Raw genomic sequence first — 220646 nt, forward strand, 5'->3', positions numbered from 1 at the left:
TTTACAATAGCCAGAAGCTGGAAAGAACCCAGATGTCCCTCAATGGAGGAATGGATACAGAAAATGTGGTATATTTACACAATGGAATACTACTCAGCAATTAAAAACAATGAATTCATGAAATTTGTAGGCAAATGGTTGGAACTGGAAAATATCATCCTAAGTGAGGTAACCCAATCACAGAAGAATACACATGGAATGCAATCACTGATAAGTGGATATTAACTAGCCCAGAAGCTGTGAATACCCAAGACATAAGTAGCATATCAAATGACTCCCATGAAGAAGTAAAGAGAGGAAAGACCTAATCAAGCATTGTAGGGGAGTACCAGGACAGAGAAAAAGGAGTGAGATGATTCGAGAATGGGTGGAGAGAAGACTTATGGGACATATGGGGATGGCGGAACCGGGAAAGGGGAAAGCATTTGGAATGTAAACAAAGAATTTAGAAAATAATAATAAGGAAAACCAGAGAGCAGCGGCAGCGGCAGCGGCAGCAGCAGCAGCAGCAGCAGCAGCAGCGGCTGGTCCAGAGGAAGGGCCATCAGCAGTAGAACCAAGCGGACAGGGTCCAGGCAGACACTGCGCCCACGACCACTGGCCATCGCTGGCCAGCCAGGCTGCGAGCAGCGAAGGATTTACGGTGCCTTTCACCACACAGAAGCCACACCAGAACTCTGCCTCCTGCCAGTCAGATACGAGGCCTCCATATTGGTTCTCAGTCGCCAGAGAAATCAGACTGAGGTACGCAAATATAACCCGAGACCAACATCGCGGGGGTCTAAGCCCAACGGGCGTTGGCCTGCACCCAGGCCCTGGACTGATGGGGGGGGGCCCACTGGGGTGCAAACTCGGCCACAAAACCAAACCGGCTAACAGGCATAGCCCGAGGCGGACATAGCAGGGGTCTCAGACGGTCAGGCCCTGGACTGCCCCCAGGCCCTGGGCTACTCGGTGGGCCACCTGTGTGCCAACCCGGCCAGGAGGTTGTTTATCCAGGCCGGTTTGTGCACCACCACCATTTTGCCTACGGGAAGCCAGAGAGACCTAGCAGGCAAAACCAAACCAGCTAACAGGCATAGCCCGAGGCGGACATAGCAGGGGTCTCAGATGGTCAGGCCCTGGACTGCCCCCAGGCCCTGACCCGGCCAGGAGGTTGTTAGCCCAGCAGACTCTCCCAGCACTCTCAGGGAGTGCACACACGCCACCATCCTAGCCACCTGACAGACCCAATTAACACTCACAGCTGAGGGGAACTTTGCTCCGACATTGCCCTGCCAGACTTTTGCCTAGACTCAGGGCCTGAGCAGCTAGGCTAGCCTTGTGTGCACCAACCCGGTTGGGAGTTCTGCTGCCCAGCAGAGAGATCAGCACGCAGAAAAGGTCCCTACAGCATACAGCCTCAGCACTCCCTGAAGGAGCAAACAGGCACCTTCTGGCTCACAGACACAATCTGGGGCAAAGAACACTAGGGCTGCAAGGGCACCCAAGAGGAGGAAAGCACATTAGCAATCTGCAACAGGGGAAACCCTGCCCTCCAGTGGTGCAGAAATAGCCCTAGAGCCTCTCAGGAGGCTGAAACACCAGCCAGAGACAAGACCAATTAGCTCCAGAGAACAAGATGGCAAAGGGCAAACGCAGGAACGCTACTAACAGAAATCTAGGCAATATGGCAGCATCTGAACCAAACTCTCCAACATCAGCAAGTCCTGGTTATGCCAACACACCAGAGAAACAAGATTTGGATTTAAAATCACTGTTCATGATGCTGCTAGAAGAACACAAAAAGGACATGAATGAATCTCTTAAAGAAATGCAGAGGAACATGAATAAGCTAGAAACCCGTATAATGGAAACACAAAAAACACTTAAAGAAATGCAGGAGAATAAGGCCCAAGAGATAGAAGCCAATAAAGAAGAAAGGCAAAAAAAACTTAAAGAAATGCAGGAGAACTTGAGTCAACAGGCAGAAGTCATGAAAGAGGAAACACAAAAATCTCTTAAAGAATTACAGGAAAACACAGACAAAAAAATGATGAAACTGAGCGAAACCATCCTGGACCTAAAAACAGAAGTAGAAACAACTAAGAAGATAACCACTCAAATATAAAAAGAACATCACAAAGGGAGACAACTTTGGAGATAGAAAACCTTGAGAAGAAATCAGGGGCCATAGATGCAAATATAAACAACAGAATACAAGAGATGGAAGAAAGAATCTTAGATGCCGAAGATACCATAGAAACCGCTGACTCAACTGTCAAAGAAAATACAAAATGCAAAAAGCTTGTATCCCAGAACATCCAGGAAATCCAGGATACAATGAGAAGACCAAACCTAAGGATTATAGGTATAGATGAGAGTGAAGATTTACAACAGAAAGGGCCAGCAAATATCTTCAACAAAATTATGGAAGAAAACTTTCCTAACTTAAAGAGAGAGATGCCTATGAATATACAAGAAGCCTACAGAACTCCAAACAGACTGGACCTGAGCAGAAATAACTCCCGTCACATAATAATCAAAACCCCAAATGCACTAAACAAAGAAAGAATATTAAAGGCAGTAAGAGAGAAAGGCCAAGTAACATATAAAGGAAGACCTATCAGAATCACACCAGACTTCTCACCAGAGACCATGAAAGCTAGAAGATCCTGGGCAGATCTCATGCAGACTCTAAGAGAACACAAATGTCAGCCAAGACTTCTATACCCAGCAAAACTCTCATTCACCATAGATGGAGAAACCAAGATATTCCATGACAAAACCAAATTTACACAATAGCTTTCCACAAACCCAGCTCTACAAAGAATAATAGGAGGAAAACTCCAATACAAGGAGGGAAACTACACCCTGGAAAAAACAAGATAGTTACCTTCCTTCATCAAACCCAAAAGAAGATAACCACTCAAATATAAAAAGAACATCAAAAATGACAGGAAGTAATAATCACTATTCCCTAATATCTCTTAACATCAATGGTCTCAATTCCCCAATAAAAAGACATAGACTAACAGACTGGATAAGGAAACAGGACCCTACAATTTGCTGTATACAGGAGACACACCTCAGTGTCAAAGATAAAAGCTACCTTAGAGTAAAAGGCTGGAAGACAATCTTACAAGCCAATGGTCACAGGAAACAAGCAGGAGTAGCCATTCTAATATCAGATAAAATTGACTTTCAACCTAAAGTCATCAAAAGAGAAACAGAAGGACACTTCTTGCTGGTCAAAGGAAAAATCCACCAAGAAGAACTTTCAATTCTGAACATCTATGCGCCAAATGCAAAGGCACCCTCATTTGTAAAAGAAACTTTACTAAAGCTCAAAGCACACACTGCACCTAACACAATAATTGTGGGGGACTTCAACACTCCACTTTCCTCAATGGACCGATCGGGAAAACAGAAACTAAACAGAGACACAGTAAAACTAATTGAAGCTTTGGACCAATTGGATTTGACTGATATTTATAGAACATTTCACCCTAAAGCAAAAGAATATACCTTTTTCTCAGCACCTCATGGTACCTTCTCCAAAATTGACCATATAATTGGGCACAAGGCAGACCTCAACAAATATAAGATGATCGAACTAATCCCATGCCTCCTATCAGATCACTATGGTGTAAGAGTGATTTTCAATAGCAACAAAAACAACAGTAAGCCCACATACACATGGAGGCTGAATAATACTCTACTCAATGACACCTTGACCAAAGAAGAAATAAAGAAAGAAATCAGAGACTTTTTAGAATTTAATGAAAATCAAGGCACAACATACCCAAATCTTTAGGACACAATGAAAGCAGTGCTAAGAGGTAAACTCATAGCCCTGAGTGCCTCCAAAAAGAAAATGGAGAGAGCATACACTAGTAGCTTAATGACACACCTGAAAGTCCTGGAATAAAAAGAAGCTATTTCGCCCAGGAGAAGTAGAAGGCAGGAAATCATCAAACTCAGGGCTGAAATCAATCAATTGGAAACAAAGCGAACCGTACAAAGAATTAACGAATCCAGGAGCTGGTTCTTTGAGAAAATCAACAAGATAGATAAACCCTTAGCCAGACTGACCAAAGGGCACAGAGAAAGTATCCAAATTAACAAACTTAGAAATGAAAAGGGAGATATAACAACGGAAACGAGGAAATCCAAAAAAATCAACAGATCCTACTACAAGAGCCTGTACTCAACACAACTGGAGAATCTGGAGGAAATGGACAATTTCCTTGACAGATACCAAATACCAAAATTAAATCAGGACCAAATAGATCATCTAAACAGTCCCATAATGCCTAAAGAAATAGAAGGAGTCATAGAAAGTCTTCCAACCAAAAAAAGCACAGGACAAGATGGTTTCAATGCAGAATTCTATCAGACCTTCAAAAAAGAGTTAACACCAATACTCTTCAAACTATTCCACAAAATAGAAACAGAAGGAACACTACCCAATTCCTTCTACGAAGCCACAATTATGCTGATACCAAAGCCACAAAAAGATCCAACAAAGAAAGAGAACTTCAGACCAATTTCCCTTATGAACATCGATGCAAAAATACTCAATAAAATTCTTGCCAACTGAATCCAAGAACACATCAAAACGATCATCCACCCTGATCAAGTAGGCTTTATCCCGGGAAAGCAGGGTTGGTTCAATATACGGAAATCCATCAATACAATCCACTACATAAACAAACTCAAAGAACAAAACCACATGGTCATTTCATTGGATGCTGAAAAAGCATTTGACAAAATTCAGCATCCTTTCATGCTTAAAGTCTTGGAAAGAAAGGGAATTCAAGGCCCATACCTAAACATAGTAAAAGCAATATACAGCAAATATACCGCCGGTTGGTAGCCAGCATCAAACTAAATGGAGAGAAACATGAAGCAATCCCACTGAAATCAGGGACTAGACAAGGCTGCCCCCTCTCTCCTTATCTTTTCAATATTGTACTTGAGGTACTAGCTCGGGCAGTTTGACAACATAAGGAGGTCAAAGGGATACAAATTGGAAAGGAAGAAGTCAAACTATCATTATTTGCAGACGGCATGATCGTCTACCTAAGTGACCCAAAGAACTCCACTAGAGAGCTCCTACAGCTGATAAACAACTTCAGCAAAGTGGCAGGTTATAAAATCAACTCAAGCAAATCAGTGGCCTTCCTATACTCAAAGGATAAGCAGGCTGAGAAAGAAATTAGGGAAATGACCCCCTTCACAATAGCCACAAACAGTATAAAGTATCTTGGGGTGACTCTTACCAAACATGTGAAAGATCTTTACGACAAGAACTACAAGACTCTGAAGAAGGAAATGGAAGAAGACCTCAAAAAATGGGAAAACCTCCCATGCTCATGGATCACCAGAATCAATATAGTTAAAATGGCCATTTTGCCAAAAGCAATATACAGATTCAATGCAATACCCATCAAAATCCCAACTCAATTCTTCACAGAGTTAGAAAAAGCAATTAACAAAATCATCTGGAATAACAAAAACCCAGGATAGCTAAAACTATTCTCAGCAACAAAAGAAATTCTGGGGGAATCAGTATCCCTGACCTCAAGCAATACTACAGAGCAATAATGTTAAAAACTGCATGGTATTGGTACAGTGACAGGCAGGCAGATCAATGGAACAGGATTGAAGATCCAGAAATGAACCCACACACCTATGGCCACTTGATCCTCGACAAAGGGGCTGAAAACATCCAATGGAAAAAAGATAGCCTTTTCAACAAATGGTGCTGGTTCAACTGGAGGTCAGCATGCAGAAGAATGCGAATTGATCCATCTTTATCGCCTTGTACTAAGCTCAAATCCAAATGGATCAAGGACCTCCACATAAAGCCAGACACTCTGAAGCTAATAGAAAAGAAACTGGGGAAGACCCTTGAGGACATTGGTACAGGGAGAAAATTTCTGAACAGAACACCAATAGCATATGCTCTAAGATCAAGAATTGACAAATGGGACCTCATAAAATTACAAAGTTTCTGTAAGGCAAAGGACACCATCAAAAGGACAAATCGGCAACCAACAAATTGGGAAAAGATCTTCACCAATCCTACATCAGATAGAGGGCTAATATCCAATATATATAAAGAACTTAAGAAGTTAGACTGCAGAAAACCAAACAACCCTATTAAAAAATGGGGTACAGAGTTAAACAGGGAATTCTCACCTGAAGATCTTTGGATGGCAGAGAAGCATCTTAAAAAAATGCTCAACTTCATTAGTCATTAGGGAAATGCAAATCAAAACAACCCTGAGATTTCACCTTACACCAGTCAGAATGGCTAAGATTAAAAATTCAGGAGACAGCAGGTGTTGGAGAGGATGTGGAGAAAGAGGAACACTCCTCCACTGCTGGTGGGGTTGCAAATTGGTACAACCACTCTGGAAATCAGTCTGGCGGTTCCTCCGAAAACTGGGCACCTCACTTCCAGAAGATCCTGCTATACCACTCCTGGGCATATACCCAGAGGATTCCCCACCATGTAATAAGGATACATGCTCTACTATGTTCATAGCAGCCCTATTTATAATTGCCAGATGCTGGAAAGAACCCAGGTATCCCTCAACAGAAGAGTGGATGCAAAAAATGTGGTATATCTACACAATGGAGTACTACTCAGCCATTAGAAACAATGAATTCATGAAATTCTTAGGCAAATGGATGGAGCTAGAAAACATCATATTAAGTGAGGTAACCCAGACTCAAAAGGTGACTCATGGTATGCACTCACTAATAAGTGGATATTAACCTAGAAAACTGGAATACCCCAAACATAATCCATACATCAAATGAGGTACAAGAAGAAAGGAGGAGTGGCCCCTTGTTCTAGAAAGACTCAGTGAAGAAGTATAGGGCAAAACCAGAACGGGGAAGTGGGAAGGGGTGGGTGGGAATACAGGGAGAGAAAAGGGGGCTTATGGGACTTTCGGGGAGTGGGGGGCTAGAAAAGGGGAAATCATTTGAAATGTAAATAAAAAATATATCGAATAAAAAAAAAAAGAAAAAAAAATAATAATAAGACTTCCGGTGGCAGCGGTGGCAGCGGCGGCAGCAGTGCAGCAGTGGCTGGTCCAGCTGAAGGGCCATCAGCAGTGGAACCAAGGCGACACAGGGTCCAGTTAGGCCCTGTGCCCATGACCACTGACCTTCGCTGACCAGCCGGGCGGCAAGCAGCTGCAGTTGTGCGGCGCCTTTCCTGCACGGAAGCCACTTCAGAACTCGGCCTCCCACCAGTCAGGAGAGGTGCATCTATCTTGGTTTCGGACTCCAGGGATCAGACAGACTGAGGTACACAAACATAATCCGAAGCCAACACCGCGGTGGTCTGAGCCCAACAGGCGCTGGCCTGCACCCAGGCCCTGGGCTGGTCGGGGGGCCATCGGGGTGCCAACCCAGCCAGGAGGTTTTTTGCCTAGGCCTGCGCGCGCGCTGCCATTTTGCCTGCAGGACGACAGAGAGCTCTGGCGGGCAGACCTGTAACAGGCATAGCCTGAGGCTAACAAAGCGGGAGTCTAGGCCCCAAAAGGCACAGCACTGACCCCAAGAACTGGGCGGCTTGGTGGGCCATCTGTGAGTCAACCCGCCCAGGAGGTTGTTAGCACAGCAGACTCTCCCGGTGTTTTCAGGGAGCGTGGGCACGCACGCCCACCATCCTAGTCACCTGGCAGACCCAATTAACAGTCATAGCCCTAGGGGAACTTTGCTCAGACCTTGGCCTCCCAGGCTTTTGCCTGGACTCAGGGCCTGGGCGGCCAGGCTAACCTTGTGTGCGACAGCCGGTTGGCAGATCGGCTGCCCAGTGGAGTGAGCAGAACACAGGGGAGGTCACAGCAGCATACACCGTCGGCACTCCCTGGGGGTGCACACGGGCTCCATCTGGTCCACAGACACAATCTGGGGCAAGGCCTCAGGCGGAAGCCCTCAGCTCTACTCTCTCCGCTTCCGGATCCAGATCAGCCCAGGCAGCAGCACCACGTCTCCAAGTCCTGCAAGAGGCTAGCTGGGCTTCCGGGTGGCCAGCTGGGAGAAGTCAGTGTGCTCCAGTGAATCCAGCGGGCCCCAGCGGGAGCCTTCGGGTGCCTGCTTTGGGATCTGAACAGCCTGGGGAGCACCACCCTGTCTACAAGCAGTGCAGGAGGTAAGCTGTGCACCAGAGGCCAACTGGGAAGGGGCAGCTTGCACTGGTGAGTCCAGCACTGACAAGACAAACTAACACCAGTGAGAACTAGATGGCAAAAGGCAAACGCAGGAACGTCACTAACAGAAATCAAGGCAATATGACAACATCTGAAACCAATTCTCCTCTACCAACATGTCCTGGATACCCCATCACACCAGTAAAACAAGATTTGGATTTAAAATCACTGGTTATGATGCTGGTACAGGAACACATGAAGGACATACTTAAAGAAATTCAGGAGAAAATGGATCAAAAGTTAGAAGCCCTTGCAAGGGAAACACAAAAATCATTGAAAGAAATCCAGGAGAATACAAAAGCCAACAAGGAGGAAATGCAAAAAACACTTAAAGAAATACAGGAGAACTTTGGTCAACAGGCTGAGGTCATGAAAGAGGAAACACAAAAATCTCTTAAAGAAATACAGGAGAACTTTGGTCAACAGGCTGAGGTCATGAAAGAGGAAACACAAAAATCTCTTAAAGAATTACAGGAAAGCACAAAAAAGCAAGTGAAGGAGCTAAGCAAAACCATCCAGGATCTAAAATCAGAAGTAGAAACAACTAAGAAAACTCAAAGGGAGACAACTTTGGAGATAGAAAGCCTTGGGAAGAAATCAGGGGACAGAGATGCAAATATCAACAACAGAATACAAGAGATAGAAGAAAGAATCTCAGATGCTGAAGATTCCATAGAAACCATGGACTCAACAGTTAAAGAAAATGCAAAATGCAAAAAGCTTGTAACCCAAAATATACAGGAAATCCAGGACACAATGAGAAGACCAAACCTAAGGATTATAGGCATAGATGAGAGTGAAGATTTACAACTTAAAGGGCCAGCAAATATCTTCAATAAAATTATGGAAGAAAACTTCCCTAACCTAAACAGAGAGATGCCCATGAATATACAAGAAGCCTACAGAACTCCAAACAGACTGGACCAGAACAGAAATACTTCCCGTCACATAATAATCAAAACACCAAATGTTATAAACAAAGAAAGAATACTAAAGGCAGTAAGAGAAAAAGGCCAAGTAACATATAAAGGAAGACCTATCAGAATCACAGCAGACTTTTCACCTGAGACCATGAAGGCTAGAAGGTCCTGGGCAGATCTCATGCAGACTCTAAGAGAACACAAATGCCAACCAAAACTACTATATCCAGCAAAACTCTCAATCACCATAGATGGAGAAACTAAGATATTTCATGACAAAACCAAGTTTACCCAATATCTATCCACAAACCCACCGCTAAAAAGGATAATAGGAGGACAACACCAATACAAGGAGGGAAACTTCACCCTGGAAAAAGCAAGATAGTAACCTTTCATCAAACCCAAAAGAAGTTAAGCATTCAAATTTTAAAAATAACGTCAAAAATTATAGGAAGTAACAATCATTATTCCTTAATATCTCTTAACATCAATGGACTTAATGCCCCAATAAAAAGACACAGACTAACTGAATGGATACGTAAACAGGACCCTACATTTTGCTGCTTACAGGAAACACACCTCAGGGTCAAAGACAAACACTACCTTAGAGTAAAAGGCTGGAAGACAATTTTACAAGCAAATGGTCTCAGGAAACAAGCAGGAGTAGCCATTTTAATATCAGATAAAATTGACTTTCAACCCAAAGTCATCAAAAGAGACCCTGAGGGACACTTCTTGCTGGTCAAAGGAAAAATACAAAAAGAAGAACTGTCAATTCTGAACATCTATGCCCCAAATGCAAGGGCACCCTCTTTCGTAAAAGAAACTTTATTAAAACTAAAAGCACACATTGCACCTAACACAATAATTGTGGGTGACTTCAACACTGCACTTTCCTCAATGGACCGATCAGGAAAACAGAAACTAAACAGGGACACAATGAAACTAATTGAAGCTTTGGACCAATTAGATTTAACAGATATATATAGAACATTCTATCCTAAAACAAAAGAATATACCTTTTTCTCAGCACCTCATGGTACCTTCTCCAAAATCGACCATATAATTGGTCACAAGACAGACCTCAACAAATATAAGAAGATAGAACTAATCTCATGCCTCCTATCTGATCACTATGGAGTAAAAGTGGTCTTCAATAGCAACAGAAACAACAGAAAACCCACATACACGTGGAAACTGAACAATACTCTACTCAATGATACCTTGGTCAAGGAAGAAATAAAGAAAGAAATTAAAGACTTTTTAGAACACAATGAAAATGAAAACACAACGTACCCAAATCTATGGGACACAATGAAAGCAGTGTTAAGAGGAAAACGCATAGCCCTGAGTGCCTCCAAAAAGAAAATGGAGAGAGCATACATTACCAGCTTGGTGACACACCTGAAAGCCCTAGAACAAAAAGAAGCTATTTCGCCCAGGAGGAGTAGAAGGCAGGAAATCATCAAACTCAGGGCCGAAATCAATCAAGTAGAAACAAAGAGAACCATACAAAAAATCAACAAAACCAGGAGCTGGTTCTTTGAGAAAATCAACAAGATAGATAAACCCTTAGCCAGACTGACCAAAGGGCACAGAGAAAGTATCCAAATTAACAAACTTAGAAATGAAAAGGGAGATATAACAACGGAAACTGAGGAAATCCAAAAAATCATCAGATCCTACTACAAGAGCCTATACTCAACACAACTGGAGAATCTGGAGGAAATGGACAATTTCCTTGACAGATACCAAATACCAAAATTAAATCAGGACCAACTAGACCATCTAAACAGTCCCATAATGCCTAAAGAAATAGGAGTCATAGAAAGTCTTCCAACCAAAAAAAGCACAGGACCAGATGGCTTCAGTGCAGAATTCTACCAGACCTTCAAAGAAGAGTTAACACCAATACTCTTCAAACTATTCCACAAAATAGAAACAGAAGGAACACTACCCAATTCCTTCTACGAAGCCACAATTACGCTGATACCAAAGCCACAAAAAGATCCAACAAAGAAAGAGAACTTCAGACCAATTTCCCTTATGAACATCGATGCAAAAATACTCAATAAAATTCTTGCCAACCGAATCCAAGAACACATCAAAACGATCATCCACCATGATCAAGTAGGCTTTATCCCGGGAAAGCAGGGTTGGTTCAATATACGGAAATCCATCAATACAATCCACTACATAAACAAACTCAAAGAACAAAACCACATGGTCATTTCATTGGATGCTGAAAAAGCATTTGACAAAATTCAGCATCCTTTCATGCTTAAAGTCTTGGAAAGAAAGGGAATTCAAGGCCCATACCTAAACATAGTAAAAGCAATATACAGCAAATATACCGCCGGTTGGTAGCCAGCATCAAACTAAATGGAGAGAAACATGAAGCAATCCCACTGAAATCAGGGACTAGACAAGGCTGCCCCCTCTCTCCTTATCTTTTCAATATTGTACTTGAGGTACTAGCTCGGGCAATTTGACAACATAAGGAGGTCAAAGGGATACAAATTGGAAAGGAAGAAGTCAAACTATCATTATTTGCAGACGGCATGATCGTCTACCTAAGTGACCCAAAGAACTCCACTAGAGAGCTCCTACAGCTGATAAACAACTTCAGCAAAGTGGCAGGTTATAAAATCAACTCAAGCAAATCAGTGGCCTTCCTATACTCAAAGGATAAGCAGGCTGAGAAAGAAATTAGGGAAATGACCCCCTTCACAATAGCTACAAACAGTATAAAGTATCTTGGGGTGACTCTTACCAAACATGTGAAAGATCTGTATGACAAGAACTTCAAGACTCTGAAGAAGGAAATGGAAGAAGACCTCAAAAAATGGGAAAACCTCCCATGCTCATGGATCGGTAGAATCAATATAGTTAAAATGGCCATTTTGCCTAAAGCACTATACAGATTCAATGCAATACCCATCAAAATCCCAACTCAATTCTTCACAGAGTTAGAAAGAGCAATTATCAAATTCATCTGGAATAACAAAAAACCCAGGATAGCTAAAACTATTCTCAGCAACAAAAGAAAGTCTGGGGGAATCAGTATCCCTGACCTCAAGCAATACTACAGAGCAATAGTGTTAAAAACTGCATGTAATTGGTACAGTGACAGGCAGGAGGATCAATGGAACAGGATTGAAGATCCAGAAATGAACCCACACACCCATGGCCACTTGATCCTCGACAAAGAGGCTGAAAACATCCAATGGAAAAAAGATAGCCTTTTCAACAAATGGTGCTGGTTCAACTGGAGGTCAGCATGCAGAAGAATGCGAATTGATCCTTCCTTGTCTCCTTGTACTAAGCTCAACTCCAAATGGATCAAGGACCTCCACATAAAGCCAGACACTCTGAAGCTAATAGAAAAGAAACTGGGGAAGACCCTTGAGGACATCGGTACAGGGAGAAAGTTTCTGAACAGAACACCAATAGCGTATGCTCTAAGAGCAAGAATTGACAAATGGGACCTCATAAAATTACAAAATTTCTGTAAGGCAAAGGACACCATCAAGAGGACAAATCGGCAACCAACAAATTGGGAAAAGATCTTCACCAATCCTACATCAGATAGAGGGCTAATATCCAATATATATAAAGAACTCAAGAAGTTAGACTGCAGAAAACCAAACAACCCTATTAAAAAATGGGGTACAGAGTTAAACAAAGAATTCTCACCTGAAGAACTTCGGATGGCAGAGAAGCATCTTAAAAAATGCTCAACTTCATTAGTCATAAGGAAAATGCAAATCAAAACAACCCTAAGATTTCATCTTACACCAGTCAGAATGGCTAAGATTAAAAATTCAGGAGACAGCAGGTGTTGGAGAGGGTGTGGAGAAAGAGGAACACTCCTCCACTGCTGGTGGGGTTGCAAATTGGTACAACCACTCTGGAAAGCAGTCTGGCGGTTCCTCCGAAAATTGGGCACCTCACTTCCAGAAGATCCTGCTATACCACTCCTGGGCATATACCCAGAAGACTCCCCACCATGTAATAAGGATACATGTTCTACTATGTTCATAGCAGCCCTATTTATAATTGCCAGATGCTGGAAAGAACCCAGGTATCCCTCAACAGAAGAGTGGATGCAAAAAATGTGGTATATCTACACAATGGAGTACTATTCAGCCATTAGAAACAATGAATTCCTGAAATTCTTAGGCAAATGGATGGAGCTAGAGAATATCATACTAAGTGAGGTAACCCAGACTCAAAAGGTGAATCATGGTATGCACTCACTAATAAGTGGATATTAACCTAGAAAACTGGAATACCCAAAACATAATCCACACATCAAATGAGGTACAAGAAGAAAGGAGGAGTGGCCCCTGGTTCTGGAAAGACTCAGTGAAACAGTATTCGGCAAAACCAGAACGGGGAAGTGGAAAGGGGTGGGTGGGAGGACAGGGGAAGAGAAGGGGGCTTACGGGACTTTCGGGGAGCGGGGGGGGGGGGCTAGAAAAGGGAAATCATTTGAAATGTAAATAAATTATATCGAATAAAAAAACTGGAATAATAAAACTTCAGCAAATGAATGAAATCTAAAAAAAAAAGAAAATAATAATAAAAAACCATTACTAAATTAATTAAAAGGGTAATTATAAACATTTCTGATAAAATTGAAGATTTACATGAGAAATATTTCGTTAGTCTATGTCTTTTTATTGGGGAGTTGAGTCCATTGTTGTTAAGAGATATTAGGGAATAGTGATTGCTACTCCTATTATTTTTGATGTTATTTTTATGTTTGTGTGGGCATCTTCTTTTGGGTCTGTTGGAAGAAGATTACTTTCTTGCTTTTAATAGGGTGTAGTTTCCCTCCTTGTGTTGGCATTTTCCATCAATTATCCTTTGTAGGGCTGGATCTGTGGACAGATATCATGTAAATTTGGATTTATCATGGAATATCTTGGTTTCTCCATCTATGATGATTGAAAGTTTTGCTGGGTATAGTAGCCTGGGCTGGCATTTGTGTTCTCTTAAGGTCTGTATGAGGTCTGTCCAGGATCTTCTAGCTTTCATGGTCTCTGGTGAGAAGTCTAGTGTGATTCTGATAGGTCTGCCTTTATAAGTTACTTGCCCTTTTTCCCTTACTGCTTTTAATATTCTTTCTTTGTTTAGTGAATTTGGTGTTTTGATTATTATGTGCCAAGAGGACTTTATGTTCTGGTCCAGTCTGTTTGGAGTTCTGAAGGCTTCTTGTATGTTCATGGGCATTTCTTTCTCTAGGTTAGGGAAGTTTTCTTCTACAATTTTGTTGAAGATATTTACTGGGCCTTTAAGATGTAAATCCTCTCTCTTGTCTATACATATAATCCTTAGGTTTGGTCTTCTCATTGTGTCCTGGAATTCCTGGATGTTTTAGATTACCAGATTTATGTATTTTGCATTTTCTTTGACTGTTGAGTCAATGTTTTCTATGGTATCTTCAGCACCTGAGGTTCTTTCTTCTATCTCTTATATTCTGTTGTTGATGCTTGCCATCTATGACTCCTGACTTCTTTCTAAGGTTTTCTATCTACAGAGATGTCTCACTTTGTGGTTTCTTTATTGTTCCTACTTCTACTTTTAGATCCTGGATGGTTTTGTTCAGTTCCTTTACTTGATTGTTTGTGTTTTCCTGTAATTCTTCAAGGGATTTTTGTTTTTCTTCTTTAAGGGCTTCTACCTGTTGACCCATAATCTCCTGTATTTCTTTAAGGGATTTTTCTGTTTCCTCTATAAGGGCTTTCACTTGTTGATCGATGTTCTTGTGTATTTCTTTAAGGGAGTTATTTAAGTCTTTTTTGAAGCCCTCTATCAGCATCATGAGATATGTTTTAAATCCAGTTCTTGCTTTTCATGTGTGTTGGGTTATCCGGGACTTGCTGTATTGGGAGAACTGGGTTCTGATACTGCCATGTGGCCTTGGTTTCTGTTGGTAGGGTTCTTCTGCTTGCCTTTTGCCATCTGGTTATCTCTGGTGCTAGAGTTTGTTGTGTCTGGCTGGAGTTTGTTCCTTCTGTGGGCCTGTAAGTCTGTGTCCTTACTCCTCTGAGTTTAAAAGTGAAAGCGCTGCTGGGAGTTCTGTTTTTCCTGGAGGGCTGTGCTCAGAAGGCTGTGGAGTCTCTTGGCTCCCTGGTGCAAATGGTGGCTGGAAGACTTCCCTCCCAGCTGCTTCACAGACCCCTAGAGAGAAGGTGGAGATCTCACCTCTGAGCTCAGAACTGAAAGTGCTGCTGGGAGATCACTCTCTCCTGGTGAGCTATGAACAGAAGTCTATGGAGTCTCCCAGCTTCCCGGTGCAAATGTTAGTGGGAAGACTTCTATTCCAACCCTCAAATTCTTAACTTTCATTTCTTTACTGGCTCACCAGCATAGTTGGCTGAATCCTCAAGACTTAGACTCTGGCCTGTCTTTGCTCCTCTACACAGATTCTGGATCTCTTGGTATCTGAAAGTGTGAGTCAATTTTTTACTGCTGAGTTTGGAGAATTTAGAAGAAAACACAGTCTTTGTTCTGGTGAGTTTAAATTGAAGTTGAAAGTAGGAGGGGGTTTGAGAGGAACTGCTGGCTTCCTGCTGAGGATTGTGGGAATGAGGACCCAGAGAGAGGATGGCCTTGAGGAAGATAGCTTTTGTGGTCTGTCTGGAGAGTTGTTTTTTGTGGAGAGAGACTCCACAGTTGTTTTTTCAAACTCAGTCTTTTTGTTTCTAATATTTAACTATGAGTTGCAGCATGAATCTCCTGCTCCAACACAGACACTGTTCTCCCTCCAAAGTAGTACAGCCAGAGGGGTGTTTAAAAAGAAAGGTTTAGGATTTCTTAGAGGTAAATCTAAATAGTGGACTTACCAATGATTCTAAGGCAAATTCCCTGTGCTCTGACTCTGTGGTTGGAAGTCTTCATCTCTCTGCAGCCTCCTCTTAATGTATTTGTCCTATGAAACAGAATGAAGTCTGTAGGGAATTCCTAATGTCACTTAAAAGTCGTTACCTTTGCCTGTCCTTTCCCTTGGGCCATATGTGTAATACCTAAATCAAGATTAGCTCAGGCTAGTAATTATAGCTACAAAGAAAGATGAAACAGGAAGATTAAAATTCCAAGGACCTAATAAGACCAAGTCTAAAGAAAGACATTAGCCAGGGGTATAGCTTATTAGAGTGCAATTAGTGGGCTAGAGGAGCACTTGCAAGTTTATACCAGACCCTAATTCAATCCCAAGAAAAGGGACAGTGGATAGGGTGAAAGAAGTGGAGAAGAGAGAGAGAGAGAGAGAGAGAGAGAGAGAGAGAGAGAGAGAGAGAGAGAGAGAGAGAGAACACTGGAGGTGCACTCTCTAGAAGTGACAGCTTTTCTATTCCTATGTAGCCCAAGCTGACCTAATGGAATTGTTGTGTGTCAGTCTCCCCAGCTGCTGGAATTCTAGGTGAATATTACTGCCACAGGAGAAACAATATGGACTCCTACTTGAATTTAATGACATAAAAGGCTGAAAGATGTCTGCTGATAGAAAGATCTAGAGATCTTGAGAACCATAAAAGAAAAGAAAAAACTTGGAACAAGGAATCCAGGCTTCACCCAAACTAATATAGACACCAGAAGACACAGGTCAGGCCTTCCTGTATCCACGTTATCTTGAGGATTGTCAAGAGTCCATTCATCCTCTTTCCCTTTGTTTTGTCTTGCTTTCAATCAGTTGTGGACACCTGTATTCTGAACAGAGGAATTAACTGTCTTTACTATCATATGTTATGAGATATTAAAATGCAGAGTTTTTAAATGTGCCAATGTCTAGGGTATACATGTCAAATTGTTTCAGAGAATGCTACTTCATAAATGAAGCCTGAGACAATGTATTTGCCAGGCCTATTTGGAAAAGGAACATTTCTTCTATGACATCAGTATTTTGAAATTTCATAATTCTTAAAGAAACAATTTTAGTTGTTACCAAATTCACCTACACCAGACAAAGACCACAGACTAAAATTATAATGAAGTAAATTCACTAAATATTTTTAGTAGCTCAGTAGCTTGAAATCCAAATCAATGGCTTGTCATAGAGAAGAGGCTAGAGGAAGTGTATTTAAAGGTGGACATCACAATCAGCTCATTTGTGTGGGATGTTTAGCTGAGAAACTGTTTCATTTCCTGGCACTCAGCAGTAAATGGGTTCACAAAATCAGCATAACAGTTTTACATTTGGGGAGGAGAGTAAGGCATCAGAGTTGCAATGAACTTATCTATCAGGAATTTCAAACGGGTGCCTAGCACAAAAGGGAGCTTCCTTAGCCATTACATACTTCAATAACAACAGAAACAAGTACTGTCTGTAGATTCTTGTTTGATTTGAACAAACCTTGTTATTGTTTCTTAGGGTATTTTTTTTTAAAGATTAATATTGCTGGAATTAAGGAGCATTTGAGGGACTATGTAGAAGCATAGTGCAATGTAAACTTCCTAAAGTATATAGTGGTGATGCTAATGAGGTCTATTAATAATGGAAGAATCCCAACTAGCAATCTCTTGACACCAAACTAGGCTCCCAATAGTGGGACTGGATGGGACCAAATTGCATTCAGTTGAGTTATTGACTAACAGGATCCCATGAAGATCCTTAAACAACTAAGGCTGTTACTAAGACAACATGTTGCTCTATGTGAAATAATAGTGGTGTTTGTTGAAGATGACATTCTTTTTCCCCATTGAGTACTTTCAGTTTCTTTATCAAAAATCAAATGTTCATTCCTATGTAGGTTTATTTCTGGATCTTCTATTTGATTCTGTTAACATGTCTGTTTAAGTACCAATACCATGTGGTTTTTACCAGTATGACTCTGTAGTACAGCTTGAGGTCAATGATGGTGATACCTCCCGAAGTTCAGGATTGTTTTGGCTATCCTGAGTTTTTTGTTTTTCCATATGAAGTTGAGAATTGCTCTTGAAAGGTCTATAAAAATTGTGTTGGAATTTTGGTGGGGATTGATTTTATAAGATGGCCATTTTCACTGCTAACCCTGACTATCCATGAGCATGGCAGATCTTTCAATCTTCTGATATCATTTTCAGTTTCTTTCTTCGGGGACTTGATGCTCTTTCCATGCACATGTTTCACTGGCTTGGTTAGACTTACACCAAGATATTTTATATTGTCCATGGCTACTGAACAGGGTGTCATTTCCATTATTTCTTTCTCACAGGCGCAGCTTCTTTGACCCCCGTCAAGTGACGTTTCCACATGGACCCATCTTTGCTGAGCTCATTTTTCATGTGTAAAGAGAATCTTACTTGCATGCCTTTAATTTATTTTAGTTTTTTAATTTACATTTATTCCAAGTACTTGCCCTGCTGTGGTGAATAAAAGTGATGAAAATAAACATGCTTGTTTTATACATGATTGTAAAGACTTTCCATTGCCCTAAATTTGCTATGATATTAGCAGTGGACTTTTCATTTATGGCTTTGCAGTAAGGAAATTTACGTCTATTTATATACAGTTTTGGAAATCATACACACACACACACACACACACACACACACTTATATATATGTTCACCATAACTTGGCCAACGGGAGTTTCTTTTCTTCAGTGTGACTTGTCCATTGGTTTTTCATGCTAAACTAATGTTACATGGTGCCGGGAGAAAACTTGGTGTACTTTAAAAATAATTTTGATGTAGACTTGATTTCAGTCAGTATCATAGTGTCATGCATACCAGGAGTCACCCATTAATGTTTTTTGGCAAACTTCTGGACAAAGATAAAATCTTAACATTTACAGACATGGGCATGATTCTGTCCTGCATGTCTGTTCTGTGGAACAGCAGTCAGTTGTTTTCCATCCAGCTTCCACACCGAAGTGCACACCTCCAGCTCATGGAAGACTCAATGCACATGGACATGAGCCCTCTCCAGTCTCAGAAATAACTTTTCAGTTGTGAACTAAAGGCTGGCAAAGACTATCACTTTAAAGTAGATAATGTTGAAAATGAGGACCAGTTATCATTAAGAACAGTCAGTTTAGGAGCAGGGCAAAAGATGAATCACACATTGTAGAGGCAGAAGCAATGAACTATAAAGGCAGTCTAATTAAAGTAACACTGGCAACTTTGAAAATGTCTGTACAACCAACAGTTTCCCTTGGGAGCTTCGAAATTACACCACCTGTGGTCTAAAGGTTGAAGTGTGGTTCAGGGCCTGTGCACATTAGTGGACAGCACCTAGTAGCTGTAGAGGAAGATGCAGAGACTGAAGATGAAATGAGGAGGATGTAAAATACCAGGCATGTCTGGAAAGCGATCTACTCCCTGAGGTTCCACAAAAAAAAGTAAATCTTGATGAAGATGATGAGGATGATGAAGATAATGATGATGATGATTTTGATGAAGAAGAAACTGAATAAAAGGTTCCAGTGAAGAAATCTGTATGAGAGACCCCAGCCAAAAATTCGCAAAAATCAAACCAAAATGTAAAAGACTTAAAACCATCTATACCAAGATCAAAGAGTCAAGAGTCCTTCAAAAAACAGGGAAAAACTCCTAAAACACCAAAAGGACCTAGTTTTGTAGAAGACATTAGGCAAAAATGCAAGCAAGTATAGAAAAAGGTGGTTCCCTTCCCAAAGTGGAAGCCAAGTTTGTTATTTATGTGAAGAATTGTTTCCGGATGACTGACCGGGAGGCTATTCAAGATCTCTGGCACTGGAGGAAGTCTCTTTAAGAAAATGGTTTAAAACAGTTTGAAATATTCTGTCTTACTTCATTTCTGTAATAGTTGATATCTGGCTGTCCTTTTTATAATGCAAAGTGAGAACTTTCCCTATGGTGTTTGATAAGTGTTGTCCAGGTTCAAGTGCCAAGAAAGTGTTGTCTAAAATACCTGTTCAGCATTCAAGGATGGAACTCCACCCTTTATTTGATTTTAAGTATGTATGGAATGTTATGACAGGACACAGTAATAGTGGTGGTCAGATGTGGAAATGGTAGGAAGACAAAAATATACTTGTGAAATAAACTCAGCATTTTAATAAAGTAAAAAAAAAAAAACATTTACAGACACAAGATACCTCAGAGCCCCCAAGCAACTAGGGACATAATTCCACATACCCTTTATTCTGGCTGCCAGTTGTGTTCTAGTAGCCAGCTCTTTACTTTGGGGACCTCTATGGGTTACAGCAGGCAACACTGAAAGAAGACTCCATAGGATAATTTTCATACCTTTTCAGTGAATTGAAGACAAATGACCTTCTTCAGTGACCATCTCTATCCATCTAGTACAGAGATTAATGCAAACATAGGAGCAAACACATAAATAGTCTTTTATGAAAAGGCAATCAGAGGAATCATTGCACATGTTCATCAGGATGTGAGAGTGTTTACACTCAACATCAGCATCAGCTCTTCTGATAAGAAACTGACATTGAGAAAGCAAGTCTCCCTGACTAGTGCTGGCAATAGAAGAGTGGACAGAGGATTGAGAGGTTTGGTGCTTTTGACACTGGTACTTGGGAAAAACAGGGAGGATAAAAGGGAGATTACACAAGGTTGTTGTCAGGAAACTCTTGCTTCTCTTCAGTAAAAGGGGGAGAACATTCCTGTACATCAAATTTGTCATGTGGGATGACCTAAAGGCATAGCACCTGAAGAATGACAAAGTACTACTTGCTATGTCACCAAACCTCCTTCCATGTCTCTTCCTTTGTCCTTTTAACTTGTCATTGTGGTCCTTCTTTGACCTCTGCACAGGGTTCACTCTGATCCTCCACTTCTTACTTGGTTCTTTTCCTCATCTGTATCACACAGGCACCAGTGCAGAAGTGTGAGGAGTCAGGAGAGGTAGACACAGGATCACAGCAACTATGGCCTCATTAGTCCTGGAGATGATAAAGGAAGAGGTGACCTGTCCTATCTGTCTGGAGCTACTGAAGGAACCCGTGAGTGCTGACTGCAACCACAGCTTCTGTCGAGCCTGAATCACACTCAACTATGAGTCCAACAGAAACACAGAAGGGGAGGGTACCTGCCCAGTGTGCCGAGTTCCTTACACATTTGGGAATCTGAGGCCTAATCAACATGTGGCCAACATAGTAAAGAGGATCGAGGGGTTCAAGTCCATTCCAGAGGAGGAGCAGAAGGTGAATGTCTGTGAACAACATGGAGAGAAACTCCAGCTCTTCTGTAGGAACGATATGATGGCCATCTGCTGGCTTTGTGAGCGATCTCAAGAACACCATGGTCAGCAGACAGATCTCGTTGAAGAGGTGAAGCATGAGTACAAGGTAAGGAGCATAATGATACAGGAAACAAAACAAAATACAGTACCAGATGGGAAAGTCCCACGTTTTCTGACAGGGTACTTACCTGAGCATTATACACTTGTAACTTGATATGTCATTCTGTACTGTTCTACATTTTGACTCCTAAAAAAACATGATGATTTATTCCATGGAAGCAGAAGAGAATCTACCTCAACTACAATTACTAAGATACAAAAATAATATTTTGGAACTGTTTCTTTAAATTGAGTTGATGTCAAGGAAAGCCAAATCAGTAGAACATGTGCTGTCTTCTGTGTTTATATCCTTTCAATGTTAATGTCAGATTCATTCAAAGGACCTAACATGCCATCTAGTGACTTTCTACAGTGGGGTTAACAAGCACATGACACACAGCAGTGAAGAGAATGTGCATGTGGGAGCTGAAACATCAGGCAGGAGATGAGGCTTTCCGTAATAAAAAACAGCATCAAGTTCTGGGCATGAACTTTGCTTTCGATTGTTTATTTTTGAGACCAAATATAAACTCACAGAGACTGTGGCTGCATGCACAGGGTCTGAAAGGGGCTGCACCAGATGGAATTCTGGAACAGGAAGGAGAAGTGCACATATGACCCACCCCTAACCCCGAAGCAATCTGTAATTGATCGCTACTTGAACTGAAGAGTTACTTTTCTTCAATGGAGTCACAATGGGGAAAGAAACCATTCTGAAGGAAAGTCCCATGCCCAGCAATGGATGGACAGCCAGCACAAGTGTACCAAGCCCTTATTAGGAGGTTCTTTCTCTGATAATGTTGTCAGGACTTTTCTTTTCCTTTTACTGTTTAGAACCTCCTTGGATTTTTAACATGGCTTGAGTTTTTATGAGATTCCCATGTGTTCAAAACATATGCACTTCATCAATATGCACTTCTTGTGATTTCTTTTCTTTAGCTATTTTAATGGTTTTGTCATATTCCAGTGTGTTTGCTTATTTCTCTTCTTGTATTTTCTTTGATTCTGTTGTTATTATTTCCATGCCCCTTTGCTTTCTTTTTAAACTATTTATTGGATCTTTGTGAATTTTACATCATGTACTCCAACCCCACTCATCTCTGTCTCCATTCATACGTGCCCTTCAGTCTAGCAACCTCCCCACTAACAGTGAAAACCCCATTGTGAAAGGTGTACTGTGTCACCCTGGGCCCTACAGTGTACACTTTAGTCCACAATTCTTTGCTTCTAAATGTTCATTGCAGTGAGTCATAGATCTGGTCTGAGGCTTCTGCTACTTAATCACTACTAGAACCTCACTAGCACTCCTCTCAGATATCCTATTGTTACCCTGTGTCAAGGTGATCCTGTAGTATTGGATCTCTATGACTGGTCCCTTCTTCTGCTCTGGCAGTTCATTGATGGGGTAGATGCTGCAGTGGGGAATTCTAAGCCCTGGGTCTTGGCCTGAGCAGTATCTAAGCCACGGGCTCTCGCACACCTTTGAGGCCCACTCACCATGGATCCCAGGAACCAGAATCTGCTCTACCCTGCTGCCTGTATGAGGAATAGGGCCTGCTCTCCCATGTTTTTCAGCTGGTGAGGTAAAAGACATGACCAGTTCTCACGCTATCATGACCCTGGTGCCAGTTCTTCTGACTGTCAAAGATGGCAAAGGATAAGGGGAGAAGGGTGTCTCTCCCTTGTCTACATCACTGCCCAACAGTCAAGCAGGAGGGCTCTTCTGCATTCACACGCTTAGGGCCTGCTAACCAGCACCCCCTTCCCCCCATATCCATGGCCAGCTCCACTGTGCTGCTCAAGAAAGTTACAAGATCTACTCTCCCAAGTGCTCCAGAGAACAGGTTCCTCTGTTTTCTAACAGGAGACACAAGGGTGTGGATATGAAGGGAGGGGAGGTGGTGAGGAACCTGGAGGAGTAATGAGGGAAAAAACTAAATCAGAACGTATTGTGTGGGGCTAGAGAGATGACTGAGCACTTAAAAGCGCCAGGTGTTCTTCCAGAGCTCCTGAGTTCGATTCCTGCCACCACATGGTGTCTCACAGCCATCTATAATAGGATCTGATGCTTTCTTCTATTATGTAGGCATACATGCAAAGAGAGCACTCATATACTTAAATAAATAAAACTTTTTTTAAAACATGCCTTGAAATATGTATTGTATGAAAAGTCATTTTCAGTGAAAAAAAGAAAGATAACTACAAAAACTGCAGTTATAAATAAAAAACAAGGAAAAGAAAAAAGAATGTTCATGTGAGCAGTTGATGTACAGGTTTTAAACTCATAGCCCTGGCAGCTGATGCTCGTGGATCTCTGAGTTTCAGGAGTGTGCTTGTCTACACAGTAACTACAGGAAAGCCAGGGCTACACTACATGGTGGAGTTTGTTTTTTTAAAAAAAAGTGCAGATATCAAATATCACATAGTAGGGAATATTTAACGGAGTTCTAGGAGAAGAGGAGGAAAGTGGATGAAGCACATTGTGTGAGTGTTTAAGTTAAGGCACTGTGCTTAGGAGAATAAAGATTTCCTGGTGTCACACAGCAAGTAAGTGGGCAGGGTCATTAGTATGCCTACAGGTCTACAGTTAATAGTCTACATTCCCTCTTCCTGCTCAGAATTCTCTGGAGAGATCACAAATATCTATGCTTAGAATGATAGGGAGTCAGTGTGGGTCAGAAATCAAAGGTTTTAAAATATGAAAGTCAATTTTTTGCTTCTAGAAGTCATACCTTTAGACTGACACAGCCCCAAACTGTTCCCCCCAAAAGAAGAACGTTCCAAGCTCCAACTCTGAAAGGCAAGCATATCAAGGGGAGGACAACTAAATGCCGTGATTCTGTGTATGATTATGGGTGTGGCTTGACTGCATATAGAAGCAAGTAAGGTTTCTGAATATGGGTGGAGGGACAGAGAAGAGTAGATACTGTATCCCTATGATGTCATTGAATATGATGGGAATTCTTCATTCATCCCATCCTATATCAAGTTCCAAACCTTCTACTTATTTGGAAAAGAAATGGATTTAATGGTTTGATTCCTTTGCTTGTACTTACTGCTGTAAACTTTCATTATTTCAGGGCTTGTGGATGTCCAGCAATACTGGGGTAAGGAGAAAACACAACATCATGAGGCCCTCTCCTTTCAATGTCTTCCAGAGTATAATTCTCTGTTCGGTCTCATGTTTCATGTTGTTACTTCCAATATGCACAGTAATATGCCTTTCCTTAAGTTCAAACAAGGCTTCTCCACATTTCCTTTCTCTTTCTCCTTATGCTATTGTTGCTTAAGTTAAAAATAAGGTTGTACCTTGTATTTAATCTGACTCAGAACATATATGTCTCATTTTTCTGCAGTCCATGTGACTCTAGGTGAAAGCAACCAGGCAATCATTGCCATTAACAAAGAAAAAAGACAAATACAACATATAAGTTACTATAGGAGGAATCTTCATGTTTCTGAGACCTTCCATTTGGGTGTCCTTGGATATCCAGCTATTCAGTCAGGGAAACATTACTGGGAAGTAGAAGTGTCTACAAGTAATGCCTGGCTGCTCGGATTAAATGATGGAAGGTGTGCTCAACCCAGCTTCATCCAATGGGACCTCATCCAACGGGACCTCATCCAATGGGTACAATGGGCTTCAAAATGCAACATAATTCTAATGTTAAACAAAATGGAATGTACCAACCTAAATATGGCTACTGGATTATAGGGACGGAGAATAAGTCTGAATACAAGGCCTTTGATGAGTGTTCTGTCACCCACAATTCCAGTGTCATGGCACTCTCTCTGCCTGTTCCTCCCAGGCATGTCGGGGTTTTCCTGAACCAGGAAGCTTGCACTCTCTCATTTTATGATGTTTATAACTATGGAGCTCTCATCTATAGGTTTTTGACCCTGCCTTGCCTCATGCAGTCTATCCATATTTTAATCCTATGGAATGTTCAGAGCCACTGACAGTATGCAGACCACCCTCCTAAACCCTCACCTCTATCTGTGCAGTGCCTGCATGTCTAGTGTGCCTCATGTGCCAAAACTCCCCTGCATCATTCTAACTTTTTTTTGTCTTGGGCCCTTTTTTTAATAACCTTCATTTTGAACTACAAACTGGATCATTTCCTTGATTTACTTGCTTCTCTACTCACAGGATGATTACTGTCATTTGTCATTTGCCATATTCCCAAAGAAAATTGTTGCTCCCTCACAAAGGGAATTAGAGCCTCTGCCAATACCATATCTATAGGAACACAGTCAAAAGAATGACTCATGGAGAACATGGTTCTCTGCAAAAACAACATATGCTTTCAGTTTGTAAGACATGGTTATTCTTGTTGGATGTCAGAACACAGCTACAGAACCCATTCCTGTAAAAGGATATACTGGGTGCTGGCCTCCATGTACTCTGATTCTGAATATGGGCTTGTGCCTTGATTCCATGTTTTCCAAGATATAATCTATAGTATGGTTCCAGACAATTGTGCTTATATGATCTGTCCTGAGACAGTTGTAGGAAAGATTTGTTAAAATTTTGTTTGTTCTTACTGGTATGTATTTGCATGTTTTTCTGAACTCAAAAAACCTTCCTGCTTTCTTTTGAACATTCATGTTTAAAAGTACACTGAAACTGATATAAAGTTGTCTGCAGCGTTAGATTATAGTGCCCCCATTCTTTAAGGACTTCAAACCCCAGGACTAACAGACAGAACTATCTAGGTCCACAATGGTAGACACACCTTCCTTTTTGTAGATGCCAAAGACAGAAGTCAGGGCTTTGTGAGTGCTTATAAGTTGCTTTACTACCCAGTTACTTGCCTCACCTCTGTCAGGTATCCACAAACTTATTCTTTCTGTCACTGATAAAAGAGGAAAGAAAGTTCTTTCCCAGCTTGTATAACACTTTAGAAAATTTGTGTAGCAATCCTTTGCTAAGGAACGGCCTTAGCAGAAGGTCAGTATAACCACAATGCTTGAATTTCATCAAAGAGTTAAGAAGGAAACTTCTCAAATGATATCCACTAAGACCATGTGTTTAGAGTTTCCAGGTTCTGATCCTGCCTCTCCACATAGCAGTTCAACCCTGAATAACATCCTCTCAAGACTGTGTTTGCTTGGTTTTTTTCTTTTCTTTAATTTTTCTTTTTTTGTTTTTGGTAAAATAGTACATCGATATTGCAGGTCATTGTAGAAAAATGAATTTGAAATCTTTAGAGGCTCTGAGAGTAAAATCCCTTTCCTCTTAGAGTGATGAACTGAGTTCACTCACTCAGACTCTCTTAACTAAAGCAGGCAGCCCACTCCATCAGTTTATCCCCTCACTTCACAAATATGCTACAGAACACCTAGGGTGAAACAGGTACACAAATGAAAAGGGATTGTGTAATTTTATTAAGAAGAAGAAGTTCAATACTTATAATGTATCCACTGAACACTCAGTAGGTGGTGGTTGTGCTAATTACTGAGTAGATGTGCTGTACTGATGTTCTATGTGACACTGTGTGACTGGGGAAGCTAAGATATACCTCTTCTCTTGTTTTGCAAACTGCCATCAATACTACTCTAATATGTTGTAGATCTCTATGATTTTGTTGTTGTTGTTGTTGTTGTTTTCCCACTTATTTTTTGAGAGGATATTTGTTCGGCTATATTCATTATCAAGTAAGATCAATTCTATGATTTTCAATTTCACAGTGAATGATACTGACAAAGATACCCACAACCATACCTTCTGTTATGTTGTGAAATATAAACAATAGAATGTTTCTAGGAACTCATACTGCTTCTAGCATGTAACAGGCATCCACTATGGTCTCTATGTTTTCCTCCCTTTTGATGTGACCATAATAAAGTATCATTAGTATGACAAACATATGTTGCCATGATGGTTTTGATACAATCCCAGCACTCAGAAGACAAAGACAAGAAGATTTCTGTGCATCTGGAGTCAGGCTCAGTTACACAGGATGAATTCGCTTTGGTTTGGGTTGGGTTGCTTTGCTTTTATGTTGAGGTTTACAATACATAGCAATAGACCAAACTCAACACCCTTAAAGGAGAATGTGCAAGGCTGTAGATAATCAAGGAGGTTCAAGAGGCCAATGTTAAGAGTTACTGGGGAATCAGAGATAATTTAAAGATTCATATTGACATAAACAGACAGAAACACAAAGGATACATCATGGGTTGTGGTTCCCAGAGAAGTTGAAGCCCTAGTGCCACAGAAGACTAGAGGGATCTCTTCAGAGCAGGCAGGCAGGCAAGACTCTTTTTCTACCTTTTACCATGGGGTGAGTTCTCAGCAGGATCCTACAGCTCAGCAGCTCTCTGATGTCCAGGCAGGAGTCCTAGAAGTGATGTGACACAAGATATGCCAACCTCCTTTGGAAATTCGCTGAGGTTAGTACAGCTCCTGAAAAACAGCGGACTCAGTTCCCCTTAGAGCACCTTCTCTGTGAGAGGAGTAGAGGGAGCACTTACAGGGCAGAAAGTACAATCCAGATTCTAGCATCACACGCTGGCAGAGTATGCAGCAGACCATTCAAAACCTTCACATTGCTTCAGGCATCAAGGAAATGCAAACCAAAATGACCCTGAGATTCCACCTCACACCAGTCAGAATGGCTAAGATGGAAGATGCAGGTGACAGCAGATATTGAAGAGGATGTGGAGAAAAGGGAATACTCCACCATTGCTGGTGGGATTTCAAACTGGTACAACCACTTTGGAATTCAATCTAGCAGTTCCTCAGAAAACTGGAAATAGTTCCACCTGAAGACACAGCTATACCACTCCTCGACATAAACCTAAAAGATACTCCAACATATAACAAGGGTACATGCTCCACTATGTTCATAGCAGCCTTATTTCTAATAGCCAAAAGCTAGAAACAGCCCAGATGTCTCTCCACAGAAGAATGGATAGAGAAAATGTGGTACATTTACACAATGGAGAAGTACTCAGATATTAAAAACAATGACTTCATAAAATTCGAAGGCAAATGTATGGAACTAGAAACTACCATCCTGAGTGAGGTAACCCAGACACAAAGGAACACACATGATAACTCACTGATAAGTGCATATTACCCCAAAGGCTCAAAGTACCTGTAATATAACCCACAAACCATTACCAGTGTAAGAAGAGAGACCAAATTGTAGATGTTTCAGTCCTACATAGAAAGAGGAACAAAATAATCACAGGAAGTAGAGGGAAGAAGGAACCTGGGAGGGAGAAAGGAGAGGGAGGAAAAAGGGGGCAGAATCAGATATCAGAGGGGAAAGAAAGAGTGAGGGTCAGGAAATTGAATAGTAGTATGTAGCAGTGGGGGATGGAGCCCTAGAGGTAGCCACTAGAAAGTCCCAGATGGGAAGGAAGTGAAAGATTCCCAGGACCCCACAGGGATGACTTTAGTCTAAATACCCAACAAAGATACCATAAGAACTGTAGAAACCACCTTCAGTAGATAGACAAGGCTCTTAGTTAACGGATGGGACCACCCACCCATCTCAAAAATTGTTTAACCCAGAAATATTCCTGTACATAGGAAAGACAGGGACAAAAATGGAACAGAGCCTAAAGGAAAGGACATCCAGAGACCAACCCACATAGGGATCCATCCCATCTGCAGACGCCAAACCCCACACTATTGCTGATACCAACAAGCACTTGCAGACAGGAGTCTGGTATGGCTGCTCCCTGAGAGGTTCTACAAGCACCTGAGTAATACAGATACACATACTCCCAGCCAGCCATAGTACTGAGCCCAGGAAGAGCTAGGGGAAGGACTGAAGGAGCTGAAGGGAATTGCAGCCCCATAGGAAGAACAGTATCAACTAACTGGACCACCCCGAGCTCCCAGAAACTAAACCACCAACCAAAGATTATACATGGAGGCATAGATGGCTCCAGATACAAGGGCAGCAGAGAATGGGATTTTCTGACATCCATGGGAGGGGAGGCCCTTGATCCTGGGAGGCCTGATGCCCCGGTATAGAGGGATACTAGAGTGGTGAGGCAGGAGTGGATGAGTATGAGGAGTAGTACCCTTATAAAGGCAAAGGGGAGGGGGCCAGTGAGATAGTATGGAGGTTTGTGGAGAGGTAACCAAGAAGGGAGATATCACAACAAATGTAAATGAATAAAATGATTAATAAAAAAGAAAGAAAAGGATTAAATAACAGGTTTTTCTACTTACTATATTGTTTTCCACTGTTTGATTTCAATCATATTGAATCTGCTCCAGCTCCCATAGAAGGTTTCAAGAAGACTGACCAAAGCACAAAAGAACCAGGGCAAGAAGCACAAGCCACAAGGAGAGCTACTGCATGTTTGTATACAAAGTGCTGAAGCAGATGCAACTGGCTACTGGCATCTCATCCAAGGCCATGGGCACAGTTAACTCGTCTGTCAATGACATCTTTGAGCACATTGCAAACAAGGCTTCTCACCTGGTACATTACAGCAAGAGCTCTTTAATCACATCAACAGAGATCCAGATGGTGTTGTGCCTCCTACTATCCAGACAACTGGCTAAGCATACCAGCAAGGCTGTCACCAGCACAAAGTAGAAGGGCCCCTGGGTGAGGCACTCTCTGGCTCTTTTGATCTTTAAGGGCTGTTGCAGTCACCCTCTCAAATCAGGAGAGCTTTGTTTTACATTTTGTTTTTCATTAGTTTCTACTTCCTATTCCAAAGTTACTTTAAGGGTCTTGGAAAAGGTACACTTCAGAAGTTTTAAGCCTTTGTGGTTTTGAGTTCCCCTGTATGTATCTGGTTTGCAGTTAGCTACCCCCTACTTAGTTTCTTGGAGTTCTTTTTAGACTAGGATAATAGAGGTGGGTCTCTGGGCCACACTTCCTTGTGCGAGACTATTGTTTCCAGGAGCCTTTTATTTGTAGACCTAAAGAGAGATAGTTTCCTTAGCTTGGCGATTAGATGGCCCCAGAACACAGCTAAGTCTGGGTAGACGAATTCTGGGTACAGCCCATCTACAATTGAAACCCCTCTGTCCCTTTACTTGATGTGTCCTAGGCACCAGAGGTTGCGGGTACTTAGGGCGCTGTCCCTCTAACTTACTGATTTACAAACAAGAACATTCCACATTGCTATGGATTTGGTAGAAGTCTGTTGTGGTTCTTGATCAGGCTTTACAACCCATGCTGGTGGCCTGCTTCATTTGTTTTGTTCTGTTTTTTGTTTTTGTTTTTCCATTTAATACTTTGTGTTAACCACTGCAGTGCAGATAGGTTATGGAGTGGAATAGTGAAGTTAATAGAAGCTAAATGTGTTGGTCCACTGGCCAACCCCTGGCCCAACACCATCCACTTTTGTCTCCTACCTGAAAACAATGGTCTTGGTTTTCTTTTGTGGAGTGTAGCTCCACATTTTTCCCTTGACGTCTTGATTTTTTTGGTGAAGATACTTGATGGTCTGATCACTTTCTCCATTCTGTTTTATGGTAAGGGCTTCTGTAGCTTATTGCAGGAGCTTTGTGAATCGAAGAAAGGGGCTCTAGACATTGTCATAGATAGAATAAATCCTGTTACAGCATGTTCATTTCAAGTGTGTAGACACTATTATTATTATTAATAATGTTATCAATTAATTTCAAAAATGAATAAGATCTGTAGTATAAATTCAAAGATGTTTTTACTTTTATCAAAATATGAATCCATGTTTATATTTAATAAAAAATAAGCACTTAAGTTCATGTATCTCTTGAGTTCTCTGTATAATATTGCTTCCATAATCATGCACCATAGGAAATCCTTTCCTCTATTAGAAATAAATGTTGGTCTGGGGAGATGGCTCAGCAGGTAGAGCACTGGCTGCTCTTCTGAAGGTCTTGAGTTCGAATCCAAGCAACCACATTGTGACTCACAACCACCTAAGGGAGAGACAGGTGATGGTGACTACACAGATTTCTCCATTGTTCCCACACATAACCGACATTCTTTAATTAACTTATTTTCTTTCTTTTTCCCTTTCTGTCTCCCTTTCTTTTCTCTTTGGCAAGTTTCATGTATTTCCCATTCTGTCCTGATGTCAGTCACCATGGCTGAGTATGGCCTGTGAGCTCCTGATCCTCTTGCAGCCAGCTGCAAAGCAGGGGGATCCTGTGCTGGTTTGAATAAGAATGTCCCTAGGGCTAATAACATTGAATACTAGGTTCTTAGTTAGCAGGACTACTGGGGAAAGATTAGGAGTGTAGCATAATTGGAGAAGGTATGACACTGGCACATGCTTTCAGGATTCTGTAGATTCTGACACTACCACCATTCTCTTTCTGCCTCAGGCTTGTGTCTAGTTTGTGTGTCAAGTTGTGACTTCTCACTTCCTGCTCCAGCACATTGTGCCCCAGTCTGTCATCATGCAACCCACTGTGAACTCTTTTTCTTTCTTTTTTTATTTGATATATTCTTTTATTACATTTCAAATGATTTCCCCTTTCCTGGCTCCCCACTCCCCGAAAGTCCCATAAGCCCTCTTCCCTCCCCCTGTTCCCCCCATCTACCCACTGTTCTGGTATTCCCCTACACTGCTGCACTGAGCCTTTCTAGAACCAGGGGCCACTCCTTCCTTCTTCTTGGACATCATTTGATATGTGGATTATGTCTTGGGTATTCCAAGCTTCTAGGCTAATATCCGCTTATCAGTGAGTGCATACCATGAGTGTTCTTTTGAAACTGGGTTACCTCATTTAGGATGATGTTTTCCAGCTCCATCCATTTGTGTAAGAATTTCATAAGTTCATTGTTTCTAATAGCTGAATAGTACTCTATTGTTTATATATACCACATTTTTTGTATCCATTCCTCTGTTGAGGGACATCTGTGTTCTTTCCAGCTTCTGGCTATTATAAATAGGGCTGCTATGAACAAAGTGGAGCATGTATCCTTATTGCATGCTGGGGAATCCTCTGGGTATATGCCCCTGAGCAGTATAGCGGGGTCCTCTAGAATTATAACTTCTTGAGTTCTTTGTATATATTGGATATTAGCCCTCTGTCAGATGTAGGATTGGTGAAGATCTTTTCCCAATTAGTTGGTTGCCGATATATCCTTTTGACAGTATCCTTTGCCTTACAGAATCTTTGTAATTTTATGAGGTCACATTTGTCAATTCTTATTCTTAGAGCATAAGCTATTGGTGTTCTGTTCAGGAACTTTTCCCCTGTGCCCATGTCCTCAAGGGTCTTCCCTAGTTTCTTTTCTATTAGTTTCAGTGTGTCTGGTTTTATGTGGAGGTCCTTGATCCACTTGGAGTTGAGCTTATTACAAGGGGATAAGAATGGATCAATTCGCATTCTTCTGCATGCTGACCTCCAATTGAACCAGCACCATTTGCTAAAAAGGCTATCCTTTTTTCCACTGGATGTTTTCTGCTCCTTTGTTGAAGATCAAGTGACCATAGATATGCGGGTTCAGTTCTGGGTCTTCAATCCTATTCCATTGATCCATCTGCCTGTCACTGTGCCAATACCATGCAGTTTTTAACACTATTGCTCTGTAGCATTGCCTGAGGTCCAGGATACTGATTCCCCCAGAAGTTCTTTTACTGTTGAGAACTGCTTTAGCTATCCTGGTCGTGAACTCTAACACAGTGGGACTGTGAACCCCCCAAAAAAGACTTTCCTTACAACTAGTCACAGTCATGGTGTTTATCAGAGCAGTAGAAGAGTAACTAAGACAGACTACATGCTTTTGTCAGTCAGCACACATGCTTTTGTTCAGTGCTGAGGCCCATCATTGGGCTCCATAATGCTGGGCAAACACTACTCTCAGAGAAGTCCATTCACAGCCCTACAGATTTCTACCTTCTACTCAGGGACTGCTGCATCAGTACTACAGGTCTTTAATACAAATCCTAAATCAAATGGGACCTCGTGAGACATTCTGGTGAGGGACTCCTGGAAGGGGGAAATGAATGGATGGATCAGATCAGCACTGTGAAAGGACTAGGTCTGTTCAGTCACAGAACACATAATCTGGAGGAGACCATGGGGCAGCTAGAGCGCCCTCTGCAGCTCACCACTCTATCTGCTGTGAGTGTGCTGAGGGGTTTCTGCCTGGTTCCGCGCATGACTCCTCCCATCCTGTCCATGTTGGGTCTGAAATCTTGCTTGTGTGGCAGCTTCACTGAACTACAACCTCCTTCCTGTTCTCATCCTGTAAGAATAAAGCTCCAACCTCAAGGCAACACTGTAGCTTTCTGTCCCCAGCCTTGGTTTTCTTTCCCTTTGGGCCACACGTGTCACCAAGGCAACACCCAGCCAGGAGCTCAGGTGAGGAAGAAACCATGGGGAAGGCTTTCTTTCCAGCTTTGCAGAGGTTCGGGAACTTTGTGCGTGATTGTATCGTGATTCTGAACCAGTGACATAACAAGTTCCTGTAGCTCTGAAAAATGCCCCAAGCTCCTGGAAGGCAGAGCTGACCCCAGGCAGCTGAGTCCCTCTGGTGGTAAAACACCAGTTAATGATGTGGCAATACCCCATTGGTTGGTAGTTCTGTAGTTTCTTTTTCCCAGTTCCAACCTTTGAAGTCTTAACTTTCATTTCTCTCCTGCCTCACCACAGGACGAGCATAGTTGGCTGAATCCTCAGGTCTTAGACTCTGGCCTGTGTTTGCTCCTGTCCACAGATTCTGGGTCTCTGGCTGGGTATCTGAAGGTGTGAGTCAATTTTCGACTGCCAAGTTTGAAGGAATTTAGAAGAAAACACAGTCTTTGTTCTGGTGAGTTTCAGTTGAAGTTGAGAAGGGGGAGGGAGTAAGACGGAAACTGCTGGCTTCCTGCTGATTATTCTGGGGGCATGGCGGGGGGGGGGGGGGGGGTAAGGAGCCAGAGACAGGGCAGCCTTGAGGAAAACAGCTTTCATGGTCTGGAGAGGTCCAGTTATTTTTCCAAAAAAACTTTGGTCTTTTTTCTAATCTTGAATTATGAGTTGCAGCATGAATCTCCTGCACCAACACAGACACTGCTCTCCCTCCAAAGAAGGAGTACAGCCAGAGAGGTGTTGGAAAACAAAAGTTTAAGATTTCTCTGAGTAATGGTAGATTTGCCCATGATTCTAAGGGCTCATTCCCTTTGCTCTGTCTCTGTGATTGGAAGTCTTGATCTCTCTGCAGCCTCCTATTAATGTACTTGTACTATGAAATAGCGGGAAGTCTGTAAAGAATTTGTAATGTCCATTAAAAGTCATTACCATCACCTGTCCTTTCCCTTAGGCCATATGTGCTATACCTAAATCAAGATCAGCCCAGGCTAGTAATTTCAGCTATCAAGAAAGCTGAAACAGGAAGAGCCAAAGTCAAAGGACCTAATAACACCACGTCTAAAGAAGAAAAATTAGCCAGGAGCTGTAGCTTATTGTGGTATAATTAGTGGGCTGGAGGAGCACTTGCAAGTTTGTACCAAACCCTAAATGAATAACAAGGAAAGAGCCAGTAGATGAGGTAAAAGGAAGAGAGAGGAGGGGGAGAGAGAGAGAGAAAGGAGAACACTGGAAAAGCATTCTCTATAAGTGACAGATTTCCTATTCCTGTATAGGGCAAGCTGACCTGGAATTGTCCTAGGTCAGCCTCCCTAGCTGCTTGGATTCTAGGTAAATATTACTGTCCTAGGAGAAACAGCATGAGCTCCTAAATGAGTTTCATGACATAAAAGACTGAAAGATGTCTGTTGATAGAAAGATCTAGAGATCTTGAGAACCATAAAAGAAAAGAAAGGACTTGGAGGACAGAATTCAGGCTTCACCCAAGCTAATGTAGATACCAGAAGACACAGATCAAGTCTCCCTGTATCCAGGTTGGCATGAGGATTGTCAAGACTCCATTCATTCCCCATTCCCTTTGCGCTGTCTTGCTTTCAATCAGTTGTGGACACCACTTTTCTGAACAGAGGAATTAACTGTCTTTACTACCATGTGTTATGAGATATTAAAGTACACATTTTAAAGTTGTCCAGTTTTTGAATGTGCCAACATCTAAGGAGTACAAGTTAAATTGCTTCAGATAACTCTTCTTAGTAAATGAAACCTGGGACAATTTATTTGCCAGGCTTATTTGGAAAAGGACACTTTCTTCTATGACATCAGAACTTTGAATTCTCATTAATGTGCTTCTCAGCCTTATTCCTCAGGTGAAAATTCTTTGTTTAGCTCTGTACCCCATTTTTAATAAGGTTATTTGGCTCTCTGGAGTCTAACTTCTTGAGATTTTGTATATATTGGATATCAATGCTCTGTTGGATTAAGGGTTGATAAAGACCTTTTCCCAATTTGTCGGTTGCCATTTTGTCCTATTGACAGTGTCCTTTGCCTTACAGAAACTTTTGTAATTTTAAGATCAATTCTTGATCTTAGAGCATAAGCTATTGGTGTTCTGTTCAGGAAAATTCCCCCTGTGCCCATGTGCTCAAGGCTCTTTTCCAGTTTCTTTTCTATTAGTTTCAGTGTGTCTGGTTTTATGTGGAGGTCCTTGATCCACTTGGAGTTGAGCTTATTACAAGGGGATAAGAATGGATCAATTCGCATTCTTCTGCATGCTGACCTCCAATTGAACCAGCACCATTTGTTGAAAAGGCTATTTTTTCCCCACTGGATGGTTTTAGCTCTTTTGTCGAAGATCAAGTGACCATAGGTATGTGGGTTCATTTCTAGGTCTTCGATTCTATTCCATTGATCTACCTGCCTGTCACTGTACCAATACCATGCAGTTTGTAACACTATTGCTCTGTAGTACTGCTTGAGGCCCTAGATACTGATTCCCCCAGAAGTTCTTTTACTGGTGAGAATAGCTTTAGCTATCCTGGGTTTTTTGTTATTCCAGAGGAATTTGAAAATTGCTCTTTCTAACTCTATGAAGTATTGAGTTGGGAATTTGATGGGGATTTCATTGAATCTGTATATTGCTTTTGGCAAGATGGCCATTTTTACTATATTAATCCTGCCAATCCATGAACATGGGAGATCTTTCCATCTTCTGAGGTCTTCGATTTCTTTCTTCAGAGACTTGAAGTTCTTGTCATACAGATCTTTCACTTGTTTGGTTAGAGTCACACCAAGGTACTTTATATTGTTTGTGGCTATTGTGAAGGGTGTCATTTCCCTAATTTCTTTCTCAACCTACTTATCCTTTGAGTATAGGAAGGCTACTGATTTGCTTGAGTTAGTTTTATATGCAGCCACATTACTGAAGTTGTTTATCAGCTGTAGGAGTTCTCTGGTGGAGTTTTTTGGGTCGCTTAAGTATACTATCATATCATCTGCAAATAAAGATAGTTTCACTTCTTCCTTTCCAATTTGTATCCCTTTGACTTCATTTTGTTGTCTAATTGCTCTAGCTAGAATGTCAAGTACTATACTGAATAAATATGGAGAGAGGGGGAAGCCTTGTCTAGTCCCTGACTTTAGTGGGTTGCTTCAAGTTTCTCTCCATTTAGTTTGATATTGGCTACTGGTTTGCTGTATATTGCTTTTACTATGTTTAGTTATGGGCCTTGAATTTTGGTTCTAAACAAGACCTTTAACAACAAGACCTTTAACATCAAAGGATGCTGAATTTTGTCAAATGCTTTTTCAGTATCTAATGAAATGACCATGGTTTTTTTTCTTTGAGTTTGTTTATGTAGTGGATTACACTGATGGATTTCCAAATATTGAACCACCCCTGCATCCCTTGGATGAAGCCTACTTGATCACGGTGAATTATCATTTTGATGTGTTCTTGGACTCAGTTGGCAAGAATTTATTGAGTATTTTTGCATCAATATTCATAAGGGAAATTGGTCTGAAGTTCTCTTTCTTTGTTGGATTTTTGTGTGGTTTTGGGATCAGCGAAATTGTGGCTTCATTGAACGAGTTCACTAGTATTCCTGCTGTTTCTATTTTGTGGAATACTGTGAAGAGTATTGGTGTTAGGTCTTCTTTAAAGGTCTGATAAAATTCTGCACTAAAACCATCTCATACTGTGCTTTTTTTGGTTGGGAAACTGTCAATGACTACTTCTATTTCTTTAGGGGTTATGGGACCATTTAGATTGTCTATCTGATCCTGATTTAACTTTGGTAGTTGGTATCTGTCTAGGAAATTGTCCATTTCATCCAAATTTTTCAGTTGTGTTGAGTATAGGCTTTTGTAGTAGGATCTGATGGTTTTTGTTATTTTCCTCAGTTTCTGTTGTTATTTCTCCTTTTTCATTTCTGATTTTGTTAATTTGGATACTGTCTCTATGCCCTCTGGTTAGTCTGGCAAAAGATTTATCTATCTTGTTGATTTTCTCAACGAACCAGATACTGGTTTTGTTGATTCTTTGTATAGTTCTTTTTGTTTCTATTTGGTTGCTTTCAGCCCTGAGTTTGATGATTGGTGGTCAGTTCTGGAGAAGGTACCATGAGTTTGATTAAATCCATTTGGTCCAAAACTTCTGTTAGTCTCACTGTGTCTCTGTCTAGTTTGTGTTTCTCTTCTACTCCTCTTGGGTGTATTAGCTTCTTTCTAAAGCTGTTCTAAAGCTTTCAGGTGTGCTGTTAAGCTGCTAGTGTATGCTCTCTCCAGCTTCATTTTAGAGGCATTCAGAGCTATGAGTTTTCCTCTTAGCACTGCTTTCATTGTGTCCCAAAAATTTGGGTATGTTGGGCCTTCATTTTCATTAAATTCTAAAATGTCTTTGATTTCTTTCCTTATTTCTTCCTTGACCAGGTATCACTGCATAGAGCATTGTTCAGCTTCCATTTTTATGTCGGCTTTCTGTTGTTTTTGTTGCTATTGAAGACCACCCTTACTCCATAGTGATCTGATAAGAAGCATGGGATTAGTTCCATCTTCTTATATCTGTTGAGGTCTGTTTTGTGACCAATTATATGGTCAGTTTTGGAGAAGGTACCATGAGGTGCTGAGAAGAAGGTATATTCTTTTGATTTAGGATGAAATGTTCTATAGACACCTATTAAACCCATTTGGTCCAAAACTTCTGTTAGTTTCACTGTGTCTCTGTTTAGTTTGTGTTTCCCTGATCTGTCCATTGAGGAGAGTGGGGTGTAGAAGTCCCACAATTATTGTGTGAGGTGCAATGTGTGCTTTAAGCTTTAGTAAAGTTTCTTTTACAAATAAGGGTGCCCTTGTATTTGGAGCATAGATGTTTCGAATTGAGAGTTATTTGTGGTAGATTTTTCCTTTGATGAGTATAGTGTTCTGTGTCTTTTTTGATGACTTTTGGTTGAAGTTCTATTTTATTGGATGTTAGAATGGCAACTCCAGCTTGTTTCTTGGGACCATTTGCTTGGAAAACTGTTTTCTGGCCTTTTACTCTGAGGTAGTGTTTGTCTTTGACACTGAGATGTGTTTCCTGTTGGAAACACAAAAGTGCAGCAAAGTGTTAGGTCCTGTTTATGTATCCAGTCTGTTAGTCTATGTCTTTTTATTCAAGAATTGAGTCCATTGATGTTAAGAGATATTAAGGAATAGTGATTGTTGCTTCCTGCTATTTTTGATGTAATTTTATGTTTGTGTGGTTATCTTCTTTGGGGTTTCTTGAAAGAAGATTAATTTCTTGCTTTTTATAGTGTGTAGTTTCCCTCCTTTTGTTGGTATTTTCCATTCATTATTCTTTGAACTACTAGATTTATGGAAAGATACTGTATAAATTTGTTTTTTGTGATGGAATACCTTGGTTTCTCCATTTATGGTAATTGAGAGATTTGCTGGATATAGCAGTCTGAGTTGGCATTTGTGTTCCCTTAGGGTCTCTATGGCATCTGACCAGGTTCTTCTGACTTTAATAGTCTCTGGTGAGAAGTCTGGTGTAATTCTGATAGGCCTACCTTTATTTGTTACTTGACCTTTTCCCCTTACTGCTTTTAATATTCTTTCTTTGTTTAGTACATTTGGTCTAATTATTATGTGTTGGAGGAATTTCTTTTCAGGTTAAATCTATTTGGAGTTCTGTAGGCTTCTTGTATTTTCATGGCTATCTCTTTCTTTAGGTTAGGGAAGTTTTCTTCTATAATTTTGTTGAAGACATATACTGGCCCTTTAAGTTGGAAATCTTCACTCTCATCTATACCTATAATTCTTAGGTTTGGTCTTCTCATTTTGTCCTGAATTTCCTGGATATTTTGGATCAGGAGTTTTTGACATTTTTCATTTTCTTCTACTGTTGTATCAATGCTTTCTATAGTATCTTCTGCCTCTAAGATTTTCTCTTCTATCTCTTGTATTCTGTTGTTGATGCTTGGATCCATGACTCCTGATTTCTTTCCTAGGTTTTCTATGTCTTGAGTTGTTTTTCTTTGTGATTTCATTATTGTTTCTACCTCCTTCTTTAGAACCTGGATGGCTTTGTTTAATTCCTTCACCTGTTTTGTTGTGTTTTCCCTTAGCTCTTCAAGGGCTTCTCCCTGTTTATTTGTGTTCTCCTGTATTTTTTAAGGGAGTTATTTATGTCCTTCTTGAAGCCCTCCATGAAGCCCTCCATTAGCATCATGACCTATAATTTTAAATACAATTCTTGCTTTTCTGGTGTGTTGGGGTATTCAGGACTTGCTGTGGTGGGAGAACTGGGTTCTAATGTTGCCAAGTGGCCTTGGTTTCTGTTGGTAGGGTTCTTGTGCTTGCCTTTTTCCATCTGGTTATCTCTGGTGCTAGTTGGTCTTGTTGTCTCAGGCTGGGCCTGTGATCCTGTGTCCTTACTCCTAGGAGACTATCTCTCTTCTATCAGAGTCTGTGCACAGAAAGCTGTGGAGCTGCCTGTCTCCCTGGGGCAAATGGCAGCCTGAAGTCCTCTGTCCCAGCTGCTTCATTGATCATATGTCCTGTGCACTCCTAGTTGTTCCCCTACAGAGAGAAGGTGCAGCTCTCACCTCCTCACTCAGCAGTGAAAGCACTGCTGGAAGATCATTCTCTCCTGGCAGGCTGTGTACAGAGGCTGTGGAGTTGCCCGGCTCCCTGGCCCGAATGGTGGCAGGAAGACTTCCCAGCTGTTCTCCTGATCTTAGGCCCTGTGTGTTCCTAGTTGTTCCCCTCCAGAGAGAAGGTGGAGATCTCACCTCTGTACTCAGAAGTGAAAATGCTACTAGGAGATCACTCTCTCCTGACTGACCTTACACAGAAGGATCTGGAGCTGCCAGGCTCCCTGGTCCAAATAGTGGTGGGAAGCTTATTTTAGTTTTTCAATTTGCATTTATTCCAAGTACTTGACCTGCTGTGATGAATAGAGGTGGCAAAAATAAGTATGCTTGTTTTATACATGATTTTAAAGATTTTTTCCATTGCCCTAAATTTACTATGAGATTAGCAATGGGATTTTCATTTCTGACTTTACAGTAAGGAAATTTATGTATAGTTATAGACAGTTTTGGAAATTTTATTACTGAAAAGAATATTTTTTTCGAATATTTCTCAGGCAAAGACTGATAAGAGTTTCTTTGGGGTTTGGGTGTGTGGTCAGTAAGACAAAGTACCTATATAGTGGTAAATATCCTGAAACTCACTCTGTAGTCCAGGAGGCCTTGAACTCACAGATCAACCTGTCTTAAAGGTGTTCACCACAACCTGGCCAACAGGAGTATCTTTTCTTCAGTTTGTCAGTATAGTATGACTTGTCCATTGGTTTTTCATGCTGAACTAATTTTACATGTTATTGGGAGAAAACTCCGTGTACTTTTAAGAATAATTTTGATGTAGAATTGATTTCAGTAAGTATGATGGTGGCATACATACCTGGAGTCACCCATTAATGTTTTTTGGCAAACTTCTAGACAAAGATAAAATCTTAACATTTACAGATACAAGATTCCTCAGAGCCCCCAAGTAACTGGGGACATAATTCCGCATACGCTTTGTTCTGGCTGCCAGTTGTGTCTTAGTAGCCAGCACTTTTTTCTTTGGTGACCACTATGGGTTAAAGCAGACACCTGTGAAAGAAGACTCCATGGAATGATTTTCATGCTTTTTCAGGGTATTGAAGACAAATGGCAGTCTTAAGTGTCCATCTCTATATATGTAGCACAGAGATTAATGTAAACATATGAAAAAACACATGTGTGGTCATTTATTAGATGGCAATCAGAGGAATCATTACACATGTGCATCAGGACGTGGGAGTGTTTACACTTCAGCATCAGCTCTTTCTGGTAAGAAACTGACAAAAAGAGTGAGTCTCACTGAAAGTGCTGACAATAGAAGAGTGGACAGAGGATTGAGAGGTTTGGTGCTTTTGACACTGGTGATGGTACATGGGAAAGACAGGAAGGATAAAAGGGAGATTACACAAGGCTGTTGTCAGTAAACTCTTGCTTCTCTTCAGTAAAAGGGGGAAAACATTTCTGTACATCAAATTTGTCATGCGGGATGGCCTAAAGGAAGAGCACCTGAAGAATGACAAAGTACTACTTGCTATGTCACCAAACCTCCTTCCATGTCTCTTCCTTTGTTCTTTTAATTGGTAATTGTGGTCCTTCCTTGACCTCTGCACAGGGTTCACTCTGATCCTCCACTTCTTACTTGGTTCTTTTCCTCATCTGTATCATACAGGCACCAGTGCAGAAGTGTGAGGAGGAGGAGAGACAGACACAAGATCACAGCAACTATGGCCTCATCCGTCCTGGAGATGATAAAGGAAGAGGTGACCTGTCCTATCTGTCTGGAGCTACTGAAGGAACCCGTGAGTGCTGACTGCAACCACAGCTTCTGTCGAGCCTGCATCACACTCAACTATGAGTCCAACAGAAACACAGAAGGGGAGGGCAACTGCCCTGTGTGCCGAGTTCCTTACACGTTTGGGAATCTGAGGCCTAATCGACATGTGGCCAACATAGTAGAAAGGCTCGAGGGGTTCAAGTCCATTCCAGAGGAGAAGCAGAAGGTGAATGTCTGTGAACAACATGGAGAGAGACTCCAGCTCTTCTGTAGGAACGATATGATGGCCATCTGCTGGCTTTGTGAGCGATCTCAAGAGCACCGTGATCACCAGACAGCTCTCATTGAAGAGGTGAAGAATGAGTACAAGGTAAGGAGCAGGAGGATACAGGAAACAAAGCAGAATACAGTAACAGATGGGAAACTCCCACGTTTTCTGACAGGGTATTTACCTGAGCATTATAGACTTTGAACTTGATATATCATTCTGAACTCTTTTACATTTTGACTCCTAAAATGACATGGTGATTTATTCCCCTTCAGCCTAAGAGAATCTACCTCGACTACAATTGCTAAGATAAAAAAAAAAATATTTTGGAACTGCTTCTTTAAATTGAGTTGATGTCAAGGAAAGCCAAAACAACAGAAGAACTTGTGCTGTCTTCTGAGTTTATATCCTTTCAATGTTAATGTCAGATTCATTCACCGGACCTAACATGCCATCTAGTGACTCCCCACAGTGGGGTTAACAAGCACATTTCACACAGCAGTGAAGAGAATGTGCACGTGGGAGCTGAGACATCAGGCAGGAGACGAGGCTTTCCATAAGGAGGAACACAGCAGCAAGTTCTGGGCGTAACATTTGTTTTCTCTTGCTTATTTTTGAGACCAAAGATAAACTCACAGAGACTGTGGCTACATGCACAAGTCCTGAACGGGGTTGTACCAGATGGAATTCTGGAACAAGATGCAGAAGTGGACATATTACCCATCCCTAACCCTGAAGCAATCTGTAATTGATCGCTACTTGAACTGAAGAGTTACTTTTCTCTAAGGGAGTCACACTGGGGAAAGAAACCATTGTTAAGGAAAGTCCCATGCCCAGCAATGGATGCACAGCCAGCACAAGTGTACCAAGCCCTTATTAGGAGGTTCTTTCTCTGATTATGTTGTCAGGACTTTTCTTTCCCTTTTTGTGTTTAGAACCTCATAGGTCCTTGGTTTTACATCATGGCTTGAGTTTTATGGGATCCCCATGTGTTCAGAACATATCTTCTGCATCTATAGGCACTTCTTGTGATTTTTTTTATTTTGCTCTTTTTATGGTTTGTTTGCTTTAAATTTTGCTTATTGTATTTTCTTTGATTCCGTTGTTATTATTTACATGCCTCTTTGCTTTCTTTTTAAATTATTTATTGGTTCTTAGTGAATTTTACATCATGTACTCCAACCCCACTCATCTCTGACCCTTTATTACCTGCGCTTCACTCTTACAAGCTCCCCACTAACAGTGAAAAACTCATTGAGAAAGCTGTAGTATGTCACACTGTGTCCTACGGTATACGATTTAGTCCAAAATTCTTTGCTTGCAAATGATCATTGCAGTGAGTCATTGATCTGCTCTGGATCCTCTGGCTTCTAATATTTTATCACTACTAGAACCTCACTAGCACTCCTCTCAGATATCCTATTGTTACCCTGTGTCAAGGTGATCCTGTAGTATTGGATCTCTATGACTGGTCCCTTCTTCTGCTCTGGCAGTTCATTGATGGGGTAGATGCTGCAGTGGGGAATTCTAAGCCCTGGGTCTTGGCCTGAGCAGTATCTAAGCCACGGGCTCTCGCACACCTTTGAGGCCCACTCACCATGGATCCCAGGAACCAGAATCTGCTCTACCCTGCTGCCTGTATGAGGAATAGGGCCTGCTCTCCCATGTTTTTCAACTGCTGAGGTAAAAGACATGACCAGTTCTCACGCTATCATGACCCTGGTGCCAGTTCTTCTGACTGTCAAAGATGGCAAGGGATAAGGGGAGAAGGGTGTCTCTCCCTTGTCTACATCACTGCCCAACAGTCAAGCAGGAGGGCTCTTCTGCATTCACACGCTTAGGGCCTGCTAACCAGCACCCCCTTTCCCCCCATATCCATGGCCAGCTCCACTGTGCTGCTCAAGAAAGTTACAAGATCTACTCTCCCAAGTGCTCCAGAGAACAGGTTCCTCTGTTTTCTAACAGGAGACACAAGGGTGTGGATATGGATATGAAGGGAGGGGAGGTGGTGAGGAACCTGGAGAAGTAATGAGGGAAAAAAATTAATCAGAATGTATTGTGTGGAGCTAAAGAGAGAACTGAGCACTTAAGAGCACCAGGTGTTCTTCCAGAGCTCCTGAGTTCAATTCCTGCAAGCACATGGTGTCTCACAGCCATCTATAATAGGATCTGATGCTTTGTTCTGTTATGTAGGTATGCAAGCAAAGAGAGCACTCACATACTTGAATAAATAAAGCTTTTTTAAAAACATGCCTTGAAATACATGTTGTATGAAAAGTCATTTTCAGTGAAAGAAAGAAACATAACTACAAAAACTGTAGTTATAAATAAAAAACATGGAAAAGAAAAAAGAATGTTCTTATGACCAGTTGTGGTGCAGGTTTTAAACTCAGAGCCCTGGCAGCTGATACTTGTGAACCTCTGAGTTTCAGGAGTATGCTTGTCTACACAGTAACTACAGGAAAGCCAGGGCTACACAACATGGTCCAGTTTTTTTTTAAGTGCAGATATCAATTATCACGTGATTATATGATATATGTATATACTTATGGTCAGAAAACTAACAAAAGTGTCGTGGTTCTCTGATGCTAGAAAGAAAAGGTTTCTACTGAGTGGGATGACTGACTTTGAGAGATTTCTGTCTTTGTCTGTATTGGGGTGGTGTACAAAATACAAATACAAAAATTAATTGAACTGTAGTCTTTTACTTTATTCTGTAAATATTGACACATATTTTCAAAAGAGAACAGCCTTAGGCTTCCTGTCTTTCCAGAAGAGTTTCTTGGCCTTTTCTTAGGAACAGCAGTCCTACTAATCACACAAGTTGACTCTGCTCCAATTCCTTTCTCACAGGAGAAGCTACAAGCTGCTCTGCAGAAGCTGATGGAAAATGAGAAAAGATGTGGTGAATGGCAGGATGACCTCCAACAGCAGAGAGCTGACTGGAAGGCAAGTGGGAACCCTTCCTAAGGGCATCAGCCTGATGCCCAAGAGGGACCTGGGCAAGAAGCTCCAGGGGTCTTTACTTCCTTGGAGCTGATGAGGTCAGGAGGCCTTGATATTCCTCCCTTCTGATTTCCCTAGAGCTGGAGATACAGTGTCAGTGTATCAGAGCTGAGCTGGGCTCTGTGATGAGCTGGATCCAGGGAGGGCCTTAGTCAGAACGGCTGCTGGTGCTACTCCTGTGGTGCCTTCTGAAACTCCAGCTGTTGGAAATATACTTGGAAACAGGCCCCAATTCTATTCTCAGGGTTTAGCTTCTCTTATGCATGCAGAGGGGGAATTAGGACTGTAGCAGGCAGGAGCACGTATCTTAGACAACTGTTTAAAAACTGAGCCAAATCCAGTCTTCCCACTATGGCTCGTGTGGCCTTGGCCTGGGTGACCCAAGAACTTTGTTTTGGGATGTACTGAACAGAGATTAAAAGGAGACACATGATTCCCTCAGAATTTTCCTACACTCACTACAATCCTTTCCTACACTCAATTCCCTGTGAAAGCTTAGAACAGTATTTCTCTATCTCCTGGTCCTATTTAGTCAGATTAAATCCCTCTCTCTTTTCTTACCCATGAAGAACCAAATACAGAGTGATATGGAAAATGTTCAAATAGAGTTTAATGGACTAAGAGAACTCCTGGACTCCAAGGAGAATGAAGAGCTACAGGAGCTGAAGAAAGGGAACGAAGGTGTTATGAAAAAGCTGGAAGAGTGTGAAAATGAACTGGTGCGGCAAAGGGAGTTGGTGAGAGACCTCATCTCAGATGTGGAACATCAGTTGGAACTTTCAACGATGGAAATGCTTCAGGTAAGAATTCAGGAGAACCCAGTGTCTGAGAGTCAGCGGGCATGGAAGCCATTGCCCTCTCTCTTTGCTGCTGTGTTTTTTCTGGTGATGGCAGTGAGATCTTTCTTTAGTCTTTCCTGAATCAGGTTTAGAAGCTGCAAGAATCATTACATGCATGAATGTCCAGAGGAAATGGTATTTTATTATTTTATCAGGTACAGTACAAAAGCTGAACCTTGGACAGAAGAGCTGTTGGATCATAGGTAGATATTGTTGGGTACCAGCATACCACAACATGAACACAGATCTCAGATGGAGATAATTTATTGAACATTCTTCCAAGGACTAATCCATGACGGTCATAAACCAGACTCTGGAGCTGATGCAACCATGAGTCTGATTCCTACAAGACTTTTAACCTGAAATCCACAAATATCTGTGACAAGTTATTCCACCAATCAGGATTTAGGGTTAGGGGACAACCTTAGGAGCATGTCTTTGTTGTACACTTATTCTGCTCTCATTGTTTGGAGTATTCTATTGTGGAAGGGTACTTACCTTTTCTAACTTTTATGTCTTAACTTGCCAGCCAGTTACCCATGTGCTTCTCTCTCTCTCTGCCAAGTAGGATCTCAATTACCAGGAAGTTATTGGGAACCTAAAACTTTCTTGACCCCCATTTAAAGTGGAAGTCTTGTTCCAAATGATTTTTTATATTGATGCGGGTATGCCTCTTATGTTTTGGTACATCCCAGGAGCAACTCATAAACCAAACCATAAAACTTATACATACAGGTACATGAAGTTCTACAGGGCAGTTGATTCAGGTCCAAGCTTATTGTGGCTAACTACACAAAGCAGTTCTAACTGACCTATATTGTGATTGCTTCCCAAGAAAATTCCAAGAACAAAACAGAACATAATACACAATCAACTTAGAAATGAAATGTTTTCTTGTAATAGCACATGAGAAAGTTTCTTTGTAATCTTAGTAACAGTATAAAATGGCTAGCTAGACAGGCAGCAGTTAACTAGGCCTTAACAGTTAATAACCTTTTGTATTTCTAAGGATGTGTGAAGAACATTTTCAGCTATCAGGTTAGTCACTTCATCAGAGTTTGAAAGTAGCACTGGTTATTTCTTCCTCTGATGATTTGAAACATTTATTTCCACTGCCTCTGATTCTAGTGGGAGTGGGACTTGTGGTGGGGATATGATCCAGGAACTCAGAGAGGTTTCCATGCCTCTGTATTCCAGTGGCTGATGTGAAAGGTGGCTTCATTATCTATAAAGGCATAAATTTATAGTATATTTGATCTTCATCATATTTTTAAATAATTTATACCAAAGTCATATTCTGGTTGTGAATATCACTGTGGGAATTTGGTTTTTCCATTGAAATTGTCCTTGGATGTTCTAGAAATTTTTCATAACTCATTTGATTTCTTTGTTTCCATTGTGTTAATTTAATTACAACTGAAAATATTCATATTAAATAGAATTATGCATTTATGTCTAAACTGAGCTAGTTCATATAGATTGAAACTTCAACCAACACACTTCACAGTCTTGAAACTTTATCTCTTGACTAGTGAATCTGCCCATTTTTCTCTACCTCTAGTCCCTGAGGACCCCTATTCTGATCCTTACTGTTGTGAGATCAAATATGTATACATGAGACTTACTTGAATAATATCATTTAGTGTTTTTTTTGTCTTCCCAGCTGGTTTAGTGTAATATAAATTCTCTGGAGCTCAGATAAGTTATGACAAATGACAATACTTCTTGGTTTTAAACATCTAATATTTTAATATATGCTGATTATGTCATTTTTATCCATTCATCTGTAGATTAGTCCTCTGGATAACTCTCTACTTTATCTACTATAATAATGATTCAGGAGTCATGAGCATACAGAATTCTTCAAGAGGACAAATTTGAACATCAGAATTCATCTATAAGTAGAATAATTCATGTTCTCGCAGAATCCCTGTTACTATGGCATCTATTGATAGGTTATTTGTCTGCTGATGAAATGAGCCAATCCAAGACAGATTAGAATATATTAAAAGCAAGTCTATTGGAAAGTTGAGGTGCCGATTTAACATATCAGTATGGACCTGGCCAGTCAGGTCTGACTTCAATAAGCCCATACTAAAGAGCCAAAATAATATTAGGCATATATTAGGCACATAATAAATGTGGCTACTTTGGAAGAGGGACAAAGATTCACAAAATTGTGCTATCCTTATTCAGATTCCCTAAATGAGATCACAGTTTAAATAGAGAACCAAGAATTTGCACATATGAGTAGTCCAGGCCAAGGTGTGGTCCTGTCCATCATTCCCCCATCATGATCTGGGTCACAGTGTCACACTCTAAGGTGGTCAGACAATTCATTACAACAGTTTGAAATCTTTTAAGGAGACCAGGTCTTCCTCTGACTAAAGCTGTTTTTCTTCTCTCAATGTGAGATCTTAGAGAAATTTCTGTTTCTTTGGAATCATAGTTTCAACAGTTTGATAGTCAAATTGAGAGACATATATATCTCTTTACATCAGCTGCTTTCCTGCTAGGCCAATTGCAGAGAGAGGGGGAAAGCAGAAGGGGTGGGGAAAAAGAGGGTGGAGTTAGCAGAGATCTAGTTACTTGGTTTTAAGAATTAAACATTCTGAATAAACACAAAACCCAGGATAATGAAAACTGTTCTCAATGATAAAAGAACTTATGGTGGCATCACCATCCCTGACCTCAAGCTCTACTACAGAGCAATAGTAATAAAAACTGTATGGTATGGTACAGAGACAGGCAGGAAGATCAATGGAATACAACTGAAGACCCAGAAATGAACCCACACACCTATGGTCACTTTATCTTTGACAAAGGAGCTAAAAGCACCCAGTGGAAAAAAGACAAGATTTTCAACAAATGGTTCTGGGTCACCTGACAGTCAACATGCAGAAGGATGCAAACTGATCCATTCTTAGCTCCCTGTACAAAGCTCAAGTCCAAGTGGATAAAGGACCTACATATAAAACCAGGTACACCGAATCTAATAAAGGAGAAATTGGGGGAAGAACCTGGAGCACATGGGCACAGGGGAAAATTTCCTGAATAGAATGCCAATAGCTTATGTTTTAAGATGAAGAATTGACAAATGGGACCTCATAAAATTAAAAAGCTTCTATAAGGGAAAGGCCACTGTCAGTAGGAGAAAACGGCAACCAACAGATTAGGAAAAGATTTTTACCAATTCTATATCTGACAGAGGGTTAATATCCAATATATTCAAAGAACTCAAGAAGTTGGACTCCAGATAATCAAATAACCCTATTAAAAGATAGGGTACAGAGCTAGACAAAGAATTCTCAACTGAGGAATAATGGATGGCTGAGAAACACCTAAAGAAATGTTCAATATCCTTAATCATCAGGGAAATGCAAATCAAAACAACCCTGAGATTCCACCTCACACCAGTCAGAATGACTAAAATTAAAAACTCAGGGGACAGAGAATGCTAGCGAGGATGTGGAGAAAGAGGAACTATTCTGCACTGCTAGTGGCATTGCAAGCTGGTAAAACCACTCTAGAAATCAGTTTTGCGGTTCCTCAGAAAATTGGACATAGCACTACCTGAGGACCCAGCTATACCACTCCTGGGCATATACCCAGAAGATACTCCAACATGTAATAAGAACACATACTCCACTATGTTTATTTTTTAATAGTTTTATTTTCTATATTCGTTGTTTCATTCCAAATGATTTGGCCTTTACCAGATCCCCCTTCCCCATATGTCCCATAAACCTTCTCTCCACCCATTCTCCAATCACCTCCCTCCTTTTTCTCTGTCCTGATACTCCCCTTCAATGCTAGATCAATCCTTTCCAGGATCAGGACCCTCTCCATACTTCTTCATGGGAGTCATTTGTTATACTGTTTGCGTCTTGGGTATTCAGAGCTTCTGGGCTAATTAATATCCACTTATCAGAGATTGCATTCCATGTGTATTCTTTTGTGATTGGGCTACCTCACTTAGGATGATATTTTCCAGATCAAAGCATTTGCCTAAAAATTTTGTAAATTCATTGTTTCTAATTGCAGAGTAGTATTCCATTGGGTAAATATACCACTTTTTCTTTATCCATTCCTCCTTTGAGGGACATCTGGTTTCTTTCCAGCTTCTGGCTATTATAAATAAGGCTGCTATGAACATAATGGAGCATGTGTCTTTATTGCATGCCGGGGAATCCTTTGGGTATATGCCCAGGAGAGGTATAGCAGGGTCCTCCGGAAGTGTCATGTCCAGTTTTCTTAGGAACCGCCAGACTGGTTTCCAAAGTGGTTGAACCATCTTACAGCCACACCAGCACTCCACTGTGTTTATAACAGCCTTATTTATAATAGCCAGAAGCTGGACGAACCCAGATGTCCCTCAACAGAGGAATGGATACAGAAAATGTGGTGCATTTACACAATGGAGTACTATTCAGCTATTAAAAACAATGAATTCATGAAACTATTAAGCAAAAGGATGGAGCTAGAAACTGTCATCCTGAGAAGGTAACCAATCACAAAAGAACACACATAGCATGCACTCACTGAAAAGTGGATATTAGCCCAAAAGTTAGGAATACCCAAGATACAACTCTCAGACCACTTGAAGCTCAAGAATAGTATAGATACTTTGATTCTTATTGGAAAGTGGATCAAAATACCCACAGCTTACAGCCAACCAATAGAATGCACACAAGATAACCAATGGAGCAGCTAGAGAAATGATCCAAGGAGCTGAAGAGGTTAGCAGCCCTGCAGGAGGAACAGTATGTACCAACCAGTACCCGCAGAGCTCTAGGAACTAAACCACCAACTAAAGAGTAAACATGGTTGCAGCTACATATGTAGCAGAAGATGACCATTTCAGACATCAGTGAGAGGAGAGGCCATTGGTCTTGTGAAGGCTCAATTCCCCAGAATAGGGGAATGCAAGTCAGGAAATTAGAGGTGGGGGGAGATGAGCAGAGGGAGGGGGAATGGGTAACTCAGAAAGGGGATACCATTTGAAATGTAAATAAAATAAATACCTAATAAAAAAATTAAATATTCTGTCTCTGGTCTTTTTTGATTCCTCAATATTAATATACCAAATCATGTGTAAATGATTAAAGAATTTGGAATTCAGGTTCTCATACATATGAGTTTCCAGTAAGGTAATGGAACCCTCACATGTAGCATGAGAAAAATCATGTGCTTATTTGTTTCACAGTATGCACATAAAAACCTATGTAAGCTTTCAAACAACTGTTTCTTCATCTTTGGTCTCCAATGTCTGGTAGTAAAAGACAGAAAGCATCTATTAATTTACATATAAGTCAAATAAAGAGCCTTGCTCTATATTTAGATCATGTCTTGGGGAATTGTGGGTGACTGATTTGATTCTCTCTTGACTTTAGTCTCTTCAGCCAATAAGACTGTAACCAGGATTTGCAAGAATGAAGAAGATGTTATTAACTGTGTTTTCTCCTTTCTTCCTAGGGTGTAAATTATGTCCTGGCAAGGTATGTCTGGGATGATAAAGAAGGATAGCCCTATTGTGTGGTGAAAATTATTTAATTTTCAACTAAAGACCTCTGGGGGTTTCCTAAATTTACACTTAATGCTATTATGACACTCTAGTAAGAAGAAAGGGGGAGGAGAAAGGCAGGGTCTGGACATTTTGTAACTACTGAGAACATACTAGGTTCTCCTTTAGGGGACTGGGTTATGGAGATCTATTGAGCTAGGTCAGTAGTGAGATGAAGCAAATGGACCTACAGGTGCTTTTGGACTCCTCATGGATACATCATCTGTCCATGCTGTGTGCTTGTATCTAGCTCTGGATCTGCAGGTAACACGTGCAGATAGGTAGTGTATGTCCTCTGTGTCTGCAATGTTCACAAAGTTCTATAGTGGAAAAATTTCTGAGTATTTTGTGTATTTCTCCTGGGGATAGGGGAATTCCAGATCCAGATATCCTTTGTGTTCGCACTTAGACATTTAAGAAAAAGACTTGAATCTGTGGGCACAATATTTTGGCAGTGAAACAATAGCTGCAGTAGGAATACCTACTGGACAAGACTGTGGTAAGTCTCGCCCTTGTATGTAAAGTGTCACATCCCAGCTGTGAGCCATCAGGCTCCATCCTAACCTGTGGAACTTTTGTCACCCTAAGTGTAGTTTTCCTGTCTTCTTTTCCAAAGTTTGTCATCTTAACAAGAGAACTTGAAGAAGCAGATTTTGGCTGATAGTGTCCACATTGAAAAAAGTATTTGAAGTCTTGGCTTTCTTCAGATGGCTTTTAAAACTCTATTATACCAGATTCTTGAAATCCCCTCTTACTTCTATCCTTTCATCCTTTCATCCTTCCTTCCATTTCTTTCTTTTTTCCATGTTTTTATTGAATCATTTTTGTTTTGTTTTTTTCCTGGTTTTTTTTTTTTTCAGACAGGATTTATCTTTGTAGCTCTGGCTTTCCTGGAACTCAGTGTATAAAACTGGTTGCTTTTGAAATCAGAGATCCCTGTACATCTGACTTTGAAGTACACAGCCCACACATTATTTTTCTGCTACTTCAGTTTGATTTTTATTAATTCACTAATTTACATTTAAATGAGTTCTAGTAGAAGAGGAGGGAAAGTGGACGAAGCACGTTGTGTGAGTGTGAAATTAAGGCACTGTGCTTAGGAGAATAAGGCTTTCCTAGCATCACATAGCAAGTAAGTGGGTGGGATCATAAGTGTGCCCATATCTCTGCAGTTAATAGTCTACAGTCTTCCTTCTCAGAATTCTCAGGAGAGTTCAAGCACATTTATGGTTAGAATGACAGGGAGTTAGCATTGGTCAAAAGTCAAAGGTTTTAAAATATGGAAGTCAATATTTTATCTCTAGGAGTCAGAACCTTAGACTGACACAGCCCCAAACTGTCCCTCAAAACAGAAGAATGTTCCAAGCTCCAGACCTGAAAGGAATGCTGCAAGCATATCAAGGTGAGAGCAGCTAAATTCTGTGATTCTGTGTATGATTCTGGGTGTGGCTGGACTGCATATAGAAGCAAGTAAGGTTTCTGAGTATGGGTGGAGGGACAGAGAAGAGTAGATACTGTATCCCTATGATGTCATTGTACAGGATGGGAATTCATCATTCATCCCATCCTATATCAAGTTCCAAACCTTCCACTCATCTGGAAAAGAAATGGATTTTAATGATTTGATTCCTTTGATTGTACTTACTGCTGTAAACTTTCATTATTTCAGGGATCATGGATATCCAGCAATACTGGGGTAAGGAGAAACCACAACATCATGAGGCCCTCTCTTCTCAATGTCTTCCAGAGTCTATTTCTCTGTTAAGTCTCACGTTTCATGTTGTTACTCCCAATATGTGCAGTAATCTGCCTCACTTTGAGTTTAAACAAGGCTTTTCCACATTTCCTTTCTCTTTGTCCTTATGCTTCTGTTGCTTAAGTTAAAAATGAAGCTGTACCTTGTATTTCATCTGACTCAGAACATATATGTTTCATTTTTCTGCAGTCCATGTGACTCTAGGTGAAAGCAACCAGGAAGCCATTGTCATTAACAAAGAAAAAAGACAAATACAACTTATAAGTCACTATAGGAGGAATCTTCATGTTTCTGAGACCTTCTATTTGGGTGTCCTGGGATATCCAGCTATTGAGTCAGGGAAACATTACTGGGAAGTAGAGGTGTCTACAAGTAATGCCTGGCTCCTCGGATTAAATGATGGAAGGTGTGCTCAACCCCAGCTTCATCCAATGGGACCTCATCCAACGGGACCTCATCCAATGGGACCTTATCCAACAGGAATTCCATTGAGATCTCCTCCAGTGGGACCTTATCCAACAGGACTTCATCCATTGAAAATTTATCCAATGGATACAATGAGCTTCAAACTGCAACCTAGTTCTTATGTTAAACAAAATGGAATGTACCAACCTAAATGTGGCTACTGGGTTATAGGGACGGAAAATAGGTCTGAATACAAGGCCTTTGATGAGTGTTCTATCACCCACAATTCCAGTGTCATGGCCCTCTCTCTGCCTGGTCCTCCCAGGCGTGTCGGGGTTTTCCTGGACAGGGAAGCTTGCACTCTCTCATTTTATGATGTTTCTAACTATGGAGCTCTCATCTATAGGTTCTTTGACCCTGCCTTCCCTGTTAAAGTCTATCCATATTTTAATCCTTTGGAATGTTCAGGGCCACTGACAATATGTGGGCCACCATGTTAAACCCTCACCTCTATCTGTGCAGTGCCCCCGTGTCTGGTATGCCTCATGTGCCAGAACTCCCCTGCATCATTCTAATTTTTTTTTTGTCTTGGGTCCTTTTTTTTAATGACCTTCATTTCGAAATACAAACTGTATCATTTCCTTGATCCACTTGCTTCTTTACTCATAAGATAATTACTGTCATTTGTCATTTCCCATATTCCCAAAGAGAATTGTTGCTCCCTCACTAAGTGAATTAGAGCCTCTGCTAATACCATATCTTTAGAACCACAGTCAAAAGAGTGACTCATGGAGAACATGGTTCTCTGCAAAAACAACATATGCATTCAGTTTGTAAGACGTGGTTATTCTTGTTGGATGTCAGAACACAGCTACAGAACCCATTCCTGTGAAAGGATATACTGAGTGCTGGCCTCAGTATACTCTGATTCTGAATATGGGCTTGTGCCTTGATTTCATGTTTTCCAAGATATAATCTATAGTATAGTTCCAGATACTTGTGCTTATATGGTCTGTCCTGAGACTATTGTAGGAAAGGCTTGTTAATCTTTTGTATGGTCTTACTGGTATGTATTTGCATGTTTTTTCTGATTTGGTTTTCCTGAACTCAAACAACCTTCCTGCTTTCTTTTGTACATTCATGTTTAAAAGTAGTCTGCAACTGAACTAAAGTTCTTTGCAGCATAACGCTATAGTGCCCCCATTCTTTAAGGTCTTCAAACCCCAGGGCTTACCGACAGAACTACCTAGGTCCACAATGGTAGACTCACCTTCCTTTTTGTAGTGCCAAAGACAGAAGTCAGGGCTTCTTGTGTGTCTATGAGTTGCTCTACCACTGAGTTACTTGCCTCTACTCACTTTAGAAAATTTGTGTCGGAGTCCCTCGCTAAGGAACAGCCTTAGCAGAAGGTCAGTATAACCATAATGCTTGAGCTTCATCAAATAGTTAAGAAGGAAATTTCCCAAATGAGATCCACTAAGACCATGTGTTTAGAGTATCCAGATTCTAATCCTGCCTTTCCACATAGCAGTGCAACCCTGAATAACATCCTCTCAAGTCTATGTTTACTTGTTTTTTTTTTTCTTTTGTTTCATCTTTCTTTTTTGTTTTTCATTTTTGGTAAAATAGTACATTGATATTGCAGGTCATTGTAGGAAAATAAATCTGAAATCTTTAGAAGGCTCTGAGAGTAAAAGCCCTTTCCTCTTAGAGTGATGAACTGAGTTTGTTCACTCAGACCCTCTTGGCTGAAGCAGGCAGCCCACTCCAACAGATTATTCCCTCACACCACAAATATGCTACAGAACACTTAGGCTGAAATACATACACAAGTGAAAAGAGGTTGTGTAAATTTTAGTGAGAAGAAGTTCAATACTTATAATGCATTCACTGCACACTCAGTAGGTGGTAGTTGTGCTAATTACTGGATAGAAATGCAATACTGATGTTCTATGTGACACTGTGTGACCGGGGAAACTAAATATATCTCTCCTCTTGTCTTGCAAACTGCCATCAAGACTACTCTAATATGTTGTAGATCTCTATGATTTTGTTGTTGTTGTTTTCACACTTATTTTTTAAGAGGATACTTATTTGGCTATATTTATTATCAAATAAGCTAAAGTCTATGATTTTTCATTTTACATTAAATGATACTGACAAATGTATCCACAACTGTACCTTCTGTTATGTTGTGAAACATAAATAGAATGTTTCTAGGAACTCATACTGCTTCTAGCATGTAACAGGCATCCACTATGGTGTCTACTTTTTTTCTTCCTTTTAATGTGACTTTTAGGGTTCTGTCTAAGCTCCACCCCACAATTACCTGGCAACAGCCAGGTATGCCCCTCCCCACAGTTGCCTGGCAACTGCCAGGTAGGTCTGGTCTATAAAAGAGGGTGCAAGGCCCTTCCTATCTCTCTTATCTCTTATTCCTCTTGCCTCTCTGCACCTCTCCCCTCTCTGCCCTCTTGGGCTTTCCTCCCCTTCCCCCTCTCTCCATGTGGTCATGGCCGGCCTCTACTTCTCTACTGTCTCTGCCTTTCTCTGCCTCAACTACCCCAATTAACTCCCATCCTATGCCCTGAATAAACTCTATATCATGTCTGTGTGTGCCTGGTCCCTTGGGGGGGAAGGAAAGTCTGGGCATGGGCCCACCTAGGCACCCCTTACCCCACACTGCCATATACCACATTCTCTAAAACCTCTTTCTCTTTTTATGAACATAACAGTGACCATAACAATGTATCATTGGAATGACAAACAGATGTTGCCATGATGGTTTTGATACAATCCCAGCACTCAGAAGACAAAGACAAGAAGATTTCAGTGCATCTGAGGCCAGGCTCAGTTACACAGGATGACCTTGCTTTGGCTTGCTTTGCTTTTATGTTGAAGTTTACAATACATAGCAATAGACCAAACTCAGTACCTTTACAGGAGAATGTGCAAGGCTCTAGATAAGCGAGGTTCAAGAGGACAATGTGAAAAATTACTGATGAATCAGAGTTAATTTAAAAATTCATATTGACATAACAGAGAGAGACAGAAAGGACACAACATGGGTTGTTGTTGTTCCCAAAGAATTTGAAGCCCCAGCACAACCAAAGACTAAAGGAGGGATCTCTGCAGAGCATGTAGACAGGCAAAACTCTTCTTCTACCATTTAGCATGGGAATGAGTTCTCAGCAGGAGCCTGTAGCCAGGCTTTCTGATGTCCAGGCAGGAGTCCTAGCAGTCATTTGACACAGGATACAGCAACCTCCAATGGAAACTCACTTAGGCTAGTATGGCAAATGAAAGGCAGGGGACTCAAGTCCCCTTAGGGCAGCTGCCTTAGTGAGAGGAGTAGAAGGAACACTTACAGGGCAGAAAGTACAATCCAGATTCTAGCATCACATGCTGGCAGAGTATGCAGCAGACCATTCAAAACCTTCACATTGCTTCAGGCATCAGGGAAATGCAAATCAAAATCACCCTGAGATTCCACCTCACACCAGTCAGAAAGGCTAAGATCAAAGATGCATGCGACAGCAGATGTTGAAGAAGATGTGGAGAAAAGGGAATACTCCACTATTGGTAGTGAGATTTCAAGCTGGCACAACCACTTTGGAATTCAATCTAGCAGTTCCTCAGAGAACTGAAAATAGTTCTCCCTGAAGACCCAGCTATACCAGTCCTGGACATATATCTAAAAGATACTCCAACATATAACAAGGAGACATGCTCTACTATGTTCAAAGCAGCCTTATTTCTAATAGCCTTTGTTAGAAACAGCCCAGATGTCTCTCCACAGAAGAATGGACAAAGAAAATGTGGTACATTTACACAGTGGAGAAGTACTCAGGTACTAAAAACAATGACTTCATAAAAATCACAGGCATACATATGGAATTAGAAAATATCCTGAGTGGGGTAACTGAGACATAAAAGAACACATGATATATACTCACTGTGATGGTTTGTATATGATTGGTTCAGGGAGAAATCCTAGTAGGTGTGCCTTGTTGCAGTAGGTTTGTCACTGTGGATGTGGGCCTAAGACTCTTACCCTAGTTGCCTGGAAGTCAGTCTTCTACTAGCAGCCTTTAGATGAAGATGTAGAACTCTCAGCTCCTCCTGCACAAAATCTGCATGGATGCTGCCATGTTTCTGCATTGATGACAATGGACTGAACCTCTGAGCCTGTAAACCAACCCCAATTAAATGTTGTCTTTTATAATAATTGCATTGGTCATGGTGTCTGTTCACAGAAGTAAACCCTAACTAAGATACTCACTGATACAACCCACAAATCATGTCAAGAGTAAGAAGAAGGAAGACCAAATTGTAGATACTTCAATCCTACATAGAAGGAGGAACAAAATAATCACAGGAGGTAGAGGGAGGAAAAAGGGAGCAGGATCAGATATTGGAAGGGAAAGAAGTAGTGAGGGTGAGGAAATGAATAGTAGTATGTAGCAGTGGGAGATGGGGACCTGGAGGTAGCCACTAGAAAGTCCTAGATGCCAGGGAAGCAGAAGATTCCCAGGACCCAACAGGGATGACTTTAGTCTAAATACCCAACAAAGGGAAGATAAGAACTGTAGAAACCACCTTCAGTAGATAGACATGGCTCCTAGTTAAGGAATGGGACCACCTACCCATCTCAAAATTTTTTAACCCAGAAGTGTTCCTGTACATAGGAAAGACAGGGACAAAAATGGAACAGAGCCTAAAGGAAAGGACATCCAGAGACCAACCCACATAGGGATCCATCCCATCTGCATACGCCAAACCCCACATTATTGCTGATACCAACAAGCACTTGCAGACAGGAGCCTAGTATGGCTGCTCCCTGAGAGGTTCTACAAGCACCTGAGTAATACAAATACACATACTCACAGCCAACCATTGGACTGAGCACAGGGACCCCAATGGAAAAGCTAGGGGAAGGACCGAAGGAGCTGAAGGTAATTGCAGCCCCATAGGAAGAACAGTATCAACTAACTGGACCACCCCGAGCTCCCAGAAACTAAACCACCAACCAAAGAGTATACATGGAGTCATAGATGGCTCCAGATACAAGGGCAGCAGAGAATGGGAGGGGAGGCCCTTGATCCTGGGAGGCCTGATGCCCCGGAATAGAGGGATACTAGAGTGGTGATGCAGGAGTGGATGAGTATGAGGAGTAGTACCCTTATAAAGGCAAAGGGGAGGGGGCCAGTGAGATGGTATGGAGGTTTGTGGAGAGGTAACCAAGAAGGGAGATATCACAACAAATGTAAATGAATAAAATGATTAATAAAAAAGAAAGAAAAGGATTAAATAACAGGTTTTTCTACTTACTATATTGTTTTCCACTGTTTGATTTCAATCATACCTGAACTGGCCAAATCTGCTCCAACTCCCAAAAAAGGTTTCAAGAAGACTGGCCAAAGCACAAAAGAAACAGGGCAAGAAGCACAAGCCACAAGGAGAGCTACTCCATGTTTGTGCTGAAGCAGATGCAACTGGCCACTGGCATCTCATCCAAGGCCATGGGCACAGTTAACTTGTCTGTCAATGACATCTTCGAGCACATTGCAAACAAGGCTTCTCACCTGGTACATTACAGCAAGAGCTCTTTAATCACATCAACAGAGATCCAGATGGTGCTAGGCCTCCTACTGTCCAGACAACTGGCTAGGCATGCCAGCAAGGCTGTCACCAAGTATACCAGCACCCAGTAGAAGGGCCCCTGGGTGAGGCACTCTCTGGCTCTTTTGATCTTTAAGGGCTGTTGCAGTCACCCTCTCAAATTAGGAGAGCTTTGTTTTACATTTTGTTTTGCATTAGTTTCTTGTTCCTATTCCAAAGTTATTTTAAAGGTCTTGAAATAGGTACCCTCCAGAAGTTTTAAGCATTTGTGGTTTTGGGTTTCTCTGTATGTATCTGGTTTGCTGTTAGTGACACCCTACTTAGCTTCTTGAAGTTCTTTTTAGACTAGGATAATGGAGGTGGGTCTCTGGGCACTACCTCAATGGGCGAGACTGTTGTTTCCGGAGGCCTTTTATATGTAGACCTAAAGAGAGGTGGTTTCCTTACCTTGGAGATTAGACGACCCCAGAACACAGCTAAGTCTGGGTAGAGGAATGCTGGGTACAGCCTGTCTACAACTGAAACCACTCTGTCCCTTCACTTGATGTATCCTGGGAACCAGCGGTTCCCTCTAATTTACTGATTTACAAACATGAACATTCCTCTTTGCTGCAGATTTGGTAGAAGTCTGTTGTGGTTCTCTATGAGGTCTTACAATTCCTGCTGATGGCTTGCTTTGTTTGTTTGTGGGTTTTCCCCATTTAATGCTTTGTTTTAACCACTGCAGTGCAAATAAGCTATGGAGCAAAAAGTGAAGTTAATAGAAACTAAATGGATTGGTGCACTGGCCAACCCCTGGGCCAACACCACCCACTTTTGTCTCCTACCTAAAGACAATGGCCTTGATTTTCATTTGTGGAGTGTAGCATACTGAATTTTTCTTTGAAGTCTTGAATTTGTTGAAGATACTTGATGGCCTGATTCCTTCCTCAATTCTGCTGTATGATAAGGGCTCCTGAAGAGGATTTCAGGAGCTTTGTGAATCCGAGAAAGAAGTCCAGACATTGTCATAGATCAAATAAATCCTCTTTTCTGTATGTGAATTTTCAAATGTGTAGACACTGTTATTATCATTAATAAAGTTATCAATTAGTTTCAAAAATGAATGAGAATATCTGGAGTATAAATTCACAGATGTTTTTAGTTTTATGAAAATATGAATCTATGTTCATATTTAATAAAAATAAGCCCTTAAGTTCATCTCCAGAGTTTTTTGTATAATGTTACTTCGATAATCATGTTCCATGGGAAATCTTTTCTTCTATTAGAAATAAATGTTGGTCTGGCCAGATGGCTCAGTGGGTAAGAGCACTGGCTGCTCTTCTGAAGGTCCTGAATTCGAATCCCAGCAACCACATGGTGGCTCACAACCACCCATAATGAGATCTGACGCCCTCTTCTGGTGTGTCTGAAGACAGCTACAGTGTACTTACATATAATAATAAGAAATCTTTGGGCCAGAGTGAGCAGAGACTGAGTAAGCAGGGCTGACCTGAACAAGCAGAAGTTCTAAATTCAATTCTCAACAAACACATGGAGGCTCACAACAATCTGTGTGCACTACAGATTGTTGAACAGCTACAGTGTACTTACATACATAAAATAAATTAATAAATAAATCTTTTTTTAAAAAAAAAAGAAATAAATGCCAGTGTGTATTGCACACAGAATCACACACACTGTGGCACTGCTCACTGACCGTGTGGCCAGTGCTGTGCTCACCTGGTCTCCTTCATCCTCTCACTGAGGTCAGAGGGTGATGGCAGACCTGAAGGACACTGTCTGATCCTTGAGAGTGGAATTCCATCGCAGAGAATCTTCATGCAGAGCTAGATCATAGTCTGAGTGTTTTGTGGTTTTAATTCCCAAACAGGCCTTAGGAGAAAACAAGAGATGGCCTTGAGTAAAATGGATAAAAGGCAAAGACATGGTGACTCTTGGCTCTCATCCCATACTCAGGAGTTTGAGGAAGAAGTATTCCCTGGAGTTGGAGACCATCTTGAACACTTAGTGAGTTCCAGTCCAGGCTTGAATATAGAGTAAATCCCTGCCTCAAAAACAAATTGTAAAAGAGTTTTACATGAATATCAACACTTCAGAAGGATGGGAGCACCATAACATTGTCAGCAATTGTATCCACAGCAAGAACAATAATAGAGGCTCATGACCTCATCAAGATGTGTACTTCAGACTCGGAGTATAGGTAGGGATGCGGAACTAGCTCAGCATCCACAGGCCCAGGTTTCAATCCCTGAAAGTCAAAGGCCAAACTAAACAACAACAGTAAACACCATGATCCCAGCACTGGGGAGGATGAAGAGCTAGATCTCAGTTAGGGTCAGGCTGGGGTACTCTGTGAAAGTCTGTTTCAAAAGAAGAGGATAAGACAGTAAAGTATGTGAAATGAATTCAAACTACAGGGTCATATCTGCTGTCACTCATCTTGTCATATTCAGTAGATCTGAGAATGTAGGGGAATAATGAGAGAGGCAAACAGGAGAGGGGAAGAGACAGGTGATGGGGACTGCACAGACTTCTCCATTGCTCCCTCACACAACCAACTTTCTTTCTTTAACTTATTTTTTTTCTTTTTCCCTTTCTTTCTCCCTTTCTTTTCTTTTTGGCAAGTTCCATGTGATCCCCAAGCTCTCTTTTTTATTTTTTTTTTATTTATTGAAAAGGAAAATAAAGGGAAGTAGAAACACTTTATGATAAAATTAAAGATTTACATGGAAAATATTTCATATAAATACATTAAAATTGACAATTTTCATGGAAAATTAAAGGGTAAAGTGGTAGGCATGTAAAACATTGCTAAATTAATTGAAATATGGGATAGAAACATTTTATGATAGAATTGAAGATTTACATGGAAAATATTTCTGATAAAATTGTAGAAAAATGTAGAAAAACATGTTGGAATTGAAGATTATCATGGAGATTTTTTATATAGATATAATAATGGTAGTCATAAAAGTATTCCTAAGTTGATTGAAAGTGGAATTAAAAACATTTTCTGATAAGCTTGAAGGTTTACATGGAAAATATTTCTGGTAAAATTCAAGAAATAGATAGACAAACACATTAAAATTGACTATTTCATGGAAAATTTTACATCAAAAATGATAGATATAAAAACTTTCTAAATTAGTTGAAGGTGGAATTAGAAACATTTGTGATAAAATCAAAGATTTACATTGAAAACACTTCTGATAAAATAGAGGAAGTATCTAGAAAGACATATTAAAATTGAAGATTATCATGAAAAATAATGCAGATAAAATGGTAGACATAAAAAATTAATTAAAGGGGAATTACATACATTTTCTGATAAAATTAAAGATTTACATAAGAAATATTTCTTTAGTCTATGTCTTTTTATTGGGGAGTTGAGTCCATTGTTGTTAAGAGATATTAGGGAATAGTGATTGTTGCTTCCTGGTATTTTTGATGTTATTTTTATGTTTGTGTGGGTATCTTCTTTTGGGTTTGTTGGAAGATTACTTTCTTGCTTTTAATAGGGTGTAGTTTCCCTCCTTGTGTTGGCATTTTCCATCAATTATCCTTTGTAGGGCTGGATCTGTGGACAGATACCGTGTAAATTTGGATTTATCATGGAATATCTTGGTTTTTCCATTTATGATGATTAAGAGTTTTGCTGGGTATAGTAGCCTGGGCTGGCATTTGTGTTTTCTTAGGGTCTGCATGAGGTCTTCCCAGGATCTTCTAGCTTTCATGGTCTCTGGTAAGAAGTCTGGTGTGATTCTGATAGGTCTACCTTTATAAGTTACTTGCCCTTTTTCCCTTATTGCTTTTAATATTCTTTCTTTGTTTAGTGAATTTGGTGTTTTGATTATTATGTGCCAAGAGGACTTTCTGTTCTGGTCCAGTCTGTTTGGAGTTCTGAAGGCTTCTTGTATGTTCATGGGCATCTCTTTCTCTAGGTTAGGGAAGTTTTCTTCTGAAATTTTGTTGAAGATATAGATGTAAATCCTCGCTCTTGTCTATACCTATAATCCTTAGGTTTGGTCTTCTCATTGTGTCCTGGAGTTCCTGGATGTTTTGTGTTACCAGCTTTATGCATTTTGCATTTTCTTTGACTGTTGAGTCAATGTTTTCTATGGTTATCTTCAGCACCTGATGTTCTTTCTTCTATCTCTTGTATTCTGTTGTTGATGCTTGCATCTATGACTCCTGAATTCTTTCCAAGGTTTTCTATCTCTAGAAATGTCTCACTTTGTGATTTATTGTTTCTACTTCCACTTTAAGATCCTGGATGGTTTTGTTCAGTTCTTTCACTTGATTGTTTGTGTTTTCCTGTAATTATTTAAGGTGTTTTTATGTTTCTTCTTTAAGGGCTTTTACCTGTTGACCGATGTTCTCCTATATTTATTTATTTATTTATTTATTTATTTATTTATTTATTTACATCCCAAATGCTACATCCCATCCCAGTTCCTTCCTCACAGTGTCTCTTTTTTTCCTCTATATTTTTTGTTTACATTCTGAATGCGGGAGCTATTTAAGTCTTTCTTGAAGCCCTCTATCAGCATCATGAGATACGATTTTAAATCCAACTCTTGCTTTTCCGGTGTGTTGTGGCATCCGGGACTTGTTGTGGTGGGAGAACTGGCTTCTGATGTTGCCATGTGGCCTTGGTTTCTGTTGGTAGGGTTCTTGTGCTTGCCTTTCACCATCTGGTTATCTCTGGTTCTAGCTGGCATTGTTGTGTCTGGCTGGAGTTTGTTCCTCTTGTGGGCCTGTAAGCTTGTGTCCTTACTCCTCTGAGCTCAAAAGTGAAAGCACTGCTGGGAGATCACTCTCTCTCTCCTGACAGGACGCCTCTCCGGCCACCTCACAGGCTATGCACAGAAAGCTGTGGAGTTTCCAGACTCCCTGGTGCAAATGGCTGCAGGAAGACTTCTATCCCAGCTGCTCCACTGTTCACAGAAGGCTCACACTTGTAGAATACTGTCCCCACTCCCTTTAAAAAGAAATTTCTGTATTCAAAATTAATAAACCATACAGCTAAGGTGAGCTTTCCTCTCTTTGCATGGCTGTATCATCAATGGTTGGCTACTTGATGTTAGTGGTCAAGAAGCCAGACTTTTCCACAAAGGAATAGGACAAACGTTTCCCCGGGCCGGCATCACCATGCTGCCATTCGCTGTGCCCGCGCTGCCTGACAGGACGCCTCTCCGGCCACCTCACAGGCTGAGCACCCTCTGTAGCACCAGCGGCCAGGCTGCAGCAAGGCAGCAGCTACTGAGAGCCTCGCAGCCCTAGCCCATCCTGTCGTGCCGCCCAGCATGCCGAGTGCCCATCCCTTAGGCGCCGCCACCTCTGCTCCCCATGCTGTCTTGATGTCAGTCACCAATTGCTGAGGATGGCCTGTGAGCTCCTGATCCTCATGGAGCCACCTACAAAGCAGGGGAATCCTGTGCTGGTTTGAATAAGAAGGTCCCTAGGGTTAATATCTGAATACTAGGTTCTTAGTTAGCAGGACTATAGGGGAAAGATTAAGAGGTGGGGCATTATTGGAGAAGGTATGGTACTGGCACAAGCTTTTAGGATTCAATAGATTCTGACACCACCACTATTCTCTCTGCCTCATGTTTGTGTCTAGTTTGTGTTTCAAGTTGTGACTTCTCACTTCCTGCTCTAGTACAATGTGCCCCTGCCTGTTATCATGTGACACACTGTGGTGAGCATGAACTCTAACCCATTGGGACTGTGATCCCGAAATGAATCACTCTCCTTGTTGAAAGTTGTGGCAGTCATGGTGTTTATCAGAGCAGTAGAAGTGTAACTAAGACAAACTACATACATGTGTCAGCACACATGCTTTTGTACAGTGCTGAGGGTCCACTACAAGGCTCTATGATGCTAGGAGAACACTAGACCCAGAGAAGTCCATTCACAGCCCTACAGATTTCCACCTTCTACTCAGGGACTGCTGCATCAGTACTACAGGTCTTTAATACAAATCCTAAATCAAATGGGACCTCGTGAGATATTCTGGTGAGGGACTCCTGGAAGTGGGGAAATGAATGGATGGATCAGATCAGCACTGTGAAAGGACTAGGTCTGTTAAACCACAGAACACATAATCTGGAGGAGACCATGGGGCAGCTGGAGCACCCTCTGCAGCTCACCAATCTATCTGCTGTGAGTGTGCTGAGGGGTTTCTGTCTAGCTCGGCATGTGGCTCCTCCCATCCTGTCCCTGCTGGGTCTGAAATCTTGCTTGTGTGGCAGCTTCCCTGAACTGGAACTTCCTTCCTGTTCTCATCCTATAAGAGTCCTGCTCCAACCTCAGAGGAACACCACAGCTTTCTGTCCCCAACCTTGATTTTCTTTCTGTCTGGGCCACACCTCCCACCAAGGCCACACCCAGCCAGGAGCTCAGGTGAGGAAGAAACCATGGGGAAGGCTTTTTTTCCAGCTTTGCAGAGGCTCGGGAACTTTGAGCGTGATTGTATCTGAACAAGTGACATAAAAAGTTCCTGTAGCTCTGAAAAATGTCCCAAGCTCCTGGAAGGCAGAGCTGACCCCAGGCAGCTGAGTCCCTCTGGTGGTAGAACACGAGTTAATGATGTGGCAACATCCCATTGGTTGGTAGTTCTGTAGTTTCTTTTTCCCAGTTCCAACCTTCGAAGTCTTAACTTTCATTTTTCTCCTGCCTCACCACAGGACAAGCATAGTTGGCTGAATCCTCAGGTCTTAGACTCTGGCCTGTGTTTGCTCCACTCCACAGATTCTGGGTCTCTGGCTGGGTATCTGAAGGTGTGAGTCTATTTTCGACTGCCAAGTTTGAAGGAATTTAGAAGAAAACACAGTCTTTGTTCTGGTGAGTTTCAGTTGAAGTTGAGAAGGGGGAGGGAGTAAGACAGAAACTGCAGGCTTCCTGCTAATTGTTCTGGTGGAGGGAGGGGTAGCCAGAGGCAGGGCAGCCTTGAGGAAAACAGCTTTCATGGTCTGGAGAGGTCCAGTTATTTTTCCAAACAAGCTTCAGTCTTTTTCTAATCTTGAATTATGAGTTGCAACATGAATCCCCTGCTCCAACACAGACACTGCTCTCCCTCCAAAGAAGGAGTACAGCCAGAGGGGTGCTGGAAAACAAAAGTTTAAGATTTCTCTGAGTAATGGTAGATTTGCCCATGATTCTAAGGGCTCATTCCCTTTGCTCTGTCTCTGTGATTGGATGTCTTGATCTCTCTGCAGCCTCCTATTAATGTACTTGTACTATGAAATAGCGGGAAGTCTGTAAAGAATTCGAATTCATAATGTCACTTAAAAGTCATTACCATTGCCTGTCCTTTCTCTTGGACCATATGTGCTATTCCTAAATCAAGATCAACCCAGGCTAGTAATTTCAGCTATCAAGAAAGCTGAAACAGGAAGGTCCAAAGTCCAAGGACCTAATAAAACCAAGTCTAAAAAAGAAAAATTAGCCAGGAGGTATAGCTGATTGATATAATTAGTGGGCTGGAGGAACACCTGCAAGTTTGTACCAGACACTAATTCAGTCAAGTAAAGAGACAGTTTGATGGGGTGAAAGAAGGAGAGAGAGAGAGAGAGAGAGAGAGAGAGAGAGAGAGAGAGAGAGAGAGAGCGCACTGGAGATGCACTCTGTATAAGTGACAGATTTTCTATTCCTGTATAGCCCAGGCTGACTTCATGGAACTGTCCTGTGTCAGCCTCCCCAGCTGCTGGGATTACAGGTGAACATTACTGTCCTAGGAGAAACAACATGAGCTCCTAAATGAGGTTCATGACTCCAATAACAACAGAAACAAGTGTTGTCTGTAGATTCTTGTTTGATTTGAGCAAACCTAGTTCATGGCATAAAAGACTGAAAGATGTCTGCTGATAGAAAGATTTAGAGATTTTGAGAACCAGAAAAGAAAGGACTTGGAGCAGGGAATGCAGGCTTCACCCAAGCTAATGTAGACACCAGAAGACACAGGTTCGGCCTTCCCGTATCCAGGTTTGCTTGAGGATGTCAAGAATCCATTCATCCACTCTCCCTTTGCTCTGTCTTGCTTTCAATCAGTTATGAATTTAGGAGTTAATTTTCACCAGTTTTCTGAATTTAGGAGTTAACTTTCTTTGCCACCATATTATGAGATATTAAAATGCACATTCTAGGGTCGCCCAGTTTTTAAATGTGCTAACATCTAAGGAGCACACCTTAAATTGCTTCAGATAATACTTCTTAGTAAATGAAACCTGGGACAATTTATTTGCCACCCTATTTGGAAAAGGACCATTTCCTCTATGAAACCTTTAACTTTCATCATTCTTAAAGAAACAGTTTTAAATAAAAAATATATTGAATAAAAAATAAAGCAAAAAAAGAAAAAGAAACAGTTTTATTTGTTACAGACCACAGAGTAAAATTATAATGATGAAGTGAATTCATTAAATATTGCTGTAGCCCAGTAGCCTTAAAGCCAAATCAAAACCTTGTCACCAAAGAAGAGGCCAAAGGAAGTGTATTTAAAGGTGGACATCACAATCAGCTCATTTGTGGGGGATGTGTAGCCGAGAAACTGCATGTACTCCCCTTGGCTGTGAGGGAGCTGTTTCATTTCCTGGTACTCAGCAATAAATGTGCTCACAAAACCAGCATAACAGTTTTACATTTGTGGGGAAGAGCAAGAAGTCCGTTTTGAGGAACTTATCTTTCAGGAATTTCAAATGGGTGCCTAGCACAAAATGGAGCTTCCTTAACCATTACATACTCCAATAACAACAGAAACAAGTGCTGTCTGTAAATTATTGTTTGATTTGAACAAACCTAGTTATTGTTTCTTAGTGTCTCTTTTTTAAAAAGATTAATATTTCTGGAATTATGGGGCATTTGGGGGATTATATGGAAACACAGTGCAATGGAAGCTTCCTAAAGTATATGGGGGTGATGCTAATGAGGTCCATTAATAATGGAAGAATCCCAACTGGCAATCTCTAGTCACCAAACAAGGTTTCTAATAGTGGGACTGGATGGGACAGGATTGCACTCATTTGAATTATTGACGAACAGGGTCCCACGGAGATCATTAAACAACCCAAGATGTTGCTAACACAATGTGTCGCTCTATGAAAAATTATCATGGCACTTGTAGAGGAAGAACCCACATACTTCATTGAACATAGAAAGTCATACTGGTGACTACATGGACCCTTCACTTGTAAGTTCTAGTCTCTTTGGTACAGGAAGGGACTCTAAAGCTACCAAAAGAGAAACATAAACACCAAGTCACCCTCGAAACCTTTATTTCCAATCTGTTATGCCTACAAAATATCCAAGGGCCATAGAACTTGTGAGAGGAGCCAACCAATGTCTTATTTGACTAAAGGTTCAGATGCCAAGGGTGAACCCATACCTAGTTTTGTTTGGGTAATCAATAACCAAAGAATAATAGTGCAGATACCTACAGTGAAACCAACCATTACTAGTCTAAAACATACGCATACATACATTTATTTAGTTTGAGTTATTTATTTGTGTGTCTGCCTGTTTACATACACATTTGAAAAGAAGGGAAGACTGTCTGTGGTGGTCAGAGGTACTTGATTCTCTGAAACTGAAGTTGCAGACATCTAGGAGCTGTTTCATGTGGGAGCAAGGAACTAAACTTGTATCTTCTGCAAGAGCAAGTACTCTTGAGCCCTGAGCCCTCTCTCCAGATGCAGGTAGTCTGAGTATAAGCATTTAACTAATTCATTTATTCATTTATGTGTGTCAGTGTCTTACTGGATATGTGTCTGTTCGCTGCTTAACTGACTGAGCCCAAGAATGACGGAAGAGAGTGTCAGGTACCCTGGGATTGGAATTACAGACAGTTCTGAATATCTCTGCACCATATGCATGTCATGCTGCCAGAGGCCAGAAGAGGGTGTCAGATCCACAGAAACTAAAGTTAAAGAAGGGGCAGTGAATGCTATGAGAGGGCTGGGAATGCAGCCATGGCTCTCTGCAACAGTAGGCAGTGGTCTAGACCACTCAGATACTTCCATCCCATTCTCTATGTTTCAATCTACCATTATTATGTTACAGAGTCAATATAGCCTTGAACTGTCATGCTTTCTTCTGAGCCTCCCAAGAAACTGCATTTAGAGTTCTGTACTACCAAACCCAACTGCTGCTCCTGCTGCTGCTGCTAATTATTATTATTATCATTATTGTTGTTGTTGTTGTTAATTTTTACAGACTTTTTTATTGTGAATGGGCATCATGGGTTACACAGAGTTACATATACTATTTTTCTGACTTAATTTATTTTTACTTATTAACTTTTCATCTTGCTTATTGCCTTCCTCCTGGTCACCCCCTCCCACAATCCTTTCTCCATGCCTCCAACCCTTCTCTTCTGAGTATGTGGGGGCCCTCTGGCTATCCCCCAACCCTGGCATATCAAGTCTCTGTGGGGCTAAAAGCATACTCTCACACTGAGGCAAGACGAGGCGGCCCAGCTAGAAGAACATATCCCACAGACAGGCAACACCTTTTGGCATAGCCCCTGATCCAGTTGTTCAGTACCTACATTAAAGACCAAGCTACATATCGGCTACATATGTGCAGAGAGGCCTAGGTTCACCCCATGTACACTCTCTGGTTAGCTGCTCAGTCTCTGAGAGCCCCCAAGGATCCAGGTTAGTTGATTCTGTTGGTCATCCTATGGAGTTCTTATCCCCTTTGGAGCCCACAAACCTTCCTCCTATTCTTCCATAGAGTCCTCAAGCTCCATAAACTCTTTGACTGTGGGTGTCTGCCTCTGTCTGAGACAGCTGTGGGTGGATCCTCTCAGACGACAGCCACTCCTAGACCCCTGTCTGCAAGCATAACAGAGTATGATTAATATGTCAGGAATTGGTGCTTGCCTGTGGGATGGGTCTCAACTTGGGCCAGTTATTGGGTGGGCATTCTGTCAGTCTCCAGTTCCCCATATCTAAACTTGTAGTGGTAAGTTATTTAAACTGCTTTGGCTCCCTGCGGGTCTAGCAGATACTACACCCACCCCAATGCTCTCTGGATTCTCAAATAAAAGACACACACACACACACACACACACACACACACACACTTAATTTTCATATACCTTGATTAGCTCAAAGGCTAGGCAGTTCTAATCCTCCCCCCAGCTGTCACAAATTCCCTCCTGGCATTCTTGGCTCAACTTGTTAAATGAATATTTCATATCTTCTACCCCAGACCAAATTAGGGGATTAGTCCTTAGAATTCTTATGGGACTAGTTGGCTTTGTCTCCTGCAGCTCTTGTCTCCTCCCTCTCTCCCAGTTCCTAGCCTGCACAAATCTAAGGCCCGTTTGGTCTCCCTATGCACAATCATGGAATCTTTATTTACCAATCAAAACTAATTGGGTTCAGGGACCTGCAGCATCTTACAAACAAATGTGGAAATTTCCATGTTATTTGGGAATCCATTAAACCAAGTTCCCAACAAACGTTTCTTGTAGACCCAACACTTCGTGGGTCAGAAGTTTTGTGAGTGGGTTGGTGTTCCTATACCTCCACTGGGATTCCTCTCTGCATACAGGAAGTAGATTCTTCAGATCTCATATCACCAATACTGTGAGTCACAGCTAAAGGCACTCCCATTGGTTCTTGCGCACCTCCCTTCTCTCTGATCTGTGTATCATCTTGGAGATGCCCCTTACCTCCCCATCCCTGTAAGGTGCAGATTTCTATACATTTTTATGGCCATCTGCCCATCCATCCTCTCCCTCCCAACACCTTATGCTGAAACCTCACATTTCCCTCCCCATCTCTTCTCCTGCCCAGTTCCCTGCCTCCATCTACCTATTGTGACTATTTTATTCTCCAGTCTAAGTGAGAATCAAGCATCCTCCCTTGTGCCTTCCTTCTTGTTTAGCTTCTTTGGGTCTGTGGAATATGGCAGGGGTACCCTGTATTTTATGACTAATATCCATTGATAGTGAGTATATACCATGCATGTGCTTTGGGGACTGGGTTACCTCGCTCAGGATGATATTCTCAAATTCCATCTATTTGCCTACAAAATTCATGATGTCATTGTTTTTCATGGCTGAATAGCATCCCACTGTGTAGATGTATCACATATCTATCCATTCTTTAGTTGAGGTACATCTAGGTTGTTTACAGTTTCTGGCTATTACATATAAAGTTGCTATAAACATACTTAAGCAAGAGTCTCTGTGGGATGGTGGAGCAACTTTCGGATATATGCCCAGGAGCAGTATAGCTGGGTCTTCAGATAGAACCATTCCAAGTTTCATGAGAAACCACCAAATTGATTTCCAAAGTGGTTGTACAAGTTTGTATGCCCATCAGCAATGAAGGAGTGTTCACCTTCCTCCACAGTCTCACAAGTATAGCCTATCTCTTGAATATTTGATTTTAAACATTCTGATGGGTATGAGATGAAAACTCATAGTTTTTTGATTTGCATTTCCCTAATGACTGAGGACTTGTAACATTTCTTAAAGTACTCCTCTGACCATTCGAGATTCCTTTGTTGAGAATTCTCTGTTTAACTCTGTATCTCATATTTTAATTGATTTTTTTTTTGGTTTGTTAGTGTTTAACTTCTTGAGTACATTATAAATTTTGGATATGAGCCCTCTGTCAAATGTAGGGTTGATGAAGAACCATTATCAATTTGTAGGTTGTTGTTTTGTCCTATTAACAGTGTCCTTTATTTTACAGAAGCTTTGCTGTTTAATGAGGTTCCATTTATAAATTGTTTATCTTGGAGCCTGAGCCATTGGTGTTTTGTTCAGCAAACTGTTTTTTGTACTATTGTGTTCAAGGTTATTTCTCACTTTCTCGTCTATGAAATTTAGTTTAGTGGATGTGATGTTGACATCCTTGATCCACTTGGACTTGAATTTTGTGCAGAGTTATAAATATGGATCTATTTGCATTCTTCTATGTGCAGACATCACGTTAGGCCAGAACCATTTGTTGTAGATGGCTTCTTTTCTTCCCGTTGTGTAGTTTCAGCTTCTTTATCAAAAATCAAGTGTCCATAGGTATGTGGGTTTATTTCTGAGTTTTCTATTTGATTCCATTGATTAGCATGTCTGCTTCTGAACCAATACCAGACAGTTTTTACTATTACTGCTCTGTAGTCCAGCTTTAGGTCAGGATTGGTGTCATGATTTGAATATGCTTGGCCGAGAGAGGGGCACTTTTATGAGGCATAGGTGTGCCACTCTGGCCGTGAGCTTAAGACCCTCACCCTACTGCCTGGAAGTCATTCTTCACTAGCAGCCTTCAGATGAAGAGGTAGAACTCTCAGCTTCTCCTGCACCATGTGTGCTTGGATGCTGCCATGTCCCCACCTTGTTGCTGCTAGATTGAACCTCTGAACTTGTAAGCCAGTCCCAATTAAATGTTGTTTTTTATAAGATTTGCATTGGTCATGGTGTTTGTTCACAGCAGTAAAACCATGACTGAGACAGATGGTGATTCCTCCTGAAGTTCTTTTATTATTCAGGATTGTTTTGGCTATCCTGGGTTTTTGGGTTTTCCATATGAAGAGCACTTTACATAATAGTATTAGAATTTTGGTGCAGATTGTTTTTCAAAAGATGGCCATTTTCACTATATTAATCATGTCATGTGCATGGGAGATCTTTCCATCTTCTGATATCTTCTGCAATTTCTTACGTTGGGGCTTGATATTGTTTTCATACACATCTTTCACTGGCTTGGTTATACTTATACTGAGATATTTTATATTAATCATGGCTATTGAAAGGGTGTCATTTCCATAATTTCTTTCTCACAGGCTCGGCTTCTTAATTTCCCTATCATGTTGGCTCACTGTGACTTTTCTATATGGACTATTACATATCCATCTTTATTGAGATCATTTGCTTTTTTAATGTGTAAAAAGACTCTTACTTGCTTATCTTTTATTTTTTTATTTTAGTTTTTTCATTTGCATTTATTCCAAGTACTTGACCTGCTGTGATGAATAGAGGCAGAAAAAAATAAGTATGCTTGTTTTATGCATGATTTTAAAGATTGTCCATTGCCCTATATTTGGCATGAGATTAGCAATGGGATTTTCATGTCTGGCTTTAGAGTAAGGCAATATATGTATATTTATAGACAGTTTTAGACATTTTATTACTGAAAACATTTTTTTCAAATATTTTTCAGGCAAAGACTGATAAGAGTTTCTTTGGGTTTAGGGATGTGATCAGTGAGACAAAGTATACCTATATAGTGGTAGATATCCTGAAACTCACTCTGTAGACCAGGCAGGCCTTGGACTCACAGATTAGCCTGCCTTAAAGATGTTCACCACAACCTGGACAACAGGAGTTTCTTTTCTTCAGTTTGTCAGTATAGTGTGACTTGTCCATTGTTTTTCATGCTGAACTAAGATTTCATATTATTGGGAGAAAACTTAGTATACTTTTAAGAATAATTTTGATACAGTCAGTATCATGGTGGCATACATACATGGGATCACCCATTAATGTTTTTTGGCAAACTTCTAGACAAAGATAAAATCTTAACATTTACAGACACAAGATTCCTCAGAGTCCCCAAGTAACTGCAGACATAATTCCACATACCCTTTGTTCTGGCTGCCAGTTGTGTCTTAGTAGCCACCCCTTTTTTTCTTTGGTGACCTCTATGAGTTAAAGCAGGCACCTGTGAAAGAAGACTCATGCCTTTCAATGTATTGAAGACAACTGACCCTCTTCAGTGATCATCTCTATACATCTAGCACAAGGATTCATGCAAACATGTGAACAAACATATGTGTAGCCTTTTATTAGATGGCAACCAGAGGAATCATTGCATATATGCATCAGGAGTGTTTACACTCAATGTCAGCATCAGCTCTTTCTGGTAAGAAACTGACATAGAATAAGTCTCACTGACTAGTGTTGACAATAGAAGAGTAGACAGAAGTATGAGAGGTTTGATGCTTTTAACACTGAAGAGGGTGCCAGGGAAAGACAGAATAAAAGAGAGATTACACAAGGCTCTTGACAGTAAACTCTTTATACTCTTCAGTAAAAGGGGGATAACATTCCTGTACATGAAATTAGTCATTTAGAATGACCTAAAAGAAGAACATCTGAAGAATGACAAAGTACTACTTGCTATGTCACCAAACCTCCTCTCATATTTCTTCCTTTGTTCTTATAACTTGTCATTGTGGTCCTTCCTTGACCTCTGCACAGGATTCACTCTGATCTTCCATTTCTTATTTGGCCCTTTTCCCCAACCATATCACACAGGCATCCGTGCAGAAATGTGAAGAGTCAGGACAGACAGACACGGGATCACAGCAACTATGGCCTCATCAGTCCTGGAGATGATAAAGGAAGAGGTGACCTGTGCTATCTGTCTGGAGCTACTGAAGGAACCCGTGAGTGCGGACTGCAACCACAGCTTCTGTCGAGCCTGCATCACACTCAACTATGAGTCCAGCAGAAACACAGAAGGGGAGAGCAACTGCCCTGTGTGCCGAGTTCCTTACACATTTGGGAATCTGAGGCCTAATCGACATGTGGCCAACATAGTAGAAAGGCTCGAGGGGTTCAAGTCCATTCCAGAGGAGGAGCAGAAGGTAAATGTCTGTGAACAACATGGAGAGAAACTCCAGCTCTTCTGTAGGAAGGATATGATGGCCATCTGCTGGCTTTGTGAGCGATCTCAAGAGCACCGTGGTCACCAGACAGCTCTCATTGAAGAGGTGGAGCATGAGTACAAGGTAAGGAGCAGGAGGATACAGGAAACAAAGTAGAAAATAGTACCAGATGGGAAACACCCACTTTTTCTGACAGGGTACTTACCTGAGCATGATAGACTTGGAACTTGATATATCATTCTGTACTCTTACAATTTGACTCCTAAAAAGATATGGTGATTTATTCCGCTTAAGCATAAGAGAATCTGCCAGAATAACAATTACTAAGATACAAAAAATATTTTAGGACTGTTTTTTAATTGAATTGTTGTCCAAGAAAGCCAAATCAGCAGAAGAACATTTGCTGATTTATTCTTTGTTTATATCAATGTTAATGTCAGATTCATTCAAAGGACCTAACATGCCATCTAGTGACTTCCCACAGTGGGCTTAAGAAGCACATGACACACAGCAGTGAAGAGAATGTGCATGTGGGAGCTGAAACATCGGGGGGGAGGGGGCGGGAAGCTTTCCATAATGAGGAACAAGAAGCAAGTTCTGTGTGTGATCTTTGTTTTCTCTTTAGACTATTTATTGGTTCTATGTGAATTTTACATCATGTTCTCCAACCCCACTCATCTCTGTCTCCTTTCATACCGGCCCTTCAGTCTTGCAACCTCCCCACTAACAGTGGAAACCCCATTGTGAAAGGTGTAGTGTGTCACACCGGGTCTTACAGTATACCCTGTAGTCCACAATTCTTTGCTTGCAAATGTTCATTGCAGTGAGTCATTGATCTGCTCGGAGGCCTCTGACTCCTGCTACTTTATCACTACTAGAACATCACTAGCACTCCTCTCAAGATATCCTATTGCTGACTTGTGTCATTGTGATCCTGTATTATTGGATCTGTATGACTGGTCCCTTCTTGTGCTCTTGCAGTTCATTGATGGGGTAGATGTTGCAGTTGGGACAATTGTAAGCCCTGGGTCTTGGTCTGAGCAGTATCTGAGCACAGGCTCTCTTACACCTTTGAGGCCCACTCACCATGGATCCCAGTAGCCAGATTCAGCTCTGCCTATATGAGGTGTAAGGAAGCTCTCCCATGTTTTTCCGCTCCTGAGAGACATGGCCAGTTCTCACATTTTCATGACCCTGCTGCCAATTCTCCTGCCTGTCATAGATGGCAAGGGATCAGGGGAGGAGGGTGCCTCTCCCTTGTCTATAGCACTGCCAAGCAGTCAAGAGGGAGGGTTCTTCTGCATGCACACCCTTAGGGCCAATTACCCTGCAACCCCCACATCCAGGGCCAGCTCTATTGTGCTGCCCAGTTATAATGCAGGACTAGCTCTCCTGCTTGATGTAGGTGTTAAAGGTAGAGGGTTAGGAGGGTTGCCTATGCTGTCACACAGCAGAAAAGTTGCAGGGCAAGCATTCCCACACTCAGACCCTTAAGACTTGCTCGCTGGTGCCCCCATCATCAGGGTCAGGTCTCCTATGCTACCCAAGAGAGGTGCTCCCCAGATGAGGAGGAGCACCAGCTCTCCCCTTCTGAAGATCTCTGGACCAGCTCTTCTGTGTCCCAAGGGGTGTGCATGTGGAGGGGAGGGATATCTCCCCCTTGCCCATGTTACCTCACAAAAGACAAGTGGCAGAGCCAACTCTCTCAGCTTGGTTCAGCTCACCCAGTCCCCTGCCACCAGGATCAACTCTAAAGTGCTGCTCAGGAAAGGTTCAGGTATCTCTTTGTTTTCTAACAGGAGACACAAGGATGTGTATTTGGATGGGAGAGGAGGGGAGGTATTGAGCATTCTTCCAAGGACTAATTAATGAGAGGGAAAAACTTATTCAGAATGTATTGTATGGAGCTAGAGAGATGACTCAGCACTTACAAGCATGAGCTATTCTTGCAGAGATCCTGAGATCAATTCCCATCAACTACATGGTGTCTCACAGCCATCTATATAATAGGATCTGATGCTTTCTTCTGTTATGCAGGCATACATGCAAAGAGATTACTCATATACTTAAATAAATAAAACTTTTTAAAAACATGCCTTGAAATATATATTGTATGAAAAGTCATTTTCAGTGAAAAAAGAAGAAACATAACTACAAAAACCACAGTTATAAATAAAAAACAAGGAAAAGAAAAAAGAATGTTCATGTGACCAGTTGTTGTACAGGTTTTAAACTCGTAGCCCTGGCAGCTGATACTCGTGGATCTCTGAGTTTTAGGAGTGTGCTTGTCTACACAGTAACTACAGGCCAGCCAAGGATGCACAACATGATCTGATTTTTTTTTTTAAGTTCAGGTGTCAAATATGACATTGTAGGACATGTGATGTATGTGTATACTTATGTTCAGAAAACTAACAAAAGTATTCTGTTCTCTGATGCTAGAAACAATTTAAGAGGTTTCTAATGAGTAGGATAACAGACTTTAGAGAGATTTCTGTCTTTGTCTTTATGGGCGTGATGTGTATAAAATAAAAATCAATTGAGCTGTAGACTTTTAAGACTTATATACTTCATGTACATACATATTGACACAAGTTTTTCAAAAGACAACAGCCTTAGGCTTCTGTCTTTCCAGAAGAGTTTCTTTGCCTTTGCTTAGGAACAGCAGGCCTACTAATCACACAACTTGACTCTGCTCCAATTCCTTTCTCACAGGAGAAGCTGCAGGCAGCTCTGCAGAAGCTGATGGAAAATGAGAAAAGATGTGATGAATGGCAGGATGACCTCCAACAGCAGAGAGCTGACTGGGAGGCAAGTGGGGACCTTCCTAAGGGCATCAGCCTGATGCCCAAGAGGGACCTGGGCAAGAAGCTCCTGGGGTCTTTGCTTCCTGGGAGCTGATGAGGTCAGGAGGCCTTGATTACATTTCCCCTCTGGTTCCCCTGGAAGATGCAGAGTCAGTGTATCGAGCTGAGCTGGACTCTGTGAGGAGCTGGATCCATGGAGGGCCTTAGTCAGAACGGCTGCTGGTGCTACTCCTGTGGTGCCTTCTGAAACTCCAGCTGATGGAAATATGCTTGGGAACAGGCCCCAGTTGTATTCTCAGGGTTTAGCATCTTCTAAGGGTTCAGAGGGAGAGTGGGGACTGTAGCAGGCAGGAACAAGTACCTTAGAAAACTGTTTAAAAACCGAGGCACATCCAGTCATCCCACTTTGGCTCGCATGGCCTTGGTAAAGGTGACCTAAGAACTTTGTTTTGGAATGTACTGAACAGACATTAAGAGGAGACACAGGTTTCCCTAATAATCCCTTCCCTTTCCCAAACTCAATTCCCTGTGAAATGTTACAGCAGTATTTCTCTATCTCCTCGTCCCATTTGGACAGACTGAATTCCTCTCCCTTTTTTTTTTTTTTACTCCTAAAGAACCAACTACAAAGTGATATAGAAAATGTTCACATAAAGTTTAACAGACTAAGAAGTCTCCTGGACTCCAAGGAGAATGAGGAGCTACAGGAGCTGAAGAAAGAGAAAGAAGATGTTGTCAAAAGGCTGGAAGAGTCTGAAAATGAACTAGGGGAGCAGAGGGAGTTGGTGAGAGACCTCATCTCATATATGCAGCATCAGTTGGAACTCTCAATCGTGGACATGCAGCAGGTAAGACTTCAGGAGAACCCAGTGTCTGAGAGTCAGAGGACAGGAAGCCATTGCCCTCCTTCTCTGCAGCTGTGTTCTTCCTGGTGATGACAGTGAGATCTTTCTGTAGTCTTTCCTGAATCAGGTTCAGAAGCTGGTGGAATCATTACATGCATGAATGTCAAGAGGAAATGGTATTTTATTATTTTATCAGGTACAGTACCAAAGCTGAACCTTGGACAGAAAAGCTGTTGGATCATGGGTAGATATTGTTGGGGACCAACGGTCAAACTACAAATGTGAGCACAGATCTCAGATGGGGATAGTTTATTGAGTATTCTTCTAAGGACTAATTAATGAGACCATAAACCAGACTCTGGAGCTGATGCGACCATGAGTCTGAATCCTACAAGGCTTTTAACCTGAAATCCACAAATATCTGTGACAAGTTATTTCACCAATCAGGATTTGGGATTAGGGGACAGCCTTAGGAGCATGTCTTTGTTGTACACTTATTCTGCCCTCATTGGTTGTGGTATTCAATTGTGGCAGAGGACTTACCTTCCCTAACATTCATGTCTTAACTTACCAAGCAGGATACCAGTTACCTATGTGCTCCTCCCTCTCTCTCCTCTCCCTCCTCCTCTCCCTCTCCCTTCCTCTCTCTCTCTCTCTCTCTCTCTCTCTCTCTCTCTCTCTCTCTCTCTCTCTCTCTCTCTCTCTGCCAAGTAGGATATCAATTACCAGGAAGTTATTGGGAACCTAAAACTTTACTTGACTCCCCATTTAAAATGGAAGTCTTATTCCAAATGAGTTTTTATATTGGTGCATGTATTCCTCTTATGTTGGGGTCCATCCTAGGAACAGCTTAAAAAGGCAAACCATAAAACTCATACATGCACAGGTACAGGAAGTTATACAGGGCAGTTGATTCTGGTCCAAGCTTATTGTGGCTGATTACACAAAGGAGTTCTAACTGACCTATATTTTGGTTGTTTCCCAAGAAAAACCAAACACAGAGCATAACATAATATGCAATCAACTTGGAGATCAAAAGTTTCCTTGTAATTGCACATGAGAGAGTTTCCTTATAGTATTAGTAACAGAATAAATTGGCTGGCTAGACAGGCAGCAGTTACCTAGGCCTTAACAATTAACACCCTTTTGTATTTCTAAGCATGTGTGAAGCACATTTCAGACTGTCAAGTTAGTCACTTCATCAGAATTTGAAAGTAGCACTGTTTATTCCTTCTTCTGACTATTTGAAACATTTATTCCCACTGCCTCTGATTCCAGTGGGAGTGGTACTTGTGGCTAGGATATGAACCAGGAACTCAGAGAGGTTTCCATGCATCTGTCTGCTGGTGGGAAATGTGGCTTCACTAACAAAAAGGCATAAAATTGAAGTGTATTTGACTTCTATCACATTTTAAATAATTTATACCAAAATCCTATGCTGGTTGTGAGTATCACTGTGGATATTTGTCTTTTCATTGGAATTGTCAGTCTTGTAGACCTTGGAGATTCTAGAAATTTTTCATAACTGCTTTGATTTCTTTGTTTCCATGGTGTTAATTTAATTACAACTGAAAATGTTCATATGAGATAGAACTATGCATTTATGTCTAAACTGAGCTAGTTCGTATACATACTAACCTCAACAAACAGACTTTACAATCTTGAATTTTTTTCTCTTGATTAATGAATCTGCCTGAATAGTATCATTTAGTGTTTTTTTCTATTCCCAGCTGGTTTAGTATAATATAAATTCTCTGGAGTTCAGATAAGTTATGACAAATGACAATACTTGCTTTTCAACATCTAATATTTTAATATATGCTGATTATGTTGTTTTTATCCATTCATCTGTAGATTAGTCCTCTGGTTGACTCTACTTTATCTACTATAATAATGATTCAGGAGACATGAACATACAGAATTCTTCAAGAGGACAAATTTGAACATCAGAATTCATCTATAACTAAAATAATTCATGCTCTCACAGAATCCCTTTTACTATGGCATCTACTGATAGGTTATTTGTCTGCCAATGAAATGAGCCAATCCTAGCCAGATTAGAATAAATTAAAGGCAAGTTTATTGGAAAGTTGAGGTGTCTATTTGACATATCAGGGTGGACCTGGCTGGTCAGGTGTGGCATCAATAAGCCCATAATAAAGAGGCAAATAAATATTGGAAAAGATAAAAAGAAGATTTAAATGTGGCTACTTTGGAAGATAGACAAATCTTCACAAAATTATGCTGTCCTTATTCAGGTTCCTTAAGTGAGATCAAATTTTCAATAGAGGATATGCAGATAAATGGAGCCCAGGTCAAGGTGTGGCACTGTCCATCATTCTCCATTCATAATGTGGGTCAAAGTGTCACACTTTAAAATGGTCAGATAAGTCATTACAACTGTTTGGAATGTTTTAAGGAGACCAGGTCTTCCTCTGGCTAAAGTTGTTTTTCTTCTCTCAATGTGAGATCCTGGAGAAATTCCTGTTTCTTTGGAATCATAGTTTCAACAGTTTGATAATCAAATTGAGAGACATACATATCTCTTTAGATCATTTGCTTTTCTGCTAGGCCAGTTGCAGAAAGAGAAGAAAGGCAGAAGAGGGAGGAAGAGGAGGAAGGGAGGGGTTAGCAGAGATCAGGTTGATTGGTTTTAAGAATTAAACATTTGAAGTCTCAGGTCCTTTTGGATTCCTCAATGTTAATATATTGATTCATGTTTAAATGTTTTAAAGAATTTGGAATTCAGCTTCTCATACACATGAGTTTCCAGAAAGGTAATGGATACCAAGCACAGAGCATGAGAAAGGTCACTGTTTATTTGTATAACGATATGCACATAAAAACCTATGTAAGCTTTCAAACTACTGTTTTTTTTTTTTTCATCTTTGGTCTCCAATACCTGGTAGTAAAAGACAGAGTCTATTAATTTGCATATAAGTCAATGATATATATATATATATATTTATATCATTCTTGGGGAACTGTGGGCGACTGATTTGATTCTCTTTTGACTTTGTCTCTTCAGTCAGTAAGACTGTAACCAAGATTTGCAGGAACATGAAGAATATGTTATAAACTGTGTTTTCTCCTTTCTTCCTAGGGTGTAAATTATGTCCTGGCAAGGTATGTCTGGGATAAGGAAGGATAGCCCTATATTGTGGTAGGAATTATTTGATATTCAACTAGTATAAATACCTCTGTGGGTTTGCTAAATTTACATGTAATACTATTCAGAAGTTCTAGGAAGAGGAAAGAGGGGGAGGAGAAAGGTAGGTTGTGGACATTTTGTAACTATTGAGAACATATTAGGTTCTCTTTTAGAGGACTGGGTTATGGAGATCTATTGAGCTAGGTCAGTAGTGAGATCAAGCAAATGGACCTACAGGTGCTTTAGGACTCCTCATGGATAGATCATCTGTCCATGCTGTGTGCTTGTATCTAGCTCTGGATCTGCAGGTAACAAGTGTTGATAGGTAGTGTATGTCCTCTGTGTCTGCAATGTTCACAAAGCTCTATGGTGGGAAAAATTCCTGAAAAATGCTTTGTGTATTTCTCCTGGAGATAGAGGAGTTCCGGATAATCTTTGGGGCTGAACTTAGATTTTTAAAAAAGAGACGACTCTGTGGGCACAATATTTTGGCAGTGAAACAATGACTGAAGGTGGACTGCATATGTCACAAGACTGTGGGAAAGCCTTGCCCTTGTATGTAAAGGGCTATATCCCAGCTGTCAGCACCAGGCTCCATCCTAATATATGGAGCATATGTCAGCTTAAGTGCCTCCTTTTCAAAATTTTGTCATATTAACAAGAGAATTTGAAGAAGCAGATGTTGGCTGATATTGTCCACATTGACAAAGTGTTTGAAGTCTTGGCTTTCTTCAGATGGTTTTCCCACCCACACTCTATGACTACTATACCAAATACTTAAAAATCCACTTTCTCTTCCTTCCTTCTTTCCTTCCTTCCTTCCTTTTCTTTCTTTTTTCCATTTTTCTATTTACTTGTTTATGTTTTTTTTATTTACATTGCAAATGATTTCCCCTTTTCTGGGTCCCCACTCCCCGCAAGTCCCATAAGCCCTCTTCCGTCCCCCTATTCTTCCATCTACCCCTTCCCACTTCCCTGTTCTAGAATTCCCCTATACTCTTGCACTGAGTCTTTCCAGGACCAGGGCCCACTCCTCCATTCTTTTTGGACATCATTTAATTTGTGGATTATGTCCTGGGTATTCAAAGTTTCTAGGCTAATATCCACTTATCAGTGAGTGCATACCATGATTGATCTTTTGAGACTGGGTTACCTCACTTAGTATGATGTTCTCCAGCTCCATCCATTTGTCTAAGAATTTCATGAATTCATTGTTTCTAATGGCTGAATAGTACTCCACTGTATAAATATATCACATTTTTTGTATCCATTCCTCCGTTGAAGGACATCTAGGTTCTTTCCAGCTTCTGGCTACTACAAATAGGGCTGCTATGAACATAGTGGAACATGTGTCCTTATTGCATGCTGAAGAATCCTCTGGATATATGCCCAGTAGTGGTATAACAGGGTCCTCAGGAAGTGACATGCCCAGTTTTCTGAGGAACTGCCAGACTGATTTCCAAAGTGGTTGCACCATCTTGCAATCCCACCAGCAGTGGAGGAGTGTTCCTCTTTCTCCACATCCTCGCCAACACCTGCTGTCTCCTGAATTTTTGACCTTAGCCATTCTGACTGGTGTGAGGTGAAATCTCAGGGTTGTTTTGATTTGCATTTCCCTAATGATTAATGATGTTGAACATTTCTTAAGGTGTTTCTCAGCTCTCCGAAGTTCTTCATGTGAAAATTCTTTGTTTAGCTCCGTACCCCACTTTTTAATGGGGTTATTTGGATCTCTGGGTTCTACTTTCTTGAGTTCTTTGTATATATTAGATATTAGCCCTCTGTCGGATTTAGGGTTGGTGAAGATTCTTTCACAGTCTGTTGGTTGACGTTTTGTCCTTTTGACGGTGTCCTTTGCCTTACAGAAACTTTGTAGTTTTATGAGGTCCCATTTGTCAATTCTTGATCTTAGAGCATAAGCTATTGGTGTTCTATTCAGGAACTTTTCCCCTGTGCCCATGTCCTCCAGGGTCTTCCCCAGTTTTTTTTTTCAATTAGTTTCAGTGTGTCAGGTTTTATGTGGAGGTCCTTGATCCATTTGGAGTTGAGCTTGGTACAAGGAGATAAGAATGGATCGATGCGCATTCTTCTGCATGCTGACCTCCAATTGAACCAGCACCATTTGTTGAAAAGACTATCTTTTTTCTACTGGATGCTTTCAGCCCCTTTGTCAAAGACCAAGTGACCATAGGTGTGTTGGTTCATTTCTGGATCTTCAATCCTATTCCATTGATCCGCTTGCCTGATATTGTACCAATACCATACAGTTTTTATCACTATTGCTCTGTAGTAGAGTTTAAAGTCTGGGATATTGAATCCCCCTGAAGTTCTTTTACTGTTGAGAATAGTTTTAGCTATCCTGGGCTTTTTGTTATTCCAGATGAATTTGAGAATTGCTCTTTCTAGCTCTATGAAGAACTGGGTTGGGATTTTTATGGGAATAGCATTGAATCTGTAGATTGCCTTTGGCAAGATGGCCATTTTAACTATATTAATCCTGCCAATCCACGAGCATGGAAGGTTTTTCCATTTTCTGAGATCTTCTTCGATTTCCTTCTTCAGAGATCTGAAGTTCTTGTCATATAGGTCTTTCACTTGTTTGGTTAGAGTCACCCCAAGATACTTTATGTTGTTTGTAGCTATTGTGAAGGGGGTCCTTTCCCTAATTTCTTTCTCAGTCTGCTTATCCTTTGGATATATAAAGGCTACTGATTTGCTTGTGTTGATTTTGTAGCCAGCCACTTTGCTGAAGTTGTTTATCAGCTGTAGGAGTTCTCTAGTAGAGTTTTTAGGGACACTTAAGTATACGATCATATCATCTGCAAATAGTGATAATTTAACTTCTTCCTTTCCAATTTGTATCCCTTTGACTTCCTTCTGTTGTCTAATTGCTCTAGCTAGAACTTCAAGAACTATATTGAAAAGATATGGAGAGAGGGGGCAGCCTTGTCTAGTCCCTGATTTTAGTGGGATTGCTTCAAGTTTCTCTCCATTTAGTTTGATGTTGGCTACCGGTTTGCTGTATATTACTTTTACTATGTTTAGATATGGGCCTTGAATTCCTGTCCTTTCCAAGACTTTTAGCATGAAAGGATGCTGAATTTTGTCAAATGCTTTTTCAGCATCTAATGAAATGATCATGTGTTTTTTCTTTGAGTTTGTTTATGTAGTGGATAGCATTTATGGATTTCCGTATATTCAACCACCCTGCATCCCTGGGATGAAGCCTACTTGATCATGGTGGATGATCGTTTTGATGTGTTCTTGGATTCGGTGGGCAAGAATTTTATTTAGTATTTTTGCATCGATATTCATAAGGGAAATTGGCCTGAAATTCTCTTTCTTAGTTGGGTCTTTGTGTGGTTTTGGTATCAGCGTAATAGTGGCTTCGAAGAAGGAGTTGGGTAGTGTTCCTTCTGTTTCTATTTGGTGGAAGAGTTTGAAGAGTATTGGTGTTAAGTCTTCTTTGAAGGTCTGATAGAATTCTGCACTGAAACCATCTGGTCCTGTGCTTTTTTTGGTTGGAAGCCTATCTATGACCCCTTCTATTTCTTTAGGGGTTATGGGTCTGTTTAGATGGTCTATTTGATCCTGGTTTAATTTTGGTAATTGGTATCTGTCTAAGAAAATGTCCATTTCCTCCAGATTCTCCAGTTGTGTTGAGTACAGGTTTTTGTAGTAGGATCTGATGATTTTTTGAATTTCCTCGGTTTCTGTTGTGATATCTCCGTTTTCATTCCTAATTTTGTTAATTTGGATACTTTCTCTGTGCCCTTTGGTTAGTCTGGCTAAGGGTTTATCTATCTTATTGATTTTTTTAAAGAACCAGCTTTTGGTCTTGTTGATTCTTTGTATGGTTCTCTTGGTTTCTACTTGATTGATTTCAGCCCTGAGTTTGATGATTTCCTGTCTTCTCCTCCTCCTGGGTGAATTAGCTTCTTCTTGTTCCAGGGCTTTCAGTTGTTCCATTAATCTTCTAGTGTATGCTCTCTCGAATTTCTTTTTGGAGGCGCTCAAAGCTATGAGTTTTCCTCTTAGCACTACTTTCAATGTGTCCCATAGATTTGTGTATGTTGTGCCTTCATTTTCATTAAATTTTAAGAAATCTTTGATTTCTTTCTTTATTTCTTCCTTGACCAAGGTATCATTGAGTAGAGTATTATTCAGTTTCCATGTATATGTGGGCTTTCTGTTGTTTTTACTGTTACTAAAGACCACTTTTACTCCATAGTGATCTGATAGGAGGCATGGGATTATTTCAATCTTCTTATATTTGTTGAGGTCTGTCTTGTGACCAACTATATGGAGAAGGTACCATGAGGTGCTGAGAAAAAGGTATATTCTTTTGCTTTGGGATAAAAAGTTCTGTATATATCTGTTAACTCCAATTGGTTCAAAGCTTCAATTAGTTTCATTGTCTCCCTGTTTAGTTTCTGTTTTCCTGATTGGTCCATTGGTGAAAGTGGAGTGTTGAAGTCACCCACAATTATTGTGTTACGTGCAATGTGTACTTTGAGCTTTAGTAAAGTTTCTTTTATGAATGAGGGCGCCCTTGTATTTGGGGCATAGATGTTCAGGATTGAGAGTTCTTCTTGTTGGAATTTTCCTTTGACCAGCAAGTAGTGACCTTCCATGTCTCTTTTGATGACTTTAGGTTGAAAGTCAATTTTATCTGAAATTAGAATGGCAACTCTGGCTTGTTTCCTGGGACCATTTGCTTGTAGAATTGTCTTCCAGCCTTTTACTATAAGGTAGTTTTTGTCTTTGACATTGAGGTGTGTTTCCTGTAAGCAGCAAAATGTAGGGTCCTGTTTATGTAACCAGTCTGTTAGTCTATGTCTTTTTATTGGGGAATTGAGTCCATTGATGTTAAGAGATATCAACGAGTAGTGGTTATTGCTTCCTAACATTTTTTATTTTAATTTTATATGTGTGTGGTTATCCTCTTTGGGTTTGATGAAAGAAGCTTAATATCCTGCTCTTGCCAGGGTATAGTTTCCCTCATTGTACTGGTGTTTTCCCCCTATTAACCTTTGTAGGGCTGGGTTTGTAGAAAGATATTGTGAAAATTTGGTTTTGTCGTGGAATATCTTGGTTTCTCCATCTATAGTAATTGAGAGTTTCGCTGGGTATAGTAGTCTCGGCTGGCATTTGTGTTCTCTTAGAGTCTGCATAAGCTCCGCCCAGGATCTTCTAGCTTTCATGGTCTCTGGTGAGAAATCTGGTGTAATTCTGATAGGTCTTCCTTTATATGTTACTTGCCCTTTTTCTCTTACTGCCCTAAGTATTCTTTCTTTGTTTAGTACATTTGGGGTTTTGATTATTATGTGACGGGAGGTATTTCTGTTCTGGTCCAGTCTGTTTGGAGTTCTGTAGGCTTCTTGTATATTCATGGGTATCTCTCTCTTTAGGTTAGGGAAGTTTTCTTCCATAATTTTGCTGAAGATATTTGCTGGCCCTTTAAGTTGTAAATCTTCACTCTCATCAATACCTATGATCCTTAGATTTGGCTTTCTCATTGTGTCCTGGATTTCCTGGATATTTTGGGTTACAAGCTTTTTGCATTTTGCATTTTCTTTAACTGTTGAGTCCATGGTTTCTATGGTATCTTCGGCATCTGAGATTCTTTCTTCTATCTCTTGTATTCTGTTGTTGATATTTGCATCTATGGTCCCTGATTTCTTCCCAAGGTTTTCTATCTCCAAAGTTGTCTCCCTTTGTGCTTTCTTAGTTGTTTCTACTTCTGTTTTTAGATCCTGAAAATTTTTGCTCAGTTCTGTCATTTGCTTGTGTTTTCCTCTAATTCTTTAGCGATTTTTGTGTTTCCTCTTTCATGACTTCTGCCTGTTGATCAAGGTTCTCCTGTATTTCTTTAATTGATTTTTGCATTTCCTCCTTATTGGCTTTTGTATTCTCCTGAATTTCTTTCAATGATTTTTGTGTTTCCCTTGTAAGGGCTTCTACTTTTTGATCCATTTTCTCCTGAATTTCTTTAAGTATGTCCTTCATATGTTCCTGTACTAGCATCATGACCAGTGATTTTAAATCCAAATCTTGTTTTTCTGGTGTGTTGGGGTATCCAGGACTTGCTAATGTTGGAGAATTGGGTTCAGATGCTGCCATAAAGCCTTGGTTTCTGTTAGTAATATTACTACGTTTGCCTTTAGCCATCTGGTTCTCCCAGGAGTTAGATGGTCTTATTATCACTGTCTGGAGCTTCAACCTACTGTGGATCTCTAAGGTTATTTCTGCAACACTGGATGACTGGGTTTCTTCTGGCACAGATTATTGATATGCTGGCTTCCTCTTTTGTGCCTTTGGAGCCCTTCTCAATCTTGCCTCAAGCAATGCTATACTTAGGTTGTCAAGGTCAACCAGGTGTTCTCTGTCTGCTCTATTATGAAGGGAAGAAGTTGGGGTGGGGGTCAGTCCCTCTGTTGATTCTCACATAGGACACAGGTCCAAAGATGGACTGGCTTGCAGATGAACCGCATATGTGCTCAGTTCCTGAGTGCAGGCAGACCCCTGGTGGTTTGCACCACCAGAAATCTAAAGCTCAGGGTGTTACAGTACCTAGTGATCCTTTTGTGTCCCTGCAGACAGCAAATATGGCTGCAGGGCTTCTCTCCTTCCACAGCTTCCCAAGCCTGGTGGGCTGGCAGACAAAAGCAGCCTAGGTGCTCAGTTCCTGAGTGCAGGCAGACCCCTGGCGGTATGCACCACCAGAAATCTAAAGCTCAGGGTGTTACAGTACCTAGAGATCCTTTTGTGTCCCTGCAGACAGCGAGTTTTGCCACGGGGCTTCTCTCCTTCTACAGCTTCCTGGGCAGGACACAGGCCCCGAGCCAGGCGGGCTGGCAGGAAAAGTCGCCTAGGTGCTCAGTTCCTGAGTGCAGGCAGACCCCTGGCAGTTTGCACCACCAGAAATCTAAGGCTCAGGGTGTTACGGTACCTAGTGATCCTTTTGTGTCCCTGCAGACAGCAAATATGGCTGCAGGGCTTGTTTTTGTTTTTTAAGACAGGGTTCCTCTTTGTAGCTCTGACTTTCCTGGAACTCACTGTGTAGAGTGGATTGCTTTTGACATCAGACATCCTCTGCCTCTATCTAAGTACATGTGATACCATTCACAGCGAACACATTATTTTTCTGCTACTTCAGTTTGATTTTTTTTAATTCACTAATTCACATTGAAAGGAGTTCTGGGACAGGAGGAGGGAAAGTGGAAGAAACACGTTTGTAAATGGGAAGTTAAGGTGATATGCTTTGGAGAATGAGACTTTCCCAGCATCACACAACAAGTATGTAGGCAGGGTCATAATTATGCCCATATCTCTACAGTTAATAGTCTACTTTCCTTCTTCCTTCTCAGAATTCTCAGAAGATTCCAAAGACATCTATAATTAGAATGGCAGAGAGTCAGTGCTGGTCAAAAGGCAAAGGTTTGAGATATGAAGGTCAATTTTATCCTTCTTAATCCCTAGCGTTGAGACCATGAGAATGAAACAGCCCCAAATGCCCCCCCAAAAAAGAAGAAGAAGGTCCCAAGCTCCAGATTTGAAAGACATGCTAAAAGGATTTGAAGGTGAGGACAGCTAAATTCTGTAATTCTGTTTATGATTCTGGGTATGGCTGGACTGCATATAGAAGAGAGTAAGGATTATGAATATGGGTAGGGTACACAGAAGAGCAGATAGTATGTCCCTGTGATGTCATTGAATATGATGGGAATTCTTCATTTATCCTGTCCTATATCACAATTTCCAAACCTTCTCATTATCTGGAAAAGAAATGGACTTTAATGTCTTGATTCCTTTGCTTGTGCTTACTGCTGTAAACTTTTATCATTTCAGGGCTCATGGATGTCCAGTGATACTGGGGTAAGGAAAAACCACAACACCATAAGCCCCTCTCCTCTCAATTTCTTCCAGAGTTTATTTCTCTGTTAAATCTCATGTTTCATGTTGCTTCTCCCACTGTGCACAGCAATCTGCCTCTCCTTGATTTTAAACAAGGCTTCTCCATGTTTCCTTTCTATTTCTCCTTAGTCTTCTATTGTTTAAGTTACAAATAAGGCTGTATCTTGTATTTCATCTGACTCAAAACATATTTTCATTTTTCTGCAGTTCATATTACTCTACAAGCAGACAACCATGTAGTCATTGCCATTAACAAAGAAAAAAAGACAAATACGATGTAGAAGTTACAATAGGAGGAATCTTCGAGTTTCTAAGACCTATCATTTGGGTGACCTAGGATATCCATCTATTTCCATATGGAAGCACTACTGGGAAATAGACATCTCTAGAAGTGATGACTGGCTCCTTGTATTAAATGATAGAAAGTATACTCAACCTCAACTTCTTTCAATGGGACTTCATTCAATGGGTGAAATGGGCTTCATTATAAAACAACATTTGTCCTGACACACAGGACAGTCAACAAGGGTTCCCTGGACCACCTAGCAGAGAATCAGAGACAAGAGATGCAAGAGATGGACAGCAAGATAGGATTCTGATCAAGCTGTCAAATTTTATTTTCACACAGTGCAATATAAAGGAAAACAAGCAAGGTATAGAGAGGGGGTAAAAGGGGGCAAGACGTCTTTAGGGAACCGTCTCTCATGGGGTAAGCATTGTCTCTAGGGAACAGTTTCTCAGAATTGTCTCTTAGAATCTCCTGAGAAAGCTGGCTGCTACTACAGGAAGTTAGCTAAACTAAAATGATCAAGAGGAGGTGAAGTGGAAAGAGGTTGCTATGGTAACTAACTATGTTATGGTAACCTAACTGCAAACAAACTCTGTTTGTTCTAACCAACATGGGTGAGCTCTGTATGTACCCACCAACTTGCTATTTGGCAAACCTGAGAGCTAGTATTTTTCCTTCTAAAAGCAGGCTTGAGCATGTAAGATGGCTGAAAGGAGGAGGTTTTGAGATCTATGAAAGAATGACTCCTGGCAAGCATTCCGATGTTAAACAAAGTGTAATGTTTCAGCCTAAATGTGGCTACTGGGTTATAGGGATGGAGAATAGTTCTGTATACAGCGCCTTTGATGAGTGTTCTGTGATCCATAATTCAAGTGTCTTGGCCCTCTCTCTGCCTAGTCCTCCCAACTGTGTTTGAGTTTTCCTGGAAGTGGAAGCTAGCAGTCTCTCATTTTATGATGTTTCTAACTTTAGATCTCTCATCTATAGGTCCTATAACCCTTCCTTCCCTGTTAAAGTCAATCCGTATTTTAATCCTATGAATTGTTCACAGCATATGACAGTAAGCAGGCCATCCTCTTAAACCCTCACCTGTATCTGTGCATTGCCCACATGTCTAGCACATGTGTCTCATGTACCAGAGCTCGCCTGCATCATTCTAACTTTTTTTGTCTTGGACCCATTATGTTAATGACCTTCACTTCTAACTACAAACCAGTGTGGATTCATATTCTTGATCCTCTTGCTTGTCTGCTCACAAGATGATTACTGTTATTTTTAATTTCCCATATTCCTAATGAAAATGGCTGTCTCCTCACTAAGTGAAATAGAAAGAACCTCTGCTAACACCACCTCTGTAGGAACAGAGTCAAAAGAATGACTGATGGCGAACAATGTCTTAGGAACCTGTGAGAGAGCACCCACCCCCAAAAGAAGGCAGAGGGCCTTATATCTCAAGGGCATTTTGTTCCCTGCTTATGATGTGATTTGTGCCTTATGCATAAAGAACATATGCATTCAATGTGTAAGACATGTTTATTCTTGTTGGGTGTCAGAACATAGTTATAGAGCCCACTCCTATGAAAGGATATACTGAGTGCTGGCCTAAGTGTACACTGATTTTGAATATGGGCTTGTGCCTTGATGTCATGCCTTCCAAGATATAATCTATAGTATAGTGCCAGACAAATGTGTTTATATAGTCTGTCCTGAGTCAGTTGTAGGGAAGGTTTGCTCTGTGAATATTTAGTATGTTCTTACTGGTATTTATTTACAAGTTTTTTCTGATTTGGTTTTTCTTAACTCAAACTACCTTCTTGCTTGGTTTTGTATTTTTGTATATAAAAGGACAGTGATACTGAAGTAAAGTTGTCTACAGCATTAAGCTATAGTCCCCCCATTCTTTAAGGTCTTCAAACCCCAAGTCTTACAGACTGAATTACCTAGGCCCACAATGGTAGACACACCTTCCTTTTCCTGGTGCCTAAGATAGAAGCCATGGCTTCATGTGTGCTCATGAGTTGCTCTACCACTGAGTTACTTGCCTCAGCTCTGTCAGGTCTCCATAACCCCATTCTTCCTGTCACTGAAAAAAGATCAAAGAAAGTTCCTCTCCAGCTTCTCTAGCACTTTAGAAAATTATATGTAGGAGTCCCTTGATAAGGAATGGGCCTTAGCAGAAGGTGAATTTAACCACAATGTTTATGTTTCATCAAAGAGCTAAAAGGAAACTTCTCAAATGATACCCACTAAGACCATGTGTTTAGCGTATCCAGGATCTAATCTTTCCTCTCCACATAGCAGTGCAATCCTGAATAGCATCCTCTCAAACCTAAGTTTGCTGGGGGGTTTTGTTTGTTTGTTTGTTTCATATTTCTTTTTTGATTTTCAGTTTTGGTATAAATAGTACATGGATATTGCAGGTCACTGTAGGAAAATGAACTTGAAATCTTTAGACAGTTCTGAGAGTAAAAGCCCTTTCCTCTTAGAGTGATGAACTAAGTTTGTTCACTCAGACCCTCTTGGCTGAAGCAGGCAGCCCGCTCTGACAGATTATCCTCTCATTCCACAAATATGCTACAGAACACCTAGGCTGAAACAAGTACACAAATGAAAAGGGATTATGTATTTTTTAGTTTACAAAAGAACTTCAATACTTATAACTCATCCACTGCATACTTAATGGGTGGTGGTTGTACTAATTACTGGGTAGAAGTGCTGTACTGATGTTCTATGTGACACTGTGTGCCTGGGGAAAATAAGGTATAGCTCTTCTCATATCTGAATATTAGGTCCTATTAACTGCCACTAAGATTACTCTAATATGTTGGAGATATCTGTGAATATTTTTTGTTTTCACACTTATTTTTTTCAGAGGATATTTGGTTAGCTATCTTCATTATACTGTAAGTAAAATTCTATGATTTTCCATTTTACAATAAATGGTAATGGTGACAATGATAACAATAACCTTCCCTACTGTTGTGTTGTGAAGTGTAAACACTAGAATGTTTCTAGGAACTCCTATTTCTTCTAGCATGTAAGAGATATCCAATATGGTATCTGTTTTTCTCCTCTTTGATGTGACCATAATAAAATATTATTTGAATTATAAGCAGATGTTGTCACTATGGTTTTGATACAATCCCAGCATAAGGAGAGAGACAGGAAAATTTCAGTGCATCTAAGGCCAGGCTCAGTTACACAGGATGACCTTGCTTTGGTTTGGTTTGGCTTGCTTTGCTTTTATGTTGAGGTTTAAAATACATAGCAATAAAACAAACTCAACACCCTTAAAGGAGAATGTCCAAGGGTTTAGATAAGTGAGGAGGTTGAGAGGACACTGTGAAGGATTACTGGGGAATTGGAGTTAATTTAAAGATTCATATTGACATAAACAGACAGAGACACAGAGTACACATCATGGGTTGTGGTTCCCAGAGAAGTTGAGGTCCCAGCACCACAGAAAACTGAATGTAGGGATCTTTGCAAAGCATGCAGGCAAGCAAGACTCTTCTACCTTTTATCATGGGGATGAGTTCTCAGCAGGAGCCTGCAGCCTGGATATCTGTTGTCCAGGCAGGAGTTACAGAAGTCATGTGACACAGAACATGGCAACCTCCCATGGAAACTCACTTACATTAGTATGGCTCCTGAAATGCAAAGAAGTCAGTCCCCTTAGAGCAGCTTCTCTGTGAGAGGAGTAGAGGGAGCACTTACAGGGCAGAAAGTACAATCCAGATTCTAGCATCACATGCTGGCAGAGTATGCAGCAGACCATTCAAAACCTTCACAATGCTTCAGTCATCAGGGATATGCAAATCAAAATGACCCTGAGATTTCATCTCACATCAATCAGAATGTCTAAGATCAAAGGCACAGGTGACAGCAGATGTTGACAAGGATGTGGAGAAAGAGGAACACTCCTCCACTGCTGGTGGGATTGCACACTGTTAAAACCAGTTTGGAAATCAATCTAGTGGTTCCTCAGAAAACTGAAAATAGTTCTATCTCAAGACCCAGCTATACCACTCCTGGGCATATGCCTAAAAGATGTTCCAACATATAAGAAAGACACATGCTCCACTGCATTTATAGCACCTTTATTTATAACAGCCAGAAGCTAGAAACAACCCAGATGTCCCTCAACAGAGGAATAGGTAAGAAAATGGGGTACATTTACACAATTGAGTACTACTTAGTTATTAAAAACAATAACTTCATGAAACTCTCAGGCAAATGGATGATATTAGAAAGTATCATCCTGAGTGAGGTATCCCAGAACAAAAGAACACAGATGGTATGTACTCACTGATAAGTGGATATTAACCCAAAAGTTCAGAGTACCCATAATACAATTCACAGTCCATATGGAGATTAAGAAGAAGGAAGGCCAAAGTGTAGATCTTTCTATCCTATATAGAAGGGAGAACAAAATAATCACAGGAGGTAGAGGGATAAAGGGACCTGAGAGGAAGAAAGGAGACATAGGGAAAAACAAGGGCACATGATCAGGTATTGGAAGAAGTAGTGAGGGTAGGAAATTGAATAGAAGTATGTAGCAGTGGGGAATGGGGACCCAGAGATAGTCACTAGAAAGTATCAGATGTGAAAAGGCTCCCAGAACCCCACAGGTATGACTTTAGGGTAAATGCCCAACAAAGGGAAGATAGAATCTAAACAAAACACCTCCAGTGGATAGACATGGCTCCTAGTTGAAGAATGGGGCCACCCACTCATCTCAAAATTTTAAACCCAGAAATGTTCCTGTCCAAAGGAAAGACAGGGACAAAGAATGAAACAGAGCCTGAAGGAAAGGGCATCCACAGGTAGTGCCACGTAGAGATCCATCCCATCTGCAGATGCCAAACCCCACACTATTGCTGATACCAAGAAGCACTTGCTCACAAGGGCCTGGTATGGCTGTTCCCTGAGAGGTTCTACCAGCACCTGAGTAATGCAGATACAGATACTTACAGCCAACCATCTGACTAAACCCGGGGACCCAATGGAAGAACTAGGGGACAGACTGAAGGAGCAAAGGGGGATTGCAGCCTGATAGGAAGAACAATTTTCAAGTAACTGAACCACCCAGAGTTGTCAGGGACAAAACTCAAACCACCAACCAGAGAGGCACCCATGGCTCTAGATACATAGGAACAGAGGATGGTATTATCTGACATCCATGAGAGGAGAGGCCCTTGGTCCTGTGGAGGCTTGATGCCCCAGCATAGTGGGATGCTAGAGGTGAGTGAGTGGAGGAGCACACTCATAGATGCAAAGGGGAGAGAGATGGGGGATGGTGTGGAGATTTGTAGAGGGGTAACCAGGAAGGGAGATATCATTTGAAATGTAAATAAATAAAATGGTTAATTTAAAAAAAAAAAAGAATGGCTTTTTCTACTTAGTAGACTGTTTTCCACTGATTGATTTCAATCATGCCTGAAGTGGTCAAATCCCCTCCGGCTCCCAAGAAAGGTTCCAAGAAGGCTGTCACCAAGGAACAAAAGAAAGAAGCAAGGAAAGCAAGTGCAGCCACAAGGAGAGCTACTCCATCTATGTGGAGAAAGTGGTGACGCAAGTGCACCCGGCTACTGGCATCTCGTCCAAGGCCAAGGGCATCTTGAACTCATTTGTCAATGACATCTTCGAGCGCATTGCAAACAAAGCTTGTTGTCTGGCACATTACAACCAAAAGTCTACAATCACATCACAGTAGATCCAGAGGGTGGTGAGCCTCCTAATGCCCAGAGAAATGGCTGAGGTGTCGGAGGGCATCAAGGCTGTCACCAAGTACACCAGCGCCAAGTAGCAGCCCCCCTGGGTGAGGTGCTTCGTGGCCCTTTTGGTCTTTAAAGGCTGTTGTAGTCACCCACTCAGATCAGGAGAGAGCTTTATTTTACATTAGTTTCTAGTTTCTATGCCAGAGTTGCTTTTAGGGTCTTGGAAAAGGTACACTTCAGAAGTTTTACGCCTCTGTGGTTTTGAGATTCCCTGTGGGTATCTGGTTTGCAGTCAGCCACATCCTACTGAGTTCTGTGGAGTTCTTTTTAGATTAGGATAATGGAGGTGGGTCTCTGAGCCTGGCTTCCATGTTCTAAACTGTTGTGTCCTGGTGCGTTTCATTTGTTGACCTAAAATGAGGTGGTTTCCATACCTTGTCAATTAGATGACTCCAGGACATAACTAAGTCTGTGTCAATGAATGCTAGGGACCAGCCATCTACAACTGAAACTGCTCTGTCCCTTTACTTAATGTGTCCTGGACACCAGCGGTTGCAGGTACTTAGGGCTGTGTCCCTCTAACTGAATGTTCCGTGTTGCTGCGGCTTTGGTAGAAGTCTCTTGTGGTTCTCTCTCAGGCTCTAGAACCCTTTTTCATGGCTTGCTTTGTTTGTTTGTTTGTTTGTTTGTTTGTTTGTTTGTTTTGTTCTGTGTTTGTTTTTGTTTTTTTCCATTTAATACTTTGCGTTAACCACTACAATGCCAGGTTGTCACAAGGATGCTGTGCCTTTTCTCTGTGGCCCCATGAAGGGATCTTTCTTTTTTCTTTTTTCTTTTTCTTTTTTGTTTTTTCATATTGAATATCATTTTCATTTACATTTCAAAGGCTAAAACCTTTCCCAGTTTCCCTGCTCCCCTAAAATCTCCAACCCCTCCTCCTACCTCCTGCCTCCAAGTATATGCCCCTCCAGGCGACCCACTCCACATCCTCCCCTCACCCACCCCCCCACCCCCTCACCCCCGCCATTTTCCTTTGCTGGGACATCTATTGAGCCTTCTCCAGACCAAGGACCATTCCTTCCACTGATGCCCAACAAGGCATTCCTCTGCCACATTTTTGGATGGAACCATGTGTGCCCCTTGGTTGATGGTTTAGTCCCTGGGAGTCCTGGGGTGACTGGGTAGCCGACATCGTTGTTCTTCCCATGGGGCTGTAAACCCCTTCAGTGCCTCCAGACCACCCTCCAACTCCTCTATTAGGGACTCCACATACAGTCCAATGGTTGGCTGCTAGCATCTGCCTCTATATGCATAAGGCTCTGACAGGGACCCTCCAGAGACAACCATGCCATGCTCCTTCTTGTCGTCCATAATAGTGTTGGGGTTTGGTGACTGTTTATAGAATGAATCCCCAGACATAGCAGTCCCTGTGTGGCTTTTGAAGTGATCTTTCTAATCCTAACACTACCTCAGAGTAAAAGGCTGAAAAACAATTTTCCAAGAATGGTCAACACAACTAGAAAATCTTCATGAAATGGACAATTTTCTGGACAGATATCAAATACCAACATTAAATCAGGATCAGATAAACCATGGAAATGGTCCCATAACCCCTAAAGAAACAAAAGCACTCATTAAAAGTCTCCCAACCAAAAAAAGCACGGGACTAGATGGGTTTTTGCAGAATTCCATCAGACCCTCAAAGAAGACCTAATACCAATACTCTTCAAACTATTCCACAAAATAAATACAGAATGAACACTACGAATTTGTTCTATGAAGCCACAGTTACACTAATACCAAAACCATGCAAAGACCCAACAAAGAAAGAGAACTTCAGGCCAATTTCCAATATGAATATTAATACAAAAATACTCAATGAAATTCTTCCCAACCTAATCCTAGAACATATGCCTTAATGTTAATAGTCTTGGAAAGATCAGGAATTCAAGGTCTATACCTAAACATAGTAAAAGCAATATAAAACAAATCAGTAGCCAACATTAAACTAAATTGAGAGAAACTTGAAACAATCCCACTAAAATCAGGGACCAGATAAGGCTATCCACTCTCTCCATATCTACTCAATATAATACTTGAAGTTCTAACTAGAGAAATTAGACAGCAAAAGAAGGTCAAAGAGATATAAATTGGAAAGGAAAAGGTCAAGCTATCACTATTTGCAGATGATATGATAGTATACTTAAATGACCAGCCCAGACATCTCAGCCACTTAGAGTCAGAGGGCTGCTGAAACCTACTCAGCATGGGAGACAATGACGAGATCATGGCCCTTTGTGACACCATCACCAACCACCTGGTGCAGCCTGTGGACCGCCAAGATGCTATTCATGCAATATTAGTGTATAGCCAAAATGTAGAAGAACTTCTAAGGCACAAAAAAGTCCACCAAGAAGTCATATTTAAGTATTTGGCAGCACAAGGGGTCGTTGTACCTCCAACTACTGAAAAATACAGTCTTATTCAGTATGCAAAATGTTGCTAGGAAGAAAAGTCACCACAACTGAAGGAGACAGCAGAGCCAGTTACAAAGACAGAGGACATCCAGCTCTTTGAGCAGCAAGCAAAAGAAGATAAAGAAGCTGAAAAGGTTGATTTTCGTCACTTAGGAGAAGAATTGTGTCACTGGTTCTTTGAACTTCTTAATTCTCAGAATCCTTTTATGTGGGCCCTCAAGATGAATGGGGCCCACAGCACTTCTGGCATGATGTCAAGCTTAGGTTTTATTATAACACCTCAGAACAAAACAAGACAGACTACCACGGAGCAAAAATTTTGAGCCTTCGCTTACTGTCATTAGTGAAAGAGGAATTTCTTTTTCTCAGTCCCAACGTTGATTCTCAAGGACTAAAATGTGTGTCTTCTCCTCATGGATTAGTTATAGTTGGAGTTGCAGGGACTATCCACCTAGGAAATTCTTGTTCAGGCATATTTGAACAAATTTTTGGACTTATCCATAGCCCTTTTGTGGAAAACACTTGGAAAATCAAATTTATCAACCTGAGAATCGTTGGAGGAAGTTCCCTTGCTACTGGATCATCACTGAAACCATATGTAACATTTGAACAGAGTGACCTGGAGGCCTTTTATAACATAATCACTTTATGTAATAGCCCTGAAGTAAGACCTAACATAAGGCAGATATTGGATAGTGGGATAGGAGACCATGTTTTACATAGTGGAGATGAGGCATTGTTGAACAAAAGGGAAATTAATTTGCCTAACTCTATAAGGCATTGAGTGCTGTATGTCAGCCTGAAGAAGCTGCAGACACCCAACAAAGACCATCTCTAAGCCACTGTAGATGTGAGATTTGACATATTTTCATTGAAATACCTTTTGCAATACAGACTAATGTGAATATTTGCTTATTTCTACCTGAGTTACAGCAAATGTTCTGAGAACTTATTGCAGTCCACCAAATAAATCCCACTTTAGATGCTGTTGAAAAAAATCAAAAACTCAGGAGACAGCAGGTGGCATCTAAGATGTGGAGAAATAGGAACACTCTTTCATTGATAGTGGGATTGCAAAATGGTACAACCACTCTGGAAATCAGTCTGATGTTTCCTCAGAAAATTGAACATAGTACTACCTGAGGATACAGCTATTCTACTCCTGGGCATATACCCAAAAGATGCTCCAACATGTAATAAAAACACATGCACCACTATGTTCATAGCATCCACATTTATAATAGCCAGAAGCTGGAATCAACCCAGTTGTCCCTCAACAGAGGAATGAACACAAAAAATGTGGTATATTTACACAATGAAATGCTGCTCAGCTATTAAAAACAATGACTTTATGAAATAGGCAATTGGATGGAAATTGAGAATATCATTCTGAGTGAGGTGACTTAGTCACAAAGAAACAAACATAGTATACACTCACTGATAAGTGGATATTAGCCTGAAAGATCAGAATAACCAAGATTCAATTCACAGACTGTATAGAGCTTAAGAAGAAGGAAGACCAAAGTGTGGATGCTTCAGTGCTTCTTAGAAGGGGGACTAATATACCCACAGGAGGAAATATGGAGACAAAGCACGGAGCAGAGACTGATGGAAAGGCCATCCACAGACTTCCACACCCCAGAATCCATGCCATATAGTCACCAAACTCGGGCACTATTGAGTATGCAGGAAGTGCTTTCTGATAGGAGCCTAATATGGCTTTCTCCTGAGATGCTCTGCCAGAGCCTGACAAATACAGAGGTGGATGCTCACTTTGTACTGAAAGCAAAGTGTGCAGTTGAGGAGTTGGAGAAGGGACTGAAGGAGTTGAAGGAGTTTGCATCTTCATGGGAGGAACAACAGTGTCTACAGGTCAGACAGGGACTGAACCACCTACCAAAGAGTACATATGGAGGACCCATGACTCCGGCCACATATGTGGCAGAAGGTGGCCTGGTTGGACATCAGGGGGGGAACAGCCCTTAGGTGGGAGGGTGTTCAATGTCCCAGTGTAAGGGAATGCCAGGGCAGGAAGCTGGGGTGGGCACCCTCATAGAGGCAGGGGACAGGGGAATGGGTTAGAGGGCTTCCAAAAAGGAGACCTGGAAAGGGGAAAACATTTGAAATGTAAATAAAGAAAATGTCCAATAAAAAATTCCTTTGAAAAACAGGGGGGAAAAAAAGAATGGGAGTGTGGCATTATTGGAGAAGGTGTGGCATGGGAGCAAGCTCTCAGGACTCAATAGATTCTAACAACCACCACCATTCTCTCTCTGCCTCAGGTTTGTGTCTAGTGTGTGGCTCAAGGTGTGACTTCTCACTTTCTGCACCAGCATTATGTCTCCCTGCCTGCTGCCCTGTTCCCTACATCGTGGTCATGAACTCTAACCCATTGGAACTGTGATCCCAAGTGAAACACTCTCCTTATAACTTGTTGCAATCATGGTGTTTATCAGAGCAGTAGAAGAGCAGCTAAAACAGACTACATGCACATGTGTCAGTCAGCACACGTGATTTGTACAGTGCTGAGGGTCCATCATTGGGCTCCATAATGCTGGGCAAACACTACTCTGAGAGAAACCCATTCAATAGCCCTACAGATTTCCACCTTCTACTCAGGGACTGCTGCATCAGTACTACAGGTCTATAATACAAATCCTAAATCAAATGGGACCTCGTGAGACATTCTGGTGAGGGACTCCTGGAAGGGGGAAATGAATGGATGGATCAGATCAGCACTGTCAGAGGACTAGGTCTGTTCAGACACAGAACACATAATCTAGAGAGACCATGGGGCAGGTGGAGCGCCCTCTGCAGCTCTCCACTCTATTTGCTGTGAGTGTGCTGAGGGCTTTCTGCCTGGCTCTGCACAGACTCCTCCCATCCTGTCCCTGCTGGGTCTGAAATCTTGCTTGTGTGGCAGCTTCCCTGACCTGGAACTTACTTCCTGTTCTCATCCTGTAAGAGTCCAGCTCCAACCTCAGGGCAACACTGCAGCTTTCTGTCCCCAGCCTTGGTTTTCTTTCTTTTTGGGTAACACTGGCTACCAAGGCAAAACCCAGCCAGCAGCTTAAGTGCAGGAGAAGACCATGGGGAAGGCTTTCTTTCCAGCTTTCCAGAGACTCAGGAACTTTGAAGGTGATTGTATCATGAATCTGAACAAGTGACATAACAAGTACTTGCAGCTCTGAAAAATGTCCCAAGATCCAGGAAGGCAGAGCTGACCACAGGCAACTGAGTCCCTCTGGTGGTAAAACCCCAGGTAATGATGTGGAAACACCCCATTGGTTGGTAGTTTTGTAGTTTCTTTTTCCTAGTTTTTCAACTCACAAAGTCCTAACTTTCACTTCTCTACTGGCTCACCAGAGAACCCTCATATTTGGCTGAATCCTCAGTACTTACAATCTGGCCAGTGTTTGCTCCACTCCACAGATTCTGGATCTCTTGATTCGGGATCACTCTGAAGGTGTGAGTCAATTCTCGACTGCTGAGTTTGGAGGAATTTAGAAGAAAACACAGTCTTTGCTCTGGTGAGTTTAAGTTGAAGTTGAGAACTGGAAGGGGGTTGGAGGGGAACTGCTGCTTTCCTGCTGAGGAATCTGGGGATGAGGAGCCACAGAGCGTGGCCTTGAGGAAGACAACTTCCATGGTCAGTCCGGAGACATCCAGTTATTTTTCCAAATGAACATTAGTGTTTATTCTAATCTTGAATTATGAGTTGCAGCATGAATCTCCTATTCCAACACAGACACTGCTATCCCTCCAAAGCAATAGTACAGCCAGAGAGGTGTTTAAAAAGAAAGGTTTAAGATTTCTCGAGTAATAGTGGATTTATCCATGATTTTATGGGCTCATTCCCTGTGCTCTGACTCTGTGGTTAGAAGACTTCATCTCTCTGCAGCCTCCTCTTAATGTACTTGAACTATGAAACAGAATGAAGTCTGTAGGGAATTTCTAATGTCACTTAAGCCTGTCCTTTCCCTTGGGCTATATGTGCTATACGTAAATCAAGATTAGCTCAGGCTAGCAATTATGGCTTCAAAGAAAGATGAAACAGGAAGATCCAAAGTCCAAGGACCTAATGAGACGAAGTCGAAAGAAAGAAAATTAGCCAGGGGTATGCCTTTTAGGGGTGCAATTAGTGGGTTGAAGGAGCACTTACAAGTTTGTACCTGAGCCTAATTCAATCCCAAGGAAAGAGATAGTGGACAGTGGATGGGGTGAAAGAAGGAGGAGGGGCAGGGGAGAGAGAGAGAGAGAGAGAGAGAGAGAGAGAGAGAGAGAGAGAGAGAGAGAGAGAGAGAGAGAGAGAGAGAGAGAGAGAGAGAGAACACTGGAGGAGGAGCACTCACTAGAAGTGACAACTTTTCTCTTCCTGTGTAGCAGCCCAGGCTGACCTCATGGAATTGTCCCAAGTCAGAATCCCTGGCTGCTGGGATTCTAGGTGAACATTACTGCCCCATGAGAAACAGCATGAGCTCCTACTTGTGTTTAATGACATAAAAGACTGAAAAATATCTCGTAAGAGAAAGATCTAGGGATTTTGGGAACCACAAAAGAAAACAAAGGACTTGGAGCAGGCAATCCAGGCTTCACCCAAGCTAATGTAGACACCAGAAGACACATGTCAGGCCTTCCTGTGTCCACGTTAGCTTGAGGATTGTCAAGAGTCCATTCATTCCCTTTCCCTTTGCTCTACCTTGTTTTCAACCAGTTGTGGACACCAGTTTTCTGAACAGAGGAATTAACTGTCTTTGCCATCATATTTTATGAGATATTAAAATGCATATTTTCATGTTGTCTAGTTTTAAAATGTGCCAACATCTAGGGAGTACACAATAAGTTGCTTCAGATAACACTAATTAGTTAATGAAGCCTGGGACAGTATATTTGCTAGGCCTATTTGGAAAAGGACCATTTCTTCTATGACATCAGTACTTTGAACTTTCATCATTCTTTAAGGAACATTTTTACTTGTTACTGAGTTCAACTACACCAGGCAAAGACCACAGATTAAAAAATGAAGTGAATTCATTAAATATTGTTAGGAGCTCAGTAGCCTTAAAGCCAGATCAAAGGTTTGTCATATAGAAGAGGCTAGAGAACTGTATTAAAGGTGGATGTCACAATCTGCTCATTTGTATGGCATGTGTAGCTGAGAAACTATGGGGGAGCTGTTTCATTCCCTGGCACTCAGCAATCAATAGATTCACAAAACCAGCATAACGGTTTTACATTTGTGGAGGAGAGCAAGGAGTCAACGTTTTGAGGAACTTATCTTTCAGGTATTTCAAATGGGTGCCTAGCAAAATGGAGCTTCCTTAGCCATTACAAACTCCAATAACAACAGAAACAAGTGCTGTTTGTAAATTCTTGTTTGATTTGAACTAGTTATTGTTTCTTAGTATCTCTTTTTTAAGAGACTAATATTGCTGGAATTAAGGGGAATTTGATTGAATATATGGAAGCATAGTGCAATGGAAGCTTCCTAAAATATATGGGGGTGATGCTAATGAGGTCTATTAATAATGGGACAATCCCAACTGGCAATCTCTAGTCACCATACAAGGCTTCCAATAGTAGGACTGGATGGGACCAGATTACATTCAATTGAGTTACTGACCAACAGGGTGCCATGGAGATCCTTAAACAACTAAGGCTGTTACTAAGACAACATGTTGCTCTATGTAAAATGATAGTGGTGTTTGTACAAAATGACATCCTTTTCCCCATTGTCTTGTTTCAGCTTCTTTATCAAAAATCAAATGTTGATTGCTATTTGGGTTTATTTCTGGATCTTCTATTTGATGCTGTTGATTAACATGTCTCCTTCAGTACCTATACCATCCGGTTATCACCAGCACAGCTCTGTAGTACAGCTTGAGGTCAGGGATGGTGACACCTCCCAAAGTTCAGGATTGCTTTGGGGATTTCTGGGGGTTTTTTCCCAGTTGAGAATTGCTTTTGAAAGGTCTATAAAAATTGTGTTGGAATTTTGGTGGGCATTGTTTTATAAGATGGCCATTTTCACTGTTAACCCTGCCTATCCATGAGCATGGGAGATCTTTGCTTCTTCTGATATCATCTTCATTTTCTTTCATCAGGGACTTAGCATTCTCTCTATGCACATCTTTACTGGCTTGGTTAGACTTACACCAAGATATTTTATATTGTCCATGGCTATTGGACAGGGTGTTACTTCCATCATTTCTTTCTCACAGGCACAGCATCTTTTTTCCTCTGTCATGTACCTCACTTTCCACATGGCTCCAGCGTTGCTGAGTTCGTTTTTTTCATGTGTAAAGAGAATCTTACTTGCATGCCTTTGTTTTATTTTAGTTTTTTAATTTACATTTATTCCTAGTACTTGCACTGCTGTGATGAATAAAGGTGACAAGAATAAGCATGCTTGTTATATACATGATTTTAAAGACTTTCCATTGCCCTAAATTTGCCAATTTGTTAGTTGCAGTTTTGTCCTTTTGACAGTGTCCTTTGCCTTGAAACTTTGTAATTTCATGAGGTCACATTTGTCAATCCTTGATCATAGAGCATAAGCTATTGGTGTTCTTCTCAGGAAATTTTCCCCTGTACCCATGTGCTCAAGGCTCTTCCCCAGTTTCCTTTCTTTTAGTTTCAGTATGTCTGGTTTCATGTGGAGGTCCTTGATCCACTTGGAGCTGAATTTAGTACAAGGAGATAAGAATGGATCAATTTGCATTCTTCTGCATGCTGACCTCCAGTTGACCTAGCACCATTTGTTGAAAGGGCTATCTTTTTTCCACTGCATGGTTTTAGCTCCTTTGCCGAAGATCAAGTGACCATAGTTTTGTGGATTCATTTCTGGATCTTCAATCCTATTCCATTCATCTACCTGCCTGTCACTGCACCAGTACCATGCAGTTTTTAAGACTATTGCTCTGTAGTACTGATTGAGATCTGGGATACTGATTCCCCCAGAAGTTCTTTTATTGTTGAGAATAGTTTTAGCTATCCTGGGTTTCTTTTGTTATTACAGATAAATTTGAGAATTGCTCTTTCTAACTCTATAAAGAACTGAGTGGCAATTTTGATGGGATTGCATTGAATCTGTATATTGCTTTTGCCAAGATCTCCATTTTTACTATATTAATTCTACCAGTCGACGAGCATGGGAGATTTTTCCATTTTCTGAGGTATTCTTCAGTTTCCTTCTTCAGAGACCTGAAATTTTTGCCTTACAAATCTTTCATTTGTTTGGTTAGAATCACACCAAGATACTTTATATTGTTTGTGATGATTGTGAAAGGTGTCATTTCTCTAATTTCTTTCTCAGCCTGCTTATCCTTTGAGTATAGGAAGGCTACTGATTTGCTTGAGTTGATTTTATAACCATCCACTTTACTGAAGTTGTTTATCAGCTGTAGGAGTTCTCTGGTGGAGTTTTTTGGGTCACTTAAGTATATTATCATATCATCTGCAAATGGTGATAGTTTGACTTCTTCCTTTCCAGTTTGTATCCCTTTGACCTCCTTATGTTGTCTAATTGCTCTAGCTAGAACTTCAAGTGCTCTATTGAAAAGATATGAAGAGAGAGGACAGCCTTGTCTAGTCCCTGATTTTGGCGGAATTGCTTCAATTTTCTCTTCATTTAGTTTGATATTGGGTACTGGTTTGCTGTATATTGCTTTTACTATATTTAAGTATGGGCCTTGAATTTCTGGTCTTTTCAAGACTTTTACCATAAAACGATGCTGAATTTTGTCAAATGCTTTTTTAGCATCTAATGACATGACCATGTGGTTATTTTCTTTGAGTTTGTTCATGTAATGGATTGTATTCATAGATTTCTATATAATGAAACATCCCTGGGATGAAGCCTACTTGATCATGGTGAATGATCATTTTAATGTGTTCTTGGATTTGGTTGGCAAGAATTTTATTTAGTATTTTTGCATCGATATTCAAAAGGGAAATTGGCCTGAAGATCTCTTTCTTTGTTGGATCTTTGTGTGGTTTTTGGTATCAGCATAATTGTGGATTCATAAAACGAGTTGGGTAGTATTCCTTCTGTTTCTGTTTTGTGGAATACTTTGAAGAGTATTAATGTTAGGTCTTCTTTGAAGGTCTGATAGAATTCTGTACTAAAACCATCTGGTCCTGTGCTCTTTTTGATTGGAAGACTTTCTATGACCCCTTCTATTTCTTTAGTCTGGTGTAATTCTGATAGGTCTTCCTTTATATGTTACTTTTTCTCTTACTGCTTTTAATATTCTTTCTTTGTTTAGTACATTTGGGGTTTTGATTATTAAGTGATTGGAGGTATTTCTGTTCTGGTCCTGACTGGAGTTCAGTAGGCTTCTTGTTTATTCATGGGCATCTCTCTCTTTAGGTTAGGGAAGTTTTCTTCTATAATTTTGTTGAAGATATTTGCTGGCCCTTTAAGTTGTAAATCTTCACTCTCATTTATACCTATGATCCTTCGGTTTGGTCTTCTCATTGTGCCCTGGATTTCCTGGATGTTTTGGGTTACAAGCTTTTTGCACTTTGCATTTCCTTTGACTGTTGAGTCCATGTTTTCTATGACATCTGAGACACAAGATTCCTCTGACCCCCATGTACCTGGGGAGATAATTTTACATATGTTTTGTCCTGGCTGCCAGTTGTGTCCTAGTATCCAACTCTTTTTTTTTTTTTCTGACATCTATGTGTTAGAGCAGGCACCAATGAAAAAAGACTCCATAGAACATTTTTCATACCCTTTCAGTGTATGGAAGACAAATGACCCTCTTAAGTGACCATCTCCCTGAATCTAGCACAGGGATTAAGATAACCATGTGAACAGACATATATGTGGTCTTTTATTAGATGACAATCAGAGGAATCATTTCACATATGCATCAGGACGTGAGAGTGTTTACACTCCACGTCAGCATCAGCTCTTTCTGGTAAGAAACTGACATTGAGAGAGCAAATCTTATTGACTACTGCTGACAATAGAAGAGTGGACAGAGGTTTGAGAGTTTTGGTGCTTTTGACATTGAAGATGATTCCTGGGAAAGACACTGAAGGATAGAAGGGATGTTACACAAGGATATTAACAGTAAATTCTTTCTACTCTTCAGTAAAGGGGGAAAACATTCCTGAACAGGAAATTTGTCATTTGAGATGACCGAAAAGTACAGCACCTAAAGAATATAAAGGACTACTTGCTATGTCACCAAACCTCCTCCCATATTTCGTCCTTTGTTCTTTTAACTTGTCATTGTGGTCCTTCCTTGACATCTGCACAGGGTTCACTCTGATCCTCCACTTCTTACTTGGTTCTTTTCCTCATCTGTATCACACAGGCACCAGTGCAGAATTGTGAGGAGTCGGGACAGGTAGGCACAGGATCACAGCAACTATGGCCTCATCAGTCCTGGAGAGCATAAAGGAAGAGGTGACCTGTCCTATCTGTCTGGAGCTACTGAAGGAACCCATGAGTGCTGACTGCAACCACAGCTTCTGTCGAGATTGCATCACATTCAACTATGAGTCCAACAGAAACACAGAAGGGGAGGGCAACTGCCCTGTGTGCCGAGTTCCTTACACATTTGGGAATCTGAGGCCTAATCGACATGTGGCCAACATAGTAGAAAGGCTCGAAGGGTTCAAGTCCATTCCAGAGGAGGAGCAGAAGGTGAATGTCTGTGAACAACATGGAGAGAAACTCCAGCTCTTCTGTAGGAAGGATATGATGGCCATCTGCTGGCTTTGTGAGCGATCTCAAGAGCACCGTGGTCACCAGACAGCTCTCGTTGAAGAGGTGGAGCATGAGTACAAGGTAAGGAGCAGGAGGATACAGGAAACAAAGCAGGATACAGTAACAGATGGGAAACTCCCACTTTTTCTGAGAGGATACTTACCTGAGCATTATAGACTTCGAATTTGATATATCATTCTGTACTCTTTTATATTTTGACACCTAAAATGACATGGTGATTTATTCTACCTAAGCATAAGAGAATCTGCCTGGACTATGATTACAAAGAAGCAAATATGATATTGTGAAACTGCTTCTTTAAATTGAGTTGGTGTCCAAGAAAGCCAAATCAGCTGAAGAACATCTGCCAATTTATTCTATGTTTATATCCTGCCAATGTTAATGACAGATTCATTCAAAGGACCTAACATGCCATCTACTGACTCTCCACAGTGGGGTTAACAAGCGCATGACACACAGCAGTGAAGAGAATGTGCATGTGGGAGCTGAGACATCAGGAGGAGAGGAAGCTTTCCATAATGAGGAACACAGCAGCAAGTTCTGTGTGTGGTCTTTGTTTTTTTTTAAACTACCCCAACCCCAAAGCTATCAATCTGTAGTTGATAGCTACTTGAACTGAAAAATTTCTTTTCTCCAAAGGAGTCAGGGTGGGGATAGAAACCATTCTTAAGGAAAGTCCCACGCCAGCAATGGACGAACAGCCAGAGCTCGTGCACTGAGCTGTTCTTAGGAGGTTCTGTCTCTGATAACATTGTCATGGCTCTTTCCCTTTCTCTGTTTAGAACTTTATAGGTCCTTGGTTTTACATCATGGCTTGAGTATTTATGGCATTCCAATGTGATTAAAACATATGCTCTGCATTTATATGCACTTCTTGTGATTTTTTTGTTTAGCTCTTTTTATGGTTTTTTTGTTTTGTTTTTTCATATTCGACTGTGTTTGCCTTTTATTTCTCTTATTGTATTTTCTTTGGTTCTTTCATTATTATTTCCATGCCCCTTTGTTTTCTTTTTGAACTATTTATTGGTTCTTTGTGAATTTTACATCATTTACTCCAACCCCACTCATTTCTGTATCCTTTATTACCTGCCCTTCAGTCTTGCAACCTCCCCACGAACAGCAAACAGCTCATCTTTAAAGCTGTAGTGTGTCACGCTGGGTCCTACAGTATATACCATGTAGTCCACAATTCTTTACTTGCAGTTGTTCATTGCAATGAGTCACTGATCTTGTCTCAGGCCTCTGAGTTCTGCTACTTTATCACTACTAGAACCTCACTAGCACTCCTCTCAGATATCCTGTCACTGCCCTGTGTCATGGTGATCCTGTAGTATTAGATCTGTATGACTGGTCCCTTCTTCTGCTCTAGCAGTTTATTGATGGGGTAGATGCTGCAGTGGGGAAATTCTAGGACCTGGGTCTTGACCTGAGCAGTATCTGAGCCCCGGGCTCTCGCACACCTTTGAGGCCCACTCATCATGGATCCCAGGAACCAGAATCTGCTCTACCCTGCTGCCTATATGAGGTGTAGGGCCTGCTCACTCAAGTTTTTCAGCTCCTGAGAGACATGGCCTATTCTCACATTCTAATTACCCAGGTGCCAGTTCTCCTGACTGCCATACATGGCAAAGGATAAAGGGAGGAGGGTGTCTGTCCTGTTTTTGTACCACTGCCCAACAGACAAGAGGGAAGGCTCTCTTGTATTCACAGTCTTAAGGCCAGCTACCCTGCAACCCCCACATTTAGGATGAGCTTTACTGTGGTGCCCAGTCACAGTGGAGGACCAGCTCTCCTGAGTGCTGTAGCAGTGGAGGGACAGGACAAGCTCCCCTACTATAATGACCCAGGGCCCGCTTTCCTGCTTCACGTAACAAGGATCAAGGCTAAGGGTAGGCATCTCTCTCTTGTCCTTGCTGTTACAAAGCAGAAAAGTTGCAGGACCAGCTCTCCCTCACTCACACCCTTAAGGCTTGCTCACTGGCACACCATCATCAGGGTCAGGTCTACTACTCTACCAAACTGAGGGGCAGGGCCTGCTCTCCCAAGTACTGCAGCAGATGAGGAGCAGGCCAGCTCTCAAACTCAGAAGACCTCTGGGCCAGCTCTCCCACTCAGAAGAACTCTGGGCTGGCTCTCTTGCCTCCCATAGGTAGCAAGGGGTGTGTCTGTGGAGGGGAGGGGAATCTCTCCCTTGCCCATGTCACCTCACAGCAGACAAGTATCAGAGCCCACTCTCCCAGCTCACAGTCGTGGGTCAGCTCACCCTATCTTCTACCACCAGGATCAGCTCTGCTGTGCTACTCAGGTACAGGTTTTACTCTCTCTAGTGATGCAGAAAGCCAGTGTCTCTGTTTTCTCTCAGGAAACACAAGGCTGTGGATCTGGATAGGAAGGGAGAGCAGGAGGGGAGGAAATAGGTGTAGAAATGAGAAGGAAAAACTTAATCAGAATGTATTGTATGGGACTAGAAGGATGACTCGGCACTTAAGACCATGAACTGTTCTTGCAGAGATCCTGAGTTCAATTGACAGCAACCACATGCTCTCTCACAGCCATCCTTACTAGGATCTGATGCTTTCTTCTGTTATGAAGGCATACATGTAAAGAGAGCACTCATATAATTTTAAAAAGCTGTCTTGATAAATAAATAAAAGATTAAATAAAGATGCCTTGAAATATACACTGTATGAAAAGCGTATTTTCTACGAAAGAAATAAACTTAACACAAAAAATATAATTTGAAATTTAAAAAAGGAAAAGGAACATGAATGTTTACATGGCCACTGTTGTGGTGCAGGTTTTAATCAGAGAGCCCTGGCAGCAGTTGTTCAGGGAACTCTGAGTTTCAGGAGTGTGCTGTCTATACAGAAACTACAGGCCAGCCAAAGCTACACAACAGGGCCCAGTTTTTTTTAAAAAAAAATAGTGCAGAGGTTAAATACGACATTGTATATAGGGAATGTGACATGTGCATATACTTTTGATCAGAAAACTAACAAAAATGTCCTGTTTCTCTGATGCTGGAAGCTTCTATTGAATGGAATGACAAACATAGGAGAGATTTCTGTCTTTGTCTTTATGGGGGTGATATGTATATAATAAAAATCAATTGAGCTATAGACTTTTAAGATATATATACTTTATGTACATACATATTGACACACATTTTTCAAAAGACAACAGCCTTAGGCTTCCTGTCTTTCCAGAAGAATTTCTTGGCCTTTGCTTAGGAAAAGTAGTGCTACTAATCACACAACTTGACTCTGCTACAATTCCTTTCTCACAGGAGAAGCTGCAGGCAGCTCTGCAGAAGATGAGGAAAAAGGAAAAAATATGTGATGAATGGCAGGATGACCTCCAACAGGAGAGAACTGACTGGGAGGCAAGTGGGGACCCTTCCTAAGGGCATCACTCTGATGCCCAAGAGGGACTGGGCAAGAAGCTCCTGGGGACTTTGCTTCCTGGCAGTTGATTAGGTCAGGAGGCCTTGATACTCCTCACTCCTGGTTCCCCTGGATACCCTGGCAAAGTCAGTGTATCAGAGCTGAGCTGGGCTCTGTGATGAGCTGGATCCATGGAGGGCCTTAGTCAGAACGGCTGCTGGTACTACTCCAGCTGTTACAAATATGCTTGGGAACAGGCCCCAGTTGTATTCTCAGGGTTTAACATCTTCTAAGGGTTCAGAGGGAGAGTGGGGACTGTAGCAGGCAGGAACTAGTACCTTTGAAAACTGTTTAAAAGTGAGCTACATCCAGTCATCCCACTTTGGCTCGCATGGCCTTGGTGGCCTTGGTGACCTAAGATCTTTGTTTTGGAATGTACTGAACAGACATTAAAAGTAGACACATGCTTCCCTAAGAATCTCTTCCCTTTCCCAAACTTAACTCCTTGTGAAAGCTTAGAGCACTAGTTCTCTATCTCCTGGTTCCATTTGGAGCTAAATCTCTCTCTCTTTTCTTACCCATGAAGAACCAAATACAGAGCAATGAAGAAAATGTTCAGATAGAGTTTGATGGACTAAGAGACCTCCTGGACTCCAAGGAGGATGAGGAGCTGCTGAGGCTGAGGAAAGAGAAGGAAGATATTATGAAAATTCTGAAAGAGTCTGAAAGTGAGCTGGTGCAGCAGAGGGATTTGGTGAGAGACCTCATCACAGATATGGAACATCAGTTGGAACTTTCAACTATAGAAATGCTTCAGGTAAGACTTCAGGAGAACCCAGTGTCTGAGAGTCAGAGAACAGGAAGCCATTGCCCTCCCTCTTTGCTGCTGTGTTCTTCCTGGTGAAGACAGGGAGCAATTCCTGTAGTCTTTCCTGAGTCAGGTTCAGAAGCTGGGGGAATCATTGCATGCATGAATGTCAAGGGGGAATTGTATTTTATTGGTTTATCAATAACTTATCAGAAGTGAAGCTAAACATTGGAAAAGAGATCTCTTGTCTCAAGGGTATTACTACCCTACACTCTTGCTGAGTATAAGTGAAGCACATTTTCAACTACCAAGTTAGTCATTACACCAGAATTTGAAATGAGTAGAGTTCATTTCTCCCTCAGATGATTTGAGACTTTACCCTTACTGCCTCTGATTCTAGTGGAATGAGACGCTGTTGGTGTGGGTACCATCTAATAACTCAGATAACATTTCCTGACTCTGTCTCCGAGTCACTGATAGGAAAGGTATCTTCTTTAGGTATAAAGTTTGTAGTATTTGATCTCTATCACATTTTTAAATAAGTTATTTCAAAGAAATAGTCTGGTGATAAATATCACTGAAAGAATTTGTTTCTTTTCTCTGAATTATCATCTTGTAGAGCTTCCTGGATCTAGAACTGCTTCATAACCTTTAATTGCTTCTTTTCCATTGTGTTGCTTTAAGTATAATTGAAAACATTCATAATGATAGATTTATTCATCCATATCTAAAATGAGCAAGTTATCATAATAACTAAAGCCAGCACACTTCACAATTCTGAAATTTTATCTCTTAAATAATGAATCTGATCATTTTTCTGTTCCTCCAGCCCCTGATAACTCCATTGTAATATTTACTATTGTGAGATGAAAAGGTTTACATGTTTCTATATGACACATATTTCAATAATATCATTTAACGATTTTTTTCTATTTTGATCTGGGTGAGTATGACAAATTCTCTGAGTTCAGAAAAGTTGCCAAATGATAATACTTCTTACTTTCAAATATATAATATTTTAATATATGCTGACCTTATCATTGCTATCCATTCATCTGTTCACTAGTTCTTCAATTAACACACTATTATATCTATTATACTAATGAATCAGTGGGCATGGACATACTGAGTTCTTCATGAGGATACACTTGTGCATCAGAATTCATTTCTAACTAGAAAATTAGATTTCTCACAAAATTTCTTTTCTGTGAAATCTACTTTTCTTTATTTATGTTATATAAAATAAATCCATATGTGGTAGCCTGTGATTTCTGAACTTCAGAGATTCTAATATTTATATATGTATATATATATGAGAGGCCCACAATAATGAAAAGATAGGCATTCTATCCTAGCTGGAGGTCGACTGGCCCACCCCTGGTACTCCAGGAGCTAGGAAGCAAATGCAGATTTATCTTAGGTGGGTTCAAGGCCAGCCTGCTCTATGTAGTGAGTTGCAGGCCACCATAGTTACAGAGTGACACACATAACTCTAGAGGTCAAAATTGCAAGAGACTACAGAATGTCCATCCCTAAATAGAAAATATATACTGTACCACTAATTCAAATGCCCAGGGCTCATTGCAGAAGTAGAAAGAGTGTAAGCAGCAGATGTGATGGATGACTACAAGGGAAACACTGTCTTCTGGACACACCTTAGCAGCAGCACATATGAACTAAGATTGGTTTTGACACAAAACCAAGACCTGGGCAAACCTAAACCACATCAAATTCAAATACAGAAAGTAGACTTGTTTAGGAAACTCACTCGTCCTGAAGGAGCTACTGGTAATTCTTAACTGCAGGGAGTAAGAGGGTTCGAGTTCTTTAAGCATGTAACTTTACATATATGTACCAATATCCAGTGGAACCCAAACATCCCAGAACTCTCACATAGTGTTACCTTTCAAATCCAGGAAAAATGGAGAATTACAGCACCTATTTAACATATCACAGAGGACTTGGTCAGTCAGGTACTGATATCTGTCCTCAATAAGCCAATATAAAGGAGCCTAGTTGATAGTGGAAAGCAGAGAAAGGAGATTAATAAAGGGAGGGCACATTTTGAAAAGAAGGAAGAGATTTTTTCAAAACCCTTTGTGCATCTTCAGGTTCCCTAAGTGAGATCAAAGTTCAAATAGAGAGCCAAGAACATGCACATATGTGTTGTCCAAGTAAAGGTGTGGTCCTGTCCATCATTCTCCCATCATGATCTAGGTGACAGTGTCGCACATTTCGGTGATCAGACAAGTAATTACTTGTTTAAAATCTTTTGAGGAGGCCAGTTCCTACTCTACAAAGAGCTGTTTTTCTTTACTGAATATGAGATCCTGAAAAAGTGCCATTTCTTTGGAGTCTTTTTTTCACCGGTTTGATGGTAAAATTGAGAGACACACATATATCTTTAGATCAACTCCTTTCCGCCAGGACAATTCAGAAATAGAAGAAAAACAGAAGGGGGATGGTTAAATGAATGAAAGAATTTGAAATTCAGCTTCTTATACATATGTGGTTCCAGTAAGGTAATGGATGCCTAACATATAGCATGAAAAGATCACATGCTCATTTATTTAACAATATGCATATAAAAACCTATGTAAGCTTTCAGCCATTAGAAACAATGAATTCATGAAATTCTTAGGCAAATGTATGGATTTGTTGAACATCATACTAAGTGAGGTACCCAGTCTCAAAAGATGAATCATGGTATGCACTCGCTGATAAGTGGATATTACCTAGAAAACTGGAATACCCAACACATAATCCACACATCAAATGAGGTACAAGAAGAATGGAGGAGTGGCCCCTTGTTCTGGAAAGACTCAGTGTAGCAGTATAGGGTAAAACCAGAACAGGGAAGTGGGAAGGGGTGGGTGGGAGAACAGGGGAAGGGAAAGGGGCTTATGGGTCTTTCAGGGAGTGGGGGGCCAGAAAAGGAGAAATCATTTGAAATGTAAATAAAAAATATATCTAATTAAAAAATAAGATGATTTCTTCAAGGAAGCTTGGTCACAGGTACCTTTAGCAAAAACCTCTAAAAAAAATAAAAAAAAAAACTATGTAAGCTTTCAGACAACTGCTTCTTCATCGATAGTCTCCAATGTCTGGTAGTAAAAGACAGAAAGAGTCTATTAATTTATATATAAGTCAAATAAAGAGCCCTGCTCTGTATTTAGATCATGTCTTAGGGAACTGTGGGTGACTGATGTGATTCTCTTTTGACTTTAGTCTCTTCAGCCAATAAGACTGTAACCAGGATTTGCAAGAATGAAGAACATGTTATTAACTGTGTTTTCTCCCTTCTTCCTAGGGTGTAAATAATGTCCTGACAAGGTATGTCTGGGATGATAGGGAAGAACAGCCCTATTGTGGTGAGAATTATTTGATATTCAAGTAGAATAAATACATCTGGGGTTTTGCTAAAGTAAAGTATAATACTATTATGAAGTTCTTGGAAGAGGAAAGAGGGGGAGGAGAAAGGCAGGGTCTGGACATTTTGTAACTATTGAGCACATATTAGGTTCTCCTTTAGAGGACTGGGTTATGGAGATCTATTGAGCTAGGTCAGTAGTAAGATGACGCAAATGGACCTACAGGTGCTTTTGGACTCCTCATGGATACATCATCTGTCCATGCTGTGTGCTTGTATCTAGCTCTGGATCTGCAGGTAACACGTGCAGATAGGTAGTGTATGTCCTCTGTGTCAGCAGTGTCCTCAAAGTTCTATAGTGGACACCTTGCTGGGTACTATGTCTATTTCTCCTGGGGATAAAGGAGATCCAGATTCCCCTTGTGGTTGTATGTAGACTTTTTAATAAGAGACTTGTCTCTGTGAGCACAATAAGTTGGCAGTGAAGCCATGGCTGCAGGTGGACCACATACATCACAAGGCTGTGGAAAGTCTCACCCTTGTATGTAAAGCATAACATCCCAGCTGTCAGCATCAGGCTCCACCCTAACTTGTGGCTTATGTCAGCATAAATGTGGTTTCCTGTCTCCTTTTCCGTATTTTGATATCTTAACAATAGGAACTGAAGAAGTAGATTTTGACTGATAGTGTCCAGACTGACAAAAGTGTTTGAAGTCTTGGCTTTCTTCAGGCGACTTTCTCACACTCTATGACTATTATACCAGAATCTTGAAAACCAACCTTCTATCCATCTGTCCTTCCTTCCTTCCTTCCTTCCTTCCTTCCTTCCTTCCTTCCTTCCTTCCCTCCTTCCTTCCTTCCTTCCTTCCTTCCCTCCTTCCTTTCTTCCATCCACTTCTTTCTGGATTTTCTTTTTCTATGTTTCTATTTGCTCATTTATGTTTTTATTGGTTCACGCTGGGTTGCTCTTTGCAGCTCTAGCTGTCCTGGAACTCATTGTATAGAACAGGTTGTTTTTGAAATCAGAGATTAACTCTGCCTCTACCTGCTAAGTACATGTGACACTATTCCCTGCCCACACATTATTTTTCTGTTTCTTTCTTTTGATTTTTTTTAAAAGCCACCAATTCACATTTAAAGGAGTTCTAGGAGAGGAGGAAGGAAAGTGGAAGAAGCACTTTGTGTGACTGTGAAATTACGTCACTGTGCTTAGGAGAATAAGGCTTTCCCAGCTTCACCAGCAAGTAAATGAGCGGGGTCATAAGTATGCCCAAATCTCTACAGTTAATAGTTTACATTCGCTCTCCCTTCTCAGAATTCTCAGGATTGTTCACAGACATCTATGGTTAGAATGACAGGGAGTCAGTGCTGGTCAAAAGACAAAGGTTTGAGATGTGGAAGTCAATTTTTTTATCCCTAGGAGTCAGACTTTGAAACTGAAAAAGCCCCAAACTGTCCCCCAAGAAACAAGAAGAACGTTCCACGTTCCAGATCTGAAAGGCATGCTGCAAGCGTATCAAGGTGAGGGCAGTTAAATTCTGTGAATCCCTGGATGATTGCATGTGTGCTGGACTGCATGTAGAAGGGAGAAGGTTTCTCAATATAGGTGGAGGGACAGAGAAGAGCAGAGCGTGTGTCTCTGCAGTGTCATTGTATATGATGGGAAATCATCATTCATCCCATCCTGTATCACAGTTGTCAAACCTTCCATACATATGGAAAAAGAAATGGAATTCTGTGGTTTGATTCCTTTGCTTGCACTTACTGCTGTGAACTTTCATCCTTTCAGGGCTCATGGATGTCCAGCAATACTGGGGTAAGGAAAAACCACAGCACAACGAGGCTCTCTACTCTCAGTGTCTTCCAGAGCATGTTTCTCTGTTAAGTCTCATATTTCATGCTGCTGCTCTCACTGTGCACAAAACCTGCCTCTCCTTGACTTTAAAGAAGGCTTCTCCACATTTCCTTTCTCTTTCTCCTTCTGCTTCTTCTGTTGCTTAAGTTACTAATAAGGCTGTACCTTGTATTTCATCTTAGTCAAAACATATATGTCTCATTTTTCTGCAGTTAATGTGACTCTACCTGAAAACAACCAGGAAGGCATTTTAATTAATAGAAAAAAAGACAAATAGCACATATAATTTACTCTAAGAAGAATCTTCGACTTTTTGAGACCTATCATTTGGGTGTCCTCGGCTATCCAGCTATTCCTTCAGGCAAGCATTACTGGGAAGTGGATGTGTCTAAAAGCAATGCCTGGCTCCTTGGATTAAATGATGGAAAGTGTGCTCAACCTCAACCTCATTCAGTGGATGAAATGGTCTTCAAAACAAAACATCCCTCTAGTCTAATACATAATGCAATGTATCAGCCTAAATGTGGCTACTGGGTTATAGGGATGAAGAATATTTTTGTATACAATGCCTTTGATGAGTGTTCTATCACCCACAATTCCAGTGTCATGGCCCTATCTCTGCCTAGTCCTCCCAGTCGTGTCGGAGTTTTCCTGGACTGGGAAGCTTGCACTCTCTCATTTTATGATGTTTCTAACAGTGGAGCTCTCATCTATAGGTTCTTTGCCCCTGCCTTCCCTGTTAAAGTCTATCCATATTTTAATCCTTTGGAATGTTCAGAGCCAATGACTATATGCGGGCCACCCTCTTAAACCCTCACCTCTATCTGTGCAGTGCCCGCATGTCTGGGGTGTCTCATATGCCAGAGCTCCCCTGCACCATTCTAGCTTTTTTGTCTCTGGCCCTTTATTTTAATGACCTTCACTTCTGACTACAAACCAGTGTGGATTCATTTCCTTGATCCAGTGGCTTGTCTGCTCACAAGATGATTACTTTGTCGTTTCCCATATTCCCAAAGAAAATGGCTGTTCCCTCAATAAGTGAAATAGAGACTCTGCTAACACCACCTCTGTAGGAACACAGTTAAAAGAATGACTCATGGCAAACAATGTCTCAGGAACCTGTGAGAGAGGTGCCTGAAAAAAAGGTGGAGGGCCTTTTACATCAAGGCCATTTTGTTCCTTGGATTGCTTTGGATGTGATTTTTGTGCCCCTTGCAAAAACAAAATATGCATTCAATGTGTAAGACATGTTTATTCTTGTTGGATGTCAGAACATAGTTATAGAACCCACTCCTGTGAAAGGATATACCGAGTGCTGACCTCAATGTACTCTGATTCTGAATATTGACTTGTGCCTTGATTTCATGCCTTCCAAGATATAATCTATAGTATAGTGCCAGACAATTGTGTTTATATGGTCTGTCCTGAGACAGTTGTAGGAAGGGTTTGCACTATTAATATCTATTATGTTCTTACTGGTATTTATTTACATGTTTTTCTGCTTTGGTTTTTCTGAACTCAAACAACCTTCTTACTTGCTTTTGTATATTCATATGTAGAAGCACAGTGATCCTGAAGTAAAATTGTCTTCAGCTTTAGGTTATAGTCCCCCCATACTCTAAGGTCCTCAAGGTCCTTCATGTCTTATAGACAGAAATACCTAGGCCCACAATTGTAGACACACCTTCTTTTTCCTGGTACCTGAGACAAAAGCCAGGGCATCATGTGTGCTTACGAGTTGCTGTAGCACTCAGTTACTTGTCTCAGATCTCTCAGTTCTCCACAACCCCATTCTTCCTGTCACTGACAAAAGATGAAAGAAAGGCCTTCTCCAGCTTGTCTAGCATTTTAGAAAATTATGTGTAGGTGTCTCGCTAAGGAATGGTTCTTAGCAGAAGGTCAGTTTAACCACAATGCTCGTGTTTCATCAAAGAACTAAGAAGGAAACAGCTCAAAGGATATCCACAAAGACCATGAGTTTAGAGTATCCAGGATCTAATCCTGCCTCTCCACATAGCAATACAACCCTGAATGACATCCTCTCAAGCCTGTGTTTGCTTGGGTTTTTTTCTTTTCTTTCATTTTTCTTATCTGTTTTTCAGTTTTGGTAAAAATAGTACATCAATATTGCAGGACATTGTAGGAAAACAAACTTGAAATCTTTAGAAGGCTCTGAAAATAAAAGCCCTTCCCTCTATAAGTGATGAACTGAGTTCATTTACTCGGAGCCTCGTGGCTGAAGCAGGCAGCCGCTCTGACAGATTATCCTCTCATTCCACAAATATGCTACAGAACAGCTAGGCTGAAACAAGTACACAAATGAAGAGGGAGTGTGTAATTTTTGGTTTAAAAAAGAAGTTCAACACTTATAACACATCAACTGCATACTCAGTAGGTGGTGGTTGTGCTAATTTCTGGGTGGATGTGCTGTACTGATGTTCTATGTGACACTGTGTGCCTGGGGAAAATAAGATAGAGCTCTTCTCCTGTCTTGATGGTAAGTCCTGCAAACTTCCACCAAGACTACTCTAATATGTTGAAGATATCTATGATTTTTTTCCACACTTATTTTTTCAGAGGGTATTTGTTTAGCTATATTCATTATCAAGTAAGTTAAACTCTATGATTTCCCTTCTTACACTGAAAGATAATGTTGACAGTGATACCAATAAACTTCCCATCTCTTGTGTTGTGAAATGTAAGCAATAGAATGTTTCTAGGAACTCCTATTGCTTCCAGCATATAAGAGGTATCCAATATGGAATCTGTTAAGTTTATCTCCTGTTTGATGTGACCATAATAAAGTATCATTGGAATGGAAAACAAATGTTGCCATGATGGTTTTGATACAATCCCAGCATAAGGAGAGAGACCAGAAGATTTCAGTGCATCTGAGGCCAGGCTCAGTTACACAGGATGACCTTGCTTTGGTTGGGTTTCACTCTTTGCTTTTATGTTGAGGTTTACAATACATAGCAATAGAACAAACTCAACACCCTTAAAAGAGAATTGCAAGGTTTAGATAAGCTGGGAGGTTCAAGAGGACACTGTGAAGGATTGATTATTGGGGAATCAGAGTTTATTGAAAGATTCATATTGACATAAACTGACAGAGACACAGAGTACACATCATGGGTTGTAGTTCCCAGAGAAGTTGAGGCCCCAGCACCACAGAAAACTGAATGCATCTCTGCAGAGCATGCAGGCAGGCAAGACTCTTCTTGTACCTTTTAGCATGGAGGTGAGTTCTCACTAGGACCCTGCAGACTGGATATCTGTTGTCCAGGCAGGAGTTACAGCAGTCATGTGAAACAGGGCATGGCAGCCTCCCATGGAAACTCACTTACATTAGTACGGCTCCTGAAATGCAGAGAAGTCAGTCCTTTTAGAGCAGCATTCTCTGTGAGAGGAGTAGAAGGAGCACTTACAGGGCAGAATTTACAATCCAGATTCTAGCACCACATGCTGGCAGAGTATGCAGCAGACCATTCAAAACCTTCACAATGCTTCAGTCATCAGGAATATGCAAATTAAATAACCATGAGATTCCACCTCACTCCAATCAGAATGGCTAAGATCAAAGGCACAGGTGACAGCAGATGTTGACAAGGATATAGAGGAAGGGGAACACTCCTCTACTGCTGGTGAGACTGCAAGTTGGTAAAAGCACTTTGGAAATTAATCTGGTTATTCCTCAGGAAACAGAAAATAACCTGAAGACCCAGTTAAACCGCCCTGGGCATATACCTAAAAGATGCTCCAACATGTAAAAAGGAAACATGCTCCACTGTGTTCATAGCAGCCATATTATATAATAGCCAAAAGCTGGAAACAACCCAGATGGACCTCAACAGAGAATGGATACATTTACACAATTGAGTAGTACTGAACTATTAAAAACAATGACTTCGTGAAATTCACAGGCGAATGGAGGGAACTAGAAAATATGATCCTGAGTCAGTGGAGTAACCCAGAACAAACACACATGGTGTGTACTCACTGATAAGTGGATATTAGCCCAAAATCTCAGAGTACCCATATATAATCTACATACCATATGGAGCTTAAGAAGAAGGAAGACCAAAGTGTAGATGCTTCAATCCTATGTAGAAGGGAGAACAAAATAATCAAAGGAGATAGAGGGGAAAAGGGACCTGGGAGGGAGAAAGGAGAGGGAGTAAAAGATGGAGGGGGGGAGGCAGAATCAGGTATTGGAAGAGAAAGAAGTAGTGAGGGTCTGGACATTGAATAGAAGTATATAGCAGTGGGGGATGGGTATACAGGGTAGCCACTTGAAAGTCCCAGATGCCAGGTAAGCAAAAGGCTCCAAAAACCCAATGGGGATGACTTTAGCCTAAATACCCAACAAAGGGGAGAGAGAACCTATAGAGACCACCTTTAGTTAACAGACATGGCTCCTAGTTGAGGGATGGGACTACCTATCCATCACAAAATTTTTAACTGAGAAACATTCCTGTCCAAAGGAAAGGCAGGGACAGAAAATTGAACAGAGCCTGAAGAAAAGGGCATCCAGAGACCACCCCAGCTAGAGACCCATGCCATCTACAGACTTCAAACCCCTACACTATTGCTGATACAAAGAAGCACTTGCTGACAAGAACCTGGTATGGCAGTTCACTGAGAGGTTCTGCGGGCACCTGAGTAATGCAGATACAGATACTTATAGTGAACCGTTGGACTGAGCCCAAGGACCCCAGTGGAGAACTAGGGGAATGACTGAAGGAACTGAAGGTATTGCAGCCCTGCCCCCAGGAAGAATAATTTTCAACTAACTGGACCATACAGAGTTGCCAGGGACTAATACACCAACCAAAGAGGGCTCCAGGGATCCAGATACATAGGTAGCAGAGGATGGTATTATCTGACATCCATGGCACAGGAGGCCCTTTGTCCTGTGGAGGCTTGATACCCTAATTTAGGGGCATGCTAGAGTGGTGAGGCAGGAGTGGGTGAGTGGGTGGATCACCCTCATAGATGCAAAAAGGAGCGAGAGGGGGAATGGTTTGGAGATTTGTAAAGGGGTAACCAGGAAGGGAGATATCATTTGAAATGTAAATGAATAAAATGATTAATTTAAAAAAAAAAAAGAATAGGTTTTTCTACTTACTAGACTGTTTTCCACTGATTGATTTCAATCATTCCTCGACTGGTCAAATCCTCTCAGGCTCCCAAGAAGGCTGTCACCAAGGCACAAAAGAGAGAGGGCAAGAGACCACATGCATCTCATCCAAGGCCATGGACACAGTGAACTCCTTTGTCAATGACATCTTTGAGCACAGTGCAAATAAGGCTAACACACACACACACACACACACACACACACACACACACACACACACATATATATATATATATATATATATATATATATATATATTCTTTACTTACATTTCAAATGTTGTTCCCTTTCCAGGTTTCCCTTCCCTGAGAATCCCACAAGCCATCTCCCCTACCACAATCAACCCTGCCCTGCTTCCCTGTCCTGGTATTCCTCTACACTACAGCATCAAGGCAAATAAGGCTTCTTATCTGGTACTTAACAACCAGCGGTCTTCAATCACATCGCTGGAGATCCAAAGGGTGATGAGCCTCTTACATCCTGGAGAACAGGCTAAGCACTCCATGTTGGAGGGCAACAAGGTGGTCACAGAGTACACCAGTTCCAGTAGAAGCCACCATGGACGAGGCACTCTCTTGCTCTTTTGGTCTTTAAAGGCTGTTGCAGTCACCCACTCAAATGAGGAGAGAGCTTAGTTTTATATGTTCTTTTGCATTAGTTTCTAGTTCCTATTCCAAAGTTACTTTAAGGATCTTGGAAAAGGTAAACTTTTGAAGTTTTAAGCCTCTGTGGTTTTGAGTTTCCCTGTGGGTATCTGGTTTGCAGTTAGCCACACCCTACTGAGTTCCTTGGAGTTCTTTTTAGACTAGGATAATGGAGGAGGGTCTCTGAGCCTGGCTTCCGCATCCTACACTGTTGTGTCTGTGTGTCTTTTATTTGTTGACCTAAAATGAGGTGGCTTTCTTACCTTGGCTATTAGAGGACTCCAGGACACAACTAAGTTTGTGTCAATGAATGCTAGGTACCAACCATCTACAACTGAAACCACTCTGTCCCTTTATTTAATGTCTCCTGGGCACGAGAGGTTACAGGTACTTAGGGCAGTGTCCCTCTAACTTACTGATGTATAAAACATGAAAGTTCCATGTTGCTGCGGCTTTGGTAGAAATCTGTTCGAGTTCTCTATCAGGATTTAGAAGCCCTGTTCATGCTTGCTTTTGTTTGTTTGTTTTGTTCTGTGTTTGTTTTTGTTTTTTCCATTTAGTACTTTGTGTTAACCGCTGCAGTGCCAAGTTGTCACAAGGATAATTCGCCTTTTCTCTGTGAGCCCATAAAGTGATCTTTTTAAGTCACACACTCACGAATTAGCTTTTTCCTTTCTGTCCTGTCTCCACCTGAACTTATCTGAAGTTCCCTTTGCTTTCTTGTTTACTCTGTTGCTGGTCAAGCTGGCCAGGTTGGTTTTGCACCTCCACAGCCCACCTATATCTTACCCACAGCAGATGCTAATTTTTTAAATTACTTAATGAATTAATTTTATATCACTGCTTTTCTAAATTCCTTATTGAATCAATTTTATATCCATGCTTTTCTAAATTACTTATTGAATTAATTTTTATATCACTGCTTTGTTAAATGACTTATTGAATTAATTTTTATATCAAGGCTGGGGCAGCAGGGGCCTTGTCCATTTGATGTATGTGAAGACACTATAGAAAATTTGAGGATTATTTTGCTACATTTGTCTTTAATTATAGTTACTGTGGTGGCTGTTCATGGTTGTCAACCCAAGCATCTTGGTTTCTTAATTTCATAATTTGACATTAGAAGAGCCACTCTTAAGCTGGATCTTTGGAGGCAGGTAGATCCACCATTAATCTGGGCTACACCTTCTGGCAGCTTCTGGAAGAAAGAAGCTTGCTCTTTGCCTGCTTGCTGGAGATGGCGAGTCTATGCCTTAACTAGCATTAGAGCCTACTTATTCAGGACTCTGGCATACACTGAAGACCATCTGAGACGTCATGCCTTGTGGACTGAACAACTACTAGATTATAGGACCTTCCATTGGTAGACAGCCATTGCTTGACTAGCTGGACGCCAGCCTAGGGCTCTGCAAGATAGGCTATGGACCAAATAGTGAAGTTAATAGAAGCTTAATGGATTTCTCCACTGGCCAACCTGTGGCCCAACACCATCTGCTTTTGTCTCCTACCTGAAAACAATGGTCTTGGTTTTCTTTTGTGGAGTGTAGCTCCACATTTTTCCCTTGAAGTCTTGATTTTGTCAGTGAAGATACTTGATGGCCTGATCACTTTCTTAATTCTTCTGTATGGTAAGGTCTCCTGGAGCTGGTTGCATAAGCTTTGTGAATCCAAGAAAGAGGTCCAGACATGGTCGTAGATCAAATAAATCCTGATAGAGCAAGTGCATCTCAAGTGTGTAGACACTGTTGTTATCATTAATAAAGTTACCAATTACTTCCAAAAAAAGTAACGAGAATATCTGGAGTATAAATTCACACATGTTTTTACTTTCTCAAAATATAAATCTAGGTATATATTTAATAAAAAATAAGCACTTTAAAGTTCATAGGTCTCCATGGTTCTTTTGTTTAACATTACTTCCATAATCATGTTCCATGGGAATCCCTTTCCTCTGTTAGAAACAAAAGCTAATGTGTATTGCACACACACTGTGGCACTGCTCACTGACCGTGTGGCCAGTGCTGTGCTCACCTGGTCTCCTTCATCCTCTCACTGAGGTCAGAGGATAATGGCAGACCTGAAGGACACTGTCTGATCCTTGGGAGTGGAATTCTGTCTCAGAGAATCTTCATGCAGTGCTAGATCATAGTCTGAGTATTTTATGGTTTTAATTCCCAAACAGGCCTTCGGAAGAAACAGAGAAGACCTTGAGTAAAAGGTTAAAAAGACAAAGACATGGTGGCTCCCGCCTCTCATCCCATACTCAGGAGTTTGAGGAAGAAGTATTCCCGGGAGTTGGAGACCATCCTGAACATTTAGTGAGTTCCAGTCCAGGCTGGAATATAGAGTAAATTCCTGCCTCAAATAAAAATTGAAAAAGAGTTTTAAATAACTATTAACACTTCAAAAGGATGGGAACATGGTAAAATTGTTTGTAAGCAATTGTCTACACAGCAAGAACAGTAGGGGCTCATGACTTCATGCATAGTTTAGACTAGGGGTATAGGTACGGTCAGGCTGGGGTACATTTGGAAAACATGTCTCAAGGGAAGAAGAGAAGGAGGAAAGGACAACGAATATGTGAAATGAACTCAGTCTACAGGGTCATATCTGCTGTCATTCAACATGCCATACATAATTCAGTAGATCTGAGAATGTAGGGAAATAATGAGAGGCAAACAGGAGAGGGGAAGAGAGAGGTGATGGGGACTGCACAGACTTCTCCATTGATCCCTCACAAAACCAAATTTTTTTAATTATTAAATCTTTTTCTTTCTTTCTTTATCTCTTTCTTTCTTTCTCTTTCTTTCTTTCTTTTCTCTTTGGCAAGTTTCATGCATTTTCCAAGCTGTCCTGAAGTCAGTCACCACAGCTGAGGATGGCCATTGAGCTCCTGATTCTCTTGCTGCCAGCTGCAAAGCAGTGGTATTCTGTGCTGCTCTGCATAGGAATGCCCCAGAGACGAACATCTTTGAATACTTGGTTCCCAGTTAGCAGGGCTGTTCAGGAATGATTAGGAGTGTGGCATTATTGGAGAAGGTATAGCATGGGTACAAGTTGTCAGGACTCAATAGATTCTGACAACACCACCATTCTCACTCTGCCTCAGGTTTGTGTCTGGTTTGTGTCTCTTTGTGACTTCTCACTTCCTGCTCCAGCATCATGTCTCCCTGCCTGTTGCCATGCTCCCCACCATGGTAGACATGAACTCTAACCCACTGAGACTGTGACACCCAAATGAAACACTTTCCTTATAACTTGTTACAGCCATAGTGTTTATCAGAGCAGTGGAAGAGGAACTAAGACAAACTACATGCATGTGTCAGCACACATGTTTTGTACAGTGCTGAGGGTCCACTACAGGGTTCTATAATGCTAGGAGAACACAAGACCCAGAGAAGTCCATTCACAGACCTACAGATTTCCACCTTCTACTCAGGGACTGTTGCATCAGTACTATGGGTCTTTAATACAAATCCTAAATCAAATGGGACCTCATGAGACATTCTGGTGAGGGACTCCTGGAAGGGGGAAATGAATGGATGGATCAGATCAGCACTGTGAAAGGACTAGGTCTGTTCAGTCACAGAACACATAATCTGGAGGAGACCATGGGGCAGCTAGAGCGCTCTGCAGCTCACCACTCTATCTGCTGTGAGTGTGCTGAGGGGTTTCTGCCTGGCTCTGCACAGACTCCTCCCATCCTGTCCTTGCTGGGTCTGAAATCTTGCTTGTGTGGCAGATTCCGTGAACTGCAATTTCCTTCCTGTTCTCATCCTGTAAGAGTCCAGCTCCAACCTCAGGGCAACACTGCAGCTTTCTGTCCCCAGCCTTGGTTTTCCTTCCTTTTGGGTAACACTGGCCTCCAAAACAAAACCCAGCCAGCAACTCAAGTGCAGGAGAAGCCCATGGGGAAGGATTTCTTTCCAGCTTTCCAGAGACTCAGGAACTTTGAAGGTGATTGTATCATGAGTCTGAACAAGTGACATAACAAGTACTTGCAGCTCTGAAAAATGTCCCAAGATCCAGGAAGGCAGAGCTGACCACAGGCAACTGAGTCCCTCTGGTGGTAAAACCCTAGGTAATGATGTGGAAACACCCCATTGGTTGGTAGTTCTGTAGTTTCTTTTTCCCAATTTTTCAACCCACAAAGTCCTAACTTTCACTTCTCTACTGGCTCACCAGAGAACTAGCATATTTGGCTGAATCCTCAGAACTTACACTCTGGCCAGTGTTTGCTCCACTCCACAGATTCTGGAACTCTTGACTCTGGATCACTCTGAAGGTGTGAGTCAATTTTCGACTGCTGAGTTTGGAGGAATTTAGAAGAAAACACAGTCTTTGCTCTGGTGAGTTTAAGTTGAAGTTGAGAACTGGAAGGGGGTTGGAGGGGAACTGCTGTGTTCCTTCTGAGGATTCTGGGGATGAGGAGCCACAGAGCGTGGCCTTGAGGAAGACAACTTCCATGGTCAGTACAGAGAGATCCAGTTATTTTTCCAAATGGACATTAATCTTTATTCTAATCTTGAATTATGAGTTGCAGCATGAATCTCCTACTCCAACACAGACACTGCTCTCCCTCCAAACAAATAGTACAGCCAGAGAGGTGTTTAAAAAGAAATGTTTAAGATTTCTCCGAGTAATAGTGGATTTATCCATGATTTTATGGGCTCATTCCCTGTGCTCTGACTCTGTGGTTGGAATTCTTCATCTCTCTGCAGCCTCCTCTTAATGTACTTGTACTATGAAACAGAATGAAGTCTGTAGGGAATTCCTAATGTCACTTAAAAGTCATTACCATTGCCTGTCCTTTCCCTTGGGCTACATGTGCTATACCTAAATCAAGATTAGCTCAGGCTAGCAGTTATGGCTACAAAGACAGATGAAACAGAAAGATCCAAAGTCCAAGGACCTAATAAGACGAAGTCTAAAGAAAGAAAATTAGCCAGGGCTATGCCTTTTAGGGGTGCAATTAATGGGCTGAAGGAGCACTTGCAAGTTTGTACCTGAGCCTAATTCAATCCCAAGGAAAGATATAGTGGACAGTGGATGGGGTGAAAGCAGGAGGAGGGGAGAGAGAGAGAGAGAGAGAGAGAGAGAGAGAGAGAGAGAGAGAGAGAGAGAGAGAGAGAGAGAGAGAGAGAGAGAACACTGGAGGAGGAGGACTCACTAGAAGTGACAACTTTTCTATTCCTATGTAGCCCAGGCTGACCTCATGGAATTGTCCCAAGTCAGAATCCCTGGCTGCTGGGATTCTAGGTGAACATTACTGCCCCATGAGAAACAGCATGAGCTCCTACTTGTGTTTAATGACATAAAAGACTGAAAAATATCTCCTAAGAGAAAGATCTAGGGATTTTGGGAACCACAAAAGAAAAGAAAGAACTTGGAGCAGGGAATCCAGGCTTCACCCAAGCTAATGTAGACACCAGAAGACACAGGTCAGGCCTTCCTGTGTCCACGTTAGCTTGAAGATTGTCAAGAGTCCATTCATTCCCTTTCCCTTTGCTCTACCTTGTTTTCAACCAGTTGTGGACACCAGTTTTCTGAACAGAGGAATCAACTGTCTTTGCCACCATATTTTATGAGATATTAAAATGCATATTTTCGTGTTGTCTAGTTTTAAAATGTGCCAACATCTAGGGAGTACACAATAAATTGCTTTAGATAACACTAATTAGTTAATGAAGCCTGGGACAATATATTTGCCAGGCCTATTTGGAAAAGGACCATTTCATCTATGACATCAGTACTTTGAGCTTTCATCATTCTTTAAGGAACATTTTTACTTGTTACTGAGTTCAACTACACCAGGCAAAGACCACAGATTAAAAAATGAAGGGAATTCATTAAATATTGTTAATAGCGCAGTAGCCTTATAGCCAGATCAAAGGTTTGTCATATAGAAGAGGCTAGAGAACTGTATTAAAGGTGGATGTCACAATCTGCTCATTTGTATGGAATGTGTAGCTGAGAAACTATGGGGGAGCTGTTTCATTCCCCGGCACTCAGCAATCAATAGATTCACAAAACCAGCATAACGGTTTTACATTTGTGGAGGAGAGCAAGGAGTCAACGTTTTGAGGAACTTATCTTTCAGGTATTTCAAATGGGTGCCTAGCAAAAAATGGAGCTTCCTTAACCATTACATACTCCAATAACAACAGAAATAAGTGCTGTCTGTAAATTCTTGTTTGATTTGAACAAACCTAGTTACTGTTTCTTAGGGTCTCTTTTTTAAGAGATTAATATTGCTGGAATTAAGGGGAATTTGATGGAGTATATGAAAACATAGTGCAATGGAAGCTTCCTAAAATGTATGGGGGTGGTGCTAATGAGGTCTATAAATAATGGAAGAATCCCAACTGGCAATCTCTAGTCACCATACAAGGCTTCCTATAGTGGGACTGGGTGGGACGGGATTGCATTCATTTGAGTTATTGACCAACAGGGTGCCATGGAGATCCGTAAAAAACTAAGGCTGTTACTAAGACAACATGTTGCTCTATGTAAAATGATAGTGGTGTTTGTACAAAATGACATCCTTTTCCCCATTTTCTTGTTTCAGCTTCTTTACCAAAAATCAAATGTTGATTGCTATGTGGGTTTATTTCTGGATCTTCTATTTGATGCTGTTGATTAACATGTCTCCTTCAGTACCTATACCATCCGGTTTTCACCAGCACAGTTCTGTAGTACAGCTTGAGGTCAGGGATGGTGACACCTCCCAAAGTTCAGGATTGTTTGGGGGATATCTGGGTTTTTTCCCAGTTGAGAATTGCTTTTGAAAGGTCTATAAAAATTGTGTTGGAATTTTGGTGGGCATTGATTTATAAGATGACCATTTTCACGGTTAACCCTGCCTATCCATGAGCATGGGAGATCTTTGCTTCTTCTGATATCATCTTCATTTTCTTTCATCAGGGACTTAGCATTCTTTCTATGCACATCTTTCCTGGCTTGGTTAGACTTACACCAAGATATCTTATATTGTCCATGGCTATTGGACAGGGTGTTACTTCCATCATTTCTTTCTCGCAGGAGCAACTTCTTTATTCCTCTGTCATGTACCTCACTTTTCCACATGGCTCCTGCGTTGCTGAGTTCATTTTTTTTCATGTGTCAAGAGAATCTTACTTGCATGCCTTTTGTTTTATTTTAGTTTTTCAATTTACATTTATTCCTAGTACTTGCCCTGCTGTGATGAATAAAGGTGACAAGAATAAGCATGCTTGTTATATACATGATTTTAAAGACTTTCCATTGCCCTAAATTTGCTATGAGGTTAGCAGTGGACTTTTCATGTATGGCCTTGCAGTAGGGAATTTTATGTCCATTTAGACAGTCTTGGAAATGTTACTACTCAATATATATGTATATCTTTAAATACTTCTCACACAAAGAATAATTAGAGTTTATTTGGAGTTTGGTGGTAGTGTGTGTGGGACAAAGTATCTCTGTAGTGGTAGTTATCCTGGAACTCACTCTGTAGAACAGGCAGGCCTTGGACTCACAGATCCGGTTGCTCTGAAGGTGTTACCACCACTTTCTTTTATTTATTTATTTATTTATTTATTCATTTATTTATTTATTTATCTTCTATATTCTTTGTTTACATTGCAAATGCCTTCCCTTTCCCGGTTCCCCCTTGATATAAGTCCTATAAGCCCTCTTCCCTCTGCCCATTCCCCAATTACGCCCCTCCCATTTCTCTGTCCTGGTACCCACCTACAAGCCTTTCCAGGACCAGGGCCCTCTCCTTCCTACTTCTTGGGGATCATTTTGATATGTTAATTGTGTCTTGAGTATTCAGAGCTTCTTGGCTAATTAATATCCACTTATCAGTGACTGCATTCCATCTGTATTCTTTTGTGATTGGGTTACCTCACTTAGGATGATATTTTCCAGCTCCAACCATTTGCCTAAAAATTTCATGAACTCATTGCTTTTAATTGCTTAGTAGTATTCCATTGTGTAAATATACCACATTTTCTGTATCCATTCCTCCATTGAGGGATATCTGTTTCCTTTCCAGCTTCGGGCTATTATAAATAAGGCTGCTATGACCTTAAGGGAGCATGTGTCCTTATTGCACGCTGGGGAATCCTCTGGCAGTATGCCCAGGAGAGGTATAATAAGGTCCTCCAGAAGGGTCATGCCCAGTTTGCTAAGGAACTGCCAAACTGATTTCCAGAGTGGTTGTACCATCTAACAATCCCACCAGCAGTGGAGTGTTCCTTTTTCTCCACATCCTTGCCAACACCTGCTGTCTCTTAAGTTTTTAATCTTAGTCACTCTGAATGGTGTGAAGTTAAATCTCAGTGTTGTTTTTGATTTCCCTTTCCCTAATGACTAATGATGTTGAACATTTCTTAAGGTGCTTCTCAGCCATTCGAAATTCTTCAGGTGAAAATTCTTTGTTTAGCTGTGTACCCCATTTTGTAATAGGGTTATTTGGCTCTCTGGAGTCTACCTTCTTGAGTTCTTTGTATATATTGGATATTAGCTCTCTGTCAGATGTAGGGTTGGTGAAAATCTTTTGCCAATTTGTTAGTTGCAGTTTTGTCCTTTTGACAGTGTCCTTTGCCTTGAAACTTTGTAATTTCATGAGGTCACATTTGTCAATCCTTGATCATAGAGCATAAGCTATTGGTGTTCTGCTCAGGAAATTTTCCCCTGTACCCATGTGCTCAAGGCTCCTCCCCAGTTTCCTTTCTATTAGTTTCAGTTATGTCTGGTTTCATGTGGAGGTCCTTGATCCACTTGGAGCTGAATTTAGTACACCCAGATAAGAATGCATCAATTTGCATTCTTCTGCATGCTGACCTCCAGTTAAACCAGCACAATTTGTTGAAAGGGCTATCTTTTTCCCACTGCATGGTTTTAGCTCCTTTGCCAAAGATCAAGTGACCATAGTTTTGTGGATTCATTTCTGGATCTTCAATCCTATTCCATTGATCTACCTGCCTGTCACTGCACCAAAACCATGCAGTTTTTAAGACTATTGCTCTGTAGTACTGATTGAGGTCTGGGATACTGATTCCCCCAGAACTTCTTTTACTGTTGAGAATAGTTTTAGCTATCCTGGGTTTCTTTTGTTATTACAGATAAATTTGAGAATTGCTCTTTCTAACTCTATAAAGAATTGAGTGGCGATTTTGAAGGGATTGCATTGAACCTGTATATTGCTTTTGGCAAGATCTCCATTTTTACTATATTAATCCTACCAGTCCACGAGCATGGGAGATTTTTCCATTTTCTGAGATATTCTTCAGTTTCCTTCTTCAGAGACCTGAAATTCTTGTCATACAGATCTTTCACTTGTTTGGTTAGAATCACACCAAGATACTTTATATTGTTTGTGACGATTGTGAAAGGTGTCATTTCTCTAATTTCTTTCTCAGCCTGCTTATCCTTTGTGTATAGGAAGGCCACTGATTTGCTTGAGTTGAATTTATAACCATCCACTTTACTGAAGTTGTTTATCAGCTGTAGGAGTTCTCTGGTGGAGTTTTTTGGGTCACTTAAGTATATTATCGTATCATCTGCAAATAGTGATAGTTTGACTTCTTCCTTTCCAGTTTGTATCCCTTTGACCTCCTTATGTTGTCTAATTGCTCTAGCTAGAACTTCAAGTGCTCTATTGAAAAGATATGAAGAGAGAGGACAGCCTTGTCTAGTCCCTGATTTTGGTGGAATTGTTTCAATTTTCTCTCCATTTAGTTTGATATTGGGTACTGGTTTGCTGTATATAGCTTTTACTATATTTAGGTAGGAGCCTTGAATTCCTGCTCTTTTCAAGACTTTTACCATAAAACGATGCTGGATTTTGTCAAATGCTTTTTCAGCATCTAATGACATGACCATGTGGTTATTTTCTTTGAGTTTGTTCATGTAGTGGATTGTATTCATGAATTTCTATATAATGGAACATCCCTGGGATGAAGCCTACTTGATCATGGTGAATGATCATTTTAATGTATTCTTGGATTCGGTTGGCAAGAATTTTATTCAGTATTTTCCCCTCAATATTCATAAGGGAAATTGGCCTGAAGCTCTCTTTCTTTGTTGGATCTTTGTGTGGTTTTGGTATCAGCATAATTGTGGATTCATAAAACGAGTTGGGTAGAGTTCCTTCTGTTTCTGTTTTGTGGAATACTTTGAAGAGTATTAGTGTTAGGTCTTCTTTGAAGGTCTGATAGAATTCTGTACTAAAACCATCTAGTCCTGTGCTCTTTTTGATTGGAAGACTTTCTATGACCCCTTCTATTTCTTTAGTCTGGTGTAATTCTGATAGGTCTTCCTTTACATGTTACTTTTTCTCTTACTGCTTTTAATATTCTTTCTTTGTTTAGTGCATTTGGGGTTTTGATTATTAAGTGATTGGAGGTATTTCTGTTCTGGTCCTGACTGTTTGGAGTTGTGCATCTCTCTCTTTAGGTTAGGGAAGTTTTCTTCTATAATTTCGTTGAAGATATTTGCTGGCCTTTTAAGTTGTAAATCTTCACTCTCATTTATACTTATGATCCTTCACTTTGGTCTTCTCATTGTGCCCTGGATTTTCTGGATGTTTTGGGTTACAAGCTTTTTGCATTTTGCATTTTCTTTGACTGTTGACTCCATGTTTTCTATGGCATCTGAGACACAAGATTCCTCTGACCCTCATGTAACTGGGGACATAATTCCACATATGTTTTGTTCTGGATGCCAGTTGTGTCCTAGTATCCAACTCCTTTTTTTTTCTGACATTTGTGTGTTAGAGCAGGCACCAATGAAAAAAGACTACATAGAACATTTTTCATAATTTTTCACTGTATGGAAGACAAATGACCCTCTTAAGTGACCATCTCCCTGAATCTATCACAGGGATTAAGGTAACCATGTGAACAGACACATATGTTATCTTTTATTAGATGACAATCAGAGAAATCATTGCACACATGCATCAGGACCTGAGAGTGTTTACACTCCACGTCATCATGAGCTCTTCCTGGTAAGAAACTGACATCGAGAGAGCAAATCTCACTGACTACTGCTGACAATAGAAGAGTGGACAGAAGTTTGAGAGTTTTGGTGCTTTTGAAAGTGAAGATGGTGCCTGGGAAAGACACTGAAGGGTAGAAGGGTGGTTACACAAGGATATTAACAGTAAATTCTTTCTACTCTTCAGTAAAGGGGGGAAAACATTCCTGAACAGGAAATTTATCCTTTGAGATGACAGAAAAGTACAGCACCTAAAGAATATAAAGGACTACTTGCTATGTCACCAAACCTCCTCCCATATTTCTTCCTTTGTTCTTTTAACTTGTCATTGTGGTCCTTCCTTGACATCTGCACAAGGTTCACTCTGATCCTCCACATCTTACTTGGTTCTTCTCCTCATCTGTATCACACAGGCACCAGTGCAGAATTGTGAGGAGTCGGGACAGGTAGGCACAGGATCACAGCAACTATGGCCTCATCAGTCCTGGAGAGCATAAAGGAAGAGGTGACCTGTCCTATCTGTCTGGAGCTACTGAAGGAACCCGTGAGTGCTGACTGCAACCACAGCTTCTGTCGAGCCTGCATCACATTCAACTATGAGTCCAACAGAAACACAGAAGGGGAGGGCAACTGCCCTGTGTGCCGAGTTCCTTACACATTTGGGAATCTGAGGCCTAATCGACATGTGGCCAACATAGTAGAAAGGCTCAAGGGGTTCAAGTCCATTCCAGAGGAGGAGCAGAAGGTGAATGTCTGTGAACAACACGGAGAGAAACTCCAGCTCTTCTGTAGGAAGGATATGATGGCCATCTGCTGGCTTTGTGAGCGATCTCAAGAGCACCGTGGTCACCAGACAGCTCTCGTTGAAGAGGTGGAGAATGAGTACAAGGTAAGGAGTAGGAGGATGCAGGAAACAAAGTAGAATACAGTAACAGATGGGAAACTCCCACTTTTTCTGAGAGGATACTTACCTGAGCATTATAGACTTCGAACTTGATATATCATTCTGAACTCTTTTACATTTTGACTCCTAAAATGACATGGTGATTTATTCTACCTAAGCATAAGAGAATCTGTCTGGACTATGATTACAAAGAAGCAAATATGATATTGTGAAACTGCTTCTTTAAATTGAGTTGGTGTCCAAGAAAGCCAAATCAGCTGAAGAACATCTGCCAATTTATTCTTTGTTTATATCCTGCCAATGTTAATGACAGATTCATTCAAAGGACCTAACAAGCCCTCTAGTGACTTCCCACAGTGGGGTTAACAAGCACATGACACACAGCAGTGAAGAGAATGTGCATGTGGGAGCTGAGACTTCAGGAGGAGAGGAAGCTTTCCATAATGAGGAACACAGCAGCAAGTTCTGTGTGGTCTTTGTTTTTTTAAACTACCCCAACCGCAAAGCTATCAATCTGTAGTTGATAGCTACTTGAACTGAAAAATTTCTTTTCTCCAAAGGAGTCAGGGTGGGGATAGAAACCATTCTTAAGGAAAGTCCCACGCCAGCAATGGATGGACAGCCAGAGCTCGTGCACTGAGCTGTTCTTAGGAGGTTCTGTCTCTGATAACATTGTCATGGCTCTTTTTCCCTTTCTCTGTTTAGAACCTTATAGGTCCTTGGTTTTACATCATGGCTTGAGTATTTATGGCATTCCAATGTGACTAAAACATATGCTCTCCATTTATATGCACTTCTTGTGATTTTTTGTTTAGCTCTTTTTATGGTTTTGTTTTTCATATTCGACTGTGTTTGCCTTTTATTTCTCTTATTGTATTTTCTTTGGTTCTTTCATTATTATTTCCATGCCCCTTTGTTTTCTTTTTGAACTATTTATTGGCTCTTTGTGAATTTTACATCATTTACTCCAACCCCACTCATTTCTGTATCCTTTATTACCTGCCCTTCAGTCTTGCAACCTCCCCACTAATAGCAAAAAGCTCATCTTTAAAGCTGTAGTGTGTCACGCTGGGTCCTACAGTATATACCATGTAGTCCACAATTCTTTGCTTGCAGTTGTTCATTGCAATGAGTCACTGATCTTGTCTCAGGCCTCTGAGTTCTGCTACTTTATCACTACTAGAACCTCACTAGCACTCCTTTCAGATATCCTGTCACTGCCCTGTGTCATGGTGATCCTGTAGTATTAGATCTGTATGACTGGTCCCTTCTTCTGCTCTAGCAGTTTATTGATTGAATAGATGCTGCAGTGGGGAAATTCTAGGACCTGGGTCTTGACCTGAGCAGTATCTGAGCCACAGGCCCTCACACACCTTTGAGGCCAACTTATCATGGATCCCAGGAACCAGAATCAGCTCTACCCTGCTGCCTATATGAGGTTTAGGGCCTGCTCACTCAAGTTTTTCAGCTCCTGAAAGACATGGCCCATTCTCACACTCTAATTACCCAGGTGCCAGTTCTGACTGCCATACATGGCAAAGGATAAAGGGAGGAGGGTGTCTGTCCTGTTTTTGTACCACTGCCCAACAGACAAGAGGGAAGGCTCTCTTGTATTCACAATCTTAAGGCCAGCTACCCTGTAACTCCCACATTTAGGGCGAGCTCTACTGTGGTGCCCAGTCACAGTGCAGGACCAGCTCTCCTGAGTGCTGCAGCAATGGAGGGGCAGGACAAGCTCCCCTGCTATAATGACCTAGGGACCGCTCTCCTGCTTCATGTAACAAGGATCAAGGCTAAGGGTAGGCATCTCTCTCTTGTCCTTGCTGTTACACAGCAGAAAAGTTGCAGGACCAGCTCTCCCACACTCACACCCTTAAGGCCTGCTCACTGGCACCCCATCATCAGGGTCAGGTCTACTACTCAACCAAACTGAGGGGCAGGGCCTGCTCTCCCAAGTACTGCAGCAGATGAGGAGCAGGGCCAGCTCTCCCACTCAGAAGACCTCTGGGCTAGCTCTCTTGCCTCCCATAGGTAGCAAGGGGTGTGTCTGTGGAGGGGAGGGGAATCTCTCCCTTGCCCATGTCACCTCACAGCAGACAAGTATCAGAGCCCACTCTCCCAGCTCACAGTCGTGGGTCAGCTCACCCTATCTTCTACCACCAGGATCAGCTCTGCTGTGCTACTCAGGTACAGGTTTTACTCTCTCTAGTGATGCAGAAAGCCAGTGTCTCTGTTTTCTCTCAGGAGACACTAGGCTGTGGATCTGGATAGGAAGGGAGAGCAGGAGGGGAGGAAATAGGAGTAGAAATGAGAAGGAAAACCTTAATCAGGATGTATTGTATGGGACTAGAAGGATGACTCAGCACTTAAGACCATGAGCTGTTCTTGCAGAGATCCTGAGTTCAATTGACAGCAACCACATGCTCTCTCACAGCCATCCTTACTAGGATCTGATGCTTTCTTCTGTTATGAAGGCATACATGTAAAGAGAGCACTCATTTACTTGAATAAATAAAACTTTTTAAAAAGCTGTCTTGATAAATAAATAAAAGATTAAATAAAGATGCCTTGAAATATACACTGTATGAAAAGCCTATTTTCTATGAAAGAAAGAAACTTGACTACAAAAAATATAATTTGAAATTTAAAAAAGGGAAAGTAAAATGTATGTTTACATGGCCACTGTTGTGGTGCAGGTTTTAATCAGAGAGCCCTGGCAGCTGTTGTTCAGGGATCTCTGAGTTTCAGGAGTGTGCTGTCTATACAGAAACTACAGGCCAGCCAAAGCTACACAACAGGGCCCAGTTGTTTTAAATAAAAAATAGTGCAGGGGTTAAATATGACATTGTATATAGGGAATATGACATGTGCATATACTTTTGATCAGAAAACCATCAAAAATGTCTTGGTTCTCTGATGCTGGAAGCAAAATAAAAGGCTTCTATTGAATGGAATGACAAACATAGGAGAGATTTCTGTCTTTGTCTTTATGGGGGTGATATGTATATAATAAAAATCAATTGAGCTATAGACTTTTAAGATATATGTACTTTATGTACATACATATTGACACACATTTTTCAAAAGACAACAGCCTTAGGATTCCTGTCTTTCCAGAAGAATTTCTTGGCCTTTGCTTAGGAAAAGTAGTGCTACTAATCACACAACTTGACTCTGCTACAATTCCTTCCTCACAGGAGAAGCTGCAGGCAGCTCTGCAGAAGATGAGGAAAAAGGAAAAAATATGTGATGAATGGCAGGATGACCTCCAACAGGAGAGAACTGACTGGGAGGCAAGTGGGGACCCTTCCTAAGGGCATCACTCTGATGCCCAAGAGGGACTGGGCAAGAAGCTCCTGGGGACTTTGCTTTCTGGCAGTTGATTAGGTCAGGAGGCCTTGATACTCCTCACTCCTGGTTCCCCTGGATACCCTGGCAAAGTCAGTGTATCAGAGCTGAGCTGGGCTCTGTGATGAGCTGGATCCATGGAGGACCTTAGTCAGAACGGCTGCTGGTGCTACTCCTGTGGTGCCTTCTGAAACGCCAGCTGTTGCAAATATGCTTGGCAACAGGCCCCAGTTGTATTCTCAGGGTTTAGCATCTTCTAAGGGTTGAGAGGGAGAGTGGGGACTGTAGCAGGCAGGAACAAGTATCTTAGAAAACTGTTTAAAAAGTGAGCTACATCCAGTCATCCCACTTTGGCTCGCATGGCCTTGGTGGCCTTGGTGACCTAAGATCTTTGTTTTGGAATGTACTGAACAGACATTAAAAGTAGACACATGCTTCCCTAAGAATCTCTTCCCTTTCCCAAACTTAACTCCTTGTGAAAGCTTAGAGCACTATTTCTCTATCTCCTGGTTCCATTTGGAGCTAAATCTCTCTCTCTTTTCTTACCCATGAAGAACCAAATACAGAGCAATGAAGAAAATGTTCAGATAGAGTTTGATGGACTAAGAGACCTCCTGGACTCCAAGGAGGATGAGGAGCTGCTGAGGCTGAGGAAAGAGAAGGAAGATGTTATGAAAATTCTGAAAGAGTCTGAAAGTGAGCTGGTGCAGCAGAGGGATTTGGTGAGAGACCTCATCACAGATATGGAACATCAGTTGGAACTTTCAACTATAGAAATGCTTCAGGTAAGACTTCTGGAGAACCCAGTGTCTGAGAGTCAGAGAACAGGAAGCCATTGCCCTCCCTCTTTGCTGCTGTGTTCTTCCTGGTGAAGACAGGGAGCAATTCCTGTAGTCTTTCCTGAGTCAGGTTCAGAAGCTGGGGGAATCATTGCATGCATGAATGTCAAGGGGGAATTGTATTTTATTGGTTTATCAATAACTTATCAGAAGTGAAGCTAAACATTGGAAAAGAGATCTCTTGCCCCAAGGGTATTACTACCCTACACTCTTGCTGAGTATAAGTGAAGCACATTTTCAACTACCAAGTTAGTCATTACACCAGAATTTGAAATGAGTAGAGTTCATTTCTCCCTCAGATGAATTGAGACTTTACCCTTACTGCCTCTGATTCTAGTGGAATGACACCCCATTGGTGTGGGTACCATCTAATAACTCAGATAACATTTCCTGACTCTGTCTCCGAGTCACTGAAAGGAAAGGTATCTTCTTTAGGTATAAAGTTTGTAGTATTTGATCTCTATCACATTTTTAAATAAGTTATTTCAAAGAAATAGTCTGGTGATAAATATCACTGTAAGAATTTGTTTCTTTTCTCTGAATTATCATCTTGTAGAGCTTCCTGGATCTAGAACTGCTTCATAACCTTTAATTGCTTCTTTTCCATTGTGTTGCTTTAAGTATAATTGAAAACATTCATAATGATAGATTTATTCATCCATATCTAAAATGAGCAAGTTATCATAATAACTAAAGCCAGCACACTTCACAATTCTGAAATTTTATCTCTTAAATAATGAATTTGATCATTTTTCTGTTCCTCCAGCCCCTGATAACTCCATTGTAATATTTACTATTGTGAGATGAAAAGGTTTACATGTTTCTATATGACACATATTTCAATAATATCATTTAACGATTTTTTTCCATTTTGATCTGGGTGAGTATGACAAATTCTCTGAGTTCAGAAAAGTTGCCAAATGATAATACTTCTTACTTTCAAATATATAATATTTTAATATATGCTGACCTTATCATTGCTATCCATTCATCTGTTCACTAGTTCTTCAATTAACACACTATTATATCTATTATACTAATGAATCAGTGGGCATGGACATACTGAGTTCTCCATGAGGATACACTTGTGCATCAGAATTCATTTCTAACTAGAAAATTAGATTTCTCACAAAATTTCTTTTCTGTGAAATCTATTTTTCTTTATTTATGTTATATAAAATAAATCCATATGTGGTAGCCTGTGATTTCTGAACTTCAGAGATTCTAATATTTATATATGTATATATATATGAGAGGCCCACAATAATGAAAAGATAGGCATTCTATCCTAGCTGGAGGTCGACTGGCCCACCCCTGTTACTCCAGGAGCTAGGAAGCAAATGCAAATTTATCTTAGGTGGGTTCAAGGCCAGCCTGCTCTATGTAGTGAGTTGCAGGCCACCATAGTTACAGAGTGACACACATAACTCTAGAGGTAAAAATTGCAAGAGACTACAGAATGTCCATCCCTAAATAGAAAATATATACTGTACCACTAATTCAAATGCCCAGGGCTCATTGCAGAAGTAGAAAGAGTGTAAGCAGCAGATGTGATGGATGACTACAAGGGAAACACTCTCTTCTGGACACACCTTAGCAGCAGCACATATGAACTAAGATTGGTTTTGACACAAAACCAAGACCTGGGCAAACCTAAACCACATCAAATTCAAATACAGAAAGTAGACTTGTTTAGGAAACTCACTCGTCCTGAAGGAGCTACTGGTAATTCTTAACTGCAGGGAGTAAGAGAGGGTTCGAGTTCTTTAAGCATGTAACTTTACATATGTGTACCAATATCCAGTGGAACCCAAACATCCCAGAACTCTCACATAGTGTTACCTTTCAAATCCAGGAAAAATGGAGAATTACAGCACCTATTTAACATATCACAGAGGACCTGGTCAGTCAGGTACTGATATCTGTCCTCAATAAGCCAATATAAAGGAGCCTAGTTGATAGTGGAAAGCAGAGAAAGGAGATTAATAAAGGGAGGGCACATTTTGAAAAGAAGGAAGAGATTTTTTCAAAACCCTTTGTGCATCTTCAGGTTCCCTAAGTGAGATCAAAGTTCAAATAGAGAGCCAAGAACATGCACATATGTGTTGTCCAAGTAAAGGTGTGGTCCTGTCCATCATTCTCCCATCATGATCTAGGTGACAGTGTCGCACATTTCGGTGATCAGACAAGTAATTACTTGTTTAAAATCTTTTGAGGAGGCCAGTTCCTACTCTACAAAGAGCTGTTTTTCTTTACTGAATATGAGATCCTGAAAAAGTGCCATTTCTTTGGAGTCTTTGTTTCACCGGTTTGATGGTAAAATTGAGAGACACACATATATCTTTAGATCAACTCCTTTCCTGCCAGGACAATTCAGAAATAGAAGAAAAACAGAAGGGGGATGGTTAAATGAATGAAAGAATTTGAAATTCAGCTTCTTATACATATGTGGTTCCAGTAAGGTAATGGATGCCTAACATATAGCATGAAAAGATCACATGCTCATTTATTTAACAATATGCATATAAAAACCTATGTAAGCTTTCAGCCATTAGAAACAATGAACTCATGAAATTCTTAGGCAAATGTATGGATTTGTTGAACATCATACTAAGTGAGGTACCCAGTCTCAAAAGATGAATCATGGTATGCACTCGCTGATAAGTGGATATTAGCCTAGAAAACTGGAATACCCAACACATAATCCACACATCAAATGAGGTACAAGAAGAATGGAGGAGTGGCCCCTTGTTCTGGAAAGACTCAGTGTAGCAGTATAGGGTAAAACCAGAACAGGGAAGTGGGAAGGGGTGGGTGGGAGAACAGGGGAAGGGAAAGGGGCTTATGGGTCTTTCAGGGAGTGGGGGGCCAGAAAAGGAGAAATCATTTGAAATGTAAATAAAAAATATATCTAATTAAAAAATAAGATGATTTCTTCAAGGAAGCTTGGTCACAGGTACCTTTAGCAAAAACCTCTAAAAAAATTAAAAAAAAAAAAACTATGTAAGCTTTCAGACAACTGCTTCTTCATCGATAGTCTCCAATGTCTGGTAGTAAAAGACAGAAAGAGTCTATTAATTTACATATAAGTCAAATAAAGAGCCCTGCTCTGTATTTAGATCATGTCTTAGGGAACTGTGGGTGACTGATGTGATTCTCTTTTGACTTTAGTCTCTTCAGCCAATAAGACTGTAACCAGGATTTGCAAGAATGAAGAACATGTTATTAACTGTGTTTTCTCCCTTCTTCCTAGGGTGTAAATAATGTCCTGACAAGGTATGTCTGGGATGATAGGGAAAAACAGCCCTATTGTGGTGAGAATTATTTGATATTCAAGTAGAATAAATGCATTTGGGGCTTTGCAAAATTAAAATATAATACTATTCTGAAGTTCTAGGAAGAGGAAAGAAGGGGAGGAGAAAGGGAGGGTCTGGACATTTTGTAACTATTGAGCACATATTAGGTTCTCCTTTAGAGGACTGGGTTATGGAGATCTATTGAGCTAGGTCAGTAGTGAGATGAAGCAAATGGACCTACAGGTGCTTTTGGACTCATGGATACATCATCTGTCCATGCTGTGTGCTTGTATCTAACTCTGGATCTGCAGGTAACACGTGCAGATAGGTAGTATATGTCCTCTGTGTCTGCAGTGTCCTCAAAGTTCTATAGTGGACACATTGCTGGGTACTTTGTCTATTTCTCCTGGGGATAGAGGAGATCCAGATTTCCCTTGTGGTTGTATGTAGACTTTTTAATAAGAGACTTGTCTCTGTGGACACAATATGCTGGCAGTGAAGCCATGGCTGCAGGTGGACCACATACATCACAAATCTGTGGAAAGTCTCACCCTTGTATGTAAAGCATAACATCCCAGCTGTCAGCATCAGGCTCCACCCTAACTAGTGGAGCTTATGTCAGACTAGATGTGGTTTCCTGTCTCCTTTTCCGTATTTTGATATCTTAACAATAAAAACTGAAGAAGTAGATTTTGACTGATAGTGCCCAGATTGACAAAAGTGTTTAAAGTCTTGGCTTTCTTCAGACGGCTTTCTCACACTCTATGACTATTATACCAGAATCTTGAAAACCAACCTTCCATCCATCCTTCCTTCCTTTCTTCCCTCCTTCCTTCCTCCCTTTCTTCCATCCAATTCTTTCTGGATTTTCTTTTTCAATGTTTCTATTTATGCCTTTATGTTTTTATTGGTTCATGCTGGGTTGCTCTTTGTAGCTCTGGCTGTCCTGGAATTCACTGCATAGAACAAGTTGTTTTTGAAATCAGAGATTAACTCTGCCTCTACCTTCTAAATACATGTGACATTATTCCCTGCCCACACATTATTTTTCTGTTTCTTCCTTTTGATTTTTTTAAAAGTCACCAATTGACATTTAAAGGAGTTCTAGGAGAGGAGGAGGGAAAGTGGAAGAAGCACTTTGTGTGAGTGTGAAGTTAAGTCACTGTGCTTAGGAGAATAAGGCTTTCCCAGCTTCACCAGCAACTAACTGGGTGGGATCATAAGTATGCCCAGATCTCTACAGGTAATAGTTTACATTCTCTCTCCCTTCTCAGAATTCTCAGGATTGTTCACAGACATCTATGGTTAGAATGACAGGGAGTCAGTGCTGGTCAAAAGAAAAAAGGTTTGAGATGTGGAAGTCAATTTTTTATCCCTAGGAGTCAGATTTTGCAACTGAAAAAGCCCCAAATTGTCCTCCAAAAAAGAAGAAAAAAGTTCCACGTTCGAGATCTGAAAGGCATGCTGCAAGCTTATCAAGGTGAGGGCAGGTAAATTCTGTCATTCCCTGGATGATTGCATGTGTGCTGGACTGCATGTAGAAGGGAGAAGGTTTCTCAATACAGGTGGAGGGACAGAGAAGAGCAGAGCGTGTGTCTCTGCAGTGTCATTGTATATGATGGGAAATCATCATTCATCCCATCCTGTATCACAGTTATCAAACTTTCCATACATCTGGAAAAAGAAATGGACTTCAATGGTTTGATTCCTTTGCTTGCACTTACTGCTGTGAACTTTCATCCTTTCAGGGCTCATGGATGTCCAGCAATACTGGGGTAAGGAGAAACCACAGCACAACGAGGCTCTCTACTCTCAGTGTCTTCCAGAGCATGTTTCTCTGCTAAGTCTCATATTGCATGCTGCTGCTCTCACTGTGCACAAAACCTGCCTCTCCTTGACTTTAAACAAGGCTTCTCCACATTTCCTTTCTCTTTCTCCTTATGCTTCTTCTGTTGCTTAAGTTACAAATGAGGCTGTACCTTGTATTTCATCTTAGTCAAAACATATATGTCTCATTTTTCTGCAGTTAATGTGACTCTACCTGAAAACAACCAGGAAGGCATTTTAATTAATAGAAAAAAAAGACAAATAGCACATATAATTTACTCTAAGAAGAATCTTCGACTTTTTGAGACCTATCATTTGGGTGTCCTCGGCTATCCAGCTATTCCTTCAGGCAAGCATTACTGGGAAGTGGATGTGTCTAAAAGCAATGCCTGGCTCCTCGGATTAAATGATGGAAAGTGTGCTCAACCTCAACCTCATTCAGTGGATGAAATGTTCTTCAAAACAAAACATCCCTCTAGCCTTAAACATAATGCAATGTATCAGCCTAAATGTGGCTACTGGGTTATAGGGATGAAGAGTATTTTTGTATACAATGCCTTTGATGAGTGCTCTATCACCCACAATTCCAGTGTCATCGCCCTATCTCTGCCTAGTCCTCCCAGTCGTGTCGGAGTTTTCCTAGACAGGGAAGCTTGCACTCTCTCATTTTATGATGTTTCTAACAGTGGAGCTCTCATCTATAGGTTCTTTGACCCTGCCTTCCCTGTTAAAGTCTATCCATATTTTAATCCTTTGGAATGTTCAGAGCCAATGACTATATGCGGGCCACCCTCTTAAACCCTCACCTCTATCTGTGCAGTGCCCGCATGTCTGGGGTGTCTCATATGCCAGAGCTCCCCTGCATCATTCTAGCTTTTTTGTCTCTGGCCCTTTATTTTAATGACCTTCACTTCTGACTACAAACCAGTGTGGATTCATTTCCTTGATCCAGTGGCTTGTCTGCTCACAAGATGATTACTTTGTCGTTTCCCATATTCCCAAAGAAAATGGCTGTTCCCTCAATAAGTGAAATAGAGACTCTGCTAACACCACCTCTGTAGGAACACAGTTAAAAGAATGACTCATGGCAAACAATGTCTCAGGAACCTGTGAGAGAGGTGCCTGAAAAAAAGGTGGAGGGCCTTTTACATCAAGGCCATTTTGTTCCTTGGATTGCTTTGGATGTGATTTTTGTGCCCCTTGCAAAAACAAAATATGCATTCAATGTGTAAGACATGTTTATTCTTGTTGGATGTCAGAACATAGTTATAGAACCCACTCCTGTGAAAGGATATACCGAGTGCTGACCTCAATGTACTCTGATTCTGAATATTGACTTGTGCCTTGATTTCATACCTTCCAAGATATAATCTATAGTATAGTGCCAGACAATTGTGTTTATATGGTCTGTCCTGAGACAGTTGTAGGAAGGGTTTGCACTATTAATATTTATTATGTTCTTACTGGTATTTATTTACATGTTTTTCTGCTTTGGTTTTTCTGAACTCAAACAACCTTCTTACTTGCTTTTGTATATTCATATGTAGAAGCACAGTGATCCTGAAGTAAAATTGTCTTCAGCTTTAGGTTATAGTCCCCCCCATACTCTAAGGTCCTCAAGGTCCTTCAGGTCTTATAGACAGAAATACCTAGGCCCACAATTGTAGACACACCTTCTTTTTCCTGGTACCTGAGACAAAAGCCAGGGCATCATGTGTGCTTACGAGTTGCTGTAGCACTCAGTTACTTGTCTCAGATCTCTCAGGTCTCCACAACCCCATTCTTCCTGTCACTGACAAAAGATGAAAGAAAGGCCTTCTCCAGCTTGTCTAGCATTTTAGAAAATTATGTGTAGGTGTCTCGCTAAGGAATGGTTCTTAGCAGAAGGTCAGTTTAACCACAATGCTCGTGTTTCATCAAAGAACTAAGAAGGAAACAGCTCAAAGGATATCCACAAAGACCATGAGTTTAGAGTATCCAGGATCTAATCCTGCCTCTCCACATAGCAATACAACCCTGAATGACATCCTCTCAAGCCTGTGTTTGCTTGGGTTTTTTTCTTTTCTTTCATTTTTCTTATCTGTTTTTCAGTTTTGGTAAAAATAGTACATCAATATTGCAGGACATTGTAGGAAAACAAACTTGAAATCTTTAGAAGGCTCTGAAAATAAAAGCCCTTCCCTCTATAAGTGATGAACTGAGTTCATTTACTCGGAGCCTCGTGGCTGAAGCAGGCAGCCGCTCTGACAGATTATCCTCTCATTCCACAAATATGCTACAGAACAGCTAGGCTGAAACAAGTACACAAATGAAGAGGGAGTGTGTAATTTTTGGTTTAAAAAAGAAGTTCAACACTTATAACACATCAACTGCATACTCAGTAGGTGGTGGTTGTGCTAATTTCTGGGTGGATGTGCTGTACTGATGTTCTATGTGACACTGTGTGCCTGGGGAAAATAAGATAGAGCTCTTCTCCTGTCTTGATGGTAAGTCCTGGAAACTTCCACCAAGACTACTCTAATATGTTGAAGATATCTATGATTTTTTTCCACACTTATTTTTTCAGAGGGTATTTGTTTAGCTATATTCATTATCAAGTAAGTTAAACTCTATGATTTCCCTTCTTACACTGAAAGATAATGTTGACAGTGATACCAATAAACTTCCCATCTCTTGTGTTGTGAAATGTAAGCAATAGAATGTTTCTAGGAACTCCTATTGCTTCCAGCATATAAGAGGTATCCAATATGGAATCTGTTAAGTTTATCTCCTGTTTGATGTGACCATAATAAAGTATCATTGGAATGGAAAACAAATGTTGCCATGATGGTTTTGATACAATCCCAGCATAAGGAGAGAGACCAGAAGATTTCAGTGCATCTGAGGCCAGGCTCAGTTACACAGGATGACCTTGCTTTGGTTGGGTTTCACTCTTTGCTTTTATGTTGAGGTTTACAATACATAGCAATAGAACAAACTCAACACCCTTAAAAGAGAATTGCAAGGTTTAGATAAGCTGGGAGGTTCAAGAGGACACTGTGAAGGATTGATTATTGGGGAATCAGAGTTTATTGAAAGATTCATAATGACATAAACTGACAGAGACACAGAGTACACATCATGGGTTGTAGTTCCCAGAGAAGTTGAGGCCCCAGCACCACAGAAAACTGAATGCATCTCTGCAGAGCATGCAGGCAGGCAAGACTCTTCTTGTACCTTTTAGCATGGAGGTGAGTTCTCACTAGGACCCTGCAGCCTGGATATCTGTTGTCCAGGCAGGAGTTACAGCAGTCATGTGAAACAGGGCATGGCAGCCTCCCATGGAAACTCACTTACATTAGTATGGCTCCTGAAATGCAGAGAAGTCAGTCCTTTTAGAGCAGCATTCTCTGTGAGAGGAGTAGAAGGAGCACTTACAGGGCAGAATTTACAATCCAGATTCTAGCACCACATGCTGGCAGAGTATGCAGCAGACCATTCAAAACCTTCACAATGCTTCAGTCATCAGGAATATGCAAATTAAATAACCATGAGATTCCACCTCACTCCAATCAGAATGGCTAAGATCAAAGGCACAGGTGACAGCAGATGTTGACAAGGATATAGAGGAAGGGGAACACTCCTCTACTGCTGGTGAGAGTGCAAGTTGGTAAAAGCACTTTGGAAATTAATCTGGTTATTCCTCAGGAAGCAGAAAATAACCTGAAGACCCAGTTAAACCGCCCTGGGCATATACCTAAAAGATGCTCCAACATGTAAAAAGGAAACATGCTCCACTGTGTTCATAGCAGCCATATTATATAATAGCCAAAAGCTGGAAACAACCCAGATGGACCTCAACAGAGAATGGATACATTTACACAATTGAGTAGTACTGAACTATTAAAAACAATGACTTCGTGAAATTCACAGGCGAATGGAGGGAACTAGAAAATATGATCCTGAGTCAGTGGAGTAACCCAGAACAAACACACATGGTGTGTACTCACTGATAAGTGGATATTAGCCCAAAATCTCAGAGTACCCATATATAATCTACATACCATATGGAGCTTAAGAAGAAGGAAGACCAAAGTGTAGATGCTTCAATCCTATGTAGAAGGGAGAGCAAAATAATCAAAGGAGATAGAGGGGAAAAGGGAACTGGGAGGGAGAAAGGAGAGGGAGTAAAAGATGGAGGGGGGAGGCAGAATCAGGTATTGGAAGAGAAAGAAGTAGTGAGGGTCTGGACATTGAATAGAAGTATATAGCAGTGGGGGGTGGGTATACAGGGTAGCCACTTGAAAGTCCCAGATGCCAGGTAAGCAAAAGGCTCCAAAAACCCAATGGGGATGACTTTAGCCTAAATACCCAACAAAGGGGAGAGAGAACCTATAGAGACCACCTTTAGTTAACAGACATGGCTCCTAGTTGAGGGATGGGAATACCTATCCATCACAAAATTTTTAACTGAGAAACATTCCTGTCCAAAGGAAAGGCAGGGACAGAAAATTGAACAGAGCCTGAAGAAAAGGGCATCCAGAGACCACCCCAGCTAGAGACCCATCCCATCTACAGACTTCAAACCCCTACACTATTGCTGATACAAAGAAGCACTTGCTGACAACCTGGTATGGCAGTTCACTGAGAGGTTCTACCGGCACCTGAGTAATGCAGATACAGATACTTACAGTGTACCATTCGACTAAGCCCAAGGACCCCAGTGGAAGAACTAGGGGAATGACTGAAGGAACTGAAGGTATTGCAGCCCCGCCCCCCAGGAAGAATAATTTTCAACTAACTGGACCATACAGAGTTGCCAGGGACTAATACACCAACCAAAGAGGGCTCCAGGGATCCAGATACATAGGTAGCAGAGGATGGTATTATCTGACATCCATGGCACAGGAGGCCCTTTGTCCTGTGGAGGCTTGATACCCTAATTTAGGGGCATGCTAGAGTGGTGAGGCAGGAGTGGGTGAGTGGGTGGATCACCCTCATAGATGCAAAAAGGAGCGAGAGGGGGAATGGTTTGGAGATTTGTAAAGGGGTAACCAGGAAGGGAGATATCATTTGAAATGTAAATGAATAAAATGATTAATTTAAAAAAAAAGAATAGGTTTTTCTACTTACTAGACTGTTTTCCACTGATTGATTTCAATCATTCCTCGACTGGTCAAATCCTCTCAGGCTCCCAAGAAGGCTGTCACCAAGGCACAAAAGAAAGAGGGCAAGAGACCACATGCTTCTCATCCAAGGCCATGGACACAGTGAACTCCTTTGTCAATGACATCTTTGAGCACAGTGCAAATAAGGCACATATACATATATATATATATTCTTTATTTACATTTCAAATGTTGTTCCCTTTCCAGGTTTCCCTTCCCTGAGAATCCCACAAGCCATCTCCCCTACCACAATCAACCCTGCCCTGCTTCCCTGTCCTGGTATTCCTCTACACTACAGCATCAAGGCAAATAAGGCTTCTTATCTGGTACTTAACAACCAGCGGTCTTCAATCACATCGCTGGAGATCCAAAGGGTGATGAGCCTCTTACATCCTGGAGAACAGGCTAAGCACTCCATGTTGGAGGGCAACAAGGTGGTCACAGAGTACACCAGTTCCAGTAGAAGCCACCATGGACGAGGCACTCTCTTGCTCTTTTGGTCTTTAAAGGCTGTTGCAGTCACCCACTCAAATGAGGAGAGAGCTTAGTTTTATATGTTCTTTTGCATTAGTTTCTAGTTCCTATTCCAAAGTTACTTTAAGGATCTTGGAAAAGGTAAACTTTTGAAGTTTTAAGCCTCTGTGGTTTTGAGTTTCCCTGTGGGTATCTGGTTTGCAGTTAGCCACACCCTACTGAGTTCCTTGGAGTTCTTTTTAGACTAGGATAATGGAGGAGGGTCTCTGAGCCTGGCTTCCGCATCCTACACTGTTGTGTCTGTGTGTCTTTTATTTGTTGACCTAAAATGAGGTGGCTTTCTTACCTTGGCTATTAGAGGACTCCAGGACACAACTAAGTTTGTGTCAATGAATGCTAGGTACCAACCATCTACAACTGAAACCACTCTGTCCCTTTATTTAATGTCTCCTGGGCACGAAAGGTTACAGGTACTTAGGGCAGTGTCCCTCTAACTTACTGATGTATAAAACATGAAAGTTCCATGTTGCTGCGGCTTTGGTAGAAATCTGTTCAAGTTCTCTATCAGGATTTAGAAGCCCTGTTCATGGCTTGCTTTTGTTTGTTTGTTTTGTTCTGTGTTTGTTTTTGTTTTTTCCATTTAGTACTTTGTGTTAACCGCTGCAGTGCCAAGTTGTCACAAGGATAATTCGCCTTTTCTCTGTGAGCCCATAAAGTGGTCTTTTTAAGTCACACACTCACGAATTAGCTTTTTCCTTTCTGTCCTGTCTCCACCTGAACTTATCTGAAGTTCCCTTTGCTTTCTTGTTTACTCTGTTGCTGGTCAAGCTGGCCAGGTTGGTTTTGCACCTCCACAGCCCACCTATATCTTACCCACAGCAGATGCTAATTTTTTAAATTACTTAATGAATTAATTTTATATCACTGCTTTTCTAAATTCCTTATTGAATCAATTTTATATCCATGCTTTTCTAAATTACTTATTGAATTAATTTTTATATCACTGCTTTGTTAAAAACTTATTGAATTAATTTTTATATCAAGGCTGGGGCAGCAGGGGCCTTGTCCATTTTATGTATGTGAAGACACTATAGAAAATTTGAGGATTATTTTGCTACATTTGTCTTTAATTATAGTTACTGTGGTGGCTGTTCATGGTTGTCAACCCAAGCAGCTTGGTTTCTTAATTTCATAATTTGACATTAGAAGAACCACTCTTAAGCTGGATCTTTGGAGGCAGGTAGATCCACCATTAATCTGGGCTACACGTTCTGGCAGCTTCTGGAAGAAAGAAGCTTGCTCTTTGCCTGCTTGCTGGAGATGGCGAGTCTATGCCTTAACTAGCATTAGAGCCTACTTATTCAGGACTCTGGCATACACTGAAGACCATCTGAGACGTCATGCCTTGTGGACTGAACAACTACTAGATTATAGGACCTTCCATTGGTAGACAGCCATTGCTTGACTAGCTGGACGCCAGCCTAGGGCTCTGCAAGATAGGCTATGGACCAAATAGTGAAGTTAATAGAAGCTAAATGGATTGCTCCACTGGCCAACCCGTGGCCCAACACCATCTGCTTTTGTCTCCTACCTGAAAACAATGGTCTTGGTTTTCTTTTGTGGAGTGTAGCTCCACATTTTTCCCTTGAAGTCTTGATTTTGTCAGTGAAGATACTTGATGGCCTGATCACTTTCTTAATTCTTCTGTATGGTAAGGTCTCCTGGAGCTGGTTGCATAAGCTTTGTGAATCCAAGAAAGAGGTCCAGACATGGTCGTAGATCAAATAAATCCTGATAGAGCAAGTGCATCTCAAGTGTGTAGACACTGTTGTTATCATTAATAAAGTTACCAATTACTTCCAAAAAAAGTAACGAGAATATCTGGAGTATAAATTCACACATGTTTTTACTTTTCTCAAAATATAAATCTAGGTATATATTTAATAAAAAATAAGCACTTTAAAGTTCATAGGTCTCCATGGTTCTTTTGTTTAACATTACTTCCATAATCATGTTCCATGGGAATCCCTTTCCTCTGTTAGAAACAAAAGCTAATGTGTATTGCACACACACTGTGGCACTGCTCACTGACCGTGTGGCCAGTGCTGTGCTCACCTGGTCTCCTTCATCCTCTCACTGAGGTCAGAGGATAATGGCAGACCTGAAGGACACTGTCTGATCCTTGGGAGTGGAATTCTGTCTCAGAGAATCTTCATGCAGTGCTAGATCATAGTCTGAGTATTTTATGGTTTTAATTCCCAAACAGGCCTTAGGAAGAAACAGAGAAGACCTTGAGTAAAAGGTTAAAAAGACAAAGACATGGTGGCTCTTGCCTCTCATCCCATACTCAGGAGTTTGAGGAAGAAGTATTCCCGGGAGTTGGAGACCATCCTGAACATTTAGTGAGTTCCAGTCCAGGCTGGAATATAGAGTAAATTCCTGCCTCAAATAAAAATTGAAAAAGAGTTTTACATAACTATTAACACTTCAAAAGGATGGGAACATGGTAAAATTGTTTGTAAGCAATTGTCTACACAGCTAGAACAGTAGGGGCTCATGACTTCATGCATAGTTTAGACTAGGGGTATAGGTACGGTCAGGCTGGGGTACATTTGGAAAACATGTCCCAAGGGAAGAAGAGAAGGAGGAAAGGACAACGAATATGTGAAATGAACTCAGTCTACAGGGTCATATCTGCTGTCATTCAACATGCCATACATAATTCAGTAGATCTGAGAATGTAGGGAAATAATGAGAGGCAAACAGGAGAGGGGAAGAGAGAGGTGATGGGGACTGCACAGACTTCTCCATTGCTCCCTCACAAAACCAAATTTTTTTAATTATTAAATCTTTTTCTTTCTTTCTTTATCTCTTTCTTTCTTTCTCTTTCTTTCTTTCTTTTCTCTTTGGCAAGTTTCATGCATTTTCCAAGCTGTCCTGAAGTCAGTCACCACAGCTGAGGATGGCCATTGAGCTCCTGATTCTCTTGCTGCCAGCTGCAAAGCAGTGGTATCCTGTGCTGCTCTGCATAGGAATGCCCCAGAGAGGAACATCTTTGAATACTTGGTTCCCAGTTAGCAGGGCTGTTCAGGAATGATTAGGAGTGTGGCATTATTGGAGAAGGTATAGCATGGGTACAAGTTGTCAGGACTCAATAGATTCTGACAACACCACCATTCTCACTCTGCCTCAAGTTTGTGTCTGGTTTGTGTCTCTTTGTGACTTCTCACTTCCTGCTCCAGCATCAGGTCTCCCTGCCTGTTGCCATGCTCCCCACCATGGTAGACATGAACTCTAACCCACTGAGACTGTGATACCCAAATGAAACACTTTCCTTATAACTTGTTACAGCCATAGTGTTTATCAGAGCAGTGGAAGAGGAACTAAGACAAACTACATGCATGTGTCAGCACACATGTTTTGTACAGTGCTGAGGGTCCACTACAGGGTTCTATAATGCTAGGAGAACACAAGACCCAGAGAAGTCCATTCACAGCCCTACAGATTTCCACCTTCTACTCAGGGACTGTTGCATCAGTACTACAGGTCTTTAATACAAATCGTAAGTCAAATGGGACCTTGTGAGACATTCTGGTGAGGGACTCCTGGAAGTGGGGAAATGAATGGATGGATCAGATCAGCACTGTGAAAGGACTAGGTCTGTTCAGCCACAGAACACATAATCCGGAGGAGACCATGGGGCAGCTAGAGCGCCTTCTGCAGCTCACCACTCTATCTGCTGTGAGTGTGCTGAGGGGTTTCTGCCTGGCTCTGCACAGACTCCTCCCATCCTGTCCTTGCTGGGTCTGAAATCTTGCTTGTGTGGCAGATTCCGTGAACTGCAATTTCCTTCCTGTTCTCATCCTGTAAGAGTCCAGCTCCACCCTCAGGGCAACACTGCAGCTTTCTGTCCCCAGCCTTGGTTTTCCTTCCTTTTGGGTAACACTGGCCTCCAAAACAAAACCCAGCCAGCAACTCAAGTGCAGGAGAAGCCCATGGGGAAGGATTTCTTTCCAGCTTTCCAGAGACTCAGGAACTTTGAAGGTGATTGTATCATGAGTCTGAACAAGTGACATAACAAGTACTTGCAGCTCTGAAAAATGTCCCAAGATCCAGGAAGGCAGAGCTGACCACAGGCAACTGAGTCCCTCTGGTGGTAAAACCCTAGGTAATGATGTGGAAACACCCCATTGGTTGGTAGTTCTGTAGTTTCTTTTTCCCAATTTTTCAACCCACAAAGTCCTAACTTTCACTTCTCTACTGGCTCACCAGAGAACTAGCATATTTGGCTGAATCCTCAGAACTTACACTCTGGCCAGTGTTTGCTCCACTCCACAGATTCTGGATCTCTTGATTCTGGATCACTCTGAAGGTGTGAGTCAATTTTCGACTGCTGAGTTTGGAGGAATTTAGAAGAAAACACAGTCTTTGCTCTGGTGAGTTTAAGTTGAAGTTGAGAACTGGAAGGGGGTTGGAGGGGAACTGCTGTGTTCCTTCTGAGGATTCTGGGGATGAGGAGCCACAGAGCGTGGCCTTGAGGAAGACAACTTCCATGGTCAGTACAGAGAGATCCAGTTATTTTTCCAAATGGACATTAATCTTTATTCTAATCTTGAATTATGAGTTGCAGCATGAATCTCCTACTCCAACACAGACACTGCTCTCCCTCCAAACAAATAGTACAGCCAGAGAGGTGTTTAAAAAGAAATGTTTAAGATTTCTCCGAGTAATAGTGGATTTATCCATGATTTTATGGGCTCATTCCCTGTGCTCTGACTCTGTGGTTGGAATTCTTCATCTCTCTGCAGCCTCCTCTTAATGTACTTGTACTATGAAACAGAATGAAGTCTGTAGGGAATTCCTAATGTCACTTAAAAGTCATTACCATTGCCTGTCCTTTCCCTTGGGCCATATATGCTATACCTAAATCAAGATTAGCTCAGGCTAGCAATTATGGCTACAAAGAAAGATGAAACAGAAAGATCCAAAGTCCAAGGACCTAATAAGACGAAGTCTAAAAAAAGAAAATTAGCCAGGGGTATGCCTTTTAGGGGTGCAATTAATGGGCTGAAGGAGCACTTACAAGTTTGTACCTGAGCCTAATTCAATCCCAAGGAAAGAGATAGTGGACAGTGGATGGGGTGAAAGGAGGAGGAGGAGGAGGAGGAGGAGAGAGAGAGAGAGAGAGAGAGAGAGAGAGAGAGAGAGAGAGAGAGAGAGAGAGAGAGAGAGAGAGAGAGAACACTGTAGGAGGAGGACTCACTAGAAGTGACAGCTTTTCTATTCCTATGTAGCCCAGGCTGACCTCATGGAATTGTCCCAAGTCAGAATCCCTAGCTGCTGGGATTCTAGGTGAACATTACTGCCCCAGGAGAAACAGCATGAGCTCCTACTTGTGTTTAATGGCATAAAAGACTGAAAAAATATCTCCTAAGAGAAAGATCTAGTAATTTTTGGGAACCACAAAAGAAGAGAAAGGACTTGGAGCAGGGAATCCAGGCTTCACCAAAGCTAATGTAGACACCAGAAGACACAGGTCAGGCCTTCCTGTGTCCACGTTAGCTTGAGGATGTCAAGAGTCGATTCATTCCCTTTCCCTTTGCTCTACCTTGTTTTTAACCAGTTCTGGACACCAGTTTTCTGAACAGAGGAATTAACTGTCTTTGCCACCATATTTTTTGAGATATTAAAATGCATATTTTCGTGTTGTCTAGTTTTAAAATGTGCCAACATCTAGGGAGTACACAATGAATTGCTTCAGATAACACTAATTAGTTAATGAAGCCTGGGACAATATATTTGCCAGACCTATTTGGAAAAGGACCATTTCATCTATGACATCAGTACTTTGAGCTTTCATCATTCTTTAAGAAACATTTTTACTTGTTACTGAGTTCAACTACACCAGGCAAAGACCACAGATTAAAAAATGAAGTGAATTCATTAAATATTGTTAATAGTGCAGTAGCCTTAAAGCCAGATCAAAGGTTTGTCATATAGAAGAGGCTAGAGAACTGTATTAAAGGTGGATGTCACAATCTGCTCATTTGTATGGAATGTGTAGCTGAGAAACTATGGGGGAGCTGTTTCATTCCCTGGCACTCAGCAATCAATAGATTCACAAAACCAGCATAACGGTTTTACATTTGTGGAGGAGAGCAAGGAGTCAACGTTTTGAGGAACTTATCTTTCAGGTATTTCAAATGGGTGCCTAGCAAAAAATGGAGCTTCCTTAACCATTACATACTCCAATAACAACAGAAATAAGTGCTGTCTGTAAATTCTTGTTTGATTTGAACAAACCTAGTTATTGTTTCTTAGTGTCTCTTTTTTAAGAGATTAATATTGCTGGAATTAAGGGGAATTTGATGGAGTATATGAAAACATAGTGCAATGGAAGCTTCCTAAAATGTATGGGGGTGGTGCTAATGAGGTCTATAAATAATGGAAGAATCCCAATTGGCAATCTCTAGTCACCATACAAGGCTTCCTAGAGTGGGACTGGGTGGGACCGGATTGCATTCAATTGAGTTATTGACCAACAGGGTGCCATGGAGATCCGTAAAAAACTAAGGCTGTTACTAAGACACCATGTTGCTCTATGTAAAATGATAGTGGTGTTTGTACAAAATGACATCCTTTCCCCATTGTCTTGTTTCAGCTTCTTTATCAAAAATCAAATGTTGATTACTATGTGGGATTATTTCTGAATCTTCTATTTGATGCTGTTGATTAACATGTCTCCTTCAGTACCTATACCATCCGGTTTTTACCAGCACAGCTCTGTAGTACAGCTTGAGGTCAGGGATGGTGCCACCTCCCAAAGTTCAGGATTGCTTTGGGGATTTCTGGGTTTTTTTCCCAGTTGAGAATTGCTTTTGAAAGGTCTATAAAAATTGTGTTGGAATTTTGTTGGACATTGTTTTATAAGATGGCCATTTTCACTGTTAACCCTGCCTATCCATGAGCATGGGAGATCTTTGCTTCTTCTGATATCATCTTAAGTTTCTTTCATTAGGGACTTAGCAATCTTTCTATGCACATCTTTACCTGCTTGGTTAGACTTACATCAAGATATTTTATATTGTCCATGGCTATTGAACAGGGTGTTACGTCCATCATTTCTTTCTCGCAGGAGCAACTTCTTTATTCCTCTGTCATGTACCTCACTTTTCCACAGATCCATCATTGCTGAGTTCACTTTTTTCATGTGTAAAGAGAATCTTACTTACATGCCTTTTATTTTATTTTAGTTTTTAAATTTTCATTTATTCCTAGTACTTGCACTGCTGTGATGAATAAAGGTGACAAGAATAAGCATGCTTGTTATATACATGATTTTAAAGACTTTGCATTGCCCTAAATTTGCTATGAGGTTAGCAGTGGACTTTTCATGTATGGCCTTACAGTAGGGAAATTTATGTCCATTTAGACAGTCTTGGAAATGTTACTACTCAATATATATGTATATCTTTAAATACTTCTCACACAAAGAATAATTAGAGTTTATTTGGAGTTTGGTGGTGGTGTGTGTGGGACAAAGTATCTCTGTAGTGGTAGGTATCCCGGGATTCACTCTGTAGAACAGGCAGGCCTTGGACTCACAGATCTGGTTGCTATAAAGGTGTTTACCACCACTTTCTTTTTATTTATTTATTTATTTATTTACTTATTTATTTACTTATTTTCTATATTCTTTGTTTACATTGCAAATGTCTTCCCCTTTCCTGGTTCCCCCTTGATATAAGTCTTATAAGCCCTCTTTCCTCTGCCCATTCCCCAATTACGCCCCTCCCATTTCTCTGTCCTGGTACCCCCCCCTACAAGTCTTTCCAGGACCAGGGGCCTCTCCTTTCTACTTCTTGGGAATCATTTTGATATGTTAATTGTGTCTTGAGTATTCAGACCTTCTGGGCTAAATAATATCCACTTATCAGTGACTGCATTCCATGTGTACTCTTTTGTGATTGGGTTACCTCACTTAGGATGGTATTTTCCAGTTCCAACCATTTGCCTAAAAATTTCATGAACTCATTGCTTTTAACTGCTTAGTAGTATTCCATTGTGTAAATATACCACATTTTCTGTATCGATTCCTCCATTGAGGGATATCTGGGTTCTTTCCAGCTTTGGGCTATTATAAATAAGGCTGCTATGACCTTAAGGGAGCATGTGTCCTTATTGCATGCTGGGGAGTCCTTTGCAGTATACCCAGGAGAGGTATAATAAGGTACTCCGGAAGGGTCATGCACAGTTTGCTGAGGAACCGCCAAACTGATTTCCAGAGTGATTGTACCATCTTACAATCCCACCAGCAGTGGAGTGTTCCTTTTGCTCCTCATCCTTGTCAACACCTGCTGTCTCCTGAGTTTTTAATCTTAGCCCATTCTGAATGTTGTGAAGTTAAATCTCGGTGTTGCTTTGATTTCCATTTCCCTAATGACTAATGATGTTGAACATTTCTTAAGGTGCTTCTCAGACATTCAAAATTCTTCGGGTGAAAATTCTTTGTTTAGCTGTGTACCCCATTTTTAATAGGGTTATTTGGCACTCTGGAGTCTACCTTCTTGAGTTCTTTGTATATATTGGATATTAGCCCTCTGTCGGATGTAGGGTTGGTGAAAATCTTTTGCCAATTTGTCAGTTGCAGTTTTGTACTTTTGACAGTGTCCTTTGCCTTGAAACCATTTGTTGAAAGGGCTATCTTTTTTCCACTGCATGGTTTTAGCTCCTTTGCCGAAGATCAAGTGACCATAGTTTTGTGGATTCATTTCTGGATCTTCACTCCTATTCCATTGATCTACCTGCCTGTCACTGCACCAATACCATGCAGTTTTTAAGACTATTGCTCTGTAGTACTGATTGAGGTTTGGGATACTGATTCCTCCAGAAGTTCTTTTACTGTTCAGAATAGTTTTAGCTATCCTGGGTTTCTTTTGTTATTACAGATAAATTTGAGAATTGCTCTTTCTAACTCTATAAAGAATTGAGTGGCGATTTTGATGGGGATTGCATTGAATCTGTATATTGCTTTTGGCAAGTTCTCCATTTTTACTATATTAATCCTACCAGTACACGATCATGGGAGATTTTTCCATTTTCTGAGGTATTCTTCAGTTTCCTTCTTCAGAGACCTGAAATTCTTGTCATACAGATCTTTCACTTGTTTGGTTAAAATCACACCAAGATACTTTATATTGTTTGTGATGATTGTGAAAGCTGTCATTTCTCTAATTTCTTTCTCAGCCTGCTTATCCTTTGAGTATAGGAAGGCCACTGATTTGCTTGAGTTGATTTTATAACCATCCACTTTACTGAAGTTATTTATCAGCTGTAGGAGTTCTCTGGTGGAGTTTTTTGGGTCACTTAAGTATATTATCATATCATCTGCAAATGGTGATAGTTTGACTTCTTCCTTTCCAGTTTGTATCCTTTTGACCTCCTTATGTTGTCTAATTGCTCTAGCTAGAACTTCAAGTGCTCTATTGAAAAGATATGAAGAGAGAGGACAGCCTTGTCTAGTCCCTGATTTTGGTGGAATTGCTTCTATTTTCTCTCCATTTAGTTTGATATTGGGTACAGGTTTGCTGTATATTGCTTTTACTATATTTAGGTAGGGGCCTTGAATTCCTGTTCTTTTCAAGACTTTTACCATAAAACATGCTGGATTTTGTCAAATGCTTTTTCAGCATCTAATGACATGACCATGTGGTTATTTTCTTTGAGTTTGTTCATGTAGTGGATTGTATTCATGAATTTCTATATAATGAAACATCCCTGGGATGAAGCCTACTTCATCATGGTGAATGATCATTTTAATGTGTTCTTGGATTCGGCTGGCAAGAATTTTATTGAGTATTTTTCCCTCAATATTCATAAGGGAAATTGACCTGTAGCTCTCTTTCTTTGTTGGATCTTTGTGTGGTTTTGGTATCAGCATAATTGTGGATTCATAAAATGAGTTGGGTAGTATTCCTTCTGTTTCTGTTTTGTGGAATACTTTGAAGAGTATTAGTGTTAGGTCTTCTTTGAAGGTCTGATAGAATTCTGTACTAAAACCATCTGGTCCTGTGCTCTTTTTGATTGGAAGACTTTCTATGACCCCTTCTATTTCTTTAGTCTGGTGTAATTCTGATAGATCTTCCTTTATATGTTACTTTTTCTCTTACTGCTTTTAATATTCTTTCTTTGTTTAGTACATTTGGGATTTTGATTATTAAGTGATTGGAGGTATTTCTGTTCTGGTCCTGACTGTTTGGAGTTCATTAGGCTTCTTCTTTATTCATGGGCATCTCTCTCTTTAGGTTAGGGAAGTTTTCTTCTATAATTTCGTTGAAGATATTTGCTGGCCCTTTAAGTTGTAAATCTTCACTCTCATTTATACTTATGATCCTTCACTTTGGTCTTCTCATTGTGACCTGGATTTTCTGGATGTTTTGGGTTACAAGCTTTTTGCATTTTGCATTTTCCTTGACTGTTGAGTCCATGTTTTCTATGGCATGTGAGACACAAGATTCCTCTGACCCCCATGTAACGACATAATTCCACATATGTTTTGTTCTGGATGCCAGTTGTGTCCTAGTATCCAACTCTTTTTTTTTTTTTTTTTTTTTTTGCTGACATCTATGTGTTAGAGCAGGCACCAATGGAAAAAGACTCCATAGAACATTTTTCATACCTTTTCGGTGTATGGAAGACAAATGACCCTCTTAAGTGACCATCTCCCTGAGTCTAGCACAGGGATTAAGATAACCATGTGAACAGACACATGTGGTCTTTTATTAGATGACAATCAGAGGAATCATTGCACATGTGCATCAGGACGTGAGAATGTTTACACTCCACGTCAGCATCAGCTCTTTCTGGTAAGAAACTGACATTGAGAGAGCAAATCTCACTGACTACTGCTGACAATAGAAGTGTGGACAGTGGTTTGAGAGTGCTGGTGCTTTTGACAGTGAAGATGGTGCCTGGGAAAGACACTGAAGGGTAGAAGGGAGGTTACACAAGGATATTAACAGTAAATTCTTTCTACTCTTCAGTAAAGGGGGGAAAACATTCCTGAACATGAAATTTGTCATTTGAGATGACCGAAAAGTACAGCACCTAAAGAATATAAAGGACTACTTGCTATGTCACCAAACCTCCTCCCATATTTCTTCCTTTGTTCTTTTAACTTGTCATTGTGGTCCTTCCTTGACATCTGCACAGGGTTCACTCTGATCCTCCACATCTTACTTGGTTCTTTTCCTCATCTGTATCACACAGGCACCAGTGCATAATTGTGAGGAGTCAGGACAGGTAGGCACAGGATCACAGCAACTATGGCCTCATCAGTCCTGGAGAGCATAAAGGAAGAGGTGACCTGTCCTATCTGTCTGGAGCTACTGAAGGAACCCATGAGTGCTGACTGCAACCACAGTTTCTGTCGAGATTGCATCACATTCAACTATGAGTCCAACAGAAACACAGAAGGGGAGGGCAACTGCCCTGTGTGCCGAGTTCCTTACACATTTGGGAATCTGAGGCCTAATCGACATGTGGCCAACATAGTAGAAAGGCTCGAGGGGTTCAAGTCCATTCCAGAGGAGGAGCAGAAGGTGAATGTCTGTGAACAACATGGAGAGAAACTCCAGCTCTTCTGTAGGAAGGATATGATGGCCATCTGCTGGCTTTGTGAGCGATCTCAAGAGCACCGTGGTCACCAGACAGCTCTCGTTGAAGAGGTGGAGCATGAGTACAAGGTAAGGAGCAGGAGGATACAAGAAACAAAGCAGGATACAGTAACAGATGGGAAACTCCCACTTTTTCTGAGAGGATACTTACCTGAGCATTATAGACTTCGAATTTGATATATCATTCTGTAGTCTTTTATATTTTGACTCCTAAAATGACATGGTGATTTATTCTACCTAAGCATACGAGAATCTGCCTGGACTACGATTACAAAGAAGCAAATATGATATTGTGAAACTGCTTCTTTAAATTGAGTTGGTGTCCAAGAAAGCCAAATCAGCTGAAGAACATCTGCCAATTTATTCTTTGTTTATATCCTGCCAATGTTAATGACAGATTCATTAAAAGGACCTCACATGCCATCTACTGACTCCCCACAGTGGGGTTAATAAGCACATGACACACAGCAGTGGAGAGAATGTGCATGTGGGAGCTGAAACATCAGGAGGAGAGGAAGCTTTCCATAATGAGGAACACAGCAGCAAGTTCTGTGTGTGGTCTTTGTGTTTTTTAAACTACCCCAACCCCAAAGCTATCAATCTGTAGTTGATAGCTACTTGAACTGAAAAATTTCTTTTCTCCAAAGGAGTCAGGGTGGGGATAGAAACCATTCTTAAGGAAAGTCCCACGCCAGCAATGGATGGACAGCCAGAGCTCGTGCACTGAGCTGTTCTTAGGAGGTTCTGTCTCTGATAACATTGTCATGGCTCTTTTTCCCTTTCTCTGTTTAGAACCTTATAGGTCCTTGGTTTTACATCATGGCTTGAGTATTTATGGCATTCCAATGTGACTAAAACATATGCTCTGCATTTATATGAACTTCTTGTGATTTTTTGTTTAGCTCTTTTTATGGTTTTTTTGTTTTGTTTTTTCATATTCGACTGTGTTTGCCTTTTATTTCTCTTATTGTATTTTCTTTGGTTCTTTCATTATTATTTCCATGCCCCTTTGTTTTCTCTTTAAACTATTTATTGGTTCTTTGTGAATTTTACATCATTTACTCCAACCCCACTCATTTCTGTATCCTTTATTACCTGCCCTTCAGTCTTGCAACCTTCCCACTAACAGCAAAAAGCTCATCTTTAAAGCTGTAGTGTGTCACGCTGGGTCCTACAGTATAAACCATGTAGTCCACAATTCTTTGCTTGCAGTTGTTCATTGCAATGAGTCACTGATCTTGTCTCAGGCCTCTGAGTTCTGCTACTTTATCATTACTAGAACCTCACTAGCACTCCTCTCAGATATCCTGTCACTGCCCTGTGTCCTGGTGATCCTGTAGTATTAGATCTGTATGACTGGTCCCTTCTTCTGCTCTAGCAGTTTATTGATGGAATAGATGCTGCAGTGGGGAAATTCTAGGACCTGGGTCTTGGCCTGAGCAGTATCTGAGCCGCAGGCTCTCGCACACCTTTGAGGCCCACTCACCATGGATCCCAGGAACCAGAATCTGCTCTACCCTGCTGCCTAGATGAGGTGTAGGGCCTGCTAACTCAAGTTTTTCAGCTCCTGAGAGACATGGCCCATTCTCACATTCTAATTACCCAGGTGCCAGTTCTCCTGACTGCCATACATGGCAAAGGATAAAGGGAGGAGGGTGTCTGTCCTGTTTTTGTACCACTGCCCAACAGACAAGAGGGAAGGCTCTCTTGTATTCACAGTCTTAAGGCCAGCTACCCTGCAACCCCCACATTTAGGATGAGCTTTACTGTGGTGCCCAGTCACAGTGGAGGACCAGCTCTCCTGAGTGCTGTAGCAGTGGAGGGACAGGACAAGCTCCCCTACTATAATGACCCAGGGCCCGCTTTCCTGCTTCACGTAACAAGGATCAAGGCTAAGGGTAGGCATCTCTCTCTTGTCCTTGCTGTTACAAAGCAGAAAAGTTGCAGGACCAGCTCTCCCACACTCACACCCTTAAGGCCTGCTCACTGGCACCCCATCATCAGGGTCAGGTCTACTACTCAACCAAACTGAGGGGCAGGGCCTGCTCACCCAAGTACTACAGCAGATGAGGAGCAGGGCCAGCTCTCCCACTCGGAAGATATCTGGGATAGCTCTCCCACTCAGAAGACCTCTGGGCTAGCTCTCTTGCCTCCCATAGGTAGCAAGGGGTGTGTTTGTGGAGGGGAGGGGTATCTCTCCCTTGCCCATGTCACCTCACAGCAGACAAGTATCAGAGCCCACTCTCCCAGCTCACTCTTGTGGGTCACCTCACCCTATCTTCTACCACCAGGATCAGCTCTGCTGTGCTACTCAGGTACAGGTTTTACTCTCTCTAGTGCTGCAGAAAGCCAGTGTCTCTGTTTTCTCTCAGGAAACACAAGGCTGTGGATCTGGATAGGAAGGGAGAGCAGGAGGGGAGGAAATAGGTGTAGAAATGAGAAGGAAAAACTTAATCAGAATGTATTGTATGGGACTAGAAGGATGACTCGGCACTTAAGACCATGAACTGTTCTTGCAGAGATCCTGAGTTCAATTGACAGCAACCACATGCTCTCTCACAGCCATCCTTACTAGGATCTGATGCTTTCTTCTGTTATGAAGGCATACATGTAAAGAGAGCACTCATATAATTTTAAAAAGCTGTCTTGATAAATAAATAAAAGATTAAATAAAGATGCCTTGAAATATACACTGTATGAAAAGCGTATTTTCTACGAAAGAAATAAACTTAACACAAAAAATATAATTTGAAATTTAAAAAAGGAAAAGGAACATGAATGTTTACATGGCCACTGTTGTGGTGCAGGTTTTAATCAGAGAGCCCTGGCAGCAGTTGTTCAGGGATCTCTGAGTTTCAGGAGTGTGCTGTCTATACAGAAACTACAGGCCAGCCAAAGCTACACAACAGGGCCCAGTTTTTTTTTAAAAAAAAAAATAGTGCAGAGGTTAAATACGACATTGTATATAGGGAATGTGACATGTGCATATACTTTTGATCAGAAAACTAACAAAAATGTCCTGTTTCTCTGATGCTGGAAGCTTCTATTGAATGGAATGACAAACATAGGAGAGATTTCTGTCTTTGTCTTTATGGGGGTGATATGTATATAATAAAAATCAATTGAGCTATAGACTTTTAAGATATATATACTTTATGTACATACATATTGACACACATTTTTCAAAAGACAACAGCCTTAGGCTTCCTGTCTTTCCAGAAGAATTTCTTGGCCTTTGCTTAGGAAAAGTAGTGCTACTAATCACACAACTTGACTCTGCTACAATTCCTTTCTCACAGGAGAAGCTGCAGGCAGCTCTGCAGAAGATGAGGAAAAAGGAAAAAATATGTGATGAATGGCAGGATGACCTCCAACAGGAGAGAACTGACTGGGAGGCAAGTGGGGACCCTTCCTAAGGGCATCACTCTGATGCCCAAGAGGGACTGGGCAAGAAGCTCCTGGGGACTTTGCTTCCTGGCAGTTGATTAGGTCAGGAGGCCTTGATACTCCTCACTCCTGGTTCCCCTGGATACCCTGGCAAAGTCAGTGTATCAGAGCTGAGCTGGGCTCTGTGATGAGCTGGATCCATGGAGGGCCTTAGTCAGAACGGCTGCTGGTACTACTCCAGCTGTTGCAAATATGCTTGGGAACAGGCCCCAGTTGTATTCTCAGGGTTTAACATCTTCTAAGGGTTCAGAGGGAGAGTGGGGACTGTAGCAGGCAGGAACTAGTACCTTTGAAAACTGTTTAAAAGTGAGCTACATCCAGTCATCCCACTTTGGCTCGCATGGCCTTGGTGGCCTTGGTGACCTAAGATCTTTGTTTTGGAATGTACTGAACAGACATTAAAAGTAGACACATGCTTCCCTAAAAATCTCTTCCCTTTCCCAAACTTAACTCCTTGTGAAAGCTTAGAGCACTAGTTCTCTATCTCCTGGTTCCATTTGGAGCTAAATCTCTCTCTCTTTTCTTACCCATGAAGAACCAAATACAGAGCAATGAAGAAAATGTTCAGATAGAGTTTGATGGACTAAGAGACCTCCTGGACTCCAAGGAGGATGAGGAGCTGCTGAGGCTGAGGAAAGAGAAGGAAGATATTATGAAAATTCTGAAAGAGTCTGAAAGTGAGCTGGTGCAGCAGAGGGATTTGGTGAGAGACCTCATCACAGATATGGAACATCAGTTGGAACTTTCAACTATAGAAATGCTTCAGGTAAGACTTCAGGAGAACCCAGTGTCTGAGAGTCAGAGAACAGGAAGCCATTGCCCTCCCTCTTTGCTGCTGTGTTCTTCCTGGTGAAGACAGGGAGCAATTCCTGTAGTCTTTCCTGAGTCAGGTTCAGAAGCTGGGGGAATCATTGCATGCATGAATGTCAAGGGGGAATTGTATTTTATTGGTTTATCAATAACTTATCAGAAGTGAAGCTAAACATTGGAAAAGAGATCTCTTGTCTCAAGGGTATTACTACCCTACACTCTTGCTGAGTATAAGTGAAGCACATTTTCAACTACCAAGTTAGTCATTACACCAGAATTTGAAATGAGTAGAGTTCATTTCTCCCTCAGATGATTTGAGACTTTACCCTTACTGCCTCTGATTCTAGTGGAATGAGACGCTGTTGGTGTGGGTACCATCTAATAACTCAGATAACATTTCCTGACTCTGTCTCCGAGTCACTGATAGGAAAGGTATCTTCTTTAGGTATAAAGTTTGTAGTATTTGATCTCTATCACATTTTTAAATAAGTTATTTCAAAGAAATAGTCTGGTGATAAATATCACTGAAAGAATTTGTTTCTTTTCTCTGAATTATCATCTTGTAGAGCTTCCTGGATCTAGAACTGCTTCATAACCTTTAATTGCTTCTTTTCCATTGTGTTGCTTTAAGTATAATTGAAAACATTCGTAATGATAGATTTATTCATCCATATCTAAAATGAGCAAGTTATCATAATAACTAAAGCCAGCACATTTCACAATTCTGAAATTTTATCTCTTAAATAATGAATCTGATCATTTTTCTGTTCCTCCAGCCCCTGATAACTCCATTGTAATATTTACTATTGTGAGATGAAAAGGTTTACATGTTTCTATATGACACATATTTCAATAATATCATTTAACGATTTTTTTCTATTTTGATCTGGGTGAGTATGACAAATTCTCTGAGTTCAGAAAAGTTGCCAAATGATAATACTTCTTACTTTCAAATATATAATATTTTAATATATGCTGACCTTATCATTGCTATCCATTCATCTGTTCACTAGTTCTTCAATTAACACACTATTATATCTATTATACTAATGAATCAGTGGGCATGGACATACTGAGTTCTTCATGAGGATACACTTGTGCATCAGAATTCATTTCTAACTAGAAAATTAGATTTCTCACAAAATTTCTTTTCTGTGAAATCTACTTTTCTTTATTTATGTTATATAAAATAAATCCATATGTGGTAGCCTGTGATTTCTGAACTTCAGAGATTCTAATATTTATATATGTATATATATATGAGAGGCCCACAATAATGAAAAGATAGGCATTCTATCCTAGCTGGAGGTCGACTGGCCCACCCCTGGTACTCCAGTAGCTAGGAAGCAAATGCAGATTTATCTTAGGTGGGTTCAAGGCCAGCCTGCTCTATGTAGTGAGTTGCAGGCCACCATAGTTACAGAGTGACACACATAACTCTAGAGGTCAAAATTGCAAGAGACTACAGAATGTCCATCCCTAAATAGAAAATATATACTGTACCACTAATTCAAATGCTCAGGGCTCATTGCAGAAGTAGAAAGAGTGTAAGCAGCAGATGTGATGGATGACTACAAGGGAAACACTGTCTTCTGGACACACCTTAGCAGCAGCACATATGAACTAAGATTGGTTTTGACACAAAACCAAGACCTGGGCAAACCTAAACCACATCAAATTCAAATACAGAAAGTAGACTTGTTTAGGAAACTCACTCGTCCTGAAGGAGCTACTGGTAATTCTTAACTGCAGGGAGTAAGAGGGTTCGAGTTCTTTAAGCATGTAACTTTACATATATGTACCAATATCCAGTGGAACCCAAACATCCCAGAACTCTCACATAGTGTTACCTTTCAAATCCAGGAAAAATGGAGAATTACAGCACCTATTTAACATATCACAGAGGACTTGGTCAGTCAGGTACTGATATCTGTCCTCAATAAGCCAATATAAAGGAGCCTAGTTGATAGTGGAAAGCAGAGAAAGGAGATTAATAAAGGGAGGGCACATTTTGAAAAGAAGGAAGAGATTTTTTCAAAACCCTTTGTGCATCTTCAGGTTCCCTAAGTGAGATCAAAGTTCAAATAGAGAGCCAAGAACATGCACATATGTGTTGTCCAAGTAAAGGAGTGGTCCTGTCCATCATTCTCCCATCATGATCTAGGTGACAGTGTCGCACATTTCGGTGATCAGACAAGTAATTACTTGTTTAAAATCTTTTGAGGAGGCCAGTTCCTACTCTACAAAGAGCTGTTTTTCTTTACTGAATATGAGATCCTGAAAAAGTGCCATTTCTTTGGAGTCTTTTTTTCACCGGTTTGATGGTAAAATTGAGAGACACACATATATCTTTAGATCAACTCCTTTCCGCCAGGACAATTCAGAAATAGAAGAAAAACAGAAGGGGGATGGTTAAATGAATGAAAGAATTTGAAATTCAGCTTCTTATACATATGTGGTTCCAGTAAGGTAATGGATGCCTAACATATAGCATGAAAAGATCACATGCTCATTTATTTAACAATATGCATATAAAAACCTATGTAAGCTTTCAGCCATTAGAAACAATGAATTCATGAAATTCTTAGGCAAATGTATGGATTTGTTGAACATCATACTAAGTGAGGTACCCAGTCTCAAAAGATGAATCATGGTATGCACTCGCTGATAAGTGGATATTACCTAGAAAACTGGAATACCCAACACATAATCCACACATCAAATGAGGTACAAGAAGAATGGAGGAGTGGCCCCTTGTTCTGGAAAGACTCAGTGTAGCAGTATAGGGTAAAACCAGAACAGGGAAGTGGGAAGGGGTGGGTGGGAGAACAGGGGAAGGGAAAGGGGCTTATGGGTCTTTCAGGGAGTGGGGGGCCAGAAAAGGAGAAATCATTTGAAATGTAAATAAAAAATATATCTAATTAAAAAATAAGATGATTTCTTCAAGGAAGCTTGGTCACAGGTACCTTTAGCAAAAACCTCTAAAAAAAATTAAAAAAAAAAAAAAACTATGTAAGCTTTCAGACAACTGCTTCTTCATCGATAGTCTCCAATATCTGGTAGTAAAAGACAGAAAGAGTCTATTAATTTATATATAAGTCAAATAAAGAGCCCTGCTCTGTATTTAGATCATGTCTTAGGGAACTGTGGGTGACTGATGTGATTCTCTTTTGACTTTAGTCTCTTCAGCCAATAAGACTGTAACCAGGATTTGCAAGAATGAAGAACATGTTATTAACTGTGTTTTCTCCCTTCTTCCTAGGGTGTAAATAATGTCCTGACAAGGTATGTCTGGGATGATAGGGAAGAACAGCCCTATTGTGGTGAGAATTATTTGATATTCAAGTAGAATAAATACATCTGGGGTTTTGCTAAATTAAAGTATAATACTATTATGAAGTTCTTGGAAGAGGAAAGAGGGGGAGGAGAAAGGCAGGGTCTGGACATTTTGTAACTATTGAGCACATATTAGGTTCTCCTTTAGAGGACTGGGTTATGGAGATCTATTGAGCTAGGTCAGTAGTAAGATGAAGCAAATGGACCTACAGGTGCTTTTGGACTCCTCATGGATACATCATCTGTCCATGCTGTGTGCTTGTATCTAGCTCTGGATCTGCAGGTAACACGTGCAGATAGGTAGTGTATGTCCTCTGTGTCAGCAGTGTCCTCAAAGTTCTATAGTGGACACCTTGCTGGGTACTATGTCTATTTCTCCTGGGGATAGAGGAGATCCAGATTCCCCTTGTGGTTGTATGTAGACTTTTTAATAAGAGACTTGTCTCTGTGAGCACAATATGTTGGCAGTGAAGCCATGGCTACAGGTGGACCACATACATCACAAGGCTGTGGAAAGGCAGGCAAGACTCTTCTTGTACCTTTTAGCATGGAGGTGAGTTCTCACTAGGACCCTGCAGCCTGGATATCTGTTGTCCAAGCAGGAGTTACAGCAGTCATGTGAAACAGGGCATGGCAGCCTCCCATGGAAACTCACTTTCATTAGTATGGCTCCTGAAATGCAGAGAAGTCAGTCCTTTTAGAGCAGCATTCTCTGTGAGAGGAGTAGAAGGAGCACTTACAGGGCAGAATTTACAATCCAGATTCTAGCACCACATGCTGGCAGAGTATGCAGCAGACCATTCAAAGCCTTCACAATGCTTCAGTCATCAGGAATATGCAAATTAAATGACCATGAGATTCCACCTCACTCCAATCAGAATGGCTAAGATCAAAGGCACAGGTGACAGCAGATGTTGACAAGGATATAGAGGAAGGGGAACACTCCTCTATTGCTGGTGAGAGTGCAAGTTGGTAAAAGCACTTTGGAAATTAATCTGGTTATTCCTCTGGAAACAGAAAATAACCTGAAGACCCAGTTAAACCGCCCTGGGCATATACCTAAAAGATGCTCCAACATGTAAAAAGGACACATGCTCCACTGTGTTCATAGCAGCCATATTATATAATAGCCAAAAGCTGGAAACAACCCAGATGGACCTCAACAGAGAAATGGATACAGAGAATGGATACATTTACACAATTGAGTAGTACTGAACTATTAAAAACAATGACTTCGTGAAATTCACAGGCAAATGGAGGGAACTAGAAAATATGATCCTGAGTCAGTGGAATAACCCAGAACAAACACACATGGTGTGTACTCACTGATAAGTGGATATTAGCCCAAAATCTCAGAGTACCCATATATAATCTACATACCATATGGAGCTTAAGAAGAAGGAAGACCAAAGTGTAGATGCTTCAATCCTATGTAGAAGGGAGAACAAAATAATCAAAGGAGATAGAGGGGAAAAGGGACCTGGGAGGGAGAAAGGAGAGGGAGTAAAAGGCGGTGGGGGGGGGAGGCAGAATCAGGTATTGGAAGAGAAAAAAGTAGTGAGGGACTGGACATTGAATAGAAGTATGTAGCAGTGGGGGATGGGTATACAGGGTAGCCACTTGAAAGTCCCAGATGCCAGGTAAGCAAAAGGCTCCAAAAACCCAATGGGGATGACTTTAGCCTAAATACCCAACAAAGGGGAGAGAGAACCTATAGAGACCACCTTTAGTTAACAGACATGGCTCCTAGTTGAGGGATGGGAATACCTATCCATCACAAAATTTTTAACTGAGAAGCATTCCTATCCAAAGGAAAGGCAGGGACAGAAAATGGAACAGAGCCTGAAGAAAAGGGCATCCAGAGAACACCCCAGCTAGAGACCCATCCCATCTACAGACTTCAAACCCCTACACTATTGCTGATACAAAGAAGCACTTGCTGACAAGAACCTGGTATGGCAGTTCACTGAGAGGTTCTGCCAGCACCTGAGTAATGCAGATACAGATACTTATAGTGTACCATTCAACTGAGCCCAAGGACCCCAGTGGAAGAACTAGGGGAATGACTGAAGGAACTGAAGGTATTGCAGCCCCGCCCCCCAGGAAGAATAATTTTCAACTAACTGGACCATACAGAGTTGCCAGGGACTAATACACCAACCAAAGAGGGCTCCAGGGATCCAGATACATAGGTAGCAGAGGATGGTATTATCTGACATCCATGGCACAGGAGGCCCTTTGTCCTGTGGAGGCTTGATACCCTAATTTAGGGGCATGCTAGAGTGGTGAGGCAGGAGTGGGTGAGTGGGTGGATCACCCTCATAGATGCAAAAAGGAGCGAGAGGGGGAATGGTTTGGAGATTTGTAAAGGGGTAACCAGGAAGGGAGATATCATTTGAAATGTAAATGAATAAAATGATTAATTTAAAAAAAAAAACAAGAATAGGTTTTTCTACTTACTAGACTGTTTTCCACTGATTGATTTCAATCATTCCTCGACTGGTCAAATCCTCTCAGGCTCCCAAGAAGGCTGTCACCAAGGCACAAAAGAAAGAGGGCAAGAGACCACATGCATCTCATCCAAGGCCATGGACACAGTGAACTCCTTTGTCAATGACATCTTTGAGCACAGTGCAAATAAGGCATATATATATATATATATATATATATATATATATATATATATATATATATATATATATATATTCTTTATTTACATTTCAAATGTTGTTCCCTTTCCAGGTTTCCCTTCCCTGAGAATCCCACAAGCCATCTCCCCTACCACAATCAACCCTGCCCTGCTTCCCTGTCCTGGTATTCCTCTACACTACAGCATCAAGGCAAATAAGGCTTCTTATCTGGTACTTAACAACCAGCGGTCTTCAATCACATCGCTGGAGATCCAAAGGGTGATGAGCCTCTTACATCCTGGAGAACAGGCTAAGCACTCCATGTTGGAGGGCAACAAGGTGGTCACAGAGTACACCAGTTCCAGTAGAAGCCACCATGGACGAAGCACTCTCTTGCTCTTTTGGTCTTTAAAGGCTGTTGCAGTCACCCACTCAAATGAGGAGAGAGCTTAGTTTTATATGTTCTTTTGCATTAGTTTCTAGTTCCTATTCCAAAGTTACTTTAAGGATCTTGGAAAAGGTAAACTTTTGAAGTTTTAAGCCTCTGTGGTTTTGAGTTTCCCTGTGGGTATCTGGTTTGCAGTTAGCCACACCCTACTGAGTTCCTTGGAGTTCTTTTTAGACTAGGATAATGGAGGAGGGTCTCTGAGCCTGGCTTCCGCATCCTACACTGTTGTGTCTGTGTGTCTTTTATTTGTTGACCTAAAATGAGGTGGCTTTCTTACCTTGGCTATTAGAGGACTCCAGGACACAACTAAGTTTGTGTCAATGAATGCTGGGTACCAACCATCTACAACTGAAACCACTCTGTCCCTTTATTTAATGTCTCCTGGGCACGAGAGGTTACAGGTACTTAGGGCAGTGTCCCTCTAACTTACTGATGTATAAAACATGAAAGTTCCATGTTGCTGCGGCTTTGGTAGAAATCTGTTCGAGTTCTCTATCAGGATTTAGAAGCCCTGTTCATGGCTTGCTTTTGTTTGTTTGTTTTGTTCTGTGTTTGTTTTTGTTTTTTCCATTTAGTACTTTGTGTTAACCGCTGCAGTGCCAAGATGTCACAAGGATAATTCGCCTTTTCGCTGTGAGCCCATAAAGTGATCTTTTTAAGTCACACACTCACGAATTAGCTTTTTCCTTTCTGTCCTGTCTCCACCTGAACTTATCTGAAGTTCCCTTTGCTTTCTTGTTTACTCTGTTGCTGGTCAAGCTGGCCAGGTTGGTTTTGCACCTCCACAGCCCACCTATATCTTACCCACAGCAGATGCTAATTTTTTAAATTACTTAATGAATTAATTTTATATCACTGCTTTTCTAAATTCCTTATTGAATCAATTTTATATCCATGCTTTTCTAAATTACTTATTGAATTAATTTTTATATCACTGCTTTGTTAAATGACTTATTGAATTAATTTTTATATCAAGGCTGGGGTAGCAGGGGCCTTGTCCATTTGATGTATGTGAAGACACTATAGAAAATTTGAGGATTATTTTGCTACATTTGTCTTTAATTATAGTTACTGTGGTGGCTGTTCATGGTTGTCAACCCAAGCAGCTTGGTTTCTTAATTTCATAATTTGACATTAGAAGAGCCACTCTTAAGCTGGATCTTTGGAGGCAGGTAGATCCACCATTAATCTGGGCTACACCTTCTGGCAGCTTCTGGAAGAAAGAAGCTTGCTCTTTGCCTGCTTGCTGGAGATGGCGAGTCTATGCCTTAACTAGCATTAGAGCCTACTTATTCAGGACTCTGGCATACACTGAAGACCATCTGAGACGTCATGCCTTGTGGACTGAACAACTACTAGATTATAGGACCTTCCATTGGTAGACAGCCATTGCTTGACTAGCTGGACGCCAGCCTAGGGCTCTGCAAGATAGGCTATGGACCAAACAGTGAAGTTAATAGAAGCTAAATGGATTGCTTCACTGGCCAACCCGTGGCCCAACACCATCTGCTTTTGTCTCCTACCTGAAAACAATGGTCTTGGTTTTCTTTTGTGGAGTGTAGCTCCACATTTTTCCCTTGAAGTCTTGATTTTGTCAGTGAAGATACTTGATGGCCTGATCACTTTCTTAATTCTTCTGTATGGTAAGGTCTCCTGGAGCTGGTTGCATAAGCTTTGTGAATCCAAGAAAGAGGTCCAGACATGGTCGTAGATCGAATAAATCCTGATAGAGCAAGTGCATTTCAAGTGTGTAGACACTGTTGTTATCATTAATAAAGTTACCAATTACTTCCAAAAAAAGTAACGAGAATATCTGGAGTATAAATTCACACATGTTTTTACTTTTCTCAAAATATAAATCTAGGTATATATTTAATAAAAAATAAGCACTTTAAAGTTCATAGGTCTCCATGGTTCTTTTGTTTAACATTACTTCCATAATCATGTTCCATGGGAATCCCTTTCCTCTGTTAGAAACAAAAGCTAATGTGTATTGCACACACACTGTGGCAGTGCTCACTGACCATGTGGCCAGTGCTGTGCTCACCTGGTCTCCTTCATCCTCTCACTGAGGTCAGAGGGTAATGGCAGACCTGAAGGACACTGTCTGATCCTTGGGAGTGGAATTCTGTCTCAGAGAATCTTCATGCAGTGCTAGATCATAGTCTGAGTATTTTATGGTTTTAATTCCCAAACAGGCCTTAGGAAGAAACAGAGAAGACCTTGAGTAAAATGTTAAAAAGACAAAGACATGGTGGCTCTCACCTCTCATCCCATACTCAGGAGTTTGAGGAAGAAGTATTCCCGGGAGTTGGAGACCATCCTGAACATTTAGTGAGTTCCAGTCCAGGCTGGAATATAGAGTAAATTCCTGCCTCAAATAAAAATTGAAAAAAAGTTTTACATAACTATTAACACTTCAAAAGGATGGGAACATGGTAAAATTGTTTGTAAGCAATTGTCTACACAGCAAGAACAGTAGGGGCTCATGACTTCATGCATAGTTTAGACTAGGGGTATAGGTACAGTCAGGCTGGGGTACATTTGGAAAACATGTCTCAAGGGAAGAAGAGAAGGAGGAAAGGACAACCAATATGTGAAATGAACTCAGTCTACAGGGTCATATCTGCTGTCATTCAACATGCCATACATAATTCAGTAGATCTGAGAATGTAGGGAAATAATGAGAGGCAAACAGGAGAGGGGAAGAGAGAGGTGATGGGGACTGCACAGACTTCTCCATTGCTCCCTCACAAAACCAAATTTTTTTAATTATTAAATCTTTTTCTTTCTTTCTTTATCTCTTTCTTTCTTTCTCTTTCTTTCTTTCTTTTCTCTTTGGCAAGTTTCATGTATTTTCCAAGCTGTCCTGAAGTCAGTCACCACAGCTAAGGATGGCCATTGAGCTCCTGATTCTCTTGCTGCCAGCTGCAAAGCAGTGGTATTCTGTGCTGCTCTGCATAGGAATGCCCCAGAGACGAACATCTTTGAATACTTGGTTCCCAGTTAGCAGGGCTGTTCAGGAATGATTAGGAGTGTGGCGTTATTGGAGAAGGTATAGCATGGGTACAAGTTGTCAGGACTCAATAGATTCTGACAACACCACCATTCTCACTCTGCCTCAGGTTTGTGTCTGGTTTGTGTCTCTTTGTGACTTCTCACTTCCTGCTCCAGCATCAGGTCTCCCTGCCTGTTGCCATGCTCCCCACCATGGTAGACATGAACTCTAACCCACTGAGACTGTGATACTCAAATGAAACACTTTCCTTATAACTTGTTACAGCCATAGTGTTTATCAGAGCAGTAGAAGAGGAACTAAGACAAACTACATGCATGTGTCAGCACACATGCTTTTGTACAGTGCTGAGGGTCCACTACAGGGTTCTATAATGCTAGGAGAACACAAGACCCAGAGAAGTCCATTCACAGACCTACAGATTTCCACCTTCTACTCAGGGACTGTTGCATCAGTACTATGGGTCTTTAATATAAATCCTAAATCAAATGGGACCTTGTGAGACATTCTGGTGAGGGACTCCTGGAAGTGGGGAAATGAATGGATGGATCAGATCAGCACTGTGAAAGGACTAGGTCTGTTCAGTCACAGAACACATAATCTGGAGGAGACCATGGGGCAGCTAGAGCACCTTCTGCAGCTCACCACTCTATCTGCTGTGAGTGTGCTGAGGGGTTTCTGCCTGGCTCTGCACAGACTCCTCCCATCCTGTCCTTGCTGGGTCTGAAATCTTGCTTGTGTGGCAGATTCCATGAACTGCAATTTCCTTCCTGTTCTCATCCTGTAAGAGTCCAGCTCCACCCTCAGGGCAACACTGCAGCTTTCTGTCCCCAGCCTTGGTTTTCCTTCCTTTTGGGTAACACTGGCCTCCAAAACAAAACCCAGCCAGCAGCTCAAGTGCAGGAGAAGCCCATGGGGAAGGATTTCTTTCCAGCTTTCCAGAGACTCAGGAACTTTGAAGGTGATTGTATCATGAATCTGAACAAGTGACATAACAAGTACCTGCAGCTCTGAAAAATGTCCCAAGATCCAGGAAGGCAGAGCTGACCACAGGCAACTGAGTCCCTCTGGTGGTAAAACCCTAGGTAATGATGTGGAAACACCCCATTGGTTGGTAGTTCTGTAGTTTCTTTTTCCCAATTTTTCAACCCACAAAGTCCTAACTTTCACTTCTCTACTGGCTCACCAGAGAACTAGCATATTTGGCTGAATCCTTAGTACTTACACTCTGGCCAGTGTTTGCTCCACTCCACAGATTCTGGATCTCTTGATTCTGGATCACTCTGAAGGTGTGAGTCAATTTTCGACTGCTGAGTTTGGAGGAATTTAGAAGAAAACAGTCTTTCCTCTGGTGAGTTTAAGTTGAAGTTGAGAACTGGAAGGGGGTTGGAGGGGAACTGCTGTTTTCCTTCTGAGGATTCTGGGGATGAGGAGCCACAGAGCGTGGCCTTGAGGAAGACAACTTCCATGGTCAGTACAGAGAGATGCAGTTATTTTTCCAAATGGACATTAATCTTTATTCTAATCTTGAATTATGAGTTGCAGCATGAATCTCCTATTCCAACACAGTCACTGCTCTCCCTCCAAACAAATAGTACAGCCAGAGAGGTGTTTAAAAAGAAAGGTTTAAGATTTCTCCGAGTAATAGTGGATTTATCCATGATTTTATGGGCTCATTCCCTGTGCTCTGACTCTGTGGTTGGAATTCTACATCTCTCTGCAGCCTCCCCTTAATGTATTTGTACTATGAAACAGAATGAAGTCTGTAGGGAATTCCTAATGTCACTTAAAAGTCATTACCATTGCCTGTCCTTTCCCTTGGGCTACATGTGCTATACCTAAATCAAGATTAGCTCAGGCTAGCAATTATGGCTACAAAGAAAGATGAAACAGGAAGATCCAAAGTCCAAGGACCTAATGAGACGAAGTCTAAAGAAAGAAAATTAGCCAGGGGTATGCCTTTTAGGGGTGCAATTAGTGGGTTGAAGGAGTACTTACAAGTTTGTACCTGAGCCTAATTCAATCCCAAGGAAAGAGATAGTGGACAGTGGATGGGGTGAACGGAGGGGAGAGAGAGAGAGAGAGAGAGAGAGAGAGAGAGAGAGAGAGAGAGAGAGAGAGAGAGAGAGAGAGAGAGAGAGAGAGAACACTGGAGGAGGAGGACTCACTAGAAGTGACAGCTTTTCTATTCCTATGTAGCCCAGGCTGACCTCATGGAATTGTCCCAAGTCAGAATCCCTAGCTGCTGGGATTCTAGGTGAACATTACTGCCCCAGGAGAAACAGCATGAGCTCCTACTTGTGTTTAATGGCATAAAAGACTGAAAAATATCTCCTAAGATAAAGATCTAGGGATTTTGGGAACCACAAAAGAAGAGAAAGGACTTGGAGCAGGGAATCCAGGCTTCACCCAAGCTAATGTAGACACCAGAAGACACAGGTCAGGCCTTCCTGTGTCCACGTTAGCTTGAGGATGTCAAGAGTCCATTCATTCCCTTTCCCTTTGCTCTACCTTGTTTTTAACCAGTTCTGGACACCAGTTTTCTGAACAGAGGAATTAACTGTCTTTGCCACCATATTTTTTGAGATATTAAAATGCATATTTTCGTGTTGTCTAGTTTTAAAATGTGCCAACATCTAGGGAGTACACAATAAATTGCTTCAGATAACACTAATTAGTTAATGAAGCCTGGGACAATATATTTGCTAGGCCTATTTGGAAAAGGACCATTTCATCTATGACATCAGTACTTTGAACTTTCATCATTCTTTAAGAAACCTTTTTACTTGTTACTGAGTTCAACTACACCAGGCAAAGACCACAGATTAAAAAATGAAGGGAATTCATTAAATATTGTTAATAGCGCAGTAGCCTTAAAGCCAGATCAAAGGTTTGTCATATAGAAGAGGCTAGAGAACTGTATTAAAGGTGGATGTCACAATCTGCTCATTTGTATGGAATGTGTAGCTGAGAAACTATGGGGGAGCTGTTTCATTCCCTGACACTCAGCAATCAATAGATTCACAAAACCAGCATAACGGTTTTACATTTGTGGAGGAGAGCAAGGAGTCAACGTTTTGAGGAACTTATCTTTCAGGTATTTCAAATGGGTGCCTAGCAAAATGGAGCTTCCTTAACCATTACATACTCCAATAACAACAGAAATAAGTGCTGTCTGTAAATTCTTGTTTGATTTGAACAAACCTAGTTATTGTTTCTTAGGGTCTCTTTTTTAAGGGATTAATATTGCTGGAATTAAGGGGAATTTGATGGAGTATATGAAAACATAGTGCAATGGAAGCTTCCTAAAATGTATGGGGGTGGTGCTAATGAGGTCTATAAATAATGGAAGAATCCCAACTGGCAATCTCTAGTCACCATACAAGACTTCCTATAGTGGGACTGGATGGGACCGGATTGCATTCATTCGAGTTATTGACCAACAGGGTGCCATGGAGATCCGTAAAAAACTAAGGCTGTTACTAAGACACCATGTTGCTCTATGTAAAATGATAGTGGTGTTTGTACAAAATGACATCCTTTCCCCATTGTCTTGTTTCAGCTTCTTTATCAAAAATCAAATGTTGATTACTATGTGGGTTTATTTCTGGATCTTCTATTTGATGCTGTTGATTAACATGTCTCCTTCAGTACCTATACCATCCGGTTTTTACCAGCACAACTCTGTAGTACAGCTTGAGGTCAGGGATGGTGACACCTCCCAAAGTTCAGGGTTGCTTTGGGGATTTCTGGGTTTTTTTCCCAGTTGAGAATTGCTTTTGAAAGGTCTATAAAAATTGTGTTGGAATTTTGTTGGGCATTGTTTTATAAGATGGCCGTTTTCACTATTAACCCTGCCTATCCATGAGCATGGGAGATCTTTGCTTCTTCTGATATCATCTTAAGTTTCTTTCATTAGGGACTTAGCAATCTTTCTATGCACATCTTTACCTGCTTGGTTAGACTTACATCAAGATATTTTATATTGTCCATGGCTATTGAACAGGGTGTTACTTCCATCATTTCTTTCTCGCAGGAGCAACTTCTTTATTCCTCTGTCATGTACCTCACTTTTCTACAGATCCATCATTGCTGAGTTCACTTTTTTCATGTGTAAAGAGAATCTTACTTGCATGCCTTTTGTTTTATTTTAGTGTTTAAATTTACATTTATTCCTAGTACTTGCACTACTGTGATGAATAAAGGTGACAAGAATAAGCATGCTTGTTATATACATGATTTTAAAGACTTTGCATTGCCCTAAATTTGCTATGAGGTTAGCAGTGGACTTTTCATGTAAGGCCTTACAGTAGGGAAATTTATGTCCATTTAGACAGTCTTGGAAATGTTACTACTCAATATATATGTATATATTTAAATACTTCTCACACAAAGAATAATTAGAGTTTATTTGGAGTTTGGTGGTGGTGTGTGTGGGACAAAGTATCTCTGTAGTGGTAGGTATCCCGGAATTCACTCTGTAGAACAGGCAGGCCTTGGACTCACAGATCTGGATGCTATAAAGGTGTTTACCACCACTTTCTTTTTATTTATTTATTTATTTATTTACTTATTTATTTACTTATTTTCTATATTCTTTGTTTACATTGCAAATGCCTTCCCCTTTCCCGGTTCCCCCTTGATATAAGTCTTATAAGCCCTCTTTCCTCTGCCCATTCCCCAATTACGCCCCTCCCATTTCTCTGTCCTGGTACCCCCCTACAAGCCTTTCCAGGACCAGGGGCCTCTCCTTTCTACTTCTTGGGAATCATTTTGATATGTTAATTGTGTCTTGAGTATTCAGAGCTTCTGGGCTAATTAATATCCACTTATCAGTGACTGCATTCCATGTGTACTCTTTTGTGATTGGGTTACCTCACTTAGGATGGTATTTTCCAGTTCCAACCATTTGCCTAAAAATTTCATGAACTCATTGCTTTTAATTGCTTAGTAGTATTGCATTGTGTAAATATACCACATTTTCTGTATCGATTCCTCCATTGAGGGACATCTGGGTTCTTTCCAGCTTCGGGCTATTATAAATAAGGCTGCTATGACCTTAAGGGAGCATGTGTCTTTATTGCATGCTGGGGAATCCTCTGGCAGTATGCCCAGGAGAGGTATAATAAGGTCCTCCGGAAGGGTCATGCCCAGTTTGCTGAGGAACCGCCAAACTGATTTCCAGAGTGATTGTACCATCTTACAATCCCACCAGCAGTGGAGTGTTCCTTTTGCTCCTCATCCTTGTCAACACCTGCTGTCTCCTGAGTTTTTAATCTTAGCCCATTCTGAATGTTGTGAAGTTAAATCTCGGTGTTGCTTTGATTTCCATTTCCCTAATGACTAATGATGTTGAACATTTCTTAAGGTGCTTCTCAGCCATTCAAAATTCTTCGGGTGAAAATTCTTTGTTTAGCTGTGTACCCCATTTTTAATAGGGTTATTTGGCACTCTGGAGTCTACCTTCTTGAGTTCTTTGTATATATTGGATATTAGCCCTCTGTCGGATGTAGGGTTGGTGAAAATCTTTTGCCAATTTGTCAGTTGCAGTTTTGTCCTTTTGACAGTGTCCTTTGCCTTGAAACCATTTGTTGAAAGGGCTATCTTTTTTCCACTGCATGGTTTTAGCTCCTTTGCCGAAGATCAAGTGACCATAGTTTTGTGGATTCATTTCTGGATCTTCAATCCTATTCCATTGATCTACCTGCCTGTCACTGCACCAATACCATGCAGTTTTTAAGACTATTGCTCTGTAGTACTGATTGAGGTCTGGGATACTGATTCCTCCAGAAGTTCTTTTACTGTTCAGAATAGTTTTAGCTATCCTGGGTTTCTTTTGTTATTACAGATAAATTTGAGAATTGCTCTTTCTAACTCTATAAAGAATTGAGTGGCGATTTTGATGGGGATTGCATTGAATCTGTATATTGCTTTTGGCAAGATCTCCATTTTTACTATATTAATCCTACCAGTCCACGATCATGGGAGATTTTTCCATTTTCTGAGGTATTCTTTAGTTTCCTTCTTCAGAGACCTGAAATTCTTGTCATACAGATCTTTCACTTGTTTGGTTAGAATCACACCAAGATACTTTATATTGTTTGTGATGATTGTGAAAGCTGTCATTTCTCTAATTTCTTTCTCAGCCTGCTTATCCTTTGAGTATAGGAAGGCCACTGATTTGCTTGAGTTGATTTTATAAGCATCCACTTTACTGAAGTTATTTATCAGCTGTAGGAGTTCTCTGGTGGAGTTTTTTGGGTCACTTAAGTATATTATCATATCATCTGCAAATAGTGATAGTTTGACTTCTATCTTTCCAGTTTATATCCCTTTGACCTCCTTATGTTGTCTAATTGCTCTAGCTAGAACTTCAAGTGCTCTATTGAAAAGATATGAAGAGAGAGGACAGCCTTGTCTAGTCCCTGATTTTGGTGGAATTGCTTCTATTTTCTCTCCATTTAGTTTGATATTGGGTACAGATTTGCTGTATATTGCTTTTACTATATTTAGGTAGGGGCCTTGAATTCCTGTTCTTTTCAAGACTTTTACCATAAAACATGCTGGATTTTGTCAAATGCTTTTTCAGCATCTAATAACATGACCATGTGGTTATTTTCTTTGAGTTTGTTCATGTAGTGGATTGTATTCATGAATTTCTATATAATGAAACATCCCTGGGATGAAGCCTACTTCATCATGGTGAATGATCATTTTAATGTGTTCTTGGATTCGGTTGGCAAGAATTTTATTGAGTATTTTTCCCTCAATATTCATAAGGGAAATTGGCCTGAAGCTCTCTTTCTTTGTTGGATCTTTGTGTGGTTTTGGTATCAGCATAATTGTGGATTCATAAAACGAGTTGGGTAGTATTCCTTCTGTTTCTGTTTTGTGGAATACTTTAAAGACTATTAGTGTTAGGTCTTCTTTGAAGGTCTGATAGAATTCTGTACTATAACCATCTGGTCCTGTGCTCTTTTTGATTGGAAGACTTTCTATGACCCCTTCTATTTCTTTAGTCTGGTGTAATTCTGATAGGTCTTCCTTTATATGTTACTTTTTCTCTTACTGCTTTTAATATTCTTTCTTTGTTTAGTACATTTGGGGTTTTGATTATTAAGTGATTGGAGGTATTTCTGTTCAGGGCCTGACTGTTTGGAGTTGTGTAGGCTTCTTCTTTATTCATGGGCATCTCTCTCTTTAGGTTAGGGAAGTTTTCTTCTATAATTTCGTTGAAGATATTTGCTGGCCCTTTAAGTTGTAAATCTTCACTCTCATTTATACTTATGATCCTTCACTTTGGTCTTCTCATTGTGCCCTGGATTTTCTGGATGTTTTGGGTTACAAGCTTTTTGCATTTTGCATTTTGCATTTTGCATTTTCCTTGACTGTTGAGTCCATGTTTTCTATGGCATGTGAGACACAAGATTCCTCTGACCCCCATGTAACTGGGGACATAATTCCACATATGTTTTGTTCTGGATGCCAGTTGTGTCCTAGTATCCAACTCTTTTTTTTTTTTCTTTTTTTTTTTTTTTCTGACATCTATGTGTTAGAGCAGGCACCAATGAAAAAAGACTCCATAGAACATTTTTCATACCTTTTCGGTGTATGGAAGACAAATGACCCTCTTAAGTGACCATCTCCCTGAATCTAGCACAGGGATTAAGATAACCATGTGAACAGACACATGTGGTCTTTTATTAGATGACAATCAGAGGAATCATTGCACATGTGCATCAGGACGAGAGAATGTTTACACTCCACGTCAGCATCAGCTCTTTCTGGTAAGAAACTGACATTGAGAGAGCAAATCTCACTGACTACTGCTGACAATAGAAGTGTGGACAGTGGTTTGAGAGTGTTGGTGCTTTTGACAGTGAAGATCGTGCCTGGGAAAGACACTGAAGGGTAGAAGGGAGGTTACACAAGGATATTAACAGTAAATTCTTTCTACTCTTCAGTAAAGAGGGGAAAACATTCCTGAACAGAAAATTTGTCATTTGAGATGACCGAAAAGAACAGCACCTAAAGAATATAAAGGACTACTTGCTATGTCACCAAACCTCCTCCCATATTTCTTCCTTTGTTTTTTTAACTTGTCATTGTGGTCCTTCCTTGACATCTGCACAGGGTTCACTCTGATCCTCCACATCTTACTTGGTTCTTTTCCTCATCTGTATCACACAGGCACCAGTGCAGAATTGTGAGGAGTCAGGACAGGTAGGCACAGGATCACAGCAACTATGGCCTCATCAGTCCTGGAGAGCATAAAGGAAGAGGTGACCTGTGCTATCTGTCTGGAGCTACTGAAGGAACCCGTGAGTGCTGACTGCAACCACAGCTTCTGTCGAGCCTGCATCACATTCAACTATGAGTCCAACAGAAACACAGAAGGGGAGGGCAACTGCCCTGTGTGCCGAGTTCCTTACACATTTGGGAATCTGAGGCCTAATCGACATGTGGCCAACATAGTAGAAAGGCTCAAGGGGTTCAAGTCCATTCCAGAGGAGGAGCAGAAGGTGAATGTCTGTGAACAACACGGAGAGAAACTCCAGCTCTTCTGTAGGAAGGATATGATGGCCATCTGCTGGCTTTGTGAGCGATCTCAAGAGCACCGTGGTCACCAGACAGCTCTCGTTGAAGAGGTGAAGAATGAGTACAAGGTAAGGAGCAGGAGGATGCAGGAAACAAAGTAGAATACAGTAACAGATGGGAAACTCCCACTTTTTCTGAGAGGATACTTACCTGAGCATTATAGACTTAGAACTTGATATATCATTCTGAACTCTTTTACATTTTGACTCCTAAAATGACATGGTGATTTATTCTACCTAAGCATACGAGAATCTGCCTGGACTATGATTACAAAGAAGCAAATATGATATTGTGAAACTGCTTCTTTAAATTGAGTTGGTGTCCAAGAAAGCCGAATCAGCTGAAGAACATCTGCCAATTTATTCTATGTTTATATCCTGCCAATGTTAATGCCAGATTCATTCAAAGGACCTCACATGCCATCTACTGACTCTCCACAGTGGGGTTAACAAGCACATGACACACAGCAGTGGAGAGAATGTGCATGTGGGAGCTGAGACATCAGGAGGAGAGGAAGCTTTCCATAATGAGGAACACAGCAGCAAGTTCTGTGGTCTTTGTTTTTTTTTAAACTACCCCAACCCCAAAGCTATCAATCTGTAGTTGATAGCTACTTGAACTGAAAAATTTCTTTTCTCCAAAGGAGTCAGGGTGGGGATAGAAACCATTCTTAAGGAAAGTCCCACACCAGCAATGGATGGACAGCCAGAGCTCGTGCACTGAGCTGTTCTTAGGAGGTTCTGTCTCTGATAACATTGTCATGGCTCTTTTTCCCTTTCTCTGTTTAGAACCTTATAGGTCCTTGGTTTTACATCATGGCTTGAGTATTTATGGCATTCCAATGTGACTAAAGCATATGCTCTGCATTTATATGCACTTCTTGTGATTTTTTGTTTAGCTCTTTTTATGGTTTTGTTTTTTCATATTCGACTGTGTTTGCCTTTTATTTCTCTTATTGTATTTTATTTGGTTCTTTCATTATTATTTCCATGCCCCTTTGTTTTCTTTTTGAACTATTTTTTGGCTCTTTGTGAATTTTACATCATTTACTCCAACCCCACTCATTTCTGTATCCTTTATTACCTGCCCTTCATTCTTGCAACCTCCCCACTAACAGCAAAAAGCTCATCTTTAAAGCTGTAGTGTGTCACGCTGGGTCCTACAGTATAAACCATGTAGTCCACAATTCTTTGCTTGCAGTTGTTCATTGCAATGAGTCACTGATCTTGTCTCAGGCCTCTGAGTTCTGCTACTTTATCACTACTAGAACCTCACTAGCACTCCTTTCAGATATCCTGTCACTGCCCTGTGTCATGGTGATCCTGTAGTATTAGATCTGTATGACTGGTCCCTTCTTCTGCTCTAGCAGTTTATTGATTGAATAGATGCTGCAGTGGGGAAATTCTAGGACCTGGGTCTTGACCTGAGCAGTATCTGAGCCACAGGCCCTCGCACACCTTTGAGGCCAACTTATCATGGATCCCAGGAACCAGAATCAGCTCTACCCTGCTGCCTATATGAGGTGTAGGGCCTGCTCACTCAAGTTTTTCAGCTCCTGAAAGACATGGCCCATTCTCACACTCTAATTACCCAGGTGCCAGTTCTGACTGCCATACATGGCAAAGGATAAAGGGAAGAGGGTGTCTGTCCTGTTTTTGTACCACTGCCCAACAGACAAGAGGGAAGGCTCTCTTGTATTCACAATCTTAAGGCCAGCTACCCTGTAACTCCCACATTTAGGGCGAGCTCTACTGTGGTGCCCAGTCACAGTGCAGGACCAGCTCTCCTGAGTGCTGCAGCAATGGAGGGGCAGGACAAGCTCCCCTACTATAATGACCCAGGGACCGCTCTCCTGCTTCATGTAACAAGGATCAAGGCTAAGGGTAGGCATCTCTCTCTTTTCCTTGCTGTTACACAGCAGAAAAGTTGCAGGACCAGCTCTCCCACACTCACACCCTTAAGGCCTGCTCACTGGCACCCCATCATCAGGGTCAGGTCTACTACTCAACCAAACTGAGGGGCAGGGCCTGCTCTCCCAAGTACTGCAGCAGATGAGGAGCAGGGCCAGCTCTCCCACTCAGAAGGCCTCTGGGCTAGCTCTCTTGCCTCCCATAGGTAGCAAGAGGTGTGTCTGTGGAGGGGAGGAGTATCTCTCCCTTGCCCATGTCACCTCACAGCAGACAAGTATCAGAGCCCACTGTCCCAGCTCACTCTTGTGGGTCACCTCACCCTATCTTCTACCACCAGGATCAGCTCTGCTGTGCTACTCAGGTACAGGTTTTACTCTCTCTAGTGATGCAGAAAGCCGGTGTCTCTGTTTTCTCTCAGGAGACACAAGGCTGTGGATCTGGATAGGAAGGGAGAGCAGGAGGGGAGGAAATAGGAGTAGAAATGAGAAGGAAAACCTTAATCAGGATGTATTGTATGGGACTAGAAGGATGACTCGGCACTTAAGACCATGAGCTGTTCTTGCAGAGATCCTGAGTTCAATTGACAGCAACCACATGCTCTCTCACAGCCATCCTTACTAGGATCTGATGCTTTCTTCTGTTATGAAGGCATACATGTCAAGAGAGCACTCATATACTTGAATAAATAAAACTTTTTAAAAAGCTGTCTTGATAAATAAATAAAAGATTAAATAAAGATGCCTTGAAATATACACTGTATGAAAAGCCTATTTTCTATGAAAGAAAGAAACTTGACTACAAAAAATATAATTTGAAATTTAAAAAAGGGAAAGTAAAATGTATGTTTACATGGCCACTGTTGTGGTGCAGGTTTTAATCAGAGAGCCCTGGCAGCTGTTGTTCAGGGATCTCTGAGTTTCAGGAGTATGCTGTCTATACAGAAACTACAGGCCAGCCAAAGCTACACAACAGGGCCCAGTTGTTTTAAATAAAAAATAGTGCAGGGGTTAAATACGACATTGTATATAGGACATGTGCATATACTTTTGATCAGAAAACCATCAAAAATGTCCTGGTTCTCTGATGCTGGAAGCAAAATAAAAGGCTTCTATTGAATGGAATGACAAACATAGGAGAGATTTCTGTCTTTGTCTTTATGGGGGTGATATGTATATAATAAAAATCAATTGAGCTATAGACTTTTAAGATATATGTACTTTATGTACATACATATTGACACACATTTTTCAAAAGACAACAGCCTTAGGCTTCCTGTCTTTCCAGAAGAATTTCTTGGCCTTTGCTTAGGAAAAGTAGTGCTACTAATCACACAACTTGACTCTGCTACAATTCCTTCCTCACAGGAGAAGCTGCAGGCAGCTCTGCAGAAGATGAGGAAAAAGGAAAAAATATGTGATGAATGGCAGGATGACTTCCAACAGGAGAGAACTGACTGGGAGGCAAGTGGGGACCCTTCCTAAGGGCATCACTCTGATGCCCAAGAGGGACTGGGAAAGAAGCTCCTGGGGACTTTGCTTTCTGGCAGTTGATTAGGTCAGGAGGCCTTGATACTCCTCACTCCTGGTTCCCCTGGATACCCTGGCAAAGTCAGTGTATCAGAGCTGAGCTGGGCTCTGTGATGAGCTGGATCCATGGAGGGCCTTAGTCAGAACGGCTGCTGGTGCTACTCCTGTGGTGCCTTCTGAAACGCCAGCTGTTGCAAATATGCTTGGCAACAGGCCCCAGTTGTATTCTCAGGGTTTAGCATCTTCTAAGGGTTGAGAGGGAGAGTGGGGACTGTAGCAGGCAGGAACAAGTATCTTAGAAAACTGTTTAAAAAGTGAGCTACATCCAGTCATCCCACTTTGGCTCGCATGGCCTTGGTGGCCTTGGTGACCTAAGATCTTTGTTTTGGAATGTACTGAACAGACATTAAAAGTAGACACATGCTTCCCTAAGAATCTCTTCCCTTTCCCAAACTTAACTCCTTGTGAAAGCTTAGAGCACTATTTCTCTATCTCCTGGTTCCATTTGGAGCTAAATCTCTCTCTCTTTTCTTACCCATGAAGAACCAAATACAGAGCAATGAAGAAAATGTTCAGATAGAGTTTGATGGACTAAGAGACCTCCTGGACTCCAAGGAGGATGAGGAGCTGCTGAGGCTGAGGAAAGAGAAGGAAGATGTTATGAAAATTCTGAAAGAGTCTGAAAGTGAGCTGGTGCAGCAGAGGGATTTGGTGAGAGACCTCATCACAGATATGGAACATCAGTTGGAACTTTCAACTATAGAAATGCTTCAGGTAAGACTTCAGGAGAACCCAGTGTCTGAGAGTCAGAGAACAGGAAGCCATTGCCCTCCATCTTTGCTGCTGTGTTCTTCCTGGTGAAGACAGGGAGCAATTCCTGTAGTCTTTCCTGAGTCAGGTTCAGAAGCTGGGGGAATCATTGCATGCATGAATGTCAAGGGGGAATTGTATTTTATTGGTTTATCAATAACTTATAAGAACTGAAGCTAAACATTGGAAAAGAGATCTCTTGCCCCAAGGGTATTACTACCCTACACTCTTGCTGAGTATAATTGAAGCACATTTTCAACTACCAAGTTAGTCATTACACCAGAATTTGAAATGAGTAGAGTTCATTTCTCCCTCAGATGATTTGAGACTTTACCCTTACTGCCTCTGATTCTAGTGGAATGAGACCCTGTTGGTGTGGGTACCATCTAATAACTCAGATAACATTTCCTGACTCTGTCTCCGAGTCACTGAAAGGAAAGGTATAAAGTTTGTAGTATTTGATCTCTATCACATTTTTAAATAAGTTATTTCAAAGATATAGTCTGGTGATAAATATCACTGTAGGAATTTGTTTCTTTTCTCTGAATTATCATCTTGTAGAGCTTCCTGAATCTAGAACTGCTTCATAACCTTTAATTGCTTCTTTTCCATTGTGTTGCTTTAATTATAATTGAAAACATTCGTAATGATAGATTTATTCATCCATATCTAAAAATGAGCTAGTTATCATAATAACTAAAGCCAGCACACTTCACAATTCTGAAATTTTATCTCTTAAATAATGAATATGATCATTTTTCTGTTCCTCCAGCCCCTGATAACTCCATTGTAATATTTACTATTGTGAGATGAAAAGGTTTACATGTTTCTATATGACACATATTTCAATAATATCATTTAATGGGTTTTTTTTCCATTTTGATCTGGGTGAGTATGACAAATTCTCTTAGTTCAGAAAAGTTGCCAAATGACAATACTTCTTACTTCCAAGTATGTAATATTTTAATATATGCTGATCATATCATTGCTATCCATTCATCTGTTGATTAGTTCTTCAATTAACCCACTATTATATCTATTATACTAATGAATCAGTGGGCATGGACAGACTGAGTTCTTCATGAGGATACACTTGTGCATCAGAATTCATTTCTAACTAGAATAATTACTTCTCTCACAAAATTTCGTTACTGTGAAATCTATTTTTCTTTATTTATGTTATATAAAATAAATCCATATGTGGTAGCCTGTGATCTCTGAACTTCAGAGATTCCAATATGCAGAAATATATATATATATGAGAGGCCCACAATAATGAAAAGATAGGCATTCTATCCTAGCTGGAGATCAACTGGCCCACCCCTGTTATTCCAGGAGCTAGGATGCAAATGAAAATTTGTCTTAGGTGGGTTCAAGGCCAGCCTGCTCTATGTAGTGAGTTGCAGGCCACCATAGTTACAGAGTGACACACATAACTCTAGAGGTAAAAATTGCAAGAGACTATAGAATGTCCATCCCTAAATAGAAAATATATACTGCACCACTAATTCAAATGCCCAGGGTTCGTTGCAGAAATAGAAAGAGTGTAAGCAGCAGATGTGATGGATGACTACAAGGGAAACACTGTCTTCTGGACACACCTTAGCAACAGCACATATGAACTAAGATTGGTTTTGACACAAAAGCAAAGACCTGGGCAGACCTAAACCACATCAATTTCAAATATAGAAAGTAGACTTGTTTAGAAAACTCACTCGTCCTGAAGGAGCTACTGGTAATTCTTAACTGCAGGGAGTAAGAGAGTTATAGTTCTTTAAGCATGCAACTTTACATATATGTACCAATATCCAGTGGAACCCAAACATCCAAGAACTCTCGCAAAGTGTTACCTTTCAAATCCAGGAAAAATGGCGAATTGCAGCACATATTTAACATTTCTTAAAGGACCTGGTCAGTCAGGTACTGATATTTATCCTCAATAAGCCAATATAAAGGAGCCTAATTGATAGTGGAAAGAAGAGAAAGGAGATTAATAAAGGGAGGGCACATTTTGAAAAGAAGGAAGAGATTTTTTAAAAACCCTCTGTGCATCTTCAGGTTCCCTAAGTGAGATCAAAGTTTAAATAGAGAGCCAAGAACATGCACATATGTGTCATCCAAGTAAAGGTGTGGTCCTGTCCATCATTCTCCCATCATGATCTAGGTGACAGTGTCACACTTTTCTGTCATCAGACAAGTAATTACTTGTTTGAAATCTTTTGAGGAGACCAGTTCCTACTCTCAATAGAGCTGTTTTTCTTCCCTGAATATGAGATCCTGGAGAAATTCCCATTTCTTTGGAGTCTTTGTTTCACCGGTTTGATGGTAAAATTGAGAGACACACTTATCTCTTTAGATCAACTCCTTTCCTGCCAGGACAATTCAGAAAGAGAAGAAAACAGAAAGGGGGATGGTTAAATGATTAAAAGAATTCAAAATTCAGCTTCTTATACATATGAGTTTCCAGTAAGGTAATGGATGCCTAACATATACCATGAAAAGATCACATGCTCATTTATTTAACAATATGCACATAAAAACCTATGTAAACTTTCAAACAACTGTTTCTTCATCGTTAGTCTCCAATTTCTGGTAGTAAAAGACAGAAAGAGTCTATTAATTTGCATATAAGTCAAATAAAGAGCCTTGCTCTGTATTTAGATCCTGTCTTGGGGAACTGTGGGTGACTGATGTGATTCTCTTTTGACTTTAGTCTCTTCAGCCAATAAGACTGTAACCAGGATTTGCAAGAATGAAGAACATGTTATTAACTGTGTTTTCTCCCTTCTTCCTAGGGTGTAAATAATGTCCTGACAAGGTATGTCTGGGATGATAGGGAAGAACAGCCCTATTGTGGTGAGAATTATTTGATATTCAAGTAGAATAAATACATCTGGGGTTTTGCTAAATTAAAGTATAATACTATTATGAAGTTCTTGGAAGAGGAAAGAGGGGGAGGAGAAAGGCAGGGTCTGGACATTTTGTAACTATTGAGAACATATTAGATTCTCCTTTAGAGGACTGGGTTATGGAGGTCTATTGAGCTAGGTCAGTAGTGAGATGAAGCAAATGGACCTACAGGTGCTTTTGGACTCCTCATGGATACATCATCTGTCCATGCTGTGTGCTTGTATCTAGCTCTGGATCTGCAGGTAACACGTGCAGATAGGTAGTGTATGTCCTCTGTGTCAGCAGTGTCCTCAAAGTTCTATAGTGGACACCTTGCTGGGTACTATGTCTATTTCTCCTGGGGATAGAGGAGATCCAGATTCCCCTTGTGGTTGTATGTAGACTTTTTAATAAGAGACTTGTCTCTGTGAGCACAATATGTTGGCAGTGAAGCCATGGCTACAGGTGGACCACATACATCACAAGGCTGTGGAAAGTCTCACCCTTGTATGTAAAGCATAACATCCCAGCTGTCAGCATCAGGCTCCACCCTAACTTGTGGCTTATGTCAGCATAAATGTGGTTTCCTGTCTCCTTTTCCGTATTTTGATATCTTAACAATAAGAACTGAAGAAGTAGATTTTGACTGAGAGTGTCCAGACTGACAAAAGTGTTTGAAGTCTTGGCTTTCTTCAGGCGACTTTCTCACACTCTATGACTATTATAGCAGAATCTTGAAAACCAACCTTCTATCCATCTGTTCTTCCTTCCTTCCTTCCTTCCTTCCTTCCTTCCCTCCTTCCTTCCTGCCTTCCTTTCTTCCATCCACTTCTTTCTGGATTTTCTTTTTCTATGTTTCTATTTACTCATTTATGTTTTTATTGGTTCACGCTGGGTTGCTCTTTGCAGCTCTAGCTGTCCTGGAACTCATTGTATAGAACAGGTTGTTTTTGAAATCAGAGATTAACTCTGCCTCTACCTGCTAAGTACATGTGACACTATTCCCTGCCCACATATTATTTTTCTGTTTCTTTCTTTTGATTTTTTTAAAAGCCACCAATTCACATTTAAAGGAGTTCTAGGAGAGGAGGAAGGAAAGTGGAAGAAGCACTTTGTGTGACTGTGAAATTACGTCACTGTGCTTAGGAGAATAAGGCTTTCCCAGCTTCACCAGCAAGTAAATGAGCGGGGCCATAAGTATGCCCAAATCTCTACAGTTAATAGTTTACAGTCGCTCTCCCTTCTCAGAATTCTCAGGATTGTTCACAGACATCTATGGTTAGAATGACAGGGAGTCAGTGCTGGTCAAAAGACAAAGGTTTGAGATGTGGAAGTCAATTTTTTTATCCCTAGGAGTCAGACTTTGAAACTGAAAAAGCCCCAAACTGTCCCCCAAGAAACAAGAAGAACGTTCCACGTTCCAGATCTGAAAGGCATGCTGCAAGCGTATCAAGGTGAGGGCAGTTAAATTCTGTGAATCCCTGGATGATTGCATGTGTGCTGGACTGCATGTAGAAGGGAGAAGGTTTCTCAATATAGGTGGAGGGACAGAGAAGAGCAGAGCGTGTGTCTCTGCAGTGTCATTGTATATGATGGGAAATCATCATTCATCCCATCCTGTATCACAGTTGTCAAACCTTCCATACATCTGGAAAAAGAAATGGAATTCAATGGTTTGATTCCTTTGCTTGCACTTACTGCTGTGAACTTTCATCCTTTCAGGGCTCATGGATGTCCAGCAATACTGGGGTAAGGAAAAACCACAGCACAACGAGGTTCTCTACTCTCAGTGTCTTCCAGAGCATGTTTCTCTGCTAAGTCTCATATTGCATGCTGCTGCTCTCACTGTGCACAAAACCTGCCTCTCCTTGACTTTAAACAAGGCTTCTCCACATTTCCTTTCTCTTTCTCCTTATGCTTCTTCTATTGCTTAAGTTACAAATAAGGGGGTACCTTGTATTTCATCTTAGTCAAAATATGTATGTCTCATTTTTCTGCAGTTAATGTGACTCTACGTGAAAACAACCAGGAAGGCATTTTAATTAATAGAAAAAAAAGACAAATAGCACATATAATTTACTCTAAGAGGAATCTTCCACTTTTTGAGACCTATCATTTGGGTGTCCTGGGCTATCCAGCTATTTCTTCAGGCAAGCATTACTGGGAAGTGGATGTGTCTAAAAGCAATGCCTGTCTCCTCGGATTAAATGATGGAAAGTGTGCTCAGCCTCAACCTCATTCAGTGGATGAAATGGTCTTCAAAACAAAAGATCATTCTAGTGTTAAAAAAAATGTAACTTATCAGCTTAAATGTGGCTACTGGGTTATAGGGATGAAGAGTTCTGTATACAAGGCCTTTGATGAGTGTTCTGTCACCCACAATTCAAGTGTCATGGCCATCTCTCTGCCTAGTCCTCCCAGTCGTGTTGGAGTTTTCCTGGACAGGGAAGCTTGCACTCTCTCATTTTATGATGTTTCTAACAATGGAGCTCTCATCTATAGGTTCTTTGACCCTGCCTTCCCTGTTAAAGTCTATCCATATTTTAATCCTTTGGGATGTTCAGAGCCAATGACTATATGTGGGCCACCCTCTTAAACCCTCACCTCTATCTGTGCAGTGCCCGCATGTCTGGGGTGTCTCATATGCCAGAGCTCCCCTGCATCATTCTAGCTTTTTTGTCTTGGGCCCTTTATTTTAATGACCTTCACTTCTGACTACAAACCAGTGTGGATTCATTTCCTTGATCCAGTGGCTTGTCTGCTCACAAGATGATTACTTTGTCGTTTCCCATATTCCCAAAGAAAATGGCTGTTCCCTCAATAAGTGAAATAGAGACTCTGCTAACACCACCTCTGTAGGAACACAGTTAAAAGAATGACTCATGGCAAACAATGTCTCAGGTACCTGTGAGAGAGGTGCCTGAAAAAAAGATGGAGGGCCTTTTACATCAAGGCCATTTTGTTCCCTGGATTGCTTTGGATGTGATTTTCTGCCTCTTGCAAAAAGAACATATGTATTCAATGTGTAAGACATGTTTATTCTTGTTGGATGTCAGAACATTGTTATAGAACCCACTCCTGTGAAAGGATATACCGAGTGCTGGCCTCAGTGCACTCTGATTCTGAATATTGATTTGTGCCTTGATTTCATGCCTTCCAAGATATAATCTATAGTATAGGGCCAGACAATTGTGTTTATATGGTCTGTCCTGAGACAGTAGTAGGAAGAGTTTGCACTATTAATATTTATTATGTTCTTACTGGTATTTATTTACATGTTTTTCTGATTTGGTTTTTCTGAACTCAAACAACTTTCTTACTTGCTTTTGTATATTCATATGTAAAAGCACAGTGATCCTGAAGTAAAATTGTCTTCAGCTTTAGGTTATAGTCCCCCCATACTCTAAGGTCCTCAAGGTCCTTCAGGTCTTATAGACAGAACTACCTAGGCCCACAATTGTAGACACACCTTCCTTTTCCTGGTGCCTGAGACAGAAGCCAGGGCTTCGTGTGTGCTTATGAATTGCTGTAGCACTCAGTTACTTGTCTCAGATCTCTCAGGTCTCCACACCCCCATTCTTCCTGTCACTGACAAAAGATGAAAGAAAGGCCTTCTCCAGCTTGTCTAGCATTTTAGAAAATTATATGTAGGTGTCTCGCTAAGGAATGGTTCTTAGCAGAAGGTCAGTTTAATCACAATGCTCGTGTTTCATCAAAGAACTAAGAAGGAAACAGCTCAAAGGATATCCACAAAGACCATGAGTTTAGAGTATCCAGGATCTAATCCTGCCTCTCCACATAGCAGTACAACCCTGAATGACATCCTCTCAAGCCTGTGTTTGCTTGGTTTTTTTCTTTTTTTCGTTTTTCTTATCTGTTTTTCAGTTTTGGTAAAAATAGTACATCAATATTGCAGGACATTGTAGGAAAACAAACTTGAAATCTTTAGAAGGCTCTGAGAATAAAAGCCCTTCCCTCTATAAGTGATGAACTGGGTTCATTTACTCAGAGCCTCTTGGCTGAAGCAGGCAGCCCGCTCTGACAGATTATCCTCTCATTCCACAAATATGCTACAGAACAGCTAGGCTGAAACAAGTACACAAATGAAGAGGGAGTGTGTAATTTTTGGTTTACAAAAGAAGTTCAATACTTATAACGCATCAACTGCATACTCAGTAGGTGGTGGTTGTGCTAATTTCTGGGTGGATGTGCTGTACTGATGTTCTATGTGACACTGTGTGCCTGGGGAAAATAAGATAGAGCTCTTCTTGAATCTTGATGGTAAGTCCTGCAAACTTCCACCAAGACTACTCTAATATGTTGAAGATATCTATGATTTTTTTCCACACTTATTTTTTCAGAGGGTATTTGTTTAGCTATATTCATTATCAAGTAAGTTAAACTCTATGATTTCCCTTTTTACACTGAAAGATAATGTTGATAATGATACCAATAACCTTCCCATCTCTTGTGTTGTGAAATGTAACCAATAGAATGTTTCTAGGAACTCCTATTGCTTCCAGCATGTAAGAGGTATCCAATATGGAATCTGTTAAGTTTATCTCCTGTTTGATGTGACCATAATAAAGTATCATTGGAATGGAAAACAAATGTTGCTGTGATGGTTTTGATACAATCCCAGCATAAGGAGAGAGACCAGAAGATTTCAGTGCATCTGAGGCCAGGCTCAGTTACACAGTTACAAAGTTACCTTGCTTTGGTTGAGTTTTGCTCTTTGCTCTTATGTTGAGGTTTACAATACATAGCAATAGAACAAACTCAACACCCTTAAAGGAGAATGTGCAAGAGTTTAGATAAGCTGGGAGGTTCAAGAGGACACTGTGAAGGATTATTGGGGAATCAGAGCTTATTAAAAGATTCATATTGACATAAACAGACAGAGACACAGAGTACACATCATGGGTTGTGGTTCCCACAGAAGTTGATGTCCCAGCACCACAGAAAACTGAATGGAGGGATCTTTGCAAAGCATGCAGGCAAGCAAGACTTCTACCCTTTAGCATGGGGATGAGTTCTCAGCAGGAGCCTGCAGCCTGGATATCTGTTGTCCAGGCAGGAGTTACAGAAGTCATGTGACACAGGACATGGCAAGCTCCCATGGAAATTCGCTGAGGTTAGTATAGCTCCTGAAAAACAGCAGACTCAGTCCCCTTAGAGCAGCTTCTCTGTGAGAGGAGTAGAGAAAGCACTTACAGGGCAGAAAGTACAATCCAGATTCTAGCATCACATGCTGGCAGAGTATGCAGCAGACCATTCAAAACCTTCACAGTGCTTCAGGCATCAGGAATATGCAAATCAAAATGACCCTGAGATTCCACCTCACTCCAATCAGAATGGCTAAGATCAAAGGCACAGGTGACAGCAGATGTTGACAAGGATATAGAGAAAGAGGAACCATCCTCCACTGGTGGTGAGATTGCAAGGTGGTAAAACCACTTTGAAAATTAATCTGGCGATTCCTCAGGAAATTGAAAATAGTTCTACCTGAAGACCCAGATAAACTACCCCTGGGCATATACCTAAAAGATGCTCCTTTGTATATCTTGGATATAAGTCCTCTGTTGGATGTAGTGTTGGTAAAGATCTTTTCCCAATTTATTGTTTGCCGTTTTGTCCTTTTGACAATGTCCTTTGCCTTACAGAAACTTTGCAGTTTTATGAGGTCCCATTTGTCAACATTTCATCAACAGAACAGCAATAGATTATGCTCTAAGATCAAGAATTGACAAATGGGACCTGACAGAGGGCTAATATCCAAGATATACAAAGAACTCAAGAAGATAAACTCCAGAGAGCCAAAAATCCCCCTTAAAATGGGGTACAGAGCTAAACAAAGAATTTTTACCTGAGGAATATCGAATTGTTGAAAAGTACCTAAAGAAATGTTCAACATCCTTAGTTATCAGGAAAATGCAAATCAAAACAACACTGAGATTTCACCTCAAAGGAGTCAGAATGGCTAAGAACAAAAACTCAGGAGAAAACAGGTAATGAGAATATCTGGAGTATAACTTCACAGATGTTTTTACTTTTATCAAAATATAAATCTATGTTTACATTTGATAAAAAAATATACACTTTAAAGTTCATAGGTCTCCAGGGTTCTTTTGTTTAACATTGCTTCCATAATCGTGTTCCATGGAAATCCCTTTCCTCTGTTAGAAACAAAAGCTAATTTGTATTGCACACACACTGCGACACTGCTCACTGACAGTGTGGCCAGTGTTGTGCTCACCTGGTCCCCTTTATCCTCACTGAGGTCAGAGGGTGATGGCAGACCTGAAGGACACTGTCTGATCCTTGGGAGTGGAATTCTATCACAGAGAATCTCCATGCAGAGCTAGATCATAGTCTGAGTATTTTATGGTTTTGATTCCCAAACAGGCCTTAGGAAGAAACAGAGAAGGCCTTGAGTAAAAGGTGAAAAAGACAAAGACATGGTGGCTCTTGCCTCTCATCCCATACTCAGGAGTTTGAGGAAGAAGTATTCCCGGGAGTTGGAGACCATCCTGAACATTTAGTGAGTTCCAGTCCAGACTGGAATATAGAGTAAATTCTTGCCTCAAATAAAAATTGCAAAAGACTTTTACATAACTATTAACACTATTACATAACTATTAACACTTCAAAAGGATGGGAACACCATAACATTGTTTGTCAGCAATTGCCTACACAGCAAGAACAGTAGGGGCTCACGACTTCATGCATAGTTTAGACTCAGGGTAGGGAGGGAGAACTAGCTCAGCATCCACAGGGCCCAGATTTTAATACCTGAAGTCAAAGGCCAAACTACACAACAACAGCAAAAGTCCATGATCCCAGCACTGGGGAGACAGAGGGAACTAGATCGCAGTTAGGGTCAGGCTGGGGTACACTTGGAGAACATGTCTCAAAGGAAGAAGCGGAGAAGGAGGAAAAAACAACAAATATGTGAAACGAACTCAATCTACAGGGTCATATCTGCTGTCACTCATCTTGTCACATTCAATAGATCTGAGAATGTAGGGAAATAATGAGAGGCAAACAGGAGAGGGGAAGAGACAGGTGATGGGGACTGCACAGACTTCTCCATTGCTACCACACATAACCAACTTTCTTTAATTATTAAATCTTTCAGCTGGGCGGTGGTGGCGCACGCCTGTAATCCCAGCACTTGGGAGGCAGAGGCAGGCAGACTTCTGAGTTCGAGGCCAGCCTGGCCTACAGAGTGAGTTCCAGGACCAGGACAGCCAGGGCTACACAGAGAAACCCTGTCTCAAAAAAAAACCAAATCCAAAAAACCAAAAAAAAATAAAAATAAAAATAAATTATTAAATCTTCCTTCCTTCCTTCCTTCCTTCCTCCCTCCCTCCCTTTTTTCTTTTCTCTTTGGCAAGTTTCATGTATTTTCCATGGTGTCCTGATGTCAGTTACCACAGCGGAGGATGGCTTTTGAGCTCCTGATTCTCTTGCAGCCAGCTGCAAAGCGGTGGTATCCTGTGCTGCTCTGAATAGGAATGTCCCAGAGATGAAAATCTTTGAATAATTGGTTCCCAGTTAGCAGAACTGTTCAGGAAAGAGTTAATGCCACACTGTTAGGAGTGTGGCGTTATTGGAGAAGGTATAGCATGGGTACAAGTTGTCAAGACTCAATAGATTCTGACACCATCACCATTCTCTCTGCCTCGGGTTTGTGTCTGGTTTGTGTCTCTTTGTGACTTCTCACTTCCTGCTCCAGCACCATGTCGCCCTGCCTGCTGCCATGGTCCTCACCGTGGTAGACATGAACTCTAACCCACTGAGACTGTGATCCCCAAATGAAACACTTTCCTTATAACTTGTTACAGCCATAGTGTTTATCAGAGCAGTAGAAGAGGAACTAAGACAAACTACATGCATGTGTCAGCACACATGCTTTTGTACAGTGCTGAGGGTCCACTACAGGGTTCTATAATGCTAGGAGAACACAAGACCCAGAGAAGTCAATTCACAGCCCTACAGATTTCCACCTTCTACTCAGGGACTGTTGCATCAGTACTACAGGTCTTTAATACAAATCCTAAATCAAATCGGACCTCATGAGACATTCTGGTGAGGGACTCCTGGAAGTGGGGAAATGAATGGATGGATCAGATCAGCACTGTGAAAGGACTAGGTCTGTTCAGTCACAGAACACATAATCTAGAGGAGTCCATGGGGCAGCTGGAACGCCCTCTGAAGCTCACCACTCTGTCTACTGTGAGTGTGCTGAGGGGTTTCTGCCTGGCCCTGCACAGACTCCTCCCATCCTGTCCCTGCTGGGTCTGAAATCTTGCTTGTGTGGCAGCTTCCCTGAACTGCAACTTCCTTCCTGTTCTCATCCTGTAAGAGTCCAGCTCCAACCTCAGGGCAACACTGCAGTTTTCTGTCCCCAGCCTTGGTTTTCTTTCCCTTTGGGCCACATGTGCCACCAAGGCCAGCCAGGAGCTCAGGTGCGGGAGAAACCATGGGGAAGGCTTTCTTTCCATCACTGGCAGCTTTCCAGGGGCTCAGTAACTTTTTGGGTGATTATATCATGATTAACAAGTGACATAACAAGTTCCTGTAGCTCTGAAAAATGTTCCAAGATCCTAGAAGGCAGAGCTGACCCCAGGCAACTGACTTCCTCTGGATGTAAAACCCCAGGTAATGATGGGGCACCACCCTGTTGGTTGGCAGTTCTGTGGTTTCTTTTACTCAGTTACAACCCTCAAAGTCTTAAGTTTCATTTCTCTCCTGGCTCAGTAGAGCCAGCGGCCAAATTCTTAGAAGCTTAGTGACTAAATTCTCAGAACATAGACTTTGGCATGTATTCGCTCCTCTCCACAGATTCTGGGTCACTTGGTGTCTGAAGGTGTGAGAACAGTATTGGACTGCAGAGTTTGGAGGAATTTAGAAGAAAGCACTGTCTCTGCTTTGGTGAGTTTAATCTGAAACTAAGAAGAGGGTTTGGTGGAGAACTGCTGGCTTCCTGCTGAGTGTTCTGGGCCCAGGAGTCTGAGGGAAGGGTGGTCTGAGGAAGACAGCTTTCAAGGGCTGGGGAGGTCCAGTTATTTCTCCAAATTCACTCTCTTCTTTTCTAAGCCTTAATTTTGAGTTGCACATGAACCTCCTGCTCCAAGAGAGAAACTACTCCCCCCACCTCAACTCCCCACCCCAAAATAGTGTCAGGGCAAGAGTTTGAAAACAAAAGTTTAAGATTTATCTGAGTAATAGTGGATTTACTCATGATTCGATGGACTCATTCTCTATGCCTCTGTCTCTGTGATTGGCAGAGCTCAGTCGTCAATGTCTCTGTGCCCATTTGTCCTTTCTAGACAGCATTCTTTCTGAAGTTAAATTTAGGACATTTTCTTTGGCTGGTAGCTATATTGACACAAATGAAGCCATCTCCAAATCTAAGTCAAATGGAGTGCTTACAGGACCTGACATGTCTCAATGTCAAAAAAGCCTTAAGTTCATGAAAAAAAATTCATTACAATATTCTATAAGTCTCTGAGGTTTTTGAAGACCAACTATCTATTCATAGTGTATCTGCAAATACTGCCTGTTTATACTTATTTATAATCTGTTTAACCCAAGATGTATATTTCTGTGATTATCCAAACTAGGATCTGGCATGACTATGAGATTCTTGTCTGAACATTAACTTGCATTTCTCAACCATTCCTAACAGTTTGCAATAGCAGTTACTGAAAGGACTAGGACTAAACCTTGTATTTTTAAATGAATTGCCTAAGCATAATACCTATACAAGAGTTGAAATATACATAATTGTACTGTAACAAAAAACTTTACTTCCTGAACATAAAGGAGTGTGGTTATACATAGAGCAAGTATGGAAATGTCTGTATAATTTCTTTGGCTTGCTGCCAAATCATAGAAAATTCTTTTTTTATACCTTTGCTGTTAACATGGTGGTTTTGGTTTTTTTTTTTAAATAAAATTCTCAAGCCTCTAGCACACTTCCTGTCAATAGCTGATCGATTTCATCATAACCTTGTGCTAAAGAGACAAGTAGACCAGTATGAAATCCGATATGCGTTAAATTTAATGGATGATTTTTATTTCTGATCACTTATTGTAGTTGAATATACAGTAAAGTCAATTTGGAATCATCCTAAATAAGGTCAACAGTTTCTATACACAAAGCAACTCTTTCTGCATATTGAGAGTCAGTTACTATATTAAGAGATTCTTGAAAATCTAGTCACACCATAAGAATTGCATATAACTCTGATATTTTAACTGAATTATAAGGACTCTCAACTATCTGACTCATAGCCTACCCTTCCCAACTTATTTGTATCCATATAAATGTAAGAGATCCAGAGATTGGTGTCCCTTTTTTATACAGGGATGAATACAATTAGCTCTTTTTATAAACTGAAGCTGTTTGCTTTTTATGTACTTATCAATTTCTCCCAAAAAAATTACTACAAGTTCTTTGCCAATATTAATTTTCTACCCATAATGAGACAATCCCAAGGGATCTATTCCAGCTCATTGATGAAGTCTCGGTTTTCCTTTTAGAATCAGTTCAGAAACCTTTCTATAAATTTCTTTAATACTTTACTCTCTTCCTGTGATTTAAATATCCATTCTAAGAAATAATCTTCTCTCTGCATAAGAATTCTGGTGGTAGAATGGATAGAAGGCAAGGCAACTAAAATCCAAGCCTTCTTTGGATCAATGTGGTCCATATAGGCATTTTGTAGTTTCTTTTCTATCAGAGCCAATTCTTTGTTCAGTTTCTTGGACTATGTACTTCTTTATCATGTTAAAAGGTTTGAAATAAATTACTCAGCTCTTGAGTGGTTAAACCAGTTGTAGGCCAAAGCTGTGTTTGAAAATCATTGAGTATTCAGTTGGTCTCTCCTGATTTATAACGTTTATGGTTGAATTTTCTGCAGACTTGCCTTATATCCTAATAATTAATAAAATCTCCTCTTACGCTTTCTTTGCTTCTTAAACATTTTTCCTGAGGTATCTCAAGTTGAATCAGCTAGCAAAATATCATCCACATAATGGTAAATTATGGATTGAGGAAATTGTTTATGAATTATTTCCAGTGGCTGTTGTATAAAATATTGGGATGTGAGAACTATTCAATATTCCTTGTGGCCAGACTTTCCTTTGGTGTCTTGGTTGTCACTGAGTGGTTAAATTCTGGCACCATTAAGGCAAATCACTTTCGGTCTCATTTAAACCATTACTGATCTAAAGCACACACACACAAACACACACACACACACACACACACACATACCAATATTTATTTTGTTTGAGTTGTGCATTTGTGTGACTGCCTGTTGTGGTCAGAGGTGCTGAATTCCCTCAAGATGGAGTTACAATCAGCTGTGAGCTGTTTCATGTGGATACCAGGAGCTAAATTCGGATCTTCTGCAACAGCAGCAACCACTCTTACCCACTGAGCCCTCTCTCTACCCCTATGTTGGATTAGTATGGGCATTTTACTGACTCATTTTTTTCACTTTGTTTTAATGTTATTTTATGTGAATCAGTATCTTATCTGGATATGTGTCTGTTCACCACTTGAATGCCCTATGCCTGCAGATACCAGCAGAGGTTGCTAGGTACACTGGAATTGTAGTTACAAGAATTTGTGAATTACGTCCCATGTGCTGGAAAAGGAGTCAAGGTCCTTTGGGAAAGCAACAAGTGCCCTAAACCAGTGATCTGTCTCCTTTAATGAGCATATGCGTCTAACAATATTCAGACACCTAAGTACAGGAATCCTTATAGGAAAATGTACCATCTTTGCTTTCTTTCAATATTTTTATAGTTTTTATGTACAGATGTTTCATCTTGCAATAATTATTTTTCCTAATCCATTCTGCCTTGGTTTTAATAGTTTCATTAATATTATTCCTCTTCTTTTTGCTTTTACTAAAGTTACTTACTCATTTATTTTCATCTTACATATATAGGTATATGCCTGCATGCATGTCTCTGCACCAAATGCACAATATTTTCCATGGACCTGACAGAAGAGAGTGTCAGGTCCATGGAAAAAGTTACAGGGACTGTGAGAGCCATGTGAGGATTGGGAATGGAAACAAAGATCTCTGCAAGAATGAGCAAGACTCTCAGCGCTCAGGGATCGCTCCAACCCTTTCTCTGTGTTTTAAATGTAACACTGTTTTGCTATAGACTCATAATAATCTTGAATTAGACAACCTCTGCCCTCAACATCCAAAGAGACTGGATTTGGAGGCATGCATCACCAGGCTCATCTTCTTAATCTTCTTATCGAGTCCCTCATTATTTGTGACATTTCTATACTGAGCATTAGATCTTGCCTATTTAGTGAGCTCCTTGTCTATTCTATCACTTGTAAAATAGTTCTTACTTGCATGCCTAATATTTTGTTTCAGATTTTCAATCTGCATTTCTTCCAGGAACTTACCTTGCTGTCATGAATAGAAATGACAAAAAAAATCCTTCTTTTCTACACAATTTTGAAGAAAAAAAAGTCTTTCCATTGCCCTAAATGAGGTTATCAGTAGGATTCATGTGTATAAAATTTATGACTATTTCTAGACAATTTTAGAAATTTTATTACTAAAAATGGTGTGTATTTTCAAATATTTCTCATGCAGTGAATGACAAGAGTTTCTTTGTGGGAGATTGGGGGGTGACACAAGGTTTCTATGTCTAGAAATGGGCGTCCTTGAACTCACTCTATCCAGGCTGGCCTTGAAATCACAGAGATCAGCCTGCCTTACAGGCATGCATAACCACCAGCACCTGGTTAACATGTGGTGTAGCCAGTCCATTGGTTTTTTTCCTGCTAAAGTAGTATTACATTCTATTGGGGAGAACTCTGTGTACTTTGAACTATAACTTTTGATGTGGCTTTGAACTCAGAATCACATTGACACACATACCTAGTGTGTCTTATCAATGTTTTTGGCAAATTTCTAGATCAAGATAAAATCTCAACATTGACAGACACAAGGTTCACGTAACCCCAAGTGGAGGGGGCTGTAATTCCTCACATACTTTGTTCTGGCTATCAGTTTTGTCTAGAGGTTACCTCTTTTTTTTTTTTTTTTTTTTTTTGTCACCTCTATGGGATAGAGCAAGCCCATATGAAAAAAGACTCCAGAAGGATAATTTTCATACATTTTCAATGTATTAAAGATAAATGACTCTTCTGTGACCATGTCTATACATCTAGTATGGGGATTAACTTAACCATGTGAGCAAACACACACATATTCTTTTTTTAGATGGTAATCAGAGAAATCAGGAGATGGGACTATTTACACTGCAGGTGAGCGCTTGCTCTTTCTGGTAAGAAACTTGCAAGGAGAGGATCAGAGTGCGCCACACCACCTAGTGCTGAGAGAAGTACAGTGGCCAAAGGCATGAGAGGTTTGGTGCTTTTGACACTGAAGATGGTGCCTGGGAAATGAAAGAGAAGGATAGAAGGATAGAAGAACACAAGGCTGTTGAAAGAAACACTTTCTCTCTGCTCTACTGAAAGGGGAATAACAATCCTGTGTCAAATTTATCATTTGGGATGACCTAATAATAAAGCACTTGAGAGTATGAGAAAATGTAATTTGTTATGTCACTAAATATCCTTCTATATTTCTTCCTTTGTTCTTTTAACTTGTCATTTTGGTCCTTTCTTGATCTCTACAAAGTGTGCATTCGCCTCCTTCACTTCTTACATGGCCCTTTTCACCATCCCTATCATGCAGGGGCCTAACCAGAAGTGTGAGGAGTCAGGACAGACAGACACAGGATCCACAGCAATGATGGCCTCATCAGCTCTGGCAATGATAAAGGAGGAGGTTACTTGTCCTCTCTGTTGGGAGCTCCTGAAGGAACCCGTGAGCACTGATTGTGACCACACCTTCTGCCGAGCCTGCATTACACTGAACTATGTGTCCAACAGAAGCAAAGGTGGGGTGGGCAGCTGCCCTGTGTGCCGAGTTCATTACCAATTTAGGAAGCTGACAACTAATCGACAAATGGCCAAGATAGTTGAGAGGGTCAAGAGGTTCAAGTCTATCCCAAAGGAGGAGCAGAAGGTGAATATCTGTGCACAACATGGAGAGAAACTCCAGCTCTTCTGTAGGAAGGACGCGATGGCCATCTGCTGGGTTTGTGAAAGATCTCAGGAGCACCGTGGTCACCAGACAGCTCTCATTGAAGAGGTGGACCATGAGTACAAGGTAAGGAGCAGGAGGATACAGGAAACAAAGCAGAATACAGTAACAGATGGGAGAGCCCCAGTCTGTGTGACAGTATTAATATGCTCATCACAGGCTTGAAACCTGATGGCATTCCATTCTTTTTAACATTTTGAGTCTGAAAACATGGTGATTTATTCCACTAAATCATAAGAGAATCTGCCTGGAATACAATTACTAGGATAGAAAAAATGTTTTGGAACTACTTTAAATTGAGTTGATATCCAAGAAAACCAAACCAGCAGAAGAACGTCTGCTGATTTCTTCTGTGTTTATATCCTTTCAATGTTAACATCAGATTCATTCAAAGGACCTAACACACCATATAGTGACGTTCAATAATGGGGTTAATAAACACATGACACACATCCGTGAAGAGAATGTGCATTTGGCAGCTGAAACATCAGAGAACAGAGGAAATGTTTCCATAATGAAAAGCACAGCAGCAGATTCTGGGTTAGATGTTGTCTGTTTTGTTGTTGTTTGTTTTTGAGCTGAAGCATTAACTCACAGAGACTGTAGCAGAATGCTCAGGCCTGACAGGGGCTACACCGGATGGGATTCTAGAGCCAGAAGGAGAACTGGACATTTGTCCCAACCCCAAATACACAAGTAATCTGTAACTGAAGGCAACTTAATATGAACAATTATTTCTCCTCATAGGAGTCAAATTGGGAAATAAACCATTCTAAAAGGACAGTCTGAAGCCCAGCAATAGAGCAACCAGTACAAATGTACCAACTCCTTGTTTGGATGTTCTTTCTCTCATAATGTTGTCAGAGATTTGTTTCCTTTTTTCCAGCTTTTTACTACTTCATAGGTTGGTTGCTTTTATATTGAATATGTTAAATCTTTAACATATAAGGCTCTAGTTGTTATGGGATTCCCTTGAGGCAGGAACTGTGTATCTGTGTCTATATATACTTCTTGTGTTTTTTATTTAGCACTTTTTATGGTTTCTTAGTTTTGTCATATTCTAATGTTTTTGGTCATTTTTTTCTTTTTCATATGTTTTTTTCTTTTACTGTTATTGTTCCTTACATGCCGCTTTGTTTCCTAACAAGAGAGAGAAAGGATGTGAATCTAGATGGGAGGAGAGGCTTTGGGGAAACCATAATCAGAATACATTATATGTGGCTAGAGAGATGGTTGAGCAGTAAGAGTACTACTGGCTGTTCTTCCAGAGGTCTAATATGCAATTCCTAGCAACCACATGACGGCTCACAGCCATCTGTTGTGGGATCTGACACCCTTTTCAGTCATGCAGACAAACCTGAAAGTAGAGGAATCATATAAGTAAAAAAGATAAATAATGCTTTTAATGATGCTTTAAAATCTATTGATTGAAAACTATTTTAAGTGGAAAAAAGATCTTAATTACAAAATATGTAATTAAAAATCAGAAAAGAAAAGATAATTTTCATGTGGCCAGTGTTATGGTGCAAATTTCAGTCCCAGAGGTCTGGCTGCTGATGTTAAAGGACCTCCGAATTTCAGGAGCATGCTTGTCTACACCAAAATTCTAGGCCAGCCAGGGCTACATAGCATGATTAAGTTTAAAAAGAAATGTGCAAGTGTCAAATGAAATAATGTGGGTGCATATGATATAAGTGTATACTTACATGAAAAATGAAAAAATTAACCAAACACTCCCAGTTCTCGGATGCTGGATTCAAAGTAACAGGATTTTACTTGGTGGGATGACTGATTAAGAGAGATACCTGTGTTTCATTTATGGGGTTTGTGTATATATAATGCCAGAATCAATTGAGCTGTAGACTTAAAATTTATATGTGTTATGTACATAAATATTGACACAATTTTTTCAAAACAGATTTCAAAATGTTTCCTTAGGCTTCTTCTCTTTCCAGAAGAGTTCCTTGGCCTTTGCTTAGGAACAGCAGTCCTACTAATCACACAACTTGACTCTGCTCCAATTCCTTTCTCACAGGAGAAGCTACAAGCTGCTCTACAGAAGCTGATGGAAAATGAGAAAAGATGTGGTGAATGGCAGGATGACCTCCAACAGCAGAGAGCTGACTGGGAGGCAAGTGGGGACCCTTCCTAAGGGCAATAGCCTGATGCCCAAGAGGGACCTGGGCAAGAAGCTCCTGGGGTCTTTACTTCCTGGGAGCTGATGAGGTCAGGAGGCCTTGATTACATTTCCCTTCTGGTTCCCCTGGAGCTGGAGATGCATAGTCAATGGATCACACCTGATCTGGGCTCTGAGAGGAGCTGACAGGATGGAGGGTGCTTGGTCAGAATGGCTGCTGAGTCCTACCCCTGTAGTGCCTTCTGAAACTCAAAATTTTGGGGAAGATGCTTGGGAACGGGCCACAGCTTTATTCCTGGGGTTGAGCCTCCTCCGTGGTTCAGGGGTGGAATGAGGAATATGCAGGCAGGTACAAGGACCTTGGCCAGCTGAGTGCAGAGAGAGTCACACCCCACTTAGGCACAGGTGACCTTGGTAAAGGTGACCTTACAGTTTTCGAAAAGTCGTGAACAGACAATGCTTCACTAAAATTCCGCTCCTTTTCCTAAGCCCAAGTCCCTTTGAAAGCTCCCCTCCTAGAGAAGTATTTCTCTGTCACTGAGTCCCATTTGATCAGACTGAATTCCTCTCCCTTTTCTTACCCCTGAAGAACCAAATACAGAGTGACATAGAATATATTCAGATGGAGTTTAAAGGACTGAGAGAGCTCCTGGACTCCACAGAGCATGAAAAGCTGCAGGAGCTGAGGAAAGAGAAGGAAGATGTTGTGAAAAAGCTGGAAGAGTCTGAAAATGAGCTGGTGCAGCAGAGGCAGTGGGTGAGAGACCTCATCTCAGATATGCAGAATCAGTTGGAGCTCTCAACCATGGAAATGCTGCAGGTAAGACTGCAAGAGGTTCCAGTGTATGAGAGTCAGGGGACAGGAAGCCATTGCCCTCCCATCTGCTGCTGTGATCTTCCTGGTGATGACAGTGAGCTCTGCCTGAACTTATTCCTGAATCAGTTTCATAAGCATGAGGAATTACTGCATGCCTGAATGCCAAGGGGAAATTGTCTTTTATTGGTTTATCAATAACTTATCAGGGCTGGAGCTGGATCTTGGAAAGATCTCTTGCCTCATGAGTATTATTATTCTGCTCTATTGTTGAGCATAAGTGAAGCACAATTTCAACTGTCAAGTTAATCACTTCACCAGAATTTGAAATTAGTAGAGTTCATTTCTCCCTTGGATGTTTTAAGACTTTACCTTTACTGCCTCTGATTCTAATGGAATGAGATGCTGTTGGTGGGGGTATCATCCAAGAACTTAGAGAATTTTTCCTGACTCTGTCTTCCATTTACTGATAGGAAAAGTATCTTCTTTATCTATTAAGGTATAAAATTTGTAACATTTGATCTCTATCACATTTTTAACTAATTTATTTCAAAGACATAGTCTGGTGATGAATATCTGTCTAGGAATGTTCCTTTCATCTGAATTATCATCTGTAGACTTTGCTGGTTCTAAAAGTTCTTCATAATCCTTTTATTGCTCCTTTTCCATTGTGTTATTTTAATTATAATTGAAAACATTCATAATAGATAGAATTATGCATCTGTACCTAAAATGAACTGGTTAACATAATAACTACAGTCAACACAACTGAAATTTTACCTCTTGAATAATGAATCTGATCATTTTTCTATGCCTCCAGCACCTGATAACCCCATTCTAATATTTACCATTGTGAGATGAAATATGATTATGTGTCACATATTTCAATATTATCATCTAGTGGTTTTTTTTCTGTTTCCAGCTGAGTGTATATAACAAATTTTCTGAATTCAGAAAAGTTACCAAATGGCAATGGTTTTTGCTTTTAAATGTCTAATATTTTAATATATATGCTGATCATATAATTTTTAGTTCTCCAATTGACCCGCCATTTTATCTGTTATACTAATGATTCATTAGACAAAGACATACTGAGTTCTTTGTGAGAAGAAACTTGTGTATCAGAATTCAGTTGTATCTAGAATAATTAATTCTCTCACAAAATTCCTTTTACCATGGAAACTACTTTTTTTAATGTTATATAAAAGAAATCCATGTGTAGTAGTAGCCTGTGATCACAGAACTTCAGAGTTTCTAATATACAGAAATTTAAAAAATATATGAGCAGCCCACAATAATGAAAAGAAAATATAGACTTTCTATCCTACCTCAAGGTCTGCTAGCCCTCCCCTTTTACTCCAGCAGCTAGGATGCAAGTGCAAATAAACCTTAGGTGAACTGAAGGCCAGTCCATCCTACAGTGAGCTGCAGAACAGCACAGTTACAGAGAGAGTCAATAACTCTCAAAGTAAAAGTTGCAAGAGACTGCAGAATGTCCATCCCTAAGCAGAAAATATATACTGCACCACTATTCAAAGCCCCAGGGATCATTGCAGAAGAAAGGGCAGAAAGAGTGTAAGCAGCAGATGTGATGGATGACTACAAGGGAAACACTGTCTTCTGCACACACCTTAGCAGCAGCCCAAATGAACTAAGACTGGTTTTGACACAAACTCAAGACCTGAACAAGACTAAACCACACCAAATTCAAATACAAAAAGTAGACTTGTTTAGGAAACTCACTCATCCTGAAGGAGGTACTGGTAATTCTTAACTGCAGGGAGTAAGAGGGTTCGAGTTCTTTAAGCATGTAACTTTACATATATGTACCAATATCCAGTGGAACCCAAACATCCAAGAACTCTCACTTAGTGTTACCTTTCAAATCCAGGAAAAATGGAGAATTGCAGCACCTATTTAACATGCCACAAAGGACCTGGTCAGTCAGGTACTGATATCTGTTCTCAATAAGCCAATATAAAGGAGCCTAGTTGATAGTGGAAAGAAGAGAAAGGAGATTTACTAAAGGGAGGGCACATTTTGTAAAGAAGGAAGATATTTTTTCAAAACCCTCTGTGCATCTTCAGGATCCCTAAGTGGGATCAAAGTTTAAATAGAGAGCCAAGAACATGCACATATGTGTTGTCCAAGTAAAGGTGTGGTCCTGTCCATCATTCTCCCATCATGATCTAGGTGACAGTATCGCACTTTTCGGTCATCAGACAAGTAATTACTTGTTTGAAATCTTTTGAGGAGACCTGTTCCTACTCTAGATAGAGCTGTTTTTCTTTTCTGAATAGGAGATCCTGGAGAATTTCCCATTTCTTTGGAGTCTTTGTTCCAATGGTTTGATGTTAAATTGAGAGACACACATATCACTTTAGATCAACTCCTTTCCTGCCAGGCCAGTTGTAGAGAGAGAAGAAAAACAGAAGGGAGCAGGGTTTTAAGAGATCTGATTAGCTTGTTTTTAAGTATTGAATGTCTTAAACCTCTTGTTCTTTTGGCTTCCTCATTAATAATATACTAAATCATGTTTAAATGACTAAAATAATTTGGAATTTAATTTCTCATAAATGTGCATTGCCTCTAAATGACTGGATAGCTAACATGTAGCATGAAAAGAGGCATATGTTTATGTGTTTAACAGTAAGTACATCAAAAACTGAATAAGCTCTCTAACCGTTGTTTTTTCATCTTTAGTCTCTAATGCCTGGTAGTATAAGACAGAAAGTGTGTATTTTTTTACATATAAGACAAGTCAAGAAATCATAAGGACATAAGCAACAGAAACCGAGGTTACTTGGCATCATCAGAACCAAATTCTTCTACTATAGCAAGTCCTGGATACACTATCACACTTGAAAAGCAAGACTGGAATCTAAAATCACTTCTCATGATGATGATAGAGGACTTTGAGAAGGACATAAATAACTCCTTAAAGAAATACAGGAGAACACAGGTAAACAGCTAGAAGCCCTTAAAGAGGAAACACAAAAATCCCTTAAAGAATTACAGGAAAACACAATCAAACAGGCAAAGGAAATGAACAAAACCATCCAGGATCTAAAAATGGAAATAGGACCAATAAAGAAATCACAAAGTGTGACAACCCTGGAGCTAGAAAACCTAGGAAAGAGATCAGGAGTCATAGAGCAACAGTATAAAAAAAGATAGAAGAGGGAATCTCAGGTGCAGAAGATACCATAGAAAACATTGACACAATAGTCAAAGAAAGCACAAAAAAGCAAAAAGCTCCCAACCCAAAGCATCCAGGAAATCCAGGACAAAATGAGAAGACCAAACCCATGGATAATAGGTATAGAAGAGAGTGAAGATTCCCTATTTAAAGGGCCAGTGAATATCTTCACAAAATTATAGAAGAAAGCTTCCCTAACCTGAAGAGAGAGATGTCCATGAACATGCAAGAAGCCTACAGAAATCCAAATAGACTGGACCAGAACAGAAATTCTTCCCATCACATAATAATCAAAACACCAAATGCACTAAACAAAGAAAGGATATTAAAAGCAGTAAGGGGAAAAAGTCAAGTAACATATAAAGGCAGACCTATCAGAATTACACCAGACTTCTCACCAGAGACCATGAAAGCTAGAAGATCTTGGGCAGATGTCATACAGACCCTAAGAGAACACAAATGCCAATCCAGGCTATTATACCCAGCAAAACTCTCAATTACCATAGATGGAGAAAACAAGATATTTCTCCATCTATGGAGAAATATGACATCTATGACAAAACCAAATCTACACACTATCTTTCCACAAATTTAGCCCTACAAAGATAATAGATGGAAAACGCCTACACAAGGAGGGAAACTACACCCTAGAAAAAGCAAGAAAGCAATCTTTCAACAAACCCACACAAACATAATTCCACTTCTAACAATAAAAATAACAGGAAGTAACAATCACATTTCCTTAATATCTCTTAATATAAAAATTAATATTACCAACATATCCTAATCGATTGAAATTCAAAAATATGAGGAATTAGAAATTCATTGGCTGTCATTCAATGGTCTCTCTAATTTGATAATTGTAGAGATATGTCCAGTATTATACAATCCATATATACTTTCTGCTTGTTTGTAAATGACAGAGTCTTGCTGTGTGCCACATAATGGTCTTGAAATCATGCTTCTCCTTTCTCAGCCTCTCTATTAGTAGGTTTTGTTTATTTTATGTTTTACACTATACTATGGTTTTCAGAACAGCTTACATATTTCAAAATTACTTATATGGCCAAAAGAAATTTAGACAATTAATTTGGGAGGTGGCTTGTAAGAGAACAGCAATGAGTGAGACTGAGTGTTTTACTTGATATTTATAGTTATTGTAAGAATTTTGAAGTATGAACTTGAAGAGATAAGTTACTCTTTTTTTCAAAGATAAATGCTTTTCCAAATCATCACAGCCAATGGACCATTATGTTACCCTCACCTAATGTCTGTGATACTCTCCAAGCAGATCCATTGTTCATTGAAGCAGTTGATGAATGACTTCATGGATAGATCATCTTAACACACACACACACCATTTCTTATATTAATGTAACCTGTTCCCTGTGGACTGAGAGTGATGACAGTCACGCAAGTCAAATAGCTTTGACTATAGCAGGAAATCTGTACCCAAATAATTGTGCCTACAATTCATTCCTTGGTGCAACAGAACTGTCAACTCTTAGCTTAGCTACTATGGAGGTAAAATCCTTTGGTGATTTTACAATGAACTCCAATGTCTAAAAATTGTTCTTATTTTGGGTTTCTACCACAATAAGAGCCAAGATTCTAAGTTCTACTAAAAACAAAACAAACAAGCAAAGAAAAAGACTTTATCTTTTTAATCTTCATTTAATAACATGTCCATTATTTTTATGATTGGTATAAAAATATATATTGTGTTGAATATAATAAAAAATAAAAATACGAAAGTTTTCTAACATTATCATGAAAAAAAGACAAATCAAAAGCCATACACTGTCTTTATATCATGTCTTGGGGAACTATGGGTGGCTGATTTGATTATCCTTTGATTTTGTCTCTTTGGCCAGTAAGAGTATGACCACAATTTTCAAGAATATGAAGAACATGTTACTAAGTCTGATTGTTCCTTCTCCCCTAGGATGCGAATTCTGTCGTAAGAAGGTACATCAAGGCAATAGGAAAGGATAGCCCTTTTGTGTGGTAAGAATTATTTGACAGAATGATAACATATCAGTGGTGGTCAAATGTCAAAGGGTTTAAAATATGAATGTCAATTCTTTATCCCTAGGAGTCAGACCTTGAAACTGAAACAGCCGCAAACTATCCCCCCAAAAATAAGAAGAATATTCCAAGTTCAGGATCTGAAAGTCATGCTGCAAGCATATCAAGGTGAGGACAGCTAAACTCTGTGACTTATTGTGCAATTCTAGGTGTGGCTGAGCTGCATATGGAAGAGAGCAAGGATTCTGAATGTGAGTAGAGGGACTCAGGAGAGCAGATGGGGTGTCCCTGTGATGTCATTGTATCGTTATTCATCGCCTCCTATATGACAGTTTCCAAACTTTCCCCTCATCTGGAGAACAGATAGGTTTTAATACTTTGATTCCATCCCTGTATTTACTGCTGTGAACTTTCATCATTTCAGGGCTCATGGATGTCCGGCGATACTGGGGTAAGGGGAAACGGCAGCACCATGAGCTCCTCTCCGCTCAATGTCTTCCAGAGTTTATTTCTCTCTTGAGCCTCATGTTGCATGTTGCATGTTGCTTCTCCCACTATGTACAGTAATCTGCCTCTCCTTTCCTTTAAACAGTGCAATGCTTCTCCACATTTCTTCTCTCTTTCTCATTTGACTTCTGTTCCTTAAGTTACAAATAAGCAGTACCTTGTATTTCATGTGACTCAAAAATTATGTGTCTCATTTTTCTGCAGTTCATGTGACTCTACATGCAAACAATCATGCAGTCATTACCATTAACAAAGAAAAAGGACAAATACAACATACAAGTTATTATAAAAGGAATTTGCAAATTTCTGAGACTTATAACTTGGGTGTCCTGGGATATCCAGCTATACAATCAGGAAAACATTACTGGGAAGTAGATGTGTCTAGAAAAAACGCCTGGCTCCTAGGAGTAAATGATGGACTGTGCGCTCAACCTCCACTTCATTCTATAAACGAAGTCAAACATAATTCTGATGTTAAACAACATGGAAATTTTCAGCCTAAACATGGCTACTGGGTCATAGGGATGAAGAATAGGTCTGTATACAATGCCTCCAATGAGTGTCCTGTCACCCACAATCCCAGTGTCTTGGCCCTCCCTATGTCTGTTCCTCCCAGTCGTGTCGGGGTTTTCCTGGACCGGGAAGCTTGCACTCTGTCATTTTATGATGTTTCTAACTTTGGAGCTCTCATCTATAGGTTCTATGACCCTTTCTTCCCTCATGCAGTCTATCCATATTTTAATCCTATGGAATGTTCAGAGCCTATGACAATATTCGAACCACCCTTTTCAATCTCTGTAGGAACACAGTCAAAAGAATGACCCATAGCAGCAAACATTGCCTTGGGACCTGTGAGAGGGACTTACATAAAATAAGTCGGTGGGCCTTTTGCCTCAAGGGCATTTTGTTCCGTAGCTTGTTCTTGGACATGATTTTGTACTTCCTGCAATAAACATTTGCATTCAGCTTATAAGATATGTTTACTCTTGTTGTATGTCAGAACATAGCTATAGAATCCATTCCTGTGAACAGATATGCTGAGTGCTGGCCTCAATGATTCGAGACATGGCCTTTAACCTTGCTTTCCTACTTTCCCAGATATAATCTATAGTATAGTGCAGACCATTGTGTTTAAAGTCATCTGTCCTGAGAAAGTTGTGGGAAAGGGTTGCTCTGTTACTATTTAGTATATGCTTACTGGCATTTATTTACATGTTTTTATGATTAAATTTTTCTGAACTCAAACAACATTCCTTAAATTGTTGCTTTCGTTTTTACATGTATGTCTAAAAACACAGTGAAGCTGAAGTGAATTAGTCTGCAGCATTAGAGTGTAGTTCCCTGTGGCAGGATATTTCCTGTCCAATTACATTGAGGCAGTGGAAGGCCTATGATTGGACAGAAAAGAGGAGGCCGAGCGAGGGTTAGAGAGAGTGAGAAAGAGAGGGAGAGAGAGACAGAGACAGAGACACGGAGAGACAGAGAGACAGAGAGACAGACAGAGACTGTGAGACAGAGACAGAGACCGAGAAAGACCTCGGCAGGAGTTGATGAACAATGGTTTGTGATGTTTTTCTGTGTGTTTCTTAAGGTTAGAAATATTGAGATAAGGCTTTTACTGTATTGGCATCTTGAAATTGTGTTTATAAAATACATAAATCTAATTGGTTAACTATTTAAGATTAAGAGTCATGCTTTACCAGGTAATTTGGGTATTGAGATCTGGTGGACCAGGGTGTGTGGGCAGTGTGTGGAAGCGAGAGGAACTCGGGGTCCCCGGCTGGAGAGAGAGATGGCTAACAGAGGAACGGCTGAGTAAAATGGCCCAGCGGAAGCCATATGGTCCCGCAAGTCCAGAGGTTTGCAAGGCAAGAGACCAGCCACTCCAGAGAGTCCTCGATGGTCCGGAGCCAGAACTGCGCTGAGAGTTTGCTAGGACGCTCTTTTTTTTTTTTTTTTTTTTTTTTTTTTTTTTGAAACTTTTTTTGTATTCGATATATTTTTTTATTTACATTTCAAATGATTTCCCCTTTTCTAGCCCCCCACTCCCCAAAAGTCCCATTAGCCCCCTTCTCTCCCCCTGTCCTCCCATCCACCCCTTCCCACTTTCCCGTTCTGGTTTTGCCTAATACTGCTTCACTGAGTCTTTCCAGAACAAGGGGCCACTCCTCCTTTCTTCTTGTACCTCATTTGATGTGTGGATTATGTTTTGGGTGTTCCAGTTTTCTAGGTTGATAGCCACTTATTAGTGAGTGCATACCATAGTTCACCTTTTGAGTCTGGGTTACCTCACTTAGTATGATGTTCTCCAGCTCCATCCATTTGCCTAAGAATTTCATGAATTCATTGTTTCTAATAGCTGAATAGTACTCCATTGTGTATATATACTACATTTTTTGCATCCACTCTTAAGAACTCAAGAAGTTAGACTCCAAAAAAACCAAACAACCCTATTAAAAAAATGGAGTACATAGTTAAACAAAGAATTCTCACCTGAAGAACTTCGGATGGCGGAGAAGCATGTTAAAAAATGCTCAGCTTCATTAGTCATTAGGGAAATGCAAATCAAAACAACCCTGAGATTTCACCTTACACCAGTCAGAATGGCTAAGATTAAAAATTCAGGAGACAGCAGGTGTTGGCGAGGATGTGGAGAAAGGGGACACTCTTTTTAAATTATTTCCCACTACAGTTCCCCCCACCACCACCCTCATTTATTTAGGTCTTCAAATCCCAGATCTTGCAAAGAGATGTGCCAAGGTGGACAAAGGTCTACACACCTTCCTTCTGTGGTGCTAGTGATAGAATCCAAGGCTTCATGCATTCTGAGAAGATGCTCCACCATAGAGCTTCTTGCCTCAGGTCTGTCAGGTCTGTACAACACCATTCTGTCTGTCACTGACAAAAGACGAAAAAAACTTTTTCTCCAGCTTTTCTAGTAGTTTTGAAAATTATATGTAGGTGTCCCTCGCTAAGGAATGGGCCTTAGCAGAAGGTCAGTTTAACCACTATGCCTGCATTTCATCGAAGAATTAAGAAGAAAACCTCTTAAATGACACCCACTAAGACCATGTGTTTAGAGTATCCAGGTTCTAATCCTGCCTCTCCACATAGCAGTGAAACCCTGAATAATATCTTCTAAAGCCCATGTTTGCTTGGGTCTATTTTTTCTTTCATCTCATTTTTGTCTTTGTATTACAATTTTCATATAAACAGAGTACCTATACTGTACATCATTGTACGAAAATAAATTTGGGATCTTGAGAAGCTCCAGGGTTAAAAGCCCTTTCCTCCAAGAGTGATGAACTGAGTGCCTTTACTCAGTCCTAGAAGTTGACAGCCAGCTCCAATAGAGTAGCCTCACCCTCCACACACATGCTGCAGGACACACAGGCTGAAACACCTACACAAATACAAAATGAATTGTGTGATTTCTGGTAAGAGAAGAAGTACAATGCATCCACTGCACACTCAGGAAGTGGTGGTTGGGCACCCGTGGGCAACTGGGTGAAGTAAGATTTGGTTCTCCTCCTGTGCTGCTGTTTGATCTGGGAACTGTAATCAGGGTTACTCTAACATGTTATACACATCTATTAATACTTTGGGGTTTTACACTTATTTTCTGAGAGAGTATTTTTAGCTACATTTGTTAGCAAGTAAGTTAAATTCAATGAATTTTGCATTTTTTAAATTAATTATTTTATGTATTTACATTCCAAATATTGCTTCCCCTCCTTATCCCCCATCCCAGTGTGCTTCAGCCCATGCCATTTCTCCCTTGCTTATGAGGAGGCGCTCCCACACAGACTTACCTACTCCCATCCCACCAACCCACATACCCAATATACTCCTTCCATGGAGCATCAAGTCTCTACAGGATTAGGCATATTCTCCTCTACTGAGGCCAGGCAAGGCATATGATGTGCTACATATGATGTGCCAGAGCCATGGACCAGCCCATGTATGCTCTTTGGTTGGTGGCTTAGTCTCCGGGAGATCTTAGGGGTCTGGGTTAGTTGACACTCTTGTTCTTCCTATGGGTTTGTCATCCCCTTCAGTATCTTCAGTCCTTCCCCTAACTTCCACGGGGGTCCCAGACCTCAGTCCAATTGTTGGCTGTAAAGATCTCCATCTGTCTCAATCAGCTGCTGGTAGAGCCTCTAGGAGGACAGCCATACTAGGCTCCCATTTGCAAGCACAACATGGCATCCATAATAGGTCAGGGTTTACTGCCTGAACGTGTGATGGATCCCAACTTGGGCCAGTCGCTGAATGGCCTTTCCTTTTTTCTATGGTTCATTTTTGTCCCTGGATCTCTTTTAGACAGGAACAATTCTGGCTCAAAAATTTTGAAGGCTCCACACCTCCACTGGGGGCTCAGTCTATTGACTGGAGATGGTCTCCTCAGGTTTCATCTCCTCACTGTTGAGCATTTTGAAATTTCCTTCCTTAGTTATGAGGTCACCCTCATTGAGTCCTAGAAGAGTTCTACATTCTAGGTTTCTGGGGCTTTCTAGAGATTTCCCCCCAGCCTCCACCCCCAGCAAATGCATATTTTTATTCCTTCTCCTGGCCCTCCGGGCTTCTCTGCTGTCTCCCCTATACCTGATTCTGCACCCCTTTCCCCTCCCCCTTCCCTCTCCCACCCAGGTCCCTCCCTTCCACTGTCTCCTATGATTATTTTGTTCTCCCTTCAAAGTGAGATTGAAGCAGCCTCACTTTACAATCAGCGATGATGACAACAATACCAATAACCTTACCCTTGGTTGTGCTGTGAAATATAAACAACAGAATGTCTTGGAATTTATAGTTTCTGCCAAGTAAATAGTATATGATATGAAATCTGTTAAGTTTTGTCTCCCCTTTGATGTGGCCATAATAAAGTACTATTCAGATCTGCCATGGTGGTTGTGATACAATCCTAGCACTCACTGAGCAGCGACAGGAAGATTTCTGTGCATCTGAAACCAGGCACAGCTACAGACACCTTTTCGAGGGTTTGTTTGTTCAAGAAGAATGTGCTGAATTTTTAATGAAGTTTGTAGTTCAAAAGGACATAGTAAGAGATTACCGAGTAAAGGGAGTTTATTTGAAGACTCATATTGACATAAACAGACAAAGAGAAGACATAGCATGTGTTGTGGTTCAGAGCACCAGAGAAGACTGAATGTAGGGATCCTGGCAGAACATCAGGGTCCCTGTGGCAGAAGAACAAGACTCTGTTTCTACCTTTTAGCATGGGGATAGGGGTTGAGTTCACAGCAGGAGCCTGCAGCCAAGCTCTTTGATGTCCAGGAAAGACTCTGGGCAGCCAGATGACACAGGACAATACACCCTCTCATAGAAACTCACTTAGGTTAGTGTGGCTCCTGCAAGGCAGCTGCTGAGAACTCAGTCCCCTTAGAGTTCCTGTCTCTGCGAGAGGAGCAAGAGGGAGCTCTTACAGGGCAGCAAGTACAATCCAGACTCTAGCATCACATGCTGGCAGAATATGCAGCAGACCATTCAGAACTGTCACCATGCCTTGTTTTAAATACGAGAATACCTGAGGTGCTTCAGCAACACACCCACACCCACATCTACACCCAGAGAAAAATTGATTCCCAGAAGATCGGTCATATCCAGGCTTGCAGGTGAGACACACCCCCATCCTAATACCTGGCCTAAATGGGACCCCCACAGGGCCCAGTAGATGTAGGACCCATCCACCCAGCCAGAGACACATCTTTCTTCCAGCCCACAACCCTGCCCAGGGCAGAGCCAGCACTGCAGATCCCCCTCCCATACCCAGAGACAGCTTGACTCCTAGGAGGTCATGGAAACCGAACAACTCTCTACTCAATGATTACTTGGTCAGGGAAGAAATAAAGAAAGAAATTAAAGACTTTCTAGAATTTAATAAAAATGAAGGCACAGCATATCCAAATTTATGGGACACAGTGAAAGCAGTGCTAAGAGGAAAATAGCTCTGAGTGCCTTCATAAAGAAATTGGAGAGATCCTACACTAGCAACTTAACAGCACATTTGAAAACTCTAGAACAAAAAGAAGCAAACTTAGAGTTGAAGCCAACCAATTAGAAACAAAGAGAACTAGACAAAGAATGAACAAAACTAAGAGCTGGTTCTTTGAGAAAATCAACAGGATAGATAAACACTTAACCAATCTAACTAAAGGTCACAGAGACAGTAGCCACATTAACAAAACCAGAAATGAATTTTCCTTAGTTTCATTTCTGAAACTAAGGAAAGTAAAAAAACAAAATCACCAGATCCTACTACAAAAGCTTATACTCAAGAAAACTGGAAAATCTAGATGAAATGGATGATTTTCTCCACAGATACTAGGTACCAAAGTTAAAGCGGGATCAGACAAACTATCTAAACAGTCCCCAAACTCCTAAGGAAATAGAAGCAGTTATTAAAAGTCTCCCCCTCCCCCCTCCTGCAAAAAAAGCCCAGGGCAAGATGGTTTTAGTTTACAATTTTATTAGACCTTCGATGAAGAAGCTAATACCAATACTTCTAAAACTATTCAACAAAATAGAAACAGAAGGAATACTACCTAATACGTTCCATGAAATCACAATTACACTGATACCTAAACCACCCA

The 220646-nt window shown here is 40.9% G+C and overlaps 2 protein-coding genes, 2 long non-coding RNA genes and 7 pseudogenes across 29 annotated transcripts; 9 read left to right on the forward strand and 2 right to left on the reverse strand.

Moving 5' to 3' along the window:
• Positions 1–15626: 15626 nt before the first annotated feature.
• LOC127663948 (tripartite motif-containing protein 30A-like) lies at positions 15627–147288 on the forward strand. Of its 5 annotated transcripts, XR_007973070.1 has the most exons (10): positions 33963–34137; positions 41934–42408; positions 45160–45255; positions 45882–46112; positions 51627–51649; positions 53019–53116; positions 53384–53410; positions 53660–54383; positions 118310–119114; positions 146085–147288. XR_007973070.1 is itself a non-coding variant. In XM_052155780.1 (9 exons), the coding sequence occupies exons 3-9, from the start codon at positions 41989–41991 to the stop codon at positions 54373–54375; spliced, it is 1611 nt and encodes a 536-aa protein (XP_052011740.1). In that variant the 5' UTR covers positions 33563–33689; positions 33981–34137; positions 41934–41988; the 3' UTR covers positions 54376–56485. The 5 variants fall into 5 exon arrangements, 4 of the variants coding, with proteins under 4 accessions (XP_052011762.1, XP_052011770.1, XP_052011740.1 ...); XM_052155780.1 differs by lacking the exons at positions 118310–119114; positions 146085–147288 and adding an exon at positions 33563–33689 and having other exon boundaries at positions 33981–34137; positions 53660–56485; XM_052155791.1 differs by lacking the exon at positions 146085–147288 and having other exon boundaries at positions 118310–120318.
• LOC127664051 (nucleophosmin-like) lies at positions 19013–19975 on the forward strand (annotated as a pseudogene).
• LOC127682944 (tripartite motif-containing protein 30A-like) lies at positions 20984–25672 on the forward strand (annotated as a pseudogene).
• Positions 59189–60504, forward strand: LOC127683008 (histone H2B type 2-E-like; annotated as a pseudogene).
• LOC127663868 (tripartite motif-containing protein 30A-like) lies at positions 66227–218935 on the forward strand. Of its 17 annotated transcripts, none has more exons than XM_052155702.1 (9): positions 66227–66282; positions 127561–127624; positions 161362–161837; positions 165068–165163; positions 208077–208307; positions 213446–213507; positions 213596–213696; positions 213953–213979; positions 214240–218935. In XM_052155702.1, exons 3-9 carry the CDS (start codon positions 161418–161420, stop codon positions 214854–214856), a joined length of 1554 nt encoding a protein of 517 aa, XP_052011662.1. In that variant the 5' UTR covers positions 66227–66282; positions 127561–127624; positions 161362–161417; the 3' UTR covers positions 214857–218935. The 17 variants fall into 17 exon arrangements, with proteins under 17 accessions (XP_052011662.1, XP_052011636.1, XP_052011643.1 ...); XM_052155676.1 differs by lacking the exon at positions 66227–66282 and adding an exon at positions 100626–101592 and having other exon boundaries at positions 127461–127624; XM_052155683.1 differs by lacking the exon at positions 66227–66282 and adding an exon at positions 101663–101796.
• LOC127664026 (tripartite motif-containing protein 30A-like) lies at positions 66248–91099 on the forward strand (annotated as a pseudogene).
• LOC127664061 (histone H2B type 2-E-like) lies at positions 91177–96859 on the forward strand (annotated as a pseudogene).
• Positions 96871–100604, forward strand: LOC127664035 (uncharacterized protein C3orf38 homolog; annotated as a pseudogene).
• On the forward strand, positions 101764–120318 carry LOC127663964 (tripartite motif-containing protein 30A-like; annotated as a pseudogene).
• Positions 121352–124941, reverse strand: LOC127664086 (uncharacterized). The gene is made up of 3 exons (XR_007973101.1): positions 124784–124941; positions 122620–122689; positions 121352–121593 (listed from the first exon to the last, which is right to left on the reverse strand). It is a non-coding gene; the product is annotated as an uncharacterized LOC127664086 (long non-coding RNA).
• Positions 147562–176749, reverse strand: LOC127664069 (uncharacterized). 6 transcript variants are annotated; one of them, XR_007973094.1, is made up of 6 exons: positions 176681–176749; positions 174487–174639; positions 151685–151833; positions 149585–149654; positions 148516–148563; positions 147562–147821 (listed from the first exon to the last, which is right to left on the reverse strand). It is a non-coding gene; the product is annotated as an uncharacterized LOC127664069 (long non-coding RNA). The 6 variants fall into 6 exon arrangements; XR_007973099.1 differs by lacking the exons at positions 148516–148563; positions 149585–149654; positions 151685–151833 and adding exons at positions 170742–170789; positions 171822–171891; positions 173963–174162; XR_007973095.1 differs by lacking the exons at positions 149585–149654; positions 151685–151833 and adding exons at positions 171822–171891; positions 173963–174111 and having other exon boundaries at positions 147565–147821.
• Positions 218936–220646: the final 1711 nt, after the last annotated feature.

Source organism: Apodemus sylvaticus, chromosome 1 (genome assembly GCF_947179515.1).
Source record: "Apodemus sylvaticus chromosome 1, mApoSyl1.1, whole genome shotgun sequence".
In the NCBI taxonomy this organism is placed as follows: Eukaryota; Metazoa; Chordata; class Mammalia; order Rodentia; family Muridae; genus Apodemus; species Apodemus sylvaticus.

Coding starts and splice junctions, on each gene's coding strand:
- LOC127663948 (XM_052155802.1), top strand. CDS start 41,989: ATGGCCTCATCCGTCCTGGAGATGATAAAGGAAGAGGTGACCTGTCCT. Junction 42,409..45,159: donor AGGTGAAGAATGAGTACAAG/GTAAGGAGCAGG, acceptor CCTTTCTCACAG/GAGAAGCTACAAGCTGCTCT. Junction 53,411..53,659: donor GGATATCCAGCAATACTGGG/GTAAGGAGAAAC, acceptor ATTTTTCTGCAG/TCCATGTGACTCTAGGTGAA.
- LOC127663868 (XM_052155646.1), top strand. CDS start 199,630: ATGTGCCACCAAGGCCAGCCAGGAGCTCAG. Junction 199,660..200,035: donor AAGGCCAGCCAGGAGCTCAG/GTGCGGGAGAAA, acceptor TCCTCTCCACAG/ATTCTGGGTCACTTGGTGTC. Junction 200,126..204,939: donor AAAGCACTGTCTCTGCTTTG/GTGAGTTTAATC, acceptor CCTATCATGCAG/GGGCCTAACCAGAAGTGTGA.